The sequence below is a fragment of the Lepidochelys olivacea genome (genome assembly GCF_965140295.1).
Source record: "Lepidochelys olivacea isolate rLepOli2 genome assembly, chromosome: 7".
Lineage (NCBI taxonomy): Eukaryota > Metazoa > Chordata > Testudines > Cheloniidae > Lepidochelys > Lepidochelys olivacea.
The window spans coordinates 100,681-360,135 of NC_140417.1; the positions used below are offsets into that span (position 1 = coordinate 100,681).

General features: G+C 46.5%; 1 protein-coding gene across 1 annotated transcript; it reads left to right on the forward strand.

Moving 5' to 3' along the window:
• Positions 1-40,273: 40,273 nt before the first annotated feature.
• PLXNB1 (plexin B1) lies at positions 40,274-236,004 on the forward strand. The gene is made up of 40 exons (XM_084633455.1): positions 40,274-40,358; positions 67,105-67,244; positions 79,920-79,981; positions 112,559-112,633; positions 112,916-114,059; positions 135,697-135,879; positions 140,860-140,988; positions 157,628-157,728; positions 159,300-159,432; positions 160,191-160,347; positions 167,040-167,148; positions 167,242-167,350; positions 168,190-169,053; positions 169,829-169,954; positions 171,126-171,248; positions 180,573-180,666; positions 180,932-181,098; positions 182,430-182,581; positions 190,167-190,272; positions 194,503-194,639; positions 194,952-195,128; positions 195,459-195,627; positions 197,256-197,498; positions 200,398-200,574; positions 201,177-201,325; positions 202,659-202,759; positions 203,675-203,892; positions 204,170-204,348; positions 206,082-206,148; positions 207,530-207,676; positions 208,509-208,686; positions 212,903-213,006; positions 214,226-214,310; positions 214,786-214,952; positions 221,219-221,379; positions 226,634-226,781; positions 228,978-229,042; positions 229,149-229,224; positions 229,886-229,960; positions 231,417-236,004. The coding sequence occupies exons 5-40, from the start codon at positions 112,926-112,928 to the stop codon at positions 231,519-231,521; spliced, it is 6,615 nt and encodes a 2,204-aa protein (XP_084489581.1). The 5' UTR covers positions 40,274-40,358; positions 67,105-67,244; positions 79,920-79,981; positions 112,559-112,633; positions 112,916-112,925; the 3' UTR covers positions 231,522-236,004.
• The last annotated feature ends 23,451 nt before the right edge of the window (positions 236,005-259,455 follow it).

A 259,455-nucleotide genomic window follows, 5' to 3' on the forward strand; every position in this document is an offset into this window, starting at 1 on the left:
CATATTCCCCTCATTCTTGAATTCTCTGGTGAAAACATGCCCTCTCATAAATCACACTTCTCTGAGGCATAAACATAGCCAGACTCTTTCAGAGCCATCTTTGTGACTGTTATCAGTAAAGGATTGGCATAAATTAAAGACGACACCTATGTGTCTGCAGTTTTCTTATGGAGTTTAATAGCAAAATGCTGCCTTCTGTCTGTGTATTCTGAAGGTCTGTCACAACTGAAGTTCTCTGGGGCACTAAAGAGTGCTATGTGGATGTAATCCTGCAACCTGTGTTGCTTTTCCCCCCATTTGTTTGAAACCTGTGTTGCTGTTTCCCTTCTATTTCTGTTCTCCTCTGGCATCAGTTTGATTAATAGATTCTAAGGCAAGAAGGGACCATTTTGATATTCTGTTCTGCCCTCCTGTATAGCACAGACCAAAATAATTCCTAGAGCAGATCTTTCAGAAAAACATACAATCTTGATTTTAAAATTGTCAGGGTAGAGAATCCACCATGACCCTTGGTAAATTGCTGCAATAGTTAATTACTCTCATCGTTAAAACTTTATCCCTTATTTCCAGGATGAATTTGTCTAACTTCAACTACAAGCCATTGGATCATGTTAGACCTTTCTCTGCTAGACTGAAGAGCCCATTATTAAATATTTGTTCCTGAGACAGGTAGTTATAGACTGTGGCCAAGTCACCCCTTAACCTTCTCTTTGTTAAGCTAAATAACCTGAGCTGCTTGAGTCTATCACTATGAGACATGTTTTCTAATCCTTCAATAATTCTCTGGGGCCTTCTCTGAACCAACAAGCATGATCCAGTTGATATAATGTATTGGACTTTCAGAAAGTCTTTGATAATGTCCCTTCACCAAAGGCTCTTCAGCAGAGTAAGCAATCAATGAAAAGGGGGAAGATTTCAGAGTAGCAGCCGTGTTAGTCTGTATTTGCAAAAAGAAAAGGAGTACTTATGGTACCTTAGAGACTAACAGATGAAATTCGTTGTTCAAAAGTGAAAAATAATGCACATTGGATAAAATAATACCAACAATATGTGCAAAATAGTGGTGTCTAAATTATCCATTACTGCTCAAGAGATCTTGGAGTCGTCATGTTTAGTTCTCTGAAAGTATCCGCTCAGTGTGCAGCAGCAGTCAAAAAAGCTAACAGAATGTTAGGAACCATTAGGAAAGGGATAGATAATAAAACAGAAAATATCATATTGCCACTATATAAATCCATTGTATGCCCACAATTTGAATTGTGCAGTTCTCGTCATCTCATCTAAAAAAAAAAAAAAGATATATTAGACTTGGAAAAGATGCAGAGAAGGGCAACAAAAATAATTAGTGGGGGTGGAACAGCTTCCATATGAGGAGAGATTAAAAAGACTGGGACTGGTCATTTTACAAAAGAGATGACTAAGGGGGGATATGAGAGAGATCTATAAAATCAAGAATGGTATGGAGAAAGTGAATAGGAAAACGTTTTTATCCCTTCCAATAACACGGAAACCAGGGGTCACCCAATGAAATTAATAGGCAGCAGGTTTAAAACAAGCAAAAGGAAGTACTTCACACAATGCACAGTGAATCTGTGGAACCTGTTGCCATAGGATGGTGTGAAGGCCAAAAGTACAAGTGGGTTCAAAAAAGAATTAGACACGTTCATGGTGGATAGGTCCATCAATGACTATGAGCCAAGAGGTTCAGCAACGCAACCCCATGCTCTGGGTGTCCCTAAACTTCCAAATTCCAGAAGCTGGGACTAGACAACAGGTTATGGATCACTTGAAATTGCCCTTTGCTGTTCGTTCCCTCTGAATCTTCTGGCACTGGTCACTGTCAGAGACAGGGATACTGGACTAGATGGACCATTATGACCCAGTATGGCCATTCTTTTATGTAATCTGCTCCAGTTTATCAACACCCTTCTTGAATTGTGGGCAACAGAATTGGCCACAGTATTCCAGCAGCAGTCGCACCAGTGCCAAATACATTTACTTCTGACACCATGACATGTACTCCTTGTAGTTGCAGGGCTGCTACTAGCAGGTCAGGCTCCTGTACCAGATATGGACTGGATACACAGCTTCCATCATAGAGAAAGGTACTAGAGATATGGTCTCTGTGAGATACTTTATGCACTGCCAGGGATGGCTGTTACAGCTAAGGCAAGGTATATTACACATGGCATCACCTTGTGGCTAACCATTACAATACAGTTTTAGCATTCCATTACAGTTTGGGTGTGTTTCTGATTCCAGCCTATCAACTTATTTTCATAGTTTTCAGGTTTTGAGTTAAGGGAAAAGTCTTCTGCATTTCCTGCTACTTTCATATTGCTTACAACTTTGTCAATAACACACTCCATAAGGCTTCTGCTTCCACTTCCAACAGGTACCAAAAAAACAACACACATTTCTGTTTCATCAAACTTGCCCTTGGGCACAAAACTTCAATGGTAGTCTCAGATTCTCTTGTATCAACAGATGGGTACATGTGGCTTTCAGATGTTCCATACATCTTGGAAGTTACTCTGCCTTAACATTGGTGAGGTCACTGTTAAGGTTTTGCACTAGAGTGCTGGTCACTGGAGGTCTAGCAGATCATTTGATATTGGCTGCTCTTTGGTCCAGCGTTTCGGATGCCTGTAGAAAGAGCTGGAAACAAGAAGGAATTAACAAAGTTGTCTTCACTGGAGACTGATGCTATGTGAAGGGAAATGGGAGCCACCCTTGGTGAATGAGTTCTTTGGCAGGACTGGAGCTGCCATCCACTATCATGAGTTACTAGAGGGAGAGAAATGTCCAGTGGAGAAGGCAACCAACTGTCTGGGAAGTTCGTTCAGGGGGATAAACAGCCAGACAGCACGTGCTGGATAGTAGAAGAATCAAACAGCTGGGTAATATACTCAAAGGAGTAGGGAGTCAGGTCTCTGGGATGCATGGGCAAGGGAACAGGGAGAAAGGAACCAGGGGGCTGGGGAGCAGGGCAGGTAAGGGAGAAGAAATGGACAGCTACGAGGATGGATGAAATGAAGAGCAAAGGTCAGCGTAGTGTGATTTTGTTTTTTTGTTTTTTCCTCCCAACCGTCTATGTATTCTTATGCCATGGCCATGGTATGTGAGCTGCCCAGATTATTAAGGGTAATATGAGAATCTCTCCTTCCCCTTCTGCAGGGACTCTGGTTTCTGAATATGGGGTCTTGGTGAGTTGTGGAGGAAACAGTGAATGAAGAAGTGAGTTTTATATTTAATGCTGAAGATGCTGTTGTCTGTAAGCATTGTGGCCTGCAAGGACAAAATGCATCTAATTAAAGTCAGTTAAAAATAAAGTTTCCTGACATGATTTCTTCCAGTTTCTGTAGCTGTCACAAGGATGTTGGGTGCTCACTAATGGGCCTGTGAATGAGGATGCAGGAGTAGAAGTGTCCACCTCATTGCTTTACCAAGATGCAGTCCTCATGATAAAACAGTATAATCATAGAATCATAGAATATCAGGGTTGGAAGGGATCTCAGGAGGTCATCTAGTCCAACCCCCTGCTCAAAGCAGGACCAATCCCCAATTAAATCATCCCCCTGTGTCTGTGTAACCCTCCCCTGCTTTGTGTATTCTTAGCTCTCTGATTTCCCCTTCTTGTCCCTTGTCTCTTCTTCCACTTCCTCTCCTCTCACTTCTTGTCTGTCTTCTCGCTTCTTATAAAGTAACCTCTCTCATGTATGTTCTGTTCACAATTCTTAGGCCCACCACACCTTCTTCCCTCTGTCTCCTTTCACACCCTCCCCCCACCTCAGTTCCTTCCTCAGTCTCTCACAGTTTCTCTGGTTCAATCTGCTCCCAGGCCTGGCAGCCTGTGAATGGAGAGCAGTGTTTGCAGATGAATGCTCTGGGCTGTGACAGACAGGCAGTCCCTCTTACTGAAAGCCCTGTCTCTACACTGCTCCAAAGATACAGAACATACAAACACAGTTCTCCACTCCAGACCGAGCTTGGGACAGGAAGAAAGGCTACTCTTTTCCAATCCCTTTCATGTTTTTCTTCTCTGCTTTTTAAATGAAGCTTGCAGAAGCTCTGTACCAGACTGAAGGGGCTGCAGGTTTGGACTGGCTCTGGAGGAGAGGTACAAAGGGGATTAGTGTTTAAAGTCATGAATGGATTGGAGCAAAGTGAAAATGTTTCTTGCTCTGTCTCCTAGTTACCAGTTTGGATTTTGGTGAAAGTAACTTGCATTTAGTTACAATGCCTCTCTGATTAGAGAAAATGTCTTTGTGACAGGGTCCCCGTAAAACAGACACAGTCCTAGTCAGAGCAGCATTTTCTGTGAGAATGCCCGTAGAAGTAGAATGTATGTCTGTGTGGGTGGGGTTGAAAGGCAGATGTAGAGGAGCAGCTAGAGTGTAGTGAATCTTGTTTGAAGGGCTTTGCTGGGCTCAGGCTATGTGAGCATAAGCGACTCTTCAGCACTAACAAAACTCGAGGAAACTTGACCCAGAGAACGTTACCAGCCCTCCTCTCCTAACACTCATACTTTGTAGGGGTCACTGAGAGATTTCAGAAGCTAAATCAAGTAGCAGGCACTAAACTGTGTTTCCCTTCACATCCCTATGGCTGGTAAGAGAGAGGAGGCACAGGCAGAATAGTGAACAGGGAGGAGAACAGATATTTGGTGACACTTCAAGAAATGGAACTTCTACCAGCTACAGTCCTCTGAAATGTCAGAAATGTGTGTAAGAGGCCTCACAAACCTATAGAAGGGCACCATGTCTCTAACATAGTGGAGGGCAAGTCGGAGGAAGGAACGTTAATGGGCATCCTGGGCAGAAGGCTAATTCTGTATTTTATCAGAATTCAGTCCAGCCTTTCTTTGCTTTCCTAACAGCTCACTCTAAACTTGTTACTGCTGCTTTTAATTATTGTTGTAGAGACTTAGGCTAAATTAACAGGAAAGATCAAGAATCAACTTACATTAGATACTTCTACCTCTGAAAATCCAGTCATACAACATGGTTGTCCCCTGCCATGGTTCCAGTTTGAAGCATACATAGGCCCTTAATTCTGTTCTGTAACCAGGCTAAGGCATAGACATGACCAAAGCTTTAGTCATGTTACAGAACCACAGTTAAGGTCTGCCTATCCTATAATTCAGAAGTATGTTATACCTGAGTCTCTTAATATGGCTATATTTGTAGGATAGCTGGGGCCTAAGTAAGCATATAGCTTATACATTCTTTCCCCTCAGCATGTATGTTACACCAATTTAGACTCACTCACTTACTAATCTATAAGAGATATCGCCTTATAGCACCTCTGAATTTGGCCCATTAGATGCATGTATCACTCTAAGTTGCCATTAACACAGATAAGAGAAACTATATGATTATCTCCAGAGGAGACTTATAAGTCTAAATCTCAAGTCAGGTCAGCTAAAAAGTGACAATTTTTTTAATGCTTACATACAAATACTAGAAGTCTAAATAATAAGATATGTTAACTAGAGTGCCTTGTGTTAAATGAGGATATTGATATAATAGTATTCAGAGTCATACCCATGTTAGTTTGTATCAGCAAAAACAACGAGGAGTCCTTGTGGCACCTTAGAGACGAACAAATTTATTTGGGCATAAGCTTTCGTGGGCTAGAACCCACTTCTTCAGATGCATGGAGTGGAAAATACAGTAGCAGGTATACATATACATAGTACTGTACATGAAAAGATGGGAGTTGCCTTACCAACTGGGGGGGTCAGTCTAACGAGACAATTCAATTAACAGTTGAATACAATGGAGGAAAAATCACTTTTGTAGTAGTAATGAGAGTGCCCATTTCAAACAGTTGACAAGAAGGTGTGAGTAACAGTAGGGGGAAATTAGTATGGTAAAAATAGTTTTTGTAATGACCCATACACTCCCAGTCTTTGTTCAGGCCTAATTTGATGGTGTCCAGTTTGCAAATTAATTCCAGTTCTGTCGTTTCACGCTGGAGTCTGTTTTGAAGTTTTTTTGTGAAGAATTGCCACTATTAAGTCTGTTATTGAGTGACCAGGGAGGTTGAAGTGTTCTCCTACTGGTTTTTGAATGTCATAATTCCTGATGTCAGATTTGTGTCCATTTATTCTTTTGAGTAGAGACTGTCCGGTTTGGCCAATGTACTTGGCAAAGGGGCATTGCTGGCATATATCACATTGGTAGATGTGCAGGTGAACGAGCCTCTGATGATGTGGCTGATATGGTTAGGTCCTATGATGGTGTCCCTTGAATAGATATGCGGACAGAGTTGGCACTGGGGTTTGTTGCAGGGTTTGGTTCCTGGGATAGTGTTTTTGTTGTGTGGTGTATAGTTGCTGATGAGTATTTGCTTCAGGTTGGGGAGCTGTCTGTAAGCGAGGACTGGTCTGTCTCCCAAGGTCTGTGAGAGTAAGGGATCATCCTTCAGGAGAGGATGTAGGTCCTTGATGATGCGCTGGAGAGGTTTTAGTTGGGGGCTGAAGGTGTGGCTAGTGGCGTTCTGTTACTTTCTTTGTTGGGCCTGTCTTGTAGTAGGTGACTTCTGGGTACCCCTCTGGCTCTGTCAATCTGTCAATTCTTAACTTCACCAGGTGGGTATTGTAGTTTTAAGAATGCTTGATAGATATCCTGTAGGTGTTCGTCTCTGTCTGAGAGATTGGAGCAAATGCGGTTGTATCTTAGAGCTTGGCTGTAGACAATGGATCGTGTGATGTGGTCTCAATGAAAGCTGGAGGCATGTAGGTAAGTATAGCAGTCAATATGTTTCTGGTATAGGCTGGTGTTTATGTGACCGTCGCTTATTAGCACTGTAGTGTCCAGGAACTGGATCTCTTGTGTGGACTGGTCCAGGCTGAGGTTGATGGTGGGGTGGAAATTGTTGAAATCCTGGTGGAATTCCTCAAGGCCTCCTTCTCATGGGTCCAGATGATGATGTCATCAACGTAACACAAGCAGGTTAGGGGACGAGAGCTGAGGAAGCGTTGTTCTAAGTCAACCATAAAAATGTTGGCATACTGTGGGGCCATGCAGGTACCCATAGCAGTCCCACTGACTTGAAGGTATAAATTGTCCCCAAATCTGAAATAGTTGTGGGTGAGGACAAAGTGTAAGCAGAGTCAGGATGAGCTCCATCCTGACATCTGGTGGTGAGGTGTGGCAAGTTGTGGAAAAGAACTTCAGGGGCTGATCTCATTTGCATAGGCACACCCACCCTGCCTAGAATGAGGCCATAGCTGCCCAAATGGTCACTTTGGCTGCTGTGGGATCCCCAGTGTCTCTGTTATTGGGGCAGGAAGAATAAATTGTTATTACCCTGATTATGGGAATCAAGGACAGTGGAACTGTACTTGGCCTTTTGTTATGATGGAGGGACTCTAGTTACGGGTCTAGTTACGGGCTGCTGAGCTGAATTCACTTTGGGCTAATGGTGCACCAGCACTGAGGCTCCCCTACTACAAGCTGAAATCACAAAAGAGCTAAACTGACTAAGAGCTGAAATCACTGAGTGCTGTGTTAAGTAGGGGGGAGCCTGAAGATATATGGTGGAGCAGTTTGCGGGACGGCGAGCGGAGTGGAGCGGCTGGTGGAGCAGAGCAGTTTGCGGGATGGCGAGCAGAGCGGCTGGTGGAGCAGAGCAGTTTGCGGGATGGCGAGCAGAGCGGCTGGTGGAGCAGAGCAGTTTGCGGGATGGCGAGCAGAGCGGCTGGTGGAGCAGAGCAGTTTGCGGGATGGCAAGCAGAGCGGAGTGGCTGGTGGAGCAGAGCAGTTTGCGGGATGGCGAGCAGAGCGGCTGGTGGAGCGGAGCAGTTTGCGGGATGGCAAGCAGAGCGGAGTGGCTGGTGGAGCAGAGCAGTTTGCGGGATGGCGAGCAGAGCGGCTGGTGGAGCAGAGCAGTTTGCGGGATGGCAAGCAGAGCGGAGTGGCTGGTGGAGCAGAGCAGTTTGCGGGATGGCGAGCAGAGTGGAGTGGCTGGTGGAGCAGAGCAGTTTGCGGGATGGCGAGCAGAGCGGCTGGTGGAGCAGAGCAGTTTGCGGGATGGCGAGCAGAGCGGCTGGTGGAGCAGAGCAGTTTGCGGGATGGCGAGCAGAGCGGCTGGTGGAGCAGAGCAGTTTGCGGGATGGCAAGCAGAGCGGAGTGGCTGGTGGAGCAGAGCAGTTTGTTGGATGCCTAGAGCAGCTCATGGGGCAGCTGACAGAGTGGAGCCCCATGGAGAGGTGGGGCCATCAGCTTTGGACCACGTAAGGTGCCCCTTAACACCCCCCGCCAATCTCCACCCAGGTTGGGAGGTAAAACTCTGCAGATAAACTTTTGAACTCTGGGGCTGCCCTGACCAGGGACAGAGACTTTTGAGTTGTTGGACTTTTGGGACTTTGGGTGATTTTGGGTTGCTGGACTCAAGAACCAAAGGGAAAGGACATGCCCCAATTTGCTTGGGTGGGTTTTTTGCTCATGGGTTGTGTTATGAATCCTGTTGGTGGTGTTTCCCCAACATAATGCCACATTGTTTCTCTCTGTTATTAAAAGGCTTTTTGCTACACTCAGACTATGTGCTTGCGAGAGGGGAAGTATTGCCTCTTGAAGGCGCCCAGTGGGGGTGGTATATATTTGTCCCAGGTCACTGGGTGGGGGCTCGAGCCGGTTTTCCATTGTGTTATTGGAATGGATCCCCTAGATACTGAACCCGGCCTTTATTGCTGCCAACTCTGACAGGCAGAAAGGTTACAAAAGTATCCCCGATAATGTCATGGCAAACCTTGTGGCTGAACTTTTGTGACTTTGTCCTCACCCACAACTATTTCAGATTTGGGGACAATTGATTGGGGTTTGGACCAGGGCAGGACGGTACAGCTCTGGGGTCCTAGGCTGGGAAGCTGGTGGTTATTTTGGTGGTAGCCTCTCTATTGTTGAGTGCAGTGGCTGGACAAGAGCCTGCATGTAACTGGACCTGGTCGGTGTGTCCCTACCTGTGTGTATGCTGGTGGAAGTATAAGATCAGGAGCGTGTCCGCAGCTTGTCACAGCAGCACAGTGTGAGAGGGAGCTGAGACTGGTGGGTCAGAGGGCTCAGTGGTACCCCAGTTCAAGTGGCACCCTGGGGGAACCCATCACAGTACATATTTGTTTTCCTAAAGCTAAGCTCCTGGCCCTCAGAGACTGTGTATGGGCTTTGGAGACCAGAATGGCTGAATGGAGGAGCTAAGGGATACAGAGAGATACATAGATGAGACTTTCTGGGACACAGCAGAATGGCCCACCCCCAGTCTGGTAGCCTCTGTGCTGTTGAGGAGGATCAAAGTCTCAGGGAAGGAGAACATCCAACTGGAGCAGAGGGAAACGATCCCACAGTTAGGACCCAGATGATGTCCGTGGTATCCTCTCATACAGAGAGGATACCTCTCCAGGGGAGGGAACTCCAGTTATTAGGAAGAGACAGGTAATAGTTATGGGGGATTCAATCATTAGAAACCTAGATAGCTGGGTTTGCGATGACCGGGAAAATCGCATGATGATTTGCCTACCTGGTACAAAGGTTGCAGCTCTCGAGACAACTAGATAGACTTAACATTTAGTGCTGTGGAGGAGCCAGTGGCCATGGTACATGTAGGTACCAGTGACAAAGGGAAGGATAGGAGAGAGGTGCTGGAGGCCAAATTTAGGCTGCTAGGTAAGAGATTGAAGTCCAGGACCTCCATGGTAGCATTCTCTGAAATGGTTCCAGTTCCACACGCAGGGCCAGTTAGACAAGCAGAACTGCAGGGTCTCAATGCATGGATGAGATGATGGCGTAGGGAGGAGGGTTTTAGATTTATTAGGAACTGGGGAAACTTTTGGAAAAGGGGGAGACTAAACAGGAAGGATGGGCTCCACCTAAACCAAAATGGAAACAGATTGCTGGCACCTAAAATTAAAAAGGTCGTAGAGAAGTTTTTAAACTAAGTCTGGGGGGAAAGCTGACAAGTGCGGAGAAGCACATGGTTTGGACAGAGACATCCCTTGGGGAGCATCTATTAATGGAGATTCTCTATGTCCTAGTAAGGAGGAGAGGATAGAAGATGATAAAATACAGGATCTGATGAGAAACAGTCAAATGAAAGAGAGTTCCATTCAATTACATCATGTAATGGCAGACAGCTAAAAAGTGACAAGTTTTTAAAGTGCTTATATACAAATGCTAGAAGTTTAAATAATAAGAGGGGTGAACAAGAATGCCTTGTATTAAATGAGGATATTGATATAATAGGCATCACAGAAAATTGGTGGAATGAGAATAATCATTGGGACACAGGCAGTGTTCCCTGTAATTTTTCCCACACATGTGTAAAATGAATTTTGTTATGTGCACCAATATGGAGGTGATGTGTCACACTTCATATTGGTGTATGTAACAAAATTCATGTGATGGAGGTGGGGTTGAGGAGGTTCGGAGTGTGGGTGGGAGCTCAGGGCTGGGGCAGAGGGCTGGGGTGCAGGGGTATGAGGACTCCAACTAGGGGTTCAAGCTCTGGGATGGGTCTGGGGATGAGGGGCTCAGGGCTGGGGCAGAGGGGTGGGGTGGGGTGGGGTGAGGGCTCTGGGGTGGAGCCAGGGCTGAGGGGCTCTGGGCTGGGGCAGAGGGTTGGAGTGTGGGGAGGTTGAGGGCTCCGGATGTGGGTGCGGGCTCTGGGGTGGGGCCAGTGATGAGGGGTTTGGGGTGCAGGAGGTTCTCTGGGGCTACAGTGGGGAGAGAGAACTCCCCCCAGCTCTCTTTCCATGCAGCAGCACCCGGGCTGCATGAGAGAGATGCCTCTCCCAGCCACAGCAGCTCAGGAGCTCCAGCTGTGGGATAGGTGCCCCTCCCCAGGTCATGGCAGGTCCAGGGCTGAGTTGGGGCTGGGGGAGGGACGTCCCTTCCCCCAGCTGCGGCAGGTTGGGGGCCAGGCTAGGGTGGGATTAGGGGAGGGGCACCTCTCCCCCAGCCATGGCAGGTCCAGTGTTGGGTTGGGGCTGGGGGAGGGGAACTTAGAACACCGTAACACCAGGGTACAAAATATATCCGAACGACAGAAGAGGTCATGCTGGTGGGGGAGTGGCACTATACGTAAAAGAAAGCGTAGAATCAAATGAAGTAAAAATCTTAAATAAACAAAACTGTACCATAGAATCTCTATGGATAGTTATTCCATGCTCTAATAATAATAATATAGCCATAGTGATATATTACCGACCACCTGATCAGGTGATAGTGACTGTGAAATGCTCAAGGAGATTACAGAGGCTATAAAAATTCAATAAAAAATCAATAAAAATGTGGGATTTCAACTATCCCCATTTTGACTGGGTGCACATCACCTCAGGATGGGATAAAGTTTCTTGACACCTTAAATGACTGCTTCTTGGAGCAGCTAGTCCTGAAACCCACAAGAGGAGAGACAATTCTTGATTTAGCCCTAAATGAAGTACAGGAACTGGTCAAAGAGCTGAATATAGCAGGACCACTTGGTAATAGTGACCATATTATAATTAAATTTAACATCCCTGAGGTGGGGGAAAACCCCACAGCAGCCCAACACTGTAGTATTTAATTTCAGAAAGGGGGACGGCACAAAAATGAGGAAGTTAGTTAAACAGAAATTAAAAGAATGTGCCACAAGTGAAAAGTACAGTGCCACAAGTGAAATCCCTGCAAGCTGCATGGAAACTTTTTTAAAGACACCATAATTAAAGCTCAACTTAAATGTATGCCCCAAATTAAAAATTATAGTAAGAGAAACAAAAAAGTGCCACTGTGGCTAAACAACAAAGGAAAAGAAGCAGTGAGAGACAAAAAGGCATCCTTAAAAAAGTTAAATCCTAGGGAGGAAATAGAAAGGAGCATAAACTCTGACAAATGAAGTGTAAAAATATAATTAGGAAGCCAAAAAAGAATTTGAAGAACAGTTAGCAAAAGACTCAAAAAGTAATAGCAGGGTTCCCGCCCGATTCTGAACTCTGGGGTACAGATGTGGGGACCTGCATGAATCATTGAATCATAGAATCATATAATATCAGGGTTGGAAGGGTCCTCAGGAGGTCATCTAGTCCAACCCCCTGCTCAAAGCAGGACCAATCCCCAACTAAATCATCCCAGCCAGGGCTTTGTCAAGCCTGACCTTAAAAATTTCAAAGGAAGGAGATTCCACCACCTCCCTAGGTAACACATTCCAGTGCTTCATAGATTCATAGATATTTAGGTCAGAAGGGACCATTATGATCATCTAATCTGACCTCCTGCACAACGCAGGCCACAGAATTTCACCCACCACTCCTGCGAAAAACCTCTCACCTATGTCTGAGCTATTGAAGTCCTCAAATCGTGGTTTAAAGACTTCAAGGAGCAGAGAATCCTCTAGCAAGTGACCCATGCCCCATGCTACAGAGGAAGGCGAAAAACCTCCAGGGCCTCTTCCAATCTGCCCTGGAGGAAAATTCCTTCCTGACCCCAAATATGGCAATCAGCTAAACCCTGAGCATATGGGCAAGATTCACCAGCCAGATACTACAGAAAATTCTTTCCTGGGTAACTCAGGTCCCACCCCATCTAATATCCCATCACAGGCCATTGGGCCTATTTACCATGAATATTTAATTACCAAAACCATGTTATCCCATCATACCATCTCCTCCATAAACTTATCGAGTTTAATCTTAAAGCCAGATAGATCTTTTGCCCCCACTGCTTCCCTTGGAAGGCTATTCCAAAACTTCACTCCTCTGATGGTTAGAAACCTTCGTCTAATTTCAAGTCTAAACTTCCTGGTGGCCAGTTTATATCCATTTGTTCTTGTGTCCACATTGGTACTGAGCTTAAATAATTCCTCTCCCTCTCTGATATTTATCCCTCTGATATATTTATAGAGAGCAATCATATCTCCCCTCAACCTTCTTTTAGTTAGGCTAAACAAGCCAAGCTCCTTGAGTCTCCTTTCATAAGACAAGTTTTCCATTCCTCAGATCATCCTAGTAGCCCTTCTCTGTACCTGTTCCAGTTTGAATTCATCCTTCTTAAACATGGGAGACCAGAACTGCACACAGTATTCCAGGTGAGGTCTCACCAGTGCCTTGTATAACAGTACTAAAACCTCCTTATCCCTACTGGAAATACCTCTCCTGATGCATCCCAAGACCACATTAGCTTTTTTCACAGCCATATCACATTGGCAGCTCATAGTCATCCTATGATCAACCAATACTCCAAGGTCCTTCTCCTCCTCTGTTACTTCTAATTGATGCGTCCCCAGCTTATAACTAAAATTCTTGTTATTAATCCCTAAATGCATGACCTTACACTTCTCACTATTAAATTTCATCCTATTACTATTACTCCAGTTTACAAGGTCATCCAGATCCTCCTGTAGGATATCCCTGTCCTTCTCTAAATTGGCAATACCTCCCAGCTTTGTATCATCCGCAAACTTTATTAGCAAACTCCCACTTTTTGTGCCAAAGTCAGTAATAAAAAGATTAAATAAGATTGGTCCCAAAACCAATCCTTGAGGAACTCCACGGTAACCTCCCTCCAGCCTGACAGTTCACCTTTCAGTAGGACCCGTTGTAGTCTCCCCTTTAACCAATTCCTTATCCACCTTTCAATTTTCCTATTGATCCCCATCTTATCCAATTTAACTAATAATTCCCCATGTGGCACGGTATCAAACGCCTTACTGAAATCTAGGTAAATTAGATCCACTGCGTTTCCTTTGTCTAAAAAAATCTGTTACTTTCTCAAAGAAGGAGATCAGGTTAGTTTGGCACGATCTACCTTTTGTAAAACCATGTTGTATTTTGTCCCATTTACCATTGACTTCAATGTCCTTAACTACCTTCTCCTTCAAAATTTTTTCCAAGTCCTTGCATACTACAGATATCAGACTAACCCGGATCACTTTTTTTCCCTTTCTTAAAAATAGGAACTATGTTAGCAATTCTCCAATCATATGGTACGACCCCTGAGTTTACAGATTCATTAAAAATTCTTGCTAATGGGCTTGCAATTTCATGTGCAATTCCTTTAATATTTTTGGATGAAAATTATCTGGGCCCCCCCATTTAGTCCCATTAAGCTGTTTGAGTTTCGCTTCTACCTCAGATATGGTAATATCTACCTCCATATCCTCATTCCCATTTGTCATGCTACCATTATCCCGAAGATCCTCTTTAGTCTTATTAAAGACTGATGCAAAGTATTTGTTTAGATATTGGGCCATGCCTAGATTATCCTTGACCTCCACTCCATCCTCAGTGTTTTACGGTCCCACTTCTTCTTTCTTTGTTTTCTTCTTATTTATATGGCCATAGAACCTTTTACTATTGGTTTTAATTCCCTTTGCAAGGTCCAACTCTACTTGACTTTTAGCCTGTCTCACTTTATCCCTTCATATTCTGACCTCAATAAGGTAGCTTTCCTTGCTGATCCCTCCCTTCTTCCACTCCCTGTATGCTTTCTGCTTTTTCTTAATCACCTCTTTGAGGTGCTTGCTCATCCAGCTTGGTCTACAACTCCTGCCTATGAATTTTTTCCCCTTTCTTGGGATGCAGGCTTCCAATAGCTTCTGCAGCTTTGATTTAAAATAATCCAAGGCCTCTTCTACCTTTAGATCTCTAAGTTCTTCAGTCCAATCCACTTCCCTAACTAATTTCCTTAATTTTTGAAAGTCAGCCCTTTTGAAATCAAAAATCCTAGTTGCAGGTTTATTTTTGTTAATCCTTCCGTTCAGTTTGAACTGAATTAGCTCATGATCACTTGAGCCAAGATTATCCCCTACAACCATTTCTTCTATAAGGTCCTCACTACTCACCAAAACCAAATCTAAAATGGCATCCCCTCTAGTCAGTTCAGCAACTACTTGATGAAGGAATCCATCAGCTATCACATCTAGGAAAATCTGAGCCCTGTTATTATTACTAGTACTCGTCCTCCAGTCTATATCTGGGAAGTTAAAGTCTCCCATGATCACACAGTTTCCATAGTATTTACTTTATTAAAAACATTAAAGAGGGCTTTATCCATATCCAAATTAGATCTCGGCACACCCCAAGCACTATCCCAGGGGAGGCTCTAATAGTTTTCTTCCCCAATGTAATTTTTGCCCAGACGGACTCTGTCTTATCCATTCCATCGCTTCTTATTTCTTTACATTCTACTTCATCATTGATATACAATGCTACTCCACCATCTTTACCTTTATTTCGGTCTTTCCTAAACAGCACATACCCTTCAATACCTGTAGTCCAGTCGTGACGACTATTCCACCCTGCTTCTGTTATCCCTAGAATATCTGGTTTCACGTCCTGCACCAGTAGCTCTAGTTCCTCCATTTTGTTACCTAGGCTCCTTGCATTGGTGTACAAATATCTTAATTTTTGCTGTTTGGCCTCACTCATATTCTGTACCCTATTAGGCATGGTCATTCTACAGCCAGTATGACCTATTAGACTGGTATCTACACTGCCCTTCCTCCTTATATACATTCTCCTACCCACGGCTGTATCCTTTCTTACGTTGTTTTCTTCCCTCTCAATGCTAAAATCTGGCGTGGAGACTACCTGGACATCTCCCAACCATCTCCCCCAAATTCCTAGTTTAAAGCTCTCTTAATCAGTTGTGCCAGCCTCCATCCTAGAAGTCTATTTCCTTCCCTACTCAGATGAAGTCCATCCGGAGAGAACAGTCCTCTGTCCATGAATGCCTCCCAGTGGCCATACATCCCAAAGCCCTCCTTACAGCACCACTGCCTGAGCCATCTGCTGATAGTCATAATCTTGTCACACCTTTGTTGCCCACCTCTAGGAACAGACAGAAACCCATTGAAGATCACCTGAGCCTTGATTTCCTTAAGCGTCTTCCCCAGCCTAGCATAGTCTCCCTTAATACTTTCCAGCGAGAATCTAGCCGTATCATTTGTTCCCACATGAAGAATAATTAGGGGATTCTTTCCTGCTCCCTTTAGGATCCTTTTCAACCTTAGGTCTACATCCCGTATCTTAGCACCTGGAAGACAGCACACCCTCCTATTCTCTGGATCAGCTCTGGTTACAGGCCTGTCTATTCTTCTCAGTAAAGAGTCCCCGATCACATAGACCTGCCTTTTCCTGGTGACTGTGCTATTGTACAGTCTATCCTCTGTTCCCTCTGGCTGCAAGTTCTTTCCATTCCTATTCTCCCTTGTAATGCTCTTCAACCCATCCTGTATCCTCCTGGGACTCATATTTGGTGTAGTCTCCATTAACTCATCCCCTTTTCCTATAGGACTAGCCGCTCTTCTCTTCTTCCTTGCCCTTCCACCTTCAGTGACTACCTGCTGAGCCCCTTCTTCATTTTCCAACTCTGCAAACCTATTCTTGAGCTCTATTTCTCCTTCACTAGCCCGTCTTTTCCTCTGCCTGGTTCTTTCAGTCACATGCTTCCACTGACCACTTTCCTCACCCAGAAGTCTCCTCTCAGAATTCCCCAGTCCTGCTTCCATCTGCAAGTCTGAGCTTTTCCCTTCAGATACCTCATGTCTTTACTCCATAATCTGCTCAAACCCCTTCCTAAACTCAACCAGACTTTCCACCTGCATCTCCAAACCTCGGATCTTTTCCTCCATCAGCTCTATCAGACGGCATTTCATGCACACAAAACCCTTACCAGGTGCCCCCTCCAGGATCATGGACATACCGCAGCTTCCACATCCAGTCATCTCCATTGTGTCTTCCGCTACATGGGTCACTCCCACTGCTGCCTCTGTATCTGTCATACCCTTCCCACCTAAACCCTGTTCATCTGGGAAAAACAAACCCCACCAAAACACCAGCCCCCACAGCAAAGCCAAACCCCAAACAAGCACCACAAGACAAACTCCACCTCAAACTCCCCTGTTTACAGCTCTGTTTGCTAGCTCCTGTGCCGCTGCAGCGCTCTGTGCTGCGGCCTGATTCGCTGACTACCTTTTAGGACCCTGAGTCAGAGAAGCCCCGCCCCCTAATCAGGGCTCAGCTTCTCTCCCAGCACAAAGCCCCCACAAGCCTCTACACATACAAATACAAATACTACAAATACAAAACCAAATACAAACACCTTCTCCTCCAACAGAATTCCCACTCAAACTCCCCTGTTTACAGCTCTGTTTGCTAGCTCCTGTGCCGCTGCAGCTGTCTGCCCTGAGTGAAAAAGTTTTTCCTAATATCCAACCTAGATCTCCCCCACTACAACTTGAGACCATTACTCCTTGTTCTGTCATCTGCTACCACTGAGAACAGTCTAGATCCATCCTCTTTGGAACCCCCTTTCAGGTAGTTGAAAGCAGCTATCAAATCCTCCCTCATTCTTCTCTTCCACAGACTAAACAATCCCAGTTCCCTCAGCCTCTCCTCATAAATCATGTGTTCCAGTCCCCTCATCATTTTTGTTGCCCTCCGCTGGACGTTTTCCAATTTTTCCACATCCTTCTTGTAGTGTGGGGCCCAAAACTGGACACAGTACTCCAGATGAGGCCTCACCAATGCCTAATAGAGGGGAACTATCACGTCCCTCGATCTGCTGGCAATGCCCCTACTTATACATCCCAAAATGCCATTGGCCATCTTGGCAACAAGGGCACACTGCTGACTCATATCCAGCTTCTCGTCCACTGTAACCCCTAGGTCCTTTTCTGCAGAACTGCTGCCGAGACATTCGGTCCCTAGTCTGTAGCTGTGCATTGGATCTTCCGTCCTAAGTGCAGGACTCTGCACTTGTCCTTGTTGAACCTCATCAGATTTCTTTTGGCCCAATCCTCTAATTTGTCTAGGTCCCTCTGTTTCCTATCCCTACCCTCCAGCGTATCTACCTCTCCTCCCAGTTTAGTGTCATCTGCAAACTTGTTGAGGGTGCAATCCACACCATCCTCCAGATCATTAATGAAGATATTGAGCAAAACCAGCCCGAGGACCAACCCTTGGGGCACTCCACTTGATACCAGCTGCCAACTAGACATCGAGCCATTGATCACTACCCGTTGAGCCCGACAATCTAGCCAGCTTTCTATCCACCTTATCGTCCATTCATCGAGCCCATACTTCTTTAACTTGCTGGCAAGAATACTATGGGAGACTGTGTCAAAAGCTTTGCTAAAGTCAAGGAACAACACGTCCACTGCTTTCCCCTCATCCACAGAGGCAGTTCTCGTCATAGAAGGCAATTAGATTAGTCAGGCGCAACTTGCCCTTGGTGAATCCATGCTGACTGTTCCTGATCACTTTCCTCTCCTCTAAGTGCTTCAGAATTGATTCCTTGAGGACCTGCTCTATGATTTTTCCAGGGACTGAGGTGAGGCTGACTGGCCTGTAGTTCCCAGGATCCTCCTTCTTCCCTTTTTTAAAGATGGGCACTACATTAGCCATTTTCCAGTCGTCCAGGACCTCCCTCGATTGCCATGAGTTTTCAAAGATAATGGCCAATGGCTCTGCAATCTCATCCGCCAACTCCTTTAGCACTCTCGGATGCAGCGCATCCGGCCCCATGGACTTGTGCTCGTCCAGCTTTTCTAAACAGAATCGTAGAATCATAGAATATCAGGGTTGGAAGGGACCTCAGGAGGTCATCTAGTCCAACCCCCTGCTCAAAGCAGGACCAATCCCCAACTATGGAATTCATTTGCAAATTGGATACTATTAATTTAGGCTTAAATAGAGACTGGGAGTGGCTAAGTCATTATGCAAGGTAGCCTATTTCCCCTTGTTTTTTCCTACCCCCCCCCCCCGATGTTCTGGTTTAACTTGGATTTAAACTTGGAGAGTGGTCAGTTTGGATGAGCTATTACCAGCAGGAGAGTGAGTTTGTGTGTGTATGGGGGTGGGGGGGTGAGAAAACCTGGATTTGTGCTGGACATGACCCACCTTGATTACCATGCACATTGTAGGGACAGTGGTCACTTTGGATGAGCTATTCCCAGCAGGAGAGTGAGTTTGTGTGTGTCTGGGGGTGGGGGGGGTGAGAAAACCTGAATTTGTGCTGGAAATGGCCCACCTTGATTATCATGCACATTGTAGGGAGAGTGGTCACTTTGGATGAGCTATTACCAGCAGGATAGTGAGTTTGTGTGTGTGGTTTTTGGGAGGGGGGTGAGAGAACCTGGATTTGTGCAGGAAATGGCCCAACTTGATTATCATGCACATCGTGTAGAGAGTTGTCACTTTGGATGGGCTATCACCAGCAGGAGAGTGAATTTGTGTGGGGGGCTGGAGGGTGAGAAAACCTGGATTTGTGCTGGAAATTGCCCAACTTGATGATCACTTTAGATAAGCTATTACCAGCAGGACAGTGGGGTGGGAGGAGGTATTGTTTCATATTCGCTGTGTGTATATAAAGTCTGCTGTAGTTTCCACGGTAGGCATCCGATGAAGTGAGCTGTAGCTCACGAAAGCTCATGCTCAAATAAATTGGTTAGTCTCTAAGGGGCCACAAGTACTCCTTTTCTTTTTGTAATTTTAGATGTATCATTTTAGGATCCTTTAAGGAGCTGGTTTACCTGCTTGATCTCTCTTTCTGTCCTGAGAGAGAACAAACAAAGAGAGCACAAACAAAACCTTCCCCTCCCGACCCCCAGATTTGAAAGTGTCTTCTTTTCCCATTGGTCCTTCTGGTCAGGTGCCAACTAGGTTAATTGAACTGATTAACCCCTTACAGGTAAATGATTTTGTACCTCTGGCCAGGAGGGATTTTATGTTACTGCATACATAAAGGTTGTTACCCTTCCCTTTATATTTATGACAACTAGGGAGGAGTATAAAAATATTGTTCAAGCATGCAGGGGTGTATTCAGGAAGGCCAAAGCACAATTGGAGTTGCAGCTAGCACAGCATGCGAAGGGTAACAAGAAGGGTTTCTACAGGTATGTTAGCAAAAAGAAGGTCAGGGAAAGTGTGGGACCCTTACTGAATGGGGGAGGCAACCTAGTGACAGATGATGTGGAAAAAGCTGAAGTACTCAATGCTTTTTCTGCCTCAGTCTTCACAGAAAAGGTCAGCTCCCAGACTGCTGCACTGGGCAGCACAGTATGGGGAGGAGGTGAACAGCCCTCAGTGGTGAAAGAACAGATTAAGAATTAAAGAATAAAATTGTCAGACACATAGAAGAACATAAATTGTTGCGCAGAAGTCAACATGGTTTCTGTAAAGGGAGATCATGTCTTACTAATCTATTAGAGTTCTTTGAAGGGGTCAACAAACATGTGGACAAGCGGGGTCCAGTGGACATAGTGTACTTAGATTTCCAGAAAGCCTTTGACAAGGTCCCTCACCAAAGGCTCTTATGTAAATTAAGTTGTCATGGGATAAGAGGGAAGATCCTTTTCATGGACTGAGAACTGGTTAAAAGACAGGGAACAAAGGGTAGGAATAAATGGTAAATTTTCAGAATGGATGGGGGTAACTAGTGGTGTTCCCCAAGGGTCAGTCCTAAGCCAATCCTATTCAACTTATTCATAAATGATATGGAGAAAGGGGTAAACAGTGAGGTGGCAAAGTTTGCCGATGATACTAAACTGCTGAAGATAGTTAAGAGCAAAGCAGACTGTGAAGAACTTCAAAAATATCTCACAAAACTAAGTGATTGGGCAACAAAATGGCAAATGAAATTTAATGTGGATAAATGTAACGTAATGCACATTGGAAAAAATAACCCCAACTATACAAACAATATGATGGGGGCTAATTTAGCTACAGCTAACCAGGAGAAAGATCTTGGAGTCATCATGGATAGTTCTCTGAAGACGTCCATGCAGTATGCAGCAGCAGTCAAAAAAGAAAATGGGATGTTAGGAATCATTTAAAAAAGGGATAGAGAATAAGATGGAGAATATCTTATTGCCCTTATATAAATCCATGGTACGCCCACATCTTGAATACTGCGTACAGATGTGGTCCCCTCATCTCAAAAAAGATATACTGACATTAGAAAAGGTTCAGAAAAGGGCAACTAAAATGATTAAGGGTTTGGAACGGGTCCCATTGAGGAGAGATTAAAGAGGCTTGGACTTTTCAGCTTGGAAAAGAGGAGACTAAGGGGGGATATGATAGAGGTCTATAAAATCATGAGTACTGTGGAGAAAGTGAATAAGGAAAAGTTATTTACTTGTTCCCATAATATAAGAACTAGGGGCCAACAAATGAAATTAATAGGTAGCAGGTTTAAAACAGGAATAATAATAATAAAAGGAAGTTCTTCTTCACTCAGTGCACAGTCAACCTGTGGAACTCCTTGCCTGAGGAGGTTGTGAAGGCTAGGACTATAACAGGGTTTAAAAGAGAACTGGATAAATTCATGGGGGTTAAGTCCATTAATGGCTATTAGCCAGGATGGGTAAGGAATGGTGTCCCTAGTCTCTGTTTGTCAGAGGGTGGAGATGGATGGCAGGAGAGAGATCACTAGATCATTACCTGTTAGGTTCACTCCCTCTGGGGCACCTGGCATTGGCCACTGTCGGTAGACGGGATACTGGGCTGGATGGACCTTTGGTCTGACCCAGTATGGCCATTCTTCTGTTCTTAAGGACTATTTAGAAAAGCTGTATATGCACAAGTCCATGGAAGGGCATAATGAGTAGGGTCCCGGAGGGATTGGTTCTGGATCCGGTTCTGTTCAATATCTTCATCAATGATTTAGATAATTCCATAGAGAGTACACTTATAAAGTCTGCGGATGATGCCAAGCTGGGAGGGGTTGCAAGTGCTTTGGAGGATAGGATTAAAATTGAAAATGATCTGGACAAACTGGAGAAATGGTCTGAAGTAAATAGGATGAAATTCAATAAGGACAAATGCAAAGTACACCACTTAGGAAGGAACAATCAGTTGCACACATACAAAATGGGAAATGACTGCCTAGGAAGGAGTACTGCGGAAAGGGATCTGGGGGTCATAGTGGATCACAAGCTAAATATGAGTCAACAGTGTAATGCCATTGCAAAAAAAGCAAACATCTGTATTAGCAGGTATATTGTATGCAAGACACAAGAAGTAATTCTTCCGCTCTACTCTGTGCTGATTAGGCCTCAACTGGAGTATTCGCAAAAAGAAAAGGAATACTTGTGGCACCTTAGAGCCTAACCAATTTATTTGAGCATAAGCTTTCGTGAGCTACAGCTCACTTCAGAATGCATCTGATGAAGTGAGCTTTAGCTCACAAAAGCTTATGCTCAAATAAATTGGTTAGTCTCTAAGGTGCCACAAGTACTCCTTTTCTTTTTGCGAATACAGACTAACACGGCTGCTACTCTGAAACTGGAGTATTGTGTCCAGTTCTGGGTGCCACATTTCAGGAAAGATGTGGACAAATCGGAGAAAGTCTGGAGAAGAGCAACAAAAATTATTAAAGGTCTAGAAAACATGACCTATAAAGGAAGATTGAAAAAATTGGGTTTGTTTAGTCTGGAGAGGAGAAGACTGAGAGGGGACATGATAACAGTTTTTCAAGTACATAAAAGGTTGTTACAAGGAGGAGGGAGAAAAATTGTTCTTCTTAACCTCTGAGGATAGGACAAGAAGCAATGGGCTTAAATTTCAGCAAGGTCGGTTTAGGCTGAACATTAGGAAAAACTTCCTAACTATCAGAGTGGTTAAGCACTGGAATAAATTACCTAGGGAGGTAGGTTCATCATTGGGGATTTTAAAATGCAGGTTGGACAAACACCTGTCAGGGATGGTCTAGATAATACTTACTCCTGCCTGGAGCGCAGGGGACTGGACTAGATGACCTCTCGATGTCCCTTCCAGTTCTATGAGTCTATGTTTCTATAAGTCCATGGGGCTGGATCTAATGCATCCGAGGGGACTGAGGGAGTTGGCTGATATGATTGCAGAGCCATTTCCCATTATCTTTGAAAACTTGCGGCGATCAGGGGGAGGCCCCGGATGATTGGAAAAAGGCAAACATAGTGCCCATCTTTAAAAAAGGGAAGACAGAGAATGTGGGGAACTACAGACTGGTCATCCTCCCCTGAGTCCCTGGAAAAATCATGGAGCAGGTCCTCAAGGAATTCATTTTGAAGCATTTGGCGGAGAGGAAAGTTATCCGGAACAGTCAACATGGATTCACCAAGGGCAAGGCATGCCTGACTAATCTAAATGCCTTCCTTGACGAGATAACTGCCTCTGTGGATATGGGGAAAGTGGTGGGTGTAATATACCTTGATTTTAGGAAAGCTTTTGATATGGTCTCCCACAGTATTCTTTCCAGCAAGTTAAAAAAGTATGGATTGGATTAATGGACTATAAGGTCGATAGAAAGCTGGCTAGATTGTCGGGCTCAGTGGGTAGTGATCAATGGCTCGATGTCTAGTTGGCAGCCGGTATCAAGCGGAGTGCCCCAAGGGTCGGTCCTAGGGCCGGTTTTGTTCAACATCTTCATTAATGATCTGGATGATGGAATGGTTTGCACCCTCAGCAAAACTACTTAAGATAGTTCAGTCCAAAGCAGACTGCAAAGAGCTACAAAGGGACCTCACAAAAAAACCTGGGTGACTGGGCAACAAAATGGCAGATGAAATTCAATGTTGATAAATGCAAAGTAATGCATGCTGGAAAACATAATCCCAACTATATATATAAAATGATGGGGGACTCCTGCTCCATCCAACCTCCCCTGTTCCCTGACGCCCCCCCCCCCCAGGACTCCTGCCCCATCCACCCCGCTCCCTGTCCCCTGACAGCCCCCGGAACTCTCACCCCTGACTGCCCCCCCCCACCACATCCAACCCCCCCTCCTTCCTGACTGCCCCACCCGGGACCCCTGCCCCCATTCAACCCACCCCATTCCCCACCCTCTCTCCGCCCCCACCCCATCCACACCCCCGCCCCTTGACCACCACACCGAGCTCCCCTGCCCTCTATCCAATCCCCCTGCTCCCTGCCCCCTTACCGCGCTGCCTGGAGCACTGGTGGCTGGCAGTGCTACAGCCAAACCGCCCAGAGCGTTGCCCAGCCGCCTAGAGCGTTGTGCTGGTGTAGTGTAGTAAATTGCTTTCCGTAACTGCTGCCAGTAGCACATTCCTACATAGAGCAGTTTAATACACTACACCAGTAGCATGGCGCGCTGAGGCTGCGGGGAATGGGGAACAGTGGGGGAGGAGCTGGGGACTAGCCTCCCAGGCCAGGAGCTCAGGGGCCGGGCAGGAGGGTCCTGTGGGCCGTAGTTTGCCCACCTCTGGGATAGATAGTAAGACAGAAAATCTATTTAAATCCAATGTACACCCACATCTTGAATACTGAATGCAGATATGGTCGCCCCATCTCAAAAAAGATATATTGGAATTGGAAAAGGTTCAGAAAAGGGCAAGAAAAATTATTAGGGGTATGGAACAGCTTCTGTATGATGAGAGATTAATAAGATTGGGAGTTTTCAGCTTGGAAAAGAATGACTAAGGGGGGAGATATGATAGAGGTCTATAAAATCATGACTGGTGTGGAAAAAGTAAATAAGGAAGTGTTATTTACTCCTTCTCATAACACAAAAACTAGGGGTCACCAAATGAAATTAATAGGCAGCAGGTTTAAAACAAACAAAAGGAAGTATTTCTTCACACAACGCACAGTCAACCTGTGGAACTCTTTGAATGTTGTGAAGGCGAAGATTATAACAGGGACAAAAAAGAACTAGATAAATTCATGGAGGTTAGATCCATCAATGGCTATTAGCCAGGATGGTTAGGGATGGTGTCCCTAGCCTCTGTTTGCCAGAAGCTGGAAATGGGCGACAGAGGATGGATCACTTGGTGATTACCTGTTCTGTTTATTCCCTCTGGGACACCTGGCATTGGCCACTGTCGGAAACCAGGATACTGGGCTAGATGGACCTTTGGTTTGAACCAGTATGTCCATTCTTATGTTCATAGAATCATAGAATATCAGGGTTGGAAGGGACCCCAGAAGGTCATCTAGTCCAACCCCCTGCTCGAAGCAGGACCAATTCCCAGTTAAATCATCCCAGCCAGGGCTTTGTCAAGCCTGACCTTAAAAACCTCTAAGGAAGGAGATTCTACCACCTCCCTAGGTAACGCATTCCAGTGTTTCACCACCCTCTTAGTGAAAAAGTTTTTCCTAATATCCAATCTAAACCTCCCCCACTGCAACTTGAGACCATTACTCCTCGTTCTGTCATCTGCTACCATTGAGAACAGTCTAGAGCCATCCTCTTTGGAACCCCCTTTCAGGTAGTTGAAAGCAGCTATCAAATCCCACCTCATTCTTCTCTTCTGCAGGCTAAACAATCCCAGTTCCCTCAGCCTCTCCTCATAACTCATGTGTTCCAGTCCCCTAATCATTTTTGTTGCCCTTCGCTGGACTCTCTCCAATTTATCCACATCCTTCTTGAAGTGTGGGGCCCAAAACTGGACACAGTACTCCAGATGAGGCCTCACCAATGTCGAATAGAGGGGAGCGATCACGCCCCTCGATCTGCTCGCTATGCCCCTACTTATACATCCCAAAATGCCATTGGCCTTCTTGGCAACAAGGGCACACTGCTGACTCATATCCAGCTTCTCGTCCACTGTCACCCCTAGGTCCTTTTCCGCAGAACTGCTGCCTAGCCATTCGGTCCCTAGTCTGTAGCTGTGCATTGGGTTCTTCCGTCCTAAGTGCAGGACCCTGCACTTATCCTTATTGAACCTCATCAGATTTCTTTTGGCCCAATCCTCCAATTTGTCTAGGTCCTTCTGTATCCTATCCCTCCCCTCCAGCGTATCTACCACTCCTCCCAGTTTAGTATCATCCGCAAATTTGCTGAGAGTGCAATCCACACCATCCTCCAGATCATTTATGAAGATATTGAACAAAACCGGCCCCAGGACCGACCCTTGGGGCACTCCACTTGATACCGGCTGCCAACTAGACATGGAGCCATTGATCACTACCCGTTGAGCCCGACAATCTAGCCAGCTTTCTACCCACCTTATAGTGCATTCATCCAGCCCATACTTCCTTAACTTGCTGACAAGAATACTGTGGGAGACCGTGTCAAAAGCTTTGCTAAAGTCAAGAAACAATACATCCACTGCTTTCCCTTCATCCACAGAACCAGTAATCTCATCATAAAAGGTGATTAGATTAGTCAGGCATGACCTTCCCTTGGTGAATCCATGCTGGCTGTTCCTGATCACTTTCCTCTCATGTAAGTGCTTCAGGATTGATTCTTTGAGGACCTGCTCCATGATTTTTCCAGGGACTGAGGTGAGGCTGACTGGCCTGTAGTTCCCAGGATCCTCCTTCTTCCCTTTTTTAAAGATTGGCACTACATTAGCCTTTTTCCAGTCATCCGGGACTTCCCCGGTTCGCCACGAGTTTTCAAAGATAATGGCCAATGGCTCTGCAATCACAGCCGCCAATTCCTTCAGCACTCTCGGATGCAACTCGTCCGGCCCCATGGACTTGTGCACGTCCAGCTTTTCTAAATAGTCCCTAACCACCTCTATCTCCACAGAGGGCTGGCCATCTCTTCCCCATTTTGTGATGCCCAGCGCAGCAGTCTGGGAGCTGACCTTGTTAGTGAAAACAGAGGCAAAAAAAGCATTGAGTACATTAGCTTTTTCCACATCCTCTGTCACTAGGTTGCCTCCCTCATTCAGTAAGGGGCCCACACATTCCTTGGCTTTCTTCTTGTTGCCAACATACCTGAAGAAACCCTTCTTGTTACTCTTGACATCTCTGGCTAGCTGCAGCTCCAGGTGCGATTTGGCCCTCCTGATATCATTCCTACATGCCCGAGCAATATTTTTATACTCTTCCTTGGTCATATGTCCAACCTTCCACTTCTTGTAAGCTTCTTTTTTATGTTTAAGATCCGCTAGGATTTCACCATTAAGCCAAGCTGGTCGCCTGCCATATTTACTATTCTTTCGACTCATCGGGATGGTTTGTCCCTGTAACCTCAACAGGGATTCCTTGAAATACAGCCAGCTCTCCTGGACTCCTTTCCCCTTCAAGTTAGTCCCCCAGGGGATCCTGGCCATCCGTTCCCTGAGGGAGTCGAAGTCTGCTTTCCTGAAGTCCAGGGTCCGTATCCTGCTGCTTACCTTTCTTCCCTGCGTCAGGATCCTGAACTCAACCAACTCATAGATTCATAGATTCATAGATATTTAGGTCAGAAGGGACCATTATGATCATCTAGTCTGACCTCCTGCACAATGCAGGCCACAGAATTTCACCCACCACTCCTAAAAAAGACCTCACACCTATATCTGTGCTATTGAAGTCCTCAAATTTTAGTTTGAAGACCTCAAGGAGCAGAGAATCCTCCAGCAAGTGACCCGTGCCCCATGCTACAGAGGAAGGCGAAAAACCTCCAGGGCCTTCCAATCTGCCCTGGAGGAAAATTCCTTCCCGACCCCAAATATGGCGATCAGCTAAACCCTGAGCATATGGGCAAGATTCATCAGCCAGATACTACAGAAAATTCTTTCCCGGGTAACTTGGATCTTACCCCATCTAAAAACCCATCACAGGCCATTGGGCCTATTTACCATGAATATTTAATTACCAAAACCATGTTATCCCATCATACCATCTCCTCCATAAACTTATCGAGTTTAATCTTAAAGCAAGATAGATCTTTTGCCCCCACTACTTCCCTCGGAAGGCTATTCCAAAACTTCACTCCTCTGATGGTTAGAAACCTTCGTCTAATTTCTAATCTAAATTTCCTAGTGGCCAGTTTATATCCATTTGTTCTTGTGTCCACATTGGTATTGAGTTTAAATAATTCCTCTCCCTCTCTGGTATTTATCCCTCTGATATATTTATAGAGAGCAATCATATCTCCCCTCAACCTTCTTTTAGTTAGGCTAAACAAGCCAAGCTCCCTGAGTCTCCTTTCATAAGACAAGTTTTCCATTCCTCGGATCATCCTAGTAGCCCTTCTCTGTACCTGTTCCAGTTTGAATTCATCCTTCTTAAACATGGGAGACCAGAACTGCACACAGTATTCCAGGTGAGGTCTCACCAGTGCCTTATATAACGGTACTAAAACCTCCTTATCCCTACTGGAAATACCTCTCCTGATGCATCCCAAGACGACATTAGCTTTTTTCACAGCCATATCACATTGGCAGCTCATAGTCAACCTATGATCAACCAATACTCCAAGGTCCTTTTCCTCCTCCGTTACTTCTAGTTGATGCGTCCCTAGCTTATAACTAAAATTCTTGTTATTAATCCCTAAATGCATGACCTTACACTTCTCACTATTAAATTTCATCCTATTCCTATTACTCCAGTTTACAAGGTCATCCAGATCCTCCTGTAGGGTATCCCTGTCCTTCTCTAAATTAGCAATACCTCCCAGCTTTGTATCATCTGCAAACTTTATTAGCACACTCCCACTTTTTGTGCCCAGGTCAGTAATAAAAAGATTAAATAAGATTGGTCCCAAAACTGATCCTTGAGAAACTCCACTGGTAACCTCCCTCCAACTTGACAGTTCACCTTTCAGTAGGACCCGTTGTAGTCTCCCCTTTAACCAATTCCCTATCCACCTTTCAATTTTCCTATTGATGCCCATCTTATCCAATTTAACTAATAATTCCCCATGTGGCACAGTATCAAACGCCTTACTAAAATCTAAATAAATTAGATCCACTGCGTTTCCTTTATCTAAAAAATCTGTTACTCTCTCAAAGAAGGAAATCAGGTTGGTTTGGCACGATCTACCTTTTGTAAAACCATGTTGTATTTTGTCCCATTTACCATTGACTTCAATGTCCTTAACTACCTTCTCCTTCAAAATTTTTTCCAAGACCTTGCATACTACAGATGTCAAACTAACAGGCCTATAATTACTTGGATCACTTTTTTTCCCTTTCTTAAAAATAGGAACTATGTTAGCAATTCTCCAATCATATGGTACAACCCCTGAATTTACAGATTCATTAAAAATTCTTGCTAATGGGCTTGCAATTTCTTGTGCCAATTCTTTTAATATTCTTGGATGAAGATTATCTGGGCCCCCCGATTTAGTCCCATTAAGCTGTTTGAGTTTCGCTTCTACCTCAGATATGGTGATGTCTACCTCCATATCCTCATTCCCATTTATCATGCTACCATTATCCCTAAGATCCTCTTTAGTCTTATTAAAGACTGAGGCAAAGTATTTGTTTAGATATTGGGCCATGCCTAGATTATCCTTGACCTCCACTCCATCCTCAGTTTTTAGCGGTCCCACTTCTTCTTTCTTTGTTTTCTTCCTATTTATATGACTATAGAACCTTTTACTATTGGTTTTAATTCCCTTTGCAAGGTCCAACTCTACTTGACTTTTAGCCTGTCTCACTTTATCCCTACATATTCTGACCTCAATAAGGTAGCTTTCCTTACTGATCCCTCCCTTCTTCCACTCCCTATATGCTTTCTGCTTTTTCTTAATTACCTCTCTAAGATGCTTGCTCATCCAGCTTGGTCTACAACTCCTGCCTATGAATTTTTTCCCCTTTCTTGGGATGCAGGCTTCCGATAGCTTCTGCAGCTTTAATTTAAAATAATCCCAGGCCTCCTCTACCTTTAAACCCATAAATTCTTCAGTCCAATCCACTTCCCTAACTAATTTCCTTAATTTTTGAAAGTCAGCCCTTTTGAAATCAAAAACCCTAGTTGCAGATTTATTTTTGTTAATCCTTCCATTCAGTTTGAACTGAATTAGCTCATGATCACTTGAGCCAAGATTATCCCCTACAACCATTTCCTCTATGAGGTCCTCATTACTCGCCAAGACCAAATCTAAAATGGCATCCCCTCTAGTCGGTTCAGCAACTACTTGTTGAAGGAATCCATCAGCTATCGCATCTAGGAAAATCTGAGCCCTATTATTATTACTAGCACTCATCCTCCAGTCTATATCTGGGAAGTTAAAGTCTCCCATGATCACACAGTTTCCATTAGTATTTACTTTATTAAAAACATTAAAAACTCATGGTCACTGCCTCCCAGATTCCCATCCACTTTTGCTTCCCCCACTAATTCTACCCGGTTTGTGAGCAGCAGGTCAAGAAAAGCGCCCCCCCTAGTTGGCTCCTCTAGCACTTGCGCCAGGAAATTGTCCCCTACGCTTTCCAAAAACTTCCTGGATTGTCTATGCACCGCTGTATTGCTCTCCCAGCAGATATCAGGAAAATTAAAGTCACCCATGAGAATCAGGGCATGCGATCTAGTAGCTTCCGCGAGCTGCCGGAAGAAAGCCTCATCTACCTCATCCCCCTGGTCCGGTGGTCTATAGCAGACTCCCACCACTACATCACTCTTGTTGCGCACACTTCTAAACTTAATCCAGAGACACTCAGGTTTTTCTGCAGTTTCGTACCGGAGCTCTGAGCAGTCATACTGCTCCCTTACATACAGTGCTACTCCCCCACCTTTTCTGCTATGTTCTATGTCACTAACATGAAGCGACTGGAATATCAATTTGCCCCCCAAACTAGTTGGCAGCCTTGTGTTTTAATTTGCAAGGCAGTGTCCCAACACTTGGAAACAATCAGTTTAATTGTCAAATATTTCACAGAACTCCCCAGCAGCTGTAGCTTCTTGGTTACATGTCAGACCCAGCATTTTCCTTTTCTTGTAGCATTATGAGCTACTTGTATATGAGATTCTTGATCTGAAACCAGTCTGTGTTAGAAGACTTGCCAAGGGACAGAGTAAAAACTCTGGGTATGTCTACACTGGAATTAGTCACCAGCAGCTGGCCTGTGCCAGCTGACTCAGGCTCACGAGGTGTGGGCTAGGGGACTGTTTAATTGCAGTGTAGACCTTTGGGACCCTCCCATCTCACAGGGTCCTAGAGCCCAGACTGAGCCTGAATGTCTATATCACAGGTAAACAAACTCTTAGCCCGAGCCCCATGAGTCTGAGTCAGTTGGCACAGCCTGGCACAGGTTTTTAATGACCATGAAGACATACCCTCTGAGACCAGTACAGACCCTTGAATAATCTGCAGATTGTACAGCAGCCTCACCTACTCCTGTGAGATAAATTTTGAATGCTCAGACTGAATAGCCCAGTGAAGACACTGGGAACAATCACTCACTTTTCTCTAGGTGTTTAGACAGTGGCCTATTCCCTAGGTCTCATGGGAGGTTTTGAAAGGAGAGGTGTCTCCTATCAAGGGTTCTGAATATTAGGATAGAGACCCTGCCGTGGACTTTGTATTCACTGCGGAGCCAGCAGAGAGAGTGGACTACTGGAGGAAAGCACTCACAGAGTCCTGTGTTGCTGAACTGACAGGCTGGTGCATTTTGTACTAGCTGGAGTTTTCACAGGGCATGAGGCTTCATTCCTAGATGCAGTGAGTTTCAGTAACAAAGCCTGGAAATTGCAGTTCCCTGAGTCACTGTGGCTGGTTGATCTGGGCACAATCATCTGGCCAGCTGCAGATGGAAGGGGCTTATTTTGCCATCATTGTCTTTTGGCACTAATAGTAGTGAGGAGTCAGAAGGCTCCAACCTGGCAGGTGCCCACAACAGAAGGGGATGTTAGAGAGGAAGCTAGTTTCCTTTTCCTATCCGCATCCCTTCAGTTCAGCCTGGGTTCAGCATTCACCAGCTGCACTTCATCTGGGGGCTAACTCTTGCCAGGGACCGAGAGAGCCGAGGCATCTCACATACTATAGAATGGAACAGTACGTCAGGATGCCATCTGTCACTACTGGCATTTCAGCCAGCTCCCCAACCCATTCCCAGGGACCCTGAACAGAACAGAGGAGAGGAATGAGCTTTGGAGAACCCCTCAGTTGAGTGTGGAGCAAGTGCCCATAACAATCTACTGGGTTAGGTCTGGGCAGAGAGACCTGGGCTATTCCAGGGTTTTTTCCAGTCATGCTGCAGACACTTGGAAATGGAACAGGGGTTCCTGGTGACAAACAATACCAAATGCTGCAGAGATGAGTGTGGATAAGCTTCCCTTGTCTGGAGGCAGGCATCCACCAGAGCTTCAAATTAAATCTGTATCATGACCTGGTCTGAAGACTAACAGATTACTCAGGATACTGGTAACTGACAAGTGGTTTTGGAGACTAATTTTTGCAATCTTTTTGGTTAACTTGCTTAAATAAGGAAGGTTAGACATGAGGTGATAGTTTGTGAGGTTTCTAGTCCCTTACATTCTCCTGCAAACTTAGTTTCCATCCTGCTCTCCATATTTCTCTTCAAACCATTGTTCCCTAACACCACACTTTCCTGTCCAGTTCCAAACCAGGTAACCCAGGGGTGGTCATCTTATGAGAGCAGCCTGTCTTCAGTCTCATTGAATGCAATGGCTGATAGTGGCCTTTCTTTACTAGACGCAGAATCATTGCCACTTGCAAAGGCTGTAGGGAAATGGTGGCCATCTTAACTGAGAGCAACCTGTGGGCTCATACCCACTGAAAATAATAGGAGAGTAGGGCCAGGACAAATAAGGGCAATCTTCTCAAGGATGCTGACCGATATCAGATCTTGAGAAACTATTTGAAAAACAACCTGAAAATAATGAGAGTTACAATACTGTTGACAAGCTGATGACAAATAAGGAAATATTCATATCTGCAGGGGGCAAAATTGTCACAAGAACTAGTGAAAGACACTTCAATTCACTGCCAGACAAAATAAAAACATCCAAGTCCCTCACAATGTCCAGAACTAAATGCAGCCCTCCCCATCTCTTTGACATAACTTTCCTGCAATATTATTCTCAAGCACATCAACATCTTCACACTGGATACTTTTTAAAAAATCCCAACAATAATTGGAAGCTTGCTCCTGCCAGAAGAGTTGAAGACGTGTGGGTTTTTTGGGATTTTTGGTTAACTGTTTGTGGCAGGCATGCATATGGTGATGCATAACCTTATAAATATTTAGATAGATACAACATTGTGAGAATTGATGTCTGGATCTCTGGCACATTGGCTGTTTTGACTGAATGTCCCTACACTACACTGCACTGCCCAGCATGCTTCCACCACAACAGAACCAACTATAGACTTCCCACCCTCTGTCTGGTACTCAAGTGGACGATAATTATCTGGGGTAGTCAAGTTCCATAGGGCAATTGTTGCTTGCTTTTCATGGTGAAGTAGGCTCTTAGACGTATCTGGAGCTAAGTGTCAGATTGAACTTGCCACACAAGTACAGAGATGTCTCCTTCCTCCTCCTGAAGTTCTGTGGACACTGATGTTTATTTCATGTCTTGAACAACTCAGTTCACTGGTCTGTGGTTATAATGCACCACACAGTGATACCGGGTGGTGCTAGGCAGCATGTGCATGCCTTTTGCAGCAAAAACTCCCTGGACTACTGGTCTTGGCCTCTGGTTTTCTACAGGTTCTGCCAGAATATCTTTCACCACCTTTCCTCAAGATACCTTGTGGCTGCTTTTCAAAAGCTCCAGCAAAAACATTTATTATATAATGCACATGCTATAGTTAAGGTTATTTTGGGCGTTTCCTTAATTCCCTCCCATTCTAATTTGTTCACAATTTTCTGACAGTATCTCTTGTTGGTCTGGAATTCCTCAGGGTTGGTATCAACTGAAAAGTGACTTCTTTTTACTTGAAAGCTTCAGCAAAATTACTTTGTCCATTTCTGAGTTGTGTGGGTAAAAAATCTGTTGCGCACACACAGTGCAGGATAGTCTGTGTACAATTAATAAATTTTAAGGTCAGAAGGGAACATTATGATCATCTAGTCTGACCTCCTGCAAAACATGGACCATAGAAGCCCACACAATAATTTCTGCACTAAATCCATGCAACTGAATTCAATCAACTGAACCCAGTGATTCCTTTGTGGAGTGTAGCCCTGCCTCCCTGTTCTCCCTCCTCTCTATCGGGCATAGCTTCCCTGTCCATGGGTATATTTTTATGTAGGGTGTGCAGGTACCTGTATTTAACTGGCCAATGCAAGATCATGCATACAGGAACAAAGAATGTAGGCTGTACTTAAAGGAGAGGGAAATGTATCCTGGAAAGCAGTGCTTTTAAAGGACTTGGGATCATGATAATCAACTGAACATTAGCTCCCAGTGCAATGCTGTGGTTGAAAAGTTTAATGCAATTTTTGGAGACTGGAACATATATATATATATGACACACACATAAATATAAAAATCAGGAATAGAGAAGTGATATTACCTCTGTATACAGCATTGGTCAACCTACTACTGGAATAGTGTGTCCAGTTCTAGTGACAGCACTAAAAAAAAGTTGAAAAATTGGAAAGAGTTCAGAGTGGAGTCAGAAGAATAATTTGAGGATTATATAGTGAGAGACAATTTAAGGAACTTGTTCTGGTTAGTTTGTTGAAGATAAAGTTAGGAGATGAGTTGATCACAGTTATAAGAATCCAGATGGGGTGATTTCTGACAGCTCTTTAATTTATCTGACAAAGGCAAAAACAGCTTCCAGCGATTGGCTCTTAAACTGGACAAATCTAAACTGGAAATAAGGTGCAAATTTTTAACAGTGAGTTTAATCAACCATTGGAAAAATTTATGAAAATATAAGGTTGATTCTTTATCACTTGAAATGTGTAAATCAGGACTAGATTCTATGTCAGTAATTTAACTACAAGCTATTGTGCTTGATGCAGAAATTACGAGCGAGTTCTCTAGCTTGTATTATGCAGAAGATCAGACTAGATCAGTGTTTCTCAACCTTTATGATACCAGGGGTCAGTTTTCTGCCTTCGTAAACTGTGTCAGGGAGATCTCAGGGACTGGTGCTGGTCTATGGACCAGTTGTTGACAAACACTGGACTAGATGATTCTCCAGTGGTGGTCCCTTCTGGTTTTGAAATCTATTATATGTAGCTTTGTCCCTACCCCTTGGGGTTCAGCTGTGCTTCCATGGGTGTTGTTGCCCGACACCTTGCTCCAAACTGGGGGGTAAATTACCTGTTTTATAGCCTTTAGCTCCCTTCTCCTCTATCATGAGTGCACCTCCTCCCTCTCTACAGGGGTTGTAGCCCCCCAGGGAGGTATTTTCCTTCCCTTTCACAATTCTGACCTCCACAGTCTGTATCCTTCCACACTTTTGAGGGACCTAATTTTTACACACATCCTCTCAAATGTATCGCTATTACCTGCTCCATGGGCTCCTCCCATATCCTTCTGTCCCCGTATCTCCCTTCCCCATATCACTCTGCCTCCCATAACCTCCCTCTCCCCACATATCTCTCGGGCCCCCCCATAGTCTCCTTCCCTTCCTCGTATTCCTCTACCCCCCATTGCTTCCTTCCCTCCCGCATATCCCTCTGCCCCCTATAACCTCCTTTCCTCCCCCATATCCCTCTGCCCCCCATGGCCTCCTTCCTGCCCTCAGATCCCACTGCCCCCTGTAACCTCCCTCCCTGCTCCGTATCCCTCTGCCCCCATGGCCTCCCACCCCCACATATCTCTGCTGCCCCAATGACCTTCTTCTCTCCCCCATATCCTCCTTCCCCCCCATAACGCTCTGCCCCCTATAGCCTCCTTCCCTCCCTCCGTATCCCTCAGCTCCCAGGGTCTCCCTGCCCTCTATCCCTGCTGCCACCCATGGCCTCCCTCTGTCCCCCATGACCTTCTTCCCTCCCCCATATTCCTCTGCCCCCCATCTTTGCCAGCAGGCTGGCTAACCTAGTGAGGAGGGCTTTAAACTAGGTTCACCGGGGGAAGGAGACCAAAGCCCTGAGGTAAGTGGGAAAGCGGGATACCGGGAGGAAGCACAGGCAGGAATGTCTGTGAGGGGAGGGCTCCTGCCTCATACTGGCAATGAGGGGCGATCAACAGGTTATCTCAAGTGCTTATATACAAATGCACAAAGCCTTGGAAACAAGCAGGGAGAACTGGAGGTCCTGGTGATGTCAAGGAACTATGACGTGATCGGAATAACAGAGACTTGGTGGGATAACTCATATGACTGGAGTACTGTCATGGATGGTTATAAACTGTTCAGGAAGGACAGGCAGGGCAGAAAAGGTGGGGGAGTAGCACTGTATGTAAGGGAGCAGTATGACTGCTCAGAGCTCCGGTACGAAACTGCAGAAAAACCTGAGTGTCTCTGGATTAAGTTTAGAAGTGTGTGCAACAAGAGTGATGTAGTGGTGGGAGTCTGCTATAGACCACCGGACCAGGGGGATGAGGTGGATGAGGCTTTCTTCCGGCAGCTCACGGAAGCTACTAGATCGCATGCCCTGATTCTCATGGGTGACTTTAATTTTCCTGATATCTGCTGGGAGAGCAATACAGCGGTGCATAGACAATCCAGGAAGTTTTTGGAAAGCGTAGGGGACAATTTCCTGGCGCAAGTGCTAGAGGAGCCAACTCGGGGGGGTGCTTTTCTTGACCTGCTGCTCACAAACCGGGTAGAATTAGTGGGGGAAGCAAAAGTGGATGGGAATCTGGGAGGCAGTGACCATGAGTTGGTTGAGTTCAGGATCCTGACGCAGGGAACAAAGGTAAGCAGCAGGATACGGACCCTGGACTTCAGGAAAGCAGACTTCGACTCCCTCAGGGAACGGATGGCCAGGATCCCCTGGGGGACTAACTTGAAGGGGAAAGGAGTCCAGGAGAGCTGGCTGTATTTCAAGGAATCCCTGTTGAGGTTACAGGGACAAACCATCCCGATGAGTCGAAAGAATAGTAAATATGGCAGGCGACCAACTTGGCTTAATGGTGAAATCCTAGCGGATCTTAAACATAAAAAAGAAGCTTACAAGAAGTGGAAGGTTGGACATATGACCAGGGAAGAGTATAAAAATATTGCTCGGGCATGTAGGAATGTTATCAGGAGGGCCAAATCGCACCTGGAGCTGCAGCTAGCCAGAGATGTCAAGAGTAACAAGAAGGGTTTCTTCAGGTATGTTGGCAACAAGAAGAAAGCCAAGGAATGTGTGTGCCCCTTACTGAATGAGGGAGGCAACCTAGTGACAGAGGATGTGGAAAAAGCTAATGTACTCAATGCTTTTTTTGCCTCTGTTTTCACTAACAAGGTCAGCTCCCAGACTGCTGCGCTGGGCATCACAAAATGGGGAAGAGATGGCCAGCCCTCTGTGGAGATAGAGGTGGTTAGGGACTATTTAGAAAAGCTGGACGTGCACAAGTCCATGGGGCCGGACGAGTTGCATCCGAGAGTGCTGAAGGAATTGGCGGCTGTGATTGCAGAGCCACTGGCCATTATCTTTGAAAACTCGTGGCGAACCGGGGAAGTCCCGGATGACTGGAAAAAGGCTAATGTAGTGCCAATCTTTAAAAAAGGGAAGAAGGAAGATCCTGGGAACTACAGGCCAGTCAGCCTCACCTCAGTCCCTGGAAAAATCATGGAGCAGGTCCTCAAAGAATCAATCCTGAAGCACTTGCATGAGAGGAAAGTGATCAGGAACAGCCAGCATGGATTCACCAAGGGAAGGTCATGCCTGACTAATCTAATCGCCTTTTATGATGAGATTACTGGTTCTGTGGATGAAGGGAAAGCAGTGGATGTATTGTTTCTTGACTTTAGCAAAGCTTTTGACACGGTCTCCCATAGTATTCTTGTCAGGAAGTTAAGGAAGTATGGGCTGGATGAATGCACTATAAGGTGGGTAGAAAGCTGGCTAAATTGTCGGGCTCAACGGGTAGTGATCAATGGCTCCATGTCTAGTTGGCAGCCGGTATCAAGTGGAGTGCCCCAGGGGTCGGTCCTGGGGCCGGTTTTATTCAATATCTTCATAAATGATCTGGAGGATGGTGTGGATTGCACTCTCAGCAAATTTGCGGATGATACTAAACTGGGAGGAGTGGTAGATACGCTGGAGGGGAGGGATAGGATACAGAAGGACCTAGACAAATTGGAGGATTGGGCCAAAAGGAATCTGATGAGGTTCAATAAGGATAAGTGCAGGGTCCTGCACTTAGGACGGAAGAACCCAATGCACAGCTACAGACTAGGGACCGAATGGCTAGGCAGCAGTTCTGCAGAAAAGGACCTAGGGGTGACAGTGGACGAGAAGCTGGATATGAGTCAGCAGTGTGCCCTTGTTGCCAAGAAGGCCAATGGCATTTTGGGATGTATAAGTAGGGGCATAGCGAGCAGATCGAGGGACGTGATCGTTCCCCTCTATTCGACATTGGTGAGGCCTCATCTGGAGTACTGTGTCCAGTTTTGGGCCCCACACTTCAAGAAGGATGTGGATAAATTGGAGAGAGTCCAGCGAAGGGCAACAAAAATGATTAGGGGACTGGAACACATGAGTTATGAGGAGAGGCTGAGGGAGCTGGGATTGTTTAGCCTGCAGAAGAGAAGAATGAGGGGGGATTTGATAGCTGCTTTCAACTACCTGAAAGGGGGTTCCAAAGAGGATGGCTCTAGACTGTTCTCAATGGTAGCAGATGACAGAACGAGGAGTAATGGTCTCAAGTTGCAGTGGGGGAGGTTTAGATTGGATATTAGGAAAAACTTTTTCACTAAGAGGGTGGTGAAACACTGGAATGCGTTACCTAGGGAGGTGGTAGAATCTCCTTCCTTAGAGGTTTTTAAGGTCAGGCTTGACAAAGCCTTGGCTGGGATGATTTAACTGGGAATTGGTCCTGCTTTGAGCAGGGGGTTGGACTAGATGACCTTCTGGGGTCCCTTCCAACCCTGATATTCTATGATTCTATGATTCTATGTCCTTCCCTCCCCTGTATCCCTCTGCCCCCCAGGGCCTCCCTCCCCCATATCCCTGCTGGCCCCCCATGGCCTTCTTCTTACCCTCAGATCCCTCTGCCCCCTGTAGCCTCCCTCTCTGCTCTGTATCCCTCTGCCCCCCATGGCCCCCCATATCTCTGCTGCCCCCCAGATCCTCCTTTCCCCTATAACCCTCTGCCCCCTATGGCCTCCTTCCCTCCCCCCATATCCCTCTGCTCCCAGGGTCTCCCTCCTGTCTATCCCTGCTGCCACCCATGGCCTCCCTCTGTCCCCCATGACCTCCTTCCCTCCCCTATATTTCTCTGCCCCCCCATCATCTCCTTCCCTGCCCTGTATCCCTCTGTGCCCCACGGCCTCCCTCCTGTATCCCTCTGTCCTCCCATGACTTCCCTCCATCCTGCCTAGCCTTGCCAGGTTTTTTATGGAGTTGCCAGAAAAATAATTTAATCTGCTGGGTGTTTTTACATTGGTCTAAATATTTACATTATTATCACAATACATTGGGCTCTCTGATGTTAAAGTTTCTGTGTCTAGCTAAAGATGCTGCAGTGTTTCCACCTCTGCCCTTTAAGTAAGACAATGTTAGGGCAATCTTAGCGCCGCGTGTGATTTCTCTAGATACTGTCAGTGGCTGCTGAAGGGGGCTGTGGAATCGCCGTGTGGTCTGGGTTGCCGTAGGGTGACCAGATGTCCCGAGTTTGGGGGCATTTTCTTTTTTAGGCGCCTACTACCCCCCGGCCCCGTCCGTGAACACTTGCTATCTGACAGGTCTCAGAGCAACAGCCGTGTTAGTCTGTATTCGCAAAAAGAAAAGGAGTACTTGTGGCACCTTCGAGACTAACCAATTTATTTGAGCATGAGCTTTCCTGGGCTACAGCTCACTTCATCGGATGCATGCCGTGGAGAACACAGTGGGGAGATTTATATACACAGAGAACATGAAACAATGGGTGTGACCAGACACCCTGTATGAGTTTTTTCATGAAGTTGATAGATTTCCACTCCATACGGCTAAATTCAGTGCCTTGCATAATGACAGGTTTCAGAGCAGCAGCCCTGTTAGTCTGTATTCGCAAAAAGAAAAGGAGTACTTGTGGCACCTTAGAGACTAACCAGTTTATCTGAGCAAAAGCGATGAAGTGGGCTGTAGCCCAGGAAAGCTCATGCTCAGATAAATTGGTTAGTCTCTAAGGAGCCCCAAGCCCTCCTTTTCTACTTGCTATCTGGGCACCCTGGGTTGCCCTGCGTTTGCCTTGCGGCGCCGGTGCGCTACTTTTTCGGCCTCCTCCCTCCGCATCCCTACTGCTCCCGGCTCTCGAGCTCTGCTGGCCTCCCCCGTAGCGTCACTCCTCCCATTGGACACGCAGGAGCCAATCAGATCTTGTCTCTGTTCTGCACGACCTGAACGAGGTACTCAACGCTGGAGCCACGTGGGAATCTGGGGGTGGGGCCAGGCTCGGAGGTGTGGCCTGTCCGAGTGATCAGAGCCTACTGGTAGAGTGCGACGCTGGGAGGCGGGTCTCAGAGGAAGGGGCGGGGTCGACCTGGGGCTCGTACCGTGGTTGGCTGGAATGGGTGGGGATGCGGCGTTGGGCTCCTGGGGGCGGGGCTTGCAATCCACTGCCTGCGGAGCGGGTCGGGTCGGGTCGTTTCGGGTCGGGGGCTCCAGCCGCCGCGGGGAGCCGGGCCGCGCCGCGCTGCTCGTCACACCGGGGTGGCCAGGTAAGGAGCGGCTGCGCGCGCGGGGCCCGGCGTGACCGGGGTCCCTGCCCCGCGCGCCCCGGGCCGCTGCCCCGCGTTCCTCCCGCGGGGGAGCCGGCGTGGTGGCCAGGCGGCCGGCGGCTTTCGGGCCGCTGAGCGCGCGGCACGGGCCGCTGCGCCCTGCCGACGAAGGTTCGTTACCTGCTGGCGCGCGCGGTGCCCAGCCCCGTGAGGCGGACGGGCCCTGGCACCTGCCTCGCGCGGCTCGCGGGCCCCGGAGCGGTGCCAGGGGCCCCCGAGGGGAGCCGGCCGGAGCTGCCCGGCCTGGGGAAGGGCTGAGGTGGGCGCTTGTTCCGGCTCAGCCGCCCCGCGCCTGTGGTGCCTAAGGCCCGAGGTCCCACAGGGTCCTTCCCTGCCCCGCATCTCCCGGCAGGACCCACTTTATGTTTGTCAAGGGCTCACACCCGCCGGTCTTCTGGGGCTTGAACGTGGGAGGTGCCCGGACACATGGCCCCGTTACCTAGCAAGGAGCTAGAGACCTAGGTACCGACGTTCTGCCACGGGCCGGATCACAGCACATCTTATGTGGATGCCGCGACATTACAGCCGAAGCGCTGTTCTCTTCTGCATCCCCGCCCCCCAGGTATGCCTCGGGTAGATTTGGGGGTTGAAGGGAGCTCTCCCAGCTCCTGGATGACTCTGCTTTGGGTTGTAGATGGTGAGGGAAGCTTCTGGGTCTGGAGTTGAATGTCGAAGAACTTGTATGGCACAAGGAGTTGGATGCCAGATGCAGTGCTTAATTTGTAATGAAAGAGGTGCCCTGGGCTGGAGCAATTTTTTTACTTTCATAACTGACGTGGCAAGCCCAGAGGTGACAGGGCTATGAACTGCCAAGCCTAGAGATGCAGGGCTCAGCCCCGGCAAGCCTCGACACTAATTAAGCACTGGTGGGATGGTGAGGATCTGGCAAGGAGGTATACAGTGAAATGAACTAAAATGATATTTTAAATTGAAGCAGAAATATCATCTTAATTCTAGCAGAAAAGAGAAGGGTTTGAATCTAGTTACCAGGATTTGACTCAACTCCAGGTTTATGCTGCAATTGGTCCCAGAGAGAGGTGTGGTGGAGAGTATGCCTTATACCCTTATTATGTGGATAGGGTCTCATAAATTGTCTCATAATCTCGGAGGTTTCTGAGTAGCAGCTGTGTTAGTCTGTATTCGCAAAAAGAAAACGAGTACTTGTGGCACCTTAGAGACTAACACATTTATTTGAGCATAAGCTTTCGTGAGCTACAGCTCACTTCATCAGATGCATTCAGTGGAAAATACAGTGAGGAGATTTATATACACACAGAACATGAAAAAATGGGTGTTTATCATGCACACTGTAAGGAGAGTGATCACTTAAGATGAGCTATTACCAGCAGGAGAGTTGGGGGGGGGGGAGGGAGAAAACCCTTTGTAGTGATAATCAAGGTGGGCCATTTCCAGCAGTTAACAAGAACGTCTGAGGAAGGAGGGGGGGGGAGGAGAGTAAACAAGGGGAAATAGTTTCACTTTGTGTAATGACTCAATCGCTCCCAGTCTCTATTCAAGCCTAAGTTAATTGTATTCAATTTGCAAATTAATTCCAATTCAGCAGTCTCTCGTTGGAGTCTGTTTTTGAAGTTTTTTTGTTGAAGAATAGCCACTTTTAAGTCAGAAATCGAGTGACCAGAGAGATTGAAGTGTTCTCCGACTGGTTTATGAATGTTAAAATTCTTGACATCTGATTTGTGTCCATTTAGTCTTTTACCTAGAGACTGTCCAGTTTGACCAACGTACATGGCAGAAGGGCATTGCTGGCACATGATGGCATATATCACATTGGTAGATGTGCAGGTGAACGAGCCTCTGATAGTGTGGCTGATGTGACTAGGCCCTATGATGGTGTCCCCTGGATAAATATGTGGACACAATTGGCAACGGGCTTTGTTGCAAGGATAGGTTCCTGGGTTAGTGGTTCTGTTGTGTGGTTGCCGGTGAGTATTTCCTTCAGGTCAGGGGGCTGTCTGTAGGCAAGGACTGGCCTGTCTCCCAAGATTTGTGAGAGCGATGGGTCGTCCTTCAGGATAGGTTGTAGATCCTTGATGATGCATTGGAGAGGTTTTAGTTGGGGGCTGAAGGTGACGGCTAGTGGCGTTCTGTTATTTTCTTTGTTGGGCCTGTCCTGTAGTAGGTGACTTCTGGGTACTCTTCTGGCTTTGTCAATCTGTTTCTTCACTTCAGCAGGTGGGTATTGTAGTTGTAAGAATGCTTGATAGAGATCTTGTAGGCGTTTGTCTCTGGCTGAGGGGTTGGAGCAAATGCGGTTGTATCATAGAGCTTGGCTGTAGACAATGGACCGTGTGGTGTGATCTGGGTGAAAGCTGGAGACATGTAGGTAGGAATAGAAGTCAGTAGGTTTCCGGTATAGGGTGGTGTTTATGTGACCATCACTTATTAGCACCGTAGTATCCAGGAAGTGGATCTCTTGTGTGGACTGGTCCAGGCTGAGGTTGCTGGTGGGATGGAAATTGTTGAAATCATGGTGGAATTCCTCAAGGGCTTCTTTTCCATGGGTCCAGATGATGAAGATGTCATCAATATAGCACAAGTAGAGTAGGGGCATTAGGGAACGAGAGCTGAGGAAGCATTGTTCTAAGTCAGCCATAAAAATGTTGGCATACCGTGGGGCCATGCGGGTACTCATAGCAGTGCCGCTGATTTGAAGGCATACATTGTCCCCAAATGTGAAATAGTTATGGGTGAGGACAAAGTCACAAAGTTCAGCCACCAGGTTTGCCGTGACATTATCAGGGATAGTGTTCTTCTTGGCTTGTAGTCCATCTTTGTTTGGAATGTTGGTGTAGAGGGTTTCTACATCCAACATCTACATAGTGGCCAGGATGGTGTTTTCAGGAAGATCACCGATGGATTGTGGGAGCTGGAGTTCACCACACAGGGTTAAAGGGAGCCCATTTTAGTCTCATCCCAGAGTTTATGGCTACCTGCCTTTGATGTACTGCAGAATATCAGTTAATGGAGAGAGGCTGATCTGGGTTGGAAACTAGTGTCTTTATTCACTGGCAGTCAGAAGTAACTGATTCCTTAGCTAAATAACAAAGTTCTAGAACTCTCAGATGTGTAAGAAGCGGAAGCTGGTTTTATTGTAAGTTATACTACTTAATACTGGACACCTGAGCATATACCTACCTAGTAACCATTGTTCTTCTCTGCATGACACCCTTCTGGGGCCCCTTCCCCCATGTTTCAGAACAGGAGACAGGAAAAGATTTGTGGTTTGAAAGCTGGAACAGAGAGAAGGCTGTTAATGGAATCTCTGAACTCCATCTATGTTGTACTGAGCTGGCCTTTCACTTTCGTTTACAGCCAAGTGTTTGTCATAGATTCATAGATATTTAGGTCAGAAGGGACCATTATGATCATCTAGTCTGACCTCCTGCACAACGCAGGCCACAGAATTTCACCCACCTCTCCTACCAAAAAAACCTCACACCTATATCTGTACTATTGAAGTCCTCAAATCGTAGTTTAAAGACTTCAAGGAGCAGAGAATCCTCCAGCAAGTGACTAATTTTTCCCCGTGGGTGCTCCAACCCAATGAAGCTGATTTTTATTAAGGAACTGAGATTCATAAAAATCCAAAGAAAGTGGAAATTTGACAGCTTTTTAGTGCTCTCTTCTTAGATTGTTGAGGTTTGCCACTTTTTTTTGTTGTTTTTACTTGGGAGTCACTCGGCCAGAACCTGCGGAAGTGTTAGGAGCCTAGAAACTAGCTTTTTTTTTTTTTTTTTTGGTGGGAATAGGGAATGGTATTTTTTGTCTAAATGACTTGTGGTGGTGGTAATTTTGGAGAGGCAGATGTGGCACAGTAGCAGTAGGAATTGGAACTTCAGGAAGACTCTGTGCCATTTAAAGGGTGCAGAGCTGATTGGTGGTGGGGAGGAGGAGCTCCTGAATAAAGAGAAAAGAATCAAAGCCTGCTAGCTGCATTCCAGTTCCCTTCCCACGACTTTAACTCTGTCTGTGAACAGGGAACCAAAGTGTAACTGGGCCCCTGGCTCATTTTTGTTTGTAGTGTAGATGGACCCCTTGTGTTGTTACTTGGAGTTTGTGTTGTAACTGGAAGCTGGTAAAGGTGTCTGCTTGTTACTTTCCCAGGAGATGAGTGTTGAGCTACCCGGCTGGCTAATGGAGGGAAAGCAAAAGAAGGAAAGAATCTGGCTTTGTTTCTGTTGTTGGGCTGGAGGTGAATGAGTAGTGAAGTGGGGGATGGGCACAGATTTATCCTCTAGGTCTCATGGTAACAGCTGCTGCTTAAATACTTCATCTGACCCAGCCCCCTAGGGTGGAGAGTAAAAAGGGGGGCTTATGCTTATTGCCTGGATCAGTTCTGTACAGGTCACTATAGAGATGGAAACACTATTTTCAGTTCAGACTATTTCCCTTCCTGATAGCCAGTGAATCCTGGGTGATGTGTAGTTGTGATAATGTTTTTGTGTTAAGTGCCTTCTAGCTGCAATCAAGAGGAGTACTTACAGAGTCCTAGAAGCTGAAACACACTCATAGTAATATTTCTGCTGGTTTTAGTTGTATCTGTTGTGTGTGTTGCAGGGCTCCTCAGGGAAGGTTGTGCCTCCTGTTCTAAAGCAGTGGTTTTCTATCTTTTTTAGTTTGCGGACCCCGAAACATTTCAAATGGAGGTGTTGGACCCCTTTGGAAATCTTAGATGTCATTTGTGGACCCCCAGGGGTCTGTTGGCCAAAAGTTGAAAAAAAACTGCTTTAAAGGATTTCTGTCTGCCTTGACTCTAACATTGGGGAGCAAAGAGTCTCAAATTTAAAAAAAATGACATCTGAGATGGGACTTCCTAAACATGGTTCAGATCTGCTTCCCTTCTGTTAACCCTTTAGCACCTGGAAACCAGTCCGTTCTCTTGTAGATGGAAACTGCCTCTTCTGGTTTTAGTTTTCTTCCCCAGGAGACCTGAAGGATGCACTAATATTGGGGTTCACTCCGTGTTCTCCTGGCCTGTGCTTTTTGCACTACACTCTTCTTTGTTACTGGTTCTCAACCTTGCAAGCCGTCCAGGAGCCAGGTGAATTGGGTAGGAACATTTGTGGGCAGAGTGGGATCTAGCTGATGGTCTGGGCATATAAGTGGGATGATGGGGAGTAGGTTGGTAGTGGAAAATTTGGGTCAGGATGGGGTGAGTTAGAGTTCATTATTAACTTATATTATGACCGTGCTTGGAGACTTCAATCAGGCTGAGGGGTTTTGTGCTGGGTGCTGTACAAAGCTGTAAGAAGACTGTCCCAGCCCCATAGATCTTATGTTTTGAAAACCACTCAGCAGTGGCAAGTAGGAAACTTCCCAGGGAAGGGGGAGTCATAGTTTTCTCTTTGGAAGTGCATTGTCAAACTTGTCTCTCTGCTGTGACTGTAATCTTCCTCCCCTTAGGCTCTTCATTCTCCTCCTCTCAATCCCTTATTTTTCTAGAAAAAATATTGGGGATGAATCATTGGCAGTATGTCTTGTGTGAAGCTGAAGGTTTTGGTTTTGTGGAACACTGGACGAAATCCCCATGTACTAATGGGGTGGCCTATATCTTGCGGGTAGTGAGGGCTATTCTTCTCTGCTGGAGACAAGCTGGGGCAGCCAGAAAGGTATTAAACTAACAACACAAAGGGGAGGGTGATAAGGAGGCCTAATATGGTATAAACTTGGACTCAGTGTGTTGTGAACAAAACTGTACCAATGTGACAAAGAAATGTGAAGAGAAGAAATGTTTCAGTTGTTTATATACCAGTGCTAGGAGTCTGGACACCTAGCAAGAGGAATTGGACGTTCTTATTGATGAGAAGAAACTTGATATAATTGGCATTGCAGAAACCTGGTGGGAGAATTTACATGGCTGGAATGTAAAATCACAGGAAGGACAGAATGAGTGAGAGGTGTGTGGTGGCCATGGCATTATACACAAAAGATGTCATTACCTGTTTTAAAATTACTGATGATTGAGAATCACAAGTTTCAGAGTAGCCGCCGTGTTAGTTTGTATCCTCAAAAAGAAAAGGAGTACTTGTGGGACTGTAGAGACTAACAAATTTATTTGAGCATAAGCTTTCATGAGCTACAGAATCACAAAGTTTTTCTGAATGCATATGGATCAATTTGCTGACTGACAAAGCTGGGGGGGAGGGGTGTCTGTTACACACCATATTCTTTCTTTATTAATTAAAAAAAAAAAAGGAAGATAACTTATAAGGTGCCCGGGTGGGGTGTGGGAGGAGGGAAGGACAGGGCACATTGCTTATTGTAGCCACACTACAAATCAAAACTGTTTGAATGACAGCCTTCTGTTGCTTGGACCATCCTCTGGAGTGGGGTGGCTGGGTGCCCGGAGTCTCCCCCCTGCGTTCTTGGGTGTCTGGGTGAGAAGGATATGGAACTTGGGGAGAAGGGTAGGCGGTTATACAATGGATGCAGCGGGTGTCTGTGCTCTTGTTGGCTTTCCTGCAGCTCCACCAGATGCCTCATCATGTCCGTTTGCTCCCTCATTAGCCTCAGCATCTCCTCCTGCCTCTGCTCATCGTGGTCACATAATGCTTTCCTGACCTCTGCCACTGAATGCCTCCATGCATTAAGCTGTGCCCTATCAGTGCGGGAGGACTGCATGAGCTCGGAAAACATGTCATTGTGAGTGAGGGTTTGTTTTTTTTCCCCCACCTTCTAATCTGCGATAACCTCAGGGATGGAGATGATAGGGGGAGCATAGAAACATTTGCACCTGTGGGGGGATAAAAAGGGAGAGTAAAATGTAAGATGTTACATTTCTGAGAACAAAAAAGGAGACTCTTTCACATAGGGCTTTGGCGCGGAGCCTGGAGCTGGAGTGCGGAGCAGCTCCAGAGCATTGGAGCTTCAGGTTTTTGCCTGGAGCTGGAGCCGGAGCACAGCTACAAAGCCCTGCTTTCACAGTGAATCAAGCAATTCACAGCAGACAGTACATGTGCTTTAGGTACAAGGTCGCATTTTGCCTTTTATATTGAGCGCCTGCCAGTATGGTGACACATCACACATGGCTGGGCAACAGAATTAGGTTTCCAGGAAGCCATGGTAAGTCAAAGGATACGGAGGGTTGGCTTCTTATGCCTTCATAACACGTGGGAATATTTTCAAACTGCAGCGCCCTCTTTTGTAGGTATGGCATGCATTGTTTGTTCCTAGATGTCTAACCTAGAATTTGGCAGTATTAAAATCTATTTTGTTTGAATGGGCCTAGTTTACCAATTGAGACAGATCACTCTGCATTTTCAGAACTGCTACACCTGCTCTGGGGAGAGCACATTGAAACAGGAATCAAACATACTATTAATAGGTGGCTCAGTTTAAGGCTCCTACAGCCATGATACCCAACTTTGACACTGACAGACTTCTTTGTATTTAAATTCTCATCCTAAAGTAGCTTTGCATGAATAGATTTGATTCTATTGCTTTTTAGGCCATTTTCTGTTTTTTTTCTGGCGAGGGACTGTGTGTAGGAATAGATTTTATTTATTTGAGAATGGGGGAAATATAGAGGTGCTCACTGTTCTCCCAATGCACATTTGATCTTCACTAAAAGTAGATAAATGTTATCTTGGGTTTAAAACACTGCCTGCACATGGTGTGTGTTATAGTTTTTATGACTTGCCATTGTTGCCACTATTTCCTGGTGCATTTTTCTAAAATTTTCAGTGATAAAATTAACCCTAGCAGCCAGCCGCTTGTGCTCTGATACGCTGCTGCCTTGCTGAAAAGGAACAAGTTGTCCTAAGAAAATTGCCTTCTGCTGAATCCAAATTTCATGATTGACTGATTAAACCTCATCTTACAAATGCAATCAAATTATTAACTTAAGGCAGGTTAAATTGTCTGCATTGTCCATTCTGTTTTTGACTGACTTTTGTGGTAGAAGGAATCATTTTAAAAGGAGGCTATCTGACAAACATTGCATGTGGTACTTTGTGGAGGGGAGACTGGGTGGGGAGATTTTGTTGCTACAGTACTGTGAACTTGCTACCAGAGTGAGACTAAGTGCTGATATCCTTTCTTCAGTTCTTCTACCCTGAATGCATTTTCTCATTCAAGACACAGCAAATGCTTTGGAGACTCTTGAATAGGTGTTCTTGTGTTACATCCATGCAATTTGAGATATTCCTTGAATCTCTAATTGTAAGCTAGCTGTTGTCAGTACTTTACCTCACAGGGGACTGGGCCTAGTGTAGAATTGGTGCTGGGAGCAGAATCTAAAGTGTAGCAATAATAGAGTGGAATCATTTTCCAGACTGAGAGAACATTTGATGCTATCGCTACAGCTAATGTGAACATTTTGTTTGTTCTGTAAAGGTGGCTTCTCTGCTGTGCACACTTGTTTTCTGAGTTTTTGAACAGAACCGGTCACAGATATCCTGTGTCCTGTCTCACATGTTAAAGATGCAAATCAGTGGGCCTTAAATTAATGATGCATTGTTTTACATTGCCAGGTGATGGTGCGGTTCTCTGACACTAACACTGGTCCAGGAAGAATCTAGGAACTCAAAATGAGCTGCTGTTAGGCTGTCTTGCATTCTAAGGCTGACGGGAGTAGGAGGGAATTAAGATCACTGTCCTCAAGGCATTAGAAGTTCAGATTAAGCATGGGATTGTGTGCATAGGCTCTGACTTCCTCTCTACCCCTGGGGTTGCTCGACCCCCAGCCAACTCCCACTCCACCTCTTCCTCCAAGCCCCCACCCCTGCCCTGCCGCTTCCTGTCCCTGCTCTGCCCCAGGCCTCGCTTGCACTCCACGCCTTCCCCCAAGGCCCCACCCCTGCCCCGCCTTTTTTTCTGGGGTGGGAGAGAGGGAGGGAGCTTGGCTGCCAGCGGGTGCTAAGCCCTGGCGCATCCACAGAGTCAGCACCTATGATTCCACCTTGAGGGGTGGAAGTGAATTGAAGAATCCCTGAGTGGGGATGGGGTAGAAAGAATTGGGCTTTAGATAGAGTAGGTATTGTGGTGAATGTTCAGTGGCCTGATTACGCTTTGCAACAGCCAGTATCAGACTATGATCACTTGTGAGTATCAGGCTGAATTGGAGTGGGGACTTGTTCAGAATTGGAATTTGATCAGAAAGCATGTAACATAGTGATGTTCCTTTATGACCATTCTCTTAGTTCTTTTCACATGTTAGAGGAAATGTAAAGTTAATATGATTAACTTAAAAATAACAGTAAGATTAAAATTACTGGCATAACTCTCAAGTGAGGTGGGTTCAGACTGTCAGCAGTTAACCCTTTAATCAGTTTTCCACATAACTGGCTATAAAGGGAGCTTGGCTCCTGGATCCCATCCACTTTTCTGGTTTTGCTGCTTTCCTGTTTCATGACTTCAAAAGGCAAATTCTGTTCCTAGCTGGCTTGCGATCCAGGTATTACCTTGTCATTCACATTGGGTAGCTCAATGTGGCCTTCTCTGTGATGCCTGAAATTAAATGCACATAAATCCAGAAGGGCTATGTGGCTCAGAGGATTGCTAAAATTGCCTTTTCCTTCACTTATTAGTCCAAATAGTCTGGCTTGTACAAAATGAGTTCAGGTTAAGTGTTGGACCCTTTCCTAATCAACCCATCATCTGCTTGACGAAACATCACCACAGCTGGGACTTGCTGGCATCTTGGCAGTGTCATGAGATGGGATGAGGACTAAGTGGGCATGGAAATCAAACTACCTTATTGTTCTAGAGATGGTCCTTATGGGTAAAGTCTGTGTGGGGTTGGGGAGGGGCAGCTAAGTGAGCACTTCTGCTCCTGTGCTGGACTTGTTCTGTGAATAATCTGCATGTGAGGTACTAGTCATGTGAACAGTGTTAGTCAGTCAGGTGATGACTAGTCCCAGCAAGGAATTTTTGTACATCAGATGCGTCTTTTTCTAAAACAACACCAAGAATAAAACCTCTTGTGTCAAATAAACGGCATCATCCGTCTCACTGATTTTTGGCTGCTTCAGGACATTAATTGCTGTCAAGTATTAAAATAAAATTCTACTTAAAAATAACTTTTCCACTTGTATTTATTTCAATAAAAATGTGTTTTAGTATTAATTTAAAAGCAGTGAGAAAAGGTAAATTCATTTAGTGTTTAACATAGTGTTAAATATCAAAAATGTGTTTTTAATTTCTAAGGGGGATCACACTCAGAGGCTTGGTGTTCGAAAGGGGTCACCAATACAAAAAGTTTGAGAACCACTGCTGTATCCCCCAGTAGATGCTCCATTTGCCTCTCCTACTCTTGTGCCCAGAAGTTGAGATGTAAGGCTCAAACTGCACCTCTTGGAGCAATCCATGAGGGTTGGCTCAGACCCCGGTGGTGAAATCTTGTTAAGGTCAGAATTGAGAGAATTGTTTTCTGTGAGTGCCCTGGCTACCAGATGCACCTCTGGTTCCAGTGGGGAGAAGGAATCCAAGGAAGTCAGGATAACTGGATCATCTGATACCAATGGGCTTATTCTGTGTGTAAGTGTTGTCGGTTCTGACATCTTCAGTGCTGAGTCCAGGCCGGAGGGACGCAGAGCCCTCAGCCCCAGGCCCTGAACCCTGACCAAGTAGGCACGTTTCCAAGCACACATCACACCCATATAGGACATAGGACTCAAGTTTAGAGACTGACTACCAAAGTCCTCACATTTGAGGGATGGTAGCAAGGGACCAATGGCCTCCATTCATACTCTGCATCCTCTTATATTCAGGATGATAATGCTTGCTTTCAGGTCAGGACTGGTTTGTAGATCTCTGTTTACCGGATGCGTACTTCCACACTGCTATCTACCCGGCTCACAAGAAACATCTAAGATTTGTGGTGGGGCCAAACCACCAGCAGTACAAGGTGCTATCTTTTGCACCAAGGATCCAAGTGTATTGCTATCGTAACGGCATGCCTACAGAGAAGGGGGTTGACGAGGATACCCTTACTTAGACCAGTGGTCTCCAAACTTTTTGGCTCGTGCACCCCTAGGGTGAAGACCAGAAGACCTGCCGCAGACGCACCGCCAACGGAAGAAGACTGGAAGACCTGCCGCAGATGCGCCACCAGAGGGGAACCCCAGAGCTGCCACCAAAGGAAAAAAACAGCGGAGTGCCGTCTGGTGGCGCTCCTGCTGCCGCGCACCCCCGGGATCATCTCGCACATCCCAGTTTGGAGACTACTGGTTAATCGGGGGATGACCTTATCAGAAAACCCTTGCAAACATGGACTAAGCACTAGCCCTCTTTTTTTCAGCTAGACCTCTAGATCATCCAGGAGAAGTTGTCCCTGAATCTAGGGCAAATGTTAGAATTCACAGGAGCCAGAATAGGCTGTAAAGCAGTCTGGGTGTACCTACCTCAGGACAGATTCCTTACAGTCCAATCCTGGTAGATGGGATGATCGCTCATCCAACCATGATGGTACAGACTTGGCTGATGCTAATGAGCCATATGTCCGTGTGTACATATGTGACGCTGCTTGTCAGACTTCACCTGAGAGCCCTACAACTCTGCCTTACCCAGTCTGTTCACCCAGAAAACATCAGCGGAGCAGATCAGTGACAATAGCATCCGATATACTTGGAGCATTGACCTGGTGGTTATGCCCCAACAAAGTCCTGAAAGGAGTACTGTTTGCAACCCTGTTGCTATCCAGAACACTGATCACAAATGCTACAAGGACAGGATTGGGAACATAGACCACATCCGGATACAAATGACATGATTCCTAGAGGACATGAGATTACATGTAAACATGCTTTACCTTCAGGCTATCGGGCTGGCACATGTTGTGTTCTTGCAGTCCTGAGGCACTTAGTAGTACAGCTGTTGACAGACATCATAAACAAGAGGATGTGCGCTGTCCTCCCATTTCTTCCCACCCCCCCACAACAAAGTGGTCAAGTTGTGGAACTGGTGCTGCCCGCACAATGTCACTCTGGTAGCTCTGCACCTGTTGGGAACTAGCAATGACTAGATGGATTTCTTAAGGAGGCAAGTGGTTGCCAAATTACAAGTCGTCACTGCAGAAATTCATCCCACAGTACATTTTCCATCACTGGGGGACTCTGGTGATAGACCTGTTTGGCACTAAAGACAATATGAAGTGCCTCAACTTCTGTTCCAGAGAGGGCATAAGCTGAGATCCCTACCGAATGCCTTCCTCTTGCAGAGGAGTCAAGGGCTTCTCTATGCTTGCCCACTGATCCCCAATGTGAGATGAGATCATAGAGCCATACGGTTAGAAGGGACTGCCAGCGTCATCTAGTCTAACCCCCTGCTAAGATGCAGGATTTGCCAGATCTGTCCTCATAAGTCTGTACAAACTGATACAGCTCTGGCTTATGGATTGACTACATATATCAGCATAACCCCCAATTAAGCTCCCACTCCTCCCAGACCTGTTATCACAGAACCAGGGACAGGTACTTCACTCAGGCTTGGTATTACCGCAACTGCCTGCGTGGATGCTGGTTGGATGAGTACCATGGAAAAGGACTGCTTGTCACTTGTCTAGGATATCCTGGCACAAAGCGGGAAACACCATTCTTAAGAAGAACCTACTCTGCAAAGTGGAAGAGGTTTTCCATATGGGCAGCCCAACAGCACATGGTGTCTGAACAGGCCTTATGCCTAAGATCCTGGACTGTCTATTGCAGTTGAAGCATTCTGGACTGCCTTTCAGCTCAGTCAAGGTCTCTTTCATGGTGATCTCAGCATACCATCCTCCAGTAGTCACTCTCTCTATCTTTTCTCATTTAGTGGTATCAAAATGTCACGGTCCGAACAAGGGCAGTCGGGACCAAGGGTCAGAATATGATCAAACCGGAGGCTGGGAGTAACGGAGGAGTTCATAGGTTCCAGGCCAGGATTGATACCAAGAGTCAGAGTCCAGTTTCAGGGTCTGGGTCAGGAGGTGAAGTCCAAGTCATGCCAAGGTCAAAGCCAGGAATTCAAGCGTGTGGAGCAGGAATGGTCGTGGCAGCTACAAGAAATCCACCATGTTACTAGACACTTTCTGGAATGTGCCTTGCATTTATATAGGGCAGGGAGCCAATCAGGAGCCATGAGACTTCGGCCTGTCAAACCCCTGAAGGCGGGACTTCCAATGGTCTGTGTCCACAGCGGGTTGTGAGGAATGGAGTGCAAGCCAGTTACAGCTGCTGCTGGGTGGCAGTTCTGCAGGCCTGGGTTCTAGACCCACAGGGCCTTACAAAAAATTGTTCATGAGCCTGATACGTGCTTATCCACCAGTCACACAACCAGTTCTGGCTTCAGACCTCAGAATCCTCCTTTTGCAACTTAGTGAAGCCACCATTCAAGCCCCCTATGGAGTGCTCCATCTTATCCTTAAAATGTTTTCCTGATGTGTGTCACTTCAGCTAGGAGACTGAGCAGGCTACAAGCTCTCTTTGTGGGGCTTCCCTATGCCTCTTGTCAGTGCTGTCTTGCCTTGGTGCAAACATGACTGGTTCATGCCAAAGCCCGCTTAGGGGCACGCGTCCTCTGTCAGCAGGCACGTCTGCAGTACATTGTGACAACACATCCAATTGTATCTGGAATCTTTGAGAGTCCATCAAAATTGCAACTTGCCCATGCCCGTGAAAAGTTCTAACATTGCATCAGGTTGCGCTCTCATGTGAAATGGACCCTCTTGGTATATCAATTGCAGGACTAACAGAAGCAAGGCTGTTAGATCACGGATGTCACGAGGTGGAAGATTCTTTACTTCTGTATTCTGGCGGCCCCAATCATTTATATGGGGTAGCACTACTACTGTGAGGTGAGGCCGTCCTCCCTGACAACCTGGACGCCCATGTCTCCTCATTTACTTACTGCACGTCTTAAACATCGGCACGGTTACTTCACTGTAGTAGTAGTCTATGCACCGACAGAGGAATCTGTTGACTTAAAGATAACTTTTATGATCAATTGGAACATCTGGTATGCACAGTTCCTCCACGTGATAATCTCATGATCCTGGGTGACCTAAATGCAATTACTGGCTACCTGAGAACTGGGTTTGAACAGGTCATTGGTCATTTTATGGTTCAGGCACTCCCAATGATAACTCTTGCCGCTTGCTTACATTCTGTGCCTTCCAGAATCTTTCTATTCTTGGGTCATGGTTCAAGCAGCGACGTATACACCAGATGTCCTGGGTCTCTCATGATGGCGTCACTCAGAAGGAGCTGGACCACATCATTACATGCAATAGGCCTGTCTTTGACTCCTGTAGAGTATATCATAGTGCAGAATGTGTGGTGAACACAGATCACCATCTCTAATCCAGTCCAGCAGAGTGGTAAGGACAGCTATGTGCTTTAAGGCCTTCCATAACATGTCACGGTCTACAGAATAAAATGCAGCCTTAAGATCAGCATACGCTACCTGCAAGGGCTTCCTGAACTTGCAATGTATTTCCAACAACAAGCAAAGGGCCAAAATGGTTTCTAATATGGACCTGTTCTTCGTAAAGCCTGACTGTTGGGGACGACGCTTCTCATATAGCAAAGGCCCCAGGTGTGTGCTGGCAAAACATGCACAAACACCTTCCCTGGAATGGAGAGCAAGGTGATCGGCTTGTAGCTCTTACATTCACGGCGTGGTCCCTTGCCCTTATAGAGTGAGATCACAATACCGTCCTTCCTGTCAGTTGGCAGGGTTCCAGTTCTCCACACCAGACGAAAGATGGCCAGAAGTGATTCTGCTACAGGATCAATAGCACATTTTAGCAGCTCTGAGGGGATGCCATCAGCAGCAGCTGTGCATCCATTTTTCTGTTTAGAGATGGCACACTTCACTTCATCCAATGTTGGTGCATCAGTACAAATGTCTGGATCTGGAAGCGCAGTGACTGCCAGATCATCCAGCTCTGAACAAGCAGCAGCTGGAGGATGGTTCAGGACACACTGATGATGTTCCACCCAGCATGAGAGAATGTAGTCATCAGGTCCCCAGCTTGTAGTGGTGCATGGGATTCTTCTGTCCTAAGTGCAGGACTCTGCACTTGTCCTTGTTGAACCTCATCAGATTTCTTTTGGCCCAATCCTCCAGTTTGTCTAGGTCACTCTGGACCCTATCCCTACCCTCCAGCATATCTACCTCTCCCTCCAGCTTAGTGTCATCCGCAAACTTGCTGAGGGTGCAATCCATCCCATCGTCCAGATCATTAATAAAGCTGTTGAACAAAAGCAGCCTCAGGACCAATCCCTGGGGCACTCCACTTGATACCGGCTGACAACTAGACATCGAGCCGTTGATCACTACCCGTTGAGCCTGACAATCTAGCCAGCTTTCTGTCCGCCTTTTAGTCCATTCATTCAATCCATACTTCTTTAACTTGCTGGCAAGAATACTGTGGGAGACCGTATCAAAAACTTTGCTAAAGTTAAGATATATCACATCCACCGCTTTCCCCATATCCACAGAGCCAGTTATCTCATCATAGAAGGCAATCAAGTTGGTCAGGCAGGACTTGCCCTTGGTGAATCTATGTTGACTGTTCCTGATCACCTTCCTCTCCTCCAAGTGCTTCAGAATGGTTTTCTTGAGGACCTGCTCCATGATTTTTCCAGGGACTGATGTGAGGCTGACCGGTCTGTAGTTCCCCGGGTTCTCCTTCTTCCCTTTTTTTTTAAAGATGGCCACTATATCTGCCTTTTTCCAATCGTCCAGCACCTTCCCCAATCACCACAAGTTTTCAAAGATAATGGCCAATGGCTCTGCAATCCGATCAGCCAATTCCCTCAGCACTCTCGGATGCATTAGATCTGGACCCATGGACTTGTGCATGTCCAGCTTTTCTAAATAGTCCTTAACCTGTTCTTTCACCTCTAAGGGCTGCTCACCTCCTCCTCATACTGTGTAGCCCAGGACAGCAGTGTGGGAGCTGACCGGGTCTGTGAAGACCAAGCCAAAAAAAGCATTGAGTACTTCAGCTTTTTCAACATCATCTGTCACTGGGTTGCCTCCTCCATTCAGTAAGGGTCCCACACTTTCCCTGACCTTTTTTTTTCTTGTTGCTAACATACCTGTAGAAACCCTTCCTGTTACCCTTCACATCCCTTGGTAGCTGCAACTCCAGTTGTGTTTTGGCCTTCCTGATTACACTCCTGCATGCTTGAGCAATATTTTTATACTCCTACGTAGTCATCTGACTGAGTTTCCACTTCTTGTAAGCTTCTTTTTTGTGATTAAGCTCACCGAAAATGTCACTGTTAAGCCAAGCTTGTCACCAGCCATATTTGCTGCTATTTCTGCACATCGGGATAGTTTGTTCCTGCGTCCTCAATAAGGCTTCTTTAAGATATAGCCAGCTTTCCTGGACTCCTTTCCCCTGCATATTAGCCTCCCCAGGGGATCCAGCCCATCAGTTCCCTGAGGGAGTCAGTCTGCTTTTCTGAAGTCCAGTGTCCGTATTTTGCTACTCCCCTTTCTTCCTTTTGTGAGGATCCTGAACTCGACCATCTCATGGTTACTGCTGCCCAGGTTGCCACCCACTTCTGCTTCCCTTACCAATTCTTCCCTGTTTGTAAGCAGCAGGTCAAGAAGAGAATGGCCCCTAGTTCGTTCCTCCAGCACTTGCACCAGGAAGTTGTCCCCAACACTCTCCAAAAACTTCCTGGATTGTCTGTGCACTCTGTACTGGTCTCCCAGCAGATGTCAGGGTGATTGAAGTCCCCTATGAGAACCAGGGCCTGTGATCTGGAAACTTCTGTTAGTTGTCTGAAGAAAGCCTTATCTACCTCATCTTCTTGGTCTGGTGGTCTGTAGGAGACGCCCACCACAACATCACCCTTGTTGCTCTCGCAACGTACGTTGACCTGTGCAAGACACAGTTGGTGTATGTGCTTATGAAATTTAAGTGACTATTCTTTCCCTTTCAAAGATTCTTTTCCCTGTATTTATAATGTTTTATTCAGGTCTATTTATGGAAACCAAATTCACCTTTATTACTTCACAACATATGCTGGCTGGGGCTGACATCATTCACAGATAATAGCAATTGGTGCATTTGCAATGTTTACACACACCCACCCACCCACCCATTGCCAGGTTCATACCAGGATGCAAAGCAACAACACCCGCAGAGCATACTACAGCAGCACACGTTACTGTGGCTCACTATTAAAGTGGTCTTCCGAAGCCTCCCTGAGCAGTACAGCTCCTTGCTGATCTCTTCCTATAGACATGTTTCAGAGTAACAGCCGTGTTAGTCTGTATTCGCAAAAAGAAAAGGAGTACTTGTGGCACCTTAGAGACTAACCAATTTATTTGAGCATGAGCTTTCGTGAGCTACAGCTCACTTCATCGGATGCATACCGTGGAAACTGCAGCAGACTTTATATACACACAGAGAATATGAAACAACCACCCCACTGTCCTGCTGGTAATAGCTTATCTAAAGTGATCATCAAGTTGGGCCATTTCCAGCACAAATCCAGGTTTTCTCACCCTCCACCCCCCCACACACACATTCACTCTCCTGCTGGTAATAGCCCATCCAAAGTGACAACTCTCTACACAATGTGCATGATAATCAAGTTGGGCCATTTCCTGCACAAATCCAGGTTCTCTCACCCCCCTCCAAAAAACACACACACAAACTCACTATCCTGCTGGTAATAGCTCATCCAAAGTGACCACTCTCCCTACAATGTGCATGATAATCAAGGTGGGCCATTTCCAGCACAAATTCAGGTTTTCTCACCTCCCCCACCCCCATACACACACAAACTCACTCTCCTGCTGGTAATAGCTCATCCAAAGCGACCACTCTCCCTACAATGTGCATGGTAATCAAGGTGTATGCATGGTAATCAACGTGCATGGTAATCAAGCTCATGCTCAAATAAATTGGTTAGTCTCTAAGGTGCCCCAAGTACTCCTTTTCTTTTTCCTATAGACATGTTATCTGGCTGCTCAAAATCAGCAGACCACCGTTCCACCTCAGTCTTCCACAGAGGCAGTTATTTTTCCCACTTATAGGCAGCTATAACCATTGCGAAACTTTTTTCTCTGAGGTTTAATCTCATGTGTAGATCATGCCAGTGGCCTATCAAATAGCCTAAGGCACATTCAATCGTCATTGTGCACCTTGCTACTGTTGTGGTGGGCAGTATACAGCTTCATGAGCTACAAGAGTAAGGAGTAGACGAGCTCTCCCTTGATCACTATTACCATTTCAACATCCCCAATGGTAATCCTCTGGTCTGGAAAGAAAGTCCCTACTTGCAGCTTTCTGAACAGGCCTGTGTTCTTAAAGATGCATGTGTCATGCACCTTCCTTCACCAGCCAACGTTGATAAAACTTCCCTGGTGATCCACCAGCGCTTGCAATACCATAGAAAAGTAACTTTTTCTTTTGATGTACTCTGTGGCAAGGTGGTCTGGTGCCACAGTAAGAATGAGTGACCTCTATTGTTCCACTGCTGCAAAACCATCCACTGTTTTCCACACATTGCCTAGAGTCACAGTCCTTTGTAGCAGGATGCTATTAATGGCCCTGCATACTTGCATCACAGCAACCCCCATGATGGATTTCCAAGCTCCAAATTTGATTCCAACTGGTTGGTAGCAATCTGGCTTTGTAAGCTTCCACATAGTGATTGCCACTCACTTCTCCACTGCCAGTGCAGATTTCGTTTTGGTGTTGCTGCGCTCCAGGGCTGGGGCGAGATCTGCACACACATCCAGGAATGTGGCCTTGTGCATCCAAAAGTTCTGCAGCCACTGCTCATCATCCCATATCTGCATAACGATGCAATTCCACCAGTAAATGCCTGTTTCCCGGGTCCAGAACTGGCACTTCACCATTTGCAGCTGCTCCGTGAATGCTGCCAACAACTTTGAATAGTCATGTTCCCCACGGATCTTCTAGCGACTCTGCAAATACTACAGGCACCCCATTCTCGCAATACTTATCACAATAGTGCAGAGCTGTGCAGGATCCATGCTTGTCAAACCATGCATCCACCATCTGTGTGAGATTACATTCTATATGCCTTATGAAAATATGCTTATGATATGAATGACATAACTGAGATGTACTTTATACAGGATGGCTCATGTGAGATCATTGGAAAGGTTATGATTTACTGAATGTGATTATCCAACTTGTATGTATCTGAAGTTAGGAATATTGACTGTATGTATCTGTATTTCAACTATGCTACTTTGGCTGACGCCCACTGCTAGCACTTCAGGTACAACAATGGAAAAGCCAGACAGGGCGGATGGCCTATCAGTGAGGACAATGAACTGTGAAAAGCTTGGCCTTCCTGTGGACACTCCATACTGCCGCTGACTCATGGACGCTCTGATCCTACAGAGTCAGGTGCTCTTGTCACCTGATACTTAAACATTACCTGGGACTTCCTGTAACTTTTCACTGTAAGGGAAGGGGAAAAGGGGTCAAGTTTGGGAAACCAAGGATTCCCATCTTATGTAAATCCTATTTACGGGTGGGGAGGAAGGCAAACATGACCCCTCCTCTCCCTGGCCTGTCTGCCCAAGACGATAGACTGCAAAAGGGAAGGCAAGGGTGGTGGTGGGGGGGAGTATAACTGGAACTCTGAACCACAGAAACTTTGCAAACTGCCTGCAACAACATCTAGGGTGGGAAATACTATTTGTAACCAATTTCTTTAGTGAAACTAGCTTAGTTTGCGTGTTCAATTTCATTTGCTTAGTAATCTGCTTTGTTCTGTTTGTTACCCCTTTTTTTACCACTTAAAATCTGCCTTTTTATAGTTAATAAAATTTGTTTTGTTTATTTAAACCCAATTTCTGTGATTTCTAACCGGGGGGGGGGGGAGGGGCAAGAAGTGTGCACACCTCTCCCTACATTGATGGAAGGGATGAATTTCATAATATATCTTTGGGTCTGCACTCCAAGGGAGGTGGACATCTGCATCCTGGAGCAAGTACCTTAAGCTGAGTCTTCCCAGAGCTGATCTGCAACTGGGTATGGCCCTGCCTGTGTGTATGTTAGAGAAGGCTTTAATAGCCTGGCTTAGCAAGACAGGCTAAAGGGGGCCAATGCTGGCAGAACAGGTAGACTCAATGATATCTCAACACATCAGGGGGCTTCCCAAGGGGTTCAACCCGTCACACGTGGGTTTGTGGGGCTTTTGAAAAAAGGCACAAAACATTATGCGATGCAGATAAAATTATGGGATTGAGAAAACTGCATTATGGGACTTTGAAATCATTTTTCCAGTCACCACTGCATGACACGTTTGTCCCCATGAGGCATTGCAAACTCTTCCCAAAATATCCTCTATAGATGGTGGCAAGTTGCACAGTGGGATAGCTGCCCAGAGTGCACTGTTCTCTGCACCGACGTGAGCGCTGGTAGTAAGGACGTGCACCGCCAACACACATTGTGTAGTCTGGACCACAAAAGCTATTTAATTACTTTCGTGACTGGATGTCGACTTAACTTAGGTCAACTTAATTTTGTAGTGTAAACTTGCCCTAAGGTGATGCAACACCTAACTTTTAGGTGTTTAGAAAATCATAGGGGTTTAATGCAGCTTAACTAAGGGTATGTCTACACTGAAAACCTACCCAGCAGCTGCACTATCTAAGGCAAAAGGAGGGGTGTTCTGTCAGTGTAGGTAAGCCATCGTCCCAAGAGGCGGTCCCTAGGTTGATGGAAGAATTCTTCTGTTGACCTAGTGCTGTCTGCACTAGGAGTTAGGTTGGCTTAACTACACCATGCGGGGATGAACCATCTTAATTTTCTAGTGCAGACCATCTACTTCAATGTGGATTAGTTAAATTGCATTAAATCCCTGTGTGGACACTCCAATTCAGAATTTCTTTGGAAGTGAATTAAGCTAAACAACATTAAGGCCACTTTAATTCCAGAGGAGATCCACACAGTGGTTTAATGCAATTTAACTAATCCCACTTTAAATTCATGCCTTTAGGGCTGTTCTACACCAGAAAAATAAAAGAAAAGGAGTACTTGTGGCACCTTAGCGACTAACCAATTTATTTGAGCATGAGCTTTCGTGAGCTACAGCTCACTTCATCGGATGCATACCGTGGAAACTGCAGCAGACTTTATATATACACACAGAATATGAAACAATACCTCCTCCCACCCCACTGTCCTGCTGGTAATAGCTTATCTAAAGTGATCATCAGGTGGGCCATTTCCAGCACAAATCCAGGTTTTCTCACCCTCCACCCCCCCACACAAATTCACTCTCCTGCTGGTGATAGCCCATCCAAAGTGACAACTCTTTACACAATGTGCATGATAATCAAGTTGGGCTATTTCCTGCACAAATCCAGGTTTTCTCACATCCCCCCCACCCCCATACACACACAAACTCATTCTCCTGCTGGTAATAGCTCATCCAAACTGACCACTCTCCAAGTTTAAATCCAAGTTAAACCAGAACATCTGGGGGGGGGGTAGGAAAAAACAAGAGGAAACAGGCTACAGGACAGTGGGGTGGGAGGAGGTATTGTTTCATATTCTCTGTGTATATATAAAGTCTGCTGCAGTTTCCACGGTATGCATCCGATGAAGTGAGCTGTAGCTCACGAAAGCTCATGCCCAAATAAATTGGTTAGTCTCTAAGGTGCCACAAGTACTCCTTTTCTTTTTGCGAATACAGACTAACACGGCTGTTACTCTGAAACCAGAAAAATAGGTTGACTTTTCTGCGTCGCTTAGAGGTGCGAAAAATTCATACCCCTGAGAGATGTAGCTAAGCCTACTTAGCCCCAGTCTAGACAGTGCTAGGTTGAGGGAACAATTCTTCTTCCATCGACCTAGCTGCTGCCTCTCAGAGAAGTGGATTTACTGCAGTGGTGGATGAACCCCTTCTGTTGCTCTAGTAAGTGTCTACAGCACAGCACTACAGTGGAGTTGCTGTAGTGTTGCTAGTGTAGACATATCCATAACTAATTCAGACTAACTTTCCCTGCGTGTTCTATGTAGACAAGTGCTTAGGTGCATAGTATGTTTAGATGCTTACAGGATTCAGCAAGAGTTTTATCAATCACAGTGGAGCCTAAAGGTGGGATTTAGGTGCTTAAATACCTCTGTGAATATAGCGAGAGTGCCTAGGCTCTGGGCACCTCTTGAAGAACTGAAAGAGTACCCATAATCCCCCTCCCTATTTGTATAAAATATGGGATAATGTGAACCAGTTACTGGATCATGAAGTTCAATAAGAGATCTAGTGGCTCAAATTAGCTTTTGGGGGAACTAGTTGGCTGTTATATCATTGTGTTCAAACCCACAAGGTTTTGTATGAGAGTTTTACTAAATGAGGCGGGATCCTCTGGAAAATGTAGAGTACAGTTATGTAATTAAAGACTGCATTATAATGCATATACAAAAGGGTAACCTTAATACGGTCACTTCCTAACTTCTGCATGCCTGGTTTTTTTTCCAGCCTTAATCGTCTAGAATATTTTTGTCTAGATATAGGTGCAGTAGCAGACTTCAATTTCATCAACACAGATGTATACAAGCATGACTAAAATATGACAAGGTGCTACAAGTATAGGGATGTGTTGTGTATCATTAACTGAGGGCTGGTCTTCACAATGGGGAGATCTACGCAGCAGGGGCAGACTTAGCTGGTCTAATGACGACGCATTAAATCGACAGCAGATTTCTCTTTGATCAACCCCGGTACTCTTGGAGAAGAGTAAGGGAAGTCTACCGGAGAGCGTCTTCTGTCGACGCAGCGCAGAGAAGACACCAGGGTAAGTTGACCTAAGCTACTTTGACTACAGCTATGTTATTCACATAGCTGAAGTAGAGTAACTTAAGTCAACTTACCCTGATAGTGAAGACAAGCCCTGAGACAGAATGTATTAAAATATTACCTATGAGCTGTATACAATTCTAAATAACATATCCATGAAGGAACAGAAGGAAGGTTTTAATTAAGGCATTTCTTGACTCAAGGGATTCTCAGGGTGGTTTTAATATTGTAGTGTTAATGTAGTTTTTGTTCAAAACTACAATCTCTAGATAAGCAGCAGTATATGGACCCCGGACTTCAGGAAAGCAGACTTCAACTCCCTCAGGGAACGGATGGGTAGGATCCCCTGGGGGACTAACATGAAGGGGAAGGGAGTCCAGGAGAGCTGGCTGTATTTCAAGGAATCCCTGTTGAGGTTACAGGGACAAACCATCCCGATGAGTCGAAAGAATAGTAAATATGGCAGGCGACCAGCTTGGCTTAACGGTGAAATCCTAGCGGATCTTAAACATAAAAAAGAAGCTTACAAGAAGTGGAAGGTTGGACATATGACCAGGGATGAGTATAAAAATATTGCTCGGGCATGTAGGAATGATATCAGGAGGGCCAAATCGCACCTGGAGCTGCAGCTAGCCAGAGATGTCAAGAGTAACAAGAAGGGTTTCTTCAGGTATGTTGGCAACAAGAAGAAAGCCAAGGAATGTGTGGGCCCCTTACTGAATGAGGGAGGCAACCTAGTGACAGAGGATGTGGAAAAAGCTAATGTACTCAATGCTTTTTTTGCCTCTGTCTTCACTAACAAGGTCAGCTCCCAGACTGCTGCGCTGGGCATCACAAAATGGGGAAGAGATGGCCAGCCCTCTGTGGAGATAGAGGTGGTTAGGGACTATTTAGAAAAGCTGGACGTGCACAAGTCCATGGGGCCGGACGAGTTGCATCCGAGAGTGCTGAAGGAATTGGCGGCTGTGATTGCAGAGCCATTGGCCATTATCTTTGAAAACTCGTGGCGAACCGGGGAAGTCCCGGATGACTGGAAAAAGGCTAATGTAGTGCCAATCTTTAAAAAAGGGAAGAAGGAGGATCCTGGGAACTACAGGCCAGTCAGCCTCACCTCAGTCCCTGGAAAAATCATGGAGCAGGTCCTCAAAGAATCAATCCTGAAGCACTTGCATGAGAGGAAAGTGATCAGGAACAGCCAGCATGGATTCACCAAGGGAAGGTCATGCCTGACTAATCTAATCGCCTTTTATGATGAGATTACTGGTTCTGTGGATGAAGGGAAAGCAGTGGATGTATTGTTTCTTGACTTTAGCAAAGCTTTTGACACGGTCTCCCACAGTATTCTTGTCAGCAAGTTAAGGAAGTATGGGCTGGATGAATGCACTATAAGGTGGGTAGAAAGCTGGCTAGATTGTCGGGCTCAACGGGTAGTGATCAATGGCTCCATGTCTAGTTGGCAGCTGGTATCAAGTGGCGTGCCCCAAGGGTCGGTCCTGGGGCCGGTTTTGTTCAATATCTTCATAAATGATCTGGAGGATGGTGTGGATTGCACTCTCAGCAAATTTGCGGATGATACTAAACTGGGAGGAGTGGTAGATACGCTGGAGGGGAGGGATAGGATACAGAAGGACCTAGACAAATTGGAGGATTGGGCCAAAAGAAATCAGATGAGGTTCAATAAGGATAAGTGCAGGGTCCTGCATTTAGGACGGAAGAACCCAATGCACAGCTACAGACTAGGGACCGAATGTCTCGGCAGCAGTTCTGCGGAAAAGGACCTAGGGGTGACAGTGGACGAGAAGCTGGATATGAGTCAGCAGTGTGCCCTTGTTGCCAAGAAGGCCAATGGCATTTTGGGATGTATAAGTAGGGGCATAGCGAGCAGATCGAGGGACGTGATCGTCCCCCTCTATTCGACATTGGTGAGGCCTCATCTGGAGTACTGTGTCCAGTTTTGGGCCCCACACTTCAAGAAGGATGTGGATAAATTGGGGAGAGTCCAGCGAAGGGCAACAAAAATGATTAGGGGTCTGGAACACATGAGTTATGAGGAGAGGCTGAGGGAACTGGGATTGTTTAGCCTGCAGAAGAGAAGAATGAGGTGGGATTTGATAGCTGCTTTCAACTACCTGAAAGGGGGTTCCAAAGAGGATGGCTCTAGACTGTTCTCAATGGTAGCAGATGACAGAACGAGGAGTAATGGTCTCAAGTTGCAGTGGGGGAGGTTTAGGTTGGATATTAGGAAAAACTTTTTCACTACGAGAGTGGTGAAACACTGGAATGCGTTACCTAGGGAGGTGGTAGAATCTCCTTCCTTAGAGGTTTTTAAGGTCAGGCTTGACAAAGCCCTGGCTGGGATGATTTAACTGGGAATTGGTCCTGCTTCGAGCAGGGGGTTGGACTAGATGACCTTCTGGGGTCCCTTCTAACCCTGATATTCTATGATTCTGTAAGATGGGTGAAACAAGTGTGCTTCATTTCTTACTGTGTTTAAAAATTGCTGAGCTCAGCATATGAAGATAGATTACCTGAGGTGAACTATGCACCCAGTCAGGAAGTATTGATAGATTCTTAAGCCAAAAGGGACTATTGTGATCATCTGTATACAGAACTTTTCCAAAATAATTCCTAGAGAAGACCTTTTAGAAATACATCCAATCTTAATTTAAAAATGGTCAGTGATAGGGAATCCATCATGACCCTTGGTAACTTGTTCCAGTGATTAATTTACTCCTTATTTCCAGTGTGTATTTGCTTAGCTTCAACTTCTAGCCATTTGTTTGTGTTAACCTTTGTCTGCCAGATTGAAGAGCCAATTATCAAATATTTGTTCCCTGTGTAGATTGTCATAGACTGTGATCAAGTCCCCCTTTAACTTTCTTTTTTAGCTAAACAGATTGAGCTCCTTGACCCTACCTCTATAAGACGTAAAGAAAAGGAGTACTTGTGGCACCTTAGAGATAACCAATTTAACCAAATAACCAAATAACCAATTTATTTGAGCATGAGCTTTCATGAGCTACAGCTCACTTCATCGGATGCATACCGTGGAAACTGCAGCAGACATTATATACACACAGAGATCATGAAACAATACCTCCTCCCACCCCACTGTCCTGCTAATGTCTGCTGCAGTTTCCACGGTATGCATCTGATGAAGTGAGCTGTAGCTCACGAAAGCTCATGCTCAAATAAATTGGTGAGTCTCTAAGGTGCCACAAGTACTCCTTTTCTTTTTGCGAATACAGACTAACACGGCTGTTACTCTGAAATCTATAAGGCATGTTTTCTAATCCTTTCATCATTCTTGTAGCTCTTCTCTGACTCCTCTCCAATTTGTTAATAATATATCCTTCTTGAATTGTGGGCACCAGAACTGGGTGCAGTATCCAAGCAGCAGTTGCACCAGTGCTAAATACAGAGGTAAAATAACTTGTTTACTTCTACTTCAGATTTCCCTGTTGGTTCCCAGAATCACATCAGCTGAACATGAGCTTCCACTGTGGCTAAAAGAGCTAATTATCCATCATGACCCCCAAATCTTTTTCAGAGTCACTGCTTCCCAGGATAAGCTATATTCTTTGTTCCTCGATATATACGTTTGCATTTAGCTGTATTAAAATGCATAATGTTTACTTGCACCTAGTTTACTAAGTAATCCAGATAGATTTGTATCAGTGGCCTGTCCTCTTCAATATATACCACTCCCCCGATTTTTGTGTAATCTGCAAACTTTATCAGTGATGTTCTAATGCAAGAGTAGTCAGTAGGTGGACTGTGAGCCAAATCTGGACCGTCAGATGCTTTTGAACAAACAGCAAAATCTTTTTTTAATTTATTATGATCATTATTGTTGTTGCAGTGTGAAAAATGTTTCTCTGGACCTTGACTGTATCTTGACAAAAAATAAGCTATCTCTGTTTCATGTTTTCTTCCAGGTCATTGATAAAGATTTTAAATAGCGTAGGGCCAAGAAACAATCTCTGCAGGACACCACTGGAGAGAGACCCACTTGATGATGATTCCATATTTACAGTTACACTTTGAGACCTGTCAGCCAGTTTTTAATCCTTCTAAGGTGTGTCTTGTTAATTTTATATCATTCTGGTTTATCAATCAAAATGTAATGTGGCATCAAGTCAAACAGCTGAAAGAGGTCTAATATGTTATGTCAACACTATTAACTTTATAAACCAAACTTATAATTTCATTTAAAAAAAAAAGGTATAGTTAGTTTGACAGAATCTATTGATCATAAACCCATGTTGATTTGCATTAATTATATTACCCTCCTTTAATTCATTATTAATCAAGTCCTATATCAGCTGCTCCATTATCTTGCCAGGGATCAATGTCAGGCCTAAAATTACCTGAGTCATCCCATTTTACATTTTTTAAAATTGCACAATATTCGCTTTTCCCAGTTATCTGGAACTTTGCCAGTAGTCTAAGACTTACTTCAGAGTGGTAGCTGTGTTAGCCTGTATCAGCAAAAAGAACGAGGAGTACTTGTGACACCTTAGAGACTAACAAATTTATTTGGGCATAAGCTTTCATGGGCTAAAATCCACTTCATCGGATGCATGCAGTGGAAAATACAGTAGGAAGATATATACACAAACAGAGAACGTGAAAAAATGAGTGTTGCCATACCAACTCTAATTAGACTAGTCAATTAAGGTGGGCTATTATCAGCAGGAGGAAAAAAAACCTTTTTGTAGTGATAATCAGGATGGCCCATTTCAAACAGCTGACAAGAAGGTGTGAGTAACAGTAGGGGAAAAAATTAACATGGGGAAGTAGTTTTTACTTTGTGTAATGACCCATCCACTCCCTATCTTTGTTCAGGTCTAATTTCATGGTGTCCAGTTTGCAAATTAATTCCAGTTCTGCAGTTTCTTGTTGGAGTCTGTTTTTGAAGTTTTTTGTTGTTGAAGAATTGCGACTTTTAGGTCTGTAATTGAGTGACCAGGGAGGTTGAAGTGTTCTCCAACTGGTTTTTGAATGTTATAATTCTTGGCATCTGATCTGTGTCCATTTATTGTTTTGCGTAGAGACTGTCTGGTTTGGCCAATGTACATGGCAGAGGGACACTGCTGGCACATGATGGCATATATCACATTGGTAGATGTGCAGGTGAACGAGCCTCTGATGGTGTGACTGATGTGATTAGGTCCTATGATGGATATGTGGACATACTCGTAGCTCGGCAGAAGAGTCTGTCCTATCTCAGGGCCTCTCCTTCTACCCTTCCACCCCTCCGCTGAGCGCACCGCCACTCTGCTTCTCCCTCCCTCCCTCCCAGGCTTGCCACGCCAAACAGCTGATTCGTGGCAAGCCTGGGAGGGAGAGACAGAGAGAGGGATGGGGGAGAAGCGGAGCGACAGCACCGTGCTCAGGGGAGGAGACGGAGTGGAGGTGAGCTCGGGCGGGGGGGGGCAGGGAGGGCAGCAGCAAGTAACCAAAGGGGGGGCGCAGAGGGTCTCAGGGGACAGGGAGCAGGGGGGTTGGATGGATTGGGGGTTCTGAGGGGTCAGTCAGGGGGTGGGAAGTAGGTGTGGTCGGATAGGGGGTGGGGCCAGGCTGTTTGGGAAGGCACAGCCTTCCCTACCCGGCCCTCCATAGTAAGATTACCTCCATGGTAAGATTTTTTGGCAACCGAGGGCCATGTTATATCTGGGTAAAGGTGTAGTCATTACTGTCAAATTCCCCTTTCTTCCATTTGTTATATTTTTTTTATAGCTGCCTTTACTTTTTTTTTTAACCGGCACAGTCTTGTTCCTCAGTTGGGATTGTGGCTTTTTGAGCATCTGCTAAGATGTTCTTAAATGATTCCCAATTATCATTTGCATTTTTCTGATTAAATTCTTCCTCCCAGCTGATTTGGCTCATAATTGTTTTCAACTTTGTGAAATTGATCCTATTAAAGCACCAAGGTATATTTTTTATATCGATCCATCCATCCATCCATCTACAGTATTGTGGGATGACTCAAAAAATTGCAGCTGAGTTACGGACAAACCATGGAAAGTCTGGAAAAGTAATAATAGAACTTTGGAAAAGGGTTGACAACAGGAGCCCACGGCTGAGAGCGGGGGCTCCCGCAGTTGGCAGCCCGGGGCTGAGAGCGGGGGCTTCTGCTGTCAAAATTGCAGTAGAAGCCTAATATTGTGGGATTTTCAATTTCTGTAATATAGCAAATTAAGTAGGGGTGTGTGTGTATATATATAGAATATAAAAAAAAATTATAATTATTACTGGTCTGGACTTTATTCTGCTTGCACATTAGAAATTTGATCTAGCCATGATCGCTTGTACCTAACTACCATTAACTTTTAGTTCTGTGATCATTTCCTCTTTATCTGCTAGGAAAAGGTCTAATAATTCCTCCGTTTTGGCTGCAACACTTTTTGAGTTTGGAAATTGTCATCTATAGTGCCATATAATGTCCATCTATAATTTAGCAATGCCAAGAATGTTGTTGTACTGGCAGCATGAGCCCTCTAGCTTATGCTACTCAAATTGGAGTCCACCATGATTATGCAGGTTTTTTCTTCCATGTTGTAGATAGGTGCATAATAGTGTCGTCATTCTATGCCCTACTGTGATTTGGTGGTCTGTAGTTGACACCAGCTAGTACCTATCTCATGCTTAATCTGTTAGGACAATGAGCTGTAAGCATTCAGGATAATTTCATTCCAAGTTATTAGGTTCCAAGTTGGAAACAGTTAATGCCTTTTTTGACATAGAGGGCCCACACCACCTTCCCTTTTGCCCGCTCGATCCTTTCTAAATAGGTTGTAACCATTGATTTTAACATTCCAGTTGTGTGAATTATCCCACCATGTTTCAATAATATCAACAAGAGCAAATTTATGCTCTTGTTTAATACTAACATTAGGGGCCTGGGTATCAGCAGTTCAAGAATTTCCTCTCCATGTCCTTTAGTCCCTTGATTAATTTTCTTCTCAACATCTCAATTTTGTGCTAACTGAGCACTCAATCTTTCATCTTTTTACCCTCTCCATGTGCTGTTAGTTTAACCCCTCCTGACTAGTCTAGCCAGCCTGTCCCCAAAGAGATTGGTCGTTGTCCTACTGAGGAGGTCGTCCTATTATAGCCCCCTCTCCCCACAGAAGGTGGACCAATGTTCCACAAAACCAAAGCCTTCCACTCTGCACCACTTACTTAGCCAATGATTCACTTCCAGAATCTTCTGACTTCAGTCTGACATTGCTAGAGGGAAGGAGATGAGGCAAATGGTGAGGGACTGAATTCCTGTCTATATATGTATGAACTTATCTCTTTCAAGCAATGCTTAAGGCTGATTTTTACACTGGCTTTAGAGTTCGAAGGCAGTGGTGCTAGGAGTGGTAATGTACAATCTTGCCATTATTGGTGCAAGAGCTTTTCCTATCCATCTGGAGCAGCCTCCTTTATGTATTTGACCCAGAGACTTCAGTATCTCCGCCATCCTTGGCTTTGAGGCCTGAATGTGTCTCCCCTCTCCTGCTCTGTTAAAAAAAAATAGAATTCACTTTGAGGGGACAGTGTGTATAAAAGAAGCTATTGAAAAACAAGCATAAATAAAATTAAGGTTGGGAAACTTATATTGATAGGGAGCAACTATGAAAAGTATTGGATGGGTGGGTGGAGTTGTAGCAGGAGACTAGGATGAGATTGCTGTGGGTCTGGGATGGATATTGGAGGAGTGTGATTTACAGTAATAAATGTCATCACTTCCAAGTGCTGTTGCCTCCAAATCAAATTCTGTTCTTACTTCTGTCTCCAACCTTCTTTGCAATTTATATAAATAGCTAACACCCATCCTATTAGTGGCCTTTGTGGTGAGCTATTCCAAGGGCGAGTTCCTGTGCTACTGCTAAGCCCAAATCGCTGAGCTCTAGCCTTGATAAGAGCTGCTCTGAGCATTTCTGTGATAGGAACCTTCCAAGCTCAACTGCTTTTGCAGAGTTTGGGAGAGGGCAGCTTCTCTTGTGGAGGGGACTTCCACAGCCATACAGGCAATTATCCCTTGGCTGGAAGAAGGAATCCAAGCTCCCTGGAAGGGAGGGTTTGGGGGATGGGGAGGTTCAGTGCAGTTGGCTAAGAGTTTGGCCTTAATTCCCTGACATTCTCTCCATTTGCCTTGGGTACCAGGCAGTGACAGTTTGTGGGCAGCTGGCCAAGCTGTGAAAGGAGGAGCATGTGAGGCCTTCAGTTTTCACATGCTTTATCAAACTGCAAAGAATGGTGTTAGATTTAACCAGCATCATACAGGCCAGGAGAATGGGGATGCTAACCTTAACTCCTGAAGTGCTGGGTGTGTGAGGAGGAATTGATCTGGCAGGACCATATGAATGAGGTTCTGAGCAGGGCTGATGGGAGGTCTGTGAACAGAGAAGGTGAAGGGTATTCAGGTCTCTGACCAATGAACTGAACGGTTTCCACTGTACCTCTCTTGTGAGGAAAGGTGACAGTCCCTGGGATGGACATTGCTGGACAGCTTTGTATGAAGATGCAGGAGTGGTGAGATGAAAAGAACCCTTTTCCTTCCCCACTTGTCTGCTCAGTGTCAGTCTGGTCAGTAGGAAGCGCTATACTGTGATGGGGCTGTTGCAGGAGAGTCCCTTAGCAGGGACTGAATGGGTGGTTGATAAGAGTAATCACAAGGCAGTGGGTCTAACCACTCCACTTCCTCGTAGCATTTTGCTTGTGGTGAAGGGAAGAGAGTGACCTTGATCCCATGTGTGGTGTTTGTAAGATATGAGGAAGTGCCAGCACTGTGAATCTGTGCCTTTATTAGAGCTATCAACCCTTTGGTGAAGGAAACTGTTAGTGATACAGCCACTGCACTGCTTTGGAGCTGTATGCATCTCTATGGAGTGCTTCCAGACAGCATGGAGAGAGTTAAGTACTTGTCAGCTGTTACTGGGTGAGCCTACCTCGTTGGTAGTGAGCTCCATTCCCACGGCTTTTTCCCTTCTGACTAGGGGGGCTGGAGGAGGGAAATCATTCCTGGAATGATGCTAAATTATCCTGAAGTCGGAGAACAGCACCAGCTCCCTCTAGCTTTGCTCACTGGACTGGGAGAAATCTGAGCTAATGGATGCTGTGTAGAGATTGCCAGCCAAGGTTGGTTTATATCATTGTTCATTCAACAGCCTTCAGTGAAGTGCTTTGTTGTGGAATAAGCAAAAGGTTAGAGATACTTCCTTTCCTAAGGCAGAAAGTGAGAAGGTTTTCAGGGTGTCAGATCCCTGCCTAGGCAGATTGGAACTAACTTACTTTTCAGCTGGAAACATGCTACCAGTTCCATCCCAGCACTTCCATACACAGTTCACACCACAGATTAATGTAAGGCTCATCTGGTTGAGTCAGTGCAGCGTTTGAAGAAGCATTGTTTACTAGAGAATGTGCAAGTCCCTCAACTGCATGAGACACATTCCTAACTGCAAAATAGAGTATCCTTCATTTCTTAATACAGACCCCGCCATATTCCTTCACCCCCTTTCAAACCGTTTTCTGGGGTGGTGATCAAGAATTTTTAAATCGCTTGGAGCTGGGTGAGTCTGACAGAAGTTTAGTTGGGGCGGAAAGATAGGTGGGAGGGAGTTAAAGTACAGCAGGCATCAGAATTGCAGGTTCAGTTTAGGTGAGCAGTTTTCAGGGTTGATAAAAATCAAGTTTGTTTTTTTACTCTGATTTTTTTTATTTAAATCGGATTTTTTTGATAAGGTTCACTCCTCAAAAAGCATATCTAAAGGTAGTTTTAATTAAGATACGTTGTAGATCAAAGATATCTCATCATGGAATAGAGATTATAAATTCTAATTTTATAGTATGAGACAATATATTCATGTAATCTTTAAGAAAAGGTTTGTAAATGCGTTCCAATAGTTCATGGATTAGAGACCTAATATTATGGGGTTCCAGGGGCTTCTGTATAGATTATTTAGGTTAATCTTTCTATCTACCCAATGGGACTCAGTGCTCAGTCTAGAAGATACCATCAGAGATGCTTAGTTTTGCAGTTCTCAAACTGTGGATTTGTGTCTCCACAGATAATGTGCTTGTTAACAGCAAAAATGTTTTAAAACAAATCAATAAATAATATATAGAGGTGAGAAATAACAGACCTCAACCCTATTGTCCCTTTGAAAATTTGTGTACATAGAGTTAGTCCCTTACCTCTCAAAGTACAAAGTTTCAAAAAGTTAAATGAATAGAAGACTGTTGGGGGTGGAATAGATCTGGACAAGGAGAAGAAGTCTGGAGATAAATGTGAGAAGGGAGGGACAGGCAGTAGAAACAAAAGTGAAACTCTTTGAACAGCATATTCCAGAAGCCTTGAGGTCTTTCTGAGTTTAGCCTTCATTGATTTGAGATCTACAATACCATTCTATCCCTGGAAGGGAGAACCTATAATGGGAGCAGGCTGTAAAAGAGACCCAGTTTGGGAATATTTTAATGAAGTTCCTCTACCTGTGGGTTAGACAGGCATGTGTGCAAAATGCAAACAGTGCACCACAGAAATGCAAGGCCTGGTTTCCCGAATGAAACAACATCATGAGAAGTGTTCCTTCTCAGGAGGAACCTGCATTGAACACAATGAAAGGGACATGCAGGATCTTCGGGTTGGTGAAGTTTATTTCATACTTCTTTCTTAAGGACTGCCTGTCTTCCTTTTGGACTATTCTTGAATTCCGATGTTTGAGCAAAAAATATAGTTGTTAGTACCGTAGAGTATCATTTTAAATGTAGTTGTGATAGCCACAGTATATCACCTGTAGTAAAAAGGAAAAAAAAATCTCCATCATCCAGAAACAACCGTAGATAAGTTTGTGATAAGAGCCAGCAGATTACAAAAAGAGGTAATTGATGAAAAAATTGCCAGGTTTCTTTATGCAACACTCTCCTTTCCGTGTGATTGAGAACCCACACTTCATTAACATGGTTCAGTCATTAAGACCAGGATACAGTCTTCCCAACAGAGCAGATGTTGCAGGAAAATTTGTGGATAAAGTATATGAAAGAGAAATTGAGCAGTGTGCAAAAGGTCTAGAGGGTGAAATTGTTAACCTGAGTTTTGGTGGGTGGAACAATGTCCACAATGATGCTGTTGTATATGCTTGTGTGATAACAGAAGAAGGAAATGTCTTCCTTACAGAAACAATCGATACATCAGGAAATGCATACACAGCAGATACTTACAAGAAGTAGCAGTAAAAGCTATAACAAACTATGGAAAAATTCAACTGTCTAGTATGCAGCTTGGTCACAGACAATGCTGCAAATGTATCCAAGATGAGAAGAAATGATTTAGAAGAGAGTCCCAAGCTAATAACATATGGTAGCAGTACTCATTTGATGCATCTCCTAGCCAAAGACTTCAGTGTTCTGGAAATAAAGGCTAATGTTGTTGAAATTGCAAAATACTTCCGTAACAACCACTTTGCAGCAGCTGCTCTGAAAAAAAGTGGGAGGAACCAAGCTAACTCTCCCACAGGAAGTACAATGGAACTCAGTAGTGGACTGGTTTGAGCACTGTATCAAGAATTGGCCTAATATCCTTTCTGAACAAAATTGTGAAAAAATAGATGGCACTGTCACAGCCAGAGGTCTCAAAGTTGGGCTTAAGAGAAATGCGGAACACATGCTGAATACCCTGAAGCCTATTTCTGTAGCCTTGAACAAAATGCAGGGAAATAGCTGTTTTATTGCTGATGCTGTTGAAATTTGGAAGGAACTGAGTGAGATCTTAGAGAGAAATATGCAATGACAGAGTTAAACTACAAGCATTAAAAAAATGAATGGGACAAGCACTATCTGCAGCTCACTTTCTTGCAATTATTCTCAATACTTGGTACAAGGGTCAAACCTTAACTGCTGAAGAAGAGTTGGCTATGACATGGACATCCAGCAATGATTCCTCTATAATGCCAACTATAATAAACTTCAGAGCTAAGGGTGAACCATTCAAGAAATATGTTTGCTGATGATGCTTTAAGGAAAGTCACACCAGTGAACTGGTGGAAGTCACTGAAGCACTTGGATTCAGAGACTGTTGAAGTGATGATCTCACTTTTAACAGCAGTAACTTCTTCTGCCAGTGTAGAAAGAATATTTTCTTCCTTTGGACTAATTCATTCCAAATTGAGAAATCGTTTGGGACCTGAAAAAGCAGGGAAGCTTGTTTTTCTTTTCCAGATTATGAACAAATGGGAAAATGAAGGTGAAGACAACTGAGTTAGCTGCAGAAGCCAATATTTTAAGTTCCTCATGTTGACCTGGCTGACATAGTTGATTTAATTTTTTTTTAAACGTATTTCATTTAATTATTTTAGGTAAAAACAATTTTAACAAAAACCTGATTTTAAAAAACTTTGTTTAGCTAAATTCAAAAATTCATATGCTTGTTTTATTAAAATATTATGTTTGGTGTTGAAGAAAAAAATCCAGAATACATAAAGTTGTTGTTTTAGTTCAATAAAACAATTTAAATGTCTGGTGACGTTCTCCTCCTAATACAGCATGTCAAGAAAATCCTCCAAATATTAATGATTAACCTTTTGAATTGGAGATAGTTCACCTCCCAAAGACTTCATAAATATCTGCTTCAGTTACCTTTGGCAAATGAAATAACTGAACAATCATTGATTTTCTGATATAGCTGTAAAACTAATCTGAAAAGTTTTCAGAATAAATCACTTAAAACATGTGTAGTGTGTACCTTCTGAAAATGAAACCTATATCTATCTCTTAGTTGTGAAGACTATGTATTAAGGTTATAACAACCAACAAGAATGCACTTTTATGTAGAAATCCATGATTAAATAGTCTTCCTGACTAGTGATTAAATCATGATTTAAATCAAATCCACCCTGGCAGTTTTGGAATCTTAGATAAGGATAGGTAGGATGCAAACTAGAAGGGAGCTTGCTCATGCATTACAGGGCTCTTCATTTTCCTCTTAAGCATTCAGCATTGTCCACTGTGGCTGGAGAAAGAGATTGAACTATTGGGTTGTTATGGTCTGGCTTTTCATAGGGTGGAATCTACGAGGGAAGCACAGAACAGAGGCCACCTCCTGTAGCAGATGTAGGTGGGTCCTCACTGTATTAGGAGCTGCCCCATAGAGGTTGGATTTAATAGATTCTAAGGCCATAAAGGACCATTGTATTCATCTAGTCTGACCTCCTGTATAACATAGGCCATAGAGCTTCTCCAAAATAATTCCTAGAGGAGATCTTTAAAAAAAATAAAAATAAATAAAATCCAATCTTGATTTAAAAATGGTCAATGATGGAAAATTCACCACAACCCGTGGTAAATTGTTCCAATGGTTAATTACGCTCATCATTAAAAGCTTCCACCATATGTACAGTCTGAATTTGTTTAGCTTCAACTTCCAGCCATTGGATTTTGTTATACTTTTCTCTGCTAGAGTGAAGAGCCCATTATCAAATATTTGTTCCCCGTATAAGGACTTAGACTGTAATTAAGTCACCCCTCAACTTTCTCTTTGTTAAGCTAAATAGGTTGATCTCCTTTAATCTATCACTATATATAAGGCATGTTTTCTAATCCTTTAATCGTTCTTGTGCCTCTTTTCTGAACCCTCTCCAATTTATCTACATCCTTCTTGAATTGTGGACACCAGAACTGAACACAGTATTCAAGCAGCAGTCGCACAAATGCCAAACATAGAGGTAAAATTACCTTCATACACCTATTTGAGATTCCCCGGTTTATGCATCCGAGGATTGCATGAGCCCTTTTGGCCACAGCAGCACAGTGGGAGCTCATGCTCAGCTTACTATCCACCACGATCCCAAAATCTTTCTCTGAGTTACTGCATCTCAGGATAGAGTCCCCCATCCAGTAAGTGTGGCCTACATTCTTTGTTCCTAGATGTATACATTTTCATTTAGCCTAATTAAAAACCACGTTGTTTACTTACGCCCAGTTTACCAAGTGATCCGGATCGCTCTGAATCAATAATCTGTCGTCTTCATTATTTATCACTCCCCAATTTTTGGTCATCTGAAAACTTTATCAGTGATTATTTTGTTTTCTTCCAGGTCATTAATAAAAATGGTATACTGTAAGGCAAAGAACCGATCCCAACAGGAACCTAATGGAAACATACCCACTCAATGACAATTCCCTGTTTACAGTTGCATTTTGAGACCACTCAGCCAATTTTTAATCCATCTAATGTTTGACATGTTAATTCTATATCGTTCTAGTTTATGATTCAAACTCTCATGCTGCACCAAGTCAAACGCCTTAGAGAAGTCTAATACATTATGTCAACACTATTACCTTTATCAACCAAATTTGTAATCTCATAAAAAAATATAGAATTAGTTTGACAGAATCTATTTTCCATACACCCATTTTGATTTGCATTAATTACATTACCCTCCTTTAGTTCATTATTAATCAAATCCTGTATCAGCTGACGGGAAACAATATCAGGCTGACCAGCCTATAATTACTCAGGACCTCCTGTTTAACCTTTTTAAACATTGGTACATTAGCTCCAGTCTTCTGGAGCTTTCCCAGTATTCCAAGATTTACTGAAAATCAACAGTAACGGTCTAGCAAGCTCCTCAGCCAGCTCTTTTAAAAGTCTTGGATGCAAGTTATCTGGACCTGCTGATTATAAAATGTCTAACTTTTAGTAGCTTCTGTTTAACATCCCCCGTAGATACTAGTAGAATAGAAAGTGTTTTCATCACCATATGATGAGACTATATCATTTGTTCCCCTTCAGAAATATATATATTGAACACTTCTGCTTTTTCTGCAATATTATTAATAATTCTACTATTTCTATCTAGTAATGGACTAACCCCATTGTCAGAATTCTTTTAGCTCCCAATATAGTTAAATTCATTATCCTTAATTCTGCTGTCCATAAACTTCTCCTTGTGTCCTTTTGCTTCCATTATCAGTTTTCTACAGTTCCTAGCTTCTGATTTATGTTCATTACTGCCAACTTCTTTCTTCCATTTGTTATATTTTATTTTTTTACAGCTGCCTTCACTTTGCCTCAAAACCAGGTTGTTATTTTAAGCAGCACTGCCCTCCTTCCTCAGTTGTGGGATTGTGGCTTTTTGGGCATCTGGTAATATGTTCTTAAATTATTCCCAATTATCATTCACATTTTTCTGATTTAATGCTTCCTCCTAACTGATTTGGCTCAAATTGTTTTCAGCTTTGAAACTGGTCCTAGTAAAGCACCGTGTGTGTATATATGTGTGTGTGTGTATATATAAAATAACTGGTCAGGAGTTTATTCTGCTTGCACATTAGAAACATGATCGAGTTATGATTGCTTGTACCTAAGTTACTGTTAACTTTTAATTCTGTGATCAGTTTCTTTTTATCTGCTAGAACAAGGTCTAATAAAGAATTCCTCTGTTTTGGCTGCAACACTTTTTGAGTTTGGAAATTGTCATCTATAATGTTTAGCAATGCCAAGGATATTGTAGTACTGGCAGCTTGAGCCCGCTAGTGCATGTCATTCAAATTGAATGAAGTCCTCCATGATTATGCAGGTTTTTTTCCTACATGTTGAAGATAGGTGCATAGTGAAGTGGTCATTCTGTTCCCTACTGTGATTTGGTGGTCTATAACAGACACCAACAAGTACCCCATCTCGTGTTTAATCTGTTAGGGCATTGGTCCATAAGCATTCAAGATAATTTTCTTCTTAGTTATCAGTGGCTCAGAAAGAAGGTATTGTTATTTTTGACAGAGGGCCACTCCCCCTTCCTTTTTGCCTACTCAATCCTTTCTAAATAGGTTGTAACAATTGATTTTAACATTTCAGTTGTGTGAATCATCCCACCAAGTTTCAGTAATATCAACTAGATAGAATTTATGCTCTTAAAGGAGCAATTTCAATTCTTGTTTGCAACCCAGTCTCCTAGCATTGGGGTATAAAAGAATTTCTTTTCTTAATATCCTTTGGGTCCTTGATTGATTTTGTTCTAAAAATCTCGGTTTTTTTGCAGAGTTCTCCTATCTTTCCTTTTTACCCTCCCCATTTGTTTGTAGTTTAGCCCCCTTCTGACTAGCATTTTGTGTTCACGCTTCGTATGCTTGCTTTTGTATAATGTGTGGAGCATGTAACTTAATAGAAGAGGATGGGATCCAATTGTGCATGTTCCAGTTTAGAATATTAGTGTTTGTCAGTATCCTCACCTTATGGTGCTTTCTCTTTGAGCCCCTTCATAACCATGGGGGTAAGTGTTGTGCGAGAGACTGTGGGCCTGACCTGTAATCTTTGGGGAATAGCTGTTCAAGGGAACAACTAGAATAGATTGAACTGAATGAATTCCAGGCTGCACAACTCTGAGATAGTCTCCCAGAGGCAGAGACATTACTCACTAATCAGGAATGTGTGTATACTTTTCCTAATGAGAACAAAACATTTTATCCCTGTTCATTAGAAGAAAGTTAGGGGGTACTGTTATTATGTTACTCCTGAGGACCCAGTTGGGGATGTCTTCTGTACCTGTGGTTGGAAAGGTCAATTGGACTGCTAGCCAAAATCTTGCCCTGGCAAGAAATAGATTCCATTGTTTCCCTGGACTTTGTGCAGCTCCTAGATCTTAGCTCCTAGCAATCTTGTCTTCTCTAGGGGGAAAAGCCCATAGCAGGGCCGAAGGGCAGAGGAAGTTTCATTTACTGAAGAAAATAAATAGACTTCAAATTTTATGTTGTCTTTTTTTTCCAGCTTGAGGTACATTGATCAATAAGAGAAATGAAGATGTCTCAAGGCCGCCCAGAGTCCAAATGGTAAGTGGAAAGCATCGGGATTCTATACTATGCCATTCTATAGACTAATGCTACAACTCGGGTTCTAGGGGATGGGCTCTCCTTTTCTATTCATGTTTCTGATTATCTTAGTCAGTCTGATCAGTGGAATGACCATCAGGTATGTCAGCTCCTTTGTAGTGTCTGTTTCATGCCAAACACATCAGGCCTAATGGTTGCAGCTGAGTTTGTTTAGCTGGGCTAGTGGGTTTCCCAAGAATATTTGTGTGTGTGTGGGTACTCTTCATAAATAGAAACATTCACTAACACTTTAGTTTGATCAGTGCTCTTTCCCCTTTTTCATCTTCCCATCTCTGTACTGGCTCTTTTTCCCAGAAACCATTTCCTCCCTTCCTAGGATTTGGTATATGATTTATAAACGAAAGCAGTACCCAGACCTACTCTGTGTCTTGCTTAGTGCCAGAAGTCTCTATGCACCTCAGATTCTGAAGCTTGTTTCTTGAAGTGTTGGAATGTAACAAGTGACTTTTAAAGTTAAAAACTGTCGCACAGGTGGATGGTTTTAACCTACAAAAAAATGGAGCTTTCGCAGGACGCAGGCCAGCAAATATCAGACAAACTCCTATTTTCCCTGCTGTGATTTATGCCAAGACAGGGCCAGACAGTACTGCCAAATATGCAGCCTCAGGGAGCCTCACTCCTCCTGGAACAGGTAGAGATGCTAGTGTGATGTTTGCTGTTTGTACTCCATTGCCTTGTGTGGTGTGAGCTGCTTTGTGCTTGCTGAACTCTGTGGTGTTAATATCTTGAGCCCCCTGGGAAACTGTCTCCTTGAGGCCAGAGCACGTTTTTGCTTTCCTGTTCAGCAGGAAACGTCCACCTCCCCACCCTATGGGAGCAGCTCCCTCCCAGTTAGCAGAGCAGAACAATTTGAGGTAGGTGAGTGAGAGAAGTCTGGATACCAAATTGTGGCTATTACAGCTGAGAGCACCAACTGAATGGCTTTGCAAGGGCCATGAACTGGATCTTACTTCTATCCCTTGACTTTCCTGTGAGTAGTGCGGGTATCAGACCCTTGACTGTCACCTATTAGACTTCCCTTCTTCTAGGGAAATCACTGACACAGGGTGCTCACTAAATGAAATTTATGGTGGGATGATCACACAGAAAGGGGTGTTGTATTGGACATGAAGAATGTGCATGAAGGAGCCTTATATCAGGAGGCTGGCACAAGGCTATTTACTGTACACCTAGCTACTATGGTGAGAGTACCGCTAAAAAAAATTCAGAGACCATAGTGAGGGCAGCAGTCTATAAGCCCATCTCTTTCAGGACTACAGTATGTCTTGTTCCATCTCAGCACTAACACTGAGTAAACTCTTGGATGATAAAGATCAAGTGGTAGGAAAATGTATTTGGGATGACATATCCAAAAAATAAATTCTAATATAATCACCAAGATTGGGGGTCTGGCTTTGCTCAGTTTTACATTATACCATTGAGCAGTGCAAATAAAACCGAGAGAGCATGGGTTGGACACTAAACCAAAATGACACAGATTGTGTTTTAAATAGAGAATAAATAAGTAACAGATTATTTAGCTACATAAGGTTAGCTTTTCTGGACCTATAATCATATGCAGCATAGGAATAAAGGAATACATACAGAGGACAGAAGTCTGTCAGTATTCAGAATCCCCCTGATACTGCAGGAAATGTTAACTGTAGGAGACACCCATCTGATCCTGCCAAATGATCAGTAGTCAGTGCTCCAATGGAAGAGGAAAATGCCCTTGTTTCCTGACAGCATGTGATTAGGGAAAATTCTTTCCTGAACCTATAACTTAGCATTGCTTTCAGCTTTGTACTTGGGAGCACTAATTACTATGGTTAAAACATCTCATTTACATACCCTGAGTTATCACTCATATCCAAGCAATTGTCCACTATATTCTGACACTCCAGTAGTAGATATTCTGCCGGTGCCTCCTGGGAGAAAGGCTGTCACTCCCCTCCCTCCATTTCCCTGTGATGGTTGGGGGAGAGGAGAGAGGTCCTGTGCACTTAAACTTCATTTGTTAAAAATTTCCAGTAGCGCCAACCTGTTTTCCCGCTGAATAAAAGTAAATCCAAAACTACTGCGCTGCTCCTCATAAGGTCCTTGCACTCTGCAGGAACCGCCCCCAAACTCTCATCGCCTCATCTCCTATCAGAGAAGTTAGATGAGAAGGACTGATTGGGCTATCTACTAATCTCCTCACCTCCCTGGACCCCAGACAGCATGAAGGATGCCATTTTGAAGAGCACTGTACACGTGATGTCACACTGCATGGAGGACGCCTCCGCACAGCATGACCTCATATTTATTGGGAGGGCTTTGTGGAGGATGCCATTTTGTACATCAGAATGGTATCCTCCATTCATCATGATCTCGTATGCACCATAAATGTGAGGTTACGCTGTACGGAGCTAAGTGGCATCCTCCACATACTACGGATTGACACAACTCCATCTGCCGAAGGCGCATCCCAGTTTGGCATCACAACCCACAGTTTGGGAACCAATGCCCTACTGTCTCAGGAAAAGACCTAGCAATCAGTGAAGGTGTCTGACTGCCCAGTGGTGGTTCAGAGAAGGGGGTGGGTTGGTTGGTTTTTTTATTTGTTAAATGAGGGGGGAGAGGGAGGGAAAATGGCTTTGGATATAAGTCAGTGTTACAGCTGTCCTGTGAATACTGCTTTCACATCTTTGGATAAGTTGTCATAAAAAAGGGACTGAAGAACTAGAGAAGGTCTAGAGCAGGGCAGTAAAAATGATTACAGGCAGCAGAGTGGATTGGCCCATATGAAATGGGATTAAAATCACCATTGTTTAGTTTAGAAGGAAGAAGAGAAGGAGATAAGGTAGGTTGGTTTATTTGTTTGAAATCTAAAGGCTTGTTGGGGTCTTGTTTTATTCTTTCCACTAATACAAGAAAAAGGGGGAACTTGAAAGCACCAAATTTAAGATTTCATACTTTTTGTACTTCTCATATAGTTAATCTCTGGAATTTTGTGCTCCAGAGCATAGAGGCAAATAGTTTGGTTCAGAAAAGGGTTACATTATTTATATGAATAAGAGCAACAACACTAATTAGAATAAAAATTACAGATTTCTGATCCACGTGATTCAAGATGTTAACACATTGGCAGGTGTTCTCAGGAAGGAATTTCCGCCATAATGTAGGTTTACATATTCTAGTACTTTATGCAATTTTTGGGATTTCTGATATTGGCCACTCTTGGAGAAGGGAGATTGGTCTAGTTGCCCATGTTCAAGAGGCCTGGAAAACTTCAGTTTTGTAAAGCTTTTAAAACATTTTATCTTATGAAATATTTAAAAGTCCTCAAAACTGCTCACTTCTGCAGAAAGTGCAGACTTTCCTGAACTCATTGGCTGGTTCCAGTGAGATTCTGTGGCTGCTGTGGCATGACATCCCCAGAAAAGTACATGCTTGCGCACCACTTGGAACAGGAGCCTGAGAGCTGCAACATATCTGGATATGGGTGACCTAAACCAGGTAGGTTTGAGGTTTCACTAAGTATCTGCTGAATATTGTTTCTCTGGTGGTTTATTTGGAGTATTCAGCACAGAATTATAATCTAGATTCTTTGTAAATCATTTTTAAAGAATAATGGAGAGCCTGATTCTCATTTACCCTAGGGCCGCCATACACTGCTCTTGCTGTGTAAATGTAATTACTCAAGCAGTGTAAAGGGGCCTTAGTGTAAATAAGAACTGGGCCCCACATCTCTGGAAAATCCCCAGGGATTGGCTTGTGCCATGTGGGGAAGTTGCCCATCCAGAAGATGAGCAGGGTAGTTTATATAGATCTTGGAGCTGTAAGAACTTTCAAATACCATATGATTTTTATAAAGGTCAAGAAAGAAAGTAGATAACACCAGTGATGGGTGTATTTCAAACCTTGGGTGTTAGCATGCTAGTGGAAGGGAAAGTGAAAATCTTTGTTTTGATTGGAGGATGGAGGGGAAGTCAAGTCCTGGTTCTGGTATATATTGCAAAAATACTCCCACAGCTCTGGAAGACAGTGTGGAGGCAAGTACTCTGAGCAGAGAAGAATTGTGGGGCACTCTTTTTTCCACTGCAAGATGTTCTTTTTTTTTTTAAAGTTCTGAGCTGTTATAACTCTTTCTCTAACAAGAATTGCTACTTAAAAGATGGACCATCTCATACAATGCAAGTTCAAGTGCATTCTTATTACTAATACCCTGAACACTGGAAAACAAAAATGGAATAAAATCTTGCGTCAAATGCTGTGTGTCAGTTCAAAAGGGTTTATTCATCTGGCAGTGCCTATCTCATTATTAAATTTACAGTTGCATCTGAATTGAGCTGAGATGTATAGCAAGACATGGTTCCTAATTCAAACAGCTTGCAATTTAAAAGGTTAAAACCTAAATAAGGCCACATTTTTAAAAGGGCTCAGCACACTGGGAGCATGTTGAGTGCTGAGGACTTGTGAAAATCTAATCCTTATTTAGGTGCCTGAATAGAAGCTGAAATTATCTAAAATATCTGGCCCTGAGCGCTCTTGAAAATCTGATCCCATGTAGTGTGTGATGAGGGAGGAGAAGGAGTACAGCATACAAGCCGAATGGCCAGGGTGAATGACATACGTGTGTTGTATTGCACAAGCATCTGTATAGGAAGCGATTTCTAGTGTCGTCTAGTCTGTTACCTGTAGTGTGCAGGATCAATTTTACTCCTAAACCATCTTTGCAAATGGGTGTCATTTCTTGATCCCAAATTTTTCCATTTCAGAGGATTCCATAACATCTCTTGGCAGCTTGATCAATTGCAGAACTGTCCCTATTGCTAGATAATAAAACTTGTAAACGTCTTGCAGTAGGGGCATGTCTCTAAGCTGAGGTCTGGGACCAGTGGAACCCAGCTACTTGGGTGTTCTGCGTACATCTCATTAATTTTAGATTATTTTAATTATCTGAATGTGAGCATCTCAGAGTTTGGTGGTTAGGTGCTTATCTGAATCTAGAGGGCTCAGGAGAAAATGGCAGGCTCACTCCCTCTCTTTCTGATGAAAGAAATCTGATGAGGTTCAATAAGGATAAGTGCAGGGTCCTGCACTTAGGACGGAAGAACCCAATGCACAGCTATAGACTAGGGACCGAATGGCTAGGCAGCAGTTCTGCGGAAAAGGACCTAGGGGTGACAGTGGACGAGAAGCTGGATATGAGCCAGCAGTGTGCCCTTGTTGCCAAGAAGGCCAATGGCATTTTGGGATGTATAAATAGGGGCACAGCGAGCAGATTGAGGGACGTGATCATCCCCCTCTATTCGACATTGGTGAGGCCTCATCTGGAGTACTGTGTCCAGTTTTGGGCCCCACACTACAAGAAGGATGTGGATAAATTGGAGAGAGTCTAGCGAAGGGCAACAAAAATAATTAGGGGTCTAGAACACATGACTTATGAGGAGAGGCTGAGGGAACTGGGATTGTTTAGTCTGCGGAAGAGAAGAATGAGGGGGGATTTGATAGCTGCTTTCAACTACCTGAGAGGTAGTTCCAGAGAGGGTGGTTCTAGACTATTCTCAGTGGTGGAAGAGGACAGGACAAGGAGTAATGGTCTCAAGTTGCAGTGGGGGAGGTTTAGGTTGGATATTAGGAAAAACTTTTTCACTAGGAGGGTGGTGAAACACTGGAATGCGTTGCCTAGGGAGGTGGTGGAATCTCCTTCCTTAGAAGTTTTTAAGGTCAGGCTTGACAAAGCCCTGGCTGGGATGATTTAATTGGGTATGGGTCCTGCTTTTGAGCAGGGGGGTTGGACTAGATGACCTCTTGAGGTCCCTTCCAACCCTGATATTCTGTGATTCTATGATTCTGGCGGCATCATCCCCTTTCTCCTCTGGAGAGGAAGAAGTAGAACTGCATAGAGATTCTGCCTTCTCCCCCAACCTGAGAGAGTATGAGTATTTCTTATTGAGGTCCCATTTGTCGTCTTCCTCCTTCCATCACAGTCATGTTTGGAGGTGGTTGCTTGGGTTTCACTTTGGCGGTGCTATGGGGGGTGGGTGGAGAGGAGTGGTACTTCTGTAGCTGTGCAGAGAAGGTTGGAGGATGGTCGGTCTTCTCCCCTCCCCCCATACTTTTCTCCTTTCCAGCCCCTCCTTCTCCACTTATAACTGGGCTGGGTCCAAAACTCACTGTTTCTTCCTCTGCAGCATTTAGAAGATTCAGTCTTTTCCCCCCTCAGTCCTCACTGCTCAAAACCTTACCCATATGTTGCCCATATATCCCAGCCTGATCCCTGCAGCTGCCTCCCTCACACACACCCCCATATGCTGCTATTTTAATTTGGCCCCTTTGTGTGTGTGCATTATGATTTCACATTTCCTAATTTTTGGGTGCTTGACTCTGCAACTTCAATGACATTCTCTTAACATAGTTGAGTTTTTTATAGGCTGGTCTGTTAACATCACCTTTTCTTAAGGTTGCCTGACACTTCTCTGTAAGACCTAGTTTTCAGTTGCTTATAACTATGCCAAATTTTAACTGGGCTAAAATCTTCCATGCCAGGTGTCCGCCTCAGGTTGAATTAAAACAATTTAGCTGTTTTCAAGAAGGTGACTAGAGGAAAATATGGTGTTTTTTTCTATGTTAAAAATCTGACCACTTTTTTGCCCCCCTATTCTGTAAAGCATGAAATAGAAATTTGGCGGTGGTGGGGAGGTTGTATTTGTGAGGAAATCTGCCCGATTTTGACCAAGTTATAAGCCTTTGAAAAAATCACAGTTTGCACATGCTCAGTGACTTGTGTAGTAAGATGAGGCCTTGAAACATAAACTCTTGTATCAGAGGCCCAGTCTGAGGCCTGAAGCCTGAACCAAAGTACTTCCAGGCATTGCTAAGCAAAGGCTGGGCTGTGAGCCAGAGGCTGGCCCCACTCACAGAAGGTGGCAAGAAGAGGGCTAGAAGCAGGTGCATCCACATGTAAGTGCTAATAAGAGGAACTTGTGCCAAGGTGGCATCAGAACACTCCCCAGAGATAACAAGGAACAGGCAGGTGCATCTTAAAGACAGGGTCAAAAGGACAACATGATGGATAGATTTTTTTGAACCATCATGTAACAGGGGAGAAGCAGCACCCCAGTGAGTAAATGGGCTGCACCTCAATACATCAGGAGGGATGAGTAATCTGTTCTGCACCTGTATAAGAATAGGTCTGGAAGGACACATCGTCATTCAATTTAGGGGGTAGTGGAGTGTCCCGCCACTGCTTGAGCTGCGTCCATTGCCAGGGGACACATATTCTTAGTATGTCCATTAGAGTCTATAGGAAACTATTACTGTGCTTCTTTTGACAATAAACCTGGCCAGGTGCCTTTGTACCTTACTAGAGTCTGTGGTCTTTGGGGGTTCTCTCTGGGTCTGCTGTGTCGGCTGTCTGTATAGAGCTGGGGCAGCACACAGAGGGAACACACACGCAGCCAACTGTTATAATCGAACAAGAGCAGAGCACCACATCGTTAGCTACTGACAACAACTTGCTGTTTGCAGGTAATTCTGCAAAGATTCCATAAGTACCATGCATACTCTCGCCTGGTTCTGAGCAGGACCTTCCCTGCAGTTACAGTTCTAGGCTGCTGTGGTTTGGATCAGGACCAGGCACTAGCACTGAGGTCAGGGAGCCTCACTCTTGTGCTCTCAATGACCCCCCCCCCCCATTGGGCCCAGGAAGTGTGGAGGAGGAAGCTGTATAATTATTTACTCTTGGGGGAATTTTGTGCCACTGTGCGTGTGCAAAAATTATGTCACCTGCAGATTTCTTTGCTTCTCCACAGGAAAATGATGTTTTGATGGGGAAGCAAAGGGAAGCCACAAGAGCTGTCATACGACCCTTCCCAGCAGTATGTTTTGGGTGCCCAGGGCAGCCAGCAGAAAGGTAAATCACCATGGGGTGGGGAGTGGGACTAGGGAAAACCCGGCTGGTGGCTCCTACCCTGCGCTGGGCTCAGCTGCTAGTCCTGGCTGTGCTGGGGAAGATGAGACTTCCTCTTCCCTGCATGGCATCTGGGGCTGTGTCAGACCCACCCCCAGATTTCTCCCCCGGCTGTAGGAAGCTCTGCCAACTCCTCCCCAGCCTGCTTTCTGCACCCATCGCTCCTCAGCTGCAGGAGGAGGTATCACTGTACAGGGAGCTGCTCCCCCGTCCCCCCCGACCCCCGTGCATCCAGACCCTCCCACCAAGCCTAACTCCCGTTCTACTCCCTCCCGCACTCCATTCTACTGAGTCCCAACCATCTGCACCTGGATCCCCACAACACTAAGCCCCGACCCCCCCTTCTGAGCTCTATACTCCCCGCACGCAGACCCCCCCGCTGAGCCCCAACCACCTTCACCTGTACCCCCCTTCAGAGTGCCATTACCTTTGCAGCCAGAACCCTCCAACAAGCCCCTGTGCATCCAGATCCCCCTTGCACCCGGATCCCTCACTGAGCTGCCCGCACCCAGATTGTCCCACACAGAACCCTCTCGACGCACACCTATATCCCCCACACTAAGCCCCTCCACACTTGAATCCTGCCTTGCTGAACCTGCCTGCCCACACCTGATCACCTGGCATGGAGGGGCAGGGCCCTGGGGTGTTTCTGGGGCAGTCCTGGTCCTTGCGCTGTGTCAGGGTTGGGTGCAGCCTCATCGCTTAGTGGGTGTCCCAGGGGGAGCTGCATAGTGATTTCCCACCTCTGTACAGCCAGTGGCCTGTGCTCCCCAGTGCCATGCTGGAGACTCCACATTTATTTGACCAATAAAAGTTGCAGAATTTAAAAATATTGTGCGCAGAATGCCCACAGGAGTAATAATTTGAATCCAGAGGAGACAAGAACCAGATCTGTGGGGAGGGGTAGATTGTGACAAAGAAGCGGAGAGGGAAGGAAGACTGGAACTGTAGGCTGGCAGGAGGGACTGGGGATCACTGGGCAAGGAGACTGAGACTGGGAGCCAGAGGAGACTGAGATCAATGAGGAGCTAGGAGGAAACTGGGACTAGCTGGACAATAAAACTGGGACTGGAAGAAAGAGGGCAGAGACTGGGACTTGGACAGGGAGTGGAGAGGGGTGAGACTAGAACTTGCTGGGCAAGGAGGCTGGGATTGGGATGAGAAGCCTGAGGAGTGGAGAGTTGTATTGGCTAGGTGATGAGAATGGGATTGGGAAAGGAGCCAGGTTTCGGGAAGACACAGGGCTGGGACAGATGAGAGGTTGGGGCAAAGAGGTCAAACTTGGGGGAATGTGCAGAAGAGTCTGTGCCCATTAGAACACACTTCCTTCAGAGCCTGGAATGTAACCAAGATTCTGGAGTGTTTCAGCTTCTCTGCTGTTAGCAGATCTCTGTGAAACCCTGTGACAGAGATTCCCATTCCCTTCTAATGTTGGTCCACCTAGACCAGAGGTGGGCAAACTACGGCCCATGGGCCACATCCAGCCCACGGGACCCTCCTACCTGGCCCCTGAGCTCCTGGCCCTGGGGGCTCGGCCCCGGTCCCTCCCCTGCTGTTCCTGCTCCCCCGCAGCCTCAGCTCACTGTGCTGCCGGCGCAATGCTCTGGACAGCAGTGCAGCTGCAGAGCCGCAGCCTGACCCAGTGCTCTGTGCTGTGTGGTGGCATGGCTGGCTCCAGCCGGGCAGCATGGCTGCCTGTCCTGGTGCTCTGTGCTGCGTGGTGGCATGGCTGGCTCCAGCCGGGCAGCACGGCTGCCTGTCCTGGTGCTCTGTGCTGCGTGGTGGCATGGCTGGCTCCAGCCGGGCAGCACGGCTGCCTGTCCTGGTGCTCTGTGCTGCGTGGTGGCATGGCTGGCTCCAGCCGGGCAGCACGGCTGCCTGTCCTGGTGCTCTGTGCTGCGTGGTGGCATGGCTGGCTCCAGCCGGGCAGCACGGCTGCCTGTCCTGGTGCTCTGTGCTGCGTGGTGGCATGGCTGGCTCCAGCCGGGCAGCACGGCTGCCTGTCCTGGTGCTCTGGGTGGTTTGGCTGTAGCGCCACCAGCCACCGGGTGCTCCAGGCAGCGTGGTAAGGGAGCAAGGAGGGTTGGATAGAGGGCAGGGGAGCTTGAGGTGGTGGTCAGGGGGCGGGGGTGTGGATAGGGGGTGCGGCGGTCAGAGGGCAGGGAACAGGGGGGTTGAATGTGGGCAGAGGTCCGGGGGGGGCAGTCAGGAATGAGAGGAGGGGTTGGATGAGACGGTGGGAGGGGCAGTCAGGGGACAGGGAGGGGTGGATGGAGCAGGAGTCCTGGGGGGACCGTCAGGGGACAGGGAATGGGGGGATTGGATGGGGCAGGAGTCCTGGGGCGGGCTGTTTGGGGTTGAGATGCAGGGGGAGGGGTCGGATGGGGGGTGGGGGCTGGGCCACGCCAACCCCCACCCCCATACAATTTTTGAAACCTGATGTGGCCCTCAAGCCAAAAAGTTTGCCTGCCCCTGACATACTCTATAGAGGATGACAGCCTGTTACTGCTGTCAGTTACTCTGTCTGCTCAAGGGGCAGAGGTCTGTTTGTAGAGCGAAAGGGTCCAACCATGCTGGATGACTCATGTATGTGGTGTCAGTATGAAGCCACATAATGGCATTTTTGTTTTTTGTTTACTTTTGTACAACCCTCTTCCCCCGCTAGGAAATTGTACACAAAACTGTGTTAAAATATTGTTGTTAGGGTTGCATGGTCAAACACTCGAAAGTTAGGAAATGCCTGTGCAACCTTAATTTGTTCTACTTGGGCATATGCATTATGATTGCAGACTTTAATGACATGATTACATGCAGTCTTTTCCACAAGACCTCTACTTCATTCAGTACACAGGCTGGAGGTCAAACTGCTGGGAATGAATCAGGATTATGTAGTGAAGGAGACTATTGTCTGTAGGATTCCTGCTTCATTTGTTTCAGAGGTTGGAAGATATGTAGTGAAGAGGCAGGGATTGCTGAAAGAGAAAGGACAGCCTCACATTTAAGGCAGTTGAGTGGTATCTTGGAGAATTGGATTCTGTCCCTGCCTTTGCCACAGAGTTCCTGTGTGATGCTGGGCAAATCACTTAAACTTTTCACAGGGAGTCACTAACTGTGTCTTTCTCATTTTTCTGGGCACCTAACTTGAGGCCCTGATCTGATTTTGCACATGTGCTGAGCGCTCATAGTTGCAACTGAGGTCAGTGGGAGCTGTGCTTTGGACATATAAAGTGCTGTGTTCTGAAAAGTCAGGTCCTACGTCTTTCAAATTGGTCCTTAAACTTTGTGCCTCAGTTTTCCATCTGTAAAATGGGGATAACTGCTCATCTCACAAGGGTGTTGTGAAAATAAAACCACTGATGTCTGTGGAGCACTCAGACAGTGTAGCGATGAGCACAATAGCAAAGCATATGTGACTATTAATAATTCAGTCTTCAGAGAAGAATTTGAATAGTGTGCAGCATGAGCAACCTTCATTTTGACATTGCGTAGCTTTTTAGTGTTTGACTTTGCAACCTAAATGATTATTTTTAACATAGTTTTGTGTGTGTGAGTTCATGTGTGACAAATATGTATATGTATGACCCACTACAATGTGTCCCTGGCTAGACTGAATCACTGCATTGTCCCTTTTTTCTCACTGTTTTGTTTCCCATTCCCTTGTCATGTCATATCTAAAAGATGGTGTCTTTATTTATCCCATAGAGTGTTCCGTCAATAAATAGAGATCTCATCAGTCTTGAGTAGCAGAAGGAAAATTCCTTCCTCAGTTTAGCCACATTATTGACTCAGTTGGTGTTTTTCAGTTGTTACTCTGATCCTTCTGTGACACTCTGACCTCACTAGTTATCCCCATTCAGTATTTATGCATTTCAGAAGTTGACCCACTTTCCTGTTAAACTGGGTGCTGGACATTTCAGCTTATTTTTTCCAATTTATCTATCAAGGTCATGCATTATTTAAATTCAGTCCTTAGTCTCTGATTTCTCCAAACTTTGGCTCATCCATTAATTCGACCAGTGTATTTCCCCCTTGGCCCTGCAAATATTTAATTAAAATATTTAATGGTATTGGATGTCTGCCAGGCCCACTTGAAACCTCCTCCCAGCATGACATTGAACAAGTGATCACTGCTTACTCTTTAAGTCCATTTATATCCCTCTCATAATAGTGTTGTGTATTCTGTGCTTTCTTTATAAGAAAGAAGCCCACGGTTCTGTGCTTTCTTTATAAGAATTATTTGTTTATATTGTTGTAGTCCTTAAAATGTGCCTTGGCACTTTCCAAACACAGAGGAAGATGCAGTCCCTGCGCTGAGGAGAGTGTACAGCATAAAAAGAGGCGGGGTGGGAAAGCAGTACAGCATATAAGTGATATGGTTTGTTACCAGTTTGTTTGCTTTTGCACTTAAGTACCCCTCACCAGCCTGTCTGCCCTATCCAGTCCCTTCATCTGTTCCCCCTGGCCACAGTCAATGTGCAGTTGCAGTTCCAGTGCCTTGTATCCCCACCCTTCCAACAGTCAACCCCTTCCCTCCACAGAAATGAATAATTACTTATTAGTGAATTAGGTAATAGATTCAGGTAGTTAGAGGGCCATCAGGAGGGAGTTAAATGAAGGGGACAGTAGTGGCTCTTTGTGATACTAGCTGACATTTGTGTCCTGGCAGGGTGACTGTTACGTTGGTGCCCTCCAGGCTATAGGATGTTTGTTCCACAGTCCGTAGTGTTGTCACTCATCAGTAGAACTCGCTGCTGCTGCTTCCTTTTGCCTAGTCTCCTTACACTACTTTCACCTCCTGAGTGTACTTCATTTTCTTTCCTCTCCAAGGTTATGTGGAATAAGGTGCTTCTCTAGGCATTGAGATCGAAAGACTTGGACTGTAAGATATTTGGGGGGAGGGACTGTCTTTGTTATACGTTTGTGGTGCCTAGCACAGAGGAGCCTTATCCTCTAGGCACTACCACAATACAAATAAAAGAGCTTTAAATTCTCCACTTCATCCAGCTTCCATCAGGAATCCTTGCAGCAGCAGTCTCTGTTCATTCTTCTGGCTGCCTGACATGCCTCAGACTCTAGTTTTCGCTCAAGTCCACAGCAGCCTGCTCTCTATAAAGGGAGTAGTCTATGGGTTTGTTCTCAAGCATGAACCTGGTTTGTACTCCAGGCTGAGCTGCTCTCTTCCCTGTATATGCCATTAAATAGACTTGTTTATCCTGTTTCAGTACCTAGACTTCTCTGTAGCTCTTGGCCTAGGGGTTAGCTGGTAACTAACTTCTGAATCAGGCTTCCATGAAAATTAAACAACCAGCACCTATTTTTTAATGTTAAATAATGATCTAGCTGTTCCTTTTGTCCCTCTGTCAATTCGCCTTAACTGCATCTCTTTAAAATAAGATACATCCTCTTCTCTGACTTCTTGCCCACAGCAAATGTAGCTCTTTCCTTTTTCTTTGTGAAAGGAACCTTTCCCCACTCTGGCAGTGCAAAAGAACTGGAAAGCCAATTTGACTGGCTGTCTCAGGATTTCCTGAGTGGTGTAAGGCCACAGTGGAGTGGGAGCTGCCATACTTCCCAATCCTGGAATGGGATGGTGGCTGGGGAACCACTGTGTCTGGCCAATCCCTGTCTTTTGTATTGGCCTGTTGGCATGACATTTTAGAGAATTCATGAGGGCTCTAATTATGCGGAACAGGTGGTTAAAGGTAGCTTAAAGCCTCTTTACGATGCCTCCTTCTCAGAGCTGCTCCGGGTGCAGAAGGGCTGGCCCCAAGGGTCTGGCCCAGGTCCCTGGAGTCTGGAAGTGTATCTAATGTTCATGTAATAGCGCCGATAAAGAACACAATGAAGTACACACTAATTCCAATCTGGCTCCCTCTTTCTTTATAGAGGATGATGACCCTGGCACACTGCCAAAGAAATGGACAATCTCCAAGAAAAAAGCAATTATATTAAAAATGTCCGGCACTGTCCTAACTATTGGTAGAGCAGTCGGTTTAAAGAGCTTCAACTCTGAATGATCTGCCCCAACTCTTTTATGCAGTTTTTTGTGAGGCTGCACTTTAACTTTCCCATCAGTACTGTCAGGAGCCTAATCTGAGGGCGGAAGGAATACTAATGGCAGAAAGGGCTATAGGGTTGGGAACGTCTGGCTTTTGTCCAAAGATGGATGCTTGTGAAACGGATATTAAGTTTGCTTGCAATAATGTTCAAATCAATACTGGGTGATAAGATTTTATTGGCAAGATCACTGTGATCTAGATCAGTGTTTCTCAAACCTAGCTAAAATTATCTGGCATGCCTTTGTTTTCCCTATTTCCATGATTGTATTAATACAGAACTTCGATCTGCCTCTTCCATTAAAGGCTTTTCAGAACAGTGGTAACACATACCATTTTACCAATCCAGTGTACTCAGTTTCTTTAAACTTTCCTCAATCAGCCTCTCAGTGAGAAGCTCCCACCAGTTCTCTAGCAAACACAGGGATAATGTGTGTCCCAGAAAGAGACATGTTTTGTGTGATAGTGTGATCTAAATGGATGGAGCACAGGAATTGGAGTATGGAATTCCTGGGTTCTAATCTTAGCTCTGCCACTTAATTGCTGTATCGGTCTTCTGCCTTAGTTTCCCAGTCTGTAGAATGGGGATAAATCTTCCCTACCTCACAGGTGTGATCTGAGGAGTAATATTTGTGCCACTGGACCCGAAAAAAAAGCTAATGTTGTACCAGTATGTGAAAAGAGTAAACAGGATGACTCTGGTACCTATAGGCCAGTTAGCTTGATGCAAAATCATGGAAAGGTTGATAGGGGATGCAATCAATAAAGAATTAAAGGATGATGGCATAATACCAAACCAACATGGCTTGATAGACAATGGTTTTGTCAGATAAGCTTGACCTTTTTTAAATTTTAGCAGGGTTACACAAGGATGTGTTCTTGATCCAATACTATTCAAGAACTATGTGTTCTTGATCCAGTACTATTCAATATCTTGATCAGTGATCTGGATTTCAGACTTTGCTCTTAAAGTTTTTAGATGAGATGCAAATTAGTGGAATGGTGAATATAAGGATAGCTTTGTTCCTCTTCGAGTGCTTGCTCATGGAAATTCCATGGTAGGCATGTGCGTGCCAATATGCACCGTCGTCAGAATGTTTTGCCTTAGCCGTATCAGTAGGGTCAGCTCTGGTGCTGTATGGAGTCCCACACTCATGTGCCAGTATATGAGGTGCCACTGGCCCTGTGCCCTCTTGCATCTGCAAGTGTAATAGCGGTTCTCTTCGTTGCTTATCTGGAAGGCTACGATTAAGTCATGGAGGTCATGGAATCTGTGACTTCCGTTGACCTCTATGGTATTTTCTGCCCTGGGGCTGGAGCTCCCAGCCCCCACCCTGGTGGGGGACCCTTCAGCTAGCCCAGCTGCAGAGGATGGGTGGGGAACCCCCCACAGCTGCCCAGCCGCAGATGGCAGCGGGGGACCCCTTCCCCCGCAGCTGCCCAGCCATGGCGGGTAGCAAGCAGACCCTGAAGCTGCCCAGCTATGACAGGTGGGGAGGGGACCCCCCACAGCTGCCCAGCGACAGTGAGCTGCTGGGGGACCCTGCAGCTCCAACCTGCAGTGAGTGGTGTGGACTCCCCTGAACGCCCAACTGCTTCAGGGAGCGAGGGGACCCTGCATCAACCCAGCCCCTGCAGGCAGGAGGACCCCAGAGCTCCCACTCCTTGCAGTGATGGGGGATCCAGGACCCCCAGCAGCAGTGGGTGCTAAACCCCCCTTCCCATTTTGTCAGGGATATTTTTAGAGAAAGTCAGGGATAGGTCACGGGCTTCTGTGAATTTTTGTTTATTGCTCAGGACCTGTTCATGACTTTCATTAAAAATATCCATGACAAAACCTTAGCCTTACTTACCTATAATTTCTTGTACATAGTTTAAATTAGTCAATTAGCAAAGCAGTGTTAGAATCCCTGAAGGGACTTTGTCCCAGAGACAGGGCATGCCATGGTCCCCGTACTTCAAACCATTCTCAGTTTGCAATAAGCTGAAGCTGGTTAGTGACTTCAGCAGCTGCCTGAAGTGTTTGGGGAAGTCACACATGAAGGAGAAGTACAGGATTTGTAAAAAATTTAGGCAAAGGACCCAGAAAAAATGGGATATACGTCTAAAAGCTCTCCTCATGGAGGCTACGCTTCGCCCAGTATTGGAGCCGTCCTGTTCCGACTCGACTCCAAGCAAGTCTGTGTTGGTGTGGATTGCCCCTCCAGCACTGAGTTCTTTCCGACACTATTCCCCTTTGCTGGTGCCTAAGAAGTTCCAAAAGAAACAGCAGAGTTGCTCCCTTGCACCGAGTAAAGAGGGAAACGGAGTGGCGAGCAAAAGACCCTGTTTGGGCTGCCTGCCCTCCCCAGATTGTCAAAAGGCCACTTCCCTGTCAGGACACCTGAGCCCTCCCAGGGATCTGACTCCGGGGAGCGGTAGCGGACCCCGGCACTTAATAGTGCCTTTGACACCCGAGGCCTTCCAGGTGGCTAGGGACCTTATGACCCTGTCTGCGCCATGGCCAGCGGGAAAGACCTTGAAGGTTCCTCCATCCAAGGGCAAGCCCACCAGGGGACCGCCTCAAGGGGCGATGGGGCACCACCAGTCCCTGGAGGAGAGACATTGGTCCATGACTCCACGGCCCCAATCCCTGGCACTGCAGCCATAGTCCCCTGTCAGGTGACCCAGATCTCCAGCACAGCCTATGCACTCCCTGCTGTCGCGGGGCGACTCTCTGGCTTTGAGATGCCGGTCTCCACCCTCCCAAAACCGCCCTCCCTCCTGCCAACTGCTGCCTCACCACAAGTTGTGGTCCCCCAGATAGTCTCCAGTGCACCAGTCACCGCCTATTCGGGGTTATTCTTCAACCTCACACCACCTGTCCCCGCCTATCCCGCACCGATCTCCAGAGATGCATCGGTCACTCACCTTTGGTGGCAGCCATCAGGGGGAGGCTCCCATGGCCCCACCATGGCCCTCAAGGGATGACACTTCTGCAGAATCAGAACAGGAATTTAGCTGCTCTCTGCGCAAACAGTGGTCGTCTTGGGTACTGGACATCAGTATGGGTCCCGCAGCAAGCGCATGGCAGCAGGGTCATTGGCTAGCCCAATGGCCTTATTGGAACCCATGGGGTCTTCTGATGATGCCGGTGCCATACTCTCACCGCTCTTCCATGGTTGCATCAGAGAAGTGACCCACTGCACTGCTGACACCGGGTTCAGACTGACTCGGGCTCTCACACAGGGACCGAGGAGCAAGTACCCACACTATGGGAAACCTCCCCAGTGAGGGAGAGTGCCCCAGCCCCTCCCCCTGTTGAGCTATCATCTTCTTCATCCCTGGATGAAGCGGTGGCGAGGCCCTTTCAGTCTCTTTCACCACCCCCCTGCACCAATGACTTCAGAGCACATCAAGCTCTGCTTAGGAGAGTGGCCTCCAAAAATGTGGTTCTGGAGGCAGAGGAGCTCACAGAACCCACAGCCACCCTTTTTGACGTCCTAACAGCAGCAGCCCTGGCTAGGATCGCACTGCCAGTGCATGAAGGGATCTTGAGAATAGCTAAGGCCCTTTGATAGACCCCATCTCCTATACCACTGACATCCAAGAGGGCGGAAAAGAAATACTACGTTCCTTCCGAGGAGTTTGGATATCTATACACCCATCCACCCCCTGGGTCACTAGTGGTATCTGTGGCTAATGGAATGGATAGGTGGGTCAGGCGGGCTTGTGCCTAAAAATAAGGCTGCAAAAAAATTGGACCTTTTTGGGAGAGAGGTTTATTTGACGGCCAGTCTCCAGCTCTGGATGTCAAATCACCAGGCCCTGTTGGGGAGATAGTTTTAATTTGTGGGACTCCCTCAATAAGTTCAAAGATTCCCTTCCTCAGGACCTCGGTCCAGAATTTGCAGCCATCCTGAGGAGGGCAAGGTGGTGGCAGGGGGTTCCCTCCATATGAAATGGGATGTGACTGACTTGGCAGTCAGAGTTGTAGCCTCTATTGTGGCCATGAGGCACAGTTCATGGCTGCAATCCTTCGGGACTCTCCCAAGAGATGCAGCTGTCCATTCAGGGCTCTCCCAGGAGATGCAGCTGTCCATTCAGGATCTCTCATTCAAGGGGAATGTTTTCTTCTCAGAGTAGACTACTGCTAGGCTGCATGGCCTGAAGAACTCTCGGCTACGTTATGCGCTCTCGGTCTTTATATACTGCAAGCTGCTAGGAAGCAGTACTGGCTGCCTCCACTGACCAGATTCTGGGGGCTGCCATGGAAGGCTCCTGTAAGAGAAAGGAGTGGGATAAGGGGTTTAAACGCCATCATCCCACTTCATCTTCCTCACCTGCTCAGTCTGATCCTACATAACATCGGGGGGGGGGGGCTACGGCAGGCATTTTGATGGTGTGCAAAAGGACGGCATCCCAGCTGAACTTCAGGATCCATCCCCCCCTTTGTTTTTGAATGGGTGTGTCTCTTCCTGACATCATGGGCCTGAGTAACCTTAGATCATTGGGTGCTCAACACAATAGCATTGGGCTATTACCAGAGGTGGCCAAACTTACTGACCCTCCGAGCTGCATACAACAATTTTCAGAAGTTTGAGAGCTGGCGCACATGTGTTGAAGCTTGGGGTTTCAGCCCCACAAGGAGTGGGTGTCTTGGGGCTTTAGCCCTGCGGGAGTCGCCTGCCAGGGCTCAGGGCTTCAACAGGAGTGAGACTGAAGCCCCGAGACCCCACTACCTGCAGAGGTGTCATGTGGGGGGTCACGTGCCCCTCCCAGACTTTTGCCAGGGTTTGCAAGTCCTGCTTGGTCACATGATGCTGCCAGGCCCCCTCCCTGCATGGCAGCTGCTGGAGCCGGTGAGATGGGAGCTGTAGCCATGGGGAGAGGCCGTGGAAAACAGCTGGGAACTGCACTGAGAGCCGCTGCTTTTGCTGCTGCCTCTCCCCGCAGAGCTAAAGTAGCAGCTGCTCCCTGCAGCTCCCAGCTGTTTACTGCTGCCTCCACATGGAGCTAACACCTGGGAGCTGCAGGGAGGGGCTGCTGAGGATAAGGGGTGGAGTATGCCTAGGGTGTGATTAAAGCTGTTGGAGGGGCCAAATCTTTACATTGTGCCCCTCCACTTTCAGCAGGCACCAATCATCTCTGACAGAAGCCGCTAACCCCTACCATTCCACTGCAAGGCAGAACCCCTCAGCTCTCCCCACAAAGGTTGGTAAGCAGAGAATGGAGGGGGATGGGGGGCTCCGTGAGCCATACATTAAACTGTAAAAGAGCCTCATGCAGCTCACGAACCGCGGTTTGGCCACCCCTGGGCTATACCCTGCAGTTTTTCTCCATTCCCTATCCCTCTTCAGGGACCCTTCTCACGAGCACCTCCTCATTCAGGAGGTGGAAACCCTCCTATGACTGGGGGCAGTAGAGGAGGTTCCTCGTGATATGCGGGGGAAAGGGTTCTATTCCTAATATTTCCTAATCTCGAAGGCCAAAGGAGGCCTCAGACCCATTCTGGATCTGCGTTGCCTCAACAAATATCTCGAGATTGACATTTTGCATGGTTTTCCTGGCCTCCATTATTCTCTCCCTGGATCCAGAAGACTGGTAAGCTGCTCTCAACCTGAGGGATGCATATTTTCTTATTTCCATTTTCCATGGACATAGACAGTTTCTCTGGTGGGCCAGTGCCATTTCCAGTTCATGGCACTACCCTTCGGCCTCTTGTCCGTCCCAAGCATTTTCACAAAGTGCATGGTGCCAGTGGCCGCTTACCTGAGGAGTCACGGAGTGCAGATCTTCCCGTATCTCAATGACTGGCTCGTCAAGGGAAGATCACATTCACAGGCCCAGATGTAAAGACGCCTCAATCTGGTGTGCTCCACTTGTCATGATCTGGGCCTGTTGATAAACGAGACAAAATCAACTCTGACCCCCATTTAGCTTATATAGTTCAGAGGGGTGATCCTCAACTCTGTGCAAGCTAGAGCTTTTCTGCCAGAGGCCTGCTTCCAGGCCATGTCCAGACTAATCTCCCATGTGGGAGCCCACCCTCTCACGACTGTCCACATTTGCCTCAAGGGGCCATATGGCAGCTTGAACTTGCATGGTCCGGCATCTGCGGCTTCATCTCAGACCCCTGTGAGCGTGGCTGACATTAGTCTATGTTCCCAACAGACATGATGTGGACCAGGTGGTGACGGTACCAGACCATATCCGGTCATCCCTGGAATGATGGACAGACCCCAACTCTCGGTAATGGAAGGAGTTCCTTTTGTGGCCTTGTTCCCTTTGGTGAATCTGGTCTCTGATGCCTCGGACCTGGGTTGGGGAGCCCACCTTGGTGGCCTCGGCATGCAAGGTTGCTGGGTCGCAGGAATATTGCTCTCTCCACATAAATATCAGAGAGCTCATGTTGATATGCTTGGCCTGCCAGGTATACTTGCCCCACCTGACAGGCAAGGTGGTTCAAATCCTAACAGAAAATACTGCCAGGATGTTCTATATCAACAAGCAAGGTGGCGCCCGCTCATCAGCCTTTTGCCAAGAAGCTGTCTGGTTATGGGACATCTGTGTGCAGCATGCCATCCACATGGTGGCCTCGCACATCCCGGGGGCCAGGAACGTGCTAGCAGATCGCCTCAGCAGGACCTTCTTATCTCAGCATGAGTAGTCCCTTCACCCGGAAGTAGTCAGCGTAATCCTCCAGAAGTGGGGGACTCCTCAGATGGACTTGTTCACATCCAGACAGAACAGGAAGTGCCCTAATTTCCACTTGATTCACAGGCTCGCCAGAGGCTCCCTATCCGATGCCTTCTTGCTCCTGTGGTCAGGGGCACTACTGTATACCTTCCTGCCAATATCACTAGTGAACAGAGTCCTTGTGAAGATCAAGCAAGACAAGGTGAAGGTAATCCTGATAGCTCTGGCATGGCCCCGCCAACACTGGTTCGCCACACTGCTGGAGCTCTCAATAGCGGTACCACTGGAATTACCGCTCTAGCCGGAGTTACTTCTCCAGAGCCACGACCAATTACTGAACCCAAATCTAGCAGCCCTACACCTGACAGCCTGATTTCTGCATGGCTGCAGGCATGCTTGGCTCAAGTTCAGAGCATCCTGATGGGTAGCAGAAAGCCCTCCACCAGGGCAGCCTACCCAGCTAAGTGGAGGCGCTTTGCGTGTTCGGCATCGGACTGGGATCTTTCGCCTGACCAGGCCTCGCTTCAGTTGATTTCGGACTATCTTTTGCACCTCAAGCACCAAGGCCTGTCCCTCTAGACAGTTAAAGTCCACTTAGCGGGCATTGTAGCCTTACACCCTCTGATCCAGGGCAGGTTGTTATTTTTACCATGACATGACGGTCAAGTTTCTGAAAGGTCTGGAGCGACTTTACCCTCAAGTTTGTGACCCTATCCCACCTTGGGATCTGAACCTAGTGCTCTCAAGGCTCACAGGGCCACCCTCTGAGCCACTGACTTCTTGTGTCCTCTTGCTCCTCTCCTGGAAAGTGTCCTTCCTGGTGGCAATCATATCGGCTCTCTGGAAGGGTCTCTGAAATCAGAGTATTCACATCAGAGCTGCCCTACACAGTGTTCTATAAGGACAAGGTTCAACTGTGACTGCACCGCTTTTTTACCTAGGGTGGTGTCGCAGTTTCATACTAATCAGGACATATTTCTGCCAGTCTTCTTCTCAAAACCTCATAGGTCTAACGAGGATTGCAGGTTGCACACTCTGGATGTCAAAAAAGCACTGCCCTTTTACATAGAAAGAATGAAACCATTCTGTAAGTCAGCGCAACTTTTCATCGCAGTAGCAGACAGAATGAAAGGTCTGCCTGTTTCTGCACAAAGAATTTCCTCTTGGATAACCACCTGCATTAGGTTTTGTTATGAACAGGTGAAGGTGCCACCACCGACGATTGTAACCGCCCATTCCACCAGAGTGCAGGCCTCTTCAGCAACCTTCCTGGCCTAAGTGCCAATTCAGAACATCTGTGGAGCCGCTCCTTGGTCATCTATACATATTTTCGCATCCCACGATGCCATTACCTAGCAGGCCAGAGACTACGCCAGCTTTGGTAGAGCTGTATTGCAAACAGTGAAACCATAACTCCGAGCCCACCTCCAGGAATACTACTTGAGTCACCTAGCATGGAATGGACATGACCCAAACACTCCAAGAAGAAAAGACGCTTATATACCTTTCCTAACTGATGCTCTTTGAGATGTGTTGTTCATGTCCATTCCATGACCCATCCTGTTGCCCCTCTGTTGGAGTTGCGGGCAAGAAGGAACTGAGAGGGTGTAGGGTCCCAGCACCTCATCTACCAGTGCATGAGTGCGGGACTCCAGAGGGTGCCAGAGCTTGCCCAGTGGATACCGCTAAGGCAAAAAATTCCAATAACTGTGCATGTGGGCGGGCACACACCTACTGTGGAAAGGACATGAGCAACACGTCTCGAGGAGAAACAGTTATGAAAGATGGGTAACTGTCTTTCCTCCAAAATTGTCTGGATCTCATGGAAAATTGAGCTTGTTTGAACAACACACATTTTAATAGAGCTAAATGGAAGGTTATATAGGAACCAAGAATGGGGGGCTAAAATGGGGGACTGTATTTTGGAAAGCAATGACTCAGAAAAGGATTCTGGGATCATAGTGAGCAAGCAACTGAACATAATGTGTATCCACAGTGCAATGCAATGGCTAAGAAGCAATTGTGAATCTTGGAAATGTGAGCAGGGGAATATTGAGTTGAAGTAAGGGAGATGTTATTACTGTTTACAGTATTAGTGAGATATTAGGCCCAAATCCACAAAGGTATTTCAAAGGAAGTTAGAAGCCTAAATACCTATGTGGATCTGGGCCTTACTGGCTACTATGTTGTCACAGGCAGGCTGATCTGTTAGGATGTGTCTATGTAGCCTGTGGAAGTGAGTCTCAGGCTGGAGCTCAGGCTCTGAAGCCCACTCCTCTCCAGGTGTCAGCCCAAACTGCAACTTCAAAGTGCTGTCATTACAGTGATTTTTCGAGTGCTAGCACAAGCCCCACTAACCTGAGTGTCCACCCAGTGAGGCTCACTGCTGCAGGCTGTGTAGACATACCCGTAAGGGGAGTCAGGCCCCCACCTCACCTGTGACAGTCAGTTACCCTCCCAGCTTATCTTGATCGGCTACAAATCAGATGCTGTTGTTTAATTATTAGGGCTACTGGGAAGGGGGTCCTGGGAGGCCTACAAAGGGTGAGAGTGCTCAGTCTGGGGGTATTGCAGAATGGCAGTTGACTCTTCCAGTAGGCTCTTTAATCTAGCAGTGGTTCCCAAACCTTTTCATGCTGCGACCACCTTTGTGCTCACCTCTGTTAACGCAACCCCCCTGGTTCTTAGTATTCAGGTTGGGTTTGTACAATCAGAATCATAGAAGCGTAGGACTGGAAAGGACCTCAATAGTTATCTAGTCCAGTCCCCTGCACTCAAGGCATGACTAAGTAATAGCTAGACCATTCCTGGTGGATGTTTGTCTAACCTGTTCTTTAAAACTTCCAATGACAGTAGAACTAAAATTCGCTTGCAAATTTAACATCATTAATTTGGGTTTGACTAGGGAATGGGAGTGGCTGGGTTATTATAGAAGCAGCTTTGCCTCTCCTGGAATTGACACCTCCTCATCTGTTATTGGGAGTGGACTACATCCATCCTGATCGAATTGGCCCTGTCAATACTGGCTCTCCACTTGTGAGGTAACTCCCTTCTCTTTCTGTGTCATTATATAATGCTTGCATCTGTAATTTTCACTCCATGCATCTGAAGTGGATTTTTAACCCACAAAAGCTTATGCCCAAATAAATCTGTTAGTCTTTAAGGTGCCACCGAACTCCTTGTTTTTGTGGATTCAGACTAACACGGCTATCCCCTGATACTGGACTCCATGATAAAATACCAGTATTTTTCCATGGAGGGGGGGTCATGGGCGGACCACACTGGAAAACAAAGGGTTCCCGCCATATGTAAAACCTACTTAAGGCTGGGGAGTGACTTGATCAGTGTTTGTTCTTCACTGAATCCCCGTCCAGGATAACTGCTGGAAACATCTAAGAAACAAAGACAAAAGGGGGGAGAAGAGCTGAGCCCAGGCTGGAAAAGGTGTCTGACTTGTGAAAGAAATCCCTAAAATAACATTTAGGGTGAGAAATTACTACTTGTAACCACTTTAAGCTTAGTTTGCATGTTTGTTTTATTTGTTCAGTAATCTGCTTTGATCTGTTTGCTATCCCTTATAATCACTTAATCTATTTTGTGTAGTTAATAAACTTGTTTTTGTTTTCTCTGAAACTAGTTTGTAGAATTCATAACTGGGGGGCAGAAAGCTGTGCATATCTTCCTCCACATTGAGGGAGGGGGAGAATTTCATGAGCTTACACTGTATAGTTCTCTGTGCAGCTCAAGACAATACTATTTTGGGTTTGCACCCCAGAGGGGGTGTGCACTTAAGTGCTGCTTGGGGGCCTGGCTCAGCAGGACAGTGTAAGGGAGTTCAGGCTGGTGGAATTGGGCTCAGTGGTACCCCCAGTAATCACACAAACCCAACTGCAGTTAGCATGCACAATCCCTTACATAATTCCCCTAATAATAACATGACAGCTATGGGCACTATATTCAATACACGCACTTAATTCTAGGGATGAAGTGGAGTGAGGTTCATAGAACATAAATTATACCAACCATCTCCCTGTTTCTGAGAGGTCCAGACCTCTCAGATGTGCCATCTCGCTGTATACTGTTCCAGGGAAAGTCTTCTCATGGGCCAGTACTTTCTCAAACCACTGCTTTAGGTGTTCATTTTGAAGCCCTTTCACTGGAGAATATCTTCAAACCTCTCACCCTTGGAAAGCAAGAAGAAAAAATGCCTTGGACTTTAGTGATTATGGCTCAGGGCTATGCAGCATTCTAGGGCTCTGTCCTGACCAGAATGTCAAGCACATTAAGTGGAGAGGGCTGATTTCCATTTTTAATAATGGTCTATGTGATAGGCAGAACATTTAGGACTATGTATGGTAACCTCCCTGTCACACTTATGGGACTAGGTGCACCTCTGTCCCTTTTCTGGTCTCTCAATGCTCCCACCACTGGTGTTCGGCCCCTCCCTGTTTGTGCGTTTGTTTACACCAGTTCCTCATTCCATTTGCTGAAATTGAAGTTTATACTGAATTTTTGACATCGTTAGCTTTTAGAGTTAACAGTTGATTAAAGTAGTGCTTTGCAGTGGAGCTCACACATCTGTGAGCCACTGTTTCGGGCTCTTTGCAGAGTCAGGAAAATAACACTGTCTCACTTTATACTCAGTATATGTTTGGAAGGTTTTCTTCACAACCAGGAGGACCAGAACCTTTTTTTTTTCCCCAGTAAAATCTTCAATTCTGCAGAAACTGAATATCCCATATGACCAACAGACAGATGGACATGCCTCAGGACTAACAGTTTGTGAGTTTCAGTTGTATTACTGTTAGATGTCCCACCTTATCAGCCAGTCCTGTGTCTCAGGAACTTTTGTCATGGGAAGGGGACCTTTGCCAATTCAGTGGTGGGGAGATGTAATTGGAGAGTTGGGCGTTAAAAAGAAGAGCAATGTGCAATTGTGGACACGTGGAAGGTTAGGAAGGCCAGCGGGCCCTCCAGTGCAGGACCTTCCAGCATCACAGGAAATTAATCATGTTAGATATACTTGACTTAATTTTTTTCAGAGTGGTAGTCAAGTTAGTCTGTATCAGCAAAAACAATAAGGAATCTTTGGGCTAATACCTGATGAAGTGGGTTTTAGCCCACGAAAGCTAATGACCAAATAAATTTGTTAGTCTCTAAGGTGCCACAAGGACTCCTCGTTGGTTTTGACTTATTTTCTTAATGTTGATGTATAAAGTCATCATTTTCTCCCCTGCTTTGGCTGCTTTAGTAGTTTGATATTATGACATTGACATTCTGTAAAAGTTCCATAACAACTTGTTTGTTGACTTTAAGAAATACCTATCAACAGATATAAATGTCTCTCTGTGACAGACGCTTGAATAAAATTCTTCAATCCACTCCTTCCCCATATAGTAGAGAGAGAACCTGAGGTGAGTCCAGTGTTTGAGATTCCTAGCAAGGCAGTTTCTGTCAGAAGCGTTGGGAGCAGCGAATTCTAAATGTCCGTTATCCACTGAGAATAAAAGCCCCTCTGTGTGTGTGTAAACTAAATGTAACCAGTGCTGGTGTTATGCGAATCAGTGTATGTGTGCTTTGAAGGGAGTGTGTCAGTGCTTTGTGTCTGTCCTGGCAATGCTGTCTACTTACCTACAACAAGCACATGAAGTGTTTTCAGAGCTTTATAAAGCCCTGTAATTAATACTGGATAGTATCTGTAACACCATCCATCCACAGGATATCACAGACCATCTCTTTGTGTCAGGGCAGTAATATCTTGGTTTTACAGGGGAATGGTAATAGCTGAAAGGTTATATGATTTGCCAAGTGAGTGGCAGAGCCAAAATTAGAACCTGACTTTTCCAGTTGTTACAATTGCTATTATTTTCTGTATCCTGTTGGTGTGCTGGGTGCTGTATCACACCCAGAGGGGAGACAGTCCCTGTGCCAAGGAGTTTATTATCAATTAGATACAGCCCAGTTGAGTCTTACCATTCAGCAGGTGATGATCTTCCCTCACAGCATTGCAGACTTGTTTCCTGCAGTAATGCTCCTTGCTGAACATCATCACTTTGAGCTCAGCACAAAGATCGAACAGAAGTCAGATTGGGGGCAGGGAGGGGAAAGTGGCAGTATTCTTCCAAGTTCTACCCACCAATTGAACTCCGCCCATGTGAGTTCTCAAAATGAGATACAGCTCATGGTAGATTGTAAGGACAGTCAGATGACGTGTGCTTTCTGAGGGCAAATGGGCACCTGAGGTTCAATATACTCATGGCTTCAGTGAGGCTTTAGTATATCCAGGGATTCTGCTAAGCCACTTGGGCTTGGCTACTTTGTTGGGGGAAAAGAAAATCGGTGGTGGCATCCAGCATGCACCACCCCTTGTGGCACCAACATGAGATGCTACTGGCAGCAGTTTGTACAAATCTGTGACCCTACCCTCTCCTTTTTTGCATGAGAAAAGAAATCAGTAATAAGCTTAACTAAGCAGCTGAGTTTACACTTTGGTGAAATGAATGGGGTAGTTCACAGCTCTCAGCCTAGGTGCTGGCCCTAGGGGTGCTAGGGGTGCCCATCATATACAGGGTTTCCGTCATATACAGAGTTTACAGTTTGGTTCAGTGGCTCTCAGAACCCACAATATACAAATTGTTCCAGCACCCCTGCCTCTCAGAGCTATGGTTCCAGACTTTGCATCAATTATACTTTTGGGTCACAGTTGTGAGGTTTTCTTTGCAACTATAACAGTTGAAGGGTTGGTTGGTTTGTTTTGTTTTTAATGAATGCTGAGATTTTGGAAAGCAATTTAATACTTTCCAAGAGGTGCAAGGATAGTATGTGGAGCTTGCTGGTTGTTTCCGGCAGGTGATGGGAAGTGATAGTCAGAGAGTAGTCTCTGAATGAACAGAGAAATTCTCAGCCAGAGAACTGCCAGAGAGTAAGTAGTCCGTGGATTCTGAAGAGATGAACAGTTCCTCTGAAGGAGGCTCTGTCTTGCCCTTTTTCATAAGTCGTCTCCTGTCGACTCATTTCTGGCTTTTGCTCTTTAGGACTGACCAACTTTTTAAAATTACTATTCAAGATTGGGTGGAGGTGCCTGCAGAGAACAAATGGGGGCCTACATTGTGTCCCAAAATAAGAGCTTTGGATTTCCACACTGGCTTACATGCTGCCTGGATAAGTCTGTGCAGGAAATGAGGAGAGAGCTGCTGCTACTCAGAGACTTGCAGGGTTAGTGAAGAAATACATTCTAATGTGATGCTTTGTCCTTAGAGAATTTAATACTCTAAGACAGGGGTGGGGAACCTATGGCCCACGGGCCGGATTTGGCCTGCTGTTTCATTTCATCCAGCTTGCAACAAGTCTCCACACTGTGGGCCGGAAGCCCCGAGACGCGGCGCCCCTCCATGGGGCTGGAGTTGTGAGTGCTGGCTCACCGCACTGCAGGGGGAAGTTAGGGTTGCCAGGCCGTTAAAAGTCCGGTCGGCTCTGTGCAGCTCCCGGAAGCAACCGGCATGTCCCTGCCGCCCCTAGGCATGTGCGATCAGGGAAGCGCTGCGCTCTGCCCCCAGCGCCGGCTCCGCAGATCCCATTGGCTGGGAACTGTGTCCAATGGGAGATGCAAGGGAGGTGCCTGCGGGTAGCACACACTGTGCAGAGCCCCCCCGTCCCCTCGTAGAATCATAGAATCTCAGGGTTGGAAGGGACCTCAGGAGGTCATCTAGTCCAACCCCCTGCTCAAAGCAGGACCAACCCCAACTAAATAATCCCAACCAGGGCTTTGTCAAGCCCGGCCTTAAAAACTTCTAAGGATGGAGATTCCACCATCTTTGTAGGTAACCCATTCCAGTGCTTCACCACTCTCCTAGTGAAAGTGTTTCCTAATATCCAGCCTAGACCTCCCCCACTGTGACTTGAGACCATTGCTCCTTCTTCTGTCATCTGCCACCTCTGAGAACAGCCGAACTCCATCCTCTTTGGAACCCCCCTTCAGGTAGTTGAAGGCTGCTGTCAAATCCACCCCTCACTCTTCTCTTCTGCAGACTAAATAATCCCAGTCCCCTCAGCCTCTCCTTGTAAGTCATGTGCCCCAACCTCCTGGTCATTTTTGTTGCCCTCCGCTGGACTCTCTCCAATTTGTCCACATCCTTTCTGTAGTGGGGGGCCCAAAACTTGATGCAATACTCCAGATGCGGCTTCACCAGTGCCGAATAGAGGGGAATAATCACTTCCCTCCATCTGCTGGCAATGCTTCTACTAATGCAGCCCAGTATGCCATTAGCCTTCTTGGCAACAAGGGCACACTGCTGACTCATATCCAGCTTCTCATCCACTGTAATCCCCAGGTCCTTTTCTGCAGAACTTCTGCTTAGCCAGTCGGTCCCCAGCCTGTAGCGGTGGTGGGATTCTTCTGTCCTAAGTGCAGAACTCTGCACTTGTCCTTGTTAAATCGCATCAGATTTCTTCTGGCCCAATCCTCCAATTTGTCTAGGTCACGCTGGACCCTATCCCTACCCTCCAGCATATCTACCTCTCCCCTCGGTTTAGTGTCATCCGTGAACTTGTTGAGGGTGCAATCTATCCCATCATCCAGATCATTAATAAAGTTGTTGAACAAAACCGGCCCCAGGACCGACCCCTGGGGCACTGCGCATGATACCAGCTGCCAACTAGACATGGAGCTGTTGATCACTACCCGTTGAACCTGACAATCTAACCAGCTTTCTATCCACGTTATAGTCCATATGGGGCCCTAGGGGCTGGATATGCTGGCCGCTTCCGGGAGCAGCAGGGAGCCAGGGCAGGCAGGGAGCCTACCTTAGCCCCGCTGTGCTGCTGATCGGGAGCCACCTGAGGTAAGCGCCGTCCAGCCAGAGCCCGCACCCCAAACCTCCTGCCCCAGGTCGGAACCTCCTCCTGCACCCTAACTCCCTCCCAGGCCCGCACCCCTTCCCCAGCCTTGAGCTCCTCCCACACCCATACTCCTTCCCAGAGCCTGCATCCCGAACCTCCTCCTGCACCCCAACTCCCTGCCCCAGCCCTGAGCCCCCTCCTGCACCCCAAAACTCTTTGCCCCAGCCCGGAGCTCCCTCCTGCACTTCAAACCTTCCCCCACTGCCGGTGGGAAGCCCCAAGCCTCCCACCACGGGGCTGTTTGTGGCCCACGACTGCTTTTTTCTGTGAGTCAATGGTCCCTGATAGAAAAAAGGTTCCCCACCCCTGCTCTAAGAAATGAGGATTGCGTTACTGTCCAGTGCAGTCTCTCCAGAAGGCCTGTGATCACATTCAGCACTGAATAAAGTAGTCATCTTTCTGAAAAGCAGCTAGGAGCCTTTGTTTCCAAAGGGTGCAATGAGAGAGGGGCACAGGGAATCAAACCCGGGCACAGTGTGATGCTCTGGCCTGGGCGGACTGTCCAGTGCCCTCAGACTGGAGGGATTGGTCTCAGTTTTACGTTTTGATAACATTTGCCATGACAATTAAATATTATTGGAGTAAGATGCGTCAGGGATGGGAAGGAGTGATCCTAATAGGGATATTCCAAAGGGCCTCAGGGAAATGAGTGCTGCTGATCTTTGAAGCCTCTCCTTGGAGTTCTGCTGGTACAGCTGAGCCAACTATGACCTTTCACACCTAGATGGATGGTTACCATAGCAATGGATGCAGAATAGTGTTAGTCTGTGAATTGGTCAATAAGAGAGAAGCCTGACTTATTTTGTTCCCTTTATTGGACTAGTGCTGAGGCTCAATATTGATTGCTGCAGATGTTCTTTAATAGGATATAAATAGAGCTGGAGGAAACGTATGTTTTTGAAACCGGAGGATTTGTAATAGGAACAACGCTGGTTCTTGGGAGCTTGTCAGGGTCTGTTTTGTAAAGAAAACTCAGAGCAGGCACTATCCTTGTGAGATTTTCAAATGACATTGATCTGAAACCTGAAATGCTACTATATGGGGTGAAAAATCTGGGGAAGAGAACTTGAAGCTAGGATTGGAGGTGTGACAGAGACTGAAGAAGTAGGATGCAAAAAACAATATGATTTCTCTGAACACTGACAGTTTTTTGCTTGATTCAAATGCAGAACAGTTTGATTCTATTAACTGAGACTCACCTACACTGTGTGTAAAAAAAAAGTTTAATATATATTTCAGTCCTATAGTGTAATCAGAAGTGAGCTGTATTTTTTTTTCCTAAACCAGGGGTCAGCAACCTATGGCACGCGTGCCAAATTTTAATGGCACGCTGCGGTCTGCCGGACCCGGCAGACAGCAGCGTGCACTAAAAATCCTGCCCGGCCCGGCCCGCTCTTTTCCGCCAACCGCTCTCTCCTTGCAGGGCAGGCAAGCTTCCTCCTCCCCCAGCTTCTTCCCCCAGTGTGCTGGGTTCCTGCCCCTCCTTCTCTCCCGCCCTGCAGCCGATCAGCTGACTGCTCTTGGGAAGGGGAGAGGTAAAAGCAGAGCCGCAGCATGCTCTCTGCTCCAGGGACTTTGGGGAAGGGGGTGGAATCAGGGCATAACCCCTCCAGCCCCCTGCCGTGAGCTGCTCAGAGCAGGGGGCTGGTAGCACCCTGATGACCCCAGCCCACACCCCCAGCCCTCTGCCCTGACCCCTGAAACCTCCTCACACACCCCAGCCCTGACTCTGGCACTCCCCACACATACCCAGCCCCCCCACATCCCACGCCCTGACTCTTGCACCCCCCACATCCCCACTCCCACCCTGAGCACCAAACGGGAGCTCCGGGACAACCCCCCCGCATTCCCACCTGCACCCCTCACACCAAATGGGAGCTGCCCAGGTAAGTGCTCCACACCCAAACCTCCTGCCCCAACCCTGAACCCCCTCCCTCTTTCTAGCTCCTGGCCAGACTCTGCACCCCAACCCCCATCCTGCTCCTTCACCCCCAGCCCTGTGCTCAGTGCACTCCCACCCTCATCTCAGTGCAGAGAGAGAGAAAGAGAATGGGTTGGAACCAGGGAGAAGGTAGGTACCTACTCTATGTGGACAGGGCCGGGACTCCAGACCGGCAGTGGGCTGAGCGGGGCCGGCAGCCGGGATCCTGGCTGGCTGGCAGGAGCTGGTGGACGGAACCCCAGGCCGGCAGCGGGCTGAGCTGCTTAGCCCACTGCCAGTCTGGGGTCCTGGCCGCCGGCCCCGCTCAGCCCACTGCCTGTCTGGGGTTCTGGCTGCCTGCCCTTTGCCAGCCGGGGTCCTGGCTGCAGGCCCCACTCAGCCTCCTGCCGACCTAGGTGAATGGAACCCCAGGCCGGCGACGGGCTGAGCGGGCCGGCGGCGTAAGATCAGCATTTTAATTTAATTTTAAAAGAAGCTTCTTAAACATTTTGAAAACCTTGTTTACATATGACAATAGTTTAGTTATATAATATATAGATTTATAGAGAGAGACCTTCTAAAAAAGTTAAAATGTATTAATGGCACGCAAAACCTTAAATTAAAGTGAATAAATGAAGACTTGGCACACCACTTCTGAAAGGTTGCCGGCCCTGTTCTAACCATGATGTATTATCATGAAATATTGCTCTTGAGTAATACCCATAGTGTACTAGATTCTCTCTAAACGTATGGCCCCTGTCCTGGAGAACTCACAGTGCACAACCCTGCTAAAGCCTATGTCTGTAATACAGTCCAGGAGCATGGTTAAACAAGGCTCACTTCTGTCTGTACTGCAAGGACATACTGTGTTTTAGCTATTGTGTGGGGTTTCTGAGTTTGAACCAGCTCCCTGACGTGCTAGTTTTTACAGTATAAATAGGACCTTCTGCCAGAGGTGGCATTGTTGGGTCAATGCTTTGGCCAGATTTCTCTTGAGGAAACATGAATATTGATTCCCTGTTTCTCAGATAACCAATCCAAGTTCTGGGCCTACAATGAAAGTCTTGGTAATGGGGATCTCCACCAACAAATGAAGTAATCTGGTAAGTGTCCCAGGAATATCTGTAATATTCCAGCCTCTCAACAGTCTTATTTTACTCTGCGCTTGTCACCTTAATACCTTGGTGCACAAAGCCATTGATGCTTCCATGGGCTTCCTGCTTTTGATATTCTTTAAGAATTTCTCATTTGTTGCTGTTTGGTCTCTAGATTTAGCCACTGTTCACCCACCTCTTCTCATAATAAAAGTACAATGTTGAAAGACTCTGATTTGTGTAAACCTTCACTCCTGGCTCCAGAGGGTAACAGCTTTCTCTCTCTTGCAGAACGTTTACCATGTCTCTGGGAACTTTCCTTCTTCCTGCTCTCTGTTTCCTGGGGGCAGTGATTCCAAGGGGACTGCAGTATGTCACCTTTTCACACAACACCACAAAATTCCTTCACCTGACTATGGATTCTGAGTCTGGGACCCTTTATCTGGGCGGCACCAACTTTCTTTTCCAACTAACTTCAGACCTGATGATGGAGAGCGCAGTTCAAACTGGACCAGTTTTGGACAGCAAAGATTGTCTCCCCCCTGTCTCAAAGCTGGAATGTCCCCAGGCACACAACACTGACAATCACAACAAGTTGTTACTGGTGAACTCTGTGCAGGAGGAGCTCATTGTGTGTGGCAGCGTGCACCAGGGGATCTGTGAAAAAAGAAGCCTCACATCCATTGACCACGTTCTCTTCCGACCGGAGAGCCCTGGAGACACTCAGTATGTGGCTGCAAATGACCCAAATATCACTACTGTGGGACTCGTAGGCCACTCAAAAGATGACATGCCTCTGCTCTTTGTAGGACGAGGGTATACCAGCAGAGGGGTTGGAGGGGGTATCCCTCCTATCACCACCCGAAATCTCAGGGCCCATGGGGGGGACATGCAAGGGGCAGACTCTCACTCCATTTTCTCCTATGAAGAAACGGCTAAGTTGGCTGTGGGTCGGCTCTCCGAGTATAACCACCATTTCATCAAATCCTTTATCCATCGCTCCAGCGTTTACTTCCTGTTTTATCGCCGGGATCTGAAGTCCCAGTCACGGGAGTACAAGACCTACATCTCACGAATCTGTCTGGATGACTCTCACTATTACTCCTATGTGGAATTACCACTACTCTGTAGGAGCAAAAAGAAAACATACAGCATACTGCAGGCTGCTTATGTCACTGAACCCGGCAGTGATCTGACAAGAGGGAGATTCAGCACCCAAGGAGAAGTGCTGTTCACTGCCTTTTCTGCCTGGCAGGCTTCATCTGGCAAAGTGAGTGAGGAGTCTGCACTCTGTGTCTATACAATGGAGGAAGTGGACCGTCTGACCACTCGGACCAGGGATGTTTGTTATACGAAGGATGGGAAATCAGAGGAGGGGACAGAAGTGGCATATATCGAATATGATGTCAGTTCCAACTGTGTCCAGCTGCCAGCGGTAAGTGGCTTTCCTGAGCCTGATTACTGTTTACACTGTCTGTTTTACATCGCCCTGGCAGTGTAAATAGGCCTAAAAATGAGTGTAACCAACTTTGCACCCTTTTTAAGGCTTCTTTACAGTGACAGAATGGTGTAAAGGTGCCTTTCTGTAAAGGAGAATCAGGACGGAAGTGTGTGCGTGTGTGGGTGGTGGTGGTGGTGGGTCTGTAGTGGTGCTCTAATGCCATGCGGTTCTGTCTGCATTTTCAGTGTAAACCTCATTTTGCAAGGATTTATAATTAAATGTTATGTGCTGAGTGCCATCCCCAGCTGTGGGTCTGTAGGAGCTAGTATCTTAAAGGACCCTAAAAGAACAGTGCATAGCTCCCACACTACCATTAGAATATGGTGTGGGAACAATTTATGCTCTCCATTCAAACTTAGCCTCTCCTATCTTCCTACCACCACTTGTTGATATCCTCTGTTCTTCCACTCCCTCAGCAGGTTTACCAGCAGAGAGAACTGAAAGAAATGGGTCACATCCTGCCATGTGGGATGCATATGGAGGGGCCAGCCTCCAGGATTGGATTCAACCTGTGGAAACATTGATTCTTGAACCGCGTGGTTACAGTGTCTTGAATTGTAGTTTTTAATAATTTTGCTGAATCTGTTCCGTAGGGTGGGGTGTAGTTATGTGCCTGTCCCCTTGGATCTCAGACAGACGTGAAGAACACAATATACATTACAGAGGTTTCATCTTAAAGAGAACAGGAACAAAGAGATAATTTAAACAAAAGCAAGTCTCTTTGGCAGCAGTTCTTTCTTTCCCCATAAATCACTAGTCCTGGAAGATTTTGCGTTCGAAGAAAAGTTGTCCTCACATCCTAGCTCCTCTTCCTTTTGGATTCTGTAAGATGTGATAATCCTCTTTACAGGCATGACTTACATTTCTATGGCAACAGAAGAATGGGACAAATTCACTGAAGGAAAAAGGAATATAAGTTGATAGTATGAAATGGCTTGAGAACCCTGATTCAAATAGGTGTGCTAACTGTTTTTGTTTGTACTGTGATATCATCAGTGCTCACAAGCTAAATAGTTGACCTGCTTTGTTCTTGGAAGGGGGACTGCTAAGGAAAACCTAAATAGCGCAGGAAGTGGTGTTGGGTCTCCCCTCTGAAACACTGCTGGTTTCAGTGCTTCAGCATGGTGCTTGAGATTACTACTTTTTTTAATCTGAGAACTAAAATCTGAGGTCTTGGCCACTTGTGGTTACTGAAATCCCCATGCCAGTTTTCAGTAGAGTGGGGTGTTAATCTACTAATTTCCTTTAAAGAATAGCACATAGTATGCAGTCATCTTCTAAGTGTTGTTTTACAAAGCATGCAAGAGGTACTGCAGACTTTAGGTCTCAGGAGTAATGTTTATGTAGTCCAAAAGCACTTTTGAGAGTGTACCATTTCTGCTGTAGTTGTGGCAGAGTTTAGAAGGCCGGCAGGAGAGCCTAGGAGTGAAGGGGGAGGCTCAGAGCAGAGGGGGGGTCCAAAAGAAGGAAAAATATTTCTGAGCTGAGAAGCAGGAGACCCTGTAGAGTTCATGTAGAGATTCTTTGACAGGGTAACAAGCCTTGTGGATAGGGGGGAAGCGGTAGACATGGTATATCTTGATTTTAGTAAAGCTTTAGATACTGTCCCGCATGATCCCCTAATAAACAAACTAGGGAAATGCAACCTAGATGGAGCTACTATAAGGTGGGTGTAAAACTGGTTGGAAAACAGTTCCCAGAGAGTAGTTATCAGTGGTTCACAGTCATGCTGGAAGGGCATAACGAGTGGGGTCCCGCAGGGATCAGTTCTGCGTCTGGTTCTGTTCAATATCTTCATCAATGATTTAGATAATGGCATACAGAGTACACTTATAAAGTTTGTAGATGACACCAAGCTTGGAGGGGTTGCAAGTGCTTTGGAGGATAGGATTAAAATTGAAAATGATCTGGACAAACTGGAGAAATGGTCTGAAGTAAATAGGATGAAATTCAATAAGGACAAATGCAAAGTACTCAATTTAGGAAGGAACAATCAGTTGCACACATACAAAATGGGAAATGACTGCCTAGGAAGGAGTATTGCAGAAAGGGATCTGGGAGTCATAGTGTAACACTGTTGCAAAAAAAGCGAACATCATTCTGGGATGTATTAGCAGGAGTATTGTAAGCAAGACATGAGAAGTAATTCTTCTGCTCTGCTCCACTCTGATTAGGCCTCAACTGGAGTATTATGTCTAGTCAGTGATGAGCTACCAAAATCTTAACAATGGGTTCCCTCCTCACTTCACGAGGGGGTCGTTGCCGCCCCCCGCTCCTCCCTAGGACCCCTGCCCCATCCACCCCTGTCCCCTGACTGCCCCCAGAACCAGCCAGGAGGGTCTCATGGGCCACCGTAGTGGGTGCCCAGCCCTAAGAGCCAGAGGCACCTGCCGGGGGGCGAGGTGGGGAGTCCTGGCGGTGCTTACCTGGGGCAGCTCCCAGGAAGCATCTGGCAGGTCCCTCTGGCTCCTAGGAGTGGGGGAGCATAGCTGGGGGGGAGCAGGGGGAGTGGCCGCTCCCCCCACTGATCACATCAAAAGTGGCGCCTTAGGCGCCAACTCCCTGGGTGCTCCAGGGCTGGAGCCCCCACGGGGAAAATTTTGGTGGGTGCAGAGCCCAGCCCCAGCTCAGCTCACCTCACCTCCGCTTCGCCTCCTCCCCTGAATGCACCACCCTGCTCTGCCTCTCTGCGCCCTCACACCCCCCCCCCCCCGGCTTCCTGTGAATCAGCTGTTCGGCGGGAAGCCGGGGAGGGCTGAGAAGCAGGCTGCGGCTTCCCGCTCAGGCCAAGGGTGGCGGAGATGAGCTGGGGCGGGGAGCGGTTCCCCTGTACGCCCCCCGCCCCCTGTGTTACCTGCTGCAGCGTGGGTGGCCCTCCCCCCCGCCTGAGCTCACCTCCGCTCTGCCTCCCTGGGCCTGAGCAGGAAGCCGCTGCTTGGTTCTCAGCCTGCCCCGGCTTCCCACGCGAACAGCTGATTCGTGGGAAGCCAGGGGGCTGGCGGAGAAGCAGAGCGGGGCAGTGCATTCAGGGTAGGAGGCGGAGGCAAGGTGAGCTGGGGCCGGGGGTGGGGCAGGGAGCTGCCAGTGGGTGCTCTGCTCCCACCAAATTTTCCCCTTGGGTGCTTCAGGGCTGGAGCACCTGTGGAGTCGGTGCCACTTTTGGCCGGTTAAATTTAGAAGCCCTTTTAGAACCAGTTCTAAAAGGGCTTCTAAATTTAACAACCGGTTCTAGCGAACCAGTGCGAACTGGCTCCAGCTCACCAGTGTGTCTAGTTCTGGGTGCCACCTTTCAGGAAGGATGTGGACAAATTGGAGAGAATCCAGAGAAGAGCAACAAAAATGATTAAAGGTCTAGAAAACATGATCTGTGAGGGAAGATTGGAAAAATTGGGTTTGCTTTGTCTGGAAAAGAGAAGACTGAGAGGGGACATAAGTTTTCAAGTACATAAAAGGTTGTTACAAGGAGGAGGAAGAAAAATTGTTTTTCTTAAACTCTGAGGATAGGACAAGAAGCAATGGGCTAAAATTGCAGCATGTGGGGGTTTAGGTTGGACATTAGGAAAAACTTCCTAACTGTCAGGGTGGTTAAGCACTGGAATAAATTGCATAGGGAGGTGGTGGAATCTCCATCATTGGAGATTTTTAAGAGCAGGTGAGACAAACACCTGTCATGAATGGTCTAGGTAATCAGTCCTGCCATGAGTGCAGGGGACTGGACTAGATGACCTCACGAGGTCCCTTCCAGTTTTATGATTCTAAGATCATCAGCTATGTACCTGTCCCTCCCCCATGATTCCTGAAGTCACCTTCCCCTCTACTCCACAGCTACCCCTTTTGCCCTTAGTTTATTAGGTAGAATAGGAAGCCTAACATAACAGATGGTCAAGACATGCACATGCCATGGTCATCCATGGGGACTGAACCCCAGACCTACATGTTTTTATGCATTTTCAATACAATTTGCATGCTGAAGTTGTGGTGCTGAACAGAATGAATGAAATCAAAGAGTGGGAATTTCAGAAGTGCTTGAGGGAGTTAGGTAACCAACTCTCACAGGCTGTTTTGAAAATCCTCCTTCCAAAACAAATAGCACATGATACTGTCCTGATTGAACTGGATGGGAGAGGGATATCGAGGGGTCCAGTATTCCAAGGTCTCTGCTGTATAATTCAGGTCTTATCTGCCAGATAAGACATGGGATCTTATTAACAGATTTATCCAATGGCATGTGAATTTCTCAGCAGACTTCATCCTCCACCATTCAGTGTGTGGATGCGGTTGTCATTAAAAATTGTATCTAACAGCATGTAAGCTTCTGTGCCAGCTCCAGCCTGCTTCATTCAGTGTGTGAGTGGAAGCGGCTGTCAATGAACATTTTATTCAGAGGGAGTTTTAACTCCTTCAATTTTAATGGTGGCAGCTCATGCATTATTTAGGAATAATGCTAATTAAATGTGTACTTTGTGTCTGCTTGTAAACTAGCTTCTGCACAAGGTTTATGTTGAAAACCTATTCCCAAGTTAGCATCAGACTGTATTTTCAGTATATGGGGACAGAAATATTAGACATTTCAGAATCATTTCAATACAATCCCTTCAACTGGAAAAGCATTTACTCTGCTGTCTCTAAAGTTTTCAGAAAAAGCAACTTCACCCTGAAAGTTTGTTGGAACATTCTGAAAACATACAGGCTTTTAAATTAGATTTCGGGTGAGAGTATGGAAAATAAGCCTTATAATTATAACCTGGTAGCAACCTTACCTATGAAGAGGCTATTGGTCACCATTAATTAAAAGCATAAATGAGGCTGTTGCAGGACTTGTAAGGGCTACTTAGCTCTTGTGAATGCTGCACAGAACCAGGGACAGGACAATGAAGTACATGATATGCATTATGGGCTCAGTACTCTAACTTGATTGCATTGCAAGATGTTGCTGGCAGCAGGAAGGGAGGGAGAGAGGGACGGAGGACTGGGATCACACAGCTTGTGAGATCTCTGGCTTAAAGTATTCTCTGCTACATTTCTACTCACTGGAATCTTTTCACTGTATAAAAGGTTATGGCTGTAAAACTATCAGAATTGTTGTCCAGTGAATAAAAGAAGAGCCTCAGTCCCAATCTGTGGAGAGGAACAAATATTCATTGTGGTCCATTAGTTGGGGTTACATAGTTAATCCCACACATGGTTCCTGCAGTGCACTGATACTGATGGGAAGTTTGTGCAAAGATCAACTCCTTATAAAAAAGAAAAGGAGGACTTGTGGCACCTTAGAGACTAACCCATTTTTTTGAGCATAAGCTTTTGTGAGCTACAGCTCATTGCATCGGAGGCATGCAGTGGAAAATACAGTTCTTGTAATTCTCCTTATAAAGCAGCCAGACTTTGTTAGAAAAGTTGCTGTTGCATTCACCATCACACAGAGGGAATGATGATGTTGGGCATTTCTGGGCACAGCTGTTCCTTCCTTTTGGCCATTTACGTGAATAATTACCTCTTTTAAGCTTTTGGTAAAAGTTAGTCATCATTAGGGTTTAGTGTCAATCATAGAATCATAGAATCATAGAATATCAGGGTTGGAAGGGACCCCAGAAGGTCATCTAGTCCAACCCCCTGCTCAAAGCAGGACCAATTCCCAGTTAAATCATCCCAGCCAGGGCTTTGTCAAGCCTGACCTTAAAAACCTCTAAGGAAGGAGATTCTACCACCTCCCTAGGTAACGCATTCCAGTGTTTCACCACCCTCTTAGTGAAAAAGTTTTTCCTAATATCCAATCTAAACCTCCCCCACTGCAACTTGAGACCATTACTCCTCGTTCTGTCATCTGCTACCATTGAGAACAGTCTAGAGCCATCCTCTTTGGAACCCCCTTTCAGGTAGTTGAAAGCAGCTATCAAATCCCCCCTCATTCTTCTCTTCTGCAGGCTAAACAATCCCAGCTCCCTCAGCCTCTCCTCATAACTCATGTGTTCCAGTCCCCTAATCATTTTTGTTGCCCTTCGCTGGACTCTCTCCAATTTATCCACATCCTTCTTGAAGTGTGGGGCCCAAAACTGGACACAGTACTCCAGATGAGGCCTCACCAATGTCGAATAGAGGGGAACGATCACGTCCCTCGATCTGCTCGCTGTGCCCCTACTTATACATCCCAAAATGCCATTGGCCTTCTTGGCAACAAGGGCACACTGCTGACTCATATCCAGCTTCTCGTCCACTGTCACCCCTAGGTCCTTTTCCGCAGAACTGCTGCCTAGCCATTCGGTCCCTAGTCTGTAGCTGTGCATTGGGTTCTTCCGTCCTAAGTGCAGGACCCTGCACTTATCCTTATTGAACCTCATCAGATTCCTTTTGGCCCAATCTTCCAATTGGTCTAGGTCCTTCTGTATCCTATCCCTCCCCTCCAGCGTATCTACCACTCCTCCCAGTTTAGTATCATCCGCAAATTTGCTGAGAGTGCAATCCACACCATCCTCCAGATCATTTATGAAGATATTGAATAAAACCGGCCCCAGGACCGACCCTTGGGGCACTCCACTTGATACCGGCTGCCAACTAGACATGGAGCCATTGATCACTACCCGTTGAGCCCGACAATTTAGCCAGCTTTCTACCCACCTTATAGTGCATTCATCCAGCCCATACTTCCTTAACTTGCTGACAAGAATACTATGGGAGACCGTGTCAAAAGCTTTGCTAAAGTCAAGAAACAATACATCCACTGCTTTCCCTTCATCCACAGAACCAGTAATCTCATCATAAAAGGCGATTAGATTAGTCAGGCATGACCTTCCCTTGGTGAATCCATGCTGGCTGTTCCTGATCACTTTCCTCTCATGCAAGTGCTTCAGGATTGATTCTTTGAGGACCTGCTCCATGATTTTTCCAGGGACTGAGGTGAGGCTGACTGGCCTGTAGTTCCCAGGATCTTCCTTCTTCCCTTTTTTAAAGATTGGCACTACATTAGCCTTTTTCCAGTCATCCGGGACTTCCCCGGTTCGCCACGAGTTTTCAAAGATAATGGCCAGTGGCTCTGCAATCACAGCCGCCAATTCCTTCAGCACTCTCAGATGCAACTCGTCCGGCCCCATGGACTTGTGCACGTCCAGCTTTTCTAAATAGTCCCTAACCGCCTCTATCTCCACAGAGGGCTGGCCATCTCTTCCGCATTTTGTGATGCCCAGCGCAGCAGTCTGGGAGCTGACCTTGTTAGTGAAAACAGAGGCAAAAAAAGCATTGAGTACATTAGCTTTTTCCACATCCTCTGTCACTAGGTTGCCTCCCTCATTCAGTAAGGGGCCCACACATTCCTTGGCTTTCTTCTTGTTGCCAACATACCTGAAGAAACCCTTCTTGTTACTCTTGACATCTCTGGCTAGCTGCAGCTCCAGGTGCGATTTGGCCCTCCTGATAACATTCCTACATGCCCGAGCAATATTTTTATACTCTTCCCTGGTCATATGTCCAACCTTCCACTTCTTGTAAGCTTCTTTTTTATGTTTAAGATCCGCTAGGATTTCACCATTAAGCCAAGTTGGTCGCCTGCCATATTTACTATTCTTTCGACTCATCGGGATGGTTTGTCCCTGTAACCTCAACAGGGATTCCTTGAAATACAGCCAGCTCTCCTGGACTCCTTTCCCCTTCAAGTTAGTCCCCCAGGGGATCCTGGCCATCCATTCCCTGAGGGAGTCGAAGTCTGCTTTCCTGAAGTCCAGGGTCCGTATCCTGCTGCTTACCTTTGTTCCCTGCGTCAGGATCCTGAACTCAACCAACTCATGGTCACTACCTCCCAGATTCCCATCCACTTTTGCTTCCCCCACTAATTCTACCCGGTTTGTGAGCAGCAGGTCAAGAAAAGCACCCCCCCTAGTTGGCTCCTCTAGCACTTGCGCCAGGAAATTGTCCCCTACGCTTTCCAAAAACTTCCTGGATTGTCTATGCACCGCTGTATTGCTCCCCCAGCAGATATCAGGAAAATTAAAGTCACCCATGAGAATCAGGGCATGCGATCTAGTAGCTTCCGTGAGCTGCCGGAAGAAAGCCTCATCCACCTCATCCCCCTGGTCCGGTGGTCTATAGCAGACTCCCACCACTACATCACTCTTGTTGCACACACTTCTAAACTTAATCCAGAGACACTCAGGTTTTTCTGCAGTTTCGTACCGGAGCTCTGAGCAGTCATACTGCTCCCTTACATACAGTGCTACTCCCCCACCTTTTCTGCCCTGCCTGTCCTTCCTGAACAGTTTATAACCATCCATGACAGTACTCCAGTCATGTGAGTTATCCCACCAAGTCTCTGTTATTCCGATCACGTCATAGTTCCTTGACATCACCAGGACCTCCAGTTCTCCCTGCTTGTTTCCAAGGCTTTGTGCATTTGTATATAAGCACTTGAGATAACCTGTTGATCGCCCCTCATTGCCAGTATGAGGCAGGAGCCCTCCCCTCACAGACATTCCTGCCTGTGCTTCCTCCCGGTATCCCGCTTTCCCACTTACCTCAGGGCTTTGGTCTCCTTCCCCCGGTGAACCTAGTTTAAAGCCCTCCTCACTAGGTTAGCCAGCCTGCTGGCAAAGATGCTCTTCCCTCTCTTCGTAAGATGGAGCCCGTCTCTACCCAGCACTCCTCCTTCATGGAACACCATCCCATGGTCAAAGAAACCAAAGCCTTCTCTCCGACACCATCTGCGTAGCCATTCGTTGACTTCCACGATTCGACGCTCCCTACCTAGGCCTTTTCCTTCCACGGGGAGGATGGACGAGAACACCACTTGCGCCTCCAACTCCTTTATTCTTCTTCCTAGAGCCACATAGTCCGCAGTGATCCGCTCAAGGTCATTCTTGGCAGTATCATTGGTGCCCACGTGGAGAAGCAGGAAGGGGTAGCGATCCAAGGGCTTGATGAGTCTCGGCAGTCTCTCCGTCACATCACGAATCTTAGCCCCTGGCAAGCAGCAGACTTCTCGGTTTTCCCGGTCAGGGCGGCAGATAGATGACTCAGTCCCCCGGAGGAGAGAGTCCCCGACCACCACCACCCGCCTTCTCCTCTTGGGGGTGGTGGTCGTGGAACCCCCAACCTCAGGACAGCGCATCTCATGCCTTCCAACCAGCGGAGTCTCCTTCTGCTTTCTCGCCCCAGACATATCATCTGGTCCACTCTCCGCAACGATACCTGTGGAGAGAACATGAAAGCGGTTAGTTACCTGTGTCTGTGTTACTGGAACCCGGACATTCCGCTTACCTCTTCTGGAGGTCACATGTTGCCAAGCTTCTTCACTGGTCTCTTGGCTCCTCTGTGCAACCTGCTCTATATCTGTAGAGCTTTGTGCCCCTAGAAGCCTATCCTGAGTTTCGTCCAGGAAATCCTCAGTTTCCCGTATGCAACGCAGGGTTGTTATCTGTTGCTCCAGACCTTCAATCTTCTCTTCCAATATGGAGACCAGCTTGCACTTTGTACAGACAAAGTCGCTTCTGTCCTGTGGAAGAAAGACAAACATGGCACATCCAGTGCAGGTCACAACAGCTGAACCCCCCCCTTCCATATCACCTTCCTACTATGAGCTTCCTCAGAGCAGTTTGCAAGACGTAAGCCTCACTGGGCTCCCTCCAGGCGAACTCCCAGGCAAACTCCTGCTGTGTGCTGCTCTGCTGGTTCTCCGCCGCTCAGCTGGTTCGCGAAGCTCTAGCTATTTTTAAACAGCCAGGCTTCGCAAACAAACAGACACCCTACTGCCCGCCCCCTGCAGGCTAGCAGCCAATCAGACACTCACTCAGGCTCTCACACTGCCCCCCCAGCAAACACACGCTCGGATACTTCCTCAGCAAGCAAACAAACACAGACTCGGATACTTACCAGTCCCAGGCAAACTCCTGCTGTGTGCTGCTCTGCTGTCCCCGCTGCTCAGCTGGTTCTCCGCCGCTCAGCTGGTTCGCGAAGCTCTGGCTATTTTTAAACAGCCAGGCTTCCCTGTCGCAAACAAACAGACACCCTACTGACCCAATGCTCAGTTAAGATAAATGGAATAGTTCACACATTTCGCAGAGCTGTTGGTTTAGGATGTATAAGACAATAGCATCAGGGTCCCATTCAAAAGGCTCTTCACAGCTATAAAGGCTTGAAACTTTTTTTTTAAATGGAAATTTAGATGTGGCACAATCTCAGTCTGCCATAAGACAGTGTAAACATATTTTGTGGCTAGGAGCGTGACATCCCAGCCAGCAGACTTAAATGCCTAACATATATGGTGAAAAAGTTTCTGGCTGCAGTTTTAAAAACTGCCTAATAATTGGGCAACCTGATAAATAAAAAAGCAATAAGTCGCCAGGCCTAGATGGTAGCCTTGGAAACAAGCAGGGAGAACTGGAGGTCCTGGTGAAGGCAAGGAATTATGATGCGATTGGAATAACAGAGACTTGGTGGGATAACTCACATGACTGGAGTACTGTCATGGATGGTTATAAACTGTTCAGGAAGGACAAGCAGGGCAGAAAAGGTGGGGGAGTAGCACTGTATGTAAGGGAGCAGTATGACTGCTCAGAGCTCTGGTATGAAACTGCAGAAAAACCTGAGTGTCTCTGGATTAAGTTTAGAAGTGTGAGCAACAAGAGTGATGTAGTGGTGGGAGTCTGCTATAGACCACCGGACCAGGGGGATGAGGTGGATGAGGCTTTCTTCCGGCAACTCGCAGAAGCTACTAGATCGCACGCCCTGGTTCTCATGGGCGACTTTAATCATCCTGATATCTGCTGGGAGAGCACTACAGCGGTGCACAGACAATCCAGGAAGTTTTTGGAAAATGTAGGGGACAATTTCCTGGTGCAAGTGCTGGAGGAGCCAACCGGGGGGAGAGCTTTTCTTGACCTGCTGCTCACAAACCGGGAAGAATTAGTAGGGGAAGCAAAAGTGGATGGGAATCTGGGAGGCAGTGACCATGAGTTGGTCGAGTTCAGGATCCTGACACAGGGAAGAAAGGTAAGCAGCAGAATATGGACCCTGGACTTCAGGAAAGCAGACTTTGACTCCCTCAGGGAACTGATGGGTAGGATCTCTTAGGGGAATAACGTGAGGGGGAAGGGAGTCCAGGAGAGCTGGCTGTATTTCAAAGAATCCCTATTGAGGTTACAGGGACAAACCATCCCGATGAGTCGAAAGAATAGTAAATATGGTAGGCGACCAGCTTGGCTTAACAGTGAAATCCTTGTGGATCTTAAACATAAAAAAGAAGCTTACAAGAAGTGGAAGATTGGACAAATGACCAGGGAGGAGTATAAAAATGTTGCTCAGGCATGTAGGAATGAAATCAGGAGGGCCAAATTGCACCTGGAGCTGCAGCTAGCCAGAGATGTTAAGAGTAACAAGAAGGGTTTCTTCAGGTATGTTGGCAACAAGAAGAAAGCCAAGGAAAGTGTGGGCCCCTTACTGAATGAGGGAGGCAACCTAGTGACAGAGGATGTGGAAAAAGCTAATGTACTCAATGCTTTTTTTGCCTCTGTCTTCACGAACAAGGTCAGCTCCCAGACTGCTGCGCTGGGCAACACAGCATGGGGAGTAGGTGGCTAGCCCTCGGTGGAGAAAGAAGTGGTTAGGGACTATTTAGAGAAGCTGGACGTGGACAAGTCCATGGGGCCGGATGCGTTGCATCCGAGCGTGCTAAAGGAGTTGGCGGATATGATTGCAGAGCCATTGGCCATTATCTTTGAAAACTCATGGCGATTGGGGGAAGTCCCGGATGACTGGAAAAAGGCTAATCTAGTGCCCATCTTTAAAAAAGGGAAGAAGGAGGATCCTGGGAACTACAGGCCAGTCAGCCTCACCTTAGTCCCCGGAAAAATCATGGAGCAGGTCCTCAAGGAATCAATCCTGAAGCATTTACACGACAGGAAAGTGATCAGGAACAGTCAGCATGGATTCACCAAGGGAAGGTCATGCCTGACTAATCTAATCGCCTTCTATGATGAGATTACTGGTTCTGTGGATGAAGGGAAAGCAGTGGATGTATTGTTTCTTACTTTAGCAAAGCTTTTGACACGGTCTCCCACAGTATTCTTGTCAGCAAGTTAAAGTAGTATGGGCTGGATGAATGCACTATAAGGTGGGTAGAAAGTTGGCTAGATTGTCGGGCTCAATGGGTAGTGATCAATGGCTCCATGTCTAGATGGCAGCCGGTATCAAGTGGAGTGCCCCACGGGTCGGTCCTGGGGCTAGTTTTGTTCAATATCTTCATAAATGATCTGGAGGATGGTGTGGATTGCACTCTCAGCAAATTTGCGGATGATACTAAACTAGGAGGAGTGGTAGATACGGTGGCAGGTAGGGATAGGATACAGAGGGACCTAGACAAATTGGAGGATTGGGCCAAAAGAAATCTGAGGATCAACAAGGATAAGTGCAGGGTCCTGCACTTAGGATGGAAGAATCCAATGCACCGCTACAGACTAGGGACCGAATGACTCGGCAGCAGTTCTGCAGAAAAGGACCTAGGGGTGACAGTGGACGAGAAGCTGGATATGAGTCAACAGTGTGCCCTTGTTGCCAAGAAGGCCAATGGCATTTTGGGATGTATAAGTAGGGGCGTAGCCAGCAGATCGAGGGACATTATTGTTCCCCTCTATTTGACATTGGTGAGGCCTCATCTGGAGTACTGTGTCCAGGTTTGGGCACACTACAAGAAGGCTGTGGATAAATTGGAGAGAGTCCAGCGAAGGGCAACAAAAATTATTAGGGGTCTGGAACACATGACTTATGAGGAGAGGCTGAGGGAACTGGAATTGTTTAGTCTGCAGAAGAGAAGAATGAGGGGGGATTTGATAGCTGCTTTCAACTACCTGAGAGGTGGTTCCAAAGAGGATGATTCTAGACTCATCTCAGTGGTAGAAGATGACAGGACAAGGAGTAATGGTCTCAAGTTGCAGTGGGGGAGGTTTAGGTTGGATCTTAGGAAAAACTTTTTCACTAGGAGAGTGGTGAAACACTGGAATGCGTTACCTAGGGAGGTGGTAGAATCTCCTTCCTTAGAAGTTTTTAAGGTCAGGCTTGACAAAGCCCTGTCTGGGATTATTTAATTGGGGATTGGTCCTGCTTTGAGCAGGGGGTTGGACTAGATGACCTCCTGAGGTCCCTTCCAACCCTGATATTCTATGATTCTATGGTACACACACAAGAGTTCAGAAGGAGCTTGAGAATGAAGTAGCTGAGCTGCTACCAGAAATATGCAATCTCTGATTAAAAACAGGTACTACACTTTGGGATTAGATGATAGCAAATATTGTACCTACTTTTTAAAAAAGTTCTAGATGTGATTTGGGGAATTACAGACCAATAAGCTTTGCATCTCTACATGGTAAATTGTTTGAAACAGTAATTAAAAATAGAATAATACCACAGCTGGAAGATCATGATATGATAGGGTCTAATCAACATGGTTTTTGCAGTGGAAAATCATGTCTTGCTTATATATTACAATTGTTTGAATGTGTCAAAGTAGTGGGTAAAGGAGAAATATTTCACAGAATTGGTTTAGACTTTCAAAAGGCCTTTCACAGAGGCCCTCTTTAGAGGCTACTAAAGAAGATAAGTAGCCAGAGATGAGTAACAAAGTATTGTCCTTGATCAAAAATTAGGTAAAAGATAGGTAAGAGTAGAAATAAATGGTGAATTTTCATAATGGCAGAAGGTTAACAGTGGGGTGCCTTAAGGTTCAGTACTAGGTCTGGTCTTTATTTCTCATATTTATTAATGACCTGGAAAGGGTGTGAGTTGTGTGGTGGCAAAATCTGTAGATGCCACAAAATTATTTGCATTAGTTAAATCTGGAGAAGATTGTTGAGCACTTCAGAGGATCCTGATCAAGCTAGGTGAATGAGCAACATGATGATGGCAAATTAAACTCAGTGTTGGTAAATGCAGAGTAATGCACATTGGAGAGAAAATTTTGAATTACTCCTACACGTCACAGGGTTCTAAATTAATGGTATTGACTTGGGGAAAGGACCTAGGTGTCATCAATGAAGACATCTGCTCCATGCATAGCTGCAGTTAAAAAAAGTGTTTATGATGCATAAGGAATGGATGGAGACTAATATGAAGAATATGATCATGCCTTCATATAAAGCGATGGGTTATCCTCAGCGGGAATCCTGTGTGCAGTATAGTTCACCCAGTCTCACAAAGGATATTGCAGAATTAGAGGAATTCAGAGAAGGGTGATAAGAATGATTAGGGACATGGAAAAAACGCTTGGAGAAGAGATTGAAAAGTTTGGGTTTGTGTAGAGGAAAAAAGAGGGGCATGCGTGTTTACTAAAATAAACAAAACGGTAATCCTAGAGAGAAGGTAAATTGGGAGCTTCTATTCTCTGTTTTATATACAAGAAAAGGGAATATTCAGTAAGATTGAAATGTTTGAAATTAAAACAGATAAAAGGAAATAGTTTTTCCATAGGCACTGGTTTTTACTTTTCCCTAGGGGTGCTCTGCCCCCAGGCCCTGTCCTCACTCCGCCCTTTCCCCCCAGGGCCCCGCCCTCACTCCACCTCTTTCCGCCCCCTCCCTGAGGCCCCTGCCCTCCCGCTGCTCTCTGCCCTCCCCCAAGCCGCTGCCAAACAGCTGTTCAGCGGTGCCCCAGATTAGCTGATCAGCAACGCCCCCAATTAGCTGTAGTTGGTGGGCGCTGAACACCCACTGTGTTTTTTCCATCCATGCGCCACCTACAGAGCACTCATGGAGTCGGAGCCTAAGAGTTTTTCACACAAGGCATAATTAGACTGTGGAACACACTGCTGCACAGTATTATTGAGGCCAAGTATTTAGCAAGATTCAAAGAGTGATTGTTTGACTTATGGAGGCACTGGTTGTGACTCCATATTTAAGACTGAGTTCCATTGTGCACTTAAAGCAGGGATTCCCAATCTCTTGGTTTGTTTGAAAAATACAGCATATCCTACCCACAGTTACTGCACTTGTTCTGAGGACTTTATGACTTATTATGACAAGCTGTAACCCATTAACAACTGCCCCAGCTGCTTTCCCTCCTGTGGTCCCCCCATAACTGGAAGGGTGTTAAAGGGCCACTTCACCTTGAATGGTCCCTTGAAATAGGTGTTAATTACTTATGCTAAACAATCTATTCCACCTTGTATTTAGCTGTGACACATTTCCCAGACCTGAGGAAGAACTCTGTGTCACTTGAAAGCTTGTCTCTCTCACCATAAGAAGTGGATCCAGTAAAAGAAATTCTCTCTCTCCCACCTTCCCTCTCTAAACCTAGGAAATTCAGTTAATTCAGTTACACCTAAAAGAAACCCAAACAAGATGAGGTAAATAGCGCACAGTTATGGCACTCAAACACTCTTTGCTCTGTCCTCTGCAGTGATGCTATGAGCGGAGAAGAGGAAAACAATCAAACATATCTAGAAACATCAGTTTAGTCAAATCTGGGAGCACAAAAGTAGCCATAGCCCTCTGACTATTGCTTGGAATCTCTGCAGGGTGGAGTGAGGGCTTGGGGTCCATAGCTGGGCATTGCTTACCTCAGAGGTTCCCAAACTGTGGACTGTGGCCCAAAGATGGGCTGCAACACAGTCCTACTTGGTCTGCTGGTGGAACAGTGTGTGGAGTTTGAGGGGGACATAAGGAATGTTGCTCCCCAAACTGTATAAGTTGATGGTGGGGGCACAATTTAAAGGTTCAGTCGCCCCCTGAACAGCTTGTCATGCACCCCCATCCCCCCCCGGGCAGGCCCCCTCCCACCTGCAGGGCACCCAGCGCTGCCATGTCTGACTGGGAAGCGGATGGTGATGAGTCCCATGCTGGGAACTGGCCGCCAGTCCCCTCCACTAGTGGAGTGGTGGCTAGGGATGGCCCACATCCAGCACCCCAGGCAGGCAGCAGAGGGCAAAGCGGAGCTGGTGGGTGGATGGCAAGGAGAAGGGACCAGTCCTGAGAGGCAGCGGCTCCCAGGGTGGCTAGAGGAGGCTGGAGGGTTCACAGCTGTTTCCACTCCTGAGCTGCCACAGCCTGAGATTTGTGGCTGTCGGAGTAACAGCCCTGCGGCCCCCCTAGGGACTAGGGCTTGAAGGTGCTGCTCTGTTTCTGCCTGGACAATGCTGTGATCGGGATCGTAACAGGTAATGGTTGGGCCTGAGCCCCTGCCTGGTCCCCGGCACTGGCAACCCCCAAACCCTTCCTTCCTTTCAAGGCAGGGGGTGCCTGTGAGGTGCACTAGGGTGCTGGGTGGGTGACTGTGGCTGGGCTGCCAGGTGACGTACTTAGTGGGCTGCTGAGGCAGAAGGTGTTGGCGGGGGCTGGCTGTGGAACCTGCCTGGCCTCTTTGCCCTCTTGCTGGCCCTGGTCCTTGCTGAGGTGAGGGGCCACGCACGCCCCATGGTGCCCCTCTCCCCGATGGACCTGTGGTGGCCCCAGGAGGCCAGGCTGTGTGCTTGGCAGCTCCTTGCCTGATTTCCCATTTGATCAGTCTAATGGGAGGATAGCTTGTCTGCCTGGTGGGAGAGGTGGGAGGAGGCGCTATCAAACTGTGTAGGTTGATGTAATAATTAAAATGTATACTTTTCCTCAAGAAGTGTTGATAGTGGGCGGCAGTGCCTATTGCAGCTGCATAGGTGGGCCTCAGGGAAAAAGGTCTGGAAACCCCTTGCTTACCTCACACTGTTTGGATTGAAGTGTAACCTTCACTTTGGATTTCCTGGGCTTGTAACACTTGGTTCGGAGGTAACCATGCCATCCCTGTAATGGGCTCACCCAAAGTCTTTCCACCACAACCCCAGCTGGGAATAAAATAATTAAAAGGGAGAAGCAGTGACTTCCCTGGACCAGAGAGAGCTAGAGTGGAGCTCCTGGCATGTAGGCCTGTGCTTAGCTCAGTAGGCCCCAGTCTGTTGTGTCTTGTGTGTTTAGGAGTGGACCTGGAGGGGTTCGGCTCTGCTCATCTGGGAGTTTCCCACGCCTGCTCCAGGGAGGCAGCTTTGAGCCCTGTTCCAGCATGAGGCCTCTGGGTGTTGTCTCAACAGAAATCCGACACTCCTTAATCCTAGCTGCACTAGGACCCAGGTGTGTGGGAGCAGAAGGAGGAAGTTGGGCTTGAACCCACCTGCCCTTTGCCTGGCAACCTGAGGCAAAGGGCAGAGCTGGGACTGTGTGCAGTGTGGTACAGACCAGAGCACTGAGCTGAGTTCAGCCAGCTGGGATCCCAGAGCTGGGCTGACTATGCCAACCCCCTCTGCACGGTGCCTGGCTGGGGCTGTGTGGGAAGTCCTGAGTCAGGTGCCGTTGTTGTGGGGGCTACTTCCTGGAGGACCCCAGGACCTGGGAGCCATTTCTGCAGCCTTAAAATACTGTATGGGAGCATTCTTTTGGGGTTTCTTGTTTAGTGTCCATATATGAAACCTCATAGTGTTTTAAAAAAAAAAACAAAACCCACCAAACTAATGAAATTCCCAAACACCACCCCACTCCCCAAAAAACCCCTAAGTTACAAAGGAGTTATGGTTGAGAGCACCTATCAGTAAGTTAATGGTTAAACATATTACAGGATTGTTGTAATTAAATTCTTTAATTGCCTATACACCAATGCTGGGAACTTGAATAACAAACAAGAATTGGAATTGCTCTTTTATTAGCATAAATTTGAACTAAGTGGTATTACTGAAGCCTGGTAGGGTGATTTGCCTGATTGGAATGTTAAAATGTTATAATCTATTTAGGAAGGATCAAGTGGGCAAAAGGAGAGGGGGAGTGGCACTCCATTGCCAAAAATGGCAATAGTTGTTTCTGAGTCACTGACAACTTGAAAGAAAAGATCCTGAATGCTTATGGATCTGTCTTAACAGGTAAACCACAAGATGAGGTACTAGTGTGTGTCAGCTACATAGCATGAAATCACCTTAGGGAACAGGATTGCTCCTTAAAAACATGTATAATAGGAAAAGATCTGCATGATTGTGGGGGACTTCAGTCTGAGTGACACATACTGGAGGTCTCATGCTGCCATTACTGAAACATCCTCAGAATTTCTAAATATTATAGATGACAATTTCCTAACACAAAAAGAAAAGGAGGACTTGTGGCACCTTAGAGACTAACAAATTTATTTGAGCATAAGCTTTCATGAGCTACAGCTCACTTCATCGGATGCTTTCAGTGGAAAATACAAAGTTTGCATCCGACATAGTGAATTTTGTATTAGACCTAGTACTGACAGATTGTGATACTTCCAGACTGCTTAAGCCTGATGAGTCAGCCCTGAGCCAGAGAGTGTGATGAGTCATTAGAGGCAATTACCTGCAGGTTTTGGGATAGGCCCTACACCATTCAACCAGGGTTCAGCCAAGCACAGGCGAGGACCCATCATCCCAAGGCAGGTAAGCAGTCTCTCTGGTCTGCTCAATGTTGTTGTTTGACTGGGAGCTTTCCCATTGCCCGTAGTTTCAACAGACTGCTTATGCCTCAGCTGGCTGCCAGGCTACTCTGACACACATGAAGAATTGATCACAAAATTAAAAATCAGTGGTAACTTAGGTGCAGGTGATCATGACTTGATCACATGTGCTATATGCAAACAAAATAAAGTCTAAAGAAGTAATATAAAATAAACCTGCCACTTTAAAAGGGCTAATTTCACAAAAGGGGAAAACAATTGAGCCAAATCAGTGGCAGAAAAAAGTGAATGATAATTGGTAAGTGTTTAAGAAGACTTTACTAGGTGGCCAAAAAGCTGCACTCAAGAAAGGTCACATGGGTTAAAAAGTCAACCTGGCATAGAGGGGATGTGAAAACTATATATATAAACTGAAGGAAAGGGAATTTGATAGTAATGAATATAAATCAGAAGCTAGGAACTGTAAAAAGTTGATAAGGGAAGCAAAGGGACACAAAGAAATGTCTATGGCCAGCAGAGTTAAGGACAATAAGGAGGGGGTTTTAAAGTATATTAGGAACGGAAAGAATCTTAACAATGACATTGGTCCATTACTAGATGGAAATGCTAGAATTGTCAATAATATAGAAAAGGCAGAAGTCGTCAATAAATATTTCTGTTCTATATTTGGCGGGGAAATAGCTGATGTCGTCATACCATATGATAACACACTTTCCATTCCACTGGTAGCTCTTGAGGATGTTAACTAGCAGCTATTAAAGTTAGATATTGTCAAATCAACTAGTCCAGATAACTTGCCTCCAAGAGTTTTAAAAGAACTGTTTGAGAGGCTTGCTGGCCCGTTAATTTTCAATAAGTTTTAGAACACTGGGGAGGTTTCTGAAGACTGGCAGAATACTTATGTTGCAGTAATATTGAAAAAGGGTAAACAGGATGGCCCAGACAGTTATAGGCCTGTCAGCCTGAAATTGATCCTGGGCAAGTTAACAGAATGGCTGATATGAGACTTCTTTAATAAAGAATTAAAGCAGGGTAATGTAATTAATGCCAAACATGGGTTAATGGAAAATAGATCCCGTTAAACTAACTTGATATCTTTTTATGATGAGATTCTAAGTTTGGTTGATAAAGGTAATGGTGTAGATGTAATATACTGAGACTTCTGCAAGTCATTTGACTGGGTAATGCACGTTTTGATTAAAAACTAGAATGCTGCAAAATTAATATGACACATTAAATGGATTAAAAACTGGCTGACAGGTCTCAAAATAGAATTGTAAATGGGGAGTTATCATTGAGCAGGTGTGTTTCTAATGGGGCCCTACAGGAATCAGTTCTTGGCCCTAACACTATTTAACATTTTTATCAATTATCTTAAGAAAACTTAAAATAATCACTAATAAAGTTTTCAGATGACACAGAAATTGAGGGAGTGATAAATAATGAAGACGACAGGTCACTGATGAAAGCAATCTGGATCTCTTGGTAAAATTGAACAAAAGACAGCAACATGTGTTTAAATATGGCCAAATGTAAATGTATATGTCAGGGAATAAAAATGTAGACCACGATGGGGGACTCTATCCTGGGCAGCAGTGACTCTGAAAAAGACATTGGGTGGGGGGGTCATGGTGGATAATCTGCTGACCATAAGCTCCCAGTGCAATGCTGTGATTGAAAAGGCTAATGTGATCCTTGGATACATAAATAGGGGAATCTTAAGTAGGAGTAGGGAGTTTTATTACCTCTGTCCTTGGCATGAGTGCAACCACTGCTGGAATACTGTGTCTAGTTCTGGTGTCCACAGTTCAAGAAAGATGTTGGTAAATCAGAGAGGGTTCATGGAAGAGCCATAAGAATGATTAAAGGATTGGAAAATACGCCTTGTACTGATAGATTCAAGAAGCTCAGTCTGTTTAGCATAACAAAGAGAAGGTTAAGGAGTTGACTTATTCTCCGTGTAGGTACTTATGAACTGTGATCAAATATTTAACAATGGACTCTTCAATCTAGCCCACAAGGGTATAACAAGAGGTAATGGTTGGAAGCTGAAGCTAGGCAAATTCAGACTGGAAATGAGGCATAAATATTTAATAATAAGGGTAATTAACTACTGGAGCAATTTACCAAGAGTTGAGGTTGATTCTCCAACACTGGCAACTTTTAAATTGACCTTTCTAGACCTTTCTACAAATATATGGTCTAGTTCAAACAGGAGTTATTTTGGAGAAGTTCTATGGCCTGAGTTATACAGGAGGTCAGACTAGATTATCACAGTGGTCCTTTCTGGCTTTGGAATCCATTAATATCTCAAAACAAAGTGTTACAAACTCAGGGAATTCAGAGTTAAGGTTATAGTTAGGTCTGGGCTATATTTAAAATTTAGATCAATTTAGCTGCATTGCTAAGGTGGTGAAAAATTCACACCCCTGAGTGAAGTACCTGTGCTGACCTAACCCCCAATATAGATGCAAGTTCCAAGTGTAGTTCCTACACCAATGTAAAAGTCACTTCCATCGGTGTAGTCTGCATTATGCCAGTATAGTCTCCATAGCGTAGACTTGAAAAGTAATCTATACAGGGAAAGTAGGTAATGTACAATTAGGGCATTCAAACAATCTTCACTCTGCCTTGCAGTGATTCCAAGAGGGGAAGCATGTATGAAAAAAGTCTTCAAGAAAATCAGTTTAATCTAAACTCACCTGAAAGATGATAGCACAACATCCCCTGGAAACACACTGAGATAGTGTTTCAGAAGTGACTCAGTAAAAACATCCCTCTGCTGAATTTCCAGCACCTATGTTTGTATCTCAAGTATTTACCTAAGCCAGAGGTCTGAGTACTAGGAGACCTAGATTCTTCTGCAAAGGAATAAAGTGCTTGGGGCCACCCAGTATCTGTTGAGGGGGAGTGCTGTCTGCACTTGGCCTCAAGCTGTCACTGACTCACAGTCAGGTCTTGGGTTTATCCCTTAACCTCTCTGTGCCTCACCTTCCTTTGTAAAGTGGGGATAATACTATCTGCCTCCAAGGGAATTTAAGGCTCAATTAATTTACATTTGGGATGCACACTGATATGCCTGGGTGGAAGGGGATAGGGAGGGCAAGGGAGTAATAGATGTTAAAGATCCTGGTTTCCTTTTTGGAATGGTCTCTCCTTTCTTCTTTCCTGACCCACAAAGGACACTTTGGACGCGTACCCCTGCGGCTCGGACCACACCCCCAGTCCCATGGCCAGTCGGGTGCCTCTTGAAACAGCCCCCACCCTGGAGAAGCCGGAGGCCCGTATGACTGCTGTGGCCGTGAATGTGGAGGATGGCCACACCATTGCTTTTCTGGGGGACAGCAGAGGCCAACTGCACAAGGTAGGAGTTGGCTTGGACTGGCAGCACGAAGAAAAGGCGTTACTGATGAGGGTCAGGCATGGAGTGGTGCAACTGAGGTGCTCCTATTGCATGCTGGAGTCCTAAACACAGAAGTGTCAGATCCCCAGAGGTGGTGGAAGCTCACTTTGAATGGGGGTGGAGCTGAGGTACATACCTGGGGGGAGGGCAGTGTGATGTCCTAGGAGGGTGCACAGGAGCAAAGGGAGCTAGAGGTAGTTGTGGGGAGGTGGGAGGATGATAGGGAGAGCTGTGGGAGGCCCAGAGGAGCAGGGGGTGACACCCTGCAGAGCCCATCCCACCCCTGCCTTCTCCCTATGTTTGCCTAGCTGGGGGCTCTGTTGTCTGGACGGCTTTTCTACCTAGCTCCCAACATTGCCCAGCTCCAGTTCTGCCCTGGACTTCTGGTGGATCTGGTCCCTGAGCTCACTTGCCTGTTATGCTTATAAAAAGCACCCGGGATCTTTTTCAAGGGAAAAGGCAATATGCCACGTTTATTGGAGATACAACAATTAGCATATGCATTCAATCACACACACGCGCACACTGTTCCGCCAGTTGATGTTATAGTTACCAGTCCAGAGTCTGGATCAATCTAGTGTCCAGCTAGGTTGATCATGGGTAGAGAGGAGCCGGGTTCTGTCGGTCGCGACACGATGCTCCAGGGAAGTCTTGGCCAGACAAACCCAAAGTTTCATGGCAAAGCAACCTGTTTATATTGATTTTCCTTCATTGGGACCAATGAGTTTTGCACCGTCATGCTGTAATCAGTTGTCGTTTGATGAGAGCTTGTTTTCTTCTCATCCTTTATCTTGTTCTTTCATCAGTCTCTCAGGGAGTTACCCCATGCTGATTTTGATCACAGCTATCTTGTCCCCATTGATGGGTGCCTGCCACATCTTTTAGAGTTGTCAATCTGCCCTCTTCTGACATCTCAGTAGGGCGTGTTGCAATCTCCTGGTGCCTTTATGTCCATCCTCGATTCCTCCATAGAACATCTGGTCTGGTGATAGCCTTCACGCTTGTCTTCTAGCAAACACATTCCTCATTCACACACACAAAACAGGATTGATTTACGCAGAGCATTTGAACAGGAATATCAAATTGCAATGCAGGAGAAAACAATCATTACATTCTTTTACTTGACAGGTTTCAGAGTAACAGCCGTGTTAGTCTGTATTCGCAAAAAGAAAAGGAGTACTTGTGGCACCTTAGAGACTAACCAATTTATTTGAGCATAAGCTTTCGTTAGTCTCTAAGGTGCCACAAGTACTCCGATTCTTTTACTTATTTCAAAATGCTAAATTTAAAACAAAATGGTGACCCTAAAGGTCTGTCACTACCTTGAAATCAGCTTCAGACACAAGATTCTGGCTGATGCATCTTTACCAACGGCATGCTAGGCCATTCCTTTTTGCTTTCAGAAAGGGTGGCTGGCAGGGTATGGTCAAATCATACGTCAATACATTTAATGCATGCTACATTATTATTCTTTATCCTTCATTCTAAATTATACAAAATACAAACATAAAATCCTACTACTACACAGCTTTAGCATCCCAGGTTCCCTCTGTGCTGACCCACCTCTGAGTGCCCCCTGACGGGATCCAGCACCTGCTGGCTTGGAGGACCCTTTGTATCCAGGGAGGGGAGGGAACCCCCTGGCCCAGGACTGGAGCCCTCCACCAGGACTGGAATTGGGGCCCCACTCAGCCCCTGCATGGAGGCTGGGAAGTGGTTAGAATTGGCAGAAGTAGCAGAATGCTGTTCCCATTCCCCAAAAGAGTGCTGGAAGTGTATTCCAGAGCACTCCGGCAGGACTGGAACACTCTCCTATTGTGTGCCCATTGTTTCTTTCTCTCTAGGAGGAAGGATGCACTTGTGGTACATGTCTAGGAGTTGGGATCTGGCTTTGGTTCCCAGATTTTCCACTGGCTTCATTGAAGTGACATGTCATCTCTGTTCCTCGATTTCTTCCTCTGCAAATTGGGGACATTAATGCTGATCTACTTCATTGGGGCTTGGGAAAGACTGCAGAGAATCATAATTCCCAAAGTAGAACAGTTTAGTCACTCAGATCAATTATTGTGACAAGCCTACAAGAAGACACTGAATTGTCCTGCCTCCCTGTGATGTTTGTCACTCACATGCCACAATCTATCATTACTAAGAGCTGAAACAAATTCTGTCTTGCCCATTCTTTGTTCCAGAGAAGTAAGTCTCTGCTGGATAGCAGTGCCATCTGATGGCTTGTTCTCAAACTCAGCATGCTCTCAGTTAAGAATAAGTAAGGCTACAATTTAGTCATGGATATTTTTAGTAAAAGTCATGGACTGGTCACAGGCAATAAACAAAAATTCACAGTCTGTGACCTGTTCGTGACTTGTTCTGTAAATACCCCTGACTAAATGTTAGCTGGGGGGGTGTACTGCTCGGAGAGGAGTGGGGAAGAAGCCTGGGGAGGGGCGTTTCTTCGGGGGGAGCCCTCTGGGGCTGCTGCTTGGGGGGAGGCTGGGGCCAGTGGCACCAGCTGTGGGGGGCTGCCCCCGGGGCTGCTGCTCGGGCAGTCCCCAGGGCCAGCTGCAGCAGCAGCTGCTGCTCGGGCAGTCCCCAGGGGCAGCTGCCTGAGCAGTAGCCAGTGCAGCTGGTCACGGAGCCTCTCCAGCAGTGGCCAATGTGGCTGTCTCTGGGGCCAGCTGCTTGGGCGACCCCGGGGTCAGCCACACTGGCCACTGCAGAAGTCTCAGAGGTTATGGAATGTCACGGAATACGTAACTTCCGTGACCTTCATGACTGATATGGATCCCTAAGAATAAGCAGAACTACTTATACAAAAGACATTTTCAGTTATAATCTTCTCTGAGCCAGTGCTGGACCTACTCTGCAAAGCTTATAAGAGCTGTACTCTACTCTTACTTTAAACCTCTTCTTTGAGTGTCTAGCTCTATGATTGCTACTGAGTGTTTGAGTCTGCCGTATAAATACATACATTTGTAACACAAAGGAAGTCCTTTATCCTGGGCCTGAATCTGAAAATAATTACCCTTTTAAAAAAACTCTTCATTTTCCCCAAACCACAAAATAATAATACCCCAACCCACTCACAATTACTAGTGATCTTTCTTAGGTATATGGCACCCATTACCATAGTATCTGAGCACCTGAGATCTTTAATGTGTTTATCGTCACAATACTGCAGTGAGATAGTGTAATGCTATTATCCCATTTTACAGATGGGAAACTGAGGCACAGAGTGACTAAGGCCAAGACCCACAAATGACCCACTTCCTAACAATGGAAGAGCCTGAATACCTTTGGGAATCTGGGCCCAAGTGACTTACACATGGTCATATAGGAGTTTGTGCAAGAGGAGGGAATTGACTCTGGGTCTCCTAAGTTCCAGGCTAGCATACTAACTACTCAGCCATTCTTCATCCCTTTTGTGTCTAGTATTATAACTGTCTTTGAATATATAGGTGAGGCCTTGTAGCAGGGTCAGGTTGCTGACAGGTTAGTGCAATCTGAGATCAGCAATGAGAATAAATTCCAAATGGAGACCCCTCATGGAGAATACTCTGCTGGCAGTTCCCTCTCTCTTATACCAACAGGACAACCATTCAGGTGCCTTTACTGGCCACAGTTACAGCAGTTACTGGCCACAGTCCAGGTGCTTATATAGTCGTTTTTGACTATATCATTAGAGCCTCAGAAGCATTGAATTATTCCTCACAAATCCCCTGAAATAAAGAATATTCCTTGTTACATATGGAGAGCTGAGGCACAGAGTGATTTGCCTGAGGTCACACACAGCCTGTGACAGAGCTCTGAACAGAACCCAGGTGTCCTGAGTTCTAGTCCAGAGCCATAACCACGTGATCATCCTTCCTCAGTGCAATATAACATAAGGCATTTAGGTCTCTATAGACCAAACTTAACTCCTATAAATTTCCCCTGGAAGCCAGTAGGCAGCCAGTACAGGCCCGAGGACAAAGGTTCCACGTGCTGCTAGTTGTACCAGTTGGGTTATCACATTTTCCACACTTCAGTTTCTGGGTTGATTTGAAATATACCTCCAGACAGAGCATGTTGCTGTGTCTACTGTCAAGCTCACGAAAGCTTATGCTCAAATAAATTGGTTAGTCTCTAAGATGCCACAAGTACTCCTTTTCTTCTCTCATGATGGTCACTCAGTGGCTTGATGACTAGTTCTTTCCACAGCAAGTTTACGGTTCCCAGATACCCATGACTGACCACCTCAGCTCTTCTCTCAGGGCTTTCATGGAACTGGTGTGGCCAGGATGGGGCATCCTACACCCTGTGAACACAAACTATCCTGAAAAATCATGTGGTTAAAGCACCACATGAGTCTCTAGCTTTGTCCAGGAGGTGGCAATTATTTCCCTGCTAATTTCATTCATTCACTTTTTCCCATCCACCAGACCACTTGTTCACTTATTAACTCATCCACTCATTTTTGCACTCCCCTCTGCCTGTTCAGATATCTGCCCATCAGCCCTCAAACCTGTTGGCAAAAGCTCACTTTCCCCTTCGTCTGCTCACATACCTACCTACTCATCCATTCGTATATCTCCTTTCCCTGTTATTGTTATACATTTCTATACACTTCCATAGCACCATTTTATTCTATACACTTCTATACATTCTATAGCACCATTCTACACATTCTATACACTTCTATACATTCTATAGCACCATTCTATACACTTCTATACATTTCTATAGCACTTCTATTACATTTCTATAGCACCTAGGGGCACCAATCAGGCTGTGGGAGCCCACTGGGCACTGTACAGATACTCAGTAAAGAGACTGTCTCTGCTCCAGAGTGATTACAGTCTAGTTTATGACTAGATGTAACAAGGAGATACAACAAACAGCAGCTGGCCACCTACTTCACTCTTCATTTTGCCTGCCTGCTGACTACAACTCTGTCTCTTACAGGTGTACTTAGGAGCAATGGGAGAAGCTAATACATATGCTTCTCTAGTCATCCACTTGAACAGCATGGTGAGTGGAGACCTGCTATTTGACCAGTCGCAGCAGAACCTGTACGTCATGACCCAGTCAATGGTGAGATCAATGAAATCCCTACTGTAAAGGAATGAAAGCATTTAGGGCCCACAGTACTTCCTGAGGGAAAGTGGTGTCTGTAGTCAGCCTCATGCTGTGGTCATAGGGGCCTGGCCTCACGCCATGTCTGTAAAATATGACGGGAATCCTGCCATCCCAGGGATTGGTCTCTCAGCCCTTGTGCATCCCTGTGCACGAGTTATGTCAGCAATGATGGATGAGCGTAAAAGGGAGTTGTTACATTACAGAGACCAACAGTTAGATAGTAACAGATATGTTAGCAATGTGGAGAAAAAGGCCTAGGGTCTGTAACAGGGCAAGCTCCTTTCCCGCCTTGGGGTCACTCCCAAACAGTCTTGCATGCCTCTTAATTGTCTACAGTTCTGTGAGTTTTTATTTATGTAACCACCACCAAGCCATCGTCGCAATCCCTGTGCACCACATCTACCTACAGTGTCCTTCAATCCTCAGCTCTCTCTCCAGGGAGAGTAAGAGACCTCACCAGCTGGTGACCTAGCTTCCCCTAGGTTCTGCTAGCCCCTCTCTCCTCCTTTCCACTTCCTTCCTGTGCTTTTTAACTACCATTTCAGCTGATGGGATAATTAGCCCCTTAACTCATCAACCCACAATGTGATTAGATCATTTTAAATCTTCCACACCTCATACAGGGCTTCTCTGGGAGAACCAGTTAGTGCTCAGTAACCAGAATACTGGGTCAGCTGTTGGCTCTCAGCACTTTTGTCACAGGGTTCATGAAGCACTGGAGCCTTCTAATGATTGTGTGTGTTAGACCAGTGGCTCTCAACCTTTCCAGACTCCTGTACCCCTTTCAGGAGTTGGATTTATCTTACAAACCCCAAGTTTCACCTTACTTAAAAACTACTTGCTTACAAAATCATACTTAAAAATACAAGTGTCACAGCACACTATTACTGAAAAATTGCTTACTTTCTCATTTTTATCACATAATTGTAAAATAAATTGAAATATAAATATTGTACTTACATTTCAGTGTGTTTATACTGCTCTATATACAAGTCGTATGAAATTTTGTTTGTACTGACTTCGCTAGTGCTTTTTATTTAGCCTGTTGTAAAACTAGACAAATATTTGGATTAGTTGATGTACTCTCTGGAAGACCTTTGTGTACCTTCAGGGGTACACGTACCCCTGGTCGAGATCCACTGTTTTACACTCCACTTAGCAGGAGCAGACAAATCTCTTGGTTCAAAACTGACAGAACTTGTTAGATGGGCTTTAAACTAAGTGGAAAAGAGAGAGCTTTATTTAACTCAAAATGTGGCGTATGCCTTCAGTTTTCAATAGTGAAGTAGAAGATGGAGCTCTTGTGCAATAGAAGGTGAATAATTAGGAGACATAATGAACAAAACTGTGTGTGGCCATATATAAGGAGTTTGGGGAATAAACAAGAAGAGTTGGGATCAATGGCTGGAACCTGAAAATAATTCTCTTAACAGGAACAGTTGCAATCCATGCAGGAAAGGGGGACTGGGGAAGCAAAGCTGTGTGGCAAACTTATCTTCAGAAATGAGAGGCTCAGTCTAATCAGATGAGGGATAAAGATACAAGGAATGACAACTAAATGAGAAACCACAGTGAGCATCAGCTGCAGCCTTGCCCCCTTCCCTCCCTCATGCAATCCCTAGGCTAGAGCAACATTTGAGAGCTTGGAACTGCAGGATTGTGATACCTGTTAGATAAAAATCCATCTGAGCATGCCTTATGTTCGGAAGAGTCCAGTTTTCTGAGCTAGAAAGCAAAAGATCCAACTAAAGGAGAAGCTACCCTGGCGTGATTGCTTACCAGTAGGAAAGAATTGACTGAAAATGTGAGTATTGTGGGAAAATGTGGGAAAGGTTGATGCTAGTAAGCACAGCAATATAAGACAACTGGACTTGAGGAAAGCAAATTTTGAGGAATGAAGACACTTATAAAACTTGGGAGGCGGTATTAAAATCCATGAGTGGAGGAAGGTTGAAGAATCCTAAAATACACCCAAAGGAAAGCACAAGAAGCAATGATTCCTGTGATAAAGAAGAATACAAATAATATGTGGCTAACATGCCTTCATAAAGAATTGGGCCAGAAATATATGAGTAAAAATGGGAACCAAACAGAATACACAGTTCTAAAATTGTGCAGGAAAAGATCCGGGCACCCAAATCAGAATAACTTAATGCTGCCAAGATGGTGAGAGGCATGCTAATGTACTTGGGGAGAGCAGGCTCAAAAGAGTCCCCTGAGGTTTCTTGCACAGATGGTGGAGGGATGTGATCACACCCAGTTATTTACATTGGGTGTCTTCAACCCAGACCCCAGCTCCTTACAACTTGCAAGGGGCCCTTGCCCTCTGCAGGCCTTCTTACATCTCTGGCTTTCCCTGGGAGTTCGCTGCACCCTTTGTAGGGTTGGGGTGAATGATGCCCAGCTGGAAGTTCCCTCTGTGGCTCCAGGAGTCCCACCAGCAGCTTCCTGCTTAGGGCACTCCCACTCCTCTCCCTCCAGTTGCCTGCAGATTCCTCTGTTTTAAAGGTCTCCTCCTTGCCATATGTGACTGACTGACAGGTCTGGAGGGGTGGAGCTAGCCCTGCTCCCAGGGCCTCTGTTACTTTCCGAGCCATTGTGGGGACTATACACCCCATCACAAGGCCCATTAATAAATGAAGTATATTAAATTAGCAATTATTGCAAAATGGCTGAGAAACTGAATGAGTTTTTAAAATCTCTTTAACCAGAAAATGGTTTGGGCAATTAGGAAGTAATTGTCAATAGGGCTGCAGACAAGAGACTGAAACTAGTCGTCATGGCGATACGATAATACAGAGGTGTTCAGTCAGACAAGGCCCAGCCCTGCTATCTGCAGCCCCCAACATGATATAGTGCAGATCTTCTTCAAGTGATTGCTCATGTGCATTACACAATAGGTGTGTGTGCTCGCCACGTGCACCGGTGCCAGAAGTTTTTCCCTCAGCAGTACCCATAGGGGAGCGCCCCTGGCATGGCGCGGTATATGGGGCGTTGTATGCTCCCCCCCGTCAGTTCCTTCTTGCCACCAGTGAAAGTGCTTCGAAACTGCTCTGCTCCAGCTCTGCCGTAGCTTTCCCTCTTTGGGCTTCATTTAGTTCGTAGTTAGTTAGTACTTGTAGTTACCAGAAGAAGAAGAAAAGAGAGTTAGAATAGATAAGTGCGCCCGGGTCAGGGCATGCCCTGCGCCCCAGGCTTTAAGTCATGCAACACTTGCAAACGGTCTGTGCTTGTGAGTGATCCACACGCTGCCTGTTTACGCTGTCCAGGGAAACCCACCTCAGCGACCGCTGCAAAATTTGCAGATCTTTTATGCCTTGGACCAAGAAGGAGCGGTACATACGGCTCCGAGCCATTTGATGGAGTCAGCCCGACCCCGACACCACTGCACCACTCTGATTTGGCACTGAGCAACGCAGCATTGGTGCGCGGTGACCCAGCGATGCCTTCCACCAGTCGGCACCGCTTCGCGTCCACGGGACACTCTAAAAAGACGAAGAAGAGGTCTTCTCCGTCAAGGCACTGGGGCAAGGCTGGGGACGAGACTAGACCCGGGTTGGGCAGCTCTCGTTCCCCATCGAACTCCTGGCCTCCGACTCAAGTCAAGCAGTGTAGCCCGGCCCGCTCTGAGTCGACCTCCCCGGACGCCAGTGGCCACATTCGGGGTATCCTCCACGCCGGAGACCTGTTAGGTGGCTCAAGATGTTATGTCTCTACCGGTTCCAGTTGTGCCAATGACCGTGGCTCTCCAGTCCAGAGGGAAGTCAGTGCTCGGACCTCCACAGTCGCCGCCCGGATGGTATCGCTCACAGTCGAGGGAAAGTTCCCGATGCTGCTCTCCACACAGTGACCGTCCTGCACGGAGCCCGCACCGGTCCCATCGGCCCCCACCAGGTTGTCTGGCTGGGTACCGAGCAGCAGGGATTCCAGGCACAGATCCACCTTGAGGGAGTGCAGACCAGACGATCAGAGCGTGCCCCACTGGGACAGATGGAACCGGAGGTCATTGGCTCCGAGAAGCTACCATAGCCCCTTGCGGTATGAACATCAATGCTGGTCACGCTCTTCGTCCTGGTCGAGGTCCCTGCCATGGCACTGCTCCCGCAGCCCTAGGTGTAGATCGCCGGCACCAGGCCATCATGGATCCGCCCATTGGAGCCGTTCGTGGAGCAGCTGTTACAGATGGTACTCCCGCTCCTCCACACCAGGACCATCTTCTCGAGCCTGGCACCACTCGCGGTGCTGTCACTCTTCCCCGTCCCGGGATAGCGGTAGATCGTGTGCCAGCCTGGCCTCCCTTCGACGCTGACAGTTGGTGAGTCAGGCGGGGAAGTCTGCTCCAATAGTGCCACAGGCTCTCTGGCCAGCCCCATGGTACCAGTGGTCCCTGTGGGCCCCGGTACAGCTCCCGGTGGTGGCTCGCTCGGTGGCCGGAGCCTCAAAAAGACCATCAGCCTCTCTCTCAGCCACCCAGGAAGGGGTCAGAGGAGCGCTCCTCTCCTGTTCCATGCTCAGAAGGTGACAGTGGTGGCATCTGCCACCGATGAGGTAATCATAGAATCATAGAATATCAGGGTTGGAAGGGACCCCAGAAGGTCATCTAGTCCAACCCCCCGCTCGAAGCAGGACCAATTCCCAGTTAAATCATCCCAGCCAGGGCTTTGTCAAGCCTGACCTTAAAAACCTCTAAGGAAGGAGATTCTACCACCTCCCTAGGTAACGCATTCCAGTGTTTCACCACCCTCTTAGTGAAAAAGTTTTTCCTAATATCCAATCTAAACCTCCCCCACTGCAACTTGAGACCATTACTCCTCGTTCTGTCATCTGCTACCATTGAGAACAGTCTAGAGCCATCCTCTTTGGAACCCCCTTTCAGGTAGTTGAAAGCAGCTATCAAATCCCCCCTCATTCTTCTCTTCTGCAGGCTAAACAATCCCAGCTCCCTCAGCCTCTCCTCATAAGTCATGTGTTCCAGACCCCTAATCACCCTAATCACGGCGGCTACTCCTCCTGTTCCTCAGGAGGACATGAAAGCCCACCAAGAACTTTTGAAAAGGGTGGCATCAAGCCTCAACCTACAAGCTGAGGAGGTGGAGGAATCCTTGGACTCCCTCTTTGATGTCCACTCAGCTACAGCGCCAGCCAGGGTGGCTCTCCCACTCCAAGAGGTGTGCCAAAGTTCTCAAATGCCCCATGACAGACCCTGGCTTCCTTGCCCCCCATCTCTAAGAGGGGAGAACGGAAGTATTTCGTGCCTGCCAAAGGGCACGAGTATCTATATACCCACCCTGCCCCCAACTCTCTAGTTGTCGAGGCAGTCAACCATAAGGAGCGCCAGGGCCAACCTGCTCCTACCCCTAAGAATAAGGACTCAAGGAGACTAGACTTATTCTGTAGAAAGAGATTTATTTGTCCTCGAGCTTCCAACTGAGGGTGGCAAACCACCAAGCCTTGCTTAGCAGATATGAGTTTAACTTGTGGGGCTCTATGCCAAAATTTGCAGACTCCCTTCAGGAGCGTGATAAGAAGGAGTTTAAGGCTCTGGTCGAGGAGGGCACAGCTGTAGCCAGGGCGGCCCTTGAGGCAGCCTCGGACGCTGCAGATACAGCTGCACGATCTACGGCCTCCACGGTGTCCACGAGAAGAGTGTTGTGACTCCTGTTGTTGGGTTTGTCCAGCGAGGCACAGAACTTCTTGCAGGACCTTCCATTTGACAGCAAGGTCCTGTTCACGGAACAAACAGATGTGAAGTTACACGGTCTTAAGGACTCCTGCATGACATTAAAGACTCTGTGTATCTATGTCCCAGCCCCAGCCAGGACCAAATTCAAGTCGCAGCAAGCCCCTAGTCAGGCTACCCACTCCAAATACGAGCCCCCTTATAAAAGATCAAGAGCCTATAAAAAGCGCCCACAGCGACTGTCTCGGCCCGTGCCCCAGCCTGGGTCCTCCAAGGGCAAGCAGGCAGGTAAGCGCCAGTTTGATGGGACACCTGGGGACGACTTACCAGTTTGTACCAGGGATCCACCCAACCTTCCCTTCTCCAACCGCCTATGTACTTTCTTCCCAGAGTGGTTGCTACTGACCTTGGACCGTTGGGTCCTCAGCACCATCTCTTGGCGCTATACCCTCCAATTTCTCTTTGCCCCACCTACCCACCCTCCCTCCCCATCCCTCTTCAGGGACGCCTCTCATGAAGGCTTACTTGAGCAAGAGATGAGGTGGCTCCTTCACTTAGGAGTGGTGGAGGTGGTGCTGGCAGAGTTCAGATACAAGGGGTACTACTCCTGCTATTTCCTTATCCCGAAGGCCAAAGGGGGGCTCAGGCCCATCCTGGATCTGCAAGGCCTGAACCACTACCTGGTGAAACTCAAGTTCCGCATGGTCTCTCTGGCCTCCATCATCCCCTTCCTGGATCCCGTGGACTGGTACGCCGCCCGCGATCTACAGGACACATACTTCCACATTCACATATTCGAGGGACATAGGCGTTTCCTCCGTTTCATGGTAGGGCAGGAGCACTACCAGTTCACTGTCCTCCCATTTGGCTTATCAACGGCACCCAGAGTCTTCACAAAGTGTATGTCTGTGGTAGTGGCCTACCTCAGGCGTCAGGGGGGTCCAGATTTTTTCCTACCTCGACGACTGGCTGGTCAAAGGCAGCTCCAGGTCACAGGTATAGGATCAAGTAACCACTCCTGCCCACGAGCTTCACAGTGGGGCTGCTGGTAAGCAGCACCAAATCCACGTTGGTACTGGTGCAACACAGAGTTAATTGGTACAATTCTGGACGCGACATTGGCCAGAGCCTCCCTCCCACTGGACAGATTCGACACCTTGAGGGAGCTCATCAGGGTGGTCACGAGGTTTCCCGAGATGACCACGAGGGTGTGCCTCAAGCTCCTGGGCCATATATCGGTGTGCACGTACATGGTTCATCATGCCAGACTCAGGATGCTGCCTCTTCAGCTCTGGTTGGCCTCGACATTCTCCCAGTCCAGAGACAGGCTGGACAAGGTCCTCACTGTGCCCAAACTCGTGCTAGCCTCCCTCTGCTGGTGGTCCACCCCGGGGAACATGCTCCGAGGGGTCCCGTTCAGGGGCTGGCCACTGACTGTGAGTTGGTGCACGATGCGTTGGACTTGGGGTGGGGAGCCCGTGTGGGAAACCTCCAGACCCAAGGCCTTTGGTCCATGCAGGAACCAGCCCTACACATAAAAGTCAAGGAGCTCAGGACGGTCCGCCTAGCCTGTGTGGCCTTTTGCTCATGCCTAGCAGACAGAGTGGTCACAGTTCTCATGGATAACGTGGCCTTTGTGTTCTACATCAACAGACAAGGCGGGGCCCGCTTCTCAGCTCTCTGCCAGGAAGCCCTCAGGCTGTGGAACTTCTGTACAGCCCATGATATCAACCTGGAAGCCCATCGCTTACCGGGCGTCCGAAACTCTCAGGTGGATTGGCTGAGTTGAGACTTCTCCTCTCAGCACAAATCGTCGCTGCACCCAGAAGTGGTGCACAGGATTTTCCGAATGGAGGGTTCTTCGCGACCAGACACTTCCGCCGGTGTCCCCATTTCTGCTCCAGGGGAGGGCTGGGCAGGGGCACGATCTCCAACGCCTTCCTTCTGTCTTGATCGGGTCAACTTTTGTATGCCTTTCCCCCAATTTCCCTGATTGGCAAGGTCTTGGAAAAGATCAAGATGGACAGGGCTTGCATCCTTCTGATCGCCCCGGCATGGCCCAGACAGCTCTGGTACAGGGCTCTCACAAGCTTGGCAATTGCCCCGCCATGGCCGTTGCCAACCCTCCCAGAACTTCTCTCCCAGGACCAAGGGGGCCTCCTCCACCCCAGCCTAGCAACCCTCCACCTCACAGCGTGGTTGCTCAATGGTTAGGCCAAGAGAAGAGGACCTGCTCGAAGGGAGGCCAGCGAATCCTCTTGGAGAGCAGGAGGCCCTCCATGCGTCAGGCCTACTTGGCAAAATGGTCTTGGTTTTCCCGGTGGGCCGTCGATCAGGGTGTCTCGCCAATGGCTGCCCCAATCCATCTTATACTGGATTACCTCCTTCATCTCAGAGCCCAGGGTCTAGTGCCCTCATGCCATGACCGGTCGATTCCTTAAGGGCTTGGATTGCCTCTTTCCTTATGTTAGACCCCTGGTCCCTCAGCGGGACCTGAACTTGGTGCTGGCCAGGCTCCATTTGAGCTGCTTGCTACATGCTCCTAGTCCCACCTCTCATGGAAAGTAGTTTTTCTTGTGGCGATCAATTAGCCATTCTTGTGGCGACCCTGCTAGAAGGGTATCGGAGCTTCAGGCCCTGACCGCCGAACCCCGGTATACAGTATTCCATAAGGATAAAATCCAGCTCCGCCCACACCCTTCATTTCTCCCTAAGATGGTCTCCACCTATCATACGGGCCAGGCCATTTCCTACCCATGCTCTGTCCCAAGCCCAACACGTCCAGTGAGGAGCGCTGCCTCCACATGCTAGATGTAAGATGGGCTCTGGCCTTTTTATCTGGAACATACGAAACCATTCAGTAAGTCTTCGCAGCTGTTCATTGCCACGGCTGAGCGCATGAAAGGGCGGCTGATATCCACTCAGCAGCTCTCCAACTGGATCACTTCATGTATCCATACTTGTTACAACCTGGCGGGAGTTCTCCCGCCACTGATTGTGAGGGCGCACTCGACTAGGGCGCAGGCCTCGTCCGGTACCTTTCTGGCTCACGTCTCTATTCAGGGCATTTGAAGGGCTGCCACGTGTTCATCAGTCCACACATTCACCTCGCACTGTGCAATCATCTCCCAAACTAGGGAGGACGCCAGGTTCGGCAAGGCAGTGCTTCATCCCAAGTGTCTGTGAACTCCTATCCACCTCCAACAGATATACCTTGGAATCATGTGTTATGGAATGCACATGAGCAATCACTCGAAGAAAAGACAGTTACCTTTTCTGTAACTGGTGTTCTTCGAGATGTGTTGCTCCCTGTCCCGCCCCTGGAATCCCTGCCCCTGACTGCCCCCTGCTGCCCCATCCAACCCCTCCTTTCCTTCCTGACTGCCCCCCCTCCCCGGGTCCCTTGCCCCAATTCAACCCCCTGTTCCCCACCCTCTGACCACCCCCCAAACTCCCCTGCCCTCTATCCAACCCTCCCTGCCCCCTTACCGCGCTGCCTGGAGCACCGGTGGCTGGATCACGCACCACACAGCACAGAGCACTGGGTCAGGCTGGGCTCTGCAGCTGCACTGCCCAAGGAGGTCACAGCCCCGCCGCTCAGAGCATTGAGCCGACGGCGCAGTGAGCGGAGGCTGTGGGCAAGGGGCTGGGGGCGAGCCTCCCAGGCCAGGAGCTATGGGGCCGGGCAGGAGAGTCCTGTGGGCCCTAGTTCACCCACCTCTGTGTTAGTGGACTTCCCTCTTATCCCATGACTGATAATTTTGCTTAAGACCTTTTCGTGAGGAAACTTGTCAAAGGCTTTCTGAAAGTCCAAGTACATTATATTCATTGGATCACCCTTGTCCAATATGTATTGACCCCACCTCAAAGAAATCTAATAGATTGGTGACGCATGATTTCGCTTTACAGAAGCCATGTTGGCTCTTTCCCAATTTACCTTCATTTGTGTGTTTGATAATTCTGTTCTTTACTATAGTTTCAACCAATTTCCCTGGTACTGAAGTTAGGCTTACTGCCTTATAATTGCCAAGATGGCCTCTGGAGCCATTTTAAAAAATTGGCTTTACATTGGCTATCCTCCAATCATCTGGTACAGAGGCTAATTTAAGCGGTAAGTTACATATCACATTTAGTAGTTCTGAAGGAACTCAAATGTGAAACTGCAGAATGTTTGGGTGAATACCCTCTGGTCCTGGTGATTTATTGCTATTTAATTTATCAATTTGTTCCAAAACCTCCTCTATTGACACCTCAATCTGAGACTGTTCCTCAGATTTGTCACTTAAAAAGAATAGCTCAGATGTGGAAATCTCCCTCTCATCATCTGCAGTAAAGATTGAAGCAAAGAATTAATTTAGTGTCTCCTCTTCAAGTGATCCTCTGGTCCTTCAAGTGATCCATCCCGTGTCGCCCATTCCCAGCTTCTGGTAAACAGAGGCTAGGGACACTTCAGAGTATGGTTTTGCATCCGTGCCCATCCTGGCTAACAGCCATTGATGAACCATCTCCTTAGCAGTCTTGTCTTCCTTGACTGCCTTGAGTGTTAAAGTACACATCAACACAACCTTAACTCTGCCCTGCCCCCCTGCCATTCCCAAGCTCCAGAGAATTAACTGCATTCTGCATTCACTGTGTTAAGAATAGCTATACAGAATAGTGGAGGCATTAGCTGGAGCAGCTTGATAGAGATGTGATTGTGATCTGAAGAGGTCTGGAGATTACTTTGAGGAGCATCACAGAGCTGTGAATGTGATATGAGGACATCTAAATCTTTGCTCCACTGTATGTGATCGAAGGAATGCATCAGTTAAGCACTGAGTTGTGTAGGTTGTGTCAGAAGGTGGGGTACAGGGCTCTGCTTGCCATGGGGATTGTCAGCAGTGAGGTGGGATATGAAACCCTGTCATTGTGGTTAATGATAGGTAAATTAAAGTGTAATGTTAGGTGAAATCCTATGAGTAAGAATGAAGGGGGTGAGGGAATTGTAAAATGTAACCTGTGTGTGTGGTTGCCCAGTACTTGAGTGTAGAATAGTGTAGGTAGCTCCTGTTCAGAACAGCTGATCTAAAAACAAATTTTGCCTTAGAAAAGAGAAGGCATATTACTCTGCTACGGTTGTCACATGTCCAGTTCCCTTAGTGATATGCACTTTCTGCAAAAGCAGAGTTCAAGTATGTGAGCTATGAAAGTATTGGGTCATTACTCAGAGGGCAGATTTAACGTTGTGTTGGCATGTACCTTAACTCTGTGTTTCCTCTCTTTCAAAAGTTTGACTTTTGCTGAACTTGATATTCTTGAGGGCATGAGATACTACCGGGCAACCTTAACTCTGCTTAATGATGTCTTCCATCAGTGAATTTCCTAATTTTTTTTTTTTTAAACAGAAAGAGGAATGTTTGTAGGAGTTAGTAGCCATTTAGGCAGTTGCAGTTGTCACAGATCCTAACAAACAGTCCTTCCTGGCCATCCACTAGGACTGCTGTGAGGAGAATCCAAGCCTCTGAGCTATTGATCCCCTGGCATGTGTTACACTTCTAAAACCTCAGCAGGCTGGAGCACTGCTTCCTCCCTTGGCTTTTTTGGCACATTTCCTGGGCACTGACTCTTGGACTGCTACCACGTCTTGAAAATGGGGCTTGTCACAGGGCGCATCGCTCACTGTTGTTGCCTCCTCCTGGTATTCTGGGGATTAGCTTGAGGCTGACTCTGCCCCAACTCCGGCTGCAGTTTGCACACTGTCAGTTAGTCTCTGCTGTCCGCCTGCAACCCCTCTTGCAGCCTCAGGAACTGCAATATCCTCTTCATGGTGTGGCCCTCTGGTCATGTCACTATCTGAGTTCCCCCCTTGTGGGCGGGGTTAGCTCCTCAATAGTACGAGGCCGTCTTCCCGCCCACTGTCTTGGTGCCACTCTTCCAGTGGCTGGTAGGGGAACCTGGGCCCGCCCCCTTCTCTGGTTTCAGCCCAGGGACCCTCAGTTTAGCAGTCTGGGCCCTCTCTCTCTAGCCTCACTGTTCTATCCCTTGGCTGCTTCCTACTACTGGTTCCCCTTTTCTTCCTAGGCCTACCAGTTCCCAAAGCCTCCTCCCTCTTCCCAGGGAGTGGCTGCAGTCTCCACTTATTCCTCCCTTTCTCCTGGGAATGTCTGCCTTATCCCAGCAGCCCCTTCTGCTTTCAGCTGCCTGTGTATTCCAGCCCAGCTGAGCCTCCTTAATTAGCTACCTAATTTGTTAATTGGCCCATCTGGCTTGCATTAAACCCTGCAGGATGAATGTGCGGTAGACACCCCATCACAGGGCTTCAAACCCACCTGCCCTAGGACCTAAGATCAGCACTGACCTCAGTTACGTAAACATCCCCCTCTGCCAAAACTTTGCCCCAAAGAAGTGAAGTTTGTGATGTACAGTTTAATTCTCAGGGGCATGCAGTGGTTCTGAAGCAGACAAGACGCATGCACTTTGTATAGTCTAATGCCTTTATGCTTTTTTATACTTAATCATGTAAAGCACAGGAGAGTCCAGATCATACAAAACATGAAAGATTAAATGCATGTCCCTGCCTCAGTTTCATCAGCATTGCAGGTCATTCTTTTGGCTGGGGTATGAATCCCTTGGGTTGTCCAGAGTTCTGGTGGTTATCTGGCCTCAGAAAACAGGGCAGAGACCCCCTGCCTCATGAGGCTGCTAAATGCTGAGTGACCTCTTCCTTGGAGCCCCTTATCCAGCTTCTGTGACCTTGCTCTCTCTTGCCCCAAGCTGCTGCTTCTTGTCTGACTCCCCCTGTTCTTGTGTATTTCTTTATTTAAACCTCTCCTGGTCATCTGGTCTTTTTACTCTACTCCTGGTAAATTGCCACTGCTCCTACCCTCCTCCCCTTCCTTCAGAGGAGTCAGCTAAACCAGTTTTCTGAGGATGCAGCTCACCCACTGTTCCCAGATATTTTCACCTAGTCGTTAGGTCCTAAGCACCTTCTGTAGTATCTGTCTGGTGTGTAACCACTGCAGGTCCTGTCAGCTATGGTGGATCCACATACATACAAGCATTCATGAGAAAGCAGGTTTTCACAGTACAACTTCACAGTATCAATCAGAATTTCTAATTTATACAGCCATAACCCCAGTTCATCACCGTTCTCATCTAGATTTGCAGTAGATAAACTACTGTGTGTAGATAGTAACAAAACAACCTAGCTTTTATATAGTGCTTTTGATCAGTACATCTCAAAGAACTTTACATCATTATCCCCATTTTACAGATGGGAAACTGAGGCTCAGGTCCATAGATCATTCACAGATTCGTAGATTCCAAGACCAGAAGAGACCATTGTGGTCATTTAGTCTGATTTCTGTATAACACAAGCCATAGATTCCCCCAAAATATTTCCTAAATCATAGTTTAGAGAAACATCCACTGTTGATCTTAAAATTCAGTGATGGAGAATCTACTGTGATCCTTGGTAATTTGTTCCAGTGGTTAGTTACTCTCACTATTACAAATTTACACCTTATTTCCAGTCTGAATTTGTCTATCTCCATTGGATTGCGTTACACCTTTCTGTGCTAGATTAAAGAGCCGATTGTTAAATATTTGTTCCCCAAGTAAGTCCTTATAGACTGTGATCAACTTACCCTTTACCTCTTTGATAAGCTAAATAACTAGAGGTCCTTGAGTCTGTCACTAAAAGGCATGTTTTCTAATCCTTTAACCATTCTCATGGCTCTTCTCTGAACCCTCTCCAGTTTATCAACATCCTTCTTGAATTGTGGCAGCAGAACTGAACACAGTATTCCAGCAGCAGTCACACAAGTCAAATAACCTCTTTACACCTACTTGAGATTCCCCCATTTGTGTATCCCAGAACTGCAGTTAGCTCTTTTGGCCACAGTGTCACACGAGCTCATGTTCAACTGATTATCCACCAATTCTCAAATCTTTTTCAGTCACTGCTTCTGAGTATAGAGTCCCCCATCCAGTAAGTATGGCCGGCGTTCTTTGTTCCTAGATATATACATTTACGTTTAGCCATATTAAAATGCACATTGTTTACTTTTGCTCAGTTTACCAAGCGATCCAGAGCACTCTGAATCAGTGACCTGTCCTCTTCATTATTTACCTCTCCCCCAATTTCTGTGTCCTCTGCAAACTTTAAATAGCATAGGTCCAAGAACTGATCCCAATGGGACTCCACTAGAAACACACCCATTCAATAATGATTTCCAATTACGTTTTGAGACCTGTCAGCCAGTTTTTAATCCATCTAATGTGTGCCATATTAATTTTGTATCATTCAAGTTTTAAAATGTCATGCCTACTAAGTCAAATGACTTGGAGAAGTCTCCGTATATTACATCTGCACTATTACCTTTGTCAATCAAATTTGTAATCTCATCAAAAAAAGATATCAAGTTAGTTAACAGGATCTGTTTTCCATAAACTCATGTTGGTTGGCATTAAATATATTAATCTCCTTTAATTATTTATTAATTGAGTCCCATATCAGCCGCTCGGCAATCTTGCCGAGGTTGTTGTCTGACTAAGAGGCCTAAAATTACCTGGGTCATCCTATTTATCCTTATTAAAGTAGCTTTCTTCTAATCTTCTGGAACTTCCCCAGTATTCCAAGACTTTTTGAAATTTACATTAACGGCCCAGTAAGCTCCTAAATCAGCTCTTTTGAAACTCTTTGTTGCAGATTATCTGGACAAACTGATTTTAAAATGTCTAACTTCAGTAGTTGCTGTTCAACATTCTCCTGAGATACTAGTGGAATAGAAAGTGTTTTATCATATGATATGTCTACATCATCTGTTTTCTTCCAAAATACAGAACAGAAATATTTATTGAAGACATCTACCTTTTCTTCATGGTTTATGATAATTTTGACATTTCCATCTATTAATGGACCAATACCATTGTTATGATACTTTTTGTTCCTAACATACTTAAAAAGCTCCTCCTTATTGTCCCTAATTCTGCTAGCCATAGATTTCTTCTTGTGTCCTTCTGCTTCTCTTAGCAATTTTCTACAATTCCTAGCTTCTGATTTATATTCATTACTATCAACTTCCCCTTTCTTCCATTTGATATATAGATCTTTTAAATTTTTTATAGCTGCCTTCACTTCCCCCATAAACCAGGTCAGATTTTTAACCCTTCTTCCTCAGTTGTGGGATTATGGCTTTTTGGGCATCTGTGAAAGTATTCTTAAACAATTTTGGATGATCATTTATATTTTTCTGATTAAATTCTCCCTCCCAGCTGATTTGTCTGATAATTTTTTTTCAGCTTTGTGATATTGGCATTTTTAAAGCACCAAGTATGTATTTATATCACTGGTCTGGACTTTATTCTGGGTCCACATTAGAAATATGATCAAATCATGATCACGTGTACCTAAATTACCATTAATTTTAGTACTGTGGTCAGACCACCTTTATCTGTCAAGCTCTAATGTAGAATTCCTCCATGTTGGCTACAACACTTGTTGATTAAGGAAAATGTCAGAGAGATGAAGAGACTTGCCTAAGGTCACTCAGCAGGCCACTGCCAGAGCCAGGAATAGTTGCAGTGTGGGGGTCTCTCGACACCATTACTGTATGATTCCTAAATGCTCCTCTCTCTCCTGTACGTTTTGTGATAGTGGAATGGGGATAATGGTCATGCTTCTAAGTGTGTAGTTGTTAACAGAGCTAGTGAGAGAAATCTCAGACATCTATATGTCCCAAAATCTTGAGAGCTTTATTACATTGGCTTAGTAAATTTACATGCATGAGAGAAGATGGGAGTGTTTCTTTTCTTCTCCAGCCTCTCCCCTACCATTTCGTGCAACATGTAGCCCTTCCACCAACCCTTCCAGCTCAGACCTTTTCCAGATGTTTGTCCTACCAGGAATTTGAAGTGTCATTAGCTGAGCACAGTTTAGGATCTAAGTTGTCTGCTTATCCCCATGAGCTATCTAGGTGCCATGAAACTTCCTAAACTACAAACCCTCTTGGCTTCTCTATCTTTGCATGTTCAGTGTAATCTGATTTGCTTGTGAACATTAGGCATGAGGGTAAATTAGGAGCCAAGCTCTTCGGCTAATACCATTCTGAATTTTGCTCCCCCAGAAGGTTAGTGGGTGCCATGCACTCTTTGGGGGAAACCCTCAAGTGAGTGCAAGCCTTTTATCAGGATCAGAGCCATGGTTTGATCCCCAGATCTGGGTGAAAATATGTCAACATTAAGAAAATACTTTTTTACTTTTTTGTATTTTGGGAACCCCTTGGTCAAAATGACCACAAATTTGGAACACCCTGGCCAGTGTTTGATGAGCCATATCAAATTTCAAGGCAATCTGAGTAACCATGTAGATTTTAGAGCACTTAGAAGAACTGAGGTTTAAACCAACAGCTGGCTTATACCTTAACTATACTAGACCAGGCAGTCCACTATAATATTTATTAGGAACTGAACTGAAGCACATACTGCAGGAGGTTATCAAGGATCCATTGCATAACTCTGTACAGCAACAACTTCTGTGAGAAAAGAGGGATAAAATCTATTGTGCCTCAGTCTTTCTGTGACATTAAAATCTGACCTTTTCACAATACCAGAGTTTTCCGTTTGTAAAAAAGATTGTACTACTGGTAGTTTATATAGTAGCAGCACCCGTGTCTTAGCTCTGCCTTGGCATTTTTGTAGCAGCCAACACCATCCAATGGGGCAAATTTCTCTTCCACTGATATGGGAATGGCCACTTTTGAACATTTGGCTCCTATTTCTTTAGTTTCAGATGATGCTGGTAGCTAACAGGATGTTGAATGAGCATCAGTGTCATGAGAAACATTAGGAAGAGCAGAAGTTGTAGGGCTTGTGTGTGGAGCTGCGGGGTTTTGAGCTGGAATTTCACTAGATTAATTTGTCTTTCTCTGGCAGGTGGTAAAGGTTCCCATATTAGAATGTTCACAGTACTTGGATTGTGAATCGTGTTTGACACTGAAAGATCCATACTGTGGCTGGTGTGTTCTCCAGGGACGGTAAGATCTCTGATCACTTCCTCAACAAGGCTCTTCAGAGAAATGATTATTTGGGATTAGCTAGTTAATTTTCTTTTGTTTAGTTCTGTCCGTTTTACTGGAAAACTCCAATAAGGTACAGTATGCGATGATGTTAACTCTTCTATTTGTACATTTATATGATCTTGTACAACATGCATTTAGACTTATATAGCCCTACTTGAAATACTATTAGCTGCTGCATGTGGTACATACATCTCCTCTGTGTTCCTTCATTCTTTAAACCCTCATCCTTCTATCATCTGATTCTGTCTCCCCACACGACCTCCCGGAAATGCCACCATTAGTCAACAGCTGCTTTTTCTCTGGCACCTTCCAGTTCCTGCAAATTGGAGCCACTGCATTTCACTCAGTTCTGCACTTCTCTTCCGTCACCATGCACTGTATTCTTCCCAGTGGATCTCAGTCTGGGTTTCACTCTGACCACAGCAAGGAAACTAGTCAGTTCCGTGCAGCTAACAGCCTTCTCCTTTTTGCTGTTACTGGCTCATCCTCTCTCTGCATTCAGCCTTTGACACTCTGTTCCAGTCCTTGGTAGTGGATCCAGCAATGCTGTGAACTACAACTCCCATCAAACATGGTTCTGCTTCCACTTGCTATCCTTTTCTGTCTATGCAGTGCCACAGTGTTCAGTTCATTACCCTCTGTTATGTCCCTTCTTCCTCTCAGGTTTCTCACCTCCACCTTTAATGTTGGTGGCCAGGTTTACTCAGCTGTAAATTGTAAATATAATTTACAAAATGAAGTTGTGCTGTATCTAATGTACCCAGTGTGGCCAAGATTCCCATTCATGCCCAAATTTGGATTCACAGAATCCTAGAATCTCAGGGTTGGAAGGGACCTCAAGAGGTCATCTAGTTCAACCCCTTGCTCAAAGCAGGACCAATCCCCAACTAAAGCATCCCGGCCAGGGCTTTGTCAAGCCTGACCTTAAAAACCTCTAAGGAAGGAGATTCCACCACCTCCCTAGGTAATGCATTCTAGTGCTTCACCACCCTCCTAGTGAAAAAGTTTTTCCCAATATCCAAGCTAAACCTCCCCCACTGCAACTTGAGACCATTACTCCTTGTTCTGTCATCTTCTACCACTGAGAACAGCCTAGATCCATCCTCTTTAGAACCCCCTTTAAGATAGATGAAAGAAGCTATCAAATCCCCCCTCATTCTTCTCTTTTACAGACTAAATAATCCCAGTTCCCTCAGCCTCTCCTCATAAGTCATGTGTTCCAAACCCCTAATCATTTTTGTTGCCCTCCACTGGACTCTTTCCAATTTTTCCACATCCTCCTTGTAGTGTGGGGCCCAAAACTGGACACACTACTCCAGATGAGGCCTCAACAATGCCAAATAGCACTGTTGGAGCTACTGAGGCTACCTGCCTTAGCTTGTTGTCACTGCTGTAGTTGGTGTGTATGGTTTTCTTACCACTCTTGCTGGGGAGAGTCCTGCTCACAGCAATATTGTAGCCAAAGAATACATCCCCTCCTCAGTTTTGGAGAACACGCTGATGGTTTCCTAAATCTTTTTCTTCAGGTGCAGTCGTCGCTCTGAGTGCTCCAGATCCATAGTGAGTGAGCAGTGGCTCTGGAGTTTTAATTCTACAAAGCAATGTTTATCCATCCAGTCACTAAGCCCAGCTAATATCAGCAGAGAAGAAAAGAGAAATGTGAGCAGTGACATAGTACTTGGAAAACATACCAATGTGATAAGAATGGTGGCTTTCTCCTTTCATGTCTGTAGATGGTTGGCCACCTTCCATTCTGGTGTAAATGAGAAAATCTCCTTTTGACTTCAATGGGAGCTGAATCACTAAGCTTTGGACTTCATCCAGGGTGTGCCTTACTCAGGGCACTTAAGTGTCATGATGGTTTCAGGAGGGATGGGTTCCTTCATGACTTTGTCAAGTCAGATGTCTATGCATATATTATTATGAGAGTGATACATTTTGGGGGTTCTTACTTGCCTTGTGCTGCTACTGCAAAGTCTGTCCTTGGCTTGGCATGTGTAAGCATACCTATAGATTTCTAAAGCTTCATTATGCTGATTATTAAAAGGATAATGAAAGAAAGTTTAAAATCATCAGCCCAGTTTCTGACCTCTGCTAGAAGAGCCAATGGGAAACTGAGGTGTCTCATGGATGAGAATTCTGTTGATGTGCCAAGAGCCGGTGGGAACCCAGCTTCCATCTAGAGAACTGGGTGCTTGTTTACAGGAAGGACATTAAGGAATGGCATTGAAAATGGCAGCAAGGATAATGTGATTAGAAACAATAGTGGGAGCCGTCTTAGAAAGAAAATGGATGGATGGATCAATTATTTTTTTGTGTCTCTAAAAATGAGAGATTAGGAAAACAATTATATTAACTAGAAAAGTGTGAATTATGAAGGGACAAATTGTGGATTTATATTAATATTTGATTGGCAGATTTTCCTGACTATCTTGGATTTACCATCCTTGCATGAGGAAGAATCATATTCTTGTTACTTTGAAGACTACGAGAGTCCAGCAGTTCTGACAGAGTCAGGCATCGTGTGTCCCTCCCCAGATCCCAGCCAAGTACCAGCTTTGAAAACAGGAACAGGTCAGTTCAACATTTTCTGTAAATGAAGTATAAAACGACTGGTAAACAAAATAATCAGAAGAAGGAACAATGGAGTTTGTCAGAATGTCGGTGGCGAGGTGGAATATGATAGAATTCTAATGCTTTAATGATGGTTAAGTGAAAGTATAGGTTGAGTTGGTATCCTGTGAGTAAGTATAAGGGAGTTTTAAAAGTCTGTCACATAGTTCCTAAATTGTACACATATGGTATTGTTTCTGGGGAGCTGGCTAAGTGTCAGTGTTCACCAGGGTGTGGAACTGCCTGAATCTTAAAGTGTCAAGGGCCACTGTGAGTATGTGCGCATTGAAGCATTGCTCAAAGAGGGTAGACAGAGGTGGTGTGGGTGACTGTATTTTTTTTCCTTTCTGTCCATTTGTCCTGTGGTTGAGAGTGAATGGGCTGTAAAAGAGGTGAAGAACATGTACATTTCAGACACTGTTGGCAGAGGAATGGTATATGTGTGAATGGGGCATGTTGGGATATTTCTGAAAGAGGGCAGAGTTAAGGTTGCATGGGCAACATTAACTGTACATTGAGTTTTGCTCAGGTTAGTTTCTGCAAGGGGATGACATAGTACCAAGCAACCGTAACTCTGTGGTAACTTAGTTTTTTACCATTGAATTAGGTAGATAAATACTACTGGGAACTGTCATTCTACGAGACTTTCACTTCCCAGATACAGGTTGGGGAACAAATGCTACTAATAATGGTAGGGCCTAGTTATTCCTGGATATGATAGCTGACAGATTTGGTTACCAAACAGTCATTAAGCCAACAAAGGTTAATACTATTTTAGATTTGGTTTTAGTAACCAGTAACATTATAGAAGAGTTAGTTGTAAAAAATCTTGGATTGACTGAGCATGAGTTGATTCAGTTTAAATTAAATGGAAGGATAATCAAAACTAGGTCACCAACTACAGGGCAGACTTTGAGAAATGAAGGGAAATAATTAATGAAGGCAACTGGACTGAAGAGCTCAAGGACTTAATGTGAATCCTTGGAATTTCTTCCAGATAATTTTTGCACCTTTAACTTGAACTTGCATCCCCAACAAGAAGAATAAACTTGTAGGGAAGTGCTCCAAACCTAATTGGATGAAATACCACCTCAAAAATGTGATAGTAGGAGTAAGCAGAGATTCTACAAAGGAGTGGAAAAAGGGATCAGTCAGCAAGGAAAGTGAAAGAGGTCAGAAAGTGGAGAGGTAAAGTGATAATTGCCAAAAGTCAAGTTGAGTTAAACCTTGCAAAGGAAATTAAAACAAATAGTTAAAGGTACCACATAAATAAAAAGAGAACAAGAAGATAAGAAATGGGACAGAGATTAAGGATAATCTTGGTCTGGCCCCGACCCTAAATTAATATTTGCCTCAGTTTTCAATAAAGATGATAATATAGAATGTGTGGGCAAAGGCAGGATGGCTAATTGGGATTGAATGTATAGAAATGGAAATACTGCATCAGAGGTGAAAGCAAAACTCAAAATGCTTAATGCATTCAAATCAGGGGGACTGGATAATCTCCATCCCAGAATACTGAAAGAACTGGCTCATGAATTTGCAAATCCAGTAACTAGAATTTTTAATCTATCAAATGGGGGGTAGTATCATATGGCTGGAGAACAGGAAATATAGTACTTATATTTAAGAAAGGGAAAAAAGGTAATCTGGGAACAACAGACCCGTTAGCTTGACCTCAGTAGTATACAAGGCTTTAGAACAGTTTTTAAAGGAAACAGACATTAAAGACATGGTAGTAAATGGAAAAAGGGGTAAAAAGCAGCATGGGTTTACAAAAGATAGATTGTGCCAGAATAACACATCTTTTTTTGATAAGACAAGAGGAATCCAGGAGATCTAATCTATATGGACCTTCAGAAAACATTTGATACAGTACCACATGGCAGGTTCCAGAGTACCACATGGGAAATTATTAGTTAAGATGAGAAAATGAGGTTAGTACAAAAATCATAGAATATCAGGGTTGGAAGGGACCTCAGGAGGTCATCTAGTCCAACCCCCTGCTCAAAGCAGGACCAACCCCAACTAAATCATCCCAACCAGGGCTTTGTCAAGCATGACCTTAAAAACTTCTAAGAAAGGAGATTCCATCACCTCCCTAGGTAACGCATTCCAGTGCTTCACCACCCTCCTAGTGAAAAAGTTTTTCCTAATATCCAACCTAAACCTCCCCCACTGCAACTTGAGACCATGACTCCTTGTTCTGCCATTTGCTACCACTGAGAATAGTCTAGATCCATCCTCTTTGGAACCCCCTTTCAGGTAGTTGAAAGCAGCTATCAAATCCCCCCTCATTCTTCTCTTCCGCAAACTAAATAATCCTAGTTCCCTCAGTCTCTCTTCATAAATCATGTGTTCCAGTCTCAGAACTAGACTCAATGACCCAGGAGGTCTCATCCAGTCCTATGTTCCTATTCAATTGGAGGGAAATACTTATGAAGAAGCAAAGGCTGGAAGAGACCTAGGGCCCCAAGGGTGATTGTGGACAACACGAAAAGGAGTACTTGTGGCACCTTAGAGACCTACCAATTTATTTGAGCATAAGCTTTCGTGAGCTACAGCTCACTTCATCAGATGCATACTGTGGAAAGTGTAGAAGATCTTTTTATACACACAAAGCATGAAAAAATACCTCCCCCCACCCCACTCTCCTGCTGGTAATAGCTTATCTAAAGTGACCACTCTCCTTACAGTGTGTATGATAATCAAGGTGGGCCATTTCCAGCACAAATCCAGGGTTTAACAAGAACGTCTGGGGGGGGTTGGGGGGGGTAGGAAAAAACAAGGGGCAATAGGTTACCTTGCATAATGACTTAGCCACTCCCAGTCTCTATTCAAGCCTAAGTTAATTGTATCCAATTTGCAAATGAATTCCAATTCAGCAGTCTCTCACTGGAGTCTGGATTTGAAGTTTTTTTGTTGTAATATCGCAACTTTCATGTCTGTAATCGCGTGACCAGAGAGATTGAAGTGTTCTCCGACTGGTTTATGAATGTTATAATTCTTGACATCTGATTTGTGTCCATTTATTCTTTTACGTAGAGACTGTCCAGTTTGACCAATGTACATGGCAGAGGGGCATTGCTGGCACATGATGGCATATATCACATTGGTGGATGTACAGGTGAACGAGCCTCTGATAGTGTGGCTGATGTGATTAGGCCCTGTGATGGTTTCCCCTGAATAGATATGTGGGCACAGTTGGCAACGGGCTTTGTTGCAAGGATAGGTTCCTGGGTTAGTGTTTCTGTTGTGTGGTATGTGGTTGCTGGTGAGTATTTGCTTCAGGTTGAGGGGCTGTCTGTAGGCAAGGACTGGCCTGTCTCCCAAGATTTGTGAGAGTGTTGGGTCATCCTTCAGGATAGGTTGTAGATCCTTAATAATACGTTGGAGGGGTTTTAGTTGGGGGCTGAAGGTGACGGCTAGTGGCGTTCTGTTATGTTCTTTGTTAGGTCTGTCCTGTAGTAGGTTACTTCTGGGAACTCTTCTGGCTCTGTCAATCTGTTTCTTCACTTCCGCAGGTGGGTATTGTAGTTGTAACCTTGATTATCATACACATTGTAAGGTTGCATCTGATGAAGTGAGCTGTAGCTCACGAAAGCTCATGCTCAAATAAATTGGTTAGTCTCTAAGGTGCCACAAGTACTCCTTTTCTTATTGTAAGGAGAGTGGTCACTTTAGATAAGCTATTACCAGCAGGAGAGTGGGGTGAGGGGAGGTATTTTTTCATGCTTTGTGTGTATAAAAAGATCTTCTACACTTTTCACAATATGCATCTGATGAAGTGAGCTGTAGCTCATGAAAGCTTATGCTCAAATAAATTGGTAGGTCTCTAAGGTGCAACAAGTCCTCCTTTTCTTTTTGCGAATACAGACTAACACGGCTGTTACTCTGAAACCTGTGGACAACACAGTAGACATGTGTCTGCTATGCAATATGGCATCAGAAAAAACTAACACAGCCTTTGTTTATGAATGGAGAGGTATCATGTTCTGAGCAAGGAGTGTACAGTGTCCTTCCGTCCAACACAGCTCAGGCAGCACCTGGAATTCTGTGTTCAGGTCTGGACATCACTGGACCCAAAAGATACTGACAAACTGAAATTCAGTTAAGATCAACTACAATGATTAGGGGACTGGAAAGGTTCATTTTAAAGGGTTTTATGTATACAGCTTGGCTGAGATAAGACTGAGGGGGAACTAGGGACCTGTGTACCAGTATTCAAAGTGGTAAAATGGGGTAACAGCGGGAGTAATAGAATGGAAATAAATCAAGAAAATTTAGGCTGACTATCAGGCTAAACTTCTTGCCCATGATCTGCATCAGCGTTTTGAATCCTCTCCACTTGGGAACATCATCACAGCAGTGATTGAAAATGAAAGTGACACAGCACTGGAGTGAACAGTGCTGTGTTGCTAGGGGCGTTAGATTGATTGAACTAGTAACATTTATAATTTTGTGACTCTGTGGCATATGTTCGGAGGATTTGGTAGTTTCAGGACCCCTGAGCTGGATTCATATTTTCATCTGGGCAGGGAGTAGCAAATTAAACTGCTGTTACAGTATGTAAGCTTATGTCAGATCCAAAAACATCATAAGGCTGGTTTACAAATCATGATGTCTCTAAAAACCCCAAATGTATTGTTTCTTATTTGCTTTTTGATTTTTGAACTGTGTGGCAGAAGCCACTGTCCCAAAGATGTGAACATCTTAAGGTCACAACTCAACCTGAAGGCAGAGGCAGAAGTGTGGGCCTTGGAGGGAGCTCACCTTCCTCACTCCTTGTTCCTGAGGCTGGGAGTTGCCCTTCTATCTCCCTCTTCTGTCACTCTCTTCCCCATCTTCATCTCCACGTCCATAGTCCTCTCCCCCACAATCTCCTGTCCCCAGCCTGTCCCAGCATTAACCTGTCCTCACATTTGCTTTTCTTTCCTGTTAAACTATCCTACATTTTCCCCCCTGCCTCCCTCCATTCCCTTGTACCCCCTTAGTTTCCTCCTGGATTTCTTCAGCCTCTTGCCTGTTTCCCATATTCTCCTGCCCATTCAGTCTCCCTCCTTGCATTATGGTTCCCTGACATCCCCTTCAGTGCCACTCCCTTCATCCTTTAGTTTTCCCTGCAACCTCCTCCTGGTCCCCACATTCCTCTATAGCCTTCAGCCCCCAACAATACTGCTGTGGCCATCTTCCCTGAAGGTAGCCTGGCTTCATTCAAATTGAAAACGGTGAGAATTGGTGGCCATTTTCACTGGGTGCAGCCTTGTGTTCATATGCAAAGACTCTAGGGAAATGGAGGACATTTTGGCTGAAACCAGGTTGGCTTCTGCCGCAATAAAAGTAATAAGCAATAGTGAGCATTTTGGAGCAGGGCGTATTTAAGGATTGGAATCCAGCATTCATGAAATCACTAGACCTTTTAAAAAACACCAAACATCATGAACTCTGTGACAAAATCACAGGAATTGACAACACCGTGTTGGCTGGTGGCTTTGGTGGATTTTCCTTGCCCAAGATTGATCTGCATGTGGTTGCAACAATTGGTTTTCACACACCTTTTAGTCAGATATTTTCTCAACAGCACCCTTCACCTCTGTCCTCTTGTGAAAAGCCCAGCCTGCGCCATACTGACCCTCTCTTAGATGCAGAGATAGAGGTGATTTTGGTATTTGTCTGAATCCGGATACATACCTAAAGCCTACCTGGAACAGAGGAAGTGAACCACTGACTGAACTGACATGAGGAGAAGGGCAGCCCAGCCTGCAGACTGCTTATTCACTTGGTAGGTGAGCAGTCTGGCCAGCTCTCTGAGGAATGGCAAAGTCTGGAGGTCGGCTGGCTGTAGGGCTTTCCCTTTTGTTCAGAGTGCAAGCGTCTGTCTCCAGCGTGGTGGGTGGGTATTTATGAATAAAGATGATAAATGTGCTTATAAAAACAGAAAGACAAGGTGTGTAAGGTAATATCTTGTATCAGACCAGTTTCTGCTGGTGAGAGGGAAGGGCTTTCGAGATTACACAGAGCTTGGAAGCTTGTCTCTTTCAACAACAGAAGTTTGTCCAATAAAAGATACTACCCCCCACCTTGTGTGTCTAATATCCTGGGACCAACACATCTACAACAACACTGGAAACAACTTATAAAAACAGTCTGTATTACATGCCTCTGTATGACGCATTGGCTGTGTCTTAGATACCAAGTGTGAATATTTCTTCAGCCATCAAATCTGCAAGAAAACAGTGAAAATGCTCTAATACTCCTGGAGACAAAGAGAATGAGACCCTCTTAGGGGTTGTAGGTAAAAGGATACCTGAAATCAGGCCAGACAAAAATTCTCAAGTCTCCAACAAATTTGTATCCAAAGGGCTTGTAAGCACCTTTCCTGATTTACCTCATAGTTTGTACACTAAATAAACTTCTCTATGTGATGGTAGGATGTGGCATGTATAAAATTATAATTTCCATTGGTTTGGTTTTAATTAAGTTAAGGGAGGGTGAAAATCGGGCTTGTGCTGGGAGGCTTGCTTCCCAACTAATCTGTGGAGACAGTGTGTCCCTCTATAAAGCGTACCATATGTCTGTCTAATAATACTGCAGCATGTATACCTGTCACAGCTCCATTATTTTAGAGGTGCCATTTTTATTTCCCTTTTCAGAGCACATAACTTTAAAGCTAGTGGTGCGTTTCCATGATGTCTTCATTGCTTCCGTGGATTTCTCTTTCTATGACTGTGCCGCAGTAGCCTTGCAGTGGAAGTCAGCACCGTGAGTACATGTTGGTTTCCTGTCTAAAGGCTTTGGCCATTCCTATTTGTCTATTGGACCTCCTCAGAGGCTAATCTTGTACTGTTGTTTCAGGTGTCAGGGATGTGTGAGCAGTCAGTGGGGATGTAACTGGTGTATCCACCAACACCTCTGCACCCACAAAGCAACTTGTGAAGAGGGGACCATTATCTACAATGAGAGGGTTTGTCTCATTCATAGATCCCATCTGCTAAGAATGCCACTGAAGTCCAGAAAGATTAGGTTTTTACTTAGATTAAGATGGCAGCCATCTTGCTGCTGTAGGGGCTGAGAGTGTTAAGAGGAGTATGTGTCCCCTTCTGATACTAAAGTGGGGCTCCTGAACCCTCAGAGCCTGGCTGCTTTGTAGAGCTTTCACAGGTATTGTGGGGTGGGGGCTGAGGAAAGGTTTCCAGCAGCAGGGCAGTGAGGCAGGACAGGCCTCTTATTCAGAGTGAGTCATAACTCATCCAGAAACCCTCCCTTGTGCCCAGCCTACGATCTTGTTGTGAGGTATCTGGGGAAGCTGGAAGGCATCAGGAAGCTGGGACGAAACTACCAGGGAACTGATTGTAGGGAGGCAGGCAGGGAGCAGGAGAGAATTGGCCTGGGGAGAAGTGTGTCAGGCTGGAGCACATTGCAGTGTGAAGAAGATAAGCAGGGAGCACCAGCTGGAAGGAACAGGGGTCTCTTGGTGAAGGATGGATAAAGCTGTGCAAGAGGAGAAACTGAAAGTTGAGCTAATCCTTCATACTCTGAGAGTTTCAGCCCCTCAGGATCTCTCTCTAGGATGTACAGTATTAGCCTTTATTCCCTGTGCTCAGTGAAGCCAACCAGTGTGAGAGGCTTATCTCTCTCTCGGTAGAAGTCTCAGAAAGGTCAAATTGCCTCCTAGGAATTCCCTTTTGCCATGGAATCTGACTGACTATTGTTTTTTGCTTGTGTCTTTCTCTCACATGTTGCTGTTTTCATGTTCTCTCTGTGATTCTCTCTCTCTGCCCCCATCTCAATGGCTCCCCTCAGACACAAATTCCAACCTCAAGTCCATTTCTTTCTTCAGCTGCTTCCACTACCATGACCTTCACCAACATACTCACTGGGGCCACCAAACCCATCACTCCCTCAGTCACTATGGTGGTGACCCACACTCCCATCACAGAGTCAGTCCCCACCACTCTGCCTGCAGTCTCTGCCATGACTGCTTATCCCACAGGGACCTTTAGCCACACATACGCAGCAACTCCAACTACAGCCATTCTCACCTTTCTCAAGACCACCACTGAATCTACGGTGCTACCCCTAACAGACAAGCCCGCTACTACCAGCCTTGCCACAAATCCTACTGTAGCATCTGTCACTACCAGCCCAGCAGAGACTGCAGACCATACAGCTCTGCCTACCTCTGAACCAGCCCCAGAAGCGTGGTTCACTGACCCACACACCACTGCTGCCTTCAATACTCTGCAGCCAGTTGTGACAGCATTAACCCCTCCCCCTGACATCACAAATTCCACATGGTCTCCCACTACTTCTTTACCAACCTCTGAGGCATCCACATCTGCCATCCCATCTCCTTTCACCCCCAATCAAAATTCAAATGCCACCGCCTCCTCTGCTGATTTCCCAGGAGACCTAGAGACAGAACTACCTCCCTCTGAGGTCCCATCTTCAGTCCTTCCTGACTGGCTACTTGGGGAAGGCACAGAGCTCAAGGATACAGAGGATTGGATGGATTCACTGCAGACCGAGAATGATACGTCACCCTTCTCTGCTTCCACTCTTCTCTCAGGCGATGGAGACTCTTCAGAGAGGGATGGCCCTGATTTCCCCAGAATCCTGCACCCTGGTTTTGACTATCAGTATGATGCCCCTGGATTTTTGGAGTTGGTGAGTCTGATGCAGCTCTCAGACCTACTGTTAGAGCTATGATCTACTTTGACATTCAGGTGCAGGTCACTGAATTGGGAGACATAACATTACAGGAAGGAAGATGGGGTCTCCTGGAGGAGGAGGAGGAGCCAAAGGATGGTGGTGTGTTCAGAGTGGGAAATCGCAGCCTGAGGAAGGAAGGGGTCTTTGGTGTTGTAATGTGGCCATTTACCTGGAAGCTACACAATGTCCAACCGAGGGGTTTCCTGGTACACCATTCCTAGGGCTTGCGTAGTGTCTGCTTTCTCCTGCTCGCTGTCTTCGGGGTCTTGCATTGCTCTCCTTACCCCTGTAGTAAATGGCTGGGTCTACACTATGAGCTGGGGTGTGATTCCCAGCCTGCATGCACATAGTCGCTGTAGCTGCCATTGAGCTAGGTTGCTAAAAAGAGTCGTATGGGTGCAGTAGCTTGGACAGGACCAAGGAAGCTACGGGCTAGCCATGCTTAGTACAAACCTGTCTGAGCCTGTTGCTACATCTTCGGCATGGCGAGCCCATGCCACCACTGTCTGGGCTACCCCAGCTCTACTGTAGTTCTCAGCATGCTAACTCAATGAGTGCGAGTTTGTCTAAGCAAGCTGGGAATCTTGCTCCAAGTATAAACATACCCAGTGCGCCCAGCTTCCCCTTCTCTTAGGATGAGATTTCATTCCTGTATTTGCCTCTGTTAATTGCTCCAGTCAAACTCAGCTCCCTGCACCGTGGGTGCTCTTTATGGGTGTTTGTTTTTCAGAATGAGGAGTTTAGCTGGGGTCCTGGAGCCTGTCCCTGTGTGCAGGGCATTCAGGGATCCTCTCTGCTCCCAGTCAATGTGAAGCAGAAGATAACCCTGCTGGGGAAAAACTTCAATCTGTATCAGGTATGTTTCCCATTAGCACTGAGAAGAGGTTTGCTTGCAGCATGGCACCCTGTGGGCAGCCTCTGGCACCGCGGTTCCTAGATACGTCAAATTTAAGGACATCTCGCTGAAGCACCGAGATTCCTACACTGCTGAGGTGCTGTCATAGGTGCAAACTGGCAAACTCCAGGATTGTTTTGGTAACAAGATGGGGATTTGAACTCATCTCTGGCTAAGGAGATATCTGGGGGACTTCAGTGGCTGGTGAGGGGGAATTAGGCACTTTCTCCTTTAGAGGAGGAGGGAGTCAGGGTTTGGCTGCAACAGTGAGATTATCCTCAAACTGCATCTTTCCTGAATGTGGGGGCTGCATATCCAGGGTGGGTCCCTGCTGAGTCTCTTCTCATTCCATTTTAAACCTCAAAAGCTGAGCGTAGTTCTTCCATTTTTCCTTATCCTGTCCCCTTCTCCTGATGTACTAAAATGTCCGGGTGGCTATTCCACATCTGAAGCTTCTACAACAGAGTTAAAATTAAGCCTTACAGATCCTCAAATACTCTGGTTCCTTTGGGCTGCATTTGCTGTCTTAGATGCAATCATATTTGTCTCTAAAGATCGAAGACCACTTCAATAACCTCTCTGGAATGATAGACTTATGTACAAACTGCAGCTGGAACCTGATAGGTTTCAGGGCGTGTGGCCTATTTCTCTCAGTTACACACTAATTGTTACCTTTCTCTGTTGAAGTGTGTATTGTACATAACAAGCATGGTTGGTGACTGACACATACCCTGGCTCATTTTTCTAATTCTTTTCCTCTGGTCTTCTTTTCTCTAATCGCCCTGCTTCTGGGCAGAAATCTTTTGATAGGAACCCTCTCCTCTCCCCAGCATACAGTGTCTGTCTTCTGGGAATTAAATTGTTTGTGGTCTTGATTTGATTCCTCTCATGTGGGGATCATGAAGAAGGGAGAGTATAGGAGGGACTAGAACGCAGGAGAAAGATGGCTTGGCAAATGAGAACAAGGAGCATGTTGCTTGCATAGGGAGTGGTATGGAAAAGGGCACTAAGATGGGAACAGGAGGAGAAGTTATATGGGGAAGCATAGTGGTGTATGCCTGGGAGCCTCTGTGTGTAGGTTTGGCCATGTGAGTGGATACTGGTGAAGCTGTCTCTCTCATCCTGGCTGTAGGATCAGCAATGGGACTATGAGTGTGTCCTGATTGTGGAGGGGAGGACAGTGGTGATGGATGCTTATGTTGAGGGGGAGGAAGCAAACCGATCACTCTGCTACATCACGTGTCAGCTACACCAGGTAAGTATTTAGATGGCAGAAGCTATCCAGACTTACCACTTAATCCAGTCTCATCCAGGTTTTTGTTGACGATCCTCTTAGTCTGACTGGAGAGAAGACTAAAAATTACATAAATTGTGAGCTCTTTGGGGCAGAGACCATCTTTCTGTTCTGTGTTTGTATGGTACCTGGCACAACAGGGCCCTGATCCCTGAGGTTGCTGTAAGACAAGTAATAATAATAAAGTCTTCAGATAGCGGAAGGTTAGTTTTATCTGTGCCATAGTACAGTGTTAATGCCATGATTGTGGCAGAGAACAATGCCGTACCTGTAACACATCTCACTACCATCCCTATGATATCCAAAAGGTTAGCTTCATTGCCCTTTCATTTAGCACTCTGTCACTCCCACCGGCAGTGCTTCGTTTGCCTTTTTGTGGGCTCTTCTGGAATTGAGGACAGCTCCTTTGCAGAAAGCCTCTTGGAGAAAACCAAAATAACAGAAAGTAAGATAGATGCAAGCATGAGGTATGTAGCATGTACAATCCTAGCCTGCTGAGGGTGCTAGAGTTATAGATGACATTAATGTATTCTGTCTGGCCTTTGCAACAGGAGAGAGAGGGATACTGGCCCAGAGATTGTTGGCTGTTTCTACCAGGATGAGAGATTTGAGGCTGGTTTTGGAGGGGAATGAGGAGGGTGTGTGCTGCTATGTAGCATGTGGAGAGGATCTGTAAATAGACTGGAGTGGATGGCACATGCAGCTGTCCCTAGAGGTCCCTGTCTGGGCACCCTAACTGCTGTAGCAGCTTCTTTGACTGCCTTTGAGAGACCTAGAAGGTTGAAATATGGTAATGGCATTGGGTGAGCACTTGGGGTCATTTGACTCCTGTGGTGGGCATAGAAGGCTAGGCGAGGATGTTATGGTGAGGAGGCATAGGCACTGTAGGTAAAGATCATGGATTCTTCAAGTGCTTGCTCATGCACACCATTCTAAGTTAGTGCACGCCTACGTGCGTAGTTGTTGGAGATATTTGCCTTAGTGATATCCATAGGGTCGGCTGTGGCACCCTCTTGAGTGTGCGCTCATGTGTCAGTATATTAGGCGCCGCCAGCCCTACACCCTTTCGGTTCCTTCTTACCGCTCATGTGGTTGGTCGGAGCACCTTTCCCTTGCCTAGCAAGCGGTCACTGGTTTTTCTCCTTTGCTTCATATTTTTGTTGTAAATAGTTTGTTTACAGTAGTTAGCTAGTGAAGTAGTTGTTAAGCACTGCAGTTGGTAAGTTAGGGTCCCGGCGGGGACTTTGTCCCCTTGGTTTCTGGGTTTTAAGCCCTGTGCCGACTGCAACAGGCCTGCACCGACTGCAACAGGCCTGTGCCTGTTAGTGAGCTCCATAGCAGCTGCCTGAAATGCTTGAAGGAAGTGTTGTATCTATAAGAACTTTTGTCCCAGAACACAGAAAGAGCATGACATCCATTTGGGGGCCCTCCTCATGGAGGCAGCTCTCCATCCAGCCTCGGAGCCGTCCCAGCCGGAGTCGACTCCCAGTACTTCAGCCTTGGTGTGTAGTGCACCCCCAACACTGGGCTTTACCAGGCACCGCTTCTCTTCGTTGGTGCCTAAGAAGAAGTTGAAGAAGCATGACCCAGCATTGAGCACCCTGGAGCTATGTGAGGGTTCATCCCCGAGGTTGTCAGCATGATCTTCCGAAAGTGGGGAATCTCTCTGAGTGGACTTGTTTGTGACTTGCTAGAACAGGAAATGCCGTGTGTTCTGCTTGATTTGGGGAATCGACAGGGGATCTTTGTCAGATGCCTTCTTACTCCAGTGGTTGGGGGCTCTGATGTATGTCTTCCCATCAGTGCCATTAATCCAGAGTCCTCCTGAAGATCAAACAGGACAGGGCGAAGGTGATCTTGTTAGCCCCGGCTTGGCATCGCCGACACTGGTTCCGCACACTGCTGGACCTCTTGGTGACACCATGCTGTAGCTGCCCCTCTGGTCGGATCTGTTGTCCCAGAACCACGGCAGTCTCCTGCACCTGAACCTGGCAGCACTGCACCTGATGGCTTGTCTGCTGCATGGCTGAATGCAGCAGAGCAGGAGTGCTCGGCCTGTGTCTTGTTGGGCAGCAGAAAGCCCTCCACCAGGGCAGCCTACCTGGCCAAATGGAAATGGTTCATGTGCTGGGCCTCAGACCAAGGTATTAGGCCTGAGCAGGCCTCGCTTCAGTTAATCTTGGACTACCTTCTACATCTCAATCTCCAGGGCTTGTCCCTTTCATAAATTAAGGTCCACTTGGCCTCTATATCAGCCTTTCACACTCCATTTCAGGGCAGGTTGGTCTTTGCCCACATGACGATCCGGTTTCTAAAAGATCTGAAGTGACTCTTTCCCCATGTCTGGGACCCTGTCCCTCCTTGGTACCTGAATCTAGTGCTGGCATGGCTCATGGGCGCCACTACGAGCCATTACCTTCTTGTTCCCTTTTCTGTTCTCCCCTCAAGGTGTCATTCCTAGTGGTGATAACATCTGCCCATAGGGTCTCTGAGATTAGGGCACTTACTTTGGAGCCACCCTGTACGCTGTTTTTCGAGGACAAGGTCCAGCTGTGGCCGCACCCAGCTTTCCTGCCCAAGGTTGTTTTGCAGTTTCACACAAGTCAGAACATATTCTTGCCAATCTTTTTCCCAAAGCCTCATAAGTCTGAGGAGGAACATTGACTGCACTCGGTAGCCTTTTACATCGAAAGGACTAAACTGTTCCGTAAGTTGACACAGCTGTTCGTCCTCGTGGTGGGTAGGATGAAAGGTTGTCTGGTGTCTACCCAGGGAATTTCATCCTGGATCACTGTCTGCATCCAGTTTTGCTATGATCAGGTGACAGTGCCTCCACCGGTGATTGTAACCGCCCACTCGACTAGGGCGCAGGCCTCATCGGTGGCCGCCTTCTTTGAGTGCTTGGTCATGTCGATTCCATTTTAGGTGTGCGTGCCCATGTGCACAGTTGTCGGAGACTTTTGCCTTAGCAGTATCCATAGGGCCAGCTGTGGTGCCCTCTGGACTGGCGCTCTCCTGCTGCAGTATACCAGGCGCCAGTGGCCCTTCGCCCTGTCAGTTCCTTCTTACAGCCTATGACAGTTGGTTGGAGTGCCTGGTCTTGCTTAGCAAGAGCATTAGCGGTTCTTCAGTGTTCAGATCATTCATCTTGTTTGTTATTTAGTCAGTGATTAGTTAGTTAAGTGTTTTAGTAGTAGTTAGTCCCAGAGCAATGCATGCCCCGCTCCCCAGGCTTTAAGCCATGTTCTGAGTGCAGCCGGCCAATGCCCATCAGTGACCCTCATGAGTGTTGTCTGAAGTGCGTGGGGGAGTCCCATCGAAAAGACCAGTGCTGGATCTGCAAAAATTTTCATCTCCAAACTCAAAAAGAGTGGGACATTCGATTAAGGGCCCTCCTTATGGAGACTGCTCTGTGCCCGACGTCAGAGCCCTCTCACTCAGACTCCATACCCGGTACTTCAGCATTGGTATGCAGTGCACCATTGGCACCGGGATCCGCCCAGCACCATTCCCTCTAGCCAATACTGAAGAAGTGATCTAAGTCGTCTGGTCTGCAGGCACCGCGCAAAGGGCCTGAGCTAGGCCTCATGCCCGCAGTGGAGGCTCTTAGGGGTACCACTGTGGTCAGACCCCCTAGCCCAGCCAGGGACCCACCTCCAACTCTGGGGAGCGGTAGAGGGTCCTGGCCCATCGCAGGGCCATTTGTGCCTGAGGTGGGCCTGGCGGCCAAAGAACAGTTAGGCCAACTAGCACTGTAGATGCCTGGCTACATGGTAGATCCTGCCAAGACACCAGCTCAAACAACCAAGCCGGTGATGGGATTGCCCCTACAGGCAGTGGAATGCCTCCAGTCCCTGGACTGCAGGCGTCGTTCCCTTTCATCACAGCCAAGAACCCTGATACCGCGACCCCGGTCTCCGGCCAGGAAGCCCAGGTCTCCGACACCACAGTCTCCGCTTACAAGACATGGGACTCCGGGGTCGTGACACCAATCCCCATATTCTCGGTACCAACGGTCCTCCTGCCAGAGATCACCAAGGTGCCAGTCGCCATCGCCTTGCAGGTCGCCTAGGTGTCGGTCTCCTCAGACTCGAGACCATTCCTGGTCGCAGTACCGGTTGCCAGGGCTACGGTATCGTTCTTCAGGCAGGAACCGGCACTCGCCTTCCCCATACTGGTTGCCAACAAGAGTCAGTCGACAGACTCAGGCTTCCATGGCCCTGCCCTCGTCTCCAGAAGGACAGTGGTTTGGGTCGGAGGGACAGTTTAGCCCTTCCCCTGTCTGGGACAGATCATTTCCCAGCTGGGAGCCTGCCAAGGTGCCTGTGGCACTGGCATGGTGTCAGGGGCAATGGCCTGCCCAGTGGCAATACTGGAACCAGTGGTGGGTGCCTGTAATGCCAGCACCATACTCCCACCACTCCTCCCAGGCGACCTCGGACAAGCTACTGCTGGCATCGGAGCAAGGGGCCCAATCTGAAGCAGTGAACTCGAGGGAGGCCCTGGCAACTGTGGAGCGGTCCCCAATGCAGCAAGGGGATGCTCCCCACCCTCCGGCAGTGCAGTCATCCTCATCGTCCCCAGATGAGGTGGTGGTAGGACCCTCACAAACTGGCTGCTCCCCTGATGGCATCAGGGAGCACCAAGCCCTCCTTAAAAGGGTGGGGGCCCATCTGAATTTGGAGGACGAGGAGCTAGCTGAGGAGCCCAATGACCTCTTCAGTGTCATTCCCTCCTCTGCCCTAGCCCAGGTCGCATTGCCTGTTTGCCCAGGTTGCATTGCATGTTTACCCGGGGTCCAGAAGATCGCCAAGTCGGTGTGGCAGACCCCATCTTCCATTCCGCCCATGTTCAAGGAGGCAGAAAAGAAGTCCTATGTCCTCGTCAAGGGGGATGAATATCTATACATGCACCCTCCTGTGGGGCCCTGGTCATGTCTGCCATCAACAAAAGGGCCAGGCAGGGTCAGGCAAATGGCATGCCCAAAAATAAAGATGTCAAGAGACTAGACTTATTTGGCAGAAAGATTTATTCCACAGTGAGCATCCAATTTAGGGTATCTAACCATCAGGTGCTACTTGGCAGTTACAATTTCAACCTGTGGGACTCTGTCGGCAAGTTCAAAGAGAGCCTCCCACAGGATCGGGCACAGGAGTTCGCCATTCTGATAGATGAGAGGAATAGTCAAGGAAAGTGTGGGCCCCTTACTGAATAAGGGAGGCAACCTAGTGACAGAGGATGTGGGAAAAGCTAATGTACTCAATGCTTTTTTTGCCTCTTTCTTCACGAACAAGGTCAGCTCCCAGACTACTGCACTGGGCAGCACAGCATGGGGAGGAGGTGACCAGCCCTCTGTGGAGAAAGAAGTGGTTCGGGACTATTTAGAAAAGCTGGACGAGCACAAGTCCGTGGGGCCGGATGCATTGCATCCGAGAGTGCTAAAGGAGTTGGCGAATATGATTGCAGAGCCATTGGCCATTATCTTTGAAAACTCATGGCGATCGGGGGAAGTCCCGGACGACTGGAAAAAGGCTAATGTAGTGCCCATCTTTAAAAAAAGGAAAAGGAGTACTTGTGGCACCTTAGAGACTAACCAATTTATTTGAGCATGAGCATGCTCAAATAAATTGGTTAGTCTCTAAGGTGCCACAAGTACTCCTTTTCTTTTTGCAAATACAGACTAACACGGCTGTTACTCTGAAACCTTTAAAAAAAGGGAAGAAGGAGGATCCTGGGAACTACAGGCCAGTCAGCCTCATCTCAGTCCCTAGAAAAATCATGGAGCAGGTCCTTAAGGAATCAATTCTGAAGCGCTTAAAGGAGAGGAAAGTGATCGGGAACAGTCAGCATGGATTCACCAAGGGCAAGTCATGCCTGACTAATCTAATTGCCTTCTATGATGAGACAACTGGCTCTGTGGATGAGGGGAAAGCAGTGGACGTGTTGTTCCTTGATTTTAGCAAAGCTTTTGACACAGTCTCCCACAGTATTCTTGCCAGCAAGTTAAAGAAGTATGGGCTGGATGAATGGACTATAAGGTGGATAGAAAGTTGGCTAGATTGTCAGGCTTAACGGGTAGTGATCAATGGTTCCATGTCCAGTTGGCAGCCGGTATCAAGCGGAGTACTCCAAGGGTCGGTCCTGGGGCCGGTTTTGTTCAATATCTTCATAAATGATCTGGAGGATGGTGTGGATTGCACCCCCAGCAAGTTTGCAGATGACACTAAACTGGGAGGAGAGGTAGATACGCTGGAGGGTGGGGATAGGATACAGAGGGCCTTAGACAAATTAGAGGATTGGTCCAAAAGAAATCTGATGAGGTTCAACAAGGACAAGTGTGACACCTCAGCAAGTCTCTCAAAAAGTTTTCGTATGGTCTCCCTGGCCTCCATCATTCCCTCCCTGGATCTGGCAGACTGGTACACCGCTCTTGATTTAAAGGATGCGTACTTCCATATTTCCATATTCCCAGGGCACCGGCATTTCCTTCGTTTCGTGTTGGGCCAGCACCATTTCCAGTTCACGGCGATGCCCTTTTGTCTTTCATCTGCCCTGAAAGTGTTCACAAACACTTTACATGGGTAGATCTGGGAGTCCAGATTACCCGTACCTCGAACACTGGTTGATAAGGGGCCAGTCCTCGGATCAGGTGCGGAGACATCTCAATCTGGTCTGTTCCACCTGCCGTGATCTGGGCCTATTAATAAATGACAAAAAGTCGACCCTCACCCCAGTGCAACATATAGAATTAATTGGGGCAATACTCAACTCCACTTGAGCCAGAGCCTTCCTCCCTGAAACTTGGTTCCATGCCATGGTGGACCTAATCTCGTCTGTGTGTCCAACCACTCACCACTGCCCCTACATGCCTGAGACTGTTGGGTCACATGGCAGCAAGCACTTATGTGGTTTGGCACGCATGACTCCTCCTCAGGCCCCTACAGGCATGGCTGGCGTCAGTCTATGTCCCCAACCGGCACAGTATGGACCAAGTGATCAGGGTGACACAGTGTACTGTCATCCCTTACATGGTGGCAAGATTCCACGCTGGTGCTGGAAGGAGTCCCTTTTGCAACCCCCATCTCATCGATGACTCTTGTCTCTGACCCTTCGGACCTGAGTTGGGGAGCCCATCTGGGCAATCTTAGTACTCAAGGCTATTCGTTCAGTCACAATCAGTCCCTGCACATCAACATCAGGGATTTCTGCCTGCAGCACGACATCCACCTCATGGCTGCTCACCTCCCAGGGGCCAGGAACGCTTGGGCAGACTGCCTCAGCAGGACATCCCCCTCTCTCCCCTTCACCCGGAGGTGGTCAGTTCTATTTTCTGCAGGTGGGGAACTCCCCAGGTGGACCTATTCACGTCCAGGAAGAACAGAAAATGCCATGTCTTCTGCTCATTCCAGGGCAGGGACAGGGACTTTGATCATGGTGCCGTTGCTGCCCAGGGTCCTCATGAAAATCAAGCAGGACAGGGCGAAGATCATCCTTTTAGCACTGGCGTGGGCCCATCAACACTGGTTTAGCACTCTGCTGGATCTCTCGGTGGCGACCCCATTCCAGATGCTGCTCAGGGCAGACCTGTTGTCCCAGAACCATGGCAGTCTCCTGCACCCGAACCTGGCGGCGGTTCATCTGATGGCTTGGCTAAATGTGCAAGAACGGCAGTGCTCGTTAGAGGTCCAACGAGTCCTGTTGGGCAGTGGAAAGCCCTCCACCAGGGCAACCTACCTGGCCAAATGGAAGCTATTCACCTGCTGGATGGCGAATAAGGGGGTATGTCCCGAGCGAGCCCCATTGCAGATCATTCTAGACTACCCCCTGCACCTCAGGCTTCAGGGCTTGTCACTCTCATCCATCAAGGTCCATCTAGCAGCCATCTCGGCCTTCGACGTGCCCTGGAGTGGTGGGTGGGTTTTCTCTGAGGATATCACAGCTATATCAGGGCCTGGAGCGCCTCAACCCACATGTCCGAGATTTTGTTCCTCCATGGGACTTGCATCTGGTGCTGTGATGGCTCACGGGTACCCCTTCGAGCCTTTGGCTTCCTGCTTTCTCCTTCTCTTCTCCTGGAAGGTCACGTTCCTGGTTGCGATCACGTCAGCCTGCCAGGTATCTGATATTTGAGCTCTCACCTTGGAGCCGCCTTATATGGCTGCTTTTATTATATCATAGTCAGCTGCTTGTGCATCACTCTGTGCCACATAGGCAGCTTGTGCCTCTCCCAAGTGTAGAGAGCTAATTGGAGGGCTCATACTCTCTTCTCGCAGCCTACTCCTCATGCCACCCTCTCAAATGTCAACAAAAAGGCATCAGGATCATCTGCTGGGCCCATTTTGCACAGTCTTGTGCCCACCACCCAGTTATCACTCCCTGCCATGGGATTCACCAGCTTCTCCATGAGCTGTTGCTGCACCTGTGCCTGCTGTGCGATAAATTGTTGTAGGTTCTGTTATTGTTCCACATGTGAGGATAACAAGGACTGTCTTGCTTGTTGCTGGGTCTGCTGAAATGCTTGAAAGATTTTCTGAAACTCCTTTTGCTGTTCCACTGCCCAGCACAGAAGATCTCGGACAAGCTCCCAGTTCTCATGGGGTGGGGTTCCCTCACCCTGGATTCCTTACTGCAAAGAATCCTCATGCACACCAGTGACAAGTTCTGTGCTTTATTTCCAATGTATTTTACAAGTATTTGTTCCCCACAGCATAAAGCTTTTCCCCAAATCTTTCCCTACTACCAAGGCACAGAGCGGGGTGGGGAGGAAGAGATCACAGTTGTCTGAGATCTTAAGCTTCTCTGACCCTTCCTTCCAGCTCTCCCCGGCTCTTGCCGTCTCTTTCAAACATCCTCAGCTAAGGAGCTGAATCCCCTTGTTGACTTGGTAATCACCTTCTACTTAACCAGCGATCTCACTTTGGTTCATGTGGGAACACTGACCAGGTTCACAGAGAGGTGAGTCATACTGGTTCTGTCACAAGATGTCTCAGCTGGAGTGAGTTTTTTGCACAAATAACACATGTGAACATGCATTTGGGTGTTTGCATCTGCAGGTGGTCAGTTAGGCACACAAATAGCCATTTGCATGCACACATTTACATATGCAATTACCCTGCCCATCTTTGAGAGTCAGGCCCTTTGTCTCTTAATGAAAGAGGCAAGTTATTTGCTGCAACCTGTGTTAAACTACTGTGTGAAGTACTGAGGCACTTCTGTTTATTCAGTGAGTTAGTTAGAGGCCTCATTTGGTCCATTTGATATCCTGACATTCTGGTCTCTTTGCAGTATAGTTACTTGGCACCTCAACTTGAATTCAGTGCTGTGGTGTTTGTGCAGAGGAAGCAACACCTCCGAGTGGACAGCGCTGTGGATCTCTATGGTAGGAGAGTGACACCTCACCAGTAAAAGAGGGATTTAGGGAATGGAACATGGGGTAGCTGGGAAAATTTAAATTGAGACGGTTGGTGTTCAGGGTGTCCTACAATAGTCCCATCACTGGGAAATCAGGGGCAGCCCTTCAGCCTGCATGTTACAGGCTCTGAGTTGTTGTTTTGTTTGTTAGTGCCAGGTGCTTAGTTGCTGGGGTCATTCTGTGCGCTGTTGGGATTTTCACAGATGCCCTTTTGAATGTTGTTCCTCTGCAGTAACTCTCTATAACTGCTCCATGGGACACTCTGATTGCAGCCGCTGCCAAACAGCTGACTCCAAGTATAACTGTGTTTGGTGTGGGGGGCAGCAGCCCAACTGCATCTTCCGAGGATCCTGCACAGAAGAGATAGCGGATGTATGTCCTGCACCCCTCATTTATTCAGTGAGTAACCACTACTCTTTACTGTACTGCACTCAGGCGCAATGGGGGTTCCACAAAGCAGCCAAAAAAACCTCAGACAGTCCAAATAGCAACAACGGTTCCTCTCCCACTGTTAATTCTTCAGCACTGAGAGTTTGGAGAGCCTGACACAAAGTGCAAGAGTGCAACCAATCTGTAGTAGCCAAGATGAAAGAAACAACAAATGTATACCTCAGACCAATTGAAACCAATATGCAGGAAGCTGCTGGATCCAGGAATTGGGGATGAAGTCGAAAGAGTAGAATCCCCTTGCTGTCCTAACTCAGTGATTGGGATAGACTAGCATAATGATAGCTGAGCCTGAAATAATGAAGGTGCACAAGGCGAAGTGACACTGACTTGGCAGGGATGGAAGAGGGAGCAGAGGTGGTTATTAATTCTGGTTTATTAAAAAAAAATCTTTTGGACCTGTCTCTTGCTGATTACCATAGCGTATGTGTCTGTAACTCTGTGCCCCCTGCTGTCACCTTGTCCTCCCTCCAGTTACATGCTATATCCACTTGATGCTTCTTGTCATAATTTATCCTATATACTCTTAGGGGCATGAACTGTCTTTTGATTGTGTTTTTGTGCAGCACCTAGCGCAGTGGGGCACTGAACCTATGGGAGACCCTCTGGACACTACTGCAATACAAGTAATAGATAACAGCTTATATAATAGCTCCTCATCACCAGAGCCCCCAGAGAAGCAGTCAGTGCAGCAGTGAGTAGGCAAAGGATGGGCTGCCACAGCTGTTCTAAAGGGGAATTTAATGGCATTATACCTTTGTGGAAATTAGTGATAAGACCAAAGTGTGGGAAGGAGGAGGGCACGGATCCTAGGTCTCTCATTTACAGCACTTTACTCCTGCTGGAATTCTGCACCATTGCACAATGCAGAATTTGTGCAGAATTAATATTACCCACAAAAAAATTTTTCATGGAGAATTTGTGATTTTCCCCCTGAGCACTCCCATCTGCTGTAAGCCCCCGGCATCTGGGGCTCCTGTTGATTATATTGTATTATTTTGACAAATAAAATATGTGGAATTTTGCAGATTTTTAAAATATTGTGCACAGAATTTTTAATTTTTTGGCATAGAATTCCCCCAGGAGTAGCCCTTCCTGCTTGTGATGATAGAGCAGCTAATCTATAGCAAGAGAACCTGACACGAGTCTTGGCCAGCAAAAAGTGTCTCCTTTGGCCAGCCTAGGAAGAGGACAGAACTTTGGCTGTTTTGGGTCCGGCACCTTATTAGGCTACCTGCATCTGAGGTGCTATGAAATGAACACATGCTTGGGTATCTTTGCAGGTTTATCCCCTATCTGGACCAGTTGAAGGTGGCACTAGACTCACTATTGTTGGCTCAAACCTTGGCCAGAAACATCAGGACATTGCAGAAACCGTTACTGTTGCAGGAATTCCTTGTGCTGTAGATGCTCAAGAATATGAAATCTCCAGCAGGTAGTGTATCTGTGAAACTCCCCCACGGAATGAGACATTGGGTTTCCCACTGGGCCACTGACATCAGAATGGGGTAATGTCCCACCCCCTCCCTAGCCATGGTAACCTGGATCAAAACCTTCTGCTCCAGACACTGAGTTGCCTTTTGCACCTTCCCAAGGGCAGTGACACCCGAGTAAAGCAATTTTCCACACCTACTCACCACTTGGGCATTGAATTTGAACAGAAGCTGTTTATTTTTAAAGAGGCCTGACCCCTAGCATTCATCACTCCCAACAAAAACAACTAATGTGATAGTCTTCATAAAAATATCAGACTGAAATAAACACGATCTGAAAAACAGGGAGGGGAAAGGAGGGAAGTGTCCTCCAAAAAAAGCCAAAACACCTTTGTTGGCATTAGTTCAATTTTAGGAGGCAAGAGGCTGAGACTAATGTGAAAGGGAAGTGACCTCCTCTGTAGCAAAGACGACTTCACCTGACAACCTGAAATGAGGCACTGGGATTCCTTATAGGGAGAGGGTGCCAGGTACAACCTGTCAAGATGAGTCTCAAAGAGGAAGTCTGATATACAGCCAGGGCCTACTTCTAAGGGCTTTAAAGACCAGTGGGCCCATGGTAAATCCATCACTTTACAGGCATCAAATGTAAAGAGCTCTGAGGCAGTTTAGTTTGGTGACATGTACTCAAGCCAGTGAGCAGATAATGCTGCCACATTCTGAACAAGCTGCCAGTGCCAGAGGAGTGCTGCTCCTGCTAAATATACCATGTGACCCCAAGGCCAGGTGTTGCTGTTGCAAGGTAATCACAGGATAGAAAAGGCTGTTGCTTGTGCAAGTTGCACAACTGAAAAAATACTCAAAAAGAAAAGGAGTACTTGTGGCACCTTAGAGACTAACAAATTTATTTGAGCACAAAAATACTGTCTCATACCACAGGCAACGGGTAGCTTAATATGGGAATAGTGTTGATGGAGGTGACACCATGATTCTTATTCCTGCTCACAACCTCCAAACAGAGCTGGAGCATCATCATAATGACAACCTCCACCTACCAGTAAAACCAGGGTGAAAATGAGGCAGCTTTCAGATGGCAAAATGCTCTCAGCCAGAGATAGTCAAACTGTTCTCCATGGAGCCCTAGTGGGCCCCAGATCACTTGCTGGTGGCCAGCAAATGGCTGGCAGGGCACATGATGCTGGCTTCTGGTCCTTACGTCAAGGCTCTTCGTCACAAACTGGAGTCTAAAGATCTGTAGAGGCATCTTTAAAGAAGAAAAAGGAAGGGAAACAAGATCTACCTTCAGAGCCAGAAGAGAAGAGAATCAGGTAGCTAGACAGTATGTCTAGGGGACCAGGTGAAGGAAAGGGCCATAAGAATGTGGCTGGCAATATGGGCAGGTGAGAGGAGGCCTAGGCTGCAAGGGAGCAGGGATGCTGGGAAGCATAATCAAGGGAGCAGGCAGAAAGGAACCAGGGAGTATGGCAGCAGACACAGGAGGATAGCGAGGGAGTAGGCATCTGGGACACATGGGCAGGGGCAGGAGAACTGAATGGACATGGGTGGTGGAGCAAAGAGCAAAGCAGAATGTCTGAGTAACCTTTTAACATGGCAATGACTGTTACAATTACATTGCTTCTGTCCCATGTCAGCAGCTCCCTACCCCTGGGAGTCGAGTAAGATTCTCTGGGAAGTGGCCGTGGGAACTCCTGCTGTCAGCCATTGCTCCCGCGCCAGTCGAAGGGCTCACAGGGCAGGAGGTGCACTTGCACGTTATCAGATGACTCTGTGCGGCATTTAGTAATGTCTTGCCAAGAGGCCTTATGCTCAGGTCAGGGATTGTAGCATGATGGCTCCCCCTCGTTGGTAGGAGCCTCGTGGCCATAGAATATCAGGATTGAAAAGGACCTCAGGAGATCATCTAGTCCAGCCCCCTGCTCAAAGCAGGACTAATCCCGAATTTTTGCCCCAGATCCCTAAAAGGCCCCCTCAAGGATTGAACTCACAACCCTGGGTTTAAGCAGGTCAATGCTCAAACCACTGAGCTATCCCCTCCTCCCTATGTCACTCATGGGGGGAGGGTTAGCTCAGTGGTTTAAGAGTTGGGCTGCTAAACCCAGGATTGAGAGTTCAATCCTTGAGGGGGCCATTTAGGGATCTGGGACAAAAAAAAAAAAGAAATTGGGGATTGGTCCTGCTTTGAGCAGGGGGTTGGACTAGATGACCTCCTGAGGTCCCTTCCAACCCTGATATTCTATGATTATAACTCTGACATCCCCCCTCTATTTCCCCTTCTTCTGGGCTCCTTTAAGAACTCACGCAATCTCCAGTGACCTTTTAAGTTCAATCTTTTAATTTCCCCAGCTCTCCTCAGGCTGGTAACAGAGTTTGTTACAAGAACAGAATCCAAAAGTCCAAAGCAAACAGTTTTTCAGTTCATTGTCCCTTCTTTAACTCCCACTCCCCAGCTTTGTCTGGCTAGGGCTCTTGAGGAGCCACACTTACTCCTCATAGCTACTCCTTCTACCAGATTCACATGGTCTCCTGAGCTTCCCCAGTTTATCACCAGGCTTCCTGCCTCTGGCAGTCTCATCTCAGCTATTCACTCAATTGCACTCCTACCTGCAGCTTCCTGCTGCTGTTTATATTGGAATCCCAGATTCACCTCAGATGGGGCTCATCTTATAATCAGGGCTGGCTTAGCCTCAGGCTCTCCAGCCCACAGGAAAGCCATCCTGTTACAGGGATCAAATAGAACGGAGGGCATAGCCAATCAGGAACCACCAGACAAGTTAAAGCTTGCCTGCTTCAAGAGGAGTGCTGGGAATACCTAAGTTGAAAGATTTGCTCCACAGGCCTAACCCAGGGTCTTGGTCCGGGTCCTAACAGCAGGTGCACCTTCACTTAAATGGTGCGACCACCCAGTAAGTTTTGGTTTGAAATTTAAAGGGCGAGTTCTTTGAGTTTTACTTTAATTTACTATTAGAGGAATAGTAAAAACTTGTGGCGAGCTGTCACAGACACCCTGTATCAGACCCCTTGTTACTGACACACAGGCAAGACTGAAGTGATGCTAGTTAGATGGGAAATGACTTGAAGAGCTAGCTGGTATGCTGCTTCACCTTCGGTTGAAAGCATCTAGCCCCATTTTGCCAGAGCAGTGCAAAGAGTTGTCATACTGTCTGAGTCATCATTGAGTCTATGTGGCAGGTAGCTTCAGTGACTAAAAACGCCACCTTTCACCTCCAGCTCAGTAGAAAACTCCACCTTTTCCTCCTGGGCGAGGACCTGGCCACTGTGATCCATGCACTGGTCTGTGATTCACTGTATCTGAAGTTGAAAAAGAAAGCAATGGATAGATTCTAGGTGGCACAAACACAGCTGTGTCTCCTCCCTGCCATCCTCCCTCTGTTCTGATCCCACTAAGGGCTTCCAGGCTGTTTCCATTGCCAGTTTAAGGCTTTGGTTCTGATCCCAGGCCATTAATGGCTCAATTCCCAGGTATATTAGAACCCACATCTCCATCTATGAACTGTCAAGGAAATAGGACCTTGGTTGTTAAATTGGATTTAGAACAGATTGTGTTGTGCAGATGGCATGTAGGTCCTACTCCACCCTCTGCCCTACTGTGACCCTAAGGGCGTCCCAATGTCAGAGAGCAAGGGTCTCACTGGTATCAGGTATCAAGTTTCAGCAGGCCTGACTAGTTTAGTGTACTCCAATTCACTTTATGACATAATTTGTATCTAATAGGTATCATGTTAGGTTTCTTTGGAAAGCCAATATCACACCGATCATTAATATTCTTGCGTGGCATGCGTGCGGCAAACGCCCAAAGGACTGTATAAATGGAAAGGAAATATGGAACTAAAATGAGTTTGAACCAGATCAGTATGAGGAGTGAATAAACAGGATTTTTTTCAAGCAAAGGAAAGGCTGACATTTCCGTCGAGGTGCAATCACAGTCAAGTTGCCAGTCATTGGCGTATTGGAGGCTACAGGGACAGATCAATTTGTGCTGTAAAAAGCACCAGCAGGGAAGAAACCAGCATGGAATAGTCTCCAACAGACTCCATGACACCTTTCCTCACAGCAGGGGCACTGAACCTTGAGAAGGATACATTTAAAATATTCACTGGATTATAAAAGAGAGGGGCAAAAAAACCCAAGTGATCTTTCACCTAAGTAGACAAGGAACCAAGGACTTTGGACCTTATGGGAGAACCTGACCAAGGGGGTTGTCAGCCATCTGGCTGGAAGGAGTGTGGGAAGAATCTTACCTTGAACCATGACTGTGGCTTTATTAAGTCTTAATCACTAGAAAGCGTTTTTCACTTTGTAGCCATTCTGACTTTATCTGACTTTATACTTGAACTCAATTAAAACCTTTCTCTTTCTTTAATGAACTAGTTTTATTTTTATTCCAAATCAACCCAGTGCCGTGTTTGCCTTCAAGTGATTGTGACATCCTATACCTTGGAGGGATGTCCTGTATCCCCCATATTCGTCATTTTTATATAATCGTGATCTTACATATAAAGCATGCCTTGTAAGGTATGAGGAAAGGTTATGATCTGCTGAAAGTAATTTCTCTATCCATATATGTATATCATTAATGCATATGAAATTGAGAATTGTGTTGTATGGTTGTCACTTAAACGTGCTGAAAGTTGGGGAATCAGTCAGATACTAGCTCCCCAAAGGCAACAGCAAGGAAAGTAACCAACACACGAGCGGGTGTCAAAAAACTATCAACAGCCATTGTCCAGCAAGGGAGCTACAATTCAATGACTCACCTGTATAAGGCCACACCAGAGGAATTGCTCAACCTTGCCTGGAGACTTAGCAATGCCCCCCAGACATGCCTGGACTTGTGTTTTCCAAGCACATGGACTGAGGGTATAAAACAGAAAACAGCAGGCCCATGCTTGACCTTTCTCCTTCACCCACCTGCACTACAAGCAACAAGGACACTCTGAAGACTCCAAATGAGGGGACTGGCCCAGATTTCAAGGGTGAAATCTGTGAACTATGAACTTCAATATCCAGTGGGATGAGAAAAACTGCTTAATCTGTATGTTGCCCAGTCTAATAGGGTTGAGAGTTTAGACTGCATGCTTTATTTTATTTTGGTAACTAACTCTGACTCTTTGCCTGTCACATAGTCACTTAAAATCTATCTTTTGTAGCCAATAAACCTGTTTTAGTGTTTCTTTACCAGTGAGTTTGCCTGAAATGAATAGTAAATGTGCTCAGGTTTTACAAAGGCTGATGTATGTTCACTTTCTATTGATGAAGTGCTGAACCAATTAATAAATTTGAACTGCTTATCTTGAGCAGAGCAAGACGGTATATTTCTGGGGTAAAGTGCTGGGAGCTGGGGGTATTTGGCTTTGGTGCCTTTTTCTGTGTGATTCATGTGTGGTTCTGGGAGCATTCATGCAATCAAGCTGGGTGTTGAGGCTCCACATGCGGAGTGATAACAGTGCCTGGAAGGGCTTGCTGCTTGTCACTACAAGGCATTGTGAGAGACAGCTCAGGCTGGAGAGGGTTCAGGAGGGCACAGTGGTACCCGTGGTCCCCAGGCTCCATCCCGGGGATCCCATCACAGTGATTGTTAACTCCAATTAAAGCAAAAAGCTGCTGTGCTTTTGTCTCTTTAAAGGAGCAACAGACCTTTAGTCCTCTGAATGTTCCAGGAGAGGACTGGGCACATCAGGGCAGATGGTTTGGGGGATTCAGGTTTGGGGTCAGTGGGCTACTAGTAACCAACACTGGTGGAGCCCAGAGTGTGGCAGTAGTGTAACAAGTAGGTTGCTGAAGTCAGAGATGCTGGACCAGGGTTGCTCTATGCACAGACAATTAGTGCATCCTTGTGTGCTGGCTGAGAGCACCCAAACAAGTGGCTACAGCAGCAGAGCATTTTGGGGCACTCAGGGTTACAGGACAAGTGGTGATACAACTTCCCACGGGTCTGGGATGAACCCCAAAATGTCACAATGGCATAGCTGGCAGGATTTACACACAACTTGCTGTTTTGACTGAAGCTTTACACTTATACTTGGAAAACAGTTTTAAGTGATTCTCAAGTGATAAGACTGGGAACAGTCAAAGAAAGGTTACAGTTTTATTATTTTCTGTTTGTTTATTTTGGGCAAGGGAAATAGAACAAAGGAAGTTGAAAATGAATGACAGTGGAACAATCACTAAGCTAGAGTTGGCTGAATTGGAAAGGAGCAAAAAGCCCTAAAAAGAGAGGCTGAGTATGCAGCATGAGAACTTCAGAAACGGGAAGCAGAACAACAAGAGGGATCGTGAATACTAAAAATGGGAAAAGGATAGAAGCCAAAGAGCAAGAAGAGGTACACAGGCAGGACCTGGAAGCAGTTGCCCACCAAAAAGCCATAGAGCTGAAAGACAAAGAAGCCCTGGAAAAAGAGAAGAGAGGTTATATAACTTGGACATGATGGAAAGGCATGGACAAATTCCACAGCCCACAGGTGTACTCTTTCCCCAAGGAACACCCAGCTGGGACAAGTTGTGTCCTGCATTCAAAGGAAGCAGACTGTATTGAAGAATCCTTGACCACTTTTGAAAGGCTACGTTCCAGAGCGTTCCAAGAAGTCCCAATTTTCATTAGTGGGCTCTGGGGGAAAGCTTTAAATGTATTTAATGAAATGGAACTTGAACAAGCATTGAAATATGGTGAATTTTAAAAGGCTGTATTGCAAAGGTTCCAGACTACTCCTGAAGTGTATAGAAAAAAATGAGAAACCTCAAAATGAATGACAAGATGAGTCATAGAAAATGTGTGTATAAATTGTGTGAATTGATTGAAAAAATGGGTCAAGGGGAGTAGGACAGAGTTATGAAAAGCCTGCTTTGGCAAAGATCTTTCACCTGGGAACACAATGAAAACAAGTACACTTGTACAGCTGTGGAAGATCCTGACTGAGAGAAGGTCAGCCATGGCTGGAAAGGGGAGGGAAAAGAAAAATCTACCTTGAACCCAGCTGTATCTTGATGAGTTAAGTCTTAGCCACTAGAAAGTGTATCTTACTTTTATTTGCATGAAACTATTTTGTCTTTATCCCTTGTATTTGAACTCACTTAAAACCCATCTCTTTTGTTAATAAACTTGTTTTATTTTTGATCTAAACCAACCCAGCTTTTTTTAATGGAAGTGATTGTCAACTCCAGTTAAGGCAACAAGCTGCTATGCTTTTCTGTCTTTAAAGGAGCAACAGACCTTAGTTCAGCAGAAGGCTGGACGTTTCAGGGCAGATGGTTTTGGGGAAATTCAGAACTGGGGTGTGTGTTGGGGTCAGTTGGCGAGTAGTAATCTAGGCTGATGGAGACCAACGTATGGCTGTGGTGTAGCAAGCAGGCTGCTGGACTGCTCAACACTTAAGACACTTAGTGCATACTTAGATGCTGTGTGGGAGCACGCAGGCCAGGAGCTCCAGCAGCAGAGCAGTTTAAGGCACTCAGGATTACAGAACAAGCAGTGACACAACCTCTCACTGGTCTGCACTGCACCCCAAAAGGTGACCCCTACAGTGACCTTGTCCTCTGATTTCCCTGCAGTATTGTGTGCATCACCGGTGGGAGCTGGGCTGAGAGATCTGGGCACATTGCAGTGGAAGTACTTGGAGGAGGACATGGAGTTTCTAGGCACATATTTGCCTATCAGGTAACATCTCAGTTCAAACCCCTCTTATACTGCTTCCATAAGACTGCAGCTGCAATGCTATTCTCTGCTCACAGATTCTCTTGGAGAGTGGGAGTTGTGTAGGTCATAGAATCATAAAAATGTAGGCCTGGAAGGGACCTCAAGAAATCATCAAGTCCAGTGCCTGCACTGTGGCAGGACCAAATAAACCTAGACCATCTCTAATGGGTGTTTGTCAAACTTGTTTTTAAAAGCTGCCACATCCTCCCTTGGAAGCCTATTCCAGAGCTTAATATTTAACCTAAATTGCCCTTGCTGCAGATTAAGCCCATTACTTCTTGTCATACCTCCGTGAAGTTGGCGAACAATTGATTGCTGTCCTCTTTATAATGACTGTTAACATATTAGAAGACTGTTATCAATTTATCCCTGAGTCTTCTTTTCTCAAGACTAAACATGCCCAGTTTTTTTCCCAATAGGTCAGGTTTTCTAAGCCTTTTATCAGTATTGTTGCTCTCCTCTGGACTCTTTCCAATTTGTCCACATCTTTCTTAAATTGTGGTGCCCAGAATTGGACACAGTACTCCGACTGGGCCTCACTAGTGCTGAATAGAGCAGGACAGTTACCTCCTGTTAATACACCGCAGCATTGTATTAGGTTTTTTTTGCAGCTGTATCACATTATTGACTCATACTGAGTTTGTGGTCCACTATAGCCTCCAGTTCCTTTTCAACAGTACTATCACCTGGAGAGTTTCCCCATTTTGTAACTGCCTTTGATTGTTTAGCTTCCTAAGTGAAGTGCTTTGCACTTGCCTTTATTGAATTTCATCTTGTTCAATTCAGACCAATTCTCCAATTTGTCAGTCATTTTGAATTCTAAACCTATCCTACAAAGTGCTTGCTATCCCTCCCAGCTTTGTGTCATCTGCAAATTTTATAAGCATACTCTCCATCCATTATCCAAGTCATTAATGAAAATACTGAATAGTACCAGACCCAGGACTGACCCCTGCAGGAACCCAATAGATATGCCCTTCCAATTTTACAGCAAACCATTGACTAGAGAGCGAGGTACTCAACGAATCTTTGCATAACCTCATTGATATCTTGGCTGCAGCATCTAAAGTGGCCCTACCCATCAACAAGGCCATCATGGGTCCTGTCAGAGCCCTGTGGCAGACCCCATCTTCTCTCCCTCCCACTTCAAAGAAGGCAGAGAAGAAATACTACATGCCGGCCAAGGGGTACAAATACTTACATTCTCACCCTTCTTCCGGGTCCCTAGCAGCCAATGAGAGAGACAGACAAGGCCAGGCAAGTGCTACTTCCAAACAAAATGGCAAAAAAAACTAGGTTTGTTTGGCAGAAAAGTTTATTCAGTGGATGGATTACAGCTTCGTATCTCTAACCAGCAAGCTGTGCTTGGGAGGTATGATGACAATATGTGGGACTATATGGCAAAATTTAAAGACTTGCTGCATCAGGACTCCAGGCAAGAGTTTTCTGCCCTTTTAGATAGACATTAGTTAGTAGATAAGATGTTTTCTTGTTCACTGGGAGGCTGTGCCCGGTTCTGCCGGTTTCAAATGTTGTCTATCGTGCCCGGAGGCAATCACAGTAAGTGATGGGCACTCCTGGTGCATCTGTTGCCTCAGGAAATCGCACAATGCCCAGAAGTTTAACTTCTGTCTGGCATTGAAATCTAGCGCTAGAAAAGACAGGGAGATCAAACTTTGTCTCCTCCCTGGCTGCTGACCCATGCCCAGGGACTGTGTCTGTCATCTCCTCCACCTCCTCTCCTTCCCCCCCACCCCGCATACACCTGTCTGCGAGCAAACCCGCTACCTCCACTATCTCTGAGCTGCACTCCTCTAGGGCATCTAAGAGGAAGATGCAAGACTTCTTTCATAAGTCTTCCCAAGATTTTGCCTCAAATTCACTGGGTAGGGAATCTACCTTGAAAAAGCCTAGGTTCTCAGTGACTTCAACTACTTTAGCACCATCCGCACTCCAATCAGGTACACTCCAGGCTGCTGGTTCCTCAGGTACTCAGGGCACTGTTAGACTGAAAGACAGCAAAGTCTCGGGCCTGGAGAGACCATTGGTACAGTTAGTGGACCAAGGGGGCAAGAGGAGCTCCTCTGCTTCCTTGGTATCAAAGAAGCCCACTTGGGTTCTGACCACACTTCCCTCGGAGTGGCTGAAACCTGTGGTACCATCAGCTCCCTTGACCACTATTACCTTGGTGCAGACCATGGCTTTGGCACTGATAGTATGCTCGGTACTGCAGGAGTTTTGTTTTCTCCATGACCTGGGTGTATTTGAGGTGCCTGATTTTCCACTGCTCATCTCTGACGTATTTTCGGTACCGCGGACATCAAGATCGCTGGAGGTTCACCTGGTTCTGACAGTTTCACCTCAGATTTCTCCAAGCGCTTCACCATTCCATAGCGAGTTTGAGGAAGAGGATTCTGATGAAGACCTTGCCTTGGTATCCTAAATATTGATTTAGGGCTCTCCTCCTCACCTGTATAGAGGCCTCCTTTCCAGAAGTCTCTGAGGCTATGACCACTTGTGGCACAAGGTAGCCACTAGCTTGCTGCTGTGAGCACCATGGATGCCCCCTCCTATGCCTTATGCGCCCCCTCCTAAGCCTTATGCACCACCTCCTGGGCCATACTGGGACCCTTGGGCACCTCTCACCAACAACTTTCCAGGACTTTGAGCAACACCCATTGCAAAGATAAGCAACCATCATCATCTGCCCTCTCTTGGAGATCTGATCCTCAAAAAGAAAACTTTGAGGAGCAGGAAGCTAGAGCTGATGAAGAGGTCTCTCCTCCAGCCAACACCTCCTGTTCATCTCAAGATGGATCAGTCATGCCTCCTCCTCCATCCTTAGCAGACGATTTTAAACAGTTCCAGGATCTGATCAAGAGAATTGCTGACTCCTTGCAGATCCCTCTTGAGGAGATTAAAGAACATCATTGTAAATTGCTTGATATCCTTCATTCACCCTTGTCTGTCCACATGGCTTTGCCTGTCAAAGAGGCCCTTTTGGACCATGTGAAGATTGTCTGGTACACCCCAGCTACTATTCCACCTATCCACAAGGAAGTGGATAAGAAATATTCCCTGGAAGGCAGCACTATGCTAAATCCATGCCCCATGAAAAAGACCATAAGCATCTAGACATACTTGGTAAAGAATCTTATTTGTCAGCGTCACTGAACTCTTTTGTTGATCGCCTACCAGCAGAGCATAGAAAGCAATTCTAGGCAGTCACTGTGGAGGGTCAGCTACTTTCCAGAACATCTCTACAAGCCTCCCTTGATACAGCTGCCTGTTCTTTCTCTACTGCTGTAGTTATGAGAAGGGCTTCCTGGCTCCAGCTCTCTGGATTTCCAAAGAGGTCCAAAATAGGGTAGAGGACCTTCCTTTTGATGGGTCTAAACTGTTTGCAGACAGCACGGACAAATCTCTGTGCACATTAAAGGACTCTAAGGCTATTTTGTGTTCTTTTGGGACCTATACACCTGCCTACAAGAGAACATTTAGCAAGTCCCAAAGAGTTCAGAGATCCCATCCTGCCCAATTTCTGAACTCCCAGTGGCTGTATGAATGACCATCCACCTCTCAGCCTTCCACCTCACATCTTTCTTCCTCCAAGCAGCAACTTTGGCTTGCTGGTTGAGGGCCTGAATTACTGTCTTCATCCTTAACAGCTGCACCAATTCACCTACCTTCCTCCCTTCAGCAACCACCTTTACCACTTCACGTGGGCTTGGGAGTCAATCACTACAGACAAGTGAGTTTTGGAGATTATCTCCAAAGGGTACACGTCCACTTTACATCCAGTTTTGGAGATGGAATCCACTAGATTGTAATCAGCATATTTACTTGATGTTCACTGTTATTGCAGTCTGTTTAAACAGTTAATCTCAGACTCATGTCTGAGGCTGATATTTCTGTACCCTGCAGTGTTCATCTTTGTTCATTACCTGTAGAGAGATTTTGGTGCACAGCTAGTGTTTCCTATTGGTACCTTAATCCCCCTCTCTGCTGCTTCTATTCATTAACAGCAGAGCTGCTAGAACACAGCCAGATACATGTGTGTGGTTGTAACGTGCGAGCTGCAGGCTCAGAGCACATGGAACTCACTATCAGGGTCTCTCTACTATGTCTTTCCTTCACTTATTTTGCTAAATGTTCCTCATTCATTCATTTCTCTCTTTTCTTTCCATTCAGAACCCAGACCTGAAGTCCATTGCTCCATCTCAAGGCCCTAAAGCTGGAGGAACCTGCCTGACCCTGCTGGGCTCCAAGTTGCTGACTGGGTGCCCCAGTGAGATCAGGGTTCTAATTGGAGACCTCCCTTGCCACATGTAAGAGCTGCTGTGTAGTTGCAGACTGTAATTGTAAACAGACTGCCATGCGCCATTCCCTTCAGGTTTGGCCCAGACTTCTCACTAGAAAGCACTTCAGCCATTCACTCTAGCAGCAATGATGGCTAGCTCAGACATTTGTCTTGAGTGCTCCTGTTTGTAAGTAGGTGGGACACAAGGCCTTTAAGAAGGTGGGCGTTAAACCTGAGCAGCAAGCTGTAGGGTGCTTGGAGCGCTTTCAGCAAAATGAAGGTGCAGCATTTCAGAGGATGTTTTAACCTTTTATTGGTCTCTCCTCTTTGTGTCTCTTAGTCTCTCGGAGGTGCAGGAGAATCAGCTACAGTGTCAGACGAGCCCCAGTAACGTGTCTGTGGAGCTTCCAGTAACTATCAGATACGGACACAGGGAACGGAGATTAGAGGGTTTCCTCTTCAAATACACTCTGGATCCCAATATCACTTTTGCAGAGCCAGCCAAGAGCTTCCTCAGGTACTGAGAGCTGCACTGCAAGTGCACAACTCTTCCAACAGGGCATCAGGGATACTGAGAGCTGTGCGTGCATGCATGCATGCCCACACACTCCCACAGCGGGTACCGGAGTGTTAACCGTGTCTGTGTGGATGTCTAAGTATTTTTACTGCACTCATCACCTTAGTATCTGAGCATCTGGGTAGAGTGAGTCCAGACTTGTGTACTGAGCCATCAGATGGATGCATGGCCTACAAACGTTGGCACCAGCCATGGGTCAGGGATGACACAGCTTATGGGTTGTTATATGGTGACTAAATAAGTGACACTGACTGCTTCTGTGTGTTGCAGTGGTGGGAGAGTGATCCGAGTTCATGGGCATAACCTAGATGTTGTACAAAATCCAAAGATCCGGATTACGGTTTCACCATCAGAACGCCGCCGGCGAGGGCTGGGGAGATGGCGTAGGATCATGCCAGAAACCGAGTGCCCACAGAATGCCCTGTGCAGCATCCAGCAGGTATCTTGACCTTTGTGCTGGCAAAGCATGCAATAGAATTGAGGCTGAAGGCCTCTGTCAGTGCTACTGACCTAATGGCCAGAGACCTCCTATGTCAGAGGCTCTTGTGCCCCTTGTTATAGCTGTCTTGGGTCCTACAAACTAAGAGTGAACATGAGAAACAAAAAGTCTTCCTTGGTGAAACATTGTCCCCCAGATTCAAAGTTTAACACTCCCCTCCCCACTTTGTAAAATTCCAGCTCCCAAATCCCCATCTCTCCCCAGACCCTGTGCAGAAAGTTCCAGTGTGGGAGACAAACGACATGACAGCAGCAGAAGGCATGAGGAAATCTACAATTACATTGTGAGGCCTGGCTGCACAGTGCCCCCACAAAGACAGACTTCACCCTGTCCTAGCGTGGCTCTGCCTTAGTGGGGCCAAGGCCCTGCCCCACACAGAGAGATGACAACAAAACCAAAGTTAAATGAAGTTGTTATCCCCTCAATTCCACCTGCCATTTACAGCACCTCACCTGCCATTAGGACTACCCCAGAAGAAGAGTCCCTGTGGAGCAGCTGTTCTAGTGTCTCAGACTGTATAGAGTCCATCTCAGTAGAGGCTCCAACGTGGTAGGGTTTCATTTAACAGCCTGGTAGCCACAGCACACCACTGAGCTGGACGTCCACTGCTGCACATGTGCTGTATGTGCTGCAGTGGAGGGCTTGGTGCACATCCCCACTGCCTCTGAAATGCTGACCTAGTCACCTCTGCCCATCCCCTGCCGAATCATACTGCACGGGTGGCAGATTGCATTATCAGGTGGCCACTTTTCTCTGAAATAGGTGGTGGTGCATTATTATTATACTCATTTAAAAAGCCCTCGTGACCAAGGGGTGAATCTCTCTGGGTATACTAGGTACATCCTGGACTGCCATCTAACAGGATGCAGGACCAGTCAGGCCATTGGTCTGCTCCATTGTGACAATTCTTATGCTTTATTGAAAGCCATATTTCCCTATCATTCTGGACAGGTTTTATTTGTGGCTGTGAATTCCAGCGGGGGAACAGAGGCTATTTGATATATTTAGATATTAATCTTTTGCCATGTTTACAAAATGTAAAAACATTACCACAAAGGTAACAAAAATCACTGATAAATCGGAGCGGCAGCATCCTCCACCCCCTAGAGGCATGCAGCCTCCCAGGCAGCTGAACTACAGAAAACCCAAGTGAACAGATGGGCTTTGCAGTTGGCCACGAAAGTAAACAAACAGGTTTTGTCAGATCCATGGGGCTGTGAATGCTAGGTCTGAGAGCTCTCTATGGGGAATGCCCGGTCACCAGCCCTGTAGTATTTTAAATATAGGGACTATTGGCCAGGGGATTCCAGGTGCTCCACGCAGCTGAGAAGAGTTCGGAGACCACTAAAATCACCTGGAGAATCCCTTAAAGTTCAGACTTGTCCTCTGCATTTGAGATGGGTGACTGGGATGGCACCTAGACAGGATGAGTGCAGGGGATCCCTGTGCTCTGCTTTACGCTTGTCCCACAGAACCCTGGTGATGGGATGCCACAGGGGAGCAGAAGCGTTAGAACAGAGGCTGACTTATTCTTTCAGATTCCTGACTCTCTTCCCTTCTGCTCCTAGTTTGAAGAACTATGTCTCATTAACTCCTCCTACCTTATCCTGTGTAAAACTCCGGCCATTAACCTGCTGTTGCGGATTGTCCAGGTCAAACTGGAATTTATTCTGGATAATCTGAGCTTTGATTTCAAGTCCTTGCATCCCACACCCTTCTCCTATGAAGTCAATCCAATCCTGAAACCCCTGAATGCTGAGGACCCTGCCAAACCATATCGGCACAAGCCAGGAAGTGTCATCTCTGTGGAGGTAAGGCTACAACCAGCTCAAAATCACTATAAACACCACATAAACCAACTTCCTAGGTGATGGCCTGGGACTGTTCTGATATCCTGACAGTGCCATAGATCTTAATGTCACTTCACTGGCATATGGTAAGAAAGGCAGTCCCTGCTTTTATTAGCCTACAGCCTAAATGAGATACAATATGACACACAATGAGAAATTGCCCAACAGCTGGAGAAGGAGTGGAACAAAAAAGAGCTGTGTGCTGTGTGCATAGCTTGTTAGCGCCATGCATTGTTGCTGGAGGGTTCTCTGAGGCTTGAGGAGAGCAATTAGAAATAAAACAGCAATATAGAATGAATGGGAAAAGGGGGAAATAGACAGCAATCAATAGCAATTAGAAGTTATGGAGTGTAGAAAATTGATAGGAAAGCTAAAGACATCAGGGAAGAATCCATGACTGAGGAGGTGAAGGACAATAAAGGGTTTTTAAATATATAAGGAACAAAAAATCCTTGCAGTGGTATAGGTATACTAGATGGAGATGGCATAACTGTTCATGATGCTATCATGAGCTGGCTTGCCCTTGAAGGGGAGTTGTGCCCAGCTTCGCCTGTGACAGATCAGCTACTCTCCCAGTTGGTTATGACTGGGGGGGGAGGGATAGCTCAGTGGTTTGAGCCTTGGCCTGCTAAACCCAGGGTTGTGAGAACAATCCTTGAGGGGGCCACTTAGGGATCTGGGGCAAAAATTGGGGATTGGCCCTGCTTTGAGCAGGGGGTTGGACTAGATAACCTCCTGAGGTCCCTTCCAACCCTGATATTCTATGATTCTATGACTGGCTAGGGATCATGTGGCCCTGTTCAATTCTTAGGCCAGGCTGATGAGCCTACTGAGAGCTCAGTTAGTAGTGAAAGCTGCAGAAGAGCAGTTGACTTCTCTGGTAGGTGCTGTGGAAGGGTAACTTCCAGACAGATTATCTCGAGGAGGACTGAAGAGCGGCAAGAGAGAGACAGACTCCTGCAGTAGACTCTGAGAGAGGCAAAGGGCAAAAGCCACTGGGAGCTGTAGCCCAGGGTGGGCTCGGGAACTGTTTGTGTTTGAGGTTTTGCATTTGTGGAATAAAACTTTCTGGAAGAAGACTCTGGGTGAGGCAGCCAGCCGCATACAGAATATGAAAAGGAGTGTTCAATAAATTTGTCTGTTCTGTATTTGGAAAGAAACAGGATGGTGTACTCATATCACATGAAGATGTTGAAGTCCTTTCCAGTTCGTTAGTAACTAAAGAAAATGGTAAACAACATCTACTAGGGATAATAAACATGTTTAAGCCATCAGCCCTGGATAATTTGCTCTCAAGAACTGTAAAAGAAGTGATTGCGGAGATCTCTGTCCCACTGATGTTAATTTTTAATGAATGTTGGAATAGTGGGGAAATCCCAAAAGACTGAAGAGTGCTACTATTGTGCCAGTAGTCAAAAAGACCAAATGGGATGATCCAGGTAGCTGTAGGTCAGTTAAGCTGACCTAAGTCCTGGACAAAATAATGAAAAAACTGATATGGGATTCAGTCTATTAACAATTAAAGGATAGGAATATAATTAGTGCCAGTTAGGTCTTGTCAAACAAACCTGATTTCATTCTTCAAGATTACAAGTTTGGTTGATAAAGCAGTAATACTTAAACTTTTTACAGCACTTGACTTCGTACCCCATGACATTCTGATTAAAAAATTAGCAACATACAATATCAACAAAGCACATATAAGAATTGTAATAGCCATGAGGAATCATTATTTAATGGGAGACTTTATAGAGTGATTCTGCAAGGGGTCTTTACTAAGTCTCGTGCTATTCGACATTTTCATCAGTGATTGGAGAGTAAATATAAAATCACTACTGATAAAATTTGCAGCTGACACAAAGGTTGACAGAGTATTAAATAACAATGAGGCCAAGGCAGTTGTACGCAGCAGTCTGGCTCACTTGGTAAGCTGGGCCCATTCAAACAAAATGCATTTTAATAGAGCCAAATGGAAAGACTGTATCCTGGAAAGCGGTGACTTTGGGGGAAAAAAAAAAAAATCTGAGTCCCAGTTAACAAGGAATTGAACCGGAGCTCCCAGTGCAATGCTGGGGCAAACAGGATGAATGTGAACCTGGGATGTACAAACGGGAGCAGTGAGTAGGAGAAGAGAGGTGATTTTATCTCTTTATACGGCATTGGGGAGATTGATACTGGAATACTGCATCCAGTTCTGATGTCCACATTTTTAAAGGATGTTGAAAAACTAGAGAAGGTGCAGAGAAGAGCCACAAAAATTATTAGAAAGCTCGAGAAAATAGATTACAGTGAGAGACATAAAGAGCTCTACCTGTTTATCAAAAAGAAGCTTAAGAGGTGACATGACTACAGTGTGTCGGTACCATCACAGGGAAATAATACCAAGTACTAAAGGGTTGCTTAATCTAGCAGAGAAAGGCAGAAAAAAAAACAATGGCTGGAAGCTGAAGCCGGACCCATTCCAATTAGAAATTAGGCACAAATTTTTAACAGTGACATCCTATAATGATGGATGAGATTTTTTTTATCTAGGAAAGATTCCAGCTAGTCCTGTATCCCATTGACAGGCCCTTTTCTTATGTTGAATTATCTGCAAATTTTGTTTCCCAGAATCTCCAGTGCAGGGGATGCTTGTCCATGCATAGTACCTTCATCTTAGGATTTCATGCTGCCTGCTCCCAGGTGGCAAGCTTACTTCCTGGTGAGACTAGGGAGGGAGTTAATAGGGCTTTTGTAGAACTCTCAGCATGCCCTGTGGTTGGCCTGTTAAATCCTGTCAGCCTCTCTAAAGTCAGGGGTTATGCACAGCTGCCTTCCCAGAGAGGCCCAGGTTTGATATCCTTTTGCACCTGTATTCCAGGGGGAAAATCTGGATCTGGCCATTTCAAAGGAGGAAGTGGTGGCCATGATTGGGGAAGGGGTCTGTGTTGTAAAAACCCTGACAAGGAATCATCTGTACTGTGAACCTCCATCTGAGCAGCCAGCTCCACAGCACCGCACAAAGCCGGAAGGAACAGACTCACTCCCAGAGTTTACAGTAAGAGCTCAGCTAAGCAGCGGAGACAGCAGTGGGGGTGGGAGTATAAACACTGAATTAGTGGGGGGAGAAATCTACCAAGCAAAAAAACCCCATGGTACTGAGTCTCAGAGGCCGGGTTAACTGATCCCCCTTCCCTGGGCTCCGAGACCCTTCCCTGGGTTTCAGCGCTGCTAGTTTTTGCTCCATAGTGTGAGCTGGAGTCAGTTGACTGTGCCTTGAGACTTGCTGCTGTGGGTCTTTTTTTGTAGAGCTACTGGGGAGGGGGAGGTGCTAGTGGTGGGGAAAGGGGGGAAATGGAGGTGGGGGGGAAGGAGGAGACAGAGGTGGTGGGAAGACAGGTTCTGGTGTGGAGGGAGGGAAGAGACAAGTGCTGATGGTGTGGGGGGGAAGGAAGATGGAGGCATTGGTGTGGGGGAGGGGAAGAAGAACACTGAGGCACTGGTGCGGGGGGAGGGTAAGACAGGTGCTTGTCGTGGAGCTGGTAGTGGTGTGGGGTAGGGTGAGACAGTCAAGCATTCCCCTTGGAGCCCATGACTCAGTCTGCAGGATGAGGAGAATCTGACACTCTGATCTTGCCTGGGCTTGCATTTCGTTTGCAGGTGCAGATGGGGAATTTGAACTTCCTGCTGGGCAGAGTGCAGTATGACACAGAGAGCCAGCTCACCTTCCCCCTGGAGGCCCAGATTGGCTTGGGTGTCGGAGCCTCCTTTGTTGCTTTGATTGTCCTGATCATTGTCTTCATCTACAGGTGAGAAGTGCCTGAGCGCGTGTCTATGCTGCTCTGGAGGGATGATTGCAGATCCGGGAGGCATACCCAGGCTAACTGCAATCTCGCTAGCTAGGCTTCAGCAACATGAGTATGTACCCAGGTCCCTGGGTGTCTTGCACTACCCATGCTGAAGTCTCATGCCACTGCCTCTTGGCTGCTATTTTTAGCATGCTAGCTAGCTTAAAGCTAGCATGGGTATTCTAGCTGAGCTGCAAGCATACCTTGGATTGTGTTGTAGACATACCTTCAGTGGTGACCTGCAGGATCTTTGGGCACCCTGATCACCGTCAACAGGAATGTTCAATGGGCATAGCTAGGCCTCTACATTTGGGACCTAATTTAGTCCCTCAATTTTCCTTACTTTGGGTGAGGCTCTGCAGCCTTCCCATTGGACTTCAGAAGGTGCAGATTTGGCCTTGGTGACAGAACTCCCACCTGAAAGGCTACTTGCCTTTCGAGTTCAGAGTTTGCAAGTAAATCCCAGACACACCTTCCAGTGTAAGCTGAGGGTTTGCAAAAGGATTTATGCCACTGGCCTCTGCTTTTGGGTGTTTTGGTCTATCCAGTGTTCAGAGATACCTCCCCGTATTTTGCTCCCTCTTGGGGCACGTGGATTTACTATCACGGACTCTCCCTTGCCACCACTACCAACTCCACAGTTGAGATCTTCCTGAGGGGCTGATGGAAAGAGAAGATAGGCCCTAAATTCATTTCCAAAAAAATGCTGCAGATAAAATGCTTATCTATAGTTAGATGAGTGGTTGAATTGTATAGAAGCCCCCAATGATGCACTTAGGATTGCCTCCGTATAAGACATAACACAGAGTCGGAAACTGGAAACCAGAGAGTTGCTCTTGTGCAGAAGATGATCACGTAATCTGGTCTAAAAAAGGCTGTCAGCCTGGGAGTTGCAATGTAGGATGCTGTTGTTAGCAGGTTGGTCTGGAGCAGCCTGGAGTTATTAGCCAGGAATTTTGTCACCTCCTGAGGAGCAAGGATGAGCTGAAGGCCTCAAAAGAGAGGCTCCTCCATTCTTCTGAAGAGGATGGGCCCCTCACGCCCAACTTGTGATCCAGCTCAGCGCTAGCTCCTTTTGCCCAGCCAGCCCTCAGTTCTTTAGCACACATGGTAAGGCCCATCCTTTTCTCAGTTTGAGGAACACTTTGGGGGGACATCTTTTTTCCCTGAGATGTGTAGACAGGGGGGAGTTTAGAAACCAAAACCTAAATTATGTTAAATTAAGCCCAGCCTGACGGAAATCTCATCTGCAGTGAGTCAGCCAGGTGGTCTCCAGCTCTGCTTCCCATTACAGGAGGAAGAGCAAACAGGCTCTAAGGGATTATAAGAAAGTTCAAATCCAGTTGGAAAATCTGGAAACAAGTGTTCGGGACAGATGCAAAAAGGAGTTCACAGGTAAGAGAACTTCCCTCCCCTGCAGCTGCAAATAGTGGGGTTGGGGAACCATCTCTGGCCCTTCCATCTCTTCCAGGCCGTATGGCCCTTGTCTCAGGAGCTGCCTCTGTGTGAACAATCATACACCTTCCTATGTCAGTGTGTTACAGTTTACAGCTAAATTCTGCTCAGCTACCCACATACCCTTGAGGTCAGTGCAGTGGCACTTGTGTAACTGGGAACAGAGTTTGGCCCATACTGGTCTCTGCAGTTCTTCATCTGGAATATCAGAATCTAGAGATGGGATCATTAGTGTCCCCCTTTATCCACAAACTATAATTCTATCACTAGTAGCAAGGAGCACGGGGAAGGGGGGATACTAGGAGCTACAGGAGAGACTAATACAGTGATTTCTAGTTAGAGGTGGAAAGCAATGAGACGCATGAAAGTCATGGTGCTGTAGTGACTGTATAATACTGTGTCTCTGACCTGTGATACCGCCTATTATCCATTGAGCCTGACTAAACACAAGGCCAATCCTTTATTAAACATCATCCTTTCGCAATCACTAGTCTGCTTGGTAGAGCTTTTTCTGCTTTTTTTTTAAACCGAAAAGATGGCCCCCAGCTGTAAACAAGAATAAAAACCTGTCAGACCTTCCAGTCCCTCCCCAGGAGCCAGGGCTGGAGAGCTCCCTACAGAACATTTGCCAGTGCTCCGAACAGTCTAGTTTTAAATGCCCCAGATGACAGGGCTTCCACTCCTTCCTTTGGAGAGGATTCCACAGGATGAAGCATCTCACTGATATTTAGCGTCTGTTTCCTTTGTCAGTTCCATCCCATTAGATCTAGTTACCTCACAGCCCCATGTTCCACGCTCTGGGACACACGTTCTCTTGGTCTAACTTTGTAACACAGAAGCTCCCTTTATTTTCAGACCTGATGACGGAGATGATGGATCTCACCAGTGACCTTGTTGGCACCGGGATCCCCTTCCTGGATTACAGATCCTACGCAGAACGCATTTTCTTTCCAGGACACCGTGAGTCTCCACTGCAGAGGGGCCTGGACATGCCCGAGTGTCGGCGGCAAACAGTGGAGCAAGGCTTGGTGCAGCTCTCCAACCTCCTCAATAGTAAACTTTTCCTTACCAAGGTAACATTCCTTTCTTAGTTCCCTGCAGTAGCTGGCTCCTGTGCCATTTCACAGGCAGTTGTTGCCAAGAGAGACATAAGGGACTGTGAGCTCACTTACAGCATTCTTTAAAGTGCCTCCTGATGGAAAGCAAGAGACTGGAATAGGTGGATACTCCCCATATCTATAACACTCCCCACAGCACCTCCTACTGGGAAAGGCCATAGCTGTGGTTACCCTATTTTAATAGATTACAGCATTCATTCATCTTTGACTCTCTCTCTCTCTCTCTCTCTAGTTTATCCACACTCTGGAAATCCAGCGCACATTCTCTCCAAGGGACCGGGCCTATGTGGCATCCCTTCTCACTGTGTCATTGCATGGGAAGCTAGAGTACTTTACTGACATCCTAAAGACTCTCTTGAATGACCTCGTTGAGCAGTATGTGGCCAAGAACCCCAAGCTGATGTTGCGGAGGTGAGTGATTCAGTAATAGTCCCACTGTCTTCAGCCTGGTCATGGCTGGTCCCTGGACAGAACTTTTCTTGGCTGTAATAGAGCTTCGTAATCCCTCTTTAGTAACAATGAGACCATGTGCTGTGCAGCAGATCCAGATCCAGTAGGTGTCCAGACATGAAGATCTATCAAAGAGGAGGCAACAGAAATAAGAGATCCCAACTGTAGACAGTGATGAGACAGAGCAGGAATCCTTCATGCCGATCCTCCTTCCTCCAAGTTCATGCTAGACACTGAACTCCCTTTTTTCTGCCCCCATTTCCCTTTTTCAGCTTCTCTACCATGTGGTCATTCTTCTGTCTCCCCTTGCCCTGGGCTATGCTGAGCCCTTAGCCAACCTTCCTGTCTTGTCAAGCACAATCCCCTTTTTATGAATGCTTAAATCCTCACTTTCTAAATGTCACTGGGTCTGCAACACTGTGCGCAGACACTTTTTCTCAAGGAAGCAGAGGCATGGCACCCCTGTCATTTGGCCCCTTCACTAGCTTCCTGCCCATCTCTGAATCCTATTCTGAATTGTTTCTCTGGTTTTCAAAGCTCTCCAGGGACTGGCATCTACCCACCAGCTTCCTGCCCTCTGACTTCTGCCGCTCTAATCCTATCCCCTTCTGGTCCCTTCCTGCAACAGTTAGAGGTGACATTTAATTTGTGCTCCCTCTTCTGTCTAGGTCACTTCCCCTTTGCTGCTGAGTCATTTCACACAAGAAGTACTTGACCTCTCCCTATATGTCTGAGTGTGATGTGGGGCGGGGCAGGGAGCTGGGACTGTGGGTCTGTGTGTGATATTATAGGGGAGGAGCTGGGATGTGGGTCTGTGTGATATTGTGTTATATTGTGGGGAACTGGGACTGTGGATTTATATGTGATATTGTGTTATATAGCATTTTGGAGATTCTGGGACTGGGGGGTTGAATAGAATATTGTATGATATTGTGTGAGGGAGAGGCTGGAACCAAGGCTTTTAGGGAGGCATTTTCGCCATAGAGTGGATGAGGAGGTGTGCAGTGAGCCATTTGGAGAGAGACAAGTCTCAGTGGGAATTTTTTGACAAATCTCATCCTCCCAATTCCCAGATATTAGCTTCCTCCCAGGGTTTTGTAGCAGGTGCTGCTGGATGTTACAGGGCAGCATGCATAGGATATTTCCTCATGGAGGGTGGGGTTTCTCACAGCATTCAGCATTGGCCTAACTCTGCTCCTGTTAAAGTTGTTGGGTGTTTCGCCCGTGATTTCAGTGGGACCACGGTTAGGTCAACACTGAGCTTTTTCTAAACCCTGTCCGCTCTGCAATGAGCTGGTGGCATGACTGGTACCTTGCAAGAGATCTGGGCCTTTTATTCCTAAATCATTCTTTCTATAGGTCTGAGAGAGAGCAGAGGAGCGTAGACACCTGACTGCCCTGTTGTGAGTTTTGTCCCATTGCAGGAAGCTGGAGATACAGCACAGAGTTTTATGTTTGGGTCCTTCGGGCAGCCTATAGAGGCATTAATGGCCTCTTGTGACTGCAGGTTAATTGCTTGCCTTACTGTTCACACACCAGAAGTTCTGTGCTCCATTCAGTTTTGAAGCCTTGAAATTTGTACTTGGGTGGGGTCCTAGAAAGCATGTCCTGATCCTTATCATCACCCCACTCTCTGCTCTGGTGCCTCCCCGTGGAGGGTAACATACAGTAACCAGCCTGGGGTTCTCTTTCAGGACAGAAACAGTAGTAGAGAAGCTGCTCACCAACTGGATGTCCATCTGTCTGTATGCTTTTGTAAGGGTAAGAATTCTCCATCCATGGGAAGGGTGGGGAAGCCAAGAGAAATGGAGACTAAAAGAATACCACAACCCTGCTACATTAATATAGATCAGCAGTCTGAGCGCCTGCTAAAATGGTGTCACAAATTACCCTGTGTGCAGAGAGCAGGAAAGGAGAGCTGGGTTGCTCACAGCATGGGTTGCATCCAGCACTTCATCAACCCCCTCATCTGCACTTTTCAATAAGCCTGCAGCCAAGGGCTAAGCTGGACTGTTGCATGCCCACATGTTGGTCTGGCAACCACAGCCCTACCACTGTAATAGCTGAGTGTCTCACACGCATTAGTGGGATGATCTGCACAACACCCCTGTGCGGGAAGAAACTGGTGTGAGCTTAGGATGGGGTTTACAGACCCCACACAAAGGCTAAGGGAGTGAAGGAGTATTGTGGGCCAAGAGGGCCCTACCCCTCAGCAGCTGGTGAGCATGCACCAAATGGAGGACCTGCTTAAAAGGGGACTTTGACAGTCAAGCAGGCGGAGAGTGAAGGAGAGGCTGTCTGTAGGGAGGATGCCAGATTGCTGCTTCTGGGACAGAGCAGCCTACAGAAGAAGGGTCTGGACTGTGGGTAAGACCTGGCCAGGAGCCCCTGCTTCCTGACAATGGAGAATACCTGGACCCTGAGACATGAACTGAGAAGTCCCCATTTGGCTGTTTGAACTGTTGAGACTCATTGGGAACTCTGCTAGGGAGAGGCAGAGTGCTGTGACCACATCCCAAACTGAAGAGAGAATGGGGTGGTAGGAGTTGGCCCAGGGGAAGCTGGTCTGATGTATTGGCCAGAGGGTGCTGAAACACTTCTTGACCCTTCTCCCTTGGGCCCTGCACTGGGACCTGGCGGAGAGGTACCATACCCCTGGCTGGCTGGGAGAACCTGGGGAGCACTGGGGAATGAAGGACCATAACCCAGCTGCTAGGCTTGTGGACTGCCTAGCAAGGCCATTCCAGACTTTGGGGGACAGTTGAGCCAGAACCTGCCCACAAGGCCTATGCAGGCTCCAAAGTGAACCTGGCTACAGAGCTCCATTTTACAGATGAGGAAACTGAGGCATGGTGTCTTGCCCCAGGTCACTCAGGGATGCTGTGGCACACATGGAATTGAATCCAGGTCTCATGAGTTCCAGTTCAGTGCCTTAGCCCCACCAGACAGTTTATCCTGAACATGGAGCAGGGATGGGATGGGTGGAACCCTCCGACTTGGATTCTTTGAGTTGCTTTGTTGACTGGTGCCTTTGGCTATGCTCCTGGAGGTAAAGGGGTCCATGTTCTGAGGCCTGAAGTCACTGTCAGGCAGAATGAAAGTGACTTCTCTCAAGAGTTGAGCCTCTTTCTATCTCTGCCAGGACTCTGTCGGTGAGCCGCTGTATATGCTCTTCCGTGGAATTAAGCACCAAGTAGATAAGGGACCAGTGGACTGGGTAACAGGAAAAGCCAAATATACCCTGAATGATAACCGCCTTCTGCGAGAAGACTTGGAGTACCGGACTCTGGTGAGAACTCCCTACTGCACATCTCTTTGTGCCTTCTCTTCCCTCCTTGTTCTGAACCAATGAAACACCATCTCCTAATCCAGTGGTTCTCAACCTGTGGTGCATGGACCCATGAGTCTGCGGGACTATGTCTAAGGGGTCCTCAAAAGACTTAGACTGAAAACTGTGTGAACAGAATTCAACTATATACAGACAATAGATTTCCAAAGGGGTCCGCACCTTCATTTGAAATTTTAGGGATCTGCAAATGAAAAAAGATTGAGAACCACTGTCCTAATCCGCCCTGAGTCAGGACTAAACCTACCCACTCGCTAGTGTCCTATAACTGCCCACTGGAAGCCATAGCTTTACACCAGGATCTGGGGTTGGCATATTCCCCAGTGTAATTCAGAGCTGCTCTGCTATTGGTGGCCTGAAAAGGTCCAACAGCCAGGGACTGCCAGAGCAGAGCAGTATTCTAGCCACATCTCCTCCTCACCGGCTACATCCACTGCGGAATCATGGGAGAAGGAGGAGGGGCCGCAAGAGGCTACAGCAACTCTTTTCCAGCTGAGGAGGCCGCCTACATAGAGGCAACCTTCAAGAAGCCTGCTGAACCAGCTTTACATGCCCTTCATGCTACTTGAAGCAGGACTGAGAATCTGGCTCATTATATTCATGGTATTCCCTTCCCCAGTGGTCTGGAAATGTAAAAGGTTTATCATTAATATTAATCACTTATTAGTGGTTTGCTAATTGTAAGTGTAACTATGGGGGGAGGGGAGTGCAGGATTGATTGCTACTGAGGCTCTTCACCTTATGCAGCCATTTCAGCTATCTTTTCTTTCCCCAGACTTTAAATGCTTTGACTCAAACTGAAGCTACTGTGGGAGAGGCAGAGGATTCTCAGGGTGTCTCTGTGAAAGTGCTAGACTGTGACACCATAACACAGGTGAAGGAGAAAATCCTAGATCAGATCTATAAAGGAACGCCATATTGTCACCGCCCAGACCCAGACTCCCTGGACCTTGGTGAGCACAATTCATTGATAGCTCAGTGATGAGGTTGAAGAGTGGGGTTATCTAATAACTGGCTCCTGTGCCATTGGTATGCCTCACACTGTCCATTCAGCAGAGAATGGAGACAGTCCCTGTCCCCAGGAGATTATGTTCTAGTCTGGATTCAGTGTGACACGATCAGTGGGGGAGAGGGATAATAGCAGGAAGTGGGGCGGAAAAGAGGATACTTGTAATCTGCTGCTTACACCTCTTGTTTGCATGGTCCCTTGTGTTTTTTTCACTTTTTGTCATTGGAAGTAGCTACTGGGCCTGACTGGTTATTGTCAGAAGGGTTGTAGAGGAAGGTGGTCTTTGAGAAACGATTTGAATGAGGAAAGGGATGTGTGTGAAAAGCATATGGGATCAGAGAGGGCACTCAGGGTGTAGGAGACAGCATGGGACTGGTGCAGAGGTGCTAGAAGGTTATGGGCTCAATCCAGCTCTTATCGAAGGCAGTGGCAGAACTCCCATTTACTTCAGCAGTGCAGGATCAGCCCTAAGTGGGCTAATGAAATGCAGGGCTCGTGTTGGCGGATAAGCTCTCCAATTTTTCCTCTTTTGTTCCTTTTTCTCAGTTGGCAGCAGTCAGGCATCTGCACACTGATGTATTCATAGGACATGCTCTCGCTCAGTAATGAATTGCGTGATTCAGTGTTTGCAGCTTACTCTGGACACACTTCTTGACATGCCTCCCTCTTCTCCCATCCCTCCTGGCCTCTGGGATGTGGAGCCATCTTCCTGTCTATAATTGCCATTGCTTAGGAGGGAGGGAGAGGATGACTATGGCCAACAGAATTACCAATGAGTAATGATCCCATATTGATGCTGAAAGCTCAGGTTTTAGCTTGGCAAGGAAGGCTGAAAACACAAGTCTGAGTTCCCCTATATTGAATTCTGTAGCACTTAGAACTCCACTCTTCATTCAAACCATTCATTGCCATTGCAGCAATTAATCCACGGATGCAGACAGATAGAAAGAAGGTGGTGGCAGCAGCTCAAACAGGTTGTTGGGCCCCCCTCTCCTGTGCAGAGAGGCTGCTGTGCTCCCAGCTTTACAAAGTTTGTAGCCTATGCACAATGAATGCCAGGCAAGGGTAAGATGCCCATGTCTGCGCTAGCAGGGTGGCTGGGATGCCTTTACTCATTTAAAGTTCTTTGGAGCAAGGACAATATCTTCATGTCTTCTGTGAAGTTCTAGACATTCTGGCAATAATCTGCTGTCCTTTGTCAAATAATGTTTAGAAGTGTGAGCAACAAGAGTGATGTAGTGGTGGGAGTCTGCTATAGACCACCGGACCAGGGGGATGAGGTGGATGAGGCTTTCTTCCAGCAACTTGCAGAAGCTACTAGATTGCACGCCCTGGTTCTCATGGGTGACTTTAATTTTCCTGATATCTGCTGGGAGAGCAATACAGCGGTGCACAGACAATCCAGGAAGTTTTTGGAAAGCGTAGAGGACCATTTCCTGGTGCAAGTGCTAGAGGAGCCAACTAGGGGGGGAGCTTTTCTTGACCTGCTGCTCACAAACTGGGAAGAATTAGTAGGGGAAGCAAAAGTGGATGGGAATCTGGGAGGCAGTGACCATGAGTTGGTTGAGTTCAGGATCCTGACACAGGGAAGAAAGGTAAGCAGCAGGATACGGACCCTGGACTTCAGGAAAGCAGACTTCGACTCCCTCAGGGAACGGATGGGTAGGATCCCCTGGGGGACTAACCATGAAGGGGAAGGGAGTCCAGGAGAGCTGGCTGTATTTCAAGGAATCCCTGTTGAGGTTACAGGGACAAACCATCCCGATGAGTCGAAAGAATAGTAAATATGGCAGGCGACCAGCCTGGCTTAACGGTGAAATCCTAGCGGATCTTAAACATAAAAAAGAAGCTTACAAGAAGTGGAAGGTTGGACATATGACCAGGGAAGAGTATAAAAATATTGCTCGGGCATGTAGGAATGAAATCAGGAGGGCCAAATCGCACCTGGAGCTGCAGCTAGCAAGAGATGTCAAGAGTAACAAGAAGGGTTTCTTCAGGTATGTTGGCAACAAGAAGAAAGCCAAGGAAAGTATGGGCCCCTTACTGAATGAGGGAGGCAACCTAGTGACAGAGGATGTGGAAAAAGCTAATGTACTCAATGCTTTTTTTGCCTCTGTCTTCACGAACAAGGTCAGCTCCCAGACTGCTGCGCTGGGCAACACAGCATGGGGAGTAGGTGGCCAGCCCTCTGTGGAGAAAGAGGTAGTTCGGGACTATTTAGAAAAGCTGGATGTGCACAAGTCCATGGGGCCGGTCGAGCTGCATCAGAGAGTGCTAAAGGAATTGGCGGCTGTGATTGCAGAGCCATTGGCCATTATCTTTGAAAACTCGTGGCAAACGGGGGAAGTCCCAGATGACTGGAAAAAGGCTAATGTAGTGCCAATCTTTAAAAAAGAGAAGAAGGAGGATCCTGGGAACTACAGGCCAGTCAGCCTCACCTCAGCCCCCGGAAAAATCATGGAGCAGGTCCTCAAAGAATCAATCCTGAAGCACTTACATGAGAGGAAAGTGATCAGGAACAGTCAGCATGGATTCACCAAGGGAAGGTCATGCCTGACTAATCTAATCGCCTTCTATGATGAGATTACTGGTTCTGTGGATGAAGGGAAAGCAGTGGATGTATTGTTTCTTGACTTTAGCAAAGCTTTGGACACGGTCTCCCACAGTATTCTTGCCAGCAAGTTAAGGAAGTATGGGCTGGATGAATGCACTATAAGGTGGGTAGAAAGTCGGCTAGATTGTCGGGCTCAACGGGTAGTGATCAATGGCTCCATGTCTAGTTGGCAGCCAGTGTCAAGTGGAGTGCCCCAAGGGTCGGTCCTGGGGCCGGTTTTGTTCAATATCTTCATAAATGATCTGGAGGATGGTGTGGATTGCACTCTCAGCAAATTTGTGGATGATACTAAACTGGGAGGAGTGGTAGATACGCTGGAGGGCAGGGAAAGGATACAGAGGGACCTAGACAAATTGGAGGATTGGGCCAAAAGAAATCTGATGAGGTTCAATAAGGATAAGTGCAGGGTCCTGCACTTAGGACGGAAGAACCCAATGCACAGCTACAGACTAGGGACCGAATGGCTAGGCAGCAGTTCTGCGGAAAAGGACCTAGGGGTGACGGTGGACGAGAAGCTGGATATGAGTCAGCAGTGTGCCCTTGTTGCCAAGAAGGCCAATGGCATTTTGTAAATATGGAATGTATAAGTAGGGGCATAGCGAGCAGATCGAGGGACGTGATCGTCCCCCTCTATTCGACATTGGTGAGGCCTCATCTGGAGTACTGTGTCCAGTTTTGGGCCCCACACTACAAGAAGGATGTGGATAAATTGGAGAGAGTCCATCGAAGGGCAACAAAAATGATTAGGGGTCTGGAACACATGACTTATGAGGAGAGGCTGAGGGAACTGGGATTGTTTAGTCTGCGGAAGAGAAGAATGAGGGGGGATTTGATAGCTGCTTTCAACTACCTGAGAGGTGGTTCCAGAGAGGATGGTTCTAGACTATTCTCAGTGATAGACGACAGGACAAGGAGTAATGGTCTCAAGTTGCAGTGGGGGAGGTTTAGGTTGGATATTAGGAAAAACTTTTTCACTAAGAGGGTGGTGAAACACTGGAATGCGTTACCTAGGGAGGTGGTAGAATCTCCTTCCTTAGAAGTTTTTAAGGTCAGGCTTGACAAAGCCCTGGCTGGGATGATTTAATTGGAGATTGGTCCTGCTTTGAGCAGGGGGTTGGACTAGATGAACTCCTGAGGTCCCTTCCAACCCTGATATTCTATGATTCTATGTTATAAAATAGTAAGTAACAATCCTAATAGACACAGGGCCTTTAAACATACCTTTTCCTGTAACACATGCTGCACATTTGTGCTGTTTTGTATTACAGCATAGAAATTGTGTGGTTACATTATTGCAATGTACATATCGAAAGGGGTAGAGTGTGTTGCTGCTGGAACTTTACCCCGCATTTCCTAACAGCTATGAGATTAAACTTTCAGCACTCATGCAGTGCACTGCTGATACAATTCTGGCATGTTATTAGTCTTACTTGGCATTGGTTTCTGCTTATTGAAAGTGAAATATACAAGAGAGTTTTAAAGACAGTTCAACTTTCACAGTAAACGTTTTTTTTATTTTCTGTTTTCTGTGTTTTGATGACTGCAGAGTGGAGATCAGGTCTGGCTGGTCACCTGATCCTTTCGGATGAGGATGTGACCTCTGTCATTCAGGGGACCTGGAAGCGCCTGAACACTCTTCAGCACTACAAGGTCAGAACTGAGCATTCTTCTTCCCTTTCCCTTTTCAGTGACCTTTCAATTCCAAGTGTACACTCCGCTTCTAGATTTGACTCTCGCCTGATCCCATCTAAAGAACGTTTTTAGTCCCACCTGTGATGTGGTCAAGCCTCTGACTTGCTCATGACACAGGAACTGCTGTTCAGTCAGTGTAACCTCCTCTGTACTCTGCATCTCCACCTCTGACAGCTTGAGCCAGGGATGCTGGGGAGGCAAACGGTGTCTGAATATATAGCCCTAAGCTAATTTCTGGAGATGCTGTAATCAGGGCAGGGTTGCTGGATCTGTTGGTTAGCGCCTAAGTCCTTTGACTCTGGAAATTAAGACTTAAATCCTACCTTCACTCACAATTGAAAGCAATTTTGGTGCACCTCTTCCTACTCCTACCATAGATTTGTCACCATCAAAGAACCAAGCAGCAGTCACACAAGGATTGTGGGAATGTGAGGAAAAGTGATTAGACAAATGGGTCCCTTTCTGGGCACATGGAAAATTTGTGGGGCTAGGAAATGGCAGCTGTGCTGTTCAGCACTTCACTCTGTGTAATTGATTCTAAAGCCAGTATGGACCATTATCTTTCACTTCTCCTTTAGCCTCTGTCAAATGCACCCTTCACCGCAGTATCTGCTGTCACTCTACCTCTATACTGCTCACCCCCTTCTTTCCTTCTTTCTCAGTATCTTCTTTATTTAAGGTTGTAGAAGTTGGGTTGCACTAGACTGTATCTCACTGCTGTCGTTGTCGATACACCATGTTGCAGACCTGCAATTGTGTAACTCTTCTGTCAGCAGGAGACAGGCTTGCTGGTTGAAGTCAATATAAGGGCTACTTGCCAGTATAGCAGATGATGGTCTCCAGAGCTGGGATGAGGCTGCTGGGAATGAAAAATAATGTTTAAAATACCTTGCCCTTACCTTGCCTCAAAGTACCTGACAGACATCATTGACCCTCACAGCCCTTTTTACAGATGGGGAAACTGAGACATGGAGTGTTGAAGAAACTTTACCAAGCTCACAGAGTGAGTCAGTAGCAGAGCCAAGAATGGAACCCTGGGGTCCTGAGTCCTAGTCCCCTCTTCTAACCAGGAGACCATTCTTTCTTGTGGGTGGGCTGTTGTACTGTTTAAAGTCTGCCTGTCACACTGAGGAGAAATGTACAGCATATTGTTAACCCAAGTTCTGCTTGTACACAGGTGCCTGATGGAGCAACTGTAGCTCTGGTCCCACGTCTGACCAAACATATCCCCAGGGAGAATCAGGATTACGTCCCTGGAGAGAGTGAGTCTGATGCTTAAGGCCTTAACGTTCCATCCTCATAAAATAGTTTCACAGAGTCCATAAGCTGGCAAGCTAGGACTTTGTACTCCCAGGCAATAGACTTAACTTTATGGTAACCCCCAATAGCTACTGGGTGAGTTGGGCCTTCCTCACTATTAGCATTGACAGGATAGCCAAACTGTCAGCTCCAGGAGCTTCTGTAAGTGTCTGGGAGCCAGAGGCCCCTAAAAACAAGAAATCAGGGCCAGCAAGGAGAGTCCAGCTTGAGCTGGAATCTTCTAGTTGCTAACCACAGGGGCTGGGTGCAATCCATAGCTAATAGGCCCACCAGTTAATAAACCTAGGGCCTCGGCATAATCCCTATCTTGCTGGATGTTCCCTTAGTGCAGGGAAATCTTGGGGCGGCAAGTGGCTCCAAGCAACGTGGCCAGTCTCTGAGGGGAGCCTAGAGATTTCAGTAGTATTTATGTTTCAGAAACGCCGATGCTGGAAGATGCAGATGAGGGTGGAATAAAACTTTGGCACCTAGTAAAACCAACTGAAGAGCCAGAGCTCCCCAAACACAGGCGAGGAAGCTTACGGGATCGGGAGCGAGCCAAGGCCATTCCTGAAATTTATTTGACACGTCTCCTCTCTATGAAGGTAGGAAAGAACATAGTGTTGGATTAGCTAAACTGGGTCATGCCTAGGATACTTCCTTCCCCAATGGCCAAGGCTTGGTGCTAAACCCTCAAGCCCCAGGGTGTGCTTTGCCAGCTGTGCAGCACTGCACATGAGGAAATAATTCTTTGCTGCCCAGATTACTGATGTATTTATTTGTTGGTTTCCCTGTAACTCCAGCACCATAATATCTGAGTTACATATGGTAAGGGAGTTGTGCTCCGGCTCTGCTCCAGCTCCAGGCAAGAACCTGCCGCTTCACTGCTCTGGAGCTGCTCCGCGCTCCAGCTCCTGGCTCCGCTCCAAAGCCCTGATTTACAGACAACCCATTACCAACCATGAGTGGAGCTCCATTGTTACCCTAATATCACAAAACCAAGGTCAGACACTTCATCCAGATAACAAATCATTGTATCAACCAGCCAGTATTCAGGCTGTCCGACTGCTACTGACAGAGATTGCGCTACAAGATATCCTACTGCAAAGAAGAAAGTTCTCCATGAGGAAGACTTACTCCTCTAAATGGAAAGGATTTTTAATTTTGGGCAGCCCAACACAACCATGACCCATTGAAAGCCTCGGTACCTAAAATCCTCCATTTATATTCTGCATTTTTGAAACATTCTGGATGCTTGTTCAGCTCCATCAAAGTCCATCTTGCAGCAATCTCAGCATACTCCTCACCCATGTAGTCATGTTCAGTTTTTTCCTGTATCCCATAGTATCTAGATTTCTACTTGCTTATCCACCAATCAGAGAACCCCCTCTGACCTGGGATCTTAATATTGTCCTTACAAGTTCCCTGGAGCCCCCTTTGAGCCTCTCTCTTTATAACACCTTACTCGCAGGACCGCCTTTTTGTTCACCATCACATCAGCCAAACAGGTCAGTGAACTTGCATTGATCATGGCTGACCCTCTTACTCAGCATTCCAGAGAGGGAAGGTGGTGGTCAGACATCATTCCCAGTTTTTTCCTAAAGTTGTCAGATCTCCTGCTTTCTTTCCCAAACCCCATTCCTCTTCAGGGACAAACTAACTTCGCACCGGGGATGTTTCACAAGCCTTGTTCTATTATCGGGAAAGGACAAAGCCCTTCAGACAGACTCCTTGTCTTGTTGTTGCCATCTGTGGTGCCTCTCGGGCAGGCCATCTTCCAGAGAATACCTCTGTGGATTACCCAGTGTATTTCAATCTGCTATCGCATGGCTGCTACCCTTCTCCCTGCAAACATCAGAGCTCATTCCAGTAGAGCACAGGCTGCTCCTCTGCCTTCTTCAGCTATCTGAACCTGGCAAGGCAGCTACGTGGAGTCAGCCCCGTACTGCTGTTAACCGCTATGCTCTTGACCTGGGGCAAGATGAGATGCCAGATTTGTTAGGTAACGTCACAGACACGGTTCAGTCAGTGCAGGTTTGGACTCCTCAGTGTCACCTTCCAGATGGGCCACTGCTCATCAGTCACCTAGGAAGAGATCCACATGGACGTGTACTTGAACTGAAAACAGTTACTTACCTTACTGCTTTGACACATCATCATCCTGGATCTCATGGCCCACCCTCCAGCCCTGCTTTTTGCGAGCCTCTTTCCCTGCCATTCTGAATTAGTGACAGAACTGAGTGATGGTTGTGGTAGCTGCTCTGCCCTTTATGCCCTTGGGTGGGGAGTGGGGGCACAAGGACACGCATGGTGCAGGCACAGTCGAACGGACACTCCTGATCAAATATTCTGATCTCCCATTCATGGGACACATGTGTACCTACAATGGGATCCATGCAGACAACAGCCTCTCATAGAAGGTAAGTGACCACTCTTTACAGATGGGAATTGAGTATAGCCTTCTATTTTATTTAAAGTTAATTTTGTAAGGCAGTATTACGCTACCGTGGGTTCGGCTCTGGTGTCGACAGTTTCAAGCTCAACAGAGTGAAAGTCACCTCTGCTATTTGCTTCAGATTTAGTCTCAAGGAACACATAAAGACCCAGGATAGTGACCATACACGTACTTACAAGTATAAGGTCTAGTCTGTTTTACAAGTTTTATTAAAGGTACAGTTAAAGTTATGATTAACCAAATATATAGAAATTTTATACAGACCTATGCACAAGTTACAAATATAGTCATACTTGCATTCTTAATGATATTCTTAAGGTCTGATGGCTGCCTTGCTAATCAGCACTAGAGGGATGGTTCCCGCTGGAGTTTCCTCTAGGGCAGGGGTGGGCAAACTTTTTGGCCTGAGGGCCACATTGGGGTTGCAAAACTGTATGGAGGGCCGGGCAGGGAAGGCTGTGCCTCCCCAAACAGCCTGGCCCCTGCCCCCTATCTGCCCCCTCCCACTTCCCGTGCCCTGACTGCCCCCCTCAGAACCCCCGACCCATCCAACCCCCCCGCTCCTTGTCCCCTGATCACCCCCTCCTGAGACCCCTCCCCCCCGACCCTAACCACCCCTGCCCCCGGGACCGCTCCCCCTATCCAACCCCTCCCTGTCCCCTGACTGCCCCCCCCAATGCCTATCCACACCCCCGCCCCCAACAGGCCCCCCAGGACTCCCATGCTTATCCAGTCCGTCCGTTCCCCGTCCCCTGGCCACCGCTCCCCACCCCACAAGAACCTCCGCGCCATCCAACTGCCCCTTGTCCCCTGACTACCCCCCAGGATCCCCTGCCCCTTATCCAACCCCCCGGCCCCCTTACCATGCCGCTCAGAGCAGCATGTCTGGCAGCTGTGCTGCCTGGCTGGAGCCAGACACGCTTCTGTGCTGCCCTGCAGGATTGCGCAGCCCTGCTGCCCAGAGTGCTGCTCGCGTGGTGGCATGGCTGCAGGGGAGGGGGGACAGCGGAGAAGGAGACAGGCAGGATGGTCCTGCGGGCTGGATGTGGCCCACAGGCTGTAGTTTGCCCACATCTGCTCTAGGGAGCTTAACTTTCCTAATCTGGGCACCCTCTATTTTATAATGTGATTCTGACTATACCTCATTAGGATTTATGCATATAGTGTACCTGCAGTTAGGGTATGTGTTAGAAAAATATGACTACCCAGGTATGTTGTAAGCAAAAAAAATTACTCATATTGTTAATTTTTCACAATATCACCCATTGGCACCTCTTTTCCTATAATCTTGCGGCATAGGGTCATTCTCTGGTCACTTATTTATGTCAAGCATTCTTTAAGCCTATGGCATAGTATGACTAAACTCAAATCTCACAGGCCTCACCCTGTAGGCCTTATGTTTCAGCCCTGCTTACTTAGATACCTAATACATAATTATCCCTTCTGACTACTGATCAATCTTATATTTCTATAATCCTACAATTTAAATCTATTTGGCATCCAATGATTATATATATTTTAGTTAATTGTAACATCGTACAATAAATGAACAATAAACTAAAATCATTGGCTACAGGAGACACAGTGAGACTAGTGTCTTGTGCAGGGATTCTGTGGCACGGCTGGGAAAATAATCTCTTGAATCTGTCCAGTGCCTTAAACACAAGTCCACCCTTCCTCACATGCACCCTATTGTGGAAGGTTGTGTTTCCTTGTTCTTAGCTTACAGAAACAAAGACATGCTCAGCAAAGAATTCTGATTTTTTTTCCCCCTCCCTTATCCTTTCCCCAATAACAATAGTCTTTACTGAGTTCAGTCTGGATTTCACTGAGACCATAGTATGGAAATTGCTGTCCTCGGATAGGTGTCAAAACTCCTTCTTGTGTCTGAAGAAGGACCCTTTTCCCTCCTTATTCCGCTTGATCTATGAGCAGCCTTCAGCATGTGAACTGCACCATCTTTTGTTATGGGCTGTCTCTCATTCCTTCCTATTGTGGTTCCGCTCACTTTACCCACCCTCAGACACCTCCTTTGGTTCCCCAGCAATTTGAGGATCAAGTTTAATATTCCCCTTGTATACAATCTGGTTCTGATTTGATGGGAGGGCTACTTCTGAATGAAAGGAAGTGACCTGCAATGAGCTGGAAACAATTGAGCCAAATCAATCGGAGTGGAAGAATTTAATCAGAAAAATGGGAATGGTAGTTGGGAATTGCTTAAGAACACTTTACTAGATGCCCGAAAAGCCACAATCCCAGTCAAGGAAGAAGTCTGTACTAATTAATTGAATAGGTTTAGAGGGGAAGTGAAGGCAGCTATAAAAAATTAAACAATAATATATAACAAATGGAAGAAAGGGGAAATTGATAGTAATGAATATAAATCAAAAGCTGGGACTTGTAGACAGCTGACAAAGGAAGCAACAGGACATAAGGAAAAATCTATGGCCAGCAAGAGTAAAGGACAGTAAGGAGTTTTTAAGTATATTAGGAACAAAAAGTTTTAAAAGATTTAAAAATGGTATTACTAAATGGAAATGGTAAAATTATGAATAGTAATCCAGAAAAGGCAGCAGTGTTCAATAAAAAGAAAAGGAGTACTTGTGGCACCTTAGAGACTAACCAATTTATCTGAGCATTAGCCGTATGGAGTTATGCTCAAATAAATTGGTTAGTCTCTAAGGTGCCACAAGTACTCCTTTTCTTTTTGCGAATACAGACTAACACGGCTGTTACTCTGAAAAGTGTTCAATAAATACTTCTGTTCCGTATTGGGGGGAAAACAGATGTCATACCATATGATAACACTCTTTCTATTACACAAGTATCTCAGGAGGATGCTAAAGAGCAGCTATTAAAATTACACATTTAAATGAGTGGGTACAGATAACTTGCATCCAAGGATTTTAAAAGAGGTGGCTGAGGAGCCTAATGGACTGGTAGTGTTGATTTTTTTTCAGTAAGACTTGGAACACTGGGAAAGTTCCAGAAGACTGGAAGAATGTCAGTATTTAAAAAGAGCAAAAGGGATGACCCAGGTAATTATAGGCCTGCCTGTCTGACATTGATCCCAGGGAAGAAAATGGAGCTGCTGATACAGGATTAGATTAACAAAGAATTGAAGGAGGGTAAAATTAATGCCAATCAAGATGGTTTTATGGAAAATAGATCCTGTTAAACTAATCTGATTTTTTTTTTTACGAGATTACAAGTGTAGTTGAGAAAGGTAACCGTGTTAGGCTTGGTACCACATGACATTTTGATTGGTGCGGGGGAACTAGAAAAAGATAAAATTAACATGGCACACATTAAATGGATTAAAAGATGGCTAGCTGTTAGGCTGCAAAATGTAATTGTAATAGGGGATCTTCATTGAGTAGGTGTATTTCCAGTGGGTCCTGCAGGAATCAGTTCTTGGCCCTACGCTATTTAAAATTTTTATCAGTGACCTAGAAGAAAACACAAAATCGTTACCGATGAGGTTTTCAGGTTACAGAAAAAATTGGGGAGTGGTAAATAATGAAGAGGACAGGTCACAGATTCAGAATGATCTGGATTGGTTAGTAAACTGAGCTTAAGCAAACGACATGCATTTTAATGTGGCTAAATGCAAATATACACATGAAGGAATGAAGAATGCAAGTCATGCTCCTAAAATGTGGGACTATCCTGGGACACATGGACTTTGAAAAAGATGTGTGGATCATGGTGGAGAATCAGCTGAACCTGAGCTCCCAGTGTGATGCTGTGGCCAAAAGGGTTAATGTGATTCTGGGATGCGTCAACAGGGAATTTTGAGTAGGAGGAGAGAGGTTATTTTACATCTATATTTGTCACTGGTGTGACTGCTGCTGAAATACTGTGTCCAGTTCCAGTGCCACAATTCAAGAAGTATGTGGATAAATTGGAGAGGATTCAGTGAAGAGCCACAAAAATGATGAAATAATTAGAAAACATGCCTTATAGTGGTAGATGGAGCTCCTTGAGTCTATTTGGCTTAACAAAGAGAAGGTGTCTTGATTATAAGTACTTACATGGGGAACAAATATGTAATTTTAGTCTCTTCAATCTATCAGAGAAGGGTCTAACGTGATCCAATGGCTGAAAGGTGAAACTAGACTGAAGTGTAAATTTTTAACTGTGAGGGTGATTAATCATTGGAACAGTTTACCAAGGTTTGTAGTGGATTCTCCATCACTGGCAATTTTTAAATTGGTTGGATGTTTTTCCATAAAATCTGCTCTAGGAATTACGTTGAGGGAGTTCTCTGGCCTGTGTTATACAGGAGGTCAGACTAGATGATCACAATGATCACTTCTGGCCATGAAATCTATGAAAACCTTTTCCCTACCAAGGCGCTGAAATATTTATTTACATTCTTCCTATTCATTTTGCATGATCTTTGCTTGTCCACAGGGGACCCTGCAGAAGTTTGTGGATGACTTGTTCCAGGTGATCCTCAGCACCAGCCGCCCTGTGCCTCTGGCTGTCAAATATTTCTTTGACCTGTTAGATGATCAAGCAATGCATCATGGAATCCTGGACCCTGAGACCATTCATATCTGGAAGACAAACAGGTATGGAGTCGTAGCAGCCTGACACTTCCCTAGGGCAAACTGTGGCCCCTGGAGTACTTGCTAGTGGTCACATGGTGCTGGCAGCTCCTATTTCCATTGGAGAGAAACAGTAGAGCACCCATGCACTGTTGATTGGAGATTTTAGTTAGCAGTGTCTCTAGGTCCACACCTGGACACTAGACATCCTTGTGCTCTGGTGTGAGCGTATATTGGTAGGCGCAAACTCACCACCGCTTCAGTTCCTTCTCAATCGCCTTTGTCTCACGACAGTTTAGAGTAGTGCCCACTGCTTCTGTAGCTTCTTTGTTGTTTTAGGCTTAGTTTGTTTCTCATAGCTCCTTGGTGGTATATGCTGTCAATGAAAGATTGTGACAAGCGCACATCAAATTCTCTCACAGCACTTTAAGGATCTTCCGTTCTGAGTCTATGGCTACCTATTCATTCCTCTGCTTCTTGTTCAAAACATCATAGAATCATAGAATATTAGGGTTGGAAGAGGTCTCAGGAGGTCATCTAGCCCAACCCCCTGCTCAAACTAGGACCAACGCCAATGAAATCATCCCAGCCAGGGCTTTGTCAAGCCAGGCCTTAAAAACCTCTAAGGATGGAGATTCCACCACCTCCGTAGGGTAACCCATTCCAGTGCTTCACCACCCTCCTAGTGAAATCGTGTTTCCTACTAGCCAACCTAGACCTCTCCCACTGCAACTTGAGCATTGCTTCTTGTTCTGTCATCTGCCACTACTGAGAACAGCCAAGCTCCATCCTCTTTGGAACCCCCCTTCAGGGAGTTGAAGGCTGCTATCAAATCCCCCCTCACTCTTCTCTTCTGCAGACTAAGTAACTCCAGTTCCCTCGGCCTCTCCTTGTAAGTCATGTGCCCCAGCACCCTAATCGTTTCTCTTGCCCTCCGCTGGACTCTCTCCAATTTGTCCACAGCCTTTCTATAGTGGGGGGACCAAAACTGGACACAATACTCCAGGTGTGGCCTCACCAGTGCTGAATAGAGGGGAATAATCACTTTCCTCGATCTGCTGGCAATGCTCCTACTAATACAGCCCAATATTCCACTGGCCTTTTTGGCAACAAGGGCACACTGCTGACTCATATCCAGCTTCTCATCCACTTGTAATCCCCAGGTCCTTTTCTGCAGAACTGCTGCTTAGCCAGTCGGTCCCCAGCCTGTAGCGGTGCATGGGATTCTTCCGCCCTAAGTGCAAGACTCTGTATTTGTCCTTGTTGAACCTCATCAGATTTCTTTTGGCCCAATCCTCCAATTTGTCTAGGTCACTCTGTATCCTATCCCTACCCTCCAGCGTATCTACCTCTCCTCCCAGTTTAGTGTCATCTGCAAACTTGCTGAGGGTGCAATTCATCCCATCATCCAAGTCATTAATAAAGATGTTGAACAAAACCGACCCCTGGGCACTCCGCTTGATACCGGCTGCCAACTAGACATGGAGCCGTTGATCACTTCCCGTAGAGCCCGACAAACTAGCCAGCTTTCTACCCACCTTATAGTCAATTCATCCAATCCATACTTTTTTAACTTGCTGGCAAGAATACTGTGGGAGACCGTATCAAAAGCTTTGCTAAAGTCAAGATATATCACGTCCACCGCTTTCCCCATATCCACAGAGGCAGTTATCTCATCATAGAAGGCAATCAGGTTGGCCAGGCATGACTTTCCCTTGGTGAATCCATGTTGACTGTTCCTGATCACCTTCCTCTCCTTCAGGTGCTTCAAAATGGATTCCTTGAGGACCTGCTCCATGATTTTGCCGGGAACTGAAGTAAGGCTGACCGGTCTGTAGTTCCCCGGGTTCTCCTTCTTCCTTTTTTTTTAAACATCATTTATGGTAGCCGTCACGTTGGACAGAAGGGTGGGCAAGCTAGGGGAACTCATTGTTGATCTCACCTCCCCCACCATCACTAACTTCTACAATGTTAAGGTGATCCTATGCCTTCATCCTCTCTTCTGCCAAGGCACCTCTGGTCATCACTGAACTGGTTTCGAACAGGACAGGGCAACTGTACAGCCAGTTATTGGCTGCAATCTCTTTAAATGGTTTTCTTTTAATGACCCGCTATGCAGCTGTGGTAAACATCAGACTGTTTATATACTTGACAAGCGCCCACTGACTTATTTTGATAGTGGGCTACCAGCTCTCCACCTGGCTGATGATGACACCATCAAATGACTGGGCACATTGCACATATGGTGATACATTTCTTCTCTTCATGCCTAAGGTCTCCTCAGAGTTTCATATCAACCAGGACATTCGACTTCCAGTGTTTTTTACCTAAAGCTTCATTCTTTGAGGGAAAAAGTTAGTCTCCATACTCTGGATGTAAGGCAAGCACTCACCTTTTACCTTGACAGAACTAAGCCTTTCAGGGTTCCCCTAGACTCCTCACTTTCTTTGCTAAGAGGATGAGAGGCCAGCTGATCTCAATTTAGAGACTCCGTATGTGGGTATCTGTGTGTGGGCATCTGGATGTATGCTAGCTTACTATGAAGCTTCTGAGGTGGATCATAGTCTGGTAGGATGACTGGTCATTTGATCAGGGCTCAATCCACCTTGATAGCCCTTCTCAATGACATTCCTGTCAGGGACATCTGCATGCCATGGGGAGGGCACCACATGATCCTCTGTCCACATGTGTGACAGAATCACAGGTCTGATGCTCTGGAACTGCTCGGTATGAAGCCAGTCAGGACTCTGGGTAGCGTGCTCCCCTCAGGGCACTCTTTCCAGGACAAAAAGCCTCCTTGGCTACAGCCTTCCCAGTCTGACCTTGGAGAATTCAGCATCCCTGTTCCCACCGCACCCTTCCCCTTGGTGGGGAAGCCAGAGGGCCCTGCGCCCCAACTCCGCAGTCAGACGTGACTCTCAGCCAGTGTTGTAAAGCAGAAGGGTTTATTGGTCAACAGGAACACAGCGTCGCACAAAGCTTGTTAGCTCAGAAGTCAGTTGTCGTAAGATGTTACCTGTGTGGTGCTCTGCTGTATTCAATGGTGATAATAGTTGGCTGCTGCGTGTGTGGTCCCTCTGTATGCTACCCCGGCTCTGCACAGATAGCTGACACAGCAGACTCCGAGAGAATCCCCAATGACCACAGACTCTGATAAGGTACGAAGGCACCCGGCCAGGTTTATTGTGAAATGAAACACAATAATAGTTCCCTGCAGACTCTACAGGACATATGACGGATATGTGCCTCTGACAGTGGACCGGCTCAGTCAGGGGCGGGACTCTCCACTGCCCCCTAGGCCAGAGAAAGTCAGCTCCTCAGGGGTGCATTCTTATACACCAGTACAAACAAGTTACACATCACTCCAGCCGTATTGAGGTACAACCCCTCTGCATGTTAGGGTGCCACCGCTCACCTGGTACACCTCTCATATGGTTTGAACAAAACAACTCTATCCATCATATTCTCCTTTTGACCCTGTCTTTAAGATGGGTCAGCCTGTTCCTTATTATCTCTGTGGAATGTGTTCATACCGAAATGTTCTGGTGCCATCCTGGCACATGTTCATCTTACTAGTACTTGGTACTTTTTAGGTATGTGTATAATTGCAATAATCAGCCGCCTTCTTGCCAACTTCTGTGAGCAGGGCCTGCCTCTGGCTTACAGCTTTAGCAAAGTCTTGATCATTACTTTAGTTCAGGCCTCAGTCCTCATACTGGGCCTCTGATAGAAGCCTTATATTTCAGGGTCTCATCTTACTACGTTAGTGACTTTCAGCAGAGTCCATCTTGGGGGAACCCTGTGCCAGATGGCCTGGACTCCCCCCTTCTAGTGCCCGACCGCAGATTGCCTTAGATCCTTCTGCCTGGCTTCCAAGCCACCCACTGCTCCTCCTCTGGTCTTTTTCCTGCTTCTCGGGCAGTGTCACCTGGTCGCACCCCCCACCCTGGGTCTCAGGTTACCAAGGGCGTGGGCCATTGCCTACGTGCAGGCAGCTGGGCAACCTCACTTGCCCTGAGGGCCTCAGCAAAAGTCACACACCCAATTCCCACCACCTAGGCATTGGTGCATTACACAGGGAAACTGAGGTACACACAGTATTAGCATAGGACAGTAAGACACACATGCAACATAACAAGGTGAATAAAACCTACTTCGTCACAATATGTTCTCCAAACATACATATCACCTGTGCCTCCAGATCCACATGGCCTTTGGTGATGCCTCAGGTTTATGCTGGATCCCCTTCCTCTGCACTCACCTCCATATTAAGATACTGGTTTTGGAGTCTCCTACAGTAGAGTACCCATAGAGACATATACTCAAAGAAGAGGTTACTTGCCTCTACAATAACTTGAGTTCTTCTAGATGTTTTGTCCTTCTGCGTGCTCCACTTCCAGCCTCCTTCCCCTCTGTTTTGGAGTCTCTTTGGGCTTTGTGGCTGAGAAGGAACTGGAGTAGCTGTGGGTTTGCACCTAACTATATACCCTTGCACTGGAGCAAAAGGATGTGTAGTGTGCAAGCACAGACTCTGTTAACTAAAATCTCCAATTGAGTGCACAAGCGTGTCCACATCTTACAGTGGAGCACTCATAGGGACAAAATATGTTGAACTTAAGTTACTGTACAGGTAGGTAATTTCTCCTTCAGAGGACAAAGCACTTAGTGCACTAAAGACAGCTACAAATTCAGGAATACTGCATGCGAGGAAGGGCATTAAGTGGTGGTGAGTGAGATGGGGAAGGTGCTCAAGAGACAGTATCCCTGTAAAGATGTGGTCTGCACTAGGAAAGTTGTAGAACCACAACCCTAGATCTACCTGGAGATGTGTTTGTAACAGAGGAGATTAGTGACTCAGCAATACAGTAAGATGGGGTTTCCTGATTTGCAGAATGGCCTTATTAACCCTCACAGCTCCAGATCTCAGCCTGCAGCTTTTGATGTGCATGTGGCTGTCCATAGACTCTAGGTTTGAAAAAGGCCTCACAGGATGGCTTTTCTGGGAATGTGATGTGATAAAAGTTAAATTTCTCACAACAAAAGGGATTCTGCTTTCTGAGAGGCTCATCTGTGCCTTTTTCTGAATGTACAGCACTGGCTGCTGGGTCTTCCATTAGATTTAAACTCTGGCCAGTTCTCAGTGGCTTGGGAACCTTTCTGTTCTAGCTGAATTGGGAACTCCATGCTGATGTTGAAGTGCTTTGCAATAAGCAGGATTAGTACCTCCTTTGAGGGCATGATACTCATCACTGCCTCTCCTCATCCCTCCTCTTTGCAGCCTGCCCCTCAGGTTCTGGATCAACATAATCAAAAATCCCCAGTTTGTGTTTGATGTGCAGACGTCGGACAATGTAGATGCCGTGCTCCTGGTCATTGCCCAGACCTTCATGGACTCCTGTACTATTGCTGACCACAAGCTGGGGCGGGTAAGCATGGCAGTGGGGTGGAGCAGCCAGTGTGTGCAGTGTGGTGAGATTTTGAACACTGTGTATCCTCCAAGCTGCATCTTGTTTTGAAGTGCTGTAGAGTCTGCATGCTCGAGGGAGGTGCAGGTTCAGTGTCGGGGAGAACAGTGTTTGTTACTCCATTCAGATAGATGGATCAGGTCCCTTTGCTACTCTCTGTTTGCACATTGTGTGCTGTCCCTACAAACTGATGAGAGAGTGAGACATTTTGCCTGAATGTTAATGTAACATTGGAATGGTGCCCCGGATGTGTGAGGTGCCTGCCCAGATAGCTGAAATACTGCTTTGGATATGATGTGCCAGACAGGTTCTGAGACAATAATGGGGCTGGGGAGGAGGGATAGATGACATCAGTAACATTTCTAGGATGATCACGGAAATGGAGGGCCTACTTTATGAGAGGAGACTGAAAGAGCTTGGCTTGTTCAGCCTAGCAAAATGAAGGTGAGAGGGGATCTGGTTGTCCTATATCTATCTCAAACTTTTGTACTGGTGATCCCTTTCGCATAGCAAGCCTCTGAGTGCAACCCCCCCTTATAAATTAAAAACACTTTTTAATATATTTAACACCATTATAAATGCTGGAGGAAAAGTAGGGTTTGGAGGGGTGGAGGCTGACAGCTCACGACACCCCACGTAATAACCTTGTTACCTCCTGAGGGGTCATGACCCCCAGTTTGAGAACCCCTGCTCTATATAAATGCTCATGGGGGTAAGCACCAGGGAGGGAGAAGAGCTGATTAAGCTAAAAGACAACATTGGCACCAGAACAAATGGGCATAAATGGGCCATGAATAAATTTAGGTGGGAAATTAGAGAGAGGTTTCTAAGCATCGGAGGAGCGAGGTTCTGGAGCAGTCTCCCAATAGGAATAGTGGGGGCAAACATCCCAACTAGTTTTAGATTGTGAACAGAATTCCATGACAGGGCCGCCTGTGATAGCGGACTTGATGATCTAGGGTACTCCTTCCATTCCTTTGTTCCTACATTACAAGGTTACACAACAAGGCTAACTCACAGCATGGGGGAGGAAGGGCTGTTTGATTTGTCTTTCAAATTTGATTAGCTGGCTGAAAATTTTATTTAATTTCCTGTAGATGTCATGGAAATGTGGCTGGCTGTAATAAAAAAATTAGAAGCAATGGAGCAATTTGCTTGTCTGTACAAGGTTAATGCTGTGAGGTGTAGGGGAGATGAGCCAACAAGCAGGAATGGCTAAATATCAAACATGGGTAGAACCATATCACTCTGGTGGCTTGTGGCATCTCCAGCCTCCGCCCTATGTGGTGTTTCTCACCCTCTCTTTTGAGTGATGAAAGGAAACAAGTTCTGTGTCTCTTTACCGAGGGGTCAGTGACTGCAGGTGGATGTGAGACCCTCAGGGAGGGCACTCCATGCATGGGTGGGGCAGTGAGGAGCAAGCAGACAAATGGGGCATTGAGGCTGCAATGATGCAGAGAGAAATGCCATGAGAAGAAACTGGTTGTGGTAGATGGGAAGGGGCCTTGAAAGCCAGGACAGAAATTTTTGTGTTCTCTAGGGCCTATAGCACTATAATTAGAGTCTAGACTATGTCAGGGTCTCCTTTCCCTGTTGGAGACCAAGCTAGATGGGAATCCCTGAGTCTGTATTAATGGACAGAGGCGGTCCTTCCTGACATTTGAGGTCATCACTTCCTGTTCCTTTAACAGTTGGTTAGTACAGCACATTCCTTCTGTTAGGCAGGTGGTACTAGCCCATTAGGATAATACTGCCTCCAGCTTTCATAGAATACCAGGTCCTTAGTGTACCTGTCTGGGGGCCTCCCACTAAGAGATGTAGATTGGATACAACCATGTGATGGCTGTTGTCTCAGGCACCCACTCTCCACTTGAGGTGGCAGGGAATGGTCCCTAGTCTGTGCTCATGTTGAGAAATGTTTGCATAATTGGCAACCCTTGTGGGTACCTAGAGCCTGGGGCAGGGCCTCCCTGCCACTGTTGCAAGAGAGGATTGCCTGTTCTCTGCACATCTTGCAGGGAAGGGGCAGGTTCTGCCCACCTCTATGAGAGCAGGGAAAGGACAGAGGCTGCCTGTCCCTGCGGGAACCCGGGGTTTGTATCTCCTTGCCCTGGTCTTGGTTTCTGTAACCTGTCAGTCTGTTTCTGGCCTTTAAAGGACTCACCAATCAACAAGCTGCTCTATGCCCGGGACATTCCTCGCTACAAGCAGATGGTAGAAAGGTAAAGTCTGAGTGAGCAGGTGGGGACAGCTGGGTTGTTTGGCAGGGGGAGGAGGCAGCAGAGGAGCAGATACCGCATTAATTGCCCATGTGCTCCCATTGCGTAGGTACTATGCGGACATTCGCCAGACCATCTCCGCCAGTGACCAGGAAATGAACTCTGCCCTGGCTGAGCTGTCAAGGGTAAATAAAGCAACTTATTTCAGAAATCAGTGCATTTTCCATTGGATTCCACAGGGTGGGCAGTCTGCCTCCCTGGCACAGAGTCTGCATTAGCCTTTTCCCCTAGAATATCCCACCACTGCTCCCACCAGAATTCCAGTGTTAGTGCTGGCAGGGGCCAGGCATTTTAATCACGGCATCATGACTTGGCTCACATGAGGTCTAGACCACATGGTGGTTGAAAAACACTGGCTGCTGGTGTCTTGTCTGTGCTTGCCCCAACATCACTGCTAGCACCAATGGAAAGTTTTAGGGGAAAAAAGACCAATGTAGCTAAGGCTTCTGAGTGCAGGAGCAATGAATTACACATATTGAATCTATTTCCCCATGTTAAGTATCCTCACACCTTCTTGTCAACTGTCTAAATGAGCCATCTTGATTATCACTACTAAAGTTTTTTTTCTCCTCCTGATAGTAGCTTATCTTAATTAATTAGCCTCTTACAGTTGGTATGTTCCACCTTTTCATGTTCTCTGTATATGTATATATATGTGTGTGTGTGTGTATATATATCTTCTCACTATATGTTCCATTCTATGCATCTGAAATAAATTTGTTAGTCTCTAAGGTGCCAGAAGTACTCCTGTTCTTTTGGCTGATTATGTTTGTTATATTACCATAGAATTACTCAGGTGAACTCAATTCGGTGGTGGCTCTGCATGAACTCTACAAATACATCAACAAGTACTATGACCAGGTGAGTGCAGCTCTGGCTTACTGGCTCCAGCCTCAGTGGGCGATTTCACACACATCCCTCCCTGTCATTATCTTATGCTTGCCCTTCATAGGTTCATCTAGTCCTGTCTCCTGTTGGATTCGTGAACAAAAAAATTAATAGTCAAGGACATCATAAATGTTCCACTGCCCACATAGGACATAGGCCCATATTTTTAAAGGTACATTGGCAATACTGCACTCAGTTTTGCAACACCTAACTGACTGAAGTGCCTAAATCTCACTTTCAAAAGTGCTTTAGGTACTTAGAGCCTAAATCCCTTTTGAAAATGAGGTTTAGACTCCTAAATCGGGTGGTGCAGTGCAGCAATGCCTAAACACATTTAAAAATCTGGGTCAGATTAATTGACCTCATCGAATAGGAAGAAATGTATATTTTGTCACAACAAAAGAGCCTTCACTCTCACCCAGGGATTGTCAATATTGATGTGTTTTTGTTGGTATCTAAATATTTTAGTTTAAGGCATAGCTTAAAAGGGAAATGATCAGTTAAACATCAGTTAACAATAGAAGAATTTGAGATTGCAGTTTCTTGATATTGTTATGTGTATTTTAATAGGTAAAGTGTACAATATAGATTTTTACAGTGAAAAGTATGCGTGAGGACTTACATTTGAGACTTTCATGTTTACATATTTAATTTTTGTTTCTTTTTCAGAGGGCTTTGAAGGGATTTGAGATTACTGATGAAAGAATATTATCTACTTTGGGGAAGAGTTAAGGCTGTTTTGCTGTAATGAAACATGCATTTCTTTGTACTTAATGAGAATAATGATTTTGTTACATTTGCAGTGTAAGATGTATGCATTTCCGTGCATCTAATTGTTAAGGAAATGATGTTAGAGAGACAAGGTGGGTGAGGTAATATCTTTTATTGGACCAACTTCTGTTTGAGGTTAAGTACGAAAGCTTGTGTCTCTCACCAATCAGAAATTGGTCCAATAAAAGATGTTACCTCACCCACCTTGTCTCTCTAATATGCTGGGACCAACATGGCTACGGTAACACTACATATAACAGAGGAAATGATGTGTCAAGTGACTACTCTATTGTCACTTAACCATTTTTATTGGCTGTTTTAAAATGAAGATTCTTGCCTTTGGCACCCCCCTTGGTTTTTGGTTAACTGTTTTCTGTAGGTAAACAAAATTATTTAAAAAAAAAAAAAAAAAAGGGATGAGCATTGTTTGGGGGCGGAGGAGTGGGTGATGGCACAGAGGAAAAGATAGGGATGCCCAGAGGGGACTACCACTGGGATGGCAAAGTTGCAGGGAGTCCCTCTGAGACATACTGTCACTGTGGATCCCAATACCCATAGCTGCAACAGAGCTGAGGCTTGCCTTCAGCCAGGGGAATCTGCTGCTAATAGTATTCTGTTCACAAGGGAGGTTGCCAGTGAGCTCTGAGTCTTGTTGCAGATCATTACAGCCTTGGAAGAAGACCCGACAGCCCAGAAGATGCAGTTGGGATACCGACTGCAGCAGATTGCAGCTGCTGTGGAGAACAAAGTCACTGATTTGTGACCCAGACAAATAGACTGTGATGCTCTTGGGTGGCTGAACAGAGATGAATAGTGCTGCTCACTGGAACTTCATAGCTTCACACAAGTTGTCCCACTGCCTTTGGAACCAGACGCTCTGGGGAGCTGGCATGTGACACAAGAGGAGGTGGCCAAGAAAATGCAAAGTACAAATGTCCTTACATCTCAGAGAATATTTTTTTACAGATTTTTTTTTCCTTTTTTAAAATGAACTTTAAACTATGGGAGTTTCTACAAACCACAGTGTGAGAGAGAGTGAGAGAGACCAGGCAGCTTCTTCCCACATGTTGTGAATGTGCCAAGTTTCCAAACAATATTGCCAAGGAGCTGGATAACACAAGAGCTTCAGAACAAAGCTAAAGACCATACATGGCTTCTTGTGAGCCTCTAGCCTCATTTTGGTACTAAGGATAGGAGAGACTAGTGCTGTGCCTGCTGCCCTGAACATTGTGTAACCACCACTGCTATGATGGTAATAGCCCAGGCTACTGCACTCATGGTAGTGCTGGACAGTCAGTGTGTGAGCTTCCTGAGCCCTCATGGAACTAGCTGGGGCACTAGGACTGATGTAGTCTGTTAGGGATTAGCCCAGACGTGGTAACCTCTCTAAGGACCAGAGTGTACTCCTCCAGCATACAGCCCGAGAAGCAACACGCCTGCAGTTTGGTCCACCTGTTCCATGGTCTGAGCTGAGGAGCATCTCCCACAGCATGACCACCAGTGCACTGGTGGGGTTGTGCCTGGCACCCAGAAGTACTGAATGTAGGGATGAGAAATAGACTGAGAGGGAGATCAGAAAAGTCGCTTGGTCCCAGGGTTCTAGTCTTCCTCACTGCTTGTCTGTGACTCATGCTAATGAGACGAACATGCTCACCAGTTCCACGTGTTGACCCAGTAGGCTCAACCTAGTCCTAGCATAAGCAGGCACCATGCCACTGCCATCTATGGAGCTATACTGGACTGAATTTAGCATGGCTTGGGGAGAGGGCAAGGTGAACTTACTGAAGTGCCTCTAACCTAGATGTTATGTCTGACCCTCTGGTTCTCTGTGGTCACTTGGAAAGCACAGTGAAGGCCTTGTACTTATTTCCTTTCTCTGGCTTGTAGCCATTTTGGTACTCTGAACTGGATCTGTAAATACCCTCAAAATTACAAAGTATTTACATCCTTAAGGGGAATGTTAATTTTGTTTTTCTGAGACAATACTTCACTTGGATGAGCATCTCCTTGGACACTGTCATCATCACAAACTCCCCAGGCTAAGCACTGCCTGTGTCACACTGCTTCTGCATAGTCTTTGCCCCACTGGGCAGATCAGGGGCTTCTGACTTTTTCAGAAACATCTGGAGTCGCACAGTAACAATTGGCTTTTCCCCAAATTTCCCACTAAGCTGAAATAGTTGAAGGCTCAATCTCACAGCCAGATATACCTTCCTCACCTTTATCTCTGCCTAAAGTGAAACTCGAAATACTCCCCTGAAGCTGAATATCTTCTTCTCAAATTCTCCTGTGTGGGGCTCCACTTTAGTGACCTACTGCACACTTAAAATCTTAGTGGAAATCCTGAACTGATTCCACAGCCCACAGAAGAGCAGAGCAAAGGACCCAAGTGGCCAGGGCCCCCAGTGGATGAGCACCAGGATGAGGAAACCAAACAGCGACCATGCTCTGTAAATTGACCAACCCCTCTGGCAGCGTTCCCTCTTTCCAAATTGAATGGAACCAAACTCAGGCTCTGCCCTAGTCCCTCCCACCCTTGGCCTGAGTTTGTTTCCATTCTCTCAGAGAGGACTAAAGGAGTTCCCCTCTCTCTGCATCTAAGCAGGGCTTGAGGTAATGCTTGCTTCCTTGGGGCTCAAAGGGGAGGGATTTCTCTCCATTCCCCCAGCCATGTCTCCCCAACTGAGCACATGGGGAGTGTCTTTGGTTTCCTCTTACTCACTTGTCCCCACCCCTGTGGAGCCAGGAATAGCTCCAGTGCTGAATGACACCACCCCTACATTCAGACCATGTACAAAGTGCAACTTTGACTGCCAATCCACTCATTTTGTCTGGAACTGCTGATCGCATGGAGACGGCTAGACTCCAGCAAAGAAATACGGTGTCTCTACTGTGTGTGTTAACTGGAGGCGCCAGCTAGATGAGTCTTGTTGGGCTGAGCCCTGTGCAGTCATACAATTAAAAAAAAAAAGCACCGGCCCCAGAGAATTTACAAGCCTAGGTTCAGGCAAAACTTAACAGGTGAAACGAATGTGCGAGGGAGGACGGATGGGTAAGAGTGATGATGCCATCTGTGCAGTGCCAAGCAAACCTCCCGGAGTTGGGGAGCATGAGATTCAAAACTCTTTTGGCATCTGTCTTTATAACTTTTCCAACCAGACACCAAGAGCTGGCAGACTTTCCTCTGCTGTTTGTGGCCCAGCAGTGTCTTTGCTTCTCCCAGATTTTGGAAAATCTCTTTTCTCACAAAGTCCTATCAGTCAATTTGAGAGGAGGGGAATTCTCTTGTTTATCCAAGATTTACATTAACCTGAAGTCAGATGTTCGTCTCTGTCACCAACCCCTCCCCACCAACTTTTGGCTCCTGCTTGATTCATCAGCTTCTCCCTTTGAATTTGCCTGCCAGAACATGATGGCAACACAGGTCAAGGAGTGTACATCTTTGTCTGCGTACCTTGACCAGGACTGAGGTGGGGTGTAGGTACCATTCAGTACTGGAGATAAGATTTCTTGTTTCTCCAGGGACGTGCGTGTGATTTACCCATATAACAATATTAACAAAAAGAAGTCATTTAAAAACACTGCAAAAATGGTGTCAAAAGAAAATAAAGTAACATCTCCAGTGACCTGTCTCATAAGCTAAAAAGGATACGACATTCTCAGCTTAGTCACAGTGAAAACAGAAAAGATGATAGCATACATTTCTCCTACGATCTGTCACCATCAAGCTGTCAAATACCATCTCCCTCTTGCTGTATCCTGGACCTACTTTTTAACGTCCCTATGACTGTCAGTTTGCAGGTTCAGACATGCCCCTTCTCGTCTCTCCATTCGAGCCTCTCCCACATGGTAGAGTCCACTACCTCAACAGGGTGAGGTTTCATTAATGCTTGCACAAAAGTCTTTACTAATTCCTGTTGTGGGGGGTGGTAGATTCCTAATTACCTCTGGGCGGTTCCATCCAGCCTTCCTGACTCCATGGTAGTTGTGTCAAAAGCCCCAGGGATTTTTATTTCCTTAGATCACCTTTGGATATGTACCATGTTCTTACAGGACCTAGCTTCTGTAGGCGCTTGGTCATGCCCTCCTGCTGTATACACCTAGTCTCTGTCTCTGCAGGGCACAGAGATAGCTCTTTACATTTGTTTTATTAATTTCTCTCGCCGTGAAACATAACTTGACAGACCTTAGATCCTCTCTCTCAGATATGAAGTGATCTTTGCGTGGGGGAAGAGAGGGAGAAGTTAGCTTCCAGCTGTCAGAATAGGGGAGGAGAAACTGAAATGGTAATCAGTACTGAGATATAAATTGTCATCAATAGATTTCAGTTAACCCCCCTTTGTGATGAATAGGGGTTCCTGGCTCCTTACATGATGGAACCCTACATTTTGTCTCTCCAGCTTTAGATTCAAGCTGGCCACAGGTTTGGGGGTCACATTCAGAAGTTTTTCTTTATAACCATAAGCGCTTTAAAAATGTATAATGAAAGCTTAAATTCTGCAGAAGCTGACAGGGTCTGATTCAGTGAAGCACCATGTGCTGCCTCAGTCTGACCCCTGGTTGCTGTTAGATGTCACTTTTTGATGCCTTTCTCCCTGGGCTGATTTCTCTGGCTTTCCAGGACACCAGGGGCATTGCTTAGCTATTTCTGCTCCTTTGGCGGTGGGAGGGCTGTACGTACACGTCTTCTCTTGACTGACTTAATTTTGTATTTTCCGGTTTGTTGTGGCCTGGCCAGCCCCATGTCCACATCCTGCCCCTTCTTTTTGAGTTCTTGGAGCTCCCAGCATGCTCTCTTTCTCAACAAATTGGAATTAATAATTAATATAAGAAGCTTGAAAATATGTTGTCACATAGTGTAATAACTGTAGATACTATTGTGAGATGTAGGAATCTATTGGTGAGACAAGGTTATGTCTGTAAATAATCAGTTTAGAACCCAAATGATTTTAATAAAGAGAGAATTCTTACATGAGTGATTCAATAAACATTAATATACAACATGGAATGGGTGTCATGGTTTTGTGTCTTAAAATAATTTGGCTGCTACTTATGTTCCAGAATATGCTGCCCCTGGCCCAAGTGCCAACTCCGCAGCTCTCATTGGCCAGGAATTGCGGTGCAGTGTGGTGCCTGCAGAGACCCCATAACCCCCTGCCTAGGAGTCACTGCCAGATATGTGCCAGTCACTTTTGGGAGTTTCCCAAGATAAGTGCCATCCCCTCTCCTACACCCTGCTCCCCAGCCCTGAGCCCCCTCCAGCGCCCAAACTTCTACACCCCTCAGCTCACCCCACCCCACCCCCAGCACCCAAACTACCTTTCAGAGTCCACACTCCCTCCCACACCCAAACTCCCAGCCCAGAGCCCACCCCCTCCTGCACCCTAACCCTCTACCCCAGCGTGGTGAAAGTGAGTTTGGGTGGGGGAGAGCGAGTGATGGAAGAAGGGGGCATGGCCTTAGGCAAGGGGGTGGGGCAGGGGTTGAGTGGGAGGAATTGGGGGTCCCTGAAAAAAATTATATCAAAATAGGCGTCCTTGGGGCCAAACTAGGGGCTAAAGTTTGAAAACTGCTGGCCTGAGGTACCAATCCTGAAAGTTTCTTCGGGGGGTTGGATGGACCCCTGCAGCTGGGCAGAGCCCCCCACTCCTGTCCAAGGTGCTGGGGGGCAATGGGGTCCCTTTAAACTAGGGCATGCAGTTCCTTGTAGAAGCAGCAGGTCCCTGTTGCTGAAAAGCCTGCTGAAGTTCCCTGGCTTTCACCGGGCACGGAGGCTCAGCCCCGTCGTGCCCAAGCTTTGCATCCGCTTGCAAGCTGCAGGTGGCTCTCTGCTCCCTCCGTCGCTCCTGGGCTGGTTTGCGCCGGGGCCTCGAGCACCCACGAGGGCTTCTGCTGCAGGCAGCGGCGGGGGCGCCTCTGCCCAGGCTGGGCCCGCTTGGGCTGGGCGCCGGGCTCGCCACGGCGAGCAAGCCGGGGGCAGGCCGGCCGGGGGCCGCTCAGCCCGCTTGCAGCGCCTGCCCCGGCACTTTGGCCTTCTGCGGCCGGGGGGGTCAAGGCAGCGGGGCGGCGAATTCCCGCGCAGGCGCAGCGACCCCAGGGGCGGCCCGGCTGGAGCAGCGCTCGCGCCCCAGGCTGCCGGACGGGCTCGCGTCACGTGGCGCGTTGCCGTTGACAACGCCCCTGGCGCCGGGGCTCGCGCGGCCGCCGCTGAGGCGAGGGGCGGCCGCCAGCGGGACCCGGCCCGTCGCTTGGCCCTGGCGCGCTCCGGTCACAGCGGCCCGAGCGGCGGAGACCCCGAGGGCCGGGTCAGGCCGCGCCGCCGGCAGCGGGGGGAAGCGGCGCGGGCGGGGGGCTCCGACCCCCAGGCCTCAGCCTCGCCCCTCGCCTCGGGGCGCCGCGGCCCTGGCTGGAGCGGCGGCCTGGGCGGGCTCTGGGCCCAGCAGTGCGGCAAGAGCCCCGCGCCTGGCGCCCGGGCAGGTCCTGCAGCCAGCGCTTCGTGGGGCCGCGCCTCGGGGCGTCGTGGCTGAAAGCCGCTGCTGGGCTGCCCCACGGCTCCTCCGGCTCTCTGTGGCCAGCCGCACGCGTGTTGCGAAGCAACAGTCCCCTCGGTGCGGCATAAGCCTGCTGCCTGTTACATGACGGGGGCCCTGGTTCGTGTGTTCTGAGGAGGTGGGAGTAACATTTCCTGCTTCGCTGGGTCCACGCTATTCGCATCCCCCTTCGCTGTCTCATTTCCACAGCGAGCCGGCCCAGTTCTGTTCATGTCTCCACATATGGAAGCTGTTCCATATCCCTCATCATTTTTGTTGCGCTTCTCTGTATTTTTTCCAGTTCTAATATATCATTTTTGCGACAGGGCAATCAGAACTGCATGCAGTATTCAAGATGTGGTTGTATCATGAATTTATATGGTGGTATTATGATATTTATTGTCGTCTTATCTTGCCCTTTCCTCATGGTTCCTAACATTCTATTAGCTTTTCTGACTGCCGTTGCAGTCAGCCGATGTTTTCCGAGAACTAGCCTCTATGACTCCAAGAGCTTTCTTGAGTAGTAACGGCAAATTTAGTCCCATCATTTTGTAAATTGGGATCATGTTTTTCAATGTGTGCATTTATCAACATTGAACCAGAGGGACAGGAAGACCCGGTGCCCCTGCAGACATCTTCCTCATTCTCCCCGGATGAAGTGGTGGTGGGCACTTCCACCACACCACCTGCCATGGACAACAGGGCATACCAAGAGTTGCTCAAGAGGGTGGCTCAAAACTTAAGTATTCAGGTGGACATTCTCGTCCCTGAAGGTCCTTTGAGTGTGACTTTGCCCCTCATTAAGACGATCTATAACACCACTAACCCATGGCAAAAGGGGTCGAGAGAAAATACTTTGTGCCCTCTAAGGGATATGAGTGCCTGTTTACTCATCCTCAGCTGGGTACTCTGGTAGTGAAGGCGGCCACCCAGAAAGAAAGGCAGGGACAATCGGGGCCGACTCCTAAATCCAAAGAAGTGAAGATGTCTCTTTGGTAGGAAGGTGTATTCTACTGGGGGGGCTTCAGCTTCGCATTGCCAACCAGCAGGCAGTGCTTAGCCGCTATCGTTATAATTCCTGCAACAAGCTGACCAAGTTTCAGAAACTGCTTATGGCAGTCTCCTGCTCGGAGTTTGTGGCTGTCCTGAAGGAGGGCAAGGTCATCATAAGGACCTCCTTACAGGCCTCCCTGGACTCAGCGGACTCAGCAACCCAGACAATGGCAACTGCGATAGCCATGAGATGGAGCTCATGGCTTCAAGTGTCAGGGCTCCCACACAACATCCAACACGCTATCCAGGACTTTCCTTTTGACTGTTCAGGACTCTTCTTGGAGCAAACACATAAGAGGCTCCACAGCCTGAAAAACTCATGGACAACCCTGAAGTCCCTGGGGGGTTCATATGCCAGCCCCCCAAAGAAATCCTTTTAAGCTGCAACCTGCCCATTGCTTCTATTCAGCTCATCCTTGGCAGGACTATAGCAGGAAGCGGGACAGGAATAATATGCAGAAGCCCTCTCAGTCCTCTAACCAGAGCGAAGGCACAGCAAAGCAGCCCTCAGCCTCCAAACCAAACTTTTGAAGGTGTGCCCAAGGACGACGCACCAGTTCAGATCCCAGATTCTTCCCCTCCCTTTGTGAATCATCTGTCTCATTTCTACCATGCCTGGACTCAAATCACCTTCGACCAATGGGTCTTGAGTCCAGTAAAATTGGGATAGTCTCTCCAATTCTGTTCCCTCCCACCTTCCTATCCTCTTCAGGGACCCTTCTTATGAACAACTTATAGTGCAGGAGGTGCAAATGCTCCTACAATTCAGGGCGGTGGAAAGGGGTTCGACTCCCGGTATTTCCTAATCCCCAAGGCCAAGGGTGGGCTCAGGCCTATTTTAGACCTGTGAAACCTAAACAGATTCATGAAGAAATTGAGGTTTCGCATGATCTCCCTGGCTTCCATTATTCCCTCCCTGGATCTGGGGGACTGGTACGCCACCCTTGACTTGAAGAACACGTACTTTCAAATGTCCATAATCCTGTCGCACAGACAGTTCCTCCATTTCATGGTCAACAACACCCACTATCAGTTTATGGTCTTTCTCTTTGGCCTCTTGGCAGCCCCTCAGGTGTTAACTAAGTGCATGGCGGTCATGGCAGCCTTCCTGCGGAAGTGGCAAGTGCAAGTATTTCCGTACCTGAATGACTGGCTAATCAAGGGTCGCTCCCGGGCCCAAGTGGAGGCCCACGTGATCTTGGTGCAGATGACATTCCACAGGCTCAGCCTTATTTTGAACATGGCAAAGTCAATCATAGCCCCCACTCAGAAAATAGAGTTCATCAGTGCTCTCCTAGACTCTGATCAGGCCAGGGCATTCCTCCTGGAATCTCTCTTCCTTGCCATGGGCACCATCATAGAAGATCTCAGAAGATTCCTCACTACTATGGCGCAAAATTGCCTGAAACTGCTCGGACATATGGCTCCTTTTACGTTTGTGGTACAGCATGCCAGGCTGCATCTCTGTCCCCTTCAGGCTTGGCTAGCCCAGGTATAGCCCAGGCCAAACCAAGACCGCCTAGACAAATTGGTCACACTCACTCCTCAAATCCTTGAGTCCCACTGGTGGTGGCTCGACCCACAAGGAGTATGTGCAAGAATACCCTTCTCCAGGCCTCAACCATTGCTGTCCCTAGTCACAGATGCGTCAGTGATGGGATGGGGGGGCGCACCTAGGAAGACTCAGGACCCAAGGTGTCTGGTCCCAGGCAGAACTTTTGCTGCACATCAACGTCAGGGAGCTGCATGCGATTCGCCTCGCTTGCCAGATGTTCTAAACCCATCTACATATGTGTATTGGTATTGACAGACAATACCACAGCCATGTTCTATATAAACAGACAGTGTCATGCTCGCTCCTCTCACCTGCGTCAGAAAGCTCGCAAGCTGTGGAACTTCTGCATCACCCACTTGATACATTTGGAGTCTTCCAGGCTCGCAGAACGAATTGGCCGATCATCTCAGCAGGTCCTTTTAGGGCCACGAGTGGTCCCTCCACCTGGATGTTGCCATCAACATCTACCAAAGGTGGGGATTTCCCAGATAGCACTGGTCACAACATGGTGTAACAGCATGTGTCAGCAGTTCTGTTCCTTCCCATGGTGGCCTGGGCTTGCTCGTGGACGCCTTTCTCTTCCCTTGGAAGGGGCACTTGCTGTATGCGTTCCCGCCCTTCCCGCTCATTCACAAGGTCCTGTTGGAGGTCTGACAAGAGGGAGCATCAATAATCTTGATATCACCAGCGTGGCCACGTCAGCCACTGGTTCACCACGCTTCTAGACCTGTTGGTGGACAAGCCTATAACTCTGTCCCTGGTCCGGACTTCATCACGCAGGACCAGGGCCGCCTACAGCATCCCAGTCTAGAGTCTCTCAACCTCACGGAATGGAAACTCCATGACTAATCCCATTAGAGCTTGCAGGCTCAGACTCGGTTAGGGAGGTTTTCCTTGGCAGCAGAAAGCCATCCACTCGGGCCACTTATCTAGCTAATGACAGGTTTCAGAGTAACAGCCGTGTTAGTCTGTATTCGCAAAAAGAAAAGGAGTGCTTGTGGCACCTTAGAGACTAACCAATTTATTTGAGCATGAGCTTTCGTGAGCTACAGCTCACTTCATCGGATGCATACCATGGAAACTACAGCAGACTTTATATATACACAGAGAATATGAAACAATACCTCCTCCCACCCCACTGTCCTGCTGGTAATAGCTTATCTAAAGTGATCATCAGGTGGGCCATTTCCAGCGCAAATCCAAGTTTTCTCACCCTCCACCCCCCCACACAAATTCACTCTCCTGCTGGTGATAGCCCATCCAAAGTGACAACTCTTTACACAATGTGCATGATAATCAAGTTGGGCTATTTCCTGCACAAAAACCTGGATTTGTGCAGGAAATAGCCCAACTTGATTATCATGCACATTGTGTAAAGAGTTGTCACTTTGGATGGGCTATCACCAGCAGGAGAGTGAATTTGTGTGGGGGGGTGGAGGGTGAGAAAACCTGGATTTGTGCTGGAAATGGCCCACCTGATGATCACTTTAGATAAGCTATTACCAGCAGGACAGTGGGGTGGGAGGAGGTATTGTTTCATATTCTCTGTGTATATATAAAGTCTGCTGTAGTTTCCACGGTATGCATCCGATGAAGTGAGCTGTAGCTCACGAAAGCTCATGCTCAAATAAATTGGTTAGTCTCTAAGGTGCCACAAGTCCTCCTTTTCTTATCTAGCTAAGTGGAAGAGGTTCTTGATTTTGTCGTTGCAGAAGGGCACTCCTCTGTTACAGTCAGCAATTCCCTTCATCCTGGACTGTGTACTTCACCTAAAACAGCAAGGCCTGACAGTATTGTCAGTAAAGGTGCACCTGGCTGCTATTTTGGCTTTCCATCCCAGCTCAGCTGGACAGTCAGTATTCGCTAATTCCATGGTTGGCCGCTTCCTCAAAGGGCTAGATAGACTGTACCTTCAAGCAGTGTTCCCTCTAATTTTTTACATCCATGTGCGGAATGAATTTTGTTATGTGCACCAATATGGAGGTAATGTGTGACACATCACCTTCATATTGGGGCACATGACAAAATTCATGTGGTGGGGCCGGGGCCGAGGGGTTTGGAGTTTGGGATGGGGCTCAGGGCTGGGGTGGAGGGTTGGGGTGCAGGGGGGGTGGGGCCTCGGGGCTGGGGGTGCAGGCTCTAGGGTGGGGCTGGGGATGAGGTGTTTGGGGTGTGGGAGGGTGTTCAGGGCTGGGGTAGAGTGTTGGGGCGGGGGGATGAAGGCTCTGGGATGTGGGCTGTGGGGTGGGACCAGGGATGAGGAGTGCGGGGTGGGACCAGGGATGAGGAGTTCAGGGTGTAGGCTGTCCCATGGCTGTGGTGGGGAAAGGACTCCCCCCAGCCCTCTCTCTCTCTCGCCGCAGCAGGTCAGGGCAGGGGGAGAGGCGCCTCTCCCTGGCTGTGGCAGGTCCACACTGGGGCCAGCAGGTCCATGCTGGGGGAGAGGCATCTCTCCCCTTCTGAGCCCTTGCATGGGGCTTAATAGGCAGCTGCACGGCCACGCAGCTTGGAGTGAACTTAGCCCTCAAGTAAGGCAGCCGATTCCCCCATGGCATCACAACCTTGTGCTCTTGAGGTCGATGGGTCCTCCCTTTGAGCCCCTAGGAATATGCTCTCTACTTTACCTTTCTTGGAAGGTGGCATTCCTAGTGGCTATGATGTCAGACAGGAGAATGTCTGAGCTCAAGGCCCTGAGATCCGATCCCACTTATATTGTGTTTTATAAAGACAAGGTGCAGTTGTGGCTGCACCCAGCTTTCCTCACAAAGATAATTTAGCAATTTCACGCAAATCAGGACATTTTTCTGCCAGTGTTCTTCCCTAAGCCACATCCTAATAACCGGGAACGGGTGCTCCATTCCCTGGATGTCAGACAAGTGTTAGCCTCTTATATTGAGCGAACAAAGCCATTTCAGAAATTGACACACCTCTTCATTGCGATTGCTGAGCTGATGAAGGGGCTCCCAGTGTCGTTCCAAAAGATCTCTTCGTGTATCACAGCTTGTATCAGGGCGTGGTAAAACCTAGCAAAGATACTGGCCCCAGCATTAACGGCGCATTCCACAAAAGTGAAAGCTTCATCTGCAGTATTTCTGGCGCAGGTTCCAATTCAAGACATCTGCAGGGAGGCAACATGGTTGTCTGTTCACACCTTTACGTTGCACTGCACCATCACACAGCAGGCTGGAGACAGTGCTGCATTTGGCAGAGTGCTGCTGCGGCCTGTGACTTGGTGAAGTCTGACCCCTCCTGGGGATTGCTTGGGATTCACCTACTTGGACGCGACATGAGCAATCACTTGAAGAAGAAAAACGGTTTTACCTGTTGTTCTTCGAGATGTTTTGCTCATGTTCATTCCAAGACCCACCCGTCTCCTCTCTGTCAGAGTATCCGGCAAGAAGGAACAGAAGAGGCGGCGGATCAGCAAGGACCTATATACATACACCTCCATGAAAGTGCAACTCCAGGGGACTCCACAGCCAACCCGATGGGTACCACTAAGGGAAAAACCTTCCGGCAACTGAGCATCCGGCAGGCACACATCTACTTGGAATGGACATGAGTGAGGCTACATTTTAGTCACATATATTTTTAGTAACAGGTCACGGGCAATAAACAAAAAGTCATGGCCCCGTGACCTGTCCATGGCTTTTGCTAAAAATACCTATGACTAAATCTTACCTTCTGGGAGTGGGGTGTTCCTGAAGACTGCTGTTGGGGTGGGCAGCAGCGTGGAGTGATGCTTCTGCTGGGGGGTGGCCTGGGGCCCCTGCTGCTGGTGGGGATGGCCCGGGGCCCCCTGCCGCTGCTGCTGGTGGGCGTGGGGCCCTGCTGCTGCTCCCGCTCCAGGTAGGGGGTGGCCCGTGGCCCCCTGCTGCTGCTGCTGCTGCTGGAGGCCCTGGGGCCCTGCTGTTGCTCCCGCTCCAGATAGGGGGTGGCCTGGGGCCCTGCCGCCACCACCGCTAGTCCAGGCGAGGAGTGGCCCATGGTTCTGTTGCCACTCTGGGTGGGGAGCGGCCAGGGTCACCACTGCTGGTCCCGGACCGCTGTTCCAGGGCAGCACCGGGGATAGGTGCCTGGGGCTGCCAGAGCAGCAGCTCATGCTGCTGGCCCCCAGGCTTCCGCAGCTGCTGGGGTGGTCCTGGGGTCAGCTGCACCAGTGCTGCAAAATTCACGGAGGTCACGGAAGTCGTGATCTCTGTGAATGATTCGCAGCCTTAGACATGAGTAACACATGTCAAAGAACAACAGTTAAAAAAGATAGGTAACCTTTTCTTTTTTTTTCATGAAATGTTATCGCTAAGAGTGATTACTTCATACAGTTTCTCACTTGTCTTATGTGTTGAAGCTGTACTGACTGGATGCCTCTGGGCTTCCAGCTTATGATAGAAGAAGCAGGTGTCCCTCGTGAACACATGCCATGGGACCCTAGTATAAGGCGAGTCTCACCCACAGCTGCTCTTCTTCCTAGCATATTCAACCTTTTTCCTGATGCTTGACGTACTTCCTCTCTAACCTTCCCAAATTCAGTTTAGGTGCACTTTTTATGTAGAGTGCCACCAAGCATTTTGTTAAACAGGTCCTCCATGCTGGTATTCTCCAAAGATTCAGCTGCTAATTGGTACTCTTCATCTTCCCATGGAGGCCTAAAAATGATCAAGACCAAAGTAAAAACTGATTTTGTAATCAATTACTTTGGAATTGTAATTAATTATGGTAAGGAATGTATATTCTATAACTACATGAATACCGTTCACGGACCAGGTGCTTGCTCTTGCCAAGGCTGTAAGTGTCAGCTGAACATTGTCAAATTCATAGCTGGCAACCAGAGCAACTCACCTTTCTTAGTATTATTCAAGCTAGGTGTTAGACTTGTAAAGATGTGTTTAATGTTTACACTCTGTAAACTGCTTGTAAGTTGCTGCATGCATTAATCTTACTTGTAATGTCTGTATCTGGTGCTGTAAGGTAGTATGCAAGTTTTGCTTTATACCAGTAAAAATGCCATCTCTGGACTTGTGAACCCAGGCAGAGGAGGAGTGGTTTCCCCCACCCATCCAGAGGAACTGTGGGCCGTTGTGGAACATCATGAGACAAAGACTAGGTTAATGGCTCTTTCACACCCATGAAGGTGGTATGTGCAAGAAAGCTCCTCCCATCAGCTTGAATTCTGGAAGAAGGAAATAAAAATAGCTGACAGGAAAATTCTTCATCTCTTTGCTGTTTGTACTCTGAGACGGCTGGAGTTAGGAAACAAAAGCAGAGATCCCGAGAGCCAACCTGGATTAACCCTAAAAGACATTCAGTGCTGACAGATTACTACAATGCTCACCTTTTGGAACGCTGGATTGTAACTCATGTATATACGTTGTCTGCTTTAACCTGTGAATAACTCTCATATTTCTTGTTCCTAGTTAATAAATCTTTAGTTAGTTTACTATAGGATTGGCTACAAGCGTTGTCTTTGGTGTGAGAACTGAAGTACAAATTGACCTGGGGTAAGTGACTGGTCTCTTGGGACTGGAAACAACCTGAATCTTTTGTGATCTTTGGTATATGGCAAACAACTGTTGCTAAATCCAGCTTGCCTGGGTGGCAAGATAGACTAGAGTGCCCAAAGGGACTATTTGTGACTCCATGATTAGACTGTTTATAGTGCTTCAGGAGTTCACATTTGTTACTGGGTTAGTGAAGTCAAATTTTAGAGCATATAATGAGTTTGGCATGTCTTCCCTGCTTTTAGACAGTGTGCCCTGATATTGGACGTGAACCACTCTAGACAATGTGACAACCAGAGCCTAATCATAACTCTTTTGGCACAGTAAAGAAAGCTGATAAATATCACTGAACTGGTTCTTTTTTGTCAATGATTGTGTCATAAACATAGAGATAAAGGTAGCATAAAATCCCTCCTGGGCAGCTGTACTGAATCACTTTACCTGTAAGGGGTTAAGAAGCTCAAATAATCTAGCTGGCACCTGACCAGAAGGACTAATGAGGAAAGAAGATACTTTCAAATCTGGGGCGGGGAGGTTTTGTTTGTGGCTCTCTTTGTTTGTTCCCTCTCTGGATGGAGAGAGAGACCAGGCAGGTACAACATCTCCTGAAAACATACCTGAAATGAACCATCTAAAATTACAAAAATTGTAAGTAAGGCAAGGAAATGCGTTAGTTATCTTTTGTTGTGGCTTGTGAATTTTCCCTATGCTAAAGAGGTAGTTTCATTCCTTTTTTTGTAACTGTGAAGCTGAGTCCAGAGGGGAGTCCTCTGTCTTTTAAATCTTTTTATTACCCTGTAAAGTTACCTTACATCCTGAGTTTGCAGGTGTGATTCTTTTACTTTTATTTTTTTTAATAAAGTTCTTCTTTTAAGAATCTGATTGATTTTAGTGCCCTAAAGATAAGGGTTTGGTCTGTACTCACATTCTAAGGCAATTAGTTGGTATATTATTCTCAAGCCTCCCCAAGAAAGGGGGTGAAGGGGCTTGGGGCTATTTTGGGGGGATAGAGATTCCAAGTGACCCTCCCCTGAATTTTTGTGTAAATCACTTGGTGGTGGCAGCAATACCATCCAAGGACAAGCAAAGGAATTTGTGCCTTGGGAAGTTTTTAACCTAAGCTAGTAGAAAATAAGCTTGGGGGTCTTTCATGGGGGTCCCCACATCTGTACCCCAGAGTTCAGAGTGGGGTGTGTGGAATCCTGACAGATGGTAAATCAACTTGAAGTACTCTTTCCATTTATAATAATTGTAACATTAAGAAAATTAATCAAGTATCATTTGTGAGCATTAACTATAACACAGTACTGTCAGTCAAAGGCCACAAATTAACTTTGTTAGGGCTGCACGTTTGACATGCCTGTGTTAAAGCGTAGTTAAAACAACTGATTTTAAAACATTTTCTCAACTGTCTGTCTCCATAATTGTTCTAAGTTTGTCATGTTTGGTATCATTGTGTTCATGTGAGAAAGGGCTTTTGAATGAGACCCCAACTTGATCCATTTCCAACAATGTTGTATTATCAAAATTTCTACCAACTGGAGGATCTGGAGCCAGGGAGGAAGGGGGACAGAGAGTCCCCCTGCCACACTGCAAAGGGTGACACCACTGAAATTATGATTCTATAGATTTTTACAAAACAAGTGACACTTTCCTTACTTTTCTGTCATTAACTTGCCCACAGAATTACACATGTCCCCACACTATTAAGGGCTTTTAAGGGAGGCTCAGGCCATTGTACTGAAGTCTAATTAAATTCCCCTTTGTCTCTTGTCATCCTTGTAGATGCCTTATTTCTTTTGCTAGCTAACGTCTAAAGCCAGGAAATCCTGTTAACCACTGTTCCCTCTAAGCTGTGCACGTGTGCGTGCACACACAGATCCTAAGTCCCACGCACACAGTGAAACACTGCGTGCACAAAAATTTGCACAGAAGCACAACAGTTTGCACAGAAGAAATTTTTTGCGCACATGGCCTAACAAGAATTAGCACAGAAGAAATTTTTTGTGCACACGACCTGTCAAAAATTAGAGGGAACATTGCTGTTAACCTGAATCTACCCCACATGGAGGTCACAGGGTGTAATGGAGGGAGGTGGAGAATGTTAGAGCTAACGTACTTTCTCCTGAGTGTGCCCTATTTTCTCTTTGTTAGTGTAGGTGGATAGTGGTTATTGAGAGAGATTTCTTCAGGTGAAGGAGATGGGCTTCTACATCAGCTCCTTGTCCAGAGCTGTCTGTGGCTGGACTCCCAATCACCCCCAAGACATTATCAGGTGGCTCCAAGCTACAATTACAGATAGACAGATCTTCACTACGAGGCTAGCAGGGGCAACGTGCTCCAACAACTCCTAATGACCTCAGGTATGTAATTCTCCTAAAGCAGGGCAGGTGTGAGAGAGCCTTTCCTGGCTACTGGAGATATAGTGAATGCAAACATTCCCATGGGAACATAAGAGTTGCCAGACTGGATCAGAATGATGGTCCATCTAGTATAGTGTCCAGTCTATCAGTGACTGGTACTAGTTATTTAAGAGGAAAAGTGTCTCCTGTCTCTGCTCTTCAAAGGTTTAAGATTCAAATACCCCAGTTTATGCCAGCCTCTAGCCAGACCATCCTGGCCAGTTCTCTGTGCTACAGGCAGCTTCCCTGTGAGCTTGCTGATGATGTCCCTTTGGTTTTTAGACAGGGAGCTGGTTGACAGGAAGGATTACTATGGCAAGACTCCATGCTACTGGACTGCGTATAAAGGGCAGAAGCTTTCCATGGAGTTACTGCTACAACATGGAGCCAGCGTGAACACTTGCTGTATACATGGAGGAATGCCCCTTCATGCAGCCATTGGCCTCTTCCCAGACTGCACTCTGCTGCTGATACAGGGAAGGTGTTTTGAATCCACTGCCACCTAATCGCCATGTGATGTGGCTCCTGTTGCGATTCTCAGAATGTCTCTGAACTCAAATGTGGAAAATCTTCTAACTGGGCAGCACCTAAACCAGCCCAGTTCAAGGTCCCCATTGTGCAAAAGGGGCTACTAATAATAGGTGTCTCAGTTTTGAGATTTTCAATTTAAGAATATAGGGGCCTGATTTTTCTTAGGATGCTGAGCACCACAACTCCAAGTGAAGTCCAAGAGAGCTGCACCTGAAAATTGGGCCTTAGGTGTTTACAATTAGACATCCAAAACTGCAAGTACACAAAATCAGCGCTCATTTTAGAAAATATGAGCCTAAGCTTTTGGCCCATCCTCCACCTTGGGCCACGTGTCTAATTTGTATCTTGGAGAACAGAGTTTCCAACCCTGCTAGGAAGCTATTTGTGATCAAAGAATGTTCAGCTTAAAATCCTTCCCCCTTTTGCAAGGGGCAGCCATTTATAATGTATTATGTGTTTGCAGCTACAGCTGCATGTGACAGTCCACATTTCAGCTGTGGCCTTGAACATCTGGATAGGGGGTCAGATCCAGGGCACCTCAGCAAGGAAAAGTGGGTCAAGTGAAGCATTCGTCCCCTCCCCCCATCCCTAGCAAAGAAATGTGGAGCCCTTCCTTGAAGTAAAAGTAACACCTACTAAATATAGTAAAGCTGGTCTCAAAGTGCTAATAGGAGGGGATTTATCACAGTAGAGCAGTGACACTCAGGCAGACATTTGGTAGCTGCAAGTGGCTCTTTAATATGTCTGGTTAATAATTAAATCACATTAAAGGAATCAGGATGCTTTCAATGAATTCTCACTTCTGTGGCTCTTTTGGGTAATGTTGATCACTAATTTGGCTCGTGACCCACTGGGGTCTGAGTATCACTGCATTAGAGACATCAGTATCCCGTGTGAATCCTCATTCTGTGCCAGATGCTTGTAATTCTGACTTGTCAGTGTCCCACTGAGATAGATGGGATGAGTCTCTTGTTTGCAGGGATGGGAAACAAATATTAAAGCAGTTGTTTTTATTTAAATAATGAAACAGAATGATGGGAAGCTTCCAAAAAGCTAATGAGAGACCAAGGCAGGTCCTGCTCAAGAAAGCCAATGCATTTTGGGATGTATATGTAGGGGCATTGCCAGCAGATCGAGGGACGTGATCGTTCCCCTCTATTCGACATTGGTGAGGCCTCATCTGGAGTACTGTGTCCAGTTTTGGGCCCCACACTACAAGAAGGATGTGGAAAAATTGGAAAACGTCCAGCGGAGGGCAACAAAAATGATTAGGGGACTGGAACACATGACTTATGAGGAGAGGCTGAGGGAACTGGGATTGTTTAGTCTGCGGAAGAGAAGAATGAGGGGGGATTTGATAGCTGTTTTCAACTACCTGAAAGGGGTTCCAAAGAGGATGGATCTAGACTGTTCTCAGTGGTAGCAGATGACAGAACAAGGAGTAATGGTCTCAAGTTGCAGTGGGGGAGGTTTAGGCTGGATATTAGGAAAAACTTTTCCACTAGGAGGGTGGTGAAACGCTGGAATGCGTTACCTAGGGAGGTGGTGGAATCTCCTTCCTTAGAAGTATTTAAGGTCAGGCTTGACAAAGCCCTGGCTGGGATGATTTAGTTGGGGATTGGTCCTGCTTTGAGCAGGGGGTTGGACTAGATGACCTCCTGAGATCCCTTCCAACCCTGAGATTCTATGATTCCTTCTATAATAACCCTTCTACAATAACTCATATGTCCCCTGAAGTTCTTCTGAGGCTGCCCTGTTTGGCCTGGGGACCCTCTACTGTGCAATCAGACACACAGAGTACGTGGCAAACTGGGATCATTACTAAAGTGAGTTGCAGAACTCTGATCTAGTTTGGGTTCTGTCCTGATGTCTGAATGTAGGAATTGCCACACTGGATTGGACCCAGGGTCCACCTGGTCCAATCTCCTGTCTCTGACAGTGGTCAGCGTCAAATGCTTCAGAGGAATGTGCAAGAATGCCAAAATAAGTAGTTGTTTTATAATCTGTTCCTATGAACGTCTCAGATCTACTGCCCAGGTTACACTGTGGGTGAGTAGCAGCATCTCCCTGTGCATCTGAAGGGGATCTGATTATACAAGCAGCAGATGGGAAAGATACAAAACAGTTAGTGACTAGTGGAGCTGGGGCTGGGAGAAGGAAATAGAGCAACTCAAGGACTATTTTCACCTCTAGCAAGGAAACCCAAAGACCTTCCCTGCTACTAGGCCAGAGGTTCTCAAACTTTTGTGCTGGTGACCGCTCTTACCCAGCAAGCATCTGAGTGTGACCCCCCCCCTTATAAATTAAAAACACCTCATTAATATTTAACATTGTTATAAATGCTGGAGCCGAAGCAGGGTTTGGGGGTGGAGGCTGACAGTTTGTGACCCCCATGTAATAACCTCGCAACCCCCTGAGTGGTCACGACCCCCAGTTTGAGAACCCCAGTTTTCTTCTGGTTTCAGAGGAGCAGCCATGTTAGTCTGTATTCGCAAAAAGAAAAGGAGTACTTGTGGCACCTTAGAGACTAACCAGTTTATTTGAGCATGAGCTTTCGTGAGCTACAGCTCACTCAGTCACTCATGGCTTGCTCACTTTTCTCCCTGCTCAGGCCTGTACTATATGCTATATGCATCTGAAGAAGTGAGCTGTAGCTCACGAAAGCTTATGCTCTAATAAATTGGTTAGTCTCTAAGGTGCCACAAGTACTCCTTTTCTTTTTGCGAATACAGACTAACACGGCTGTTACTCTGAAACATGCCTTTGTGTGTGATCTTTAGCACCACCATTAATTTCAGGACTTAGTGACCATTACAGAGCGGGCATGGGGGTGCCTGTATGTCTGGCTACCAGGCCTGATTATTGCAGCTTTTTGGTAATTCAGACATGTATGTAATTTTAAAATGGAGTTGTTTTCTCCCCTTCCGTCAGCATGGTGCTGATGTGAACCTTCAGGATAACTGGGGAGTGACTCCCATGTACCTGGCAGCTTGCAGTGGGCAGATAGAGTGTATCCGGCTTCTGGTGCAGGCTGGCGCTGACATCACTTACAAGAACAAGGTATTTAAGTTTCAGGGAGACATTCACAAAGGCACATGAGATGCTCTAAACCTGGTCTGTAACTGCCCCACCCTGAGCTGGGCTCTTGTCCATTTTCACAACCTGAGCACAATTGGGTTTGGTTGGTACTCAGGGGGAGAGTACCATAGGAACACCTAACATGCCATGGGATGTGTCAGTAAGTCATCTCTGAAGTGATGCCCCAACATGGTTCTGGAGATGCCAGCTTCCATATGAGAACAAAAAGAAAGGTCCTGCCTGTCTTTTGTCATTAAAGGTTACATGGAGCTTTGGACAAGAGCTGGAGTGTTAGCCCCAGTGCCCACGTGAATTATTACATTCTGCCTCCCTAGATTTCCCCTGCAGTTTCAATTGGGTATGGGATTCTTCACTTCCTAATATAAACTGATTTGTACTGTTGCTTTATGCTGCTGGATTTTCCAGCTCCCACTTCTCATGGGTGTCTGTGAAGCTGTATAAATAGTTGTAAAGTGCCTTGAGATGGAAGGTGCTCTGAAAATGTAAAGAATTAAGAAACAAAGGAATGGCCATACTGGGTCAGACCAAAGATCCATCTAGCCCAGTATCCTGTCTTCCAACAGAGGGCAATGCCAGGTGCCCCAGAGGGAATGTACAGAACAGATAATCATCAAGTGATCCATCGCCTGTTGCCCATTCCCAGCCTTTGGCAAACAGAGGCTAGGGACATCATCCTTGCCCATCCTGTGAGATCCCTTTGTAGCTCTTTGCAGTCTGGTTTGGACTTAACTATCTTGAGTAGTTTTGTATCATCTGCAAATTTTGCCACTTCACTGTTTACCCCCTTTCCCGGATCATTTGTGAATATGTTGAATAGTACTGGGCTCAGTACAGACCCCTGGGGGACACCAATATTTACCTCTCTCCATTCCAAAAACTGACCATTTATTCCTACCCTTTGTTTCCTATCTTTTAGCCTGTTACCGATCCATGAGACAACCTTCCCTCTTATCCCATGACAGTTTACTTTGCTTATGAGCCTTTGGGTGAGGGACCTTGTCAAAGGCTTTCTGAAAATCTAAGTACACTATATTCACTGCGTCCTCCTTGTCCACATGCTTGTTGATCCTCTCAAAGAATTCTAGTAGACTGGTGAGGCATGATTTCCCTTTACAAAAACCATTTTGACTCTTCCCCAACAAATTATGTTAATCTATGTGTCTGACAATTCTGTTCTTTATTATAGTTTCAACCAGTTTGCCCGGTATTGAAGTCAGGCTTACTGGCCTGTAATTGCCGGTATCACCTCTGGAACCCTTTTTTAAAATTGGCGTCACTTTGCTATCCTCCACTTATTTGGTACAGAAGCTGTTTTAAATGATCGGTTACAAACCACAATTAGTAGTTCTGCAATTTCACAATTGAGTTCCTTTAGAACTCTTGGGTGAATACCATCTGGTATCTGGTGACTTACTACTGTTTAATTTATCAATTTGTTCCAAAACCACCTCTAATGATACCTCAATCTGGGACAGTTCCTCAGATTTGTCATCTAAAAAGAATGGCTCAGATTTGGGAATCTCCCTCACATCCTCAGCCATGAAGACCGATGCAAAGAATTCATTTATTTTCTCCGCAATGGCCTTATCGTCCTTGAGTACTCCTTTAGCATCTCGATCGTCCAGTGGCCCCACTGGTTGTTTAGCAGGCTTTCTGCTTCTGATGTAGTTAAAAAAATTTTTGCTATTATTTTTTGAGTCTTTGGCTAGCTGTTCTTCAAATTCTTTTTTGGCCTTCCTAATTATATTTTTACACTTCACTTGCCAGAGTTTATGCTCCTTTCTATTTTCCTCACTAGGATCTAACTTCCACTTTTTAAAAGATGCCTTTTTGCCTCTTACTCCTTCTTTTACTTTGTTGTTTAGCCATGGTGGCACTTTTTTGATTCTCCTGCTATGTTTTTTAATTTGGGATATACATTTAAGTTGAACCTCTATTATGGTGTCTTTAAAAAGTTTCCATGCAGCTTGCAAGGATTTCACTTTTGGCACTCTACCTTTTAATTTCTGTTTAACTAACTTCCTCATTTTTATACAGTTCCCTTTTCTGAAATTAAATGCTACAGTGTTGGGCTGCTGTGGTGTTTTCCTCACCACATGGATGTTAAATTTAATTACATTATGGGCACTATTACCAAGCAGTCCAGCTATATTCACCTCTTGGACCAGATCATGTGCTCCCCTTAGGACCAAACCAAGAATTGTTAAATCGTTCCATCATCTGACCCTGCTACAGCACCTTCCATCCCAAAGGGCTTCACGTACCTTGTTACAATGACATAATTCATTTGAAGAATCACATTTCTCTCTGAAAAATATTATACCTACTATTGTTACAAATATTCTCCCAGTAAGTTTGTTCTAACAGAAAGTTGTTAGAGAAAAATTTCTCTCTCTTTTTTCCAGGGTGTTCCTTTTGTGTTTTAGTGTGAATTCATGCTGAAATTCACAAAGTTCAGCGGTCCCAGCAACTCCCCTCACATGTGCAGTCATCCCCCACCCCTCTTCTTATGGGTGTGGGACGTCGCAGCAGCTCCTCTTGGACATGCAGTTGTCCCCAACCCCCTCCCTCTCGGCATGGTCCGAGCCTCCCTCCCTCATCCTTAGGTTGCTGGTTCATCTCTGGCTCAAAGGAGTGGGCTTTGGATGATTTAGTTGGGGATTGGCCCTGCTTTGAGCAGGGGGTTGGACTAGATGACTTCCTGAGGTCCCTTCCAACCCTGATATTCTATGGGACATCCCAGCGACTCCCCTCACATGCACAGTTAGGTTGACCAGATGTCCCTTTATTTGGGGCTTTTTCTTATATAGACACCTATTACCCCGCACCTCTGTCCCGATTTTTCACACTTGCTGTCTGGTCACTGTATGCACAGTCGTCTTCTGCCCCCAGTGACTCCCTTCACCCCACCTCACACCCTTTCCCAGCATGCTGTGCTTAGGCTTTAACCCCCTCCCTGCTAGTCAAAGCAGGTGGGCTGAGACCCTTCTGCTTGAGTATTTATTCACTCTAAACGCTGACTTTGCTTGCTCGACCTCAACCCCATGTGGCCTTTCACAGCACCAGCCCTTAATATTATCCCCTGGCTTTCCTCACCCCTCAGCTCCACCCCACCTTCTCTACCTCAGCCGTGCTCCCCAAGCACCTGCCCTCACCCTCTAGCCCCACTCTCCTCCCTCAGTTTGTTTATCAGATGATGTTCATCCAGAAAAAAGCCTGACCCCAGCTGCTTTCTTCCTATCTCAGAAGACAGGAGCCTCCCCTAAGCATCTGGTCTCACAAACTGCACTGATAGAATCATAGAATATCAGGGTTGGAAGGGACCCCAGAAGGTCATCTAGTCCAACCCCCTGCTCGAAGCAGGACCAATTCCCAGTTAAATCATCCCAGCCAGGGCTTTGTCAAGCCTGACCTTAAAAACCTCTAAGGAAGGAGATTCTACCACCTCCCTAGGTAACGCATTCCAGTGTTTCACCACCCTCTTAGTGAAAAAGTTTTTCCTAATATCCAATCTAAACCTCCCCCACTGCAACTTGAGACCATTACTCCTCGTTCTGTCATCTGCTACCATTGAGAACAGTTTAGAGCCATCCTCTTTGGAACCCCCTTTCAGGTAGTTGAAAGCAGCTATCAAATCCCCCCTCATTCTTCTCTTCTGCAGGCTAAACAATCCCAGCTCCCTCAGCCTCTCCTCATAACTCATGTGTTCCAGACCCCTAATCATTTTTGTTGCCCTTCGCTGGACTCTCTCCAATTTATCCACATCCTTCTTGAAGTGTGGGGCCCAAAACTGGACACAGTACTCCAGATGAGGCCTCACCAATGTCGAATAGAGGGGAATGATCACATCCCTCGATCTGCTCGCTATGCCCCTACTTATACATCCCAAAATGCCATTGGCCTTCTTGGCAACAAGGGCACACTGCTGACTCATATCCAGTTTCTCGTCCACTGTCACCCCTAGGTCCTTTTCCGCAGAACTGCTGCCTAGCCATTCGGTCCCTAGTCTGTAGCTGTGCATTGGGTTCTTCCGTCCTAAGTGCAGGACCCTGCACTTATCCTTATTGAACCTCATCAGATTTCTTTTGGCCCAATCCTCCAATTTGTCTAGGTCCTGATATCCTGGATTGAATCCTGCTGCCAGCAGCCACGCTCCCTGAAACACCTCAGCTGCCTGCATATCCGAACCGCCCTTGGGCATCAGAGGCTTGAAGCCATTGGGGGATTTGACCTCCCACCCCCACTGAAGTGCTATCTTATGTATGAGGACCTTGTTCTGCAAGAGGGCCTGTAGCGGTGAAAAGTCTGGCCAGTCTATACCTGTACCCTCAAAGACAAAGTGACAGTGGGAAGAGGAGCTGACATTGTTTCATCTTTTCAGTCTTCAGCTCCTCAAAGCCACAAGAGATACGGATTTTGTGTTGTCATCTTACCTTTCTGTAGCCTAATCTGAGCCCCATTCTGGAATGTGTCAGAGGCTGCTGTCTGTGGAGACTGTTGGTGACTCTCACTCTGTAACATGCCTGTAGCTCCAGGGTGCATTCTGAGGAGAGCAAAGCTCTGTCTCCTGCCTTGAAGAGCTTGCTAGGTAACATGCTACAGCAGGAATCAGAGAGCTGGTCTTGGCCAGGAGGAGAGAAGGGACGAAGAGGTTCCTCTCCCTCTGTTTCTTGTTCAGGTATGAGTTTGACAAGTGTTACAGGAACAAAAATGTGCATACAGGCACCCATCTGCAGTCAGACCTTTTACTGTTGGAATACTGTCTGGCCCCAAAGGAAGGCCCTGGGGAGTTGCTGTGATTCTCCATTCCATCTGCTTGCCCAGGTACTATAGTATCAGAGCACCGGTGATTCAAGGCAGGGAGGAAGGTGGACACTGACCCATTGCCATACCCTACTGTTCTGCAGCAGCTATTTTTGGATTTTTGGATATATTTATGGATCTATTTTTACATGTCCCTTTGACTCATGTCCCTCACTTCACTGCCACCACATTCTCACCTCCTGTCACCTGCTGCACCTCCGTTAGTTTCTGCCCCTTGTCCTCACTCCCCTCCCACATTACTTGCTTACTTGAGTCAGGCATCTTGCTTTCTATGAAGTGTGCGTAGAGGAAAGAAGAATCAATTCCAGTCCACTCTCCATAAGGCCAGATTTTCAGCTCCCATGGAAAACAATGGTGACCCTCTGTCCCTGCTCCATAGAGGAGAATCGGAGCTTCTGGGTGGGGAGCCCTTTTGGAAGTGTAGCCCATAGCGTGCCATTAACTGTTGGGTTCACTGGGTCTGATTTCCCTGTATTAAAGGCTGCCTCAGATCCCCGGGGAAGAGCCTGGACCAAGTGCCAGCAATTAGAGTTGCACAGCTAGGACATGTGATCTGAGTCTTCACAGCCTGTCTTGGCCAAGAGGGGGCTCCACAGCTTTTCCTGGCCACAGAGCTGGGTCGGGGGCAGAGCCAGACTTTTATTTAAATACTATGAAATTATTGCAACTAGTTGATAATAAACAGTGCCCTTGAGCCCAGCTAGTTTTGACAGGAGGTGGGGGCTGTTAGGGGTGTGGCTGGCTGGTGCAGAAAGCCATGGCGTGTGACTGTCCTCATTCAAACTAAAATACAGGCAAAGGCTGCCTGAGTGTTTAAGAAAGCACAAGCCACAAGGTGGGGGAGCTCTGCCCCCTGCCTCAGTGACCTTCCTCATCTCAGTCATATGGTGGGGGGCTCTCTATCACAACTGCAGGCCTGTCTGTGTGCCCCTTGTGTGTGTAGCCAACCCAGGATGTTTGGCTCTTTGGCAAGGCCTAGCTCCAAATTAGGAATGAGGATTTCTCTAGGGGGGTTGGAATGAGCCCGTCCCAATAGGGATTTTCCGCACTGTCCCGCCTGTCTGCATTGGCAGTTATTCTTAATACTGGAGGAAGAAGGGTTAGAGGTCAGGGAACAGCAGCTTGGGAGGGGAGGGGGGAGAAAGACCTACTCTCTTTAAATCACAGCCTGACTTCCCTAGCCCCTCCCCATGCAATGTTGTGGCTTAGCTGGAAGATCTAATTTTAGGAGGTGATAACCCCTCCCCAGTGACTTCCCTAACAGACAGTAAGTCAGCTTGTGCAGCATTAGCAAGACATATTTAGGAATAAGATCCAGGTAGGGGTCCCTGGAAGAGGGAAGGACCCAAAGAATGTCTAGCTTTACTGAAAGGAGGCAGTGCACAATGAGGGAGGAAGGTGTATGATGTCATTTTAATACCCTTGTTTTCAATTATTCCCATTGCAAATACTAGCTGCTAGAGGACCTGGGGGAATAGGTAGGGTATCAAGGGTTGTGGGTCTCCAAGGACTCAGAGCTGGGCCCTCTATAATGTGATTATGCAACTGTATAAAGGGCCCCACAATTTCTTTCTGCCAAGATGGTGTATAAAACCAAATCCATTTTCCAGCCCTAGAGTTCAGAGTGGGGAAGGAACCTTGACAACTCCAAGATCTCTTTCTTGAGTGAAAAGAAAAGGAGTACATCCGATGAAATGAGCTGTAGCTCACGAAAGCTTATGCTCAAATAAATTGGTTAGTCTCTAAGGTGCCACAAGTACTCCTTTTCTTTTTGCGAATACAGACTAACACGGCTACTACTCTGAAACCTGTCATTATGCAAGGCACTGAATTTAACCGTATGGAGTGGAAATCTATCAACTTCATGAAAAAACTCATACAGGGTGTATGGTAACACCCATTGTTTCATGTTCTCTGTGTATATAAATCTCCCCACTGTGTTTTCCACTGAATGCAACCAATGAAGTGAGCTCTAGCTCACGAAAGCTTACGCTCAAATAAATTTGTTAGTCTCTAAGGTGCCACAAGTACTCCTTTTCTCTTTGCACATACACAAAGTATTCTAGTAATACAATACTTAATACAATGAAATATGTGTGGTCTCTGTATACACCTATGAGTACATTCACAGTTAAAAGCAATTACTTAACAGTCACATTAATATTTATCATTAGACATTTAACTGTTAACGCTTAACTAACTTAACATACTAACATTTAACATCCAGTAAGCACTGGCCAGGCAGTTATCAGATGGATAGTAGGGGAAGATCTCACTCAAACCACAGGCAGTTGGCTTTATTTACAGTGAAACCCATACACTCTTGGACAGTAAATAGAAAGAAGATTAGGCTTACACAGACACCACAATTCCCTCTGATCGTCTAAGACAGTGGTTCTCAATTTTTTTTTCCCACAGACCACTTGAAAATTGCTAAGGGTCTCAGGGGACCACTTAATGATCTTCCCAAGTGTTGTTTGTACCGTTCGTTAACTATTGTAAACCACTTTGGATAAAAGCGCTATAAAAAACAAACTTAATAATGTGCTTTTACTTGTAGAACAAAAAAAGTTTAACACTCATATTTTAATATCAGTTGTCCTACCTTTCTAGTGCGATGGATGTGTCCTCTCTCCCCTGCCATAGCAGCCCCCGAGCTGGGGCTGGAAAGGAGGGGTGTCTCCCTCTCTCCTCTGCCCCAGCAGCACCCGAGCTGGGGCTGGGAAGGTCTCTCACTGGCAGCCGCAGCCCTGGAGCAGAGGAAAGTTGCTTCTTTCTCTGGCTGCCGCAGCCCTGCACATCCCAAATTCCCCCCACTCCCTCTTCTAATCCCACTGCCCCCTCCCACCTACACTCTATTCCCCCAAGGCCACCACTTCACCTTACGTGTGCATCTTCTCCAGGGTCCAGGCACTTAATTAGTGGAGCCCGGCCTGCACGGCTCCACTAATTAGGTGGTTGGCCCTTCATTTTCTCGTGTGCAGCCGGCCAGGCATGCACCTTAGAGGGAATTATCCACAGGCCACCTGAATGGAGCTTGGACCACAGTTTGAGAACCTATGGTCTAAGAGGTCCTTCTGTTCTGTCAAATTTCAGAGTAGCAGCCGTGTTAGTTTGTATCCGCAAAAAGAACAGGAGTACTTGTGATACTTCAGAGACTAACATTTATTAGAGAAGCTTTTGTGGATGCACAGAATGGATGCAT

What these genes read in the sequence shown, in the direction of transcription:
- PLXNB1 (XM_084633455.1), top strand. Translation starts at nt 112,926, where the DNA reads ATGTCTCTGGGAACTTTCCTTCTTCCTGCTCTCTGTTTCCTGGGGGCA. An exon ending in CTGCACCCCTCATTTATTCA is followed by an intron (nt 181,099 to 182,429) that starts GTGAGTAACCAC and finishes GTATCTTTGCAG; the next exon opens with GTTTATCCCCTATCTGGACC. An exon ending in GGAGACCTCCCTTGCCACAT is followed by an intron (nt 194,640 to 194,951) that starts GTAAGAGCTGCT and finishes TGTGTCTCTTAG; the next exon opens with TCTCTCGGAGGTGCAGGAGA.